The sequence below is a fragment of the Gambusia affinis genome, linkage group LG22, assembly GCF_019740435.1.
Source record: "Gambusia affinis linkage group LG22, SWU_Gaff_1.0, whole genome shotgun sequence".
Lineage (NCBI taxonomy): Eukaryota > Metazoa > Chordata > Actinopteri > Cyprinodontiformes > Poeciliidae > Gambusia > Gambusia affinis.
In genome coordinates this window covers 19,545,524-19,782,762 of record NC_057889.1, presented here as the reverse complement: position 1 = coordinate 19,782,762, position 237,239 = coordinate 19,545,524, and the positions used below count along the sequence as shown (strand labels likewise).

Here is a 237,239-nt window from a genome sequence, read left to right as displayed (position 1 = left end):
TCCTCACAACAACTTTTTTGCATTAAAAAAAGATTTGCTTTTTGAAGATTCTACACTTTATTACGGAGCCCCCTAGGGGACATGGGGATTTTTTTTCCTTTTGCGTTACCTCGCAAAACTTTTGCGTTCCCTCGCAATACTTTTGCGTTCCCTCGCAATACTTTTGCGTTACCTCGCAAAAACTTTTGCGTTACCTCGCAAAACCTTTTGCGTTCCCTCGCAAAACTGTACTGATCAGTTGTGCGGCATAATTGAATACTGTAAGACTTTCTTACGGTTGCCGCCGTACTTTCTGATTTATGTAAGGTTTTTCCATGAATGTTAATATCACGTTGTGAAATATTTGAAGTTTTATATCTTTCTTTAGGATATAAATGCACCACAAACCTATGATATAAACAGAAACCTTCCGTAAGTAGGAAAGAAATATAAATACTGTACATCCAAACTATATTTCTGAGTTATTATCGCGGCGTAATAAGTCATCTGACAGTTTTGATTGTGTCGCTGTTGTGTTGGTTAGCTAAATGGTTTAAAGAGCTGCTTTTATGTTCAGTTCCATCTCAACCTTAACAGACATAAACATGCAGTAAATAAATCGATTTTCAATCAGTTTTTTGCACTCAACTTCATAATGCAATAAACGGCCAATAAAAAAAATAAAGCAAGTAATTACCTTTTTCCTTATCCCTAATCGTAGGAATATGTTTTTATTGCTGTATGTTCTGTTTGGTACTCTGTTGGGATGGTATGACATTGTGCTCTTCTGCCAAATTGTAGTATAAATATGGTTATTATTTTATGAATGTTTCTTTTGGTGTATTTTTTATTCTGTTTGTTATAATTTTATTTTGTTTCATCAAAAGAGATTCATATGTGTTATGTCTTTGCAGTTATATCTGATGTGTGTGTGTATATCATTATAACATATATATATATATATATATATATATATAGAGAGAGAGAGAGAGAGAGAGAGTACTGTATTGTTTTAATACAGATATATTATAATCCTTGCTGAAAATCTGATTGTAAATTCTCCTCATGTGTCTTGTAATAGTCCATGAAAAATTATATTTTGGACTTCAGTTCTGATAGATTAGAGCTAATCATCCAGAAAATAAAGAGACCAAGCGATGAATTTATGTAAGCTTTTCTTTCTTTACTAATCATGCCAAATGAATACAATCAGACCCTCCTTCCAGATACACATCAACACACGGTTACAGCAAGTCCAAAGCCATCCTGTTTCCTCCCCAGTTACAGTACAAACATTTAGATGTTTTAAGTCGAGCCAGAATAAAGTCTGTATGACTCAATTGTTCGGGCACATTTCAATTCTATTTCTGGTTCAGTTCATCTTCAAAATGAAAAAGAAACAATCAGAGCACAGAGACACTCGCCAAGCAGACGGACCTCGACATTTAACCCGTGGAATCGTAACAAATTGTGAACTGAGGTTAATCACTGCTCTGTCTTTTCCTTTGTCTTTTTAGCTTCACTGTATATGAGAGCTCTGGTACGCATGTGTGCTTTTGAGTTGTGCTTAATGAAAAAAAAAGAAAAAAAAAAAAGAGTGCAATCAGTGCTGTAAGTCGAAGAGACTTCAATGAATGCAATACTACACTACACAAACGTTTCACAGAGTGGTAATGGCAGGTGAACCCTTTACTTCTTAAGCTTTTTTTTCACACCCTATTTCACAAACATTGGAAGAGAAAAAAGAAATTTCATACTTTTTGGTGAGTCTTAACCGTAAACAGCTTTTGGATTTCTATTTGTTGTGTTGGAACAAGGCTCCAGGGATTTCTTTTTTTTTTTTGCTTTGTTTTGTTTTTCGAAGGCCAGTTCGTAGAACGTCAACGCACTCCTCATGTTTACAGAGCTAACAATTCAAATTACAGCTCTGCGTTCCAGAGTTACAGTCTCATTAGAGGGAATTCATCTTTCTGTCTGTGTTGCTGCAAAACCAACATACAGTAGGGAGAGAAAATAAACTCAGGAGAGCTTAATTTTCTCCTTTCTACAAAGAAACTACAAAGAAGAAAGAGCTGCAATTAGATTTTGCTTCATTCTGCAACAAAGAAGAAATCATAGCTGTTGAACACTTTGTCGGTGTTAATGTCACCCACCCACCCAGACTACCCCCAATCCGGTTTCCCTTAGAGAAAGAACGAGAGAAATCTACATCAAGCATTGGCTAAACTTTATACAGCATAAGAAGTCTTACATAACACATCAAATTTAAAAGCCTTTCTTAAAAGCTCATTCAAGTCACAGTTAAGTCCATTTTTTCTCTTTTTCCTTTTTTTTTGCGCTGCTTTTGTTCCCTTTTGTGTCTCTCTTCCCGACTCTGTCGGATCTATCGGCACGCCTCCTCCTTCATCTCCTTGTTCTTCCTGACTTCCTCTGCGTGCTTATCCTGTCGGACGAAGACAGACACCGTATGAGGGAAAACACACAACTCATTACCATTCATGAAATCACTTGCAGTAATGACTTGGACCACAGTGGGAGCACAGCTTCCTTCAACAGTCGTGAGGAACAAAATAAAACTACACTATTACCCCCCTCCCCCCCATCCATCATTGATGATTATAGATCCAAGCCTCTGAATAATTTTTAAAAGTAGTGTCAAGTCTGCTCTAAGGTTGTATTTACATTTTAAGACATTATCAACATTAATTTCTGATTCAGTGTGTCTTCTACCCCTCTCAAATCTAAAACAGCACTGCTCATACAGAAAAATCGAAGCCCCACAAACACAAATGCTACTCTTACCCGTTTATAATACACTTCTTCAAGACACCAGTCCCATAGAGAAATGTGATTTGTATCACTGAATAGCACACAGTAACTGTATTTAAAATTAAGCATAATTAAATGCAGTGTGGAGGTATTATTCATTTTAAATGCTGCTTGTCAGACGTCACATGGCTAAAGATATAAAAATGGAGAAGTTCGGATTTCGTTGATCTGTGATCACCGCTGAGTCATTTAGGGCAACTCAATACTTTCCCACAGCTCTGAACAAACCACATGTTTGTGGGTGTTGAGAAGTTTATCTTGATTACTAAGTGGTAAACCAGTTATTGACGTAAACATCGGCATTTCCTTAATGCTCATCTTTGTCAGACAAATATATGCATAATTCAGAAAGCAGACTGAAAGAGTGAGAATTTTTTTTTTTTAAAGTCAGACATCTGCAAGTCAGACATCTGCCGTGTGATACTCTGGAAGTCCAGAATTAAATCCAGAAGCTAGACAGATTTTTTTTATTTATAAATTTTTTTTAAAGAAAAGCTTCTTTCAGAATTAGTGTTCAGGCAAAACTTTTTTTTCCTTCCCTCTAGGGATCTTTTGTGGGCTCTAGTGTCCCTTATATGACAGTAGGCTGACAGGAAAGGGGGAAGACATGCGGCAAATGTTGGTCGGGTCCGGGAATCGAACCCGCGACGGCCGCATCGAGGACTCAAGGCCTCCAAATGTGGGCTGCGCTATCCACTACCCCACCACAGCGTTCAGGCAAAACTAAAGTCAATTTGAATCTTGTGCTGAAAAGCAACATGAATTTGGCAAATATTGAACAGCTTTTTCTACGGAAACTCAGATTAGTCAGCGCATCAACCGCATTAGAACAATCAGCAGAAAATGTGTGAAGCCAAATGACTGGATGTAGCTTCAAAGAGCGTGTTGAATTCCACCACAGGCCACAGGCTTTCCATTCAAAACTCTTGGTGGAAAAACATCAGACCCTGCTGTGATCTCGTTTCCCTCTTGTTTTGATCAAGAACGCTTCACATTTCTTCGGATTCGATTATTTGTCTCATGGGGGGAAAATGTAGACAGAAATTAATTACAGATTTCCATTTAGGGATTCGTCTCTGCTTGGAAGTTACATACATTTGGTCAGACCGCGGCCTGCTGGGTCCTACCTTCTCCTGCAGCCTCTCAAGCATGGCCGCCAACAGGGCCTCCCTGTTTTCCTTGTTGGCCTCCATCTTCTGCTCCAGCTTCTCCTTGGCGTTCTTGATGAAGTTGTTGTTCTCCTCGAAGGCCTTCTGGATCACCTCGCGCTCGTGTTCCCTCTTCTCTGCCAAGTGCTTCAGTAGCTCAGCTTCCTGGCACTAGAGGGAGACAGAGGACTTCACAGTAATTTCCCGTTCTGTTGAAATCAGAGCTTGGCCAAAACAAAATTAGACTTCGGCCATCTTATACCGACTTCTGTCAAAACATTGCCGCAGACCTTTAAGTCGCAATCAATTCTGCGATAGATGGTTAATCATAAATAAGTTGACAGTTGGTTACCTCAAAAACCATTGTAGTTAGTCGTCTCTAACAACAAATGAGTACCGCAAAACAGATAATGTGCAGGATGCATTAGAGGGTATCATGACTTAACTGGCTCATGAGGCAAGAAGAGATTACAAAAGTAAGTTGTCACCAACTGTGTTGTCAGGAGTCTGTCATCAGTGTAAAATAGCTCCGACCAATATTTTCATGTATGTCTTAATCTAAGCTCATCCGAAGCCACGAAACAATATGACGTTTTTTTGTATTTTCAAAACAATAATGAACATGTCAGAGATTTCAAACAATATGTTATACTACTTATGTTTCAATTAAAGTAACGTAGTTATGTTTTTTACTTGTCTAGCCATTTCAGATTTTGAGTCTAGAATCTTTAAAAACCGCCAATGGACCCTTTGAATGTTTAACTAATAGGAAGGTGGCAACCAGACGGGAATTTTCCTGAATCGGCTTTCTTGCATTTTTGTCAAATTATTTGAATCTTGTCTGGAAGTTCTATTTATATATATTAGTTGCTGATAGAGGGATCTTGCATTATTATGCCATATTACTTGAAGATTCTTTCAAAACAACATTACTGTTTATTGTAATAATTTCTGGGACTATATATTGTCCAGTAAAATTTGTTGTTGTTGCAGTCCTAGTGGGAGGTTTTAGTTGTTGAGAATTACAGACTTCATTAACATTTAAATACAATTTTACTATCAATTTAAAATTCTTTTTTCTCCCCTTTTTAAAGTTTATGGCTACATGAGCCATAAGATTTAAAAAGCCAAGTGGAAAACTACACTCTGCTGCCTGCAGGTTAGACATGAACTGGTCATAGGCCGCACCTCAAACCCTATTGCAGTGGGGGTGGAAGTGCTGGCCCAGATCAGTTAGAGGCGGCCATGACGCCATTCCCTTTCTGGCCCTCACCTTTCGTCTCTCTTCGGCAGCCTCCAGCTTCTTTTGAATTTCTTCCAGGGAGGGGTCGCGGCGCTGCGGCATGGAGGTGTTGAGTTCTGGCAGGCCATCAAAGGATGGCGGCTTGAGGATGACCTCAAAGGCCTGGCCCGATGTCCGCTTGTTCAGCTCGATCACCTCCACGTCTTTCATGACGCACCAGCCCAGGTCCACCGCATCTTTTGCCGTTTGATGACATTGTGTTGGAATAATTGATCAAATAGTGACATTTCTAGCAAGATATGATAATTGTAGCGCTAAGTAAGAAGTACATTTTCTCCTGGATTTACAGGGCATACCTTTTTAAGATTACCAAAGAATAAACGGTTTGTACCTTCTGCTTTGTAAGGGGAGTTCTCTGCAGTCTGTGGGTTCAGGCAGGAGCAGAACAGAGACACCAGGGGGAGCTCTTTGACCTTCTCTTTATAGGCTGAGGACACAGATACACACAAAGACCGGTTTACTTAAACTGGATCATGATCAAGCATTTAAAGAAGTGATGATGCAGTCCTGTGGTACGGCGACAGCGATTAGTCACTGCCACTGACCGGCGTTCCTCCGATGGGCAGGACGAGCGTGTGAGGGAGCGGTGAGGTGAAATAAGTTTCTGCTGCGACTGCATTTACCTGCCAGAGTCATCTTGTCACTGCGGATGTAACTCTGCGGGGAAACCAAAGCTCCGTCTCACTCTGTTGGGGACACATGCAAACACAGAGGCACGGGGAGGCTTTAATGAGGCAACCTCAAAAGGTCACGCAATGAATCTGAGACGGAACGAGGGAGGACAGGATTAAACAACCTACAGAGCAGACCCTTTAAAGCTCCGCATTGTCCTAGTGCTGTTATGTAACATTAGGTTTTGTCTCAGATCAGTTTTGTCGGTCAGATACTTTCCCTTTATCTTAGTCTTGCCAAACTGACCTGCAGGCATTAGGCAAACATGTTCAATGGTAGAGGAAGTGAGACCAGGATTACAGACAGGTTAGCATCCTGTGTTTGGATTAGGCAGTTCATCTGTTGTTCTTGGGTTGTAAATTTGCACCTTATTCTTGCAAATGGAGAGCTACGTATCTTACGAAAGACCAGGCAGAAACTTAAAGTTGGTGACGACTTATGTCAACCAATTAGACCTTTCTGTCATTTCTATGCTGTTTTGTTTTTAGGGTTCAGACCATCGAACTGATTTTAATATTACGTAAAGAGAACCTCAGTAAATATTTAAAGCAATTTTCAAAAGATGGTCTTATGTGAAAACACAATTATGAGCAATGTTAGATTATGAATTTATTGGGAATAACCAGACCTTTTGCAAAGCTGAGCACAATTTCTCTAGCCACACCTACGGTGGATTACTGCCGTATGTATCACATAATGAAATGACTGAAGTAGAATTTATCTGTCGGCCTGTGGTAGTCTACAACCATCATGCCCCACCTTAAGAAATTCAAGACGTAATGGGACACGAGGTTGTAAAAAAATAAGCAATTTCACAATTGCGGTATTTCCATTAAGAAACGCAATGAAAATCACAGGTGAATAAGTTTGTACACGCAATAAGTCATTAAAAAACAGGATTACGTCATCATCTTCCAACCACTTCCTGTCGTTTTCGTCTTTGTAGTTTGCAACCATAGTAACATCTTGTTGTTGATCATGTGACTTGTGTGATGTGAATTGCAATTTTTCAAAAAAAGACAGATTTCAAGACAGCTAATAAAAAAAAATTTAAAAAACCCTCCCCCTAACACCAAACATTTTATCGAAAAACGTGTTTTTTCAAAATTGCCGTCTTTCCATTAAGCAAATTTATTTTCATATCATCAGTGGAAACAGCTTCTAACATGTATCTGTCTGGAAAAGGTTCCAAAGCCATTTCTAATCCTTTTCAGGCAGAGCACCACATAACCCATTTAACAATGAGAAGAACTTTGAACTAAGCTACAACCTTTGCTTGGAAGACAACGCAGGGACTGAAAGCTGATGCAAGAGGGTTTCACTGAACAGCCTTAGTGTAAGCTCTACATCAAATTGAGAGTTTTTGATTGGTTGGTAATTAGGAACGTTTTAGAAGTTAAAGTGTGCGTTTTAGAAGTTTTAGCCAATGGGATTGTGTTCTCATATAGCTTGTTTGGTGCTTTCCCTTGATCCAGCATTGAACTTTCCATGCTTATCAGGCTTCACAGTAAAGTCCCAACATCCTATTAAACTAACAGCAGGAAAAACATATTTCCAGGGGCTAGAGGGACATGTTCTCTCCCCAGCCTGCTGTGATCTGAATCAATGAATCACAGGCACAAGACAAGCAGCAGATGAAGCTGTAGATCTGAAGATGCAATAAGTAAGAGGATGAGATAAATAACAAACTGTCTAAGGTGCCACCAAACTGTTTTGCCATCTGCCTGAAAAGTACCTTGAAGCTGCAGTGTGGCATGATTACTTCCCTGGGAAGGCAAAATTTAATTCTATTCAATTCTTTATAGTTTTCATAAATAGGACAGAAATGTGTGTAGCAAGACAAAGAGGCAGCAGAGAATCAAATTGCCTGATCAGATTTCATAACCGCCTGCTATTACTTTGCCTGCTATTAAATGTCAAATGGTGCCGTCCACTGTTGTACAGTCTGAAAGAAAATATAAGTCTGTCTCTTTCAGCCTGTTTCTCTCACTTCTTTTCAAATATTCCAGCAAAAGAAAAGTATTGTTAGTTAAAAATCTTACTTGATAAAAATGGAAAATCTAGTCGTGTCCTGCACAGCTTCTGTTTTTCTCGTGTAAACACACAATAAAAAAATTATCTTGAATTCTTAGAGCTAATATTGTTTCTGTACAAGCTTTTTTTTTTTTATCATGAGTGATGCAGCAGAATTAGACTCTCAACAGAGAAAACAACTGATTTATTCAACCGATATGGGCTTTTTTTTTTTTACCAAACACCCACTACTGGCAGTGCCTGCCAGAAACCCAACTGTTCCACTAAAGTTGGTTTAATTAGGAGAATTATTTGCTCCAGCAAATCACATTTCACAGACAATACTGTGGTTGAGTTGCACTAGTTATTTTATGGGGCTTAGTGAAACACATGGTAAAGTGTTAGAGGAGTGTTTCTCCAACTTAACCCATTTAACAAATACTCACGGACCACCTAACTTGAAATTGACATTGGAAAGAATTAAACCATTGTGAGCAACTCTTACTTGGACTTGGCTTCCTCCGATCATGTAAGTCATGGCTTCTTTTTCTTTTTACCAGTATCTTCAGTTTTTCTTTTGAGTGGCCCCGTTTTAAGCCACTTATCCATTATTGTTTTTTAACAGAGTTACGAGTTAAGGCTTCATGCTATTTTTAACACGATTAGCCTGGTTTTTTTTATTGGTTCATTGAAAATAAAAAGTTTAAAATTCAACCCATTTGACTATTGGACCAGTCGTAAAAATAAAAATGATAGCCCTGGTAGCTTTGTCCACAGTCTTAATAGTTTCTGCTGCTTGTGGGTGTCGGAGTATCTTAAGTGCTCCCTGAAAACAATCAAGGACCCTCCACAACTTAACCAATAATCTGGCAGCCGTTTCAGTATTCAGTAGAAGACTGAATACTGCCAGAGCCTTTGTAAGCACTGAGAATATGCTCGCTAGCTGACCGTTAGCCGAAAATGATGCTAAAGTTAGCATTCATGAAGATGTTTTTGAATGGCGCTAAATTAATAGTTTTCTAATGAGTGTAAGCCACATTTGATCATTTAAGGTTCAAATTACAAGGAGTGGTCACACTTGAACAAAAAATTTTAAATGTAAGGTCTTGATATGATTTATTTTTAGGATCATAGGCTGCTGGCAATTTTATTTTATTTGAATTGAAGTGAATTGAAATAAAAATCTAAATTGGGCTATTATGCACTCCTACAGCCACCATTCAATGCATAACACACAAACGATCAGGTATTAAGAATTTTAAGAAGAAGTTGGTGCTGCTGACAGTTTTGTTGGGTCGGGTTCAGTTGTAGTCAGACCGCCGAATAAGTTTCTGCTCAGCCTTCGAGAGACAAAAACACAAAATTGTGGAAAATCTTCATCAATTCTGACTGCAACACAGCAGTTTCTGACAGCAGAAGCAGTTTTAACTAACCTCCTAACTTCTCAGTTAGCTTGACTCTGTTAGCTTACCCAAGTAACAGAGCTAGCCATATTACGCAGCTAACATATTATTTAATTTTGTTAGCTTCATCTTTCAAGGCCTAGCTCTGTTAGCTTACAAGGCTAGTTTTGTAAGCCAACAAGCTAACAAAGCTTTGAAAGCTTTGTTAGCTTGTAAGCTAGCCTACAAAAGTTCAACACATCACACTTCACTACGCTCTGTTAGCTCTGTTAACTAGCTAGGCTAGCTAACTTGTTCTGCGTCTACTATCTCGGCAAAGGAAGATAAATTGCCTTGGCCTTAAAACACGGCTTTATTTGAAAGACCACCAAGAAGGAGAGCAAACACGCTGCATGGCACACCCTTACATGACCTGCCTGTCATGGCTCCCAGTGGGACACACACACACACAAGGACAGCCCTGTACACGCATACTAATCAGGCTGTAAACGTGGAGCTTTGCTGCACTGTTGGAATGTACACACACACACACACATGCACGCCCACACACAAAATGAACACACAACAGCATCTGATCCTGTGAAACCACCCAGGTTGCAGATCAATGCACTGCTTCCTGCTGGAGTCAAGGCGCTCTGTGTGTCGCCCATGACACAGAGGAAGAGAGCAGCTCCTGAAAGGCACACAGTGGAGGAAGGCAGGAATTCACTCTGAAAATGTCTGCTAAAAGATGCATGCAAATTAAAAACTAAACTCAAAATATGACAAGTTAACGTTCAACATGTCACATTTCATTAATTATTAAAAACAATGGAGGAGACGCCTGCTGTAGATGGGCGGGGTTTTCCCTTTGTACTATGCTGTTATTATTACTAATGTGAAAATATGACCTTTAGATTGTCACATAAGACAATCTGATTAAAATACCATGGCTGACCCAACATACCTGGATAAAACAGCTACAAAGGGAAAGTTTCTTGTAAGACAACGCCACACCCCTGAATCCTGAACCTACACCTTCAAAAAACATCAACTTTTCTTTCCCATTTGTCTTATTTTTACATCCAAGTTGTTAGATTGCTGTAAGGACAAATCTGGACATGGTTCCAAACAAAGAAGAATCATTTTTTTTGGGAACTAAACATCATTGTTATAACTTGAGGAGCGTCCACGTGTTTTAAACCCAACAACACTAGGAGTTCAAACTGTGTTCTTCACTCTTTACGTAGAAGAAATTGTATAAAAATCACTTGCAAAATGAATCCAACGAGGTTTGATTATCTTTTTTTGTTTGCCTGTTTATCTACCAACTTTGCTGGAATTCTTTGAAGATATGTTTTAGAGAAATATCCAGGAAATCATTGGCTGCTTTTTAATTTTTTTTGACAAAGTGAAGGAATAACTGGCTTGTGCTTCTCTACACATTTTTTGCTCTACGCTTTGTGTTCTTGCCATTGAAAAGAATTTAAGAATTTATCGATTTCTGTACTTTCCGTTTTGTCTTGTCTTTTTTTTTTTTTCCACCATTGTGTGTTTTTTCCTTTTTTGGCTCGTGTATGGGAAGGTTAAAAATGGCAGAAAAAGAACAAAATAAATATCGAACATCTCGACTGCATCCAACTATGATGCATCTTCATAAAATGAAACGTCGGTTAGCAAACTGATTTTTGGTACGTTTTTCCTTCCATAAGTGCGTTTCAGACGCATGAAGATTCTCGTAAAGAATTTCAACGGGGGAATAAAGTAGTGGAAAAATCCTGAACTTTTGAAAGTCTTTCCCAGTCTTTCAGCCCGTCCTCCCTCTCTCCATCCCCCTCTCTGTGAGGACAGGCTGCGATTTTAAAGATCAATAATAAATGACAAAGGTTACAGTGCTGTTCTTCGCCTTTCTTACCTTCCCTACTCCCATCGCATGATGAATCCGTTCCCCCACCTCCCTCACCCCTTTGCGCCTCTCCACTCTCTTGGTCAACCTATCCGGCTTCCCTATCAGAACCCCAGACCGACCCCAGGTGTGTGCAGATGTGCAGACTTACCCCCCTTCCTGTGGCTGCGGTCTCTTGCTGCTGGATGTGGACGGACGACTGTGGTTACCCCCCCCAGGTCTGGGTCTGTGGATGCAGGCGCCGGGCAACAGCATCAGCAACAGCATCAACGCTGCCTAAATGACATCACCTTGGAGATGCTTCATTGGTCGGCGGCGCTGCCAGCATCCAGGCCTGTTGGCCAATGGGAGAGCGGAGGAGGCCGGTGGAGGGAGGGTCACCGGCTCTTTGTGTCGTACCGCAGGGCGGGTGTTTTATTGCATGGTGCAGGAGGGTGGGACTCTGTGTGTGTGTGTGTCTGTGCGGGCATGTGTGGACTGAGCAGAAGGGAGGTAGTGTGGGAAATCGGTAAGGAGAGGTGTGTGTGTGTGTGTGCGTGTGTGTCTCAGCAGGAGACTGGGCTTCGAGGCATGGAAGGGTATAAATTATTTAGGTGCAGATGGTAAGTAAAAGGAAGAAACGGAAATCTTTTGGGAATGGATGAGACAGAATTTTACATCCTGGAACAAATTAAACTACACCTGTAAAAACAACAATATCTAAAAATACACATGGCTGCCTTAAAATATTGTTTAATTACAGCTAAGCGTGCACTTTTATGACAAATTGAGGCACAATCTACAATTTTCCCCAGCATCCCAATTTTTTATTTAAACTCATAGTTTGAGCAAAGCTTTAAAAAATACTTGCAATTCTGAAAAGTGTGGCATGCATTTGTTTTCAGTCTTTCAGTAGTAAACATTTGTAAATTCTCCTTTCCCTGCAATCTGCATGTCTGCCTGCTCTACATGTTTAAAGATTGAAATGTTTGATAGGAACGTTGGTCAGATCCTAGATTCATGACCATCTTTGTGTGAGTCTCTCCACTGATTCCTAATTATATTTAGGCCTGAACTTTGACTGGACCATTCAAGCCCATCAATATGCTTTTCCATTGTAGCTGTGGCTGAATGTTTAGAGTCAAACCTCGAGCCTACACTCTGAAGTCTTTTTCTTTTTTTGTCTAACAGATTTTCTTTTTTTCTGTATGAAGCTGAATTCAAATTCCCAGCTTTTCCCTTACTCTTTTTTTCCCCTCCATGTAATCACTTAATCTCTTCCTCTAAAATCCTACACACAAATACTCCATTTATGGTAAAGTGAAAAAAGATTTTTTTTTTGACTGCAAATGTATTAAAAACAGAAGCCCAGCTTATTGGACTTGATTTGGAAAGACACACCTGTCTCTGTCAGGTCTATGTTGTTTCTGAGTCGAATCGTGACCCTAAGAATCGGTATCAAATTGCTGGACGTTTAAAGATTTGCATCTCTAGAAGCAGCATCTAAAGACATCGGTCAAGAAGTTAAACAGTGGGCACACATTGGCCTAAATGGACAATAACCCTAAACATCCTGCTAAAGTGGTTACAAAGTGGCTTAAGAACAACAGAGTTAAGGTTTAGCCTCCTGATCTCAGTCTGGCGGACAAGTTGTGGGTATTGTGACCTTTAACCCATTTAGCAAACAGAAAATAATTCTAACTGACCTAAAAAACCAGTAAGAAACAAAAAGTTAGATGTCTTTTCATTTGGTATATGTAACCAAATACTTTCTTTATTGCCACCCAAACTTGACTTAAGGCATTAAAGCTTTTAGGAGAGCGACTGTAGCCGAGCCCAGCTGAAAAACGTTAGCCTCTGTGCGCTAGCTGCTCTCTGATCCCGCATTCAGCTCACACAGCCCACATGATGTCACCACGCCGGCCAGCGAGGTGGCATCAGGGTGCGTCCCGCCGCTCCCCACCGCCTCCCTCTGACGGGAAACGCACGTGTGACTCTAAACATTGCACACATCCTGGAAATTAGATCACTGGACGGGAGGAGAGAGAGAGGGAAGGAGAACGGAGACGGAGACAGATGGAGGGAAGATCTGAGGGAGTGGTGGCGGAGAGAACAAAGTAGAAAGGGCAACAAAAGGGTATTATAAAGAAAATAAATGTGGCAGAACACGTCAAGATGAGGAATATATCTAAAAGAAATATAGACAGTACAGACCAAACGTTTGGACACACCTTCTCATTGAATTCAATTAGAAAGTGTGTCCAAACCTTTGGTCTGTACTGTATATAATTTAATTGTTAAAATGAGAAAATCTCATGTGTTTACCCAAATGTGGGACCCAACATCTAACAGGTGAAGTGCACCTGCTACGTTCATCCATTGAATTACAAAGTCAGATTTCTTTGAAGTCATATTTGGCACATACACCATTTTTGTGATTATGCTATAAAAACATCGTAGGCGGCTGGAAAATACATAATTCCTCTCCTATGGTCTCTCTACCCCCATTTTTTTTCCATAGATATTTGTGAATAATATATTAACGTTATAGTGATATATGAAAAAGGCATTATTTATAAATGTTATTTTTGTGTCTGCTGTCCGGGGACTTCTTTGTGAGTTAAAATCTGTTCAAATTTAATAACTATACATTGTTTTCTTCCATATATATCAAAAATGTTTCTTATAATCAGTAAAAAAATAAAAAAAGAAAAGAAAAAAAACATTTGAAAGGAAATTAGAAAATCTTTGAATCTTTGAATCTGTTACAAGTCACTGACACTCAAGTTCAACAGCACGATATTAAAAGTGCAGAGGCATCGACATCCTGAGCTCTGTTGGAGTTATGGCTCCCAACCTGCATGCCTACATCTGCCCACGCCCTCTCTCGTCTCGCGAACCCTGGTGGCCCTTCAAAACATAAACAATTAAAGCAGCAGCAGGAGGAGCAGCACGCGAGCTCCGATGTAAAATCTGACATCATCTTCCCCCGCGTCTCTGGATGAGATCACCAGCTTCTCCCAACTTCTGCCTTTTACCCACTCTGCTGCTGAGTGGAGTTGCGTGAACATGTGAGTGGATGGACTGGGGACGGGGGTGGGGCGCAGGGGGGCGCGCGCGCGCGCGCTCACCAAGGTGTCCGATGCGGAGCAATCAGATTAGCGGTAAATCGCCCCGCGGTGATGGGATTGAAGCTGACAAGCTTTTTACTCCAATTTAATCGAAACAGTCAGAGGCTGACCTCATGAGGAGAGCGATAACACACACACACACGCACCCCCCCCAAAACACACACACACGCTCGCGCATACACACATTTACAGAGTGATTGTTGGAGGATTTGAAAATGATGAAACGTAAGCAACTATAGTTTTTACCACTAATTAGAATTAATACTGATGAGGAAGTGTCACAGTGCACCCAGCACCCCGCAGGGTTGTCTTGACCTAAATTCAATCAAGTTATCATTTTTTGGCATCTTCAGTGGAAAAAAAAAAAACAGAGCGAGAGGCCGTTCTCAACTTCCTGTAACCATAGCAACAGCGGGAAGACAGTTACCGTGAGAAAGAACTGAATGTTAATCCACAGAAATGTTGTATCTACATAGACGGAGCCGAAAACTGTTCGTGCCGTCGGAACATTTCCACATTTGGTTCTGTCGCATTCGAGGGTTTTAATTATTATTATTTTTATTTTTATTTTTTTTTACACGATGTGAAAAAATAAAACCCTGGAAGTATCATCTCATTGTGTCAGGAAGGAATCAATAAGACATGAAGATGTTTTTAATGCGCGGCCACAGATTGTAATTGATGGACGAATGATTCAGCCTTTTAAGCGAATCACTCAAAGATTAAAAGCATCGATTGAATTAAAAATGGATTATACTGGACAATTATTAGGTCGACGCAAATATGTATGGATGACATGTTGTGTTTACAGTCAATTTTAGAGAAACTCAACTCTTTATGAACATCCTAAGCATTCATTTTATTTTACAATCCTAAATGTAAAGGATTTAGGAAGCACTGGAAGCATCTCGTGATAACACAGACTCTTTGCTCTTTGGCAGCTTCAAATGAACTGTTGTGGAGTCTTGTGTTGCTGCCATCTGCTGGCCATTTGTATGCCTGGCCTCTATAATTTGATGTTTAACTTTCTGGTGATATATTAAGGAACTAATACGGAAGCTAAACCATGAATAGACATACTTTAGGAGAATAGATGCCCCGTAAGTATTAATGTTGCTGCCATTTTGTGAGGGGGATTATTATTCATTCTTGCAAAATAAATTTTGACCAAACAAAAGTTGAACTAAATCCACTTTTACAACCATTTCTTAATAAGTGAATTAAACAGTGATTTAAAACGGTTAGCTTAAATGCTATGTAAAGGCCGTTGTTGTTCCCGCATTAGTTGTTCTGATTTATTTCCAGATATTATCCATCTTTTATCTCAATAATCACCAGAATTAGCTATAAAGCAAACGTACAGTCAATAAATTATGTGAGAAGGTTGTCCATTATAATGAGTTGGATGAAAATTATAGCTTTAAAAATATCTAAACATTCTTTTCCAGCTTTCCAAGGAAGTTGACAACGAAGCAAATGCAGAATCCAAATTATCTTTATATATACATCAAAAATAGCTGTAAAAGATTTAACCAGTAGATATTCAAAGACGCCCGACTCACTGAGCAGTTAAATATAAAACTCAGTTTGACGCAGATGTTGGTCCATCCGCGCTTATTTGAACTAATTCAATGTTTTTCAGTTGTTGTTTATTAAAACCAATGACTGCGAAAGAACCTTTTCGTGAGCATTAGTTTCATTCCATTAACACCCCACTATTACATATATTCTTCATGTTTCAGGTTAGAAAATAAAATGTTTTCACAAACATTTACAGTCACATAAAGACAGTTACAAAGTCAGCCTTCTATCAGCTGAAGAACATCTCTGGGATTGAATGGCAAATGTTGCAGCAAGATCTAGAGGAACTCATTCAGCTTCTATCCACCACAAATATGGAACAAACGTCCAGAAAACTGCAGAACAGCTGAAACTCAGAGTTTCTTTAAATCAACACTAAAAACCCAAATGTTTAGAGTTTAGCTTGATTAAAAGAAAATGGAGCATTGATCGACATATTGGATGTGTATTTGCTTGATGATTTTGATGATATCTGACAAAATGTAATGTTTATGTCTTGCTTCCTAATTGGTTACAGATGTTCTATACAAATAAACTTGACTTGACTTCAATCCTCATAAAAGGTCTGTTTGAAAGAAAATCCCTCAGACATGAGATGTTGCTCTTATACTTTCTCTGTCTCATATCTTCCCATCAGTGACAGTAGTGATATTGTGGTTTAATTGAGATGTGGTGACCATTTCCTGGCTCCGGTTCTTCCTGCTGCTGCTGGTCTGGAGGCAGAGCAGAGACAGATGCTGAGTTTATGCTGGTTTCTGGTAGCTGGAGCTGTTTCTCCCTTGCAGGATAACTAATGATGGCAACATGTTTGCTAATTGCCTCAGACAGTGAGGAATGTACTAGGCTTTGCGAGTATGTAGTTTTTATTCCTGTTTCTATTTATTATTTTTGGTTGTTCTGTTTCATTGTTGAATATTTCAAATATCTTCCAGTTCTAGTGTTAAACGTTCTTTACAAAATTAAGGTTTATCAGTCTTTGAGAGAGCAAGCTCGCATTATTACGCCAATTGTCGATATAATAATTAGGCTCAAAACAATATTTTTTGCATACTGCAACCATTTCTGGGACAATTCATCGTCCAGAAAAATGTATTTTTGTGGCAGGCCTATCCATGTAAAAATTTCCAAATAAATATCAAAACATATTCCACATTCATAATTATGAAAACAAAATTCAGGGGTATAAAGCAAATATCTAAAAATGCACATCAACCACAACAAAAAATGAACAACTTTCTCTCTGCAATGCATATGTAGTAATAAGCAAATTGATAATTCCATGGTCAAATCTTGAGGTCCAAACCTTTTTATCCATTGTAGCAGAAGAGCGCATACAGCCCCAACTGGACAAATATACAAATATACACAGAGGTTTTAGAGAAATGTTTAGAGAAACATTTTGTGCAAACAAACAAAATGACATTTTTGAGCTTTATATCATGTTTTACTGTTATTCCCTCATCAAAAAACATATGTGGAGTGTAGCTTTGAGTCTTCCATGAGTGTCTGAGGAATCCATGAATCTCGCATCGGCAGCCGTTCGAGGGGAACCTAAAAGCTTGGTCTCACAAAGCTCCCCCTATTTCTTCAAAGCTCCTCCTCTAAGCCGCAGAGCTTCCGCTTAGCTCCTTCAGACTAGCAGATGCAGCGATTAGCAAACGTTTGGTAAGACTGCACATTTGCTGAAGTCATCACAGGAACTATTCTCAGTCCAATGCTCTGGGTTAAAGGAGAAAGATTGTTGTGTTGACTTCCTCAAGGCGGAGAGTTCAACAGAGCAGCAGCTTCTTAAAAAGACAGAGGCCCAATTTTAAGACATCAAACAGTAAAGTCAAATATCTTCTAAGCCATATTTAAGATATACAACTGAAGGTAACATAGTTATTTAATTATGCTATGAAATGTCATTATTTGCCTGGAAAATACATGATACTGCCCCTTTAAGAGGACTTCAACCATATGTGTCTGGCAGGTCCCTAAGAGTGTGAGACCTGAGTCAGCTAATGGTCTCCCTTACTAAGATGAAAACAAAAGGAGACAGAGCGTTCTGTTCAGTGGCACCCAACACTCTGGAACTAGTTGAACTTTGTGGTCTCTTTTAATAGGCAATTAAAAAGGTATCTTTTTAAATCAGCTTCTTTAAAAATTTATTACTGTACTTTTGTTGTGCAGTGTTGACTCTTGTGAAGCATTTTGCGATTTTATATCTTGAAATGTGTTCTATAAATGCGGTTTCACTTACTTGTGTACCTGAACAGAAGCAGGAAATGATGTGAGTGAAGCAAAGCTAATGAAGAAACAGTCTGGTTATTAGATAGAGCTAGTTTTTAGTCATAGCCTTGAATTTATGACTTATGATAAATCATTTGTTGATTTTTATTTATTTTTTACTTCCTGCTTTTTAATTTTAAGAAACAGTCGGTAAATATGTGTGAAGTAGCATCATATCCTCCACATCGTTCAGATCAGTTCCTTATTTCCCAAGAGCTCTGTCGCCCTCTGCTGCCTGTAAAAAGGATGACATCGCTTTCACCCCGCCAGAACGGACTGCACAGAAAATCCAATGACCTGAAGCCTCCAGCTTTGTACTTACAGTATGCGCAGCCTGGAAGCCATTTCTAATGTAAGTAATGAGGCATTATACCATTATCAACCCTGTCGTTACTGCTCTTGGCGCGAGAACGTACACAAAATGGTAAAGCACACGCCAGAACATAAAGACCAACAAACACAGTTACAGCAAACGCGGCGCAGCACCACAAAACCAAAATTGCTGCCTGCTGCCATCACACATGTCTGCAAGTTCTGCCCCAACATCTGCTCCGGAGTGAAGGTCAGAGCTCTCCCAGAGGAGCTACACCTTGCGAGAAGCAGGTCTCACCGCAGGCACTTGTAAAGTTGAATCGTAGCAACATTTACAGGCATACCTTTTTTCACACCTTACATACAGACCTTACGCCATGTGTGTGTGCGTTTGTTTGTAATACCTTGTGGGGACCATATTCCTGACACATACTACATTGTGGGGACCCGCTGCTCCTTGTGGGGACCGAAGACTAGTCCCCACAAGGGAGGGGAAATGTTGTTTTTGCGTCGGGGGTTAGATTTAGGTGTTTGTGTGATTATTTATTTACCTGATCATGCAGCTCAGTTTTCTCTGGACCCAGTTTTATGTCGTGATGTTTTAATCTACATTTCTTTATCAGATGTTTATTTTGACAGTAAAAAGTTTTGATATGAAGCAGAATGTTTGCTTTTACTCCTCAGAAAAACATCAACACTTTCCTGTCTCATCAGTTTATTAAAAAGAAGACTTAGATGTTAAATACATGGAGGAAGAGATGAAAACAGAGAAAATGTATTAAGAATGAACAGTATACAACATTTAATCAGAATAGATATTGTATAATACATTTACACAAAGTTGGGCAGTAACTAGTTACATTTAAGTGTGGTGATTTGGTTACTTAATAATTAATTCAATTTACAATGCCTTTTATATCAAACTGAAATCTCAGAGGTAGACCAGGGATCAAACAGGCAATCCACCGATTGCAGAGTAAACTCCTACAGCTGACGCCACCATCATTCATAAGAGGCCTTTATTAAATGATGTATTTGGGATTATTTAATTTTATGCCAACCATAGATTTGACATACATTAAGAGAACTGCATGTTACCCCTTGCTGCTTGGATGAAGTTGAAGTTGGTTTCCAAATGCAGCTTCCAATTCAGGAAATGGCTAAAGGGCGATTCCACCTAATTTTTCTCTACTGTCATCATCTTTGATTTACTCTAGCTAAAAAACTACAACACCTAGACTCTTCAAACCTGGGCCAGATTATTCTCAACTAATAGTAGAATATTTAAAACCAAGTATGGGATTTGTGAAACTTCAATGAAGAGCAGTTGTAAGGTTATCCAACGCATTTGTGAAATCACTTTAGTGAGCCCCTTTCACAGGTCTAACCGAAGTTAGCTAATTTTAACCAACTTATAAAAGGTTTTCTATTGGGTTTAGGTCTGGAGACATGCTTGGCCAGTCCATCATCCTTAACCCTCAGCCTCTTCAATAAAGCAGTGGTCATCTTGGTGGTGTGTTTGGGGTCGTTATGATGCTGGAACTATCCCCTCCCTCCAGTTTCCAGAGGGAGGGGGTTTGTTTGCGGGCTTTCTTGTGCATATACTTCAGAAGGGGCTTTCTTCTGGAGTGACAGCCATGCAGACCAGTCTGATGTAGTGTGCGGCGTTTGGTCTGTCTAATACAGACAGCTGAATCCTGTTTACTAATTAAGGGACCTTTGAATGCAAAGGGTTCAACTGGATTTTATTTAACAGTATCAGAGCAAAGGGGGCAGAATACAAAATTTTCTTTAAAACCATTTACCTTTTCCCTTCACTTTGAGGCCTAATTTTGCCCTGGAGTAATATATATTAGAACAATGATTAAAAAATGAATGAAAACAGACAGCTGAATCCTGTTTACTAATTAAGGGACCTTTGAATGCGATTTTATTTAAAATCTGTCATTTTCTGTGCATTTTGAAGATTTCTTTTTTATCAAAAGCACTTCTGTGCAAGCTAGCTTCACTGTACCTACATGTGTTTGTAATGTTTACCCAAAAAGAGCAGGAGAAATCAAACAATACGAGGAACAAGTGCGGTTGCTATATTCTCCGAAATGGAAGCTCTTGCTGAAATATTACCCTCATAGCACACATGTGCCAAAAGCACGAGCCAGCAGTGGCCTAAATCAACCCAGAAGTCTAATTTATTGTAGAAAATAGACTTAACTTGACTGGAGTCTAAATATAGGAAAACAGCAAATGCGCAATAACGTGTCCATATCTTCTAACGTTCCGATTATCTGGAAGTGCTCTACTGGAATGAAAACATAAAAATCCTCAAAACAACAAAACGCAATCATGTGAATTACCTCCAAACTTTCAGGTTTTGCCTGACAACATGAATAGATGATGAGTCCCTGCTCCGGAGCCGTTTTCAGTGCTTCAATCCCCTCTGGATCTGGAGCTCGGATGTGAAAAAGCTCACAAGTTCCAATCTTTTAACTATTAGATCCATCTGGAGGCCATGTGGAGGCAGGTTTTCATATGAATCAAATCTACTGAGCTGTAATGCTGCTCACTGTTAAACAAGAGAGATTAAAAACCAGCGAACTTATTTGAGCAAATTCTGCGTACGACGTCGACACACGCTTCCATTTCCCGAAGATTTAAAGAGCAACGTATGAAAGTCATTAACTGGATCTAAAATAAAAATCAGCTAAGAAAACACAAGATGAGCGGGGATCAAAGCTATCTGCGTGAAGCCGTAATTTGGCCTGACATTCAAGCGTAAATGCCGGCCACCTATAATGCTTGTTGTTATGCCAGTAGCTCTTTAATACTTTGTGATGGGAAAAGGAGCAGCTGTTCTGTAATTGAAAAAATATTCACACGAAAAATGTCAACTTCTAAGGTTGAAATGGAACATTTAACAACACGCGGGTCTTTTAAAGTCTGCTTTGTGATGTTTTGCTCACTCTCCACTTTTTATCACCTTCAAAGCTGCAGTATGTGACTTTTATGAAAAAAATGTTCTTTTATATATATTTGTTGGAATGTGATGATTCGATACGGTATGATAGATAATATGTGGAAAGAAAGGGTAAACTCTTCTGGCTCCTCCCAGTGCTAACTGGAAACAACCAATCAGAGCCAAGAGGCGGGTCTTGGCTCTGTCAGTCATGCCTGTTACAGCCTCTCCCCGTCAGCAGAGGCTTCTGTGGATGCTAATGCTAGTTAGCGTAGCCACCGATGACAGTGGATAAGCAGTTTTTCTGTAGTGGTGACTTGTTTCTCCGCCATTACACATGCAGCAGTACATGAGGATGATTGGCAGCGCTAAGACTCTCCTCCTTCCTTTGGTTGTTTTTGACCGGGAGCTCTGCATGGCTACAGCAGCACAGGGAGGACAATGAAGGAGATCGAGCTAACATTGTTAACAAATATGAGGGGAAAAAATTCATATAATTTACCAGTGACGTGCGGTCAGGGGAGGCAGGTGAGGCAGTGCCTCACCTGCCATCATGGAAAGAAAGAAAATATATAATCATAAAGTAATTTAAATTGTTATATTCATCCGGTGGTTTGTACTAAAAAATATTTATTTTTCATGTAGCTTCACCAATTTCGATTTTTATTTTTTCAAAATCGCTGAATTTTCTTATTTTCCCATTCAAATGCTTGGAAGCGATGCCGGTGAGGCAGCAGCGAGCTCTGCCTCACCTTGGATTGTGCAACCCCTGGCTCTGCGCTGGCTGCTAAGCGGAGAGAGCATGTTGCTGTACGGCGTCAATAAAATGGTTTAAACAAATTTAATATGTGAACTTATTTCCAATAATTTAGCTTATGTATATAATGTACAGTGCTTTTTGTCACCAACTGTGTTTGTGTAACGTGTTTCGTGTAATGAGCGATTATAAACGGCAGAGAACAGGTTCGAGGTGAGGCAGGCAGTTCTCTTGCCTCATGGCAGGGGGCGCTCAAGATCCCAGACGTTCGTCTTGTTCACTCCTCAACTGCCGAGTAAGTGACAGCGAGCTAGGCTAAACGATTCGGGAAGCAAGTCAAGTGCAGCAATAGATTATAATAGATAGTGATTTTTTTTCCAGCTTTCATCCCGACTGGTTGACTACATTACAACACTAAAAATGTTTTCTCAAATGGACTTTCAATCGAAGCAGGAGATAATATGTGTGTTTTGTGAGCTACAGTTTGTATGTGTAAGGATGCAGAAGTGAAACATAACCTGTAAACTGCTGTCAATCTATGCATCTATTTGCAAATCTGATTCTGATGACGTCAGTGCCTCACCAGCTATGAACCTCACCGCACGTCACTGTAATTTACATACTGTATCTATGAGTTTCTATCAGTGGGTCATAAGCGGTTATCGGCTTCCCACCAGTAGAAACACATCGCATTTAAATTTTCACCCCCAAATTTACATTTGTTTTACACAAACAGCTTGTTCCCACTCGCCTGTTCAATAAATAACTTTTGGCTCCTTCCTACTGGATCCAAGGCGCTTTTCAGACAAACGGCCGCAATTAGAAACAGATCCAGGTGGTGACCTGCTGAAAAAACAAAGGCTTAGCTTTGACCTTTGACCCTCTCTGGTAAATGAGTTGCGCACAGCCTGGAGGGAGACGCACAGAGTCAGGCGGAGGGTGTGTTTTAGGGGCTGCTGTCATAGTTTATTGAAAAAAGTAAAAATAAAAATCTACCCCTCAGTTTACGGCCTGGTGGCTGAAACACACAACCAGAAACACTGAACTGGGAGAAAAATCTAGGATTTCTGAAAAAAGTGTTTAGCAACTGCACCATTAAGAGTTGGAGTTGCTTTAAATCATGCTACACGGAAAGAAGCTTGCATGGGGAATATTAAGATTTAATGCTTTGATTTGTTTTCCAGCTTTCCAACACAAACTGGTTGCAATTAAAGTAAAATTTTTGCGCCTTACTCACTGAAATCCCTCCAGAACTCATAAACGATTTGAGGATATTTTGCTCGCTGGAGGTAAATTTATGAAATATTATGTGAATGCTCAGAATGAATGAAGAGTTATTCTTCTTTGCTTCTCCCTCCGTTAGTTTTTCTCCTTGACTCAGCCGACTGTGGATATGCAACCTCCCCATGATCACTATTACATGTTTATTGCCACACATAAATGATTCATTTCAAATGTTTTCTAAAATAAATAGCAGGTTTGCAGTGCATACATTCTGTTTATATACTAACTAAACAGATTTTTAGTTTAGAACGTAAAAAAGTGAATGAATATTTCATTGAGCAGCCGGCAGGGGAACTAAGAATCAATTAGATGTAATAATGATCAAAAAGGTTAAAGAAATGCGCCGCTCCCAATCAGAGCCAGGAGGAGGGCCTCAGTGCTGTCAATCACCCTCATGTACGCTGCTCCCTGTGCTAATGATGGAAAGACAATTTACTGTTGCAGGGAAATCGTTTATCTGCCATAAAAGTCGGTCGGTATGCTAACTAGCATTAGCATTCGTGGCAGATGTAGCGTAGCAAAGAACAAGAGAGAGGGAGGGAGTGAGCATGAGAGTGATTGACAGCGCTAAACCCCTCCTCCTTGCTCTGATTGGTTGTTTTTGACTGAGTGGAGTATTTCTGACGTTAGTACTGGGAGAACCTTGACATAATGATAATTTAATAAAATAAAAGTTAGATCCTGCAGCTTTAAAACATCTACATCTAATGATTCAGAAGCATCATTCTAAATATAATTCCTTTGTTGTCATAGTTTCCTGGAGCACCTGAAAGGATCTCAAAAATGATAACAATTTCATTTCTCCATCTCTGCTAGTTTTGTACCATTTGTGTGCTAGAAACTCATTTTCACATCACGGGCTAATGGCTCCTGTGATCTGGAAGCGAATGCTTACATTTCCCTTAGACCGTCGCCATGGTTGCATCTGAGTGCCATTAGCCGTATTTGCTTTGCGAATGAGATGCAGCAGATGTGTGTCAACACGCGTGGCTTGGTCAACCTGAAAACGCCAACACTCCCGATGCCGTTCTGCAGACATTAGTCGCCGCCGCCGCGTGTTGTGTTTCCTGTTTTCGGTTGTTCTGCCGCTGAAATCTGTTGTTCTTCTCTTGGGTGGCCCAGCTGGGAATGCTGGGAATTTGGACCACATGTGTTCCTGACCAAAATATCTTTTTTTTTTTTTTTTTTGTCTCATCTTGCAGCGATCATATGTTGTCATCATTTCACACAAATATCGACATTTAAGCAATTCTAGATCGTCTTGATTGTTTTTTTTATGAAAGAGTAAGTGTCTCTCATGTGACTTTAGCCATGTGGTTTTAATTATTCTACAACGTCAAGGTAAAGTAACATAAAATACATCATTCCATGCAACCCATTTCCCTAAAAATCTGTGAGGATTTATTTCCTCTCAACATTAAGCTCAACGAATGTGACGCCTGTAGCCGTTCGGTTTAAAAGCTAGATGGGGAAAAACAAATAAATGATATGCTAAAGTGATGCATCTTAAAACGAGAAAGTGACTAATAATAAAGCAAACAATGTTGCTGGTAATAAATGAAACTGAAAAAGGGAAGCGCAGCAGACCGTCTGCCAGAGGAGCTGTAGTAGCTTCTGCTCCGTCACGAGGGCAGCCCACGCACGCGCATGTGGAAAAGTGAATCCTGCCTCTGATCTCCGGGCCGACGGCCACGCTGTCGTAAACCGAGGCCAGACCTCTGCCACGCCTTTGATCACTTGACGTCTTGAAGCGCCGCTGACCGTTTATCACAGCTTTCTCCCCCTTTTTTTTTTTTTTTTTTTAGGGGAGCTCTGAGTTGGGATGATGAGCTGCGTTCTCCCAGCGTTTCACAGGAAGACTGCAGCCTCTTTGTGCGAAGGGGATTTGTTAGTTCTCGTGTTCCATCGCACAAACACGAGTAGCAATAAAGAGTCAACTTCGAATAGGCCGTTTGAACCGTTTTAACAAGCAGAAACGAGTAAAACGGCAATTACTGAGTAGGTACGTTTTATTTATAACAGAATAAATGCAGGAGATTTTGTCGGGACGGATAAAATCTCCTGCATTCTCAAACGTGAAGATGTATTATCAAGTCTCAAAGCTGCAGTGACTTATTCAAGGAAGATTTTTTTTTTAACGTATTTGTTTAAAATGCTGTGCTATGTTGTGACACAGATATAGTCTGTGGGGGAAAAAAAATCGAGCTCCTCTTCTCCTAGAGCTCCTAGTGTCAACTAGAAACAACCAATCAGAGCCAGGAGGCGGGTCTTAGAGGAGAGCAAGATGCATCTAGCATAGCATGTTGTGAATGCTCAGGCTAATTAGCATGGCCACCGTTGTCGGCGACTAAGCTTTTGTCTTTTTGTAAGTTATCATTTGCACATTTAACAGAGCATGAGCATGATTGATAGCGCTAAGGCCCTCCTCCTGGCTCTGATTGGTTGTTTTTGGTCGACAGTCTGTGTGTTTCTTCAGACAGTAAAACTAGCTCAGGGTTGAAGCTTTCCCAGATTATCATAAGAAACTGTCACAATGCGACATTTTTGACAAATAGGTAAAAAAAAATAGATTTAAAAAAAAAATAAAATTACGTACTGCAGCTTTAATCACTTAGCTTCAGCCATATTTCCAGTTTGCCTAATTGCCAAATTTCATCCTTTGTCCTGAGACAAGGTTCTACAGAATGAGAAAAAAAATGATTAAAAGCAACAAAACACCTCAAGTCAGTTTGCTGTATTAGACGGCTAGCTAGGTCAAAGTGTCACCTGTTTTACATTTTCTTTCAATTTTATCTGTGTGAGAAAGGTTATAAATAATAACATACGAAAAGGGTTACAAACTTTAGATTTTCATTTTTAAACGAACCAATCATCAAGAAGTGGTAATATTTCAGGCAGAGAGCAGATGATGAAACTCCATATTTAATTTGAGATAATACTGGACTGAAGGAGTTTCTTTTGAAGAGTAGCCCCTTGCTCATCTAGTGTAAAACCTTCTGTATGTGTGTGTGTGTGTGTGTTTCCAAATATTTTCAGTCTTACCTTCCCAGCTCATGGCAGGATTTTCCCCTGTGGCAGACTTTGAAAGCACGAAGCCGAGCCTCCCGCGGTTGCTTCTTTTCTCATTGTACTGTAAATCACAGGCCTCTGGGCCTGCAGGGGGGCAGAGGGGAGCATAAAATACGCAGCTCTGACATGCATGAAAGAGCGTGACATTGCTGCCTGGTGCAGGAGTGCTGTGGGAGGCTGAGGCGGGAGGCTTCATCTGTCTGCAGACCAGCAGATAGATGAGGAATGAATGGGCACAGCGAGCGTGTCGGAGTAAAGGGGGACACGTGAAGCCATTTGTTTATAGATACATCATTTAAATGATGGTTGAATTCTACAGTGTATATGGGGTTACAGAACAGTAATTAGTGGTGAGGAAAAATGGTTTGCCCTCTTTTAGCTTTTTTGTCACTCTTAAATCATCAAACAAATTTTAAAGGAGCAATATTTGTATTTTCTAAGCACATAGTGGCATTTTATAGAACAATTAAATAATTATGTTTCCTTCAGTTGATATAAAAATGCTGTATGACTTAAAAGAAATTTGACATTGCAATTTAATGCCTTGAAATTGGGCCTCTGTCTCTTTAAGAAACTCTTGCTCTTTCTCAAACTCCGCCTTCAGGAAGTCATCACAACATGGCTCCTCTATTAACCCTTTAACAATGTTTTTACAAGCAATGCACTGAGAAGTATCTCCTATAATGACCTGAGCAGATGTGAATAGCATCTGCTGGGCTAGTCTGAAGGAGCTGAGTGGGGGAGTCGCAGGGGAAGGTGGAAGCTTGGAACTGCAGCTGTGAGGAGGAGCTGTGCCTTGAAGGCGGAGCTAGGTCCACCCAGGCGTTTTGAACAGCTGAATCGTTGCCATGGGAGACTAAAGGATTTATCAAACATCCGTGAAAGAATCAGAGCATCACCATGTGTGTTTTTGATGAAGGATTAACATGATGTAAAACTCAAAAATGTTTGTTTTATTTTTGTATTATAGTTTTTCAATTCTACCTCAAAAATGGTTTTGTTTCAATTTGCTCTCTAATGGTAGTTTTTTCACACTTTTTTTTTTTTAAAAAAAAGCTATATTTATTCAAATATTTTGTAGACATAAACTTTTTCCAAATTCCATCCCAGGCTTCAACAAAATTATTCAATGGAAAAACCACAAAAACACCAGAAACTCAGAAGTCTGATGATACATCATATTAAAAAATTATCAGTATCAGTATCGGCATCAGCAGTACCAATACTGCCGATGCCGATATATACTTTATATGCAAACCCACTGCTGACCACACAGCAAAAAGTGTTCTTCACCTGGAGGAAGAACACTTTTCCAAATTTTCCCCAAAAACATCCTCATATTCTCAAAAATAAAATAACTTCTAAAACATTAAACTTTTTAGAATATAGGCATGTCGTTACATCTGGTTTAAAATGAACACATCGTTTTATAAAAAAAAATAAAAAGATTGCGAGAGCGCGGGTAGCGTTTTTCACTGACAATATAGACGCTACCGCAGAGGTTTATAAGTTCAAACAGAGATTTTATGTTTTTTACATGAACTCAAATACTGCATCTTAGTTTAATTGGCAGTTCAGGCTGGCATTTATCAAGGCTTCCAAAAAAACATTTAAAGTGTAAAAACATTGGAAGTGATCTGATCCAGATTTCTCTACGAGGCCACACCATATGGTTCAGAGAAACACACACTAACCAACAGAAGGTCTGCCTCAAATAACTCTTAAAAAAACCAATACACCACAACTGCTGCCCTGAGCGCTGTCAAACATTCCTGTTTGTTTTTTAAAGGCAGATCATTTCATTTCTGCACTTGTTGCCTTCCTTACCCAGGCAGACCGTTGCTTTAGGACGGATAGGACAACATTTAACTAGTTGGGACTAGATAACAGTTTGTTGAGGGGAAGAAAAGCATTGGAAAAACTGGAGAGATCGACAAAAGGCTGATTTTCTCTGTCTCTTCAGTCTCTCAAGTTCCAAATAGAAGACGTTCCTCAGGAGCGGCTCAGTAAGAGAGGCTCAGAGGCAGGAAGTGAAAAGAACCTGCATAATTTTTATTTCAAAGTGTTGGCACAGTGCAGACCTCATGTCCCATGACTGAATGCAAACAGTTGTAAAAGTGACCAAATTCTAAATTTTTTTTACAATTGACACTTAGTAGGATTTTTGATAATTGCATATGTTTGAGAGACTGCTTTATGTCACATATATTTTAAGTTCTACGTGTGTTTTCTGGATCTTTGATCAAAAACCTGCGCAATTTGCTTTAACGTTACAGCAAGAAATGAACATGTTTTATGTGATAAACCAACAAAAATTAGTGCATAACTATAATTTCAATAAAAACGGTACATGTTTCACAACTTAAAATATGCAAAGTGGGGCCTTCATGTACAGTAAAACCATTCCCCTTTAGTTGGATACACACAAACGAAACCCAGAAAAAGCAACTGAATTCGCAGCTCCCAAAAGCAATAGAATAAAGTATTAAAATTATTTTTATCCCGGGCAGATTTGACCAAAGTGTTTCTTCTAACTGGAAGTAAGACGTAGAGAAGCCCAGCCAGAGTCACGCTTGAAACTGACAGAAGGATTAGGGCGACGGCAAGTTGGCCTTCAACCTCAGAGACTCGTCAAAATACCAGCGTGTTCCTTGCTGTAATGCCAATAAAGATTTCTCCATTAATTATTGAGGAATGTTGAAAAACTTAAAACCTCATTTAAATTGATTGATTCTTGTAATGGTTTTTGTGGCACTAGTGCCTTTGTTTACAGGGGAGGGGGTTGGGGGGAGAACGGGGAGAAAAACATGCTAAGTTCCCAGGGTTGGGGATTAAAATCCTGAAAGGCTGCGCCAAGCACTAATAGGCTCTGTATACGCAGTGCCCCACATTGATATATTCTTTTAAGGGCATATCATACAATACGATACACATACCATGCTATGTGTATCGTATTGTATCGTATCGTATCATATTGTGCCATGCCATGTTTGTCTTATGTGTTCCTGTGTTAGCTCTATCATGGACTGATCATGGACATTGCTCAGGGTGCAACCCCACATCTCTGGGATAAGTGACCCTAAAGTGGGTTCAGAAATTCTGTAGCATTTTAATGTGCTTGCATTGCAGCAATGACTGATAAATCCTGGTTGAGGTTTCTTTGGTTGTGTGTAGAAACACATCAAATGGAGAAAATAAACAGTTCGTAACCACTTCACTAAAGATAAATAAATAAAAGAGTTTTGGCATTACTATTAGTCCCATCTTCTATGCTAAAAGCTCTCCTAGATTATCAGGCGCGATTATCTAGATTAGCTAGATTATCAGGCTAGCCAAGCGAAAATAAGAGTACCGTTATGCAAAAGTTAATTTGAAACATACATAGCTCCATCTGGTCCACTCCTACTGGTCCTTGATCCTGAAAAATGGACACATTGAGGGATTCAAGGTTTTCACCTGACAGAGACCGTAACTATCCAGTGACCACTGCCCTCCCAAACAGGAAAATGGCTGTTTTTCAAACTGTCACACTGCACCTTTTTAAAGGAAGTGTGGAATGATTATATTGCACCAAAGGGAGTGGGATTCAGGCTTAGGGGGTGGGGAATGGTTGGGAGGACCCAGCGTGAAATGTGCTGGCTTGTGTGGGAGGGTTTGATGTGTGTTACGGTGTCTGTAAGGTCTATTACTTAAGCTGAGGGGGAAACAATACTCTATAATGACCACTGCTGCTGCTGTGTGTGCGTGTGCGGGCGTGTGTGTGAGTTTGTGTGGTAATTTCACCTCTGTCTTTGTGCTTTTATTCCAAGGACCGAACATAAAAGACGGTCTTACTCTGTTGTTCAGAGTCTCTCAGCTTTTCAAGTCCCAGCAGGACCCCATCACCGAACAAAGCGCATTGAAGAGGCAGTCCTATGTTTTCTTGGGTGCATTCCCACCAGACCACTTTAGTTCTCTTTAATCGAGCTCTAGATTGTTGGTTTAGAAAGTCGGGCTCGTTTGCCGAGGTGTTAATGTGCAATCGAACTCTGATGCGAAACCAAAAGAAGTGAACTCTGGTTGAAGTGAATTCTGGCGCAGTTCGAATGTATATGTGAAAGCAGGAAGGTAAGCATAGCGCAGAGCATTCTGGGTAGATACAACTTAAACAAATGCAAGAGGCTAACACTAGTGGGAAAAACAGCTGGTGGTCTTTTATTAAAGACAAAACAAAAATCCTACAACCGCTAAAATCTGACATTACTCTGTTTTTGTTCACATTTCGTGAAGAAGGAAGTTGTGCTCTTGTCGTCTTCAGAGGTTCTTGGTGCAGCGCCGCCACAGGTGATGAGGCCAACGGGTTTATCAAAGGGTTTTTAATCGTGCAGTGCGAAAACAAACTGCACCAGCTGAAAAATCAAAGAAATGATGCAACTTTGGTCCCCAATCAAAACGAGTCTACCGGATAACCAGGTGTGAAAACACCCTAAGGCTAACAGAACCAAACAGTTTCTGTTCATGTGCTGCAATATCCTCTCAGTCTTTACTGCAGCGATTACGTTACTTTTGGGCATTTCTGACTCTTTAATGACAGAAATTCAAATAAAAGCAGAACCCCACCCATTCACGGCTCAGTGTTCCCAGATTTTTCTGTGGAACATATCTCCAAATTAGTCATGGGAAATGTAAGTATTTGAAGATTTTTGTTGTATGCTCCAATTGTCTCAAAAAAAAAACATTTGTCAGATGCATCAAAATAATATTACATTAATGCCCAAGTTCAGTGGACGTAAACTTCTGTCTTGACCTTTAAAATGAGAAGAAAACTGAAGAGACAAAAGCAGATCCTCTGCCATGTGAGCAGCGTGTTGGACTGTGATGACCGTCAGTCTAGTCTGTCGTTTTAAGTGTGACTCAACGTTGAAGCGTTGCAGCCTTCTGTCCCGTCTGACTTTGCACGATGTTCCCTCGGGAGTGGCTCGCTGGACGTTCTCATAAAAGTGGTCAAATTAAAAGAAAATGCACCGCTGACATTTCATAGGAATTTTTGAAAACTTTTGGTGTTTGTGTTGGTTTGGATTCCTGCCTCCAGCACTATAGAGACTGGTTTATATCCCATATATTTTAATTTCTATGTGTTTTCTGCAGTCGTTCATGTGAAACTTGGACAAAACATGCACATATTTTTTATTGCAATGTGTTTTCGTGGGATTTTATTAGGAGCAGATCAGTAAATCAGCCCAGATTTTCTTCGTTTTGGGAGACGGGGGATCGACCGAGGCAACGGAGACACAGGAACATCAAGGTGACTAACTGTGGTCACGAAATTCATCATACCTCAACCAAAAACTTTGATCTTTGAGACACAAAAGAACATAAAATGAGTCCTTCATCAGTTTCTCTCGCCAGAGTTTTATTTAGTCTTCCTGGCTGATTTTATCTGCCTCTATTCATGTTATCTGTCACCTGAGACCACTCGCTATCTGCAGCCTTCCTCCTCAACAACTTCCTGCCTGTGTTCCTGATGCGCGTCACTGAAAAAGCCCCCAAACCTCAACTGGAACCAGTGGCGCTGCTCCTACAGAAACACAGGCAGTCTGACGGTAGCGCGACCAAAACATCCCACTGAGATCCTGAACCGGTCCTGCAGAGTCGGGTTGGAGGGAGACTCTGAGATGACTCAGACGACGATAAAGTGATCAGACTGGCTGTTTGAGAGGAGAATCGTCCACAGCTGCAACAGCAGAGACGCCATGAGGAGGAAGAGTAGACATAACAGAGGCGCCCAAACAAGGAAAGGTGAAGCTCGACAAGAAGCCCAGGGAGGGGCGGCGGATAGAGGGATGGTTTAGAGTTTGGGTCGCTTGGTGTTTATGTGTTTTTACGGCGTTGATCCGGACCGTCTCACACACACACACACATAAATAAAGTTTGACTAATACAAGAATAATCATAATATTATGAGAATAAATTTGTACAAGACTGAAGTTGTCATAATATCAGAATAAACTCAGGGCATTTTGAGGATAAAGTCAGAATATTACGAGAATTACAGCCTAACTTGGTCTGATGAAAGGAGTAACTTAGAGGTTCTGCAGATAAAGTTCAAGTAGTTGAAGGTAGAACAGGAAGTCGTGACGTCCTGTCTGTACTTGGATGTAGGAACGTCCGAGTTCCTGCTGCGGGAAATCTAACAGAACATCAAATTTCTACTGGGAAAGTCAAAAGTCGAGATTCAATATGGCCGCCCCACATGTAGCACATTGTGACGTGCCGGAGCACACGGTTTGTTTTGCGCTGGTTGTGTGTGAAGCTGTTTGCGTGTCTGCCCCAGAATCTGAGCCGCAAAATGCCAGAATCCTTCTTTAATGTTGCTGCCAGGAAGTTGAGCCACGGAGGCCAGCTGTGTGGGAAGAGCAGCCACCTGGACACGAGCAGCAAACCAGAGCGAGGGAGGGCTCACGGCTCTGCGAACAAGATTCTTTTTATCTCTGAGAACTAGCAGACGACCAGCTTCCACCCAGGACTGTTCTCATGCTCCGCCGGGACATCACCACCTTCCAGTCACTGAGCACTGGTCCCATTTCAAATAAACTGCTTTGACGGGTTCAAGTGAAAGATCAGCAGTTTAAAACGTTCTTGAAACCTTTTTTTTTTCCCTGAAACTGGTTGTGTGGGTCGATGTTGCTTTGAAGGTGCATGTGTGTAACCTTTATCAAAAATATGTTGTTGTTTTTTTCACATATTTGTTAAGATGTCTCTCTGTCAGTATAATTTGAGACAGATAATCTCTGGAAAAACTGATCTCCTCCACCTCTGTCCTGACCTTCTATTGCCATCTGAAGAAATGCACCGCTCCTGACCAAAAGCAACCAATCAAAGCCAGGAGGAGGGGCTTAGCACCTTCAACTAACCTCATGCTAATTAGGTTAATTGTACTTGCTGCTTAATGTGCTAATGGCAGAGAAATGACTCACCATTACAGGAAAACCATTTTTCCACCGTCATCGGTGGCAATGCTAACTAGCCTTAGCATTAACAGCAGGCTGTGCTAGCTGCAAAAGTAGCAGAGAGCAAGAGGTGAGGGTAAGTATGATTGACAGCACTAAGACCCGCCTCCTGGCTCCAATTGGTTGTTTCTAGTTGGAACGAGGAGAAGGCACAGGGACTTGATTTGCTTCACAGCTTGTCTGACTCAAACTGTCACAACATTGTGACAGTTTCAACAAATATGTTGAAAAAAACTAACTTTACTGCAGCTTTAACAGGCCCATTTTTATCCCAGCCTTTGTTCCTGAGCCACAAATGATTGTGTGAAAAGTACTTAAAGTGTTTGAAGCAACACCTATGGGTCTCCTGTTATGGTGAAACCGTCCCTTGTCACGAACGTTTTTATATTTTTACTTTTACAAAACACTGTGGGACTCTCCCATTTCGCCGTCTTAAGCACGATAACGGCTTGCCAGCTGATGCGTTTCCGACCGTAAATCCTTTGGTGCTGTCCACAGTTGCACAACGATGTGGTGGAGACACTGACTAAGACTAGGTGGTCACTGACGGACTGTTTGTGGAGCAGAAAGAATCCAGTTCACTTGTTTAATTGACCCGGGCCTGCTGTTAAATGGTAATGACCCACAGAGAGAGACTGTTGACAGAGAAATCTAACCAGGGCTGGAGCATTATCAACACCTGCCACTGGTGTTGTGACTAAGTCTCATTTTCAACCTGGCTAATAAATGGGAGCAGGCTTCCGTTCTGCCTGGTCTGAAAATATGGTTAGTGTTTTCAGACTTCAGACTTCTTTCCCAGCCAAAATAAGCTGAGGAAGAAGTGACAGTCATGGTTCTCTGCTGACCTACAGTGTCCTCCATGATGGCTTCAGAAATGTAGTCAATGCAGAATATCTGTAAACTGTAGGTGACGAAAGATCACTTATAGTTTTGTTTCTGTTTCCATCATGCTGGTTGCAACTGTTTTACCAGCGTTAAACTGAGAAGTAGCTCAGCAGATGTGCAGTTCCAGCAGGTGTTTGCCAATTGCAGCTAGCTAGTCTGAAGGAGCTGAGTGGGGTGGGGGTGCTTTGGGGGGCAGAAGCTTGGCTGGAGACTGCAGCTCCGGGGGAGGAGCTTTGTGTAAATAGGCGGGGCTTTGTGAGAGCAACCATGTAGACGTCCTAAATGGTTGCCATGGGAGATTCAAGGACTCTTCAAAACATGCATGAAGGGATGAAAGCAACATTCCAGTTATGTTTTTCATGAGGGAATAACATTATAACAAGATGCAAAACTCAAAAAGTTGTTTTTACATAATACTGCCCCTTTAAAATAGGGATTTTGTTGACTTGTTGTACACAGGAAGCAGCTTACCAGCAGTTATGCTAACAGTTAATTGATGAGCCAGAAACCAGCTTTCCAATGCCGGATCTCAACCAACCACACCTCTGACTTGAAGAGCACACCTGGTATTTTGAACAGCCTCCCACGGAGTCCACTTCCTTCCAGATACAACACCAGGAGGCGCTGTTTTATGAGTAAATCCTGACATTCAGTCTTGGTATAGCAAACCCTTGCTTTAGCGGCGGGCAGTCCTGGAGCAACTTCTAAATGTGTATCCATTTTAACGCAGTTAGCCAGTTCATCTGGAGCTGGAGCAGGACTCTGGATTGCATGCCGTCAATCAGTCATTTGATCCAAGGGTCAATCTGAAAGTTGAATCACAGCAGCGTTCCAGGAGAGGAGTTTCAGACCGCTGCTTTGCTTTGCTCCACCAGCCCTGTGATTAGTAGCTTCAACTGAGCACTCCCCTGCAGTCCTGCAGTGCTCAATTTCTGCTCATTTTCACGTCACAAATTCTATGTAATCTGGGAAACAAAAGTCGATGTTGTAGTTTAGTCAACCTGACGGACCGAAACACACCCGGGACCTCCGAACCGTCCTGCCGTCCTGCTTACTGAGTTTAAATCAGACATCAAACAGTTTGCAGATGTTGCGTGTTAGCAAAGCTACCTGTCAGCCTGGTAGCTTCTCTTTAAAGCTGCTGGATTTAACATTCAAAGCGTTTAGTTGGGAACATGATTAAACCAAGGCTTCAAAGACACAAGTCACATAATTAATGGCTGCAGTCTGACGCAGCGTAGAGAGTGGGCCTCGAAAGCAGTTCAGTCATTTCATGTGTTACTTTTTTTTTTTTTCTACAGAACGAACATGATTTATTCACACATTAGATGCAACATGGCGGCTGGAGCTTTGAGTTGGAGAATGCAAAGTGTTTGGGTTTGAATCACTGCTGCGTTGTCCTCAAACACTGACCACTTCTTCTAGCTGAGGTGACTGTTCATTCAGAGCGCTCCGTGTTTTTTCCTCTCTGTGAAATATCTGCCCGGTCTTTCCCCTCCATCCGGCTGGTCCGCTGCTTACAGTGTTACCGTCAGGGTTGGGCGTCGAGGATGAATGCCCGGCTTTGTATGCTGGCATTTGTGGGCCGGGAACGAATCTAACTCTCTTACTGGTTAGGTGGAGGCAGCCCTGGACGACTGCTACTGTAGAAAAAAAAAAAAGAAAAAAATATTTTTAAGAGGGAAAGTCGAACTACCTTCTTAAGAGTCTACTGAGGCGCCTCTCATCAAAGCTTAGGGAGAGGCTGGGAAAGTTCTTGCTTTAATAAAACGTAGCTTGTTACAGTTGGAGGGCTCCAGCAGTAGTACCAATTTTCTTTCACTGCTGTAACTATCGGGGCTGTCTCTTCCAGGGAATTTTAGGCAGGAAGGAAAATAGAGGTGGAGGCACGGGGTGCAGAGAGTAGGGAATTACTGCCAGGTCTGCAAGAGTCAGTGACCAACTCTGCTCCTGTGTGTGAATTCAGGTGGTACGTTGGCTGGATCCGTTCCAGCTAAACGGGCCTCCAGGGCCGGCTTTAGGAGAGCGCTGACCTCACCAGAGCCATCCGCGGGGGACAAAGGGCACCCTTTGAGAAAACAAAAATTCCAGGTTTGCCGGAATCCAAAGTGAATGTGGGGTAACGTTCTGTTTGCTTTGGATGGAGTTTCACTTTTTACTCTCCTGCTCCGGCAGTCCTACTGCTCGTAGCTGTTGATTAGAAAGGCGACGGTGTCCTCTCGCAACTTAAATCTGGAAAGAAGCACAGCATTCAAAATTGTTTCTTTCGGTTTTTCTTTCTAAAAGAAAGGTTGTTTTTAAGCTGATGACTGTTTTTGTTTCCACGTCTTTCTCGACAGAGAGCTCCTGCTGCTGCTTTCTGGTTGTCAAAGAGAGAATGAGTCGAGCTGTCAGGTTGAGACACGTGCAGTCAAGCACTGGTTTGACCTCAAAGACCTCAAACTCTAACGACTGGCATTGCCTTTTAGAGAGTTCAGCGCCCACACCGAGTGTTTTGGGTCATTTCTCGTTAAAAGTTGACACTTTAAAGCACTTGTCTCACACTCACAGTCTTTGAGGGCCGGTGCCACGCAACCTTTGGATGTCTCTCTGGTTCAGAACACCTGGCTCCAATATTAGCTCATTAGCAGAGCTTTGTGGAGCTTGACTGCTTGCTAGTGAGGCAGTTTAGCCATGTAATTCAAGTGTAGGACAAGGGACACATGTAAAAGTTGTAGGATTCTGGCTTTTTAGGCTCACAACCACGTAACCATGTGCAACATGGGATATTTTTGCCTATAGAATAGGATTCTGATGCTTGTTTAATATGTGAACGTCACGTTGAGACAGCAGGAGGCAAAAAGCAATGGCCAGGTTAGCTACCACAATCAAAATACTGAGTAGGAGTTTAGCAGCAACTGGTATATTTGGTTGTTGCCGATTGCACCGTCTACCTGAGGCACTATGTGCTCTTCAGTCACAGTTGATGAAAAGGTTTGGACCCCAAGGTTTGACAAAGGAATTACTGATTTTCAGTTCCCCACCATGGAAACTGTAGTCATTGACAAGGTTTTGAAAACCAAAACCAAGATACTTTTTAAAGTCTGAGAAATCCTTTAATCTCCCATGGCAACCATTCAGCTTAGCAAATCACCTGGGTGGACCTAGCCCCGCCTTTGACGAAGAAGCTCACACTTGGAGCTCCATTTTCCAAGTTTCCAAGCTTTGGCCTCACAGAGCAGCTCTCCCTTTCATCTCCCCCCACTCAGCTCCTTCAGACTAGCCAGCAGCAATTAGCAAACACCTGTTGGAACTGAGTATCTGCTGAGCTCTTTATAGGAGCCACTTGTTAAACACTGGTTAAAATGTTGTTAAAGGGTTAATAGAGCAGCCATGTTGAGATGACTTCCTGAAGGCGGAGTTTCAGAAAGAGCAGGCGCTTCTTAAAGAGACAGAGACCCAATATCGAGGCGCTAAACCACAAAGTCACACTTCTTATGTGATGCTTTATATAAAGGGCATTTTATACCAACTGAAGGTAACATAATTACTTGATTGTGCTATAAAGTGATACTATGTGACTGAGAAACACAGAATGAAGCCCCTGTTAAAAAACCTTTTTGTGACTGTATTTTCTAAAGAAATTGCTTCTGTAGGGTGCTGGCATTATTGAGTCTTTGGATGAAGCTAAGATTGAATTTGATGATTTCATTTTTTCCATTCCGTTTCACTTTTACCCCTTTTTCACCAAAACAGCTTTAGCAGCTATCAACAGTCTCATTTGTTCTTCCAGTCATCACATACAGACAGAATCTGGGGAAACATAAAACATGTGACATCCTGTGTCATTTTTAACCTTTTTTTTTTTTTTTTGCTAAAACAGCAAAAAAAAAAAAAAAAAAAGTTTGTGGGAAGGATATAGGTGGGATCCAGTCGAAATATGCGAAAAAGAATCCTGTTGTTTTGACAGACCTGTGAAAGAAGACGGCTCTTACCAGCAGTAAAAGATATCTGATTGTTGACCTTTGACCTGAGCCAGCCCCAGGCCGTGTAGCACAACATCTCTTCCGTCTTTACTTTGCTCTGTTCTGCTTGAGACGCAGAACAGAGCCGAACTGCAACCAGACAGTTCAAATCTCACTATTTTTATTAATTTTTTTTCTTCTTCTCTCTTTTCAGGACCCAGTGAATTTCACACTCAGTCACCAATTATCAGCACAAAGCCCCAATGATGCCGACGGTGCGCCAGCGCGGGTTTGCTGCGAGATCGAGGCGAAGTTTTCGCAAGCGGAACAATTTGCGGATCAAACAAAACAGCAACAACAAAAGCAATAAAGGAGAGTCTTGCGAGCGTTTGGGGCTCTGCAGAGAAAAATAGCGATGAAGTCACCACCGCACGGTGCGTGCGATAGCTGCAGACACGTGGTAGACATTAAGGCTCCTAATGTGAGAGATTTGGGCGCTTCTTTTCTTTTGCACTCGTTTTTGCTCAATTAAAGCTTTAGAGCTGGACGAATTTCAAGGTCAGATTTGGGGGTCGGACATCTTTTCCTCTTCACATCCTGTCCGTCTTCCCGTTTCTGCATTTGTGTGAGAAAATACTTTTTTTTTTAAAAATTAAAAATTCTTTTTGTAGAGAACACCGCAACTGAACTGAACTTGTTAAGCGTATTTTTCTCACTATTAAAGTGTTGTTTTGCAGTTCAGGTTGGAGGCAGCTTCAGTCTGACCGACAGGCGTGGACAACAGCCATGAAGCTGTGCGTCCATGTGTGGCGAAGCGGGCTGGGGGGGCTCCTTGTGCTTATAACCCCTGCAGTTCTTAATTCATTCTACCTCACACCCCCATAAACATCCTGCTGCAACTCCTCGGCGGTGTGTTTATGAGCTCACTCTCTTCTCTCACACACTCACACTCACACACACACACACATTGAAGCCCACACAGAAGCCCCCTGGCTTCCTCGTGAATGATAAAACGGGAATCGCAGTGCAAGGTGTGCCATCAAAGGCAGATATTAGCGTCGTAAAAATGAAAAGGAATGTTGAGCCATCAGCAATTATCCGAGAGGGAACCGTCGCACCTCGCTCTAATTTTCCACGCTGCGCTGCGAGGCCCCCGGTAATAATCACCCGCTTTGTGTTTTGCAGGGGAAACAAGAGAGTAAGGGGGTTGCTGGGATTGGGGGCTTGGAAGGCGGGGAGATACTCTGCAGATGTGCAGATGGCTGAATAAATGCAAACTCGACAAACCGGAGAGGGTCGAGGCATCGGCTTGCTCGCGAGGGGATAATACCAGCCTGGCGCTGAGTCAACGCAGGACATCTGAAGACAAACATCCGTGATGATAAGGCCGGCGGGTAATGACTATAATGATGAGAAATCGTTTCCCCTGCTGCCCCGGCCCGCCCCGACATCACTGCCTCGCAAGTTTCAGCAGAGCGGGGTTTGTCATCAAAGGGGCCGAGGCCGGTCCACGGCTGTTTGTTTCCTCCCCCGAGTGATAGTGATGAGACGTTATCTCGGGAAAATAAATGGAAGATCGCCCTGAAGTGAGTTTTAGAAGCTTTCAAAGAGAAAGTGCATCTTTTTTTTCCTTTTTTTTTTTCTTATTTTGCAGACAAACATTTAGTTTTGAAATGTTTGCCTGCAAACACCCCGCTTGGACGCACAGATTCATGGCTGTTGTCCATGCCTGTTGGTCAGACTACTTAAAATGGAAAAATCTGGAAATATCTTTATGGAACTCACAACCGAAATGGCTTATTATTCTATTTACCAACATTTCAGATGAACTGCACATTTTTATTTCTGTGTGTGCTATCGCTCTCTCGCGTTTGGATGATTTCTACTGCTCGACGTGTGCTTTGTAATGATGGACCCCAGAAAGAGAAGCTGGTGTAAAGCCATAGCGAGTAAGCAACACAACATGAGACAATACAATTCAGGCTGAACTGAATGAAGTCAATCAGTTTTTCTAATAAAGACCCAAGAACGAACCATTTAAAGAATACAATTCTTTAAGATTCAAACTTTTTCCAACATTTGAAATTTCGGCAAATTTCAAATGAGCTCAAGAACGTTGACTTTAGCAAGGTAAAGGGCGTGTCTGTCTATATGTTACTTTTCCGAACAACAATGCAGTTCAAGGAACTCCAGGGGGTCTTTAGCTGCCAACCCGGTGTGTGGTCAGTACGGCGTAAAGTGTTTGGTTTTTCAAATCATCTGAGTCTTTTCCACTGTACCCAACGATAGTTCAAACAGTTCCTTGGCTCGGTTTCATTATGTGCTGCCACTGAGGGGAAGGAAGCCCCGGGCGGGGAGCAGTGAGGGTAGTCCTCCAGCGATTTGTTTAAGCAATGTGAATCTGTATGCATAACCCGGCCAAAAGTATTGATTTCGCCCTCCTAGGCATTGGGTTTAGACAGCACAGCGAACTGCGACACAATCTTAGTTTTGTTGAGGAATTGCATGTTGACCCTGAAGCAAATTCCAGGATTGTTCTAGTAGCTGCGTTACAATGACAAATGCGTGGATATGTTGTCTGTCGTGCTAATGTCAAAAAAAAAAAAAACAACACAATTTCGCAATTGCGGTTTTCAGTTAAATAAGAAATGAAATTAAAATCGCACCTAAATAAGCAATGGATGTAAACAGTTGCATAAGATATATTCATAATTCAGCGCTCGTCATCTGTCAGCCAATCAGAGGAGACATCAGCGTCTTATTCAGCCGCTGGAGTAGCAAGCCCCGCCTACTTGGGAACCGGTTAGGTGTTGCAGTCGGCCATTTTACAAGAGCTATGGATTCAACACTTTAGAATCCATGGTGTTGAACTGTGCGCCGCTGTGAGAGCTCTGGAAGAGCCGGCTGCAGATTACTGAAAAAATAAAAATAAAAACAAACCATAACCCTCCCACCACTTGCTGTCGTCTTCTGTCGTTTTCGTATTGAGTAACATCTGACTGTTGATGTCACGATGACCCTGTGATGCAGGGAAAATAAGGTTTCAATCAGTTTTACAGATACATCTATTTCAATACAACCTGTAAAAATTTCCTACTGCAAAAATTATTATTTTTTATTTATTTATTTGTGGTGTCTTCATTAAGCAAATTTACTTCGTCCTTTCAATTTGCTCACACACCGAGCTCGGTCGAGAACACACCTCAGACTGTGGAGGTGTGGTTGAATCTGTTCACTCCAAGTACAGTGTACAAAACTGAATCCTCCTTCAACTGCCTAAAATGACTGAGATATTAAAACCTAAACAGGTGAGTCCAGACAAGTAAAGCCTGATTATTTAACTACACCTCAAAAAGACCTGAAGATACCCTTTGAAAGTGTCTCCCAAAGGCGCGACAACAGATGGGGGTATTCTGCAATAGGTATTCTGCAATAGGTGATGAAGACAATAAACCCTGACCTGCGCACGTGTGAAATGCGGGGCAAACCTCAAAAAATGTCAACAAGCATTTGAAGCGGGCGCCAGTCAAACAGAACGCACACAAAGTCCAGATAAAGGGTTGGAGGAAGTGGCGGCTGGCAAGAATAGAGGAGGCACATCGGATACAACGCAGAACCTGCTATGTACACAAAGTCAGGTATACCGACATAAATATAGAAAAGCATGGTGTTTGTTTTGCTGTTTGCTAATCTTTCCTATTAATAATAGTGGGGATACACTGGTTCCCCTGCAGGAATGTTAATCTGCCTAAGGGCTTTAGCCAAGAGTCCAGTGGCCCAGTGAGTAAACACTGCTCAGTTCAAAGGGACAAACTGCAGGTCATGGAGAAAAGATACAGTCCTGGAAAAGAGGAAATAAAAGCTTCATTTAAGGCATCCTTATGGTATTAGGCTTTACTGCAGCCAATTGAACGTGTGACAATACCAGACGTTCCAGTGTCACTGAACCCCGTCTTCCACAGCATCGTAAACAGAAGCAGGATGTCTCTTGTAGGAGGTCTGAGTTATTTATTTACTACTTTGGTTTAGGCGAGGAATATCAAAACATCTGATAAATGAAAATAGCTGAGACAAAACATGACACAGCTCAGTGGCATTTCAATGAGGGTGTTTTCACACCTGATAGTCCGGTAGACTGGGTTCAATTGGGACCAGAGTTACATTTGTTACATTTTAAGCTGCTGCCGTTTGCTTTCACTCTGCACTGTGTCAAATGAACCAAACCCTTTGAACAATGTGGCCACCCCTTTGCCTGTCGACCGAAAATACTAAAAACAGAGGATAAACAAGGATAGCAAAAACTGAGTACTTAGCTTTGTGGTTCTCACACTGCATACGGCTCTCAGTAGCCTAGAGTAAACTTCTTCTTTTTTTTGTAGTCTGGTAGACTCGGTTTGACTAGAGGCCAAAATTGCAACATTTGTTACATTTTTCAGCTTGTGCAGTTTGCTTTCACACCGCACTGTGCCAAACTATCCAAATCCTTTGAAAAGCCTGTTCCCCCACTCACCTCTGGGGGCGCTGCACCAAGAACCACTGAAGGAAACGACTAGAAAACCCTTTTGAAGAAGACACTGAGCTCAACTTCCTTCTTCACAAAATGTAAGCAGAAATGGAGTGGCATCAGATTTTAAAGGCTGTAGGATTTCTCTTTTGTCGTTGGTAAAAGATTATGAACCATATGTCCCTCTAGCGCTGGACTAGCACGTTTGTTTTGGTTGTATTTACCTAGAATGCTCTGTAGTACAATCAGCTTCCTGCTTTTGGAGCAGTCACGTTTCGCCTTGCATTCACATAATATTCATTCTTCTGTTGGTGCTGATGAAGTGTCACTCATCTCAGGATGCAGGATGCTTGAAACTGAAAGTGAACCTGGAATCATGACCTACTTTCTGGTCAACGGGCCAATAACTTATATGAAATTCTGAGATGGTCTGCTGATGGTCTCAATTCATATTTATTACTTAATTATGAAAAGTAATAATAAGACAATGAGCCAATGATGTCATGCCAAATGTAATATGACACGAGCCGGCAGAGCAGGACACTGCAAACTCAAAAAGTTAATAAACATCCTGAATAAAAACGTGTTTAATTCTGAAAATGACTTGGATCCTGGAGGGGAGGACTAAATTGAGCTGGCCCATCAGCACACGGACTGGAAAGGGTGAGTAAAGAAGCATAATAGTTCACTTCTGAGGAAAAGCTTAGTGTGCTGATTTTCCGTAACTCTGACATGCATTACTCATTATTAAAAGGAAAAGCTGTAAGAAAACGCTGTTTATCTTGGAACAGCAGCCGCCTGTCTCTTGCTGTCATATTTCTTAAAAAAGAAGCACTTTCATGCTCTATTCATATCAAAAGAATGGGCTTCACTGAAGATAGATTGAGCTCTTCTATTTTAAAACTGCTGCAACTGTGACGGACATCGTCCTGCTTTCCTTTAAGTAGACATAAAACAGACTAGATCTGTAGTCTGCGGGAAGATTAAACACCACATGGTGCACACCACACAGAGAAAACAAAGAAGTTCAATGTTGTTACACTTACACACTGCAAAAGCACAAACACTTACCAAGTATTTCGGTCTAGTTTCTAGAGCAAATATCTTGGAGCTCTTGAAATAAGACAAAGCTAAGTTACAAGTAGCTTTTCAGCAAAATATAGGAGTTTGTTTTCAGTAAATAATTCGTTAGAGACAGTCTAAATATTACTTCCTAATTTAACTCTGCCTCTTTAAAAAAATTCTGCTGTTTCTGAAACTCTGTCTTCAGGAAGTCATCACAACATGGAAACTGAAGCTCCAAGGAGGAGCTACACCTAGGAGGCGGGGCTAGGTACGATCAGGTGTTTTGCACTGCTGAATGGTTACCACGGAGATTCAAGGATTCCTCAGACATTGGTAAAAGAATCAAGGCAACACTTCAGGTATGTTTTTGATGATAGAATAACATTAGAACATGACATGAAGCTCAAAACAATTGATTTAGCATAATACTGCCCATTTTTATATGGATAAGAATGTACTGGTTCTATTGGTAAGGTATTTCACTTAAAACATTTTCCCATATTGCAAGTGAAATGTGTCAGTGGAACCTGTATTTTTTAATCGATTCAGGAATTATTGCGTTAATACAAGCCCCTCTATCTCGCTGTAACGTTATTTGTAAGTTAGTTTTGTCTTATTTCAAGTATGCTAAGATATTTGCATTAGAAACGAGACCAAAAAGACTTGCAGTGTAACAGCGGTATGACATGTGATGAACCTCCAAGACTATTAAGTAACTAATGCTGCTCACATCCTTAACCTATTTAGGAATTTCTACAAATGAATCATAGGAAGGCTTAAATTTGGAGAGGATAGTCATTTTGGGATAGGAATCTAGCTAAATTTGAACAGGGTGGGACTGTCCATCTGAAGCTGTCTGGTATAATAGCTTCCACAGGATTTATAGTATTAAACAGAGGGGGCTTGAGCAGCATTTTGTGCGTTCCTACGTGATGCACGTCATTCCTCTCCACAACCTCCGCCCTGGCTTTCAGACTCCTCCCGTAACAGTGCAGGCCCTTCTTCCATCTGGGTAGCATCGTGCATCACGTGGCTCATGGAGGCCCCTCATTTATTCTCAGCCTTATCACTTCAGGGCGACCTGCTTAGTCTCTCACACCAGCCGCACATCATTTGAAAGCTACAGTAGCCATGTTCTTGCCTGCAGCTGTTTCTAATGAACCATGTGCTCTGCAGAAAGAGAGTTGTGGGCTTCCTGTGACTGAAAATGACTTTGTGTTTAGAGTGCCTTGCAAAGCATTCATACCCAGTGAACTTCTTCACGTGCTGATGGGTTACAACCACAAATTAAAGGGGCAGTACCATCTAAAACCTACTTTTTAGAGGTTTACATCATGTTGTGATGTGATTCCCTTATCAACAACACACCTGGAGTGTTGCTTTGATTCTTTCATGCATGTTTAAGAAATCCTTCAATCTCCCCTGGCAACCATTCAGCTGTGCAAAATGTCTGGTTGGACCTAGCCCCGCCTCTTAGGCGAAGCTCCTCCTGGGAGCTGCAGTTTCCATGTTGTGATGACTTCCTGAAGGCAAAGTTAAAGAGACAGAGGCCCAATTTCAGTTATAGACTCATTGGTCTCATAGTCGTTTGTGTGACAAAAAGAAGTGCAGAATTAAAGTGAAAAAATACATATTTGAAAGCATTTATGCTTCAGAATCTGAAAAGTAGGACATGTATTTGTAATCAGCTACCAAATGTTGCTTTGGAAGTAGGAACTTGGAGCTGGGTTTGATGTCACGGCGTTCCACTTGACAGAGTTGGAGAAGTCAGGATGTCAGCATGGACATTGTTTTAAACTTTCAATAAACCTTGAGCAGTAGCATTGGTTTTAGACACACTCTTGCTAGTGGGTCTCGTAAAATACATGTTTCCACCACGGCTTACTACTGTTGACACGAGGAGCGGCCATACTGAAAAGCAAAGTTGGTATTACTAGTCGTAGCTAAGGGTAGTCGCAGTTGCTTCCGCTATCCAAGCGGAAAATCCAACTTGGGACGGCATTCCAGTTTTTTTTTCCGACTTGGAAGTTGGAATTTTCCAGTTCCATACAACTGGAATGCTGCATGTCAGTCCTTAATCACTCCAAATCTTTCTTTAGGGGTGTTAGAGTGAAATGCACCCTACGTTTTCCTTGCACTTCGCAGTAATTCGTTGTGCTCTGTTGATCTATCCCAATAAATGCGTTGTAGTCTGTGATTTTGACATAAAAAGTGCAGCAAAAGTTCAAGGGGTTTAAATGTCTTAGCAAAGCATTCAAAATCTTGTTTTTGCTCTACAAAAAAATTCAGGCGTCTCATTGCTGGGAATACCGCGTTAAACTTGCATGGTTTGATTCACGACTGTCAAACACAGACAGAACAAGAAAAACAGAGCAACATCTTGGCTGGTTTGGCCTTGTCAAACTGTGTACGAGAGCGAAACGCAGTTTTTTTTTCTCATCCGATTTATGTTCCGAGCTCAAGTAAGTACGAAGTAACCAAGTATCTGTTTAAAATCACACACTAGCATGTGGCCGTGTGCTTCTGTTCTGGTCTCGTCTCAGTAAACTTGGCCTGGCTCTCTGTGGGAGTGCTGTCACCGAGCAGTGTGGATTATTAGTGTTCTGATGGGAGGGCTGCTGAGCTGGGCATTCCTCTATAAAGGCTTTAAAAGACAATAAAAGTAAACAGAAACAAGCCCGTGATGAAGGCGCTGTAGAAGGCTGCTCAAAGGGAAGATGGCTGAATCGTTTCCAGGAGTGAATCCTTTCGATTCACACAGTGCCAACATCTGGAGTCCAGTTAGTGTATCTAAATGTGTTTCAGTAAACTGCGCAAAGACAATCCACCGGAGAGACGTGGAATTCAAACCGGCTTCTGGAACGCAGTGACACACAGCAGATCTGCTGAGCCTGCAGCGTCCTATTTTTAACTTTTTGGCATCTAATGTACTCCAACTTTGGATCCACGTAACAACGAAAAAATGGTAGAAGGGGAAATGAAGTGCAACATAAATCAAGGCCTGAAGTCAGGAGTGTCTCTTGGCTCCATGAAGACAACAACATCAATCACACCTTGCAAACACCCTCCTTATCCAGCAGATAAGGAGTTGCTACTTACATGCAGAGTGCACAGCTGTGTGTGTGTGCCTGTGTGTGTGTGCGTGGGTGTGTGTGTGTGCGTGTGCAGGTATGTGTGTGTGTTAGGCAAATTTTGGACGGCTCAAAAGGGACACAGAGCAGACAGCGTGAGTGTTTAAAGATCGACTTTGATTAGAAAGAGTGAGGCAAGGGCCCTGCATATCACTGGGAATACACACACTTTGACCAATCCAAGTAACAGATTAGCTTTGAGGTCATTTCAGCTAGAAGATCGACTAAATAGTACAGATGAGAAAAATCTACAATATGCTTTACACCCTTTTTATTTTCCACATTGCAGCAACAAACATTCATTTGAGTCAAGATTAGTTAAAAACTAACACTAGCTTAAGTGCTATCAATATCATCTTGGCTTACACTAGCATGATGGCTAACATCAATTTATTCCATTCAGTAAGCCAACTTTAGCTTTTAAGTCAGAATTTAGCTACAAAGGTAGTGTTAGCTTAAATACTGTCAATATTATGTTGGCCTTTGCTAGCATGGTGGCTAACATTTGGTTAGTCCATTCAGTTAGTCAAAATTACCTAAAAAGCTAATTAGTGTCTGTGTGTATTTTTGATTGTATAAAATAAACTGATACACACAGGAGGATAAATCTAGAGTCAAAATCACACGTTTTCTTTTCTTTTTACAATTAACAAGTCAAAAAAAAGTGCTGCACACTAGTATTCAGTCCCCTTTAGTTAACTCTACTACATGGTAGTATCGTTCTTACTTTCTTATATTGTAACTCATCACATTTTCTCATTTAGTGAATGCTTTATAACATTATATCTGCCCTTGGAGTAAACATTTGTAATTAGGCAACTTTGGATTGTGGATTGTGAGGTGCAAGATTATTCTTGATCTGAATAATCAACAATGATCTTTATTTCACAGCTGATACAGCTTTTCTGTTGCTCCTCATTAACAACCATCTTACAGCATTTTAGCTAAATCCGCTTAGAAAGGACAACTGTTGTTAAATATGTAAACTCTGGCCTTTTCAAATCTTTCACAAATATACACAAACTGTCATGTTGGACTTTATTCATAAAGGATAACATGTTATGAATAAAGTGTTGTCCTACATTTATCTGTCAGTGGAACAAATTAACATTTTTGCCTGGCTAAATGTGCCTCTTCTGAAATGTGTAAAGTGTGACACAAGCTGTATAAGTGGCGCTATATAAGTGTTTTAATTTGATACCTGGAATTGATTTTCCCCTGAACTATAATTTATCCTGCCCTTTTCATTTTTGATTTTCCATTGTAAAGTAAAAAAGCCAGATGAGGTCTCAGCAACTTATTATAAGCGGCAGAAAGCTACAAAAACTATAACCAATGATATCTATGCTTTAGAATGTCTATAAAGTCTCTACAGAGTCATTTGTGAAACGGGGATTGAGAATGGATAACCAAAAACAACATTATGTTCACTTAGTCTAACAGAATATTTTTTTGCTTGTTGTACCACTTTTCTTTTTATTAGACAGTGGCTCCGACGGGAAACACTTCACATGTTCAATAAGCAGTACATGTTTCACCACCATAAATTAGTTTCCTACATGAATATTCTGACTACTCAAGATTAATCCATACATCCACACTTTAAGGAACGTAGCTACCATTCAGCTCCATCATAAAGAGACCATGTGCTAGCCAGATATGGTTTCAAGTAAGACTGAAATTCGTTCTCCCATTGCTCAAAAAGAAACTGCAACAATTCTAAATGTAACTGTATAGTTTTCTACACCGTGGCACAATAGTTTCCACGCTCCTTGCTATAACAACTTCCACCTGTTCCAAAGAATACAATACGTGGGGGCTTGATTTCCTCAGCACCGTTATTTACGGTAGATGTAAGATTACTTGTTGGGAAGGTCCAGAAATATTTTCACTGCCAGTGGTGCGGTTTCTGTTGAATGTTAAAGTGAAACAGAAAAGGAAATAAGGCAGATTGGATGCGTATGTGTGCGCGTAGATGGGGTTAGGGAGGGCGCGTGCTGTCACACACGGAGAGAGAGAGAGAAGAGAGAGAGAGGAAGAGAGAGAGACCCAGAGCTGCCATTCAGCTGCTGGAAGTCTGGCAGGAAACTTTCTCATTCCTCTCCTCAGCAGCAGCAGTTTGCCGTCTGAACCACACATGTTCGGACCCAGCAGCCGGACCCACTCACTCTAAAGTCATGGTTCTGCCGGTCCACGCTCCGTCGGCACGCTACTGAGGCTCGCGCACACCAGGGCGAACCTGACGTAACCTGGAGACGCTTTGGACCTTCGTGACAGTGATTTGTTTGGAACGATGGAGATTTTGTTTTACCTACTCGCCTTCGTGTTGACCCGGGAGGGTTCGGGTCTTGGATATGTCGCCGATTCCAGCGTCCAGGCAGGTCAGAGAGCGGCAAGCAGACACAGGTAAGCCCCGGGGGGAAACACGACATTGTTTAATTAGTAATTAAATAATGTTTGGACACCTCGACATATTTTGACGTCATTTGTGAACTAAACTAACTAGTCAATTATGAGTGTTTCCCCAAATCACTTTTTGTCTTTTCCTCACGTTCCAAATAGAAGATTAAATTTTATTGGAATTTTATCAGATAGACCAACATGGGCGCATAAATAGGGGCGGGGAATTATATAGTTTATCATTTATCTTGATAAGTTTATTATCATGTTAAGATTTTTGATTTATAGTTACCACAATAAATTCCAGTTAATGTCAAAAAACGGATTAAAACGTTATTTTTTTATTTATTTTCTCCATTGTTTGTTCCAGCATCAGTCATTAGAAGATATGATTAAGTGAAGTCTCTATATAAATTAGATTTCTTTAAGTCTGTGGCTTCGGGAGAAGCTTCTTTCAAATGGGAATATTTTTCAAGACCACCATTTATGTTTGTGGCGCTATAAATTATGTCATGCAATTACCTTAAAAAGAAGTAAAACGTAGTTTTTAATAATCTTTTTTTAACATTATCACAAAAATGTTGTGATAATGCAACATATTATCAAAATATATATCTGAACCGAACAATAAATGACGATACAGCTGGGACACTGGGTGAAATGGAAATAACCCCTGCATAAATTTTAAAGTAATCCCCGAAAAACATTATGTTTTCAAATTGGTTTTACAAACCTGAAAAGTCTGACATGCGTACAGTATGATGAGTTATGAGTTAGTGCTAAGTTGAACCACGTTTGGCTGAAAGAACACAGCTGCATAGTTTCAAGGTGTTTCCAAACCATGGTGCCACATGCGCAAATAATGTGGACAGTTAAGTTTTTGTGCATTCTTCTTCAGTGTGCTTTTGAAGTCCTGCTGCAGGCTTTCAATTGGATTCAAGTCCGGACTTTGACTGGGCCGTCCTCATATACAGATGTGCTGGAAGATAAACCTCTGCCTTAGTCTCAGGTCTTCTGTCGCCTCTGACAGATTTTCATCCAGGATTGCCCTTCATTCATTTCCACAGAACATCCTGACACCATGGTGCTTCCACTACCATGTGTCACAGGACACATGGTAGTGTTCATGCTCAAGGTTTTGGGTTCATTGGACCAGAACAGCATGTGTTTACTGCCTCCTCCTTATGGCTTGTGACAAACTGTGGACTGTGCTAATTTAGGCTTTATCTAAAAGAGAAAACAGTCAACTTTGGCCTGTCAAACTTTTCTTGTGGTAACCCTGTAGCTCCTCCAGAGTTACCACTGGACTCTTGGCTGCTTCTGCATTAATGCTGTCCTTTCCTTTGATTGTCCGTTTGCGTGGACGGTCACGTCTGGCAGAGGTTTGCGGTAGCAGCATGCTCTATGGTTGTGAGCTCGGTTGGATATAATTTTATTATCTGCTTCCAACTTTCTCTTTGACCGGTCTGCTGTGGCCCTCGGTCTTCATCATGTTTGTTTGCTAACAAACCTCTGAGGCTTTCATAGAACAGGCAGGTTACACTTCTAAGGGTTTTCGTTTGTTTAAAACAAATGTATTGCATGTCTGATTCTCCTTCCACTACACAATTGTGCCCTACTTTGTGTTGATCTATATCTGTCGTCTGAAAACTTAAGAAAATACATAGAAATGTCTGGTTGTAGTGGTCCAAAATTGTGTGAAACTACTTCTAAATGTGCTATATATCGATTTGTTGTGATTTTAAACTATGAAAGACAACATTTTTCATTTTCATTTTAGCAGAAAAAATGTGAACCTATGATTGATGAGTTCAATCCAAAAGACAAAATTCCTTCATCATTTGAATAAAGTGCTTTATCTTTGCAGAGAACCAATCTATTTTAAAGTGAAAGGACCTCTGCAGTTACACATGCACTGACATCTCTTTTTATTTTATTTTTTTTACAGGAAATGTCTCATTTGTTATTGGGATTCTTGCTCAGTGGGCGCTCTGAGTAAGAGCGCTGTGTGAGTGGGTGGGTGTTGTGGAGATTCTTGGAGCCCTGAGATCGACAAGGCTTCTGAGGATTACAAATATTAACTGTTCTAGAGTCTTTAGTGAAAGGTTTTCAGGGGGTCCATGACTTCTTTTTGAGGCCCTCCGCGTCAGCCTGGTGGTGAAGGAATTCATTTCTCTAAGTCGGAGGATTATATTGACGAGGAGGTTGGGGGAGTAACACGTTGCACTGACTGTTGTAATGAAATGGATCTAGAAGTGTAATTTTTTTCACTACCCCTACTTTTGCCTTCACATTTATCGTGACGTAATTTATACCTTATGTGGGCTATAAATGAAATATTCTGATTTACAAACCCCAGCAGACTTTGGATCAGTGTTTCAGCTACTAATCCGACCTCCTGTATGGAACGCTAAGGAAATTATTTAGATTACAGTGATGGATAGACATGACTGTTTTTATTGTGCACCATTTTCCACCTTTAGAATACTCGGAAGAGGCCCACCACCACCGTGAGCGTAAATCTGTATGCACGTGTGTGTGCGTGTGTGTGTGTGTGTGTGCCGATTGTATGCTTGTAAATCAACAATTTAGCATTCTTCGGTTAGCCAGATGAGTGGGGAACGGGATGGTGTGCATGTGTGAGTGTTACGGAGGTCACAGCAGAAACGTCAGTGTGAATGAATGACATCTCTCTCTCCATGTGATCTTCTGCTTGTTTGCCTGCATGTGTTTGCACTTTGTGCACTCACGGCAGAGCTTTGACTAGGATTTCCTCCTCAGTTTGGCTCAGTCAGCGGCTGCTGCTGCTTCTGCGGTTGCACTGGCTGCCTGAGTGATGAGATCTGGTCAATCTGTCGGTGTACGAGGAGGCCGAGCTTGTGATTGCTGCGAAGGAGGGAGGCCCTCAGAGGCAATGCGTTTGGATAAGAAAAGCAAACTGGATAAACTGAACTTCATTGTTTAGAGAAAATTGGAAGAAATAGTATTTGGAGTGAAAGTAAGCAAGCAGGCATGACAAGAGGGTATGGAAGATGCAACAAAAGGGGCAAGAGGGTCAGTGACACGACGGGGGCTTGGGTTGTTGATGTTGTTGAATGCCTTCTCTCTGAAGGAGTCTGCTTGACTGGCCTGTTCCTTCCACACAAACACACACACACACACACACGCGCAGTGACACATCAGGAGGAAGAATGCACTGGCCTGTGGCAATTCAGTTTGCCCCTCTGACATCTGTTTGAACTCAATTGATCTGTTTTGACAGATGTGTGAAGTATTCCAAAAGTGGCAAAGGCTATTAGACAAGGTCTTATGGAGGATCGGGAGGATCCAGAGCGGCTCGACACAACTCCTGCCAAAGTTTCAGTATGGGCCCATCATCCCATAAAATTCACCGAACAGGGCAGCGTAGTTCTGGCTAGACAAGTGAAGCAATTTTTGCTCATTTGATGAACAAGGTGTTCGATCGCCACTGGATGGTATCAAGAAGTTGAGGCAGAAAAGGTTTAAGCCTGTCAAAGTTTAAACTAACATTAGCTGGCTTTATTTTAGTGAGTGCAAAAGTAGGAACTTTATTCTTACTTGGAGACTAAGATTAAAGTTAGTGATGAGCTTTCTCCTCGTGGACATCCAAGGTCAACCATCACCTTAATAAAATACACTCAACATTCGGCCAGGCCAGATAGTGAACCACAGGAGTCTGTGCTAAGGTCAGAGTTTAAGAAAAATACCTGTTTTAGGATACCTGAATGAACTGAACACAAAAGCTTAACCAAAGATTATCCCCTCTCTAAGCTACCTCATAAATCACCAGTCAGACTGGCCATAACCTGCAAAGATGTTTGGTTGCAAGAATAAAGTGAAACCAAAGGATCCTCGGAGTCGATGTAACTGGTTCCACACAAAATAAGTGTCAGATATCTCCTATTGTAAGGAGGACGTATTATGCCCGTTTTGCATGTTTTTGTACATCCAGTTGGGTCTCAACTGCTTCTGAAAACAGTCCAAGCACTTAAGAAAAATCACCTACCCTTCTGTTGGCAATGAGCTAATATTTTTTGGTGACCGGAAAATGAGCCAATTGTTGAGTCACAATCGATGAGCACTGCACCGTTACCTAGCAACCCCAGCGAAGCCCAGCCCCTCATATAGCAATCGCAGTGGCTCACCACCAGTCTTCCTAGCAACACAAGTGAAGCCCCAGCATGTTTGGTCAGCTGGTTTTACCTCTTTGTGCACTGTGCAATGGCTGCTGGCAAAGACAAGTGTTTTGTTGTTGACTTCCCATCCAGAAGCCACTTGCTGCATTATTGTTGGTTGTGCAGGAGTATTCGCTTCTGCTTTTCAAAGATGTACAGTTGTATATTTGCCCATTTTGACGTGCGAGTGCGACCATTGAGTTGGTAGAGAGCTTGGCCAGCAGCAACTTATTTGGCTTTAAAGAGACAAGAGACCCTAAAACAGCTCATTCTGAAAGGAGCTGAAAATGGGTAGGACTGAGCAGACTAAAATCTCATTATGCAAGGATGATTTTGTCAAAAAAAAAAATAAAAAAAGCGTATTGTTAAAGAGGCTGTAGATAAGTGTTTTTCACTAATAAGGGGGGCTCACCAGAGTATGATGTAATATAGCACCAAAAAAACCCCATCCATCTCTTTTTTTTTCTTCTCTTTCTGCTTACATGCATGGCCAGAGGCACCAAGAGAAAGTTGCCAAGAGGAGTTGTGGTAAAAATTGGAACAGCAACTCACAGACAGGAATCAGGCTTGAAAATAGTGCAGAGTTTTGCCAGTATGGGCACAGGAGGCCAACAGCTGTCTGTAATTTAGCATCCATTAAAAACTGTCCCTGGGCAAAATAATGAATCTCAGTGGGTCTAGTGTGAAGAATTACAATCTCTTTGTTCTCCTCCCTTTGTGAATTCCTAGTGTTTTATTGTCGGATAATAATAAACTACAGTAGAATTCTTTACAGTGACAACGTCGGTAGGATATATATCTGAACCGAACAATAAATGACGATACAGCTAATTCCTCACAAGCTGGGACACTTATAAGTTACTGAAGTGGTGAACCGGTTGTACTTCTAAATCCAAATTTGCTTGTATAATAAAAAGATTTACAACATAGTTTCACAGAAAATAAGTCTACGCTTTTTTTTTTTCTTCTTTTAATTTAAAACATCTCGCAAGGCTTTAGATAAACTGATAATAAAACAGTTTTAAGAGTAAACAATGTCTTTAATAGGACTCAATTTCTGTGTGCTGTTGAGTGCGCACAGCTCCGGTTGTTGGCTCTGTGGACGGTTTTGGCAGCCAGTTGGTCCAGACCTAAACACCTCTCAGGGGTTTTCATTTAGGACCACCATGGAGTTGAAGTTGGCGGCTTTAAGTAATAGATCTCAACAGCTATAGCTATAACAGCGGAGATCACTCTGAAAATGACTGCAGCCCTTTGCATTCTGCTTAGGTGGAAGACAACAAGGTTTATCTCTTAAACTGCAGAGGATGTAAAGTATCCTCTGCAGGTGGGAACCGCTAACTTAAAAGTTAGTAGTGCTAAGACTAAAGTACTAATCATCAACGTTCATACTAACATGTTAGTTAGCTGAAGCTAAAGTGCTATACCACCATGGTGTTTATCTGTGGACACCGTCGCCTGGCACCAATAGGCCCTCGCAGAAGATACTGTCAAGGCTGAAATGAAGAGTAGAAGTTGACCGACTGTTATTATGTTAGTCTTAGATTGAGTAATTAGGTGCAATAATGTGGTGAAATTGTTTAGCAAAGACTACATGTTGTTTAAGCAGAAAGTAGGCAGCTTGACTAGTGTGTTGAATGTAATCACTGTCTATCAAGGTGGAGTTTGTTATGGAACTGCCTTCTGAGAGCAATCGCCAATCAGAGCAATCGCCCTAAACATGAGGCAATACATCAATCACAATGTGCATCAATGTTCCTGATGAACTCCCAAATCCTTCTTGTTTCATCTTGGTTGGTTGATCCTGGAGTTTATTAGACCGCAGCTTTCCTCCTTCTTCATATCGTGCAGCTTTGGAGCGCTGAGTTGGGTGACTCCCTTCAAGCATTATGAGAAGCTTTGATGTCTTAGTGTTAGACACAGGAAGTTCCAGTTTCTCTATGGTTCTAAGTAAACTTTTAATTATACCAACATCTGGTTTGTTTTTTTCACAAATATTATATAAACATAATATATTAACATTTCTGAGCGGCCAGATCAGAGTTTTGACTTGAATCTGATTGGATGGAGTTAAAGATTAGGGTGAAGATAAGGAGGCCTTCCAGCGTGAGGTAAGTCATCAAAAGTCTTGTGGAATCATTCAAAAAAGCTGGTCAGCAATTCTAAGGGTTTGATTGTTGCAATAAATATTTTTTTTTCCCACCAGGGGGTCCTTTTTGTGGGCTCTAGTGTCCCTTATACCACAGTAGGCTGACAGGAAAGGGGGAAGATATGCGGCAAATGTTGTCGGGTCTGGGAATCGAACCCGCGACGGCCGCGTTGAGGACTGAGGGCCTCCAAGCATGGGGCGCGCTAGCCTCTACGCCACCGGAGCACGCCCCTGCAATAAATATTTTAATACTGATTTCAGTTAACCACATTTTCCTCATTTTTATTTTCCCATCATCACAATTTTTCCTCCTACTCTCCAAGATGCTTTTAAGTTAAATAAGAGCCTACAATCTGCAGGAGTGGGGGAGTAAAAGTCTGTGCAAATGACAGATATATTATTTATATGCAAAGCAAGATACTGAAATGTAATAATTTGTCAAATTCAAGTAGTTATATGTAATATTGTGATTATGACCTCACTTAAATATATTGTGCAGCTCAAGAACAGACCAGATTTCCTCAAATCTCAGCTCAGATGTTGAGCAGCCGTGTAAAAGATAGAAGCTTCTATTTACTATTTTCAATGCCAGTAATTAATATCAATCAATAATTGGTTATGTTTTCATTTGAACATCACTGGTTGTTTTTCCCTCTCATTAAAGTTAATGTGTTACAATTTGAATAGCAAGGCAACATTCCCCTTTGAAATTAAAAGCTTTTGGCACTTCCATGTGAACAGCAGCCTTTCACAGCCGAACAGGATTAAAGATAAAGCAGAGTTAATTCAAAAGTCTGAGTGAAGTGCTACAGTTACTTCTTGATTGGGGGATATTTATGTTCCCCTCCAAATATCCATCCCCCTTTAAGGCTTTCATTGATTCTAGTCCAGAAGGGAAATATATCCCCTCCAGTTTGTTCTGTATCTGGCTCAAGGTCTCCTCCCAGCAGGACACTGATAAGTTCAGAAAGACTCAATCACATTTTGCGTTATAGAGAAGGTACATGTCTAATCATTTGTAACCATGGAGAAATGGTCCATCGTTATCTTGCCTCACATGTTCGGAAAAAACAGGTTTGCATTTAGTCTTTTGTACACTCATATGTACTGTATGCTCCGGTGTAAGAGGAAATGCTCTTACACCGGAGAGCATTTCTGGTGTAAGAGAAACGCACCGGAAATGCATTTTATAAATGCAGTTTATTTATAGTGAAATAAACTGTGTGGTGTGAGTTCAGGCAAAGTTGACAATTTGATCAACATATCAGGAGGGAGGATGTATACATTGAGTTCAAAACTAGTTATTTCCATTTTTTCTGTAAATATCTCAGTCTTATGAGCCCCGACTATGTGTGCTACTTCCACAAGCAAACTAGCTCGACTTGAACAAGTAGACGCCACAACTATGTTGGCAAAAACAAACAAAAAAAACTTGTGTGATTTAGTGACATAGTTGCACAATTTAACAGTTTTCTGATCACAGATGCATATTAGAGACATCACTTCCTGATGTTAGTTTACCTCTTTTGGGTTGCTTTATGGCCCAGTTACTTCCAGCGAACTGAACCGGGTTCTACTTGCAAGTGATCCAAGACTTACATTTATAGGAAGACCGGGGCTTGCTTTCTTGGTCCATACCAGAGTTTAGATGAGCTTTTGCGTCGATCCAAACAATACAGTTCCCTCTAAAGCAGACTGAACTGCTCTGGTGTGAAAACCCCTTTAAAGTCTCTACACTCTTTCTGGTCCATCAGCTCTCGCAATATCCATATAGCCTCACATCTGAATGGTCTAAGTGTTCAGAAACAGCTACAGTACATTGCTTAGCTATTTATTTCCTGCAATTCAAAGAGCATTGTCACACATTCACACAGTTACACTCCATCGAAAGGCACCGATGTGTAATCAGGAAATAAAAGCATAACAGGATTTTCCTTTTCTTATGCAGTTACAATCTATGTGTGATTTCTACACGCTGTTAATTAGCTTAGTACAGAAACTCCTTGCTTTTGGCAGTGCTGTGGGAAAGGGAATGCATTCCAGGCTCCACCATTGTCACCTAACTAGTATATCTTCCAGCATCCATGGCATTCAAAAGCTTTTTTATGTTTAAATAAACTTTGAGTGCGCTGCGGAGGCTTGGACTGCCTCCCAACAGTTATCAAATCCCAGCCCATAACAGAACAATTGAAACTATAAACCTCCTCTTAAAGCCTAAATGGAACAGCATGAGGAGCCAGGCTTCAGAGAGGATAGTAAAGTTTTAGCTAGCAGAGGGTCTTTTAGGGTGGCTGTTATTTTAAGGCTTTGTCCCGACTCAAACAAATGCTTCCATAAATGGCTTAAAGCGAAGCACCCAAAAAAAGAAAAGATCTCTTGAGATGTCAACACTTCATATCTGAGGAGTAATACTGAACCCAACAGCTGTATCAGAAACCTTCTGTTTATATCTTCTTGACCGTCAGGCTAAACAATCAGAGAGAGGGTTTACACAGACCTCCTGTCCCTTGATTTTGGAGCAGCTCCAAAGGGAAAAGTCAGCACTCGCCTCTCTGGCTGTTTGTCTCCTGGAGTGTGATCACTCAGGCAGGAGCGAGTTCACTCAAGTGTGTGCGCTGTCGTTTGTGACAAAATGTGGACTTTTGGTTTTGTATGTCTTTACAAGAGCGTCGTAGGGGTGCTTGACCTGAGTGGGTCGCAGTTCAAACGACGAGATAGTCCCTCCTCCCCAGATCTGTGTCTGGGGCTTTCCTTAAAGGCTTAATGAAAACTCCCTCAACAGGCACTGCCAAGTGATTGCTTTGTTAAGTCATTGAACCTCAGCCCTCTTTTTTTTTTTTTTTTGGCTTTTGTTGGTTCCTTCTTCCTCCCACATACTCTCTGTGTCACTTTTGTAACAGAGTATTCCTCTTTTACTCCTCAGTCCTTCTTCCCTGTAGGGCTCAAGCAGAGATGCTGTTGAGAGAAACGGACCCAGCATGTGTGGGTCGAGATGTCAGACTGCGACTTCCTGCTCGGCTCTGAGGCGTCTGACGTTTAATAAGAAGCGAAATTTATTGGGGGATAAAGCAATGCCCACGCAGGTGCAACGTTTCCACTCATGCTGCGTTATGGCTGTGTAAATAAAATTAAAACTCGACAGCGGTCGGCTCACCGCTAGACGTTTGGACTTGCTGTATTGAAGACCGGCCAACTTGTCCGAGTTGCCATGATCCCCGCTCATATTTCTGTTTCGTGCCAATTGTGGTTGCTTACTTAGGATCATTTACATTTCAAGACGAGACGAGAATTGACAATGCCATAAGCGTTTTTCACTTTGCAAGAAAAAGGTTTTTTGCAAAGCTTCGGAAAAAACCTGTTGATTAGTCCATAAACTGTACTTATGAAGCTTTCATCAGTCTATGTTGATGACACTAAACTGTTTGGTGAAGAATCTCAGGTCAGTGTAGAATAATCCACATAACAAATTTAATGTAAAGGTTTGTGTAGCCCAATGTTATGAGTTAACTCTCTGTTAGCTGATGCAACAGTCAAGAACTACTTCCTTTCTTACTTGATAACGGTATATAATCCCTGAGTTTATAGGCTAAAGCACACCGTTACATATCCAAAGCCCATAGTGATATCTAAAGCTGCACTGTTTTCTTAAAAAAACTACAGCTACAAGGTAAAAAGAAGTTGAAACTCTATGATTAAGAAGTCGCTTAATTTGTATATCATGGAACAGGGTTATAATGACTTCTTGGCACAAGATCCTGGGTTGGTAAAACACCTGGATACTTTCAGTCAAAGTTTAGTCTGTCTTGTAAAACAAAATCAGTTGCTGTCAGCATGTGGTTTCCTCTGGTGAAACGGGTGTAGCACCTCTTTCACACTATCTGTCTTGTGTTTTAATCGTGTAGGAACAACCCACCAGCGACTCCTATGCACTTCTTAATGTCGCCAACATAATTTGTTGACCAGATAAACCAAAGTTCCTCTGATGCTTTAGGCCATGTTGGAAAATCCCAGCGCATTAACACCGCTCTCGCACTCCACGTATACCTCACCACTGTAGAGGAAACGGAAACACGGAAACAGTCTTCACCCACCTCAAAATAAAAGCGTGAATGTAAACCTCCAACTCCTCTGAAGAGTTCTTGACAGTCGATAACCAATTCTTCAGCACAGATGTCAAACTTTACTCAACTAAAAGTTCACAAAACAGCCAAATGTATTAGAACTTTAGAGTTTATTCGGGAAAGTTAATTTAAAGGAAGCTAAGCGTGCTTAACATTTTACAAGTTAGCAAAAGCTCTAAACAAAAATTTAGCTCTGCTAGGAGAGCATTAGTGGAATAGGGAAAGGGTGCCCACCATGCTGTAGCATTTCTGCATACATTGATTAAGGTATTATACTGAGATACAAAAATTGGGGGTTTTCATTAGCTATAAGTACACAACACAAAACAATATAAACAAATGTATAAAATGTCACAGGAATGACTAAAACAAATAATTTTTGTGTGTTTGTTCATTCATGTTTCTGTCCTTTATTACACCTTTGAAGAAATCTTATGATTAAAGAGAGGAACCTTCATGGATGCTGTTTGCTTTTTTTTAAATGACAAAGCTATATGGCCACGTTTATGTGGATTTCGTGTTCTTGTCCTTATCTGCCGATGTGGTTTGTGGGGCTTAAAATGATAGAAAGATTCTGAAGTCAAGTTAATGAACTTTCTGTAGGAACATTTTCTCAGTTTTTATAGATATGTGGCACACTGGAACAAACAAAAAACAAACTGAAGCAAACAAGAAAAAGGCCAGTTAAAGGCAGCACCCATGCAGCAGAAAGCGTGCGCACGGGAACACGCACAAACAACCCTATTGTGTTGGTTTTGGGGGTCAGGGGTCAGGGGTCAGGGCCCGTTGGCATTTTGAAAGGTTCCTGTGACCTTTATTCAAACATGGAGAGTGACAGGAAGGACCTTCAGCCCATTTCATGTGGACCGCCCGCCCAGCCAGTTGAGCGGCCCAACGCTAACGCCCACTCACACTTAATTGCGCTTTGCGCTCTCACTTGGTCCTGCTCTGACGAACACAAAGACTTCTCTCACAGAGTTCTGGGATGAAACGATGGAAAAATAACTCGCTGGCTGTCTGACGCGGACAGCGTGTGCGGAAGCTGCGAAAACGGAGCCGGTTTGTAACGTGGATGAGGCGAATCTGTTTGGTCAGAAGCGGAAAAAAAAATGACAGATTGTTTGTGTAAGAGCAGCGGCTGCTCTCCATCAGATTAGACAAGGGCGTGTGAGGCGCCCGCTTTATCTGGGAGTGCTGATAGTAAACTGGACACAGGTTTCACTGAATCACCGTGACAAAAAACAACCCATTTGGACCACATGAGAAAACATTTGAACTGTTTTGTTTTTGGGGGTTTTTTTGTCATGTTTTCTCTTCTGTCTGTTTAATCAGCTCCTGATGGTGATGTTAGATAATCTGCTCTCCAGCATGCACTGCATAGTAAACAGAGACCAGAGCTGGATAAATGGACAAACCCAGACGGCGTGGTAGAGTTAGAGCTCTTCTGATTTTTGTTTAAATCAGAACAGTTCTGATTTAAACAAAAAAGAAGCAACTAAATGTCTAAAAACCGCAGAAAACCAAAGCAAGAATGTAATACTGGATCACAGCACAAACCACAAATCCAAAAAAAAAAAAAAAAAGAATTTCTAGAACTGTTTAGATAAGTGTTAGATTATTTCAGCCAAATGACTTTCACTTATGCTGGAGCTGATTCTGACTGCAGTCTGAGCTCGACTCAGTGTCTTTCAGCTTGCAGCAGTATGATATGCTGTGAATGTACCAGATGAGTACAGTTTTCATTGGAAAGGCCTTCTCTACAAAGCCTTTCAATGTACTTGTATTTTAGACAAAAGCAGGAGGATTCAGAGGATAACAGTGTTTTATTTAGGGAGGTATTTTACAGAATAGTGACCTCAGGTCTACTTCATTTGCTCTACTGTCCTGAAGCCATCATGACCTGTAACCTGTGTGACATAAACACCGTTGTCAGTACCTGCCTCTGTATTCAGTGAGGTCTCTTAAACTATGAAAGGATTATAAGGGGCAATAATACCTTCATACACAATTTGATTAACAAAGAGAAAATCTTTTCTTTTACATTTTGGACAAAATGAGTGACTTTCACACACAAAAAAGTCAAAGTAACGCACCTGGTCCTGATGCAGGAGAGCACTGCGAATTCCACACCTTTGATCCCAAAACACAAGCATTATTCAGAACAGGTCTGCATAAAAGAGCAACATGCATGCTTCAAAGATGTGACAGGTCTTGATTCTCCGAAAAGAAATCCTCTTATTATTTTTTTTAGATCGAGACCCATGTAAGGCTTTTCCAATACAACGGCACACAGAAAAGACAGAAAAGCTATTGTGGCAAGTTTAGGGTGCCAACTGGAGAGAAGTGCATCTTTGGAAAAATGTTTTCCTAAAAGAAAGCACATGTGGCTCTGAAGGGTTGCTCCCCCTGAAGCTACCATCAGAAAAATAGAAAGAAGAGTTGCAAAGGGCGCTTTGCAATTCCGTCACGTAGTCTGGCTCCGGACCCGTAGCAGAGCAGTCTGGGCACTCGGTTGTTGTTTTTTTTCCTGCTGTTGGTCTGGAGCTAAACCGATGTTTCCATGGTGTGATGGTCCATCATGGATGCACTGACGACTACAGTGGAAGAATCATTTTAAATTCCACAGTTGTAGATTTTTAATGTAGAAATATTTGACAAACTCTTGATAACCCGAACCTGGGGCTGACTTTGGACCTTAGAATCCGAGTCTCTATGTGAACAGCGTGTTTGTTCTGTTCATTTTAACCTCTTACACCCTAAGCGAGCCGAGGTCACATGGCAGCTGGACCCACCGGTGGGTCCGTCGGGTTCTAGAGGTTAAACAGATTGTCCTTTACTCTTTGTTATTATTGCCTTACTATTTTTTGGGGTGGTGTTACAGGTAAAAATTCTGGAGAAATAAAAAAAAACTTGTAAATATTTCATATCTATGAAAAACTTGTAAATATTTCATAAAAAATAAAAGTAAAGACACAAAATACCTTTTAAAAATGTGGAATTTTGTGTAACTATTGTTCTATATGATTAAAAGAAGGGTTGCTCACATTGGAACAATTTTATTATCAATGTGTTGTGTTGCTCATGTTCCTAATAGCATGGCAGAAATACCTTTATTAACAGCAATGGATTGCAGTTTGCCTTATATTTCTAACATCCAGTGCTCTGAAAAACTAAAGTAACCCTTGTTTTTACAGTAACCATCGACACTCACCTATAGCGTTGCATTAATAATGTTTATTTTACACATACACTAACATGTAAACAATAAGGTCATTGTACCTGCTGGGTTAAAAGGATAAAAAGCAGTGAGGCGGCTGGCTGACAGCTAATTAGTCACGTTCACTTTCCCACGTTCATTACATGGAGGTCATGAGGAGTGGGCTGTGTGGCTCTGGGGGATCAAAACCTGATAACCTCTGCTGTCAGGCAGACCGGTTCTGGTATGAAGGAGAGGAGAGGGTGGTGGTCCTAGAAAGGGACCACCACCCTCTCCTCTCAGACTGGGAGAAGTAAAACATGAGGAAAGGTAATGCACATCATAAACAGTAATGGCTCGAAAGGAAACAGGTGTGGGGAAAAAACCGGAGCTGATTAAATAAAGCGCATACAGTGTAAAAACCATGTGTACCTCTTAGATTGTTTTCACAGGTTGCCACAAAATCTTTGTAGAACCAAATTTTACTGAAATTACAGCTAAATGCAGGGCTGTCCGCGCATCCTTTAAAAGTCTTCATTTCATGTATCTAAATTTATGACTCTAAAATGTCTTAAATTCGTTTAAGATAAAAGTAAGTTGGCCTTAAATATGCTAATTACTCATCTTAAATGTTGCCATGGCAGGGCTATTTAATACTTTTCATTCAGGTAGATTCTTTTCTTGCAGCACATTTCTGTGAGGTAAAAGTTTGAGTCATTTACAGACATCTCAACGCTAACTAGCTGCTAATATAACCTCGCTAGCTAGCAAGGTTATATTAGCAGCCTCTGTTATGCAAATTTATCAGCAGTTGGCTGGACGACGTCACTTCTCTTGCCAACCCAAATGATGATACGACATAAACGCTGCAGTTGGAGGTTTTGTGGATTTTAAACATGGCGTTAAGCAATTGAAGTGTTTCATTCCAACAAAGTTGTTACTGTCAAGAAAAATACAGCTGAGAAAGAGGAGATTAAGGAAAAGCAGTAGAGCATGGAACCAAGAGAATAGAGCTTCAGATGCAGCTGTGATGACAGATAGAGAAAAGATCAGCTGTAATCAATGTCTTCAACTAACTTTAAGAATGCGGCTAAATTTATCTTATCTGTACATTTCTGCTAAAATACAGGTCTTAAATTTAATTCATAATGGTCTTAAAAGGTCTTAGGAAGTCTTAAATTTGAGTTGTTGAAACCTGCAGAAACACTGTAAATGTCTATATCTAGAGATTGAAAGCTTCACCTATTGTTCTTTACAAAATGGAACAAAGTGAACATCCATTTTAAGGCTCGTCACACAGTCTGATTTAGTCTGGACTTTGACTGGGCCGTCCCAAAACACTTATATGCTTTGATCCATACCATTCCATTTTTTTGATGACATTTAAGTTTGAAGTCATGATGGAAGGTGAATCATAAAACCCTTTTTTTAATTTGGTGTTTTACATGAAAGACATCAAAATAAATTGAAATTTGTATTTTGTAACGTGACAAATTCTAAGACAGATGTAAAAAGAAAAATAGCCAGAATACAGCTGATCCAAAGAGGATATAAAGCAAAACACAGAAGAAAACAGACAGAGTGGGCTGGCAGACTAGAAGACGCTGTGATGAAAGCTGCTGATTGACTTTCCAGGACGAACAAAGTCCTTGTATGCGCCGGCTGTTATCCAAAAGAGCAGCTCAGACTGACACTAATTATCCATAATACCAACATAGAAATACCAAAACGGGGATTCTGGGAAGTATTGAAAATGACTGAACTGCGTCTGTGTTTGAAATAGTTCTGCTGCTGTTATCGGGAGATGCATCTCCAGAGGTCAGAGGAGGGGAGGGGTATAAGGACACATGGAGTACCCTGCAGGCGGCTGGAGAATGTGGGAGTGTTTCAGAAATGTTTTGGGTTGGAGCATGGTGTAGTAGGGGATGCTTGATGTTAGTTTAACAAGTTATTTGACTGTCTTCACTTCATGGGAGGTATTGTCTACTGATAGACAGAAAGATGCTTAAATATTTTAACTTGTCGTTCGTAGCCAAAGAAAAGGATGGCAGAAGTCCCAGAGAAAGTAAATATTTCTTCAAATTCAGTGTTGTTTCTTGGCTAGCATGTGTCCAATGTCCCCATGGCAACCAACTGCTTAATTGGGCGATGGTTGACAATTTTGCTGTTAATTCCATCAGTAAGTAGGCCTAGGTATGAGTAGGCCTGTATCAATAAGCAATATCAATAATCAATTAATCACATGACGAATTAAAACGAGCTCAATAATTTCCATTTGAACGAGTTCTCGTTTCTCTTTTCTTTCTTTCTACCAAAAACTGGATGACTGTAGTCTTCAGTCATGACAGATAGAGAAAAGATTAAGATAGCTCAGATAGCTCCTTTTTTGATGTGAGCTGAGGCCTCCATGAATCTGTTGCCAACTTATTAATGCCGGAAGCCACTGCAAATTTTCAGGAATTTTGTCCAGCCAAGGTTTTGGCAGCTCAGGACAGACTGGCACTTTTAGGCAGATCGTCATAATGTTTTGGCTAGTAGGTTTATTTCCAAACTACCGTTCTTTGAAAACGAGTTCAATGAAAGCTGTTGCAAATTTGTGACATTGTCTAAGTCTGTTGAGTCCAACACCTAGAAAAGAAAGACAAGGATAAAGTTCTCTACAGACAAAAGGCATACGTGCTTCTTTCTAACATTTCCATATGTTCATCTGGTTGGATCTATTGTTTTGTCACAGCAGGAAAACCTTTTCATAATGCGCTTTAACTGGGGAAGGTATTTGCTTGAAGGCAAGACGTTGGGAGTTTGCGTGAGGGAGGTTTTTTTTTTTTTTTTTTTAAAGATAGCAGTCCAAACACAACAATGATATGGTAGGCTGTGTATGAGATTCAGTGGGGGCCGGTCAGCATTGGATAGAGAACACAATGGCAGGGTTTGTTTGAAACCGCAGTTATCCTGAACTGATCTGACATCTGCACCCATTTCTGGAGTGCAGAATAACAACCGAGTCCAGGGTTGGAGATATTCATCTCAAAGTTAGAGTTGGGCCTCACAATCAACTAGTGCAAATAGATTACTCTTGATTTATTCTTTTTTTGTTGTTGTTTTTGTTTTTTGATCCATAGAACAGAGTCAGAGTGGATTCTAAGTGCGGAACGGATTTTTGCGCCGCGGTCTGAACCGCATTTTGTTCTTTGTCTAACAGGAACTGGTGTGCTTACGTGGTGACGAGGACAGTGAGCTGCGTTATGGAGGACGGGGTGGAGACGTACGTCAAACCAGACTATCAGCGCTGTACGTGGGGCCAATGTCCCCGGGTCCCGTGAGTATCTACTGCCTTTTCATGTCCTCTGGTTTCCCCCTCCTCTAACTATAACATTTGCATCAGTATTCATCCTTGTCCTGCTAACTTCCTGTTCTCTGAATTTACATCCTCTCTTCAACCATCGGTTTCCTGTCTAGAAAAACCCATTTCCCTCCGCTCTTTTCGTTTCTACTGCCTTACGAGTCGACGGGAGGTTCTGGATGTAACTGAGCTAGCCGTATGATCAGTCTAACCTCAGAGTGCCATTATCCAGGAGCTAATGGCTAACCTTTTATGCTAATGTCTTAAGAGGATGAAAGAGGGTGGACACATAGGTGAGTTTCAGACTCATTCAATGAATTAGAATATTAATGAAATGGACAATTTATTTAAGGAACTTTTTCACTAAGTGAAACACTTTATATAGATTAATTACACACAGATTGAAGTTTGAAAGCCTGTATTTCTGCTAATTATAATGATTTTCTGCTTACAGTTGATGACTACACAACATATGAAGTTAGCATATGGCATCTAACCAATTAAAAAACATATTTTTAATACAGAGTCTTAGTGAAAAGTATTTTAATACCTGCTGAACAGTTGTCAGTTTTCAAAAACTACTTTTAATCTGTCAATGATTGTTCCATATTGTATATTTGAAATCTCTTCCAGCTTCCGTGTGGCGAATTCTTTACAAAATTAACGTTTATTATTCTTTGAGAAGGCAAACTCACATTATTATGTCATTAACAGTATATTACTGGAAAACAAACTCAAATCAACGATATTATCATTTATTGTAATAATTTCCGAGACAATTTATCATCCAGTAAAATCTGTTATTGTGACAGACCTACAGAAAGACGTCAAAGGAAACAGGAAACTATCATCCAATTAGATCAGAGAATAGCCAAAATGGTCAAGACAAAGTCAATGATCAACTGCAAGGTGATAAATGAAGCTCTGTGGTTACCATAACTATTAGAAAGTGCCAATGTGAAGCAGAGCTGTAAACAGTGTGCCCTGGCAAAGTCCCACTGTGGAAAAAACAACAGTGACTGAAGAGGTTTCAATTTGCCAAAGAACACACTGACTTGGCTAAAGACAACATTTTTGGATAAAAGCAACAGTGATCTTGTTGAGTCTAGAGGCTGCAGAAATGTTCTCAGATAATCTTTAAACAAAGATTTTCAGTCATGGTAAAGTTAGTAGGATGGTGGGGTGGGTCTTATGACGTCCATATGATATTCTCATGCCATTGTGTTGAGTTTATCTGTCACATACATGGGATCATGGATCGGTTTAAAAGGGGACATCAAAGAGGAAATGCTTTCAAGTTGATGTTTCAACAGGGAGTCCAGTAAATGAGAATCATTTTGTTTCCAGACCCACATGAACAATGATACGGCGTGACCAGTCTATCTCAAAATGACAGTTTACTGGTCTTTAAGAGGCCAAACTTGTTTTGTTTTGCCATTATCAAGATATGACTTTAATTTGGAAGAGATTGAAAGCAAAAGTTATTAATAGGTTTTCAGCTTTACTCACTTTTTTAGACGCAGCGCTATTCTGAACCCAGTAGAATCATTTGAAAGACGGTTTGTTGCAGTTTATCTTTTACATGTTTGACCGAGCTGGTCAACCTATTACTTTTGCCCGTTTTAATTTCTTTATTATTTATTTTACGTTGGCTGTTATGCTTGTAATTGCAATTACTGAACAAATCACATTTGTGTTGTTTTTTCATGTTTGACCAAACTTGTGAAGTTATTGGTGTGTTTCAGTGTGCCAAACCTCAGATATTTGTGTTGGTGTGTCAGAAGTGAAAAAAGTGGATCGTTGCATCCATAGTGCTAAGATGGAGTGATAGGAGAAGATATGAGAAAAACCACACAGGCATCCCAGGATCATGTTGCAGTGCACAGAGGTGGAGGTCCAGTCTAGTCTGTCTCCTGACTCGCTCCCAAAACTGCAAATCCACCACCAGAAATATGCTATCAACGGAACTCTGTAAGCGACTTTTCCAAATGTGGGTGTTGCGCTCGCATGAAACCGTTACTCAAATACTGCCTGTGTTTCTCCTCTTTTGAAGTTCTCCCTCTGTTTCGACCTTGGCCCGGCCGTTTGATCCCCAGGCCTGCCAGGGGCCTCGGCGTAAACCCTGACTATGCTAAGAATGAAGCCAGTAGAGGCTGCAGGCACCACAATCTAGTCTTTCTTCTTATAAACAATATCTTCTTCATACTCTGGCTCTCCTCTGGCTTCTTTCTCTCCCTTCCTTCAGCTCCATAAGGCTCTTTCTACGCTCCTCCTCACAATGATTTATTTTTCCAACAGCTGACCTTTCTGTCACCTTGTTAAAGCAGCCTTTGCAACGTACAAGCCTGTTTATGGACACAAAAAGTGGATAAAAGTGCAGTGTGCCCTGGCCAGTATGCCTCTAATGCCACTTGCGTCATGTATTAATATTTCTGGCTAAATCTGTCCTGTTTATGGCACTTTGACTGCAACAGGGAGACTCTTCAAGCGTGGAGTTGAAAGACTCTGCAGCAGCGAGTTCCAAATAAAACATTTTACATATTTTTGGAGGCCATTTATGAGGAAGCAACTCTGATTTACTGTGAGATAAACGCAGTGGCTTTCGGTTGGAAACTCGATGAGAAGTAAAAGAGGCAGGAAGAACATTTTAAGCTCCGACAGCAGAGATGATCCTGTCCATCGGCTGATAGCCACCCGTTTATTCTGTGGATGTCAACAGTGAGCAAGAAAGTCCGAGTGTGCAGGAACAGTTACGGCTTACTGATTGGGATCCCGGGATCCCAGTGATGTCAAATTATAAACTGAACATAAAACCAGGGAAATAGATTTGCAGTCTCAAAATATACCAGAACTTCAAGCAGTTAGAAACGGGTTCCAAGCCCGACTCAGCAAGTCTCTCCACTCTTCTTCCTGCGTCCGTCAACTCAATCGAGGGTCTTTTGATTTATTCCTTAAATTGACACTATTACGTAAAATCCACGTTTTTAAACCTGGAGTTTATTCTTTCACGTGTTTGAAAAAGTCCTTGAGTCTCCATGGTAACCTGGGCCCACCTTCGAGACACAACTCTCCGTCCAAGTTTCCAAGCTTCCTAGCTTCTGCCTCACAGAGCAGCCCCTCCCCCACTCAGCTCCTCCTGACTAGCTTTTTATTGGCCTATCCCATGAAATGACTCGGAAATTAAACCAAATTTGTGACTTTTGCTGGGTTCCATAATATCCCCTCTCTCTACCCAGTCTCTAAATCGGAAAGTGTTGGAAGAACGAAATGTTTGCTCCAGTCAAAACCAGCGGACGGCGACGCATCTTTGTGTTGGATCGCACAAAAGTACACATGAAGTTACTTGCAAGAAACAGTTTGATGAATAATTAGTTCTTTTTCTGTGATCTCCAGTTACCGGACATACAGGAGGCCGAGGTACAAGGTAGCGTACAAGATGGTGACGGAAATGGAGTGGAAATGTTGCCACGGTTACTCAGGGGAGGACTGCCTCCAGGGTCCTCACGGGACCCTTGACACTCGGGTCAACGGAGGGCAGACACAGACGCCACAGCCCGGTGGTGGAAGGAAGGGCGAACAAGGTATGACGGTTTAATGAAGTTTTAAAAAAAAGTGAAAAAAAGCTTGACTTCATGCTCCGTTCACATCCAGACTCTTTCTTTCTCTTGATTTGAGGCGAGAGCGAGAGAATCCAGGAGCTGCAGGACACGATCACCGGACTCAAGAAAGAACTCAGTGACATGAAGACCACCATTGACGGCATAAACCAAAAGCTGTACGTGAATGTCGTCCATCTGTCAAGCGCGTGTGTTACTGGTGAAGTGCCGTCACCTGCAGCCTGTAGTCCTGTTTACACCAGACCGGCTAGCACTAATATGTCCGTTTCTCCGCACTTCCTACACCAAACATCTGAGCATAATTTACAGTGTGTCCATAATTTACGGTGTGTCAGTGTTCACGGCTGTCGGTCAGTTTTGGAGAGCAGACATCCTCCTCTTCTCAAATATACAGACTGGAAGAGATAAACAGTTCAATCTGAACAAGATAACATGATAGCATGTAAATAAACCACAGAATCAGTGGCTTCCTATTTGTCCACTGGATGCTTCCCCGCTCCCGAAAAGTGTTTAGAAGAGGTCGGACGCTAAGTACTCAGGTTTAGCGTTTTGTCGCAGATCTTCATTTAGGTCTACGGACCTTTGCGTGTTCTGGTTTGCAGGCCCAGCTTGAACGGGGCCACCGTTCCTGCGGATTCAGCTCAGCCGTTCATGAAGGAAACCATCAACACCATCCAGACCAGGCTGGACCATCTCTACAACAGAACACAGGTAATCCGAATCATCTACGCCATTGTGCAAATTGAAATTACAACGATAAAATTGCTCAATCGAAGCTCTTCCGTTGAACAATTTTTAAAAACCTCGCATTTTTCACTAGTGCTCTTTTGCTGTGTTCTGTTCCAAACATAAATTGGTAAAAAATATGTTCGTAATTCAAGTTTGTATTAGTTTTATCATAGCACGTTTTCCCGCAGGGATTCAGGAGGTTTTAGCTCTGCATGTTTTCTTTGGAAGAAATGGCCTCTGTCTTTCAGCCCCGCTCCTTAATCCAGACAGATGGACAACGCAGTAGATTGTTGCCTTAAATACATCACAATCAGTACTGGTCAGAAATCCGTCCAGATCCTTTGGTATTATAATTGGCTTTCTGTCCCGTGTTTTCATCACTCTGAGAGGAGCTTCCAGTTTGCGGAACATCACGAACGTCTTTTTGTCCAAAAGATACCTGATCAAACCATTCAAGAGAATGAAAAACTGCAACACAGCAGCACATCTACAAAAAGCCTTGTAGTTTTGTTTTGCTTTAGTAAGAAAATGATCCATTCTGATGTGTTAGACTTGTTGTCCTCTATCTTAGATCAAATGTACCAAACTTTAAGGGCCGGTTTTTGTGTGTTTCTGTGCCCTGCTATTAAAATATCAAAAACTAAAAGCTTACTTTTGTACCATCCACCATGTCTGTCGCCTTAATTAACCCTGTAACACAATCACAGGCCATAATCTCTGATTCTGTGATTTAGGTCCATGATGAGACGCTGCTGAACATCAACAACCATTTGGTGAATGGAGGGGGGAATGAACTGGATGGAAATGTTGAGCCAGGAGGAGGAGGAGGGGACCAGCTGAACACGCTGAAGGAGGAGATCCTGACTGAGCTGGAGCGAAGAGTTTCTCTGTCCTGCTCTTCCTGTCAGGTACAGATAATCAAACTGTAATCAAATCAAAAACCTATTCAGGTATTAAATTGTTCTGCTGTAATGATTATGCTGCACTGCTCATGCAGCCTAAAGCAGTAAGACCTAATGGAGTCATGTAGAGTGTTATATAAAAAAGAAACTGATAAAATAAGTTAAAAATAAGTTAAAAGTTTAACAGCAATATTCAAAAGAAAAGTGTTGGGGAATTAAAGTTTCTAAGAAGAACAAAGCAATATTTGATTTTTTTTTTAATATATGTAAATTTTAAACAAACCAGAGTATGATTGTATTTGCTATTTTGCAAACAGTGTTGCTCTTTACAAGATGCAAAATGGATTTATCCATTAGTTATGCAGTGCCTTTAAACGAACAATACATGGCACAAAAGAGCACAGTGTGTGAGTGAGTCTCTAATATAAGAGTTAAGCCAATACTTTCAAGGGAGAGACCAAAAAAAAAACTACTGACATCTAGTGGTCTATAGTAAGATAGCAACCAACTGAAAAAAATTATATGAACGTTTCCGAAATATTTGTAGCATCTTCGCTTAGCTAGTTTTCTGCCCAAATCTCTGTTGTGTTTTCATATTCTTTTATTTTTGACAGGGTCAGCTTGGAAGTCATTTTCTGTTCCTTGATTGTCCTTTTTGTCTCTTGTCCTTTGAGGAGTGGGCTTGTTCTGTCAGGGGTTGTTATATGCTCCTTCTTTTCTGGAGAAGGATCCAAACGATCCCTCAAAGGAAAAGGAAACAAACTTTTAATTAGCAGGTGGACTATTTTCTCCATGAATAATAGACACGTTCCATATTGTTGTTTACATCCTGAAATTTCTTGCCTGTGCACAATGCTGGCAGGCAAAAAGACGATTCTTTTACTTGCCATCCATAGTTGTGCTGCTGCGGTAGAACGTTTTTTGTTAGCAAAACGAAACCTGGAGATGTATTGCTATTAATTTAGAGCAGTGCGCCACAGCAAAGGAAAAAAAAGCTCAGAAAAACCATTGAAGAACAACTTAAAACCACTCATATTCTTTTTTCTCTCGCTATCTGTGTCACCTAAACTACACACCGACCCTTTGCCATAGCAACTGACTGACAACAGCACCACTAGCAGACAGAGCCGAGGTTAGTTCAAGTGTATCAGGATTCAACACCGAAAAACAGGCAAACATTTCCCACACGAGGAACAGAACATTCAGTCCGTAACAGTATCATATTTTCAGGTGTTAAGTGATCGTCTGTACGCTGCTGTGGTTCTTTAGCTGATTTTAACTCCTGCTCATGTTGGGTCTGTGTGTGGGTCGCCTTATTTTTTTTTAACTAATCTGAAACGCACTGAATTCTGCAGCACATATGTATGTTAAGGTTGTCAAAGTCAAGCTAGCATAATTGACCTACTTCCCTCTACCTTGTTTTTTTTTGTTTTTTTTTTTAATTAAAACTTTTTACTGGGCTGTAAAATGAAATAGTGTTGGATCTTTTTGTATATTTGTCACAGTTTTGACATTTAACAGCTAATACTTTCTTTTCTATATTACACATACATTTAATATTTAGCCTGTTATATTGACAACAGCTAAACCCAATGGTAGGCGTCATTGGTTAGCTGCTTTTTAAGAGGGTGGGATCTTGTGTATGTGACGTCATGTTGCAACCTGTCCATGCTATTGCTATCATTTCTGATGCTGATTTTCTGGCAATGGTAATTAGTCAAACTCTTTGTATAAGAAGCTCGATGTCACAAACCAACAGTCCATATGCCTAATAATGCTGTTTTCTTCTAGGTTGGTGTGGAGGACTTGAGACGGCAGCAGGCGGAGGACAGGGAGAGGATCAGAGCCTTGGAGAAGCTCATAAACTCCATGGACCAAAACATCAGGCGTGACTTGGAAATCTACCGCAGAGAAAACAAGCAATCCCAGACCTGCTGCAACACCATCACAGAGCTGGAGAAGAGGCTGTCGAGCATAGACGTTCGACTTACGTCCACTTCGGAGAAGTGTGACATCATCAAAGAGCGACTGGATAAGGAGCTGGCTGGGACGGGTGGAGCAAAGGGACGAGTCACTGAGGATCGGTTTAACAGCAGGCTGAGAGAGATGGAAAAGAGGTTCAACAGCACGATGAGGAAGACGGAGCAGAAGTGCACCAACACCGGGAGCAGCTTGAAAGAAAGCCTGCAAAGAGATTTCACCCAGCTGCGTAACAGCTTCTTTATTCAGCTGGATGACCACAGCTCTAAAATCGGAAAACTAGACTTGGAAGTTGCGGATCTCGGCGATACAGTGAGGGACCACAGCAGGCGTTTGAGCCATCTGGAGAACGTTACGGTCTTCCTTGACAGAAAGCTAGCCTCAACCACAGAGATGTGCAGTGAGACCTGCGGGCACAACGGAAAAAACCCAGCGACAGACGAGACTGTGAAAACCTTGGAGTGGAGAGTTGTGACCAATCAGGAACACATCAAGAGGTTTAACAACACCCTGAACAACTTGTCTGTGACGGGAGACTCCCTGATTGACAGATTGATTGACCTCACCAATGACATCAACAGGATAAAAGCTGTAACCGGACAGAACGGTGAACACTTCACCCGCATTGTCTCAGAGATAGACACACTGGGCAGAGACCTTGACGACTGTTTCGTTTGCCGCAACGTGGAGCAGGACCTGCGCTTGCTCACCAACTCCACAATGATCGGCCTTAACAGATGCCAGACAGAACTGACGGATCTGCGGAGAAAAGTTGACTCGGGAGAGTCCACCTGTTCTCAGGTTTGCTCCAACCTTCAGGAAGAGGTGGGGCGACTTAGGAAGGATGTGGAAGAATGTACGGGACAGTGCAAGACCAACATAAACGACTTGAAGAAACGGTTGGACGGTCATACTTTCCACAGCGGGAAATTAGGTGGGGATCTGAGGTCAGTCCAAGGAGAGCTGAACAATGTCATGATTACTTTTAACTCCATTAATAACACACTGAAGGACCTGGGGCGGACTGTGAAGACACATAGTACCACGCTGACGGATCTATCCAGCACAAATTCAAACACCATTTCTGTGGTAAGCTAATGCGATATAACTGCTACTAAACTTAACACAGTATATTACAACATTTTAATGTTTATTAATAAAATGAAGGTCCATGTCGTTCCCCTTACCCCTGGTAGATTAGAGCAAAATAAGGCTGGGAAAATATTATATGTAAAACTACTTGGTTTGCTTTGCATCATAGCAATATCAGCACCTTTGCAGGAGGTTTAGCATCCTGGGTATTGAGACCGAGTGTCCTACTTTAAAGTCCAATTTAAAGTGTTACATTTAGTTCTAACAATATACCAATATGTCCGGTTATCATTAGGTAGGTGAAATGTATTCCTTGTTGGATAGGGACTTTAAGGTGAACATAGACCCAAACCGTGGTCCTCAATAAATCTGTTTTAACTTCCAAGTCTGTAAAATGCTCTTTACCAATGCCTGTTCCAATGTTGTTCCTGTGGTCACCATCATATGCTTCTCATGGTTGGGAAGACTTCTGACCTGCCACTGCTTTCCAAAAATAGTACTGCTTTTCTACGTTCTTCATTACAAGGCAACTGGACTTTTTTTTTTCTAGATTCTTGACATGTTCCATCTCTCATGTGAAAGACTTCTTTGGGTTTAATCTTATTTAAAAAAAGAAAAACGTAGAACTTAAACATGAACGCCACCGTTTGATGCCCTGTACCAGTTTGTAGCTCTTAGCTAGTTTATGTCATCGTTCTCTTTATAGGTCAACATAAGAAGAGAAACCGTAAGAACAGCGAAGAATCCTGATAATAATAGTTAACAAAAGATACAAAGCCACCATAACACAGCAACCTAATCGCATATGATGACTGTATTATCTTACTCAACTGTAAGAAATTCAACACCAATTATTCAATTTTAAAACTTTATTGACAACAGCTCTGATTGGTCTTTGTCTTTTATACAGTGTATGTAAAATTCTAGGTTCACTTATAAATGCATTTCATTCTTTGTGATTTTAAGCAATTATATCTGTTAATTTGGAAGAGTATGGCTTGATGTTAATGAAACACAAAATTCAGTATCTCATCAAATCTAAATATTACACCACTAATAAAAGAAGAAGTTTGTTAAAATAGTGTTGGCCTACTGAAAGTATACCCATGCGCTGTACAGTCTGTGAATCCTTTTGTTATAAAACATGAGTCCCTTTTATACCAAGCATAAAACTGAATGCCAAAAATATATTATTTAGAACTTCCTTATCTAAGTATTTCTTCAATGTCTCATGACCCCGTTGACCAAAGTTACTCTATCATGCTGATTTGAAATATTTTCCACAGAACAAAACAGAACATCCATCATATGATGGATCTATAGGCTTATCTTCTTTATTTATCTGTATGACATTAAAAATGTGTTTTCTGTGCATACCGTAAAAACATTGGACCACTCAAAAGTCCTTTCTGGCTGTCTTGAAAGTTTGGAAGCACTACAGAAGAGTAGCACAACCCTGCTGAGGACGAAGTGTGTGCGATGCCGTAGGGGAATAAATCGTGACAAAGGCCCGCAACATGAAGCCACACTTTAAAACACAAACGAACACGATTGTGTTTTCTCTTCAAGGTGGAGGACCTGAAGAATGAGCTGACGGAGCACGTCGAAGATGCCAACGTCCGCTTCGGCAACCTGGGCAGAGAGATCCAGATAATCAGGAACAACTACGCGATGGAAGTGGGGGAGTGTCGGCGGTCCGGCGACGGCCTGGACCGAAGGCTCTCCAAGCTGGAGGGGCTCTGCGGCCGCCTGGACTCCTTCACAGACAGCCTGGACAAAATCAAACAGGGCCTGAACAAACACGTGTCTGGCCTGTGGGGCTGCGTGAACGGCCTCAACGTCACCGTGACGTCCCAAGGAGAGCTCATTGACAACATCCAGACCGTCCAGCTGGACCGTGTCCACTCCAGGATACATACGCTCAACTCCTCTGTGCTGGACTTGGGAAGGCAGTTCACCGTTTTCAGGGATCAGGACTTTAGGGGTGAGTTGCAGGGCAAAGGGAGCATGGGATTTCACTTTTGGCCAAGGCGGATGCACATTAACTAATGGAAGGCATTAAAATAGAACAAAGAAAGAATCCAGGCTGTCATGTTTGAAAGAATTCACTTAAGAGCCTAGTGAAGTTTGAATCTGACTGAAGGATGGCTTCTCGTAATCACACAGTGTGAAAGACACAGCTGGAGTCTCACCAGGTTAAATGTCTTGGCTTTCCTGACTTTATGTACCCGCCATTTGAAGCTCCTCGTAACCATTAGCACTGCTTAACAGGAGTTTGTGTTCAGTATTTCTGTCTCTAAATTGTCCTTTCCCTCAGGTCCCCCGGGGCCTCAAGGAGAGAGAGGCGAATCTGGACCACCGGGTCCTATTGGACCCCAAGGAAGAGTGGGACCTCCAGGCAGAGAAGGCAGACAGGGACCAGTGGGACCCCCAGGTACAAAAACACAAGAAACATGTTCTAGCAGTGATCTGTAAAACATACACATTGTACTGCGAGACTTTTACTGTCACATTTAATGCTGGATTTCAGTGTGTTATCATTTGTAGTTCAGAATTGGGAAGAGAAAGAGCGACAACAGATGGTTTAAATTGACATTCTGAAGAGTGTGTCACACATTTCTTATCAGCTCCCTTAAAGCTACATGCAACTTTTACAAAAATATGTTTTGAACATATTTGTTCAAACTGTCACTTTGTGGTGACAGTCTGTCAGTAAACAGATCATTTGTGAGAAGATCGATATCCTCCACCTCCTCCCTGAGCAACTATTGCTGTCTGAAGAAATGAACCACTCTCGACCAAAAACAACCAATCAGAGCCTGGAGGAGTCATACACATTAATGCGCTGCTAAATGTCATCAGAGTCCATGCTAACTAGTCTTGGCTTTCATGGCAGACTCTGTTGTGGTGAACCAGCTGTAGTTTAGCACAGGAAAAAGGGGGACAGTCTGAGTAACACATACACGAGAATGGTTGGCAGCGCTAAGGCCCTTCTTCTGGCTCTGATTGGTTGTTTCTGGTGAAGCAGTGTATTTCTGTAGATAGCAACAGAACCAGGAGAACACAGAGGATTATCTCTGATTATCTGTTTCATAACAAAGTGTCATGACGCGAAGATAATTTTAACAAATATATAAAAGACATATTTTTTTAAATAAAAGTTACATACTGCTGATTTAATTTTGATACAAATAAATAAAATCCATAGTCATCCTGGTTAAGAAAAATAAGTCAACCTGTCTGTAATTTAATCTCTGTATTAATCCAACTGTTCAGTGAAGAGATGATAAAATCATGAAGACCAAGAAGTTGTGGAGAAATTTAAGGTTATAAAAATAATAATAAATCAGACAAGATGGTAGAAACATACCCTGAAAGACTTGCAGATGGACTTGCAAACAAAGCGACACCAGATATTGAACATTTTTAATTTTATACGCTACCTACTGCTGATCAAACCCCTAAAAGTACCAATAAAATACACTGAAGTTTGTGGATAGAATATGGCAAAATGTGAACGATGTAAGCGGTGTGAATATTTTTACAAGGCTCTGTTTGGTGAAACACCAGTGAATGGCTCATTTGGATATTTACCTTACTCTTTATATCTTTCATCTTGCTTTCCAGGACTCAGAGGAGAACAGGGTATGTACTGCACTTACTGAACAACAGATGAAAGCCCTCATTCCACTTTGATCTGTAATTCTCACTAATCTCTGCTCTGTTTCTACTTTGTCATCTGGTCTTCAAGGGTCCGATGCTCACGTGCCGCGCCTTTCTTTCTCTGCTGCGCTGACTCGTCGGATGAGGAAGACGGGAACCATAGAGTTCAACGAAGTGTTTGCCAACGAAAATAAAGCCTACGATCCTGAAACAGGTGTGTGCTAGTGCTTCAAGCACTTCTGTCATTTCCGGTCAACTTGGTTGGTGTTTTCTTTATTCAGGTTCAAAGGTTGCGTTCTGTAGTTAGTTAGCAAAATAGCTAGCTAGCAAAATAGATATATAGATAGCAAGATGGATAGCTAGTAAATTGGATAGCTACAAAGATAGTTAGCAAATTAGATATCTAGCAAGTTAATAGATAGAGAACAAGATGGATAGCTAGCAAGTTAGATAACTAGCAAGATGTATAGATAGCTAGCAAGTTAAATAACTAGCTAGATATATAGATAGCTAGCAAGATAAATATATAGATAGCAAGATGGATAGCTAGTAAATTGGATAGCTACAAAGATAGATAGTTAGCAAATTAGATATCTAGCAAGTAATAGAGAGCAAGATGGATAGCTAGCAAGTTAGATAACTAGCAAGATATATAGATAGCTAGCAAGTTAGATAACTAGCAAGATAGATGGATAGCTAGCAAGTTAGATAACTAGCAAGATATATAGATAGCTAGCAAGTTAGATAACTAGCAAGATAGATAGATAGCTAGCAAGTTAGATAACTAGCAAGATATATAGATAGCTTTTGTCCGTGAATAAATTCAACAATTGTTTAAAAAGTAATTTAATCTGTTTGATATTAGAACTTGTTTAACTATCTAAAACATTTAAGCCTCATAAAAAAAGCAAAAATCTGTAGCTGGTCAAATATATATATTTTGACAGCACAGTACACCCACAAAGAGAGACAAATAAATCTCTTTGTCAGTCTTCCATATTTACCATGAACACTGAACTAACCACTGTCCTGTTCTACAGGTGTATTTACGGCGCCCCTGAGTGGCAGATACTTTTTCAGCGCCATTTTGACAGGTCACAAAAACATGAAGATCGAGGCGGTGCTTTCTAAGTCGAACGTTGGCGTTGCCCGAGCGGATTCAGCAGGATATCAGCCCGAAGGCCTAGAGAAGCCCATGGCGGAGGCCAAACACATCCCCGGAGCCCTGGCTGTGTTCAACATCATTCTGCCCTTAGAGGTCGGGGACACGGTCTGCATCGACCTCGTAACGGGCAAGCTGGCCTTCTCCTCTGAACCCTTAACCGTCTTCAGTGGGATGCTGCTGTACTAGACCGTCAGACAGGACGGCGTACGATTTCAGAGTTCATCTTGTTGTATTGAAACCTCTGCTTTGGACTCTTAACTCAAAGAGCCATCGACAGTGGGTGAAACTGATACCAGTGGACTGGATTCATCCAGCGAAGAGAAAAAATTGCTTGACAGCTTTAAGGAAAAGTTTTTATTTTCTTGATTGAGATATATTTTTATGTGGAAAAGATGCCACTGCAGGGTGATTTCCTATGTTTCTATAAACTTGGACGCTTTACTGATTGCACCAGGACATCCATCAAGTTTCACTTGTGTTTAAAAAAAAATAAGGATATTTAGTCAAATGGAGAAAGATTAAAGATGTGGGTGTTTTTTTATTTATCTGCGCTGTCCACCCACGTCACATCAAATCCTCAGCATTCATTCCACACTCGTTTAGCCGTTGTATCTTTTTCTTTTTTCTTTTTCTTTTAATACGATCATTTATTTTTGTGTTACTCACAGTTTCGTTTTGACCACAAGTGAGTTCCCAGAAACGCAACGCCGAGTGCCAATTGTCTCGAGGAAAAAATGCGGGAGGGACAAAGTCCAAACCACTATTCTTTAGGAGGAAATGCACAAATGAAGTCACTGACAGTTCAGCATAGAGAGACCACAGGATTTTATAAATCATGCGGCGCATAAAACAATAAGGCCATTTTAGGACTTTGGCCGTGCCCCGAAACACAAAGGAAGGAGAGGATTTGTCAAAAGGAACAGAAGGGATTTTTCTTCTCACTCTGCGTCCTTATACGGGACATCTAAAATTAGAAGACGAGGACTGAGGTCTTACAGTAACAAAAGTTTGTCGTCAGCATAAAAACTCTGCTGATTATACAACATATAACTAGAATGATTTTTTTAAATGCAAGATTTGTGGTAAAAGGTTGGATTTATTCTCAACGTTTTATTAAATATACACATATAGCTCCACTAATTATTGAGTAAATGTCTCTTAGCATTTTGCAGATTCAACACCTACATGTGAGCCATCAGCTGACTGGATATTAAGTCACAGTTCCTTTGAATTTGTTCATTTCCTGACAGAGTCAACCTTTAAGCTTAGCTTCCAAAGCACTTCAAAAACACCAAATCGTACCAAGTTTGTCTCGTCTGTTTTTAAGTGCAAATATCTGAGGGTGAATTTGAAACAAGATAAAACCAAGTTATAAGTAACTTTTAAGCAAGATACAGTATCTGGTTTTAAGTAAATAATTTCTTAATATTGATAAAAGATATTCTAGTTCCTCTGGTAGATAATTCCATGTAGTTCTAAGTGAAATAATATATTTGAACAAGTACTTCTTATAATCAATAATAAGTAATTAATTACTTGGTACAAACTCTGATATCTTGCTAAAAGTTTACTTTTAAATTAGTTTTAGCTTACTTCAAGCATTTTAAGATATTTGGACTTGAAAATAGACCAATAAATAAATAAATACTTTGTAACATTTTGTAGTTTAGCAGTGATTATTTTTTTATTTTAGTCAGGCTCTGGTGAGGCCATTCAGGAAGATTGACGCAAGACTTCTAGAACTACTTTTGATCTGTGTTTGGAATCGTCGTCCTGTTTGAACAGCCAGAGGATCCTCCTCTCAGACGAAGGGGAAGTATGTGTTCGGACTTTCAGGAACGACTCAGGAACCGCTAAGCCCCAAGTCTATTATAAACAGGAAGCTGCTGGGACACCCACTTACCTAAACGTTAACACAGTACTGAGAGGGAGCCAAGCAGGGAAGTAGCATTAACTCCAGAAATGGACCCAAAAACCTGAACAGGGTAAATGATTTCTGCAGGAAAGCTTTCGGGTCAGACATGAGTACGTCTGTCACAATAACAAATTTTTCTGGACGATAAATTGTCCCAGAAACTATTGTGATATGTTGTTTTGAGAGCATTTTCAAGTAATATAGTGGTAGTGGCATAATAATGCAAGTAGGTATTCTCAAATCAATAAACTTTAATCTAACACAGGAACTGAAAGACAGTTTAAGTATCAAAAAGGCATAAATAAAACAACAAATGAAATGAATTATGAAGTCTTTGTCAACAAAATTACCCTTCACAAATGTTGCCAGTTGAGACTCGTCATCCAGTCTTCAGTAGAAAGAGAGAGAAACACAATCATGCAAAGGAAAATTATCAAGCGCGTTTTATCACGCGATTAAATTATTTATTGCTTACCGCGACAGGCTCAGACAAGACGAAGGCTGAGCAGTTTGTCCATGATATCAAGAAGAATGTTCCAGATAAGGCTTTCGATCTCAAAAATACAATTCAGTTTTCCAACAGGACAATCAACACCCAAACGCACCTCAAAACTGTTCCACTTTCAAATGGGTCAAACAGGCGAACATCAAGCTTCCTGGAAGGTGCTGGCCGTAACACTTTGGGAAAAAAAGACAAAAAAAAAAAACTGGATTTCACTGAAAGGTTGGGCCAATGCCAGGAAACCACCAGTTTGTTTTGTTCTGATAAGAAAAGCCATCAAATATCCATGAGACTTGTGTCAGGAGCTTGTCGATGGCTTGGATAAAGTAATTTGACTTCCAACACAAAAAAACACAAAACCTTACCAAGAGTGTTTTGTCTAGTTTCTGGTGCAGATATCTTAGTTTGCTAAAAACAACACAAAAATGACTTAGAAGTAACTTTTAAGCCAAATATAGGAGCTTATTTTAAGTAAATAATATTGATATAAAGTACTAGTTCCATTAGCAGATTTTTTTTTTTTTCACTTATGGGAAAATCTCATTTTCACTTTTAATTTGGGTTGAGATGCTTATTTTTATGCAGTGTACAATCTGCTAAGGGATATCTTATCATAAGATTAATAACTAATCGTATAATCATTACTGATTAATATATTTGCACATTTTAATCCTTTGTGAAGTAGACAAAACACAATTTATTCAAAGTTGCAGACTTTGTTTTTTCCCCCTTAAAACTGGTAAATGTTGTGTGGCATAGTCATCCCGGACTAGAAAAGAACGGCTTAAATGCATCATTAAAACTAATATGGCCATCATGTCCCCAATTAGTGGCTTTAAACTTCAATAAATAGTATGAGTAAAGCTCCCAACATTAATTAATCAAGTGAAATTAATCTTTATTGCGTTGGTGCAAAGACTTTGTCTTTGTTGAACTGCGTTGTAGACCTTTAAAAGTTTAATTGTGCATTAAATGAGGTCGGTGGATGTTGAGAACAACAGCAGTTTATTATTATTATTATTATTTTTGTTCAGACAGCATTTTTATCTTAGAGATTTCTTCCTCAGAATACTTTTTTTTTTACTCCTCAGTGCTCCTCGGTGTGGGAATGTACAGTTAAACTGATACTTCTATGCATTGGGCAAATCATGTGAATATTTTTCCTACATTTGAAGCCCAGTAAGATTGTTTTTATAAGCTTCCACTTCAACTTGCCAGTTACTGTATATGTGTTGTATGTTTTCCCACGCGTGTGCCTCAAATACAGATCCCCAGATGTACACAGAAGTCAGCGGTTACGTTCCTTTATTAAACGGACCGATCTGTTCCACCTTTTACACGCTGCTGCTCCCGCTTTAGACGTGTTTAATCTGGCACTCTTTGGGTCTTCACAAATACACACAGCTGGGATTATTTTTACTCCCTTGCTCCTGCTTAAACCCCTTACTCTCTCTTTTTTTTATTTCTGACCTCCGTGGGTTACTTTTAGCTCAGGATTTGAAGCTGGGGCACGGGGGGGAAGAAAGTGATTTTTTATTATTATTATTATTTTTTGCTCTCTGGTGACATCTGGCGGTCAGAATCGCCAATCTTCTCCTTCCGCTCCAACTTTGAGGATTTGAAGAATGCAAGAATCTCCCAGAAGGAAAAGAGATCTCTTGTCTGTCATTCATGCATTAGTCATCTCGGGGAGCCACAGTTATCTTGATCACCATCTCCGGATTCAGTAGCCTTTCATTCCTCTGCCACTCACGCACACAAAAGTCATCCTCAGGACTGAGTAAGTTGATCTGTGCGCACCACCGGTCAAGAGCAAACTGGTAATTGAACCTGGACTCCTTAGGTACGTAAGAATGCATAACAAGATGGGATATGGATATGGGCCGTTTCGAGTCGGGTGATTTCGATTTGCAATCAATCTGTGGCGTGTGGGTTAAAGAAAAACAGCCATTTTGAAATACCACAGAGATAATTAAATGAATGTTACAGAAAGAAAATAAATGGAGCCAAAGTCATTTGGAGCTCATTTCCTCTAAATGTTACAGAGAAGATATTTTGTGAACTCTGGCAAGGAATAGACGGGGAAGGCGAATAATTAATCCCTACTACTGAGTAAGAAAAAAAAAATCAATACTGATCCGTGACGAATGGATTTCAAGCAGTGCTAAGGTTCTAAAATGGCAGATATGATGGATGACCTATGAGCATTTTAAAATGAGTTGCCATACAAAGTCTCATACTCCTTAAAATTAAAAACATTTTGTTAAAGCTACAAACATTAATATTAATTAGGTTATCAACGTTATGAGGCAGTTCCATGGAGGTTTTATCCATCCCTGAATGTAGCTTTATTCGTTTTCCCAATTGTCTGACAATAAACAGCATCAGGTTCCAGTCGAAGTTCAGGTTTCTGACGGGAAATAGACTTTTGGTGGGTGTTGTTACCAATTAAACGTGACTTGCCATGCTCATTTCCTCACACCCAAACTTACAGAGTACTGCCATAAAATAAACAGGTGCTACAAGAAAGCATTAAGAGGGACATTTTCTTTTGCTTCAGCTCGTCTTTCTTGACTTATGTCACATTGAAGCTAGAAAAATGGATGAAACGTATATTCTTGATTTAATTTTTCATACAAATCTGTTTAAATCCTCAATACATGCGAGTAAAAGGGGAGGGGGAAAAAAATTCATTGCATCGAATTAAATGTCTGTAATTGTACTCACTACTTTTTGACAGCGCTTCACTGTCACGTGACCCGTAAAGCTTCCCCGTCCGTCCCTCGCGGAATCTATGCGGTGTCACGTTGCCATGGAGAGCATTTTTTGTTTTCTTCCCCCACAAAGCACAGCCTTCCCCCTCACACCAAGTGAAAGGTTGTGCTTTAAAGTTTGTATAGAAGTGTTTATGAAGGAAGACTGGGAACCAGTGCGGCTTGCCGATGAGCAGACGGAGGTTTTCTGAGGCGGGTTAACAGCAGAGACCAGCTAACCTGTCTGTTCGCCCTGTTTACAGGTGGGTCACTGAGCCTGTTCGCATCTTTTTATTTACTCTTTCGTAACGTGACGCAGCGTAAAAATGATTTGCCAGACCGCATATATTTATATATATCTGCTCTTTCATCGTACGCAGACAGCGGCTGTTACGTACACAAGTTGAGCCCAAACCTGTTGCCTGTTTAAGTTCAACATGCAAACAGATGCTATAGAGAATAAGTTTTGGAGGAGTCTGTTTGAATCTTATTATTTGGGGTCAATAGGAGCAGCTATCATGGCCTATTCCAGGCAGGGAGGGGGGGCCATGTGATGGTTTTATTTCAGGGGAACACAGAGACGCAACCATGCCCCCACCCCGAGGGCAAATCAGACTGATGACTTAAAATAACATGAATATTTTTAACATGTTCACTTTCTATAAACTAGTGGTGAAACAAGACGTTTCTCCAAAGGCTGACACGAGGCTGGGGCAAAGCTTTATCAACGTTTTATTTCAAGTATAACATGGAAAAAATATCTTGTTATAAGCGAAACAATCAAAGCCAATGGAAAAAGGCCCTTCTCATCAATATTAAGGAAGTAATCACTTATAAACAAGCCCCTGTCTTGTTGGAAAGTTACGTGTAAGTTAGTTTGTTTTATTTCAAGTGTTCTGAGATATTTGCGCTAGACCAAACTGACTCTGTGAGATTTAAAGATTTGTATGCAGCTAAAGAGTTCAAAGGTTATTCTTTGGTTGGACCTTCCATCTTTGCCTATTGACCAAGATTTGTGTATTTTGATGTGAATGAGAAAGTTGTTGCTTGTGTCTTTTACATAATTTCTTGGCCAAGTTCTCCTTAAAAAAAAAAAAAAAAAAAAAAGAAGAGAGAGAGAGATTTTTATCTCAGGTGACTCCCAGGTGTGTTTCAAATTGAATGAGCAGGATTCTGTAATGTTTGAGTGTATAAAATGCAAATAGATATACTGTTGTTGTTTTGTTTTGCTAATATCATGTAACTGTCACTTTAGCGGTCTGAATTACAGCCTCCATAGTAAGAAATATCCGCCACTCACAGCTGAGAAAAAATAACCTAAGATACTGCTCTATTGGTTTGTATTATTATCACAGTTTCTAAGTAAACAAGTGAAAAACAACTCTTTTTCAACTAGCAATACATTGCTGTACAAAAAAACCATTGCAATATTATTTAAAAGTGCAAGTGTATTTCAGCGTAAGGATGAAATAATTATTCAACAATATTCATCTTGTAAAAAGCCCACATACTGACTGATAGGCCGCATGTTTTGCTTTTTTATGCGTCTGCTCCATTCGCACTGAGTCAGGTTCTGGTTCTGCTGGAGTTTTCTTCCAGTTAAAGGGCAGTTTTTCCCTCCACTGTCGCCACATGCATGCTCGGCATGAGGGATTGCTGCAGAGTCGGCGCCACAATGCAAGCGATTGTCGCTCTGCCCAGGAGGAGTGAACGCTGCAGGTCGTAATCTGCTTTTTGACCAATTTGAGTAATAAACACAGATATTTTCTTGATAACTACGATCACTTGGACTTTACCTATTATTGGACTGAAATGACTCTTTTTGGAAAAGTGCCTCAAGATGACGTGTTCTGAGTTGATATAAACAAACTGAGTTGAATTGAATGTCTTGCTGAATCTGTTGACATTTCTCTTCCCTTCATAAAATATTGTAACTGATTCATCGTTGGGAACTAACTCTAAATGCAATAACTTCTCTCCAGTTCGGGTTATTGAGGCTGACTGGAAGTTTACAATCTGAAAATATCTTCCAACGCGTCTAATGCACTTCATTTATTCTGTCAAATCTGTAGTATGTAACTTTTATAAAAGAGGTTGTTTTTTGACACATTTGTTCAAACTGTCAATATGTATGTGACACTCTGTTATGAGACAAATAATCTGTGAAAAAAATTAAGCTCTTCAACAACCAATCAGAGGCAGGAGGCAGGTCTTAACGCTGTCAATCATGCCCACTTAATGGCCATCCTTTTTGCTATGTTGTGAGTTCTCAGGCTAGTTACCATGGCCACCGATGGCTGAATGGTTTTCCTGTAACTGTAAGTTTTTTCTCGTTACTCACAAGAGTGATTGACGGCGCTAAGCCCCTCCTCCTGGCTCTGATTGGTTGTTTTTGGTCGAGCAGCAGGACTGGGAGGATGTGGAGGAGCTCGAACTTTTCGCACATTATATGTCTCATATTGTACTGATGTCATGACATGGTGACAGTTTTAACAGATATCTGAAAAAATGTCATTATTTTTTTTTTAATAAAAGTTACACACTGCAGCTTTAATAGCCCTGTGGTATCAGAGGTAAATTTGTTGTGTGTCGACATAAATTTCTGCATTTTACTTCAAATTTTATTAGAAAAAAAATTATCTTTTTAAGTATATCATGAAAAGAAATTAAAAATCTGCCTTGCTGTTTAAATAAATGCTCACAGATGTATGTCCTCTTGCATTTACAATCCATTCTAGGACGCTAACTCCAACACTTCATAACACAGTAATGCTGCCGTAAGGAGCGTTATCAACTCATTTGTGTTGAATTTCCAAAGCGTTTTCATTTTTGCCCCCCCCATCACCTCCACCTCTTTCTTTCAAACCTTTCTCCATCAGGCTCTCAGGGACGCCAGAATGAGCTGCGCGGTGGCAACGGGCCGACTGCAGGTCCTCCAGATCTACCGCCTGCTGCAGTGGATCCACAAAGGAGAGAAGGAGGAGATCGAGAAGATGGTGAAGCTTGGGGTGAAGAACCTCATCAACCTCACCGAGCCACAGGAAGGCCTGGGGGTGCTCCACCTGGCGGTTTCAGCCAACAACAACGGTGATGAGCTTCACCCTTGCTCTGTCTGATTGTGAATTAGCCGTTTCGATCAAGCAAGTGCTCGAGTTGCGTTCTACGGGTGTGGCGGTTTAACACTTGTCAACTGAAGCTGCGTTTTATGACAGCAAACATTGAAGTGCAATCGCAATTTCTATTTCTATGTAACAGGAAAGTTGTATTTATTATACTAAGGTAATTTGAGTCGATGCGTAAGACCTCGGAAACTTCACTCTAAATGATTTCTTTGGTTAGTGGTAGGGAGGAATGTTGTTACCTCTCAGGCAAACAGAAAATGGCAGCAGACTAGCAAAGCGCTGGATTTTTTTTTATTTATATGTTTCTTTTTTTTTTTTGACAGGCTAATCATTGCTGTTTGCAACCCGAGTTTCTGTGTCACACAGGTCCGCGGGCGCAGCGTCAGGATCGACATCCACCTGAATGTTTCTGTTGCTCTGTCTCCTCGCAGACCTCGTTGAGTTTCTCCTCTCCCTTGGAGCGCATCCCGACGTCCAAGACAAGATGGGCCGCACGCCGGCCATGCTAGCAGCCGAGCTGGGGAACCAGGAGATTTTATCGCTGCTGTTCCAGAAACAGCCTGACATGACCGTAGTGGACATGCAGGGCAAAGGTGGGCAGAGAGTGAGAACAGACTGAAATGTTCAGACGTGATTCAGGCCAAGAGCTTGCAGAAGAGCTGGAAGCTCTGAAAAAGCACACACACTGAGACATTGACAAATTCTGCTGTGCGATAAATCGCCCCGGTAATTACTGCGACAGACGATGATATTGTTGTTACCATCAACAACAATATCATCAAAATAACAAAACTGTTATTTTGAGACTGTTTTCAAAGAATATATTGATGATGGTGAAATAATCCAAGTCCGCCCTCTCAAAGACTAAAAAAACTTTAATCTTGTAAAAGAACATTTAACACTGGAACTGGAACAACCAAAGTAAAACACGACAGCCAAATGCAATAAAAAAAAAATTTGAAATAAAAACCACATGCAGCCAAAACTCAGACATAAAATGGATTATGGTGTGTCATCAATAAAATATGAATCATCACAACGGAAAGTATCAAGCTCATTTCAGTTTATTGAACTGAAAAAAACTGGGAAAAAAAAAAATCTTTCGTTAATATTATGATTTAGGAAATTGAAATAACTTGGGCTCGTTTATCAGATTAAAATGATCTTTCAAGCAGGTACTAAATCCTAACCTTAAACGTTGCATTTTCACAACCTGTGAACTGAAAATCACCCTAATTAACAAGAAGAAAGGCATAAAAACATCAATTAATCTATGTAACATGTTTCACTTAATGAGTTGAATTACGGAAATAAATGAAGTTTTCAATGCTATTCTAATTTACTGAAGAACACAGTACTTAAATATGTGGTTTCAGATCCATGCATGGCTCATAGAGAATCCATAATCATTCTGAAATTTTGTAGCCAATGAGGATGTTGTTGTTGTTGTTTTTTTCTCTTGCTAGGTTTTGTCAGGTAAACGTTGCATCACCTCTCAAGAACACACATGTAACTTTTGTATAGATATCAACGAGAAAGACACAATCTCAGAGAATCCCTTCAGATAACCTAAGGCTGTTCTTGCTTTGATGCGTCCAGATGAGAAAGTGCAGTGAAACCCGGAGGGACCGAAACTTTGGCATCAATGTTTGGACTTTTGTGTCCAAACATTGACTTCACGGTCGTAAAATGTTCTGTTTTGTCCTGCGGCGTGTTTGTCCGTGTACGTCGGCGTGTGGCTGTGTGTGTGTGTGAGTCAAAACCCTGTGTGTGTGTGTGTGTGTGTGTGTGTGAGTCTAATCACAGATCAAGCCCTCACGGTGACGCTCTGATGTGGAACCTGCTCCGTAACCCGATAACGCCGCTCGCTCCCCAGAGGCGTGTTCAGCCGAAACGCTCCGCTCACAGCCCAGGCTTCTCTTCAAGCGTTTCATTCCCCGCACATTTTCAATTATTGCATACAAGTTAGAAAAAAAAAAGAAAATCTAAATTATTTTTAATTAGCAGCTGGTTATATTTCTCCATTGGATCTGAAAGTGAAGGTAGATATTTAGTGCTGGCAACACTTGAACTACACAAAGAGTCAGCAATTAAAAACCGCCCAGCCCATCTCACCACCTCAGATGAATTTATTTTTGTCAAAATCCAAATGTAAATGTAATTTTCTGTCATTTTCAACCTCTATTTTTTATTTTTTTATTTTACTTTTTATCTCTTTTGTGATTCAGGCGTCCTGTTCTACTGCAGCTACCCCACCAAGCGCCACGCCCGCTGCCTAGAAATGGCGCTGAAGAACGGGGCCGATGCCAACAACATCTCCCGTAGCGGGGTTCACGTTCTTAGCATGATGTGTGAGAAAGCTAACGAGTGCACCCCCTTGTGTCTCACCCTGCTGGATGCTGGTGCAGACCCCAACGCGGCAAATGAGGTAAAAAAAAAAAAAAAGTAGAAGAAAACGTGACAGAAACAACTGAAATGACAGAGAAAAAGATGGAGAAAAAGCCATTTAAAGTGTGATTTCTCCTGCCCAGACGACGGGCGTGACGGCGCTGATGGAGGCTGCCAGGACGGGCTCCCTGCCAGTTGTTCGGCGCATCCTCAGGAACGGTGGAAACCCAAACACCATTGACCAAAACGGTTTCAACGCAGTACACTACGCCGCCCTGAGTGGCTGTTTTGAGGTGTGGTAACTAGAACTGTTGTCTGTCATATGCCTTTAAACTTTTTCACATTTTATTGTGTTGCAACCCGAGACGAACCGATCCGGTGTCAATATCTGCACTGGTCTCGATATTGAAAAGACATTGTAGACTCTCACACGCTATTTGCTTTTGATTATAAATGAAATCATTGTTTTTCCAGGTTAGTGGAAATCGTCCTGCAGAATGACTTTAAAAAAAAAAAAAAAAGAATAATGAGAATGATAAATTGTACTTATATTTGATCATTTTCTTGGCACTTCAGTCCTATTAAACACCAGAAGCAGAATCTCATTTTAGCTAATTTAGATATGGACAATCCGTAACACATAACTGCAATGTTTCCCATCCTTCAGGTAATCATGGTGCTGTCAGGATTTGCAGCAGATATGAGTGTGATTAACACAGAAAACTGTACGCCCTTACACTACGCCGCCGCCGCAGGCAATGCCCCGTCCTGCAAGTTCCTTGCTCAGAGAGGTACGCCGCGACATTGCAAAGCGTCTTCAGTTTCAATTTCAATCACCCAAAGTATTTGTTCATCTCTGGAAGAGACGTTAGGTCTCTGGACGTGTCCTTCGGAGCTTTAAGGATTTTGGTTACAGAATGAAGAATAGCTCTTTTGTGTGTTAGCATTGCAAGGTTATATCTCTGCTTTGACGCATGTAGAGGCAGGAAATTAAATCAAACAGAGCAATATGCAGTCCTGAATTACATTAGGTAATGCGATCATGAGGTTTTTTTGTTGTTTTTTTTTTTTTAATAGTATTGTGCTCTGTGTTCAGGTTGTAACCCCAAAGTAAAGAACAAGGAAGGTTTGCTGGCACGTCAGATTGCCAAAGACTGCGGACTCAAGGCAGCAATCAAGGAGCTGAAGAAAGCAGAGAGGGCATTTGGGAAAAGCAAAAAATCCACTGGTGGCAGCTTGACATCAGATCTCTGGGCCCTGACCCTTCACGATTGGTCAAACGAGTACCAGGCTGAATTAGTGGAAGCCTTTAAGGACCAATTTGGCTTTGCTGACTTAGACACCTTCAAGTCTGTGTTAGAGAACATGGGCGCTCCGGTTGAACCAGACCAAGTCGAGATAGTCTTCTCAGCACACGACAAGAAGGGAGAGGGCCTGATCAACGTGAACGACTTCATCAAAGGCACCAAGTACATCAAGAAAGTCTTCCGTCTCTCTGTGTACACGACTCAGAAGAAAAAGAAAGAAAAGGGGCCGAAGATGAAGAAGAAGAAGAAAGGCCCGTTTGTCCTCCCCATACCCATTTGCACCCTCGTGCCGGAGCTCAAGCCCCGACGGCCCGACGGCGGCCCGCCTCACTTCATGATCGAGAAGTACCACAACTTGACAGACGTTCGCCGCTTTGACAGCGAGCACCCGCCGCTTCATCCCATAGTCAACGACTCGTGGTGGTACATAGAGAAGCCAAACAAAGTTTACATCAACATCAACTACTGCGTGAGGAACGGAGATTTGGAGTCTCTGGAACTCGCCTTCAAAGACGGAGTACCTGTGGACACTCAGGATGAATTTTACAAGACCCCGCTGATGGAGGCATGCATCAGTGGCAACTACGAGTTGGTCCAGTACCTTCTAGAAAAGGGGTGAGTAGCCACAGATGTTTCCGGTCCAGGCTTGTCAGTGTTGAGACGCACCCCAAAACACTTGGCCTGTCGCACAAAACCCCAAGAAAATCTGTTGCATGTACAAATACTGTTAGAAAGCTCTGTATTTGTTTTTCACTGGTAATTCCTATTAATAGTTACAAGAGTCAAAGTTAAGTTTTTTTGCGTGTCACATTCCAGCAACAAGGTAGTTCAAAGTCATAAAGGCATCATAGCAAATGCATTAAACATTACATTTTGTCAAATGCCATCAACAAAATCGTCAAGCTAATACACGTCAAATATGTTGATCAATGTTCCAGTTACTACTAATCAAAGGAAACTCTAAACAGGTGGGTCTTAAGTCTTGACTTAAAGCTGCAGTATGTAACAAAAATGTGTGTGTTTTTTTTATACTTGTTAAAACTGTCACTATGGTGGAAAAACATTTTACCATTTCAATAAAACTGTTTATCCCTGTCATTGGTGGCCATGGTAACTAGCCTTAGCATTCATGCCAGGCTATGTTATGATGAACCATCTATTGTGTAGCAGAGAGCAAGGGGAAGGGTGTTAGCGGCACATACACAAGAGTGATTGATAGCACTAAGACCCTCCCGCTGCCTCTGATTGGCTGTTTCTGACTGAGTGGTGTATTTCTGCAGTTACTAGTGGAGGAAGGCAGAGTATCTTGATTTTTTTGACATCTGTCTTTTGTTATGCTGTGACGATATAATAATAATTTTAGTAAATAAGTGAAAACCTTTTTTTTTTCTTTTTTTTCTTTTTTATAAAAGTTACGTACTGCAGCTGTAAAGGAACTCAGTGTTTCAGCATCTTTGCAGTTTTCTGGAAGTTTATTCCAGATTAGTGCTGGATAGAAGCTGAATGTTTGGTTCTGGTTCTGGGGATGCAGAGCAGAACCAGAACCAGAAGACCTGGGAGGTCTGGAAGGTTTGATACGACAACAGCAGATCTTTAGTGTAATTTGAAGTGAATCCATTCAGCGATTTAACAACACAACACTTAACTGACACTCAGCGTCTTTTCAATAAGTAATGAGTTCTCACTGAACACGAACTCCCACCTTGCGTCCGACAGGGCTGACGTGAACATGTGTGACCAGTTCTTCTGGACGCCCCTCCACCACGCGGCCAACGGGGGATATTTGGAAATTGTGGAGCTTTTGGTGAATGCCGGGGCCGATGTCAACGCAAAGGCCCTCAACGACGGCACGCCGCTCATGAGAGCCATCGAGAGCTCCAGCTTCTCCTGTGTGGAATTCCTCATCAATTCCGGGGCCAAAGTCAATTCAGAGACCAAGAAAGGTAGTCTGAACATTGAAAAAAGTTTTGTTTTTCATTTTAAACTTAGGTTTGAATGTACGTATCACTGTGCATCATCCTTTTAAACACGAGTAAAAGCAGCAGTAGAAATAAGAAAGAAACCTGCTTGTCCTTAAGCACCAAATAAAAATGAAAACAACGAAAACTGCGTTCATTCATCTCGGCCTCGTGTTTTTTCTCCCAGGAGTGACCTGCCTTGATGTGGCCAGACACTTTGGAGAAACCAGTATAGAGAGCCTGGTTCAGGAAAAGGTGAACCTTCTGCCAGACCCCAAAAAAATTAAATCCAAACCTACGAAGAAGAAGGTACCCGCCTAGGCCTGCCGTTTGACTGCGGCGTACATTAAAAACTTTCTGCATGATACTGTTGATGTGTCACACTGACATTTTGTGTGTGTGTGTTTTGTACGTGACAGGTTTCCTAACAGAAAGCAATTTCCTTACAAGGGTTGAAACGATGCAGCACATCCAGTCTCCTCAAACGTCACGCTGTGTATATTTAGCCACGCACCGATTCACTTTGGGGGGGTTTTCACTTCCAGGACCGAAAGCGAGATTCAGTGTCGGTGGATTTCGATCCGATACACAAAAAAAAAACAACTGTTGAATTTAAAACATTCCATTTTTTATTAAACACATGAATTAAACATTTACGTGATAACTCTGCACCAGTACAAATTTAAATACTTGGTCAAACATGTAAAAACAGCACGACTTGAATTAGTTCAGTCAGTGCAGTTAAGAGAATAACAGTAAAGAAACTGAACCTGACCAAAACAATAAACTGACTATGATGGTCAAATACGTAAAAATAAACTGCAACAAACCTTTTTTTCCAAATGGATCAGAAGGTTCAATTAGGAATTCAAAGTAGAAAGTAGAAATAAATAATGAAGCTTGACATCGCTCAGAACACAAAGCATAGAATTAGACTGAATAGATCTATCTGGCCTTATGAATCAGGGACTTTGTCACTGATACTTTATCTACATTTTTTTTTTTTTATGCCGGGACTTATACGTATATTAATATCAGATTGGTGCATCTCTATTTATATAATGGCTTTTTAAGTAAGGACATCCCAAACCTGCATCTGATGACGTTAGGCGGGAATTTAAAAGCAAACTGCACCAAATCCGCCTCTGTACAATGAGCCGTGTTTCACCTTTCATCTACTGCTGTCAGTTATGCATTTATTCAATTCTCTGAAACTAGTTCCTACATATTATTACATCAGAATATTTGCAAAATGTGTATTTAAAAGGGAAGGAAGCGTGGAGAGTTTCGCAGGGTGGACCGGTCAGGTTTGGAAGTTGCTGGTGATGAAGAAGGTTGAGGAAGACGAGGAGTCTTTAGGTTGCCGGTCATGGATCAGTCCAGTCTCTTATTGAGCCGGTGGTAGAGAGGAAGGATGCCAGGTAGGAGTGTCAAAAAGGGAGCACAGGGAAGGTGTGAGCAAAGGAAGTGGGAAACATGAGGAACAACAAGGAAATCTACAGAGCTAGAGGTAGTGAGAGGTTAACACTGGAGCAAAGAATAACCAGCTATACTTATCCAGCAGCTGATGCGACTGATGATTTGTAGGTGTGTGAGAACATCCTGATCCTCTGTCAGAGGAAAACACACACCAGATAGCCATAACACTGACCGAATTGAAGTCGCGAAAATAAATTTGCCGAATGGGGACACAGCATTTTCAAAAAATAAAAAAGCTTTTTCAGTAAAAGGTTTTTGCATTAGGATGAGGTGGTTTGTGTTTTGCAAGACTGCAGTGGAAACACTTTTTCGCATCACACGCGTCTCCTGATCGACAACTGGACGTTAACTACTGGCGGAAATGTCAAACGTCGCACCGTTCATGAAAAGTTGTGTGTCATCCCAACATGTTGAATCCGTAGCTGTTCTATAATTTTCCCGAAACGCCTAAGTCTCGTCTGATTGGTTGATAGATGATGTTTACATCCATCTCTATCATGATTCTTATTGACTTGTCGCGTGAACAAGCTTATTCACATGTGACTTGAATTTAATTTCTTATTTAATGAAAACACCGCAAGTGTTCTTTTGACGTTAACAGAATGTCGACCAAAATGTGCGCACGTCTGTTAATGGAAACACAGCTACTGGTGCACCAATCCCAAAATTGGTCAAGTTATTGTTTAGCAGAGGTCTTTGAAGAAAGTTCTTGTCATTGCTAAGAATGTTTACTAAGATCAGAAAAAATTCAGCCAAAAAAGTATAGAAACTCTACCACTGCCTCTTATTAAGGCCAACGTCTGACACCTCTTCCCCCCTTTTTTTTACTTTGTTACATTTTTTTGTTTTGTTTTAAATTACTTTGTTGTAAAAAAAACCCCCCAAAAACTACAGATTATGGAAAGGGGATTTTTAATACATTAGCTTTTTTTTTATTATTCACGTGGCCAGCAGTGGTAGCAGTTGGTGCAATAAAGGAGGACAACTCTTCTGTGAAGCGTCAAAAGTTTAAAAATCCAGAAGAAACCTTGGAAATGTAGTAAAAATATTGGACAGGCAGGAAAGTCCGTCGTCTGTTTCTCATCATGGTGTAATTGTAGCTCTCAGCCAGTTAGCGCGATCTGTGTTCTGCTTATCAACACTTCCAATGTGTTCATGTACAGTCATGTAGAACTAGATCTTTAAAAATATACACCTGCATGCATTTCTTCCAGAAGGGATTTCATGTTATGTTTTTAGAGTCGTTTCTGCTAAGTGGACTTGCATGTTCAGTAAATGTTCCACACCGTTAAGTTTCTAAGGTTACTCCTTCGTGGTTGTTACTGATACTGACACCATTTTGAGATTATTTTTTTTTTTTAATTCAAGACAAACTGATTTATTCATGAAGGATTAGATTTAAACTGTCGCTAAGGAGAAAAAAAGGACATATATAGTAAATCATACAGTAATTCAGCGTAAATGAGAAACTGGTGTTGAGTCATTTCACACAGAGTTTTATTACTGTTGTTTTTGTCTGGTGCCTCTGGACTCCAGATGGATGAATCTCAGACTCCACTTTGGGAATCTCCTCCAAACTCTTGAATTGTCTTTGCTTTATAGCCCCCTGAACGCTGCGCTTGCCTCTGTTGCTTGTGAAACTTTTCCTATGACACATTTTCCTCCGACTCAGCCGTCCATCACCGTACTTACGGTGTTTTCACACCTCATCGTTTGGTTGGCTCATTTTGATTGAGGACCAAAGTTGCAACATTTGTTACATTTTCAGCTGCTGCACTTCACTTTCACACTGTGTCAAATGAACCAAACCCTTTGAAAAGCCTGTCCACACTTCTTGCCTGGGGCGGGTGTCGCTGCACCAAGATCCACTGGAGGATTTTTGGATGTATTTACCCAGAATGCCCTGCGCTGTTGTCCACTTCCTGCTTGTGGAGTGATCTCCGGTCCACTAGGCCTTCCTATATGCGTTCGAACCGAGACCAGCGTTTTTAGGCGGATCAAAGTTCGCTTTTTTGGTCTGCATCAGTATGGTTACTCATAAATAATTTCACTTTTCTGGTTACGGAATCTATGAAAAGTTTCTCTTTTTGAAATACGTATCTATTTGGAGAATACTCTTAATCTAATGAAGTGTACCGTCTACAGAGCGTGGTAGATACTCCAAACCTGCATCCTGCATTTTATGTCCTCAGAGTTGAACGCCACGCTGACTGTTAGAAAATCAGAGCCACGGTGAACGGCGAGCGGCTTTTCCAGGTGATTTACTTTGGAGCAGACAGGTAGCTGACACAGGGACCCAGTGGAGACGATGCAAATCATCTGAGGCCAGGCCTAGCTAACATACGGCTGCAGATAAACAACCTTCAGCTCGGCGACGAGGAGGAGAGTGAGAGGAGGTTGTGCATCTATTAATTCTCTTCATCTTCAGGCAAGAAAAGCTGGGTTTAGCTCCGCCCTCCAGGAATTATTTGTGTAAACAGTAGTTGATGTCACTGATCACAGTCTCCTTGCGTTGGCGCGTGTGTGTGTGTGGCTCTCAGAGGCGAAGATGCTAAAAACAAGAGGACTGTGTTTTCTCAGGTGATTCCAGTCGTGTTTCTGTCTCTTGAACTGATCCGAGTTTAAACTTGAAGCAGGTGAGTCAGACAGTCTGGTTATGATTTTAGCAGGCTAGAAAGTGCTGACTCTGCACTTACCAGGCTCTTTGGTCTGAACGCTTAACGTTACAGCAGTGGAAATGGAATATAATCAGTTGAAGGTTGAGCATAAAGACACCGCTCTCTGTCTGGAAGCTTCCGTTTCTCCAGGGGAAGTCTTTGGTTTTATATTGTTATGGTGAAAATTTTGAGTCAGATTTTACTCACTGATGTGTTGGGGTTTTTTTTTTTTTTTGTTTTTTTTGCATGTTTTGCTCTTTCATTTTTATTTCTTCTATAACTTTTGATGTTTTTTTTGTTGTTTTTTTTTAAACTTTTCAAAGATTTTTTTTCACCCATGATGCATTTTCTCAGACATTCATTGGCACGTTTGTGTAGTGTAAATATTAGTAAGGATGGGCAATATGGACTTATTTCTATCAGAATGTTTTGTGATAATATTGTGAGAACTAAAACAGGGACGATAAGAAGTATTTCTTTAGGTAATTGCATGGTTGTGACTGTGTGTCACAGGAATTATGGCCCCACAAACACAAATGCTGCTCTTGAAAAACATACCATTTGTAATAGGATTCTCTAGGAAATGAGAGACATAAAGAAATGTGAGTTAAATCTCTAAAATTGACACAGTAACTGAATTTAATCACATTTTCCAATTTACTGATACACAATTATTGCACAAACAACTTCAAAAAAAGTTAAATTAGCAATCCAGACTATCCCGTCTGTATTGTCTGTATCCTGACAACACAAACCGCTTTAGGAGGTTTTAAACGATAATTGTAATTTATTGTTACAATAATAACCCAAAATCTTATAAGTAGTTTATCTCAATAAACCATAAGTGATGCAATAAATGCTCACCTCTAAATATTACCAAAGATTTTTTTGTTCCCTTTCTACTTTACCTGGTTAACTTTCTTAAATCACATTTTGTTCTGCACAATGCAAACATCTTGTGTGTCTGATCATCAGTGCCTATAAAAAAGTATTCACTCCTCTGGATGTTTTACCCTTGGATTGCTTTTACAAATTAACAACATTTGGCTTTCCTAATTATTTATTTATTTATTTATTTATTTATTTATTTTAACGAAAATATTTTTAATGTCAAAGTGGAAACTTTTGTACAAAAAAATGACACCTAAATAAAAAGATGTAACAAAATATAAGTGATTCCATAAATATTCACCTCATTTAAAGTCCTAATTCAACAAAGGTCCCTCCAATTGGTCCCCGTAGTCTCGCAATTGTCGTTCGTCAAAAAAGCTACATTTTGTAGATGAATATTGATTTGTAAAAAATAAGTTACAAAAAAAGGTAAAACATGGAAGGGAGTGAATACTTTTTTTTATACAGGTACTGTGAATATCTGTTTAATTTTTGATATTTCTGCTCCATTGAACTCATTCCTCTCACTGCTCTTTACTATTCTTGTTCTTGGTGATTGTCTTTAGGTGGCTGCTGCAGGGGGCGCTGTGCAGAGCAAGACGATGACTGGGACGTCGGGGAGGACGCCCACACCGATCAACTCCAAAAGCATCATCCTCCATAACAGCAGGATCACCGCAGGAAAAACTAACACAGTGGATATTAGCTTTGTGCCAAAAACCGTACGTTTGGTTACACCCACGCCTAACAACCTTGTATATAAGAGCTAAATGTCGACTACATTCGATTTCTATTATTCCTTGAAAACTCCAACTCTGATTGTTTTTGTTTGTTTGTTTGTTTCAGATTTGGGGTGAACCGCTCACCACCAGCCAGCTGATGTCAAACATAGCGAGACGAAAGGGTCGCGTAACCCTGGAGGTGGACTTTGACGACTTGTTGATCCCTTTCAGCCAACGCTTCCAGAGACGGATCCTGGAGATAACCAAGCCAAAGACCAAACTGGAGGAAACCCAGAGACAGAGACAAGTGTCCTAATCATGTTACTCTGCTTATGTTGTCATCATCATTGCCTTTTTATTATTATTATTATTATTATTATTATTATTATTATTATTATTATTATTATTTATTTATTTATTTATTTATTTTTTTTTTTTTTGACAACTAAAATGAAAAACAACATTAAGCATATGTCTATCCCTGAGGCAGTGTGATTTTTATTTTTACCAACAACTGAATTAAATATAAACCCATGCAGATAATGAGAATGTGAGTAATCAAGTGAAAATAAAAGGCTCTTTCCTCTCTTGGTTCTGGGACTGTTTTTGTCTTTTTAGTTTAGATTTTAGGATATTCTCTTCTGGAAACAGTTTCCAGTTTGACTACAAACTGTCTAAACAATGCCTAGCCTTTAATAGTAAAGAATAAAAAAAAAAAGGTCAGTAAAAAGACTTGCTAAGTACAGTTTTTTTCTCAATGTTCTTTCCAAAACAGCTTAATATCGGCCATATTTAAGTCTTTCTGTAGTTTTGTAAATTAACGGCACCTGTTACTCCCATTGACTGAGATTCTTCCGGTAGATTTCCTACCGGGCCAATCAGCGAACAGAAGGAGAAATATGACGTCGATTTTCTGCCGGCTTGATAAAACTACAAGTCTGCTTGTAGTTTCATCCATGGCAACGCAGGAAGTGACAGAAGTTGTCCGGTCCGAGTTCGCCAAGAATCCAAATACTGAATTAACATAAATTACTTGGCTCGTTCAGCTCTTCTCTCTTTTCAGTGAAGGATGATTGTATACAGTCCACGCAATTTCCGGTAGGCTTCTTCTATGTCGAACTGACTCATTATGTCGTGAACGAACTTTAGGGGGTTGGATCAAATTTGAAACTTCAAAGGGCTCCATGTCTCTAAGAAACAATAGTTTCTGAATAGCTGAAAGTCCATACCAATTTGAACTAAAGCGCAGAACCAGGGGCTACCATTTTTTGTTTTTTTTTACCATGTAAACTGAAAAATGACACCTTCTTTTGTCTGAAGAGATGTAGGAACTGGTTATTTTACAAGATACAAATGTAAGAGTGCGTTTTACATCAGCGTTACTTGTAATGCCTGCATTTCTAAACTGAGCTAATTAAAAGTGGTGTTTGCCTATAGAAAATAAATTAAAATGATGTTTGTCATACTTCAAAACAATGTTTAGGGGCGGCGCCATGTTGAATTCCCATTTCGGAACTAGAAGCTGTTACCTCGTGTCTGATGTCAACTCGGCTCTGAGTTCCAACGCTAATTAATTAGCAGACGTGCTAATTAATTTTGCTTGGTAAGTGTCCACACCTCTGGGCACCTGTCTTCATCATGTATAGTGGTGGACTTAGTTAAATTGGTATGATGACAAACTAGGGGCCTTGTAAATAGGAAAAAATGAGCAATTTTCCACCAAATGGTTGTAATTTTATAGAAAAAAATCATATTTCTGAGGTCTGAAAGTTGAAAATTAGCTAGAAAACTTCAGTTTCAGAAAGTTTCTTGAAAAAACACAAAACTTTAAGCCTTTCAAAGGTCAAATATATTCTAACTCTGAAACTCAAAAATGTTTTTTTTCTAAAAAAAATTCTAAGATTATTCTCAGAGCATGTTTTTTGGGGGGTTATTTTTGCCAGAAATAAACTATCTACTATCTATATGTATGGCCCGCATACCCTGTAAAGTTAATCTATAAAGTTAATTCCTGATGGAGTTTAAATCTTTATTATTAGCTACTACTATTGTTTTATTGTATTTACTTTTTTCAGAGATACAGATTCGACTCATACGTAAGTCGCCGCAGCTTGTGATGCTTTTCTTCCTGAAGTTTCATATGGTAACCAGTAGGTGGTGCTGTTTGTCAAATCTAGCCACACAAGGTTTTGGTTGTTTATTAAGGCTGGTAATTCAAAAGAAACGAAAAGACGAAAGAATTTGGAGGGAGCTCTCTCTTCTAGCACAGAAAAAGATCAAAATGGCAGCCACGAGTTTTAGCTGCTCTCGCATGCAACACTCTGATGGCTGTAATGTTAAAAATAAATAAATAGAAATCTACAGCATAACCATGAGGTTTACCTCGAAGATGTGAAAGAATGCAGCTCCACTCTTTTTGCGTCATGTTTGCCTCAGGTTAGATTTTGTTAAATAAATAAGCTCAGAAAACATAGCAATTTCCTGTTATAAACAGCACACTGAAGCACACTCATCAGCAGCACCGTCGTCAAATAAAATTAGTTAGCAGTGTCTTCAAGGTCCACAGGGACACGGTTATATAACAAAACAAAAAAAACACTGGCAGAGGAGGTGGAGGGAGGCAGCTTTGAGGTCTGAAATATATGCTGAGAAGTGTTCAAATATACATAAAAAGGGTGTGAAGAGAGAGAGAGACGACACGAAGAAGATAAAAACACATGTGACAGAGAAACCTGAAAGCCCAGCAGGGACCGAGCGAGACGGGGGGGGTGGAGTAGAGGGGTGACGGCGAGGGAGCAGGATGGAGGAATGAGAGGCGGGGAGTGAGAAGATGAGGGCTTTTCTGGTGCGATCAGTGGCCACACGGGTTAGAGGGAGTAAACAAGGCTGGCTGCCGGCTCCGGCTCCGGCTGTGACGCAGTGAGTCCGACAGGGCGTGGGCTCAGGCTTATATGGTCATGCAGTATCTGGGCACGGCGGTCTGCTGGGTGTGTTGCTGTTGGAGCTCACGCCACAAAGAGATGTGGGTCAGTTCACACAAAAAACCCCCAAGAAAAATATGGATCATTGTCAACAAAAATACCCTCAAAATCGTAAATGCAGAGTGATATTTTTAAATGTTTGTGTATTTAGTTTGATTGTAGAGGCTCGTGGGACTGAGTTTGTGAATGAAGTGGACTATATATTGACTTATTGAGGACATATATTTTTATTTTTATTACTGTTTTAGAGTTTGTTTTGTTCCCCCCACCTCCCCCTGTCAGACTGAGCTCCTATCGATGTGTGCTGCAGCCAGCAGCACTGCGGTCTCCGCGCTCTGGGTCCCGCACCGCTTACTCAGCACTTCTCACCCTCAGCCTCCCAAAACCAGCAACCCCAGACAGGCGCACCGGATCCCCGAACCTCCTCGGTAATATTCCCCGTTTACTGCCGCTTACGTAAAGCTCGCTCAAACCCAGACACAGATGTGCTCACACATGCACGTAATCTAATAAAAATAATATATATTTTTTTAAAAAGCAAACATCCTTAAGCCAATAAGCGTTCACACACAAATTCTGCATGTCTCATGCGTCAAACCGTAGATGGACAGAAAAAAATTCCACAATAATAAACAAATTTAGATGGGTTTTATTGGGACTGAGCAATCTGAGAGATCAATACAGAGCAGTGAATAATTGTGAAGCTAAAGGGAGAAGATGCTTTTCAATTTTTGCTAAATATGCAGCGCATTTGTATTCAGGTTCTGTAGAAAAATGTAGTTGTTAGACCAAACTGGAGGATGTTTCTACTCTGTAGAGAGCGACTATTTTGGTCTTTCTTTCTTTCTTTCTTTCTTTCTTTCTTTCTTTCTTTCTTTCTTTCTTTCTTTCTTTCTTTCTTTCTTTCTTTCTTTCTTTCTTTCTTTCTTTCTTTCTTTCTTTCTTTCTTTCTTTCTTTTTCCCTTTCTTTCTTTCTTTCTTTCTTGGTGTTGGGTGTTTTTTTTAGTCCTGTCATAATCCACAACTAGATTTAGGTATGGGCTTTGACTGAGCCATTGTTAAACATTATTATTATTGCACCAATTGCAGTTTTTCAGCCGATCACTGATGTTTAAAAAAGTTGGACACACATATTCTGATATTGGCCAATTGTTTTATTTATTTTTGTTTGTCTAAAAAGTAACCAAATTCTCTGGTGTCTATTGTTAAACAGCACATGACCTGGTGGGCAGGGTTTGCCAGAAATGTCCATCTTTTTGTTGTTGTTTTTTTTTCTAGAAAATACTTTAGATTAATCTAAAAAGATCTGAGTTTTTTTCTGACATTTTTTAAACTTTCTGGAGTTCAGAAACATCCTTGTCATTTTCTGAGATTACTCTGAAAATTTCCGAGTGGAAGGGTGCTCCTCTTTTTTTTCCTATCTACAATGGCCACACAGTTCATCCTGACGTTTTGAAGCATATTTTTTAAATCACAGGATTGGTGTGACTTCTTAACTCTTGAGTTGCTCCACGGTAACTATGTTCCTGACATGAAATGCCTTGCAGAGACAGAGTCTCTGATGACTGTGAACACAGTGGCTCTGTGCGGTGAAGCTGTGCAGAGCTAAACAATGGTGGCACTGTCCTGATGCTGCTGTACCATGCATTATTGATGAAGTCGGCTGCTTTAACTCGGCTCCCAATGATGCATGCGACTGCAGGAAGACACATGCAGGAAGACAATGTTCCCCATGATGCTCACACAACACACCTGAACGAGTGATGCTCTTCGTAACGTGTATGTGCATATGTGTGTGTGTGTGTGTGTGTGTGTGTGTGGGTGTGTGTGTGTGTTGGAGTGAAGAGCAGTTTCCACAGATTCTTTTATCTTTCTGAGCTGTTGGTTCTAATTTGCCGCAGGCCTGGAATGTTTAATATAAAGATATTGATTAGAATTTCATGCCGAGGCCGATAACGCCGGGCGGCAAACAGAGCAGCCTGGGAAAGAAACCAGAAGCCGACAGGATTATTATCTCGCAGGATGGATTACAGCTGCAGGTTTCTCCTGGTTTGCTCACTGTAAAACTGTTGATGAGCTTCATGTGTTTTTTTTTTTCCTTTCTTTTTTTTGCACTGTTGAAAGTTGATATTGTTTATTTTTAGAATGCAATTAAAGGAAATTGCCACAGTTGTGATTTGAAGGTTCAGCTCTGTTGCCTTTTTTTGTTACCCTCATACGTTTGAGATCGTCAAACTAATTCAATATTAAGTTTTGCTTCAGAAAAGGAAAGCGTGATCCAAATCGAACCAGAGTAAAGCCAGTAATTACCTGCAAACTGTCTGCAGTAGCTGTGAATTGTTTTTCTGTAGAGGAATTTTGGCCCATTCTTCTTTACAGTTGTTTTTAACTCAGCAACATTGGAGAAATTTCAAGCAGCAATAATCTGTTGTATGTCACACTACAGCAACTCAATGAGATTAAAGCCCAGACTTTGACTAGCCTGCCTCAAAAAGCAAGTCCATTTCACATTTTCAGTGTTGGTAAGAAGTATGGGGTAAAATTGGTGTCACAGACTTTATTGAAAATAAAATAAAAATGAAACTGAAAAAAAGTTTTGAAATGGAAGAATTTTTTTTTTTTTAAATGTATATCTAAAACTACTTTTCAGATTCAACTTATTCTTTTCATTTTATAATTGCTGTTTGTTTTTTGTTTCAAAACTTCTGTTTTTAGTTTCTTTTCTTTTTTTTATTCATTTTTCTTTTTAAAACAATATTTATGGCCCCATTTTAGCTCTATAGAGAAATGCAGATAGCGCCGTCTTACACTGATTCCTGCTTCTTATAAACTCATTTTGTGATTTATGAAACTTTACTCGACTTATTAAGTAAAAAAAAAAACTAAAAAAAAAAACTGGGATTTATAATTTTTCCAGAAAGTGGAGCTAAAATGTAATCTCCTTCCTATGAACTAAAGACAGTCATTCATCTTGTCTCGTGAGGTAAATGTATTACTGCACCCCTAGTGGCTAAATGATGAACATGTCACTCTTTTCTTTCCCTCTACTTATTTTGGGGGATTTATTCAACTATAAAATGTTTAGTCAGCAAGATCATGAAGTGGGGACATCAAAATAATTTTTTAAGAATAAGGAAGCAAAAAATGACATTATCTGGGAAAAGATGCTGCTTTGACACAGACTGAGGGTTTGTAGCTATTCGTTGCTTCCTAAACTACCATTTCCCTCACAGCTCTGCGTTTCTCTCTCATTGTGACGGTTTGTCCCACTTCATGGTGAGGACGCATCCAGGGCCGCAGCGTTCTGTGGCTGGGAGGGACACAAGATGCTACGGGAGAAAACAAACAGCCAGACTGAAGCGTCGCTGAATATTCATGAACTCCTGATGCTATCATGTGCAAGAAAGAGAGGCTGCAGGGTTAAGATGGGCCAACAAACGTAGGCGACGGTTCTGTACTCTGACAGCTTGTGGATGATAAACATGGAAGGAGAGTCCACAAACGCTAATAGAGGGAGAGTCCGCACACGCTAAACTCGTTTTGTCTGACGAAAGGGTGAAAAGCAGAGCCGATCACGTTGGGGAGATGGATAGATGTAGGAGGGGTGTAATTCCCTCTGCAGAGGCCAATCAGAGGGGATTTTTATTGCGAGAGTTGTGTAATGCTGCTGCTATTGCTGCTGCTGCTGCGCCACAGAATCGATTGAAAGAGTGAAGGTGGGAAACGGGAGGAGGGTCCGTCTCTCTGCTGACCCCCAGTAGATCTCATCTCCCTCCCTCTTAATTGTATTCTAAATAGAGAGTGAGCCGTCTGTCCGTTGGCCATCACTCTAATGCCACCTCCAGGTTGGACCCGCGCATCTTGACACCTGGCGCCCTGCTGTCCAAAACCAATCTGGCAACCTTGGGCACAAGTTGTCCCAGGGTTTCATGGTGAACACAGCTCTGTTTATGGCACTAAAGTCTTTCCGCAGTAATTGTTTCCAGAGCAGTGAAGTGGCAGGATGGTTTTACAGTCTACAGACGTTTGTTTTCGTGAACAAACAGAGGAACACAGCAGACAGGTCAGGATCGCAGGGGAACCCTGAGCCGTTGCCATGGTTCTGGAGTGTGTGTGGGTGCGACCTTTTCTCTGAGCCACAGGTTTCCACCAGTGAAACCCTAAATTTAGGTTGCAGCACTTTAAGCCTGCTGTGAGTTTAAGGAGTTGCTGGATGACCATTCCTCTGCTGATTATTATCCATAATGACGCAGTCAGGTTTCTTTTCGTGAAACCCTGTTGTTCTTTTAGGAGGTTTTCACACCTGATAGTCTGGTAGACTCAGATCTACTGGGGACCAAAATTGCAACATTTGTTACACACTGAGTAACAAAGAAAACCCTCTGAAAGACCTATTAATCCCCTCACCTGTGGTGGTGCTTTACCAACAACTACTGAAGGAACTAACATGAAACTTCTTAAGAAGACACAGAGTGCAATTTCCTTCTTCATGAAATGTAAACAAAAATAGAGTAGTGTCAGATTTTAGCGGTTGTAGGATTTATCTTTTGTCTTTGGCAAAAACAGACAAGCCTTTACTATAGTCCACTTCCTGCCTTTGCTCCATATCGTTTGACGTTCACATATGCATTCGAACCCAGATCGAGGTTTGTAGGCAGACCAGAGTTCGCTTTTTGCTCTCCATCGGAGTTTGATTGTTCATTCACACTTCCCCAAATGAATCAGAGTTTCTAGACAAACAAACTAGAGTTTGACTGAAGCGGACTAAACAGTGCTGGTGTGAATTCACCCTAAGCGCCTTCATACCTTCTTGGGTGTCCCTTGTGACACTGAATCACTGCACTGTCATACATCCAAGCCTGTGTAAACCCCCAGGGAACCATCACTTCCTTCTCTAGTGCAATAGACTACCAGGTAATTCTCCAGACCCACACCTAGCTGCTCACCTCTAGACCCACAGTGCCATCACCCACTCATGGGAAAACTGAGGATATCCTCTCCTTCTTCCTACTTATTCATTCTAACACTTCTCTTTAGCTCCAAGATGTCATCGGCAACCAGTGACAAGTCATTGGACAGAACTCTGAGCATTGCCAACTCATGACATGGACCACTGATCTGAGTTAGTCAGTTAAGCTATTCAAACCCAAAGTAGCATCTGAATGCTAAACATGTAGCAGCAGCAAAGACGTCCCCGACGCTAATGTCAGCGTCCACAGTCCATTTCTAAAGAAGATTCATGAATGATCAGGTTCCTGATTGGCTAGAACAGCACTTTGCACCAATCGGCTTTATTCAGTAATTTAGCAACAATAATAATTTCTGAATTGAAAGTGCTGCTTATTTTGTCAATATCTAGTTTTTGATTGAAATGCATTAATTAATTACAAACCCTGATTAAAAACTTCAACCGAGTCCTACCACTGATATTGATGTGTTGAAATGGCCCAGTCAAAGTCCAGACCTTTGTCCATCCTGGTCTCTATGGCACGACTTGAAACTCGGTTCGCAGACTCTCTCCATCCAATCTGACTGAACTTGACCTACTTATGCTAATTTTTATTAGCACATCTGTTTGGACTGTATACTAACTGATCAGAAGCTTTGGCTATCTGATTGATTTGATCTGTGTCGATGCTGCTCAGATGGTGGACTTTACACTTGAACATGACCACCACTCCTTATCAGTGTGACCCAGAGGAGACGATGTGCAGTTTGACTGGAGCTGTCCAGATGTTTGTGCTGGTTTGCGCCTCAGACCACAGACAGCGGAGGGGAGACGTGCGCCATGAATCATGGCGAGGGAAACAGAAAAGAGGGGGTGACTGACAGAGAGGAGCAGGAAACCAGACCAAACATGGGCACGCGTGACGTACAGAGGATACCCAGTTTCCATAGCAACATGCAGGTGGAAGACACTGGGAGCTGGTCTTTGCTCTGCTGAGGTGAAACATTTGCATCACACATTGATTAGCCCTACATACAAACACACACACTCACACAATATTTCCCAACAAATACTGCCTTGTGAGGACCCACCGGTCCTTATGGGGCCCAAAGCTTTGATCCCATAAAAGGAAGTGTTGGTTTTGGGTTAGGTTTTAGGTTTAGGACTAAGGTGTGAATATAACTTAGGGTTACGGTTAGAATCCTGACTTCCTTTAAAGCTGGTCTAAAAGCCCACCTGGTTAGGGCTGCTTAAAAAAATGGATCATTGATCAATGATTGATGATGTGTATTGATGATCTTCAAAAAGTAAAGTTTGTCTCTGGTTTCTCAATTGTTGACTGTATGTTGTTTTTATGACTTCTTATTGTTGTGTTTTTATGGTGTAAAGCACTTTGAACTTTCTCGAGCTGAAACGTGATATACAAATAAACCAGATTGACCAATTGATTGATTAAGGTTAGGGGTAGGCATGTACTGGTAATGGTTAGGATTAGAGTAACTGTTATGGTAAGGGTATAGAAATGAATGAAAAACGAATGGAAATCGATTCAAAGACCATGTTAAGACAGAAATACGTGGTCTTGTAAGGTGTGAAATGCTAAAACACACACACACACACACACACACACACACCTACATATTAGGAGTGGCGTGTCACATTGATGATACAGAGGAGGATGAAAGGGCGGGGAGGGAGCGGGCCGAGGTAGAGATTAAAGTGGAAGGGGACCTGGGGGCGCAGACTGCTGATCCACACCCTGTGAGTGGAGCAGATGATGAAGAGGAGAAAGACACACCGAGGAGGAGCGCTTGGGAGGGGTGTGTGTGTGTTGCACGGTGAGGAGAGCCAATGAGATCCTAGTGGTGAGACCGGGGAAAAGAAGACCCGGGGATGGTTAAGGTGGGAAGAGGAAAAGTTCTGGCAGTGCTACACCAAGATTAATCCAAGGTTTGGTGTGTTTCCAATGAAAAACAGAAAAAGCAGCTTTTACTTTGGCAAGGCCGTGACCTGTTAATTTCCTGTTAGTAGTAATGACTCATTCCAGCAGCTAGTTTCAGTCTGGCAGTATAAAAAGGGTTTGTTTCACTGCCCTCATTGGTTTGTCCTAATTATCAAAATGGAGGGAAAGTCAGAGGAACTCAGTTAAGATCAATGAAACAGAAGTGTGGATTTAGTCGCTGTGGAAAAGGCTTCTGGAGTGAATTCAAATCAGCTGCAGACGCCAACATCATCAGAGATTGACCTGTTTGGTGTCAATGACGAGAAAAATGTTTGGAGGGGTCAAACGTAAGATTTCATATTTTTCATCACCACTTCAAATCCCTTCAGAGAGATGAAGCTGGTGTCAGGGAAGATAAAACAGCTTAAAATAATCAAATCATGTTTCCAAAACCCATAAAGGGTCAGTGTGTGGTTTCCAGGCACACAGAGTCAAATAATCAAGTATCTATGTTACCTTCAGTTCTTATAAAAATGTTGTATATTAAATCCAGAAGGACTTTGTGATTTCATACCTTAAAATTGAGTATTAGCTATTACAGGGGTATCACAGCTACACCTCGAAGGCGGGACTAGGTCTACCCAGTTGTTTTGCACAGCTGAATGGTTGTCATGGAGATTAAAGGATTTCTCAAATATGCATGAAAGAATCATAGCAACACTCCACAAATGTTTTTGATGAAGGAATAAGATTCTAAAATGATGTAAAGCTCAAAAAAAGTGGATTTTACATGCCACTGGCCCTTTAAGAGGTGTGAATACTTTTGCAAAGCGATTTGAATATGTAAAACTGTCAAGGATTGGTCGAAACTGGTGCAACTTTTAATAAAATGGAGGAGTGAATCTTATTTGAGATGAAGCTCAAACACATTGTTTAGCTCCATAGAACAAAAAGCACCACAGAGACTCCCATGTTCCACTCATGTTAACACAAACCCTCAGGATTTCTCACTAGAGTTCCTCTGCAGAGAAATGTCAGCTGCTCCCACATTCAGTCAGAAACTTCCATCCATCACCGACTGTGCACAATGTGAGTGCAGTTGGCTTTGACGTGCCACTTCCTGTGATCTGGCCAGGAGGGATGTTAGCGTGTGCTCCACTGGGCCCTCCTTACGTCTGTCCTGTTTTTATTTCTCTCCTCTTATTTGGTATCACTTCGGCTCTGTGCTAACATTCCCTCAACTTACACTTTGTTGCATCACATCCCTTACTTAGTATTACTTTATGTTACGCTAACCACAGTTTTTGTTTTTTGGGGGGGTTTTTCCCCTTTGCTTTCTTGTACTTTAATAATACGCTTGGTGGCTTACATAACCTTATGCTGCATCGCGTCGTACTGTTTGCCTGCTCTCTCAAGCTGCTCTGCTGCGTCATGCTCAGCTATTTCTCACTTTGTGGTACTAAACATACTTCCCCTCCCTATATAAATACGTTCTGCATGCTTCCCACTACGCCAGCATCAAAAAAGCACAAAAAAAAAGAAGCAAGGAGCAGTTGCTATTTGAATGGAAAGGAGGAAAACATTTTAGAGGAAGGAAGGAGTCGCAGTTGGAGACAGAAGTGAGACGACGGAAGAGGCATGGAGAGAAGAAGCAAGATGGAAAACAGAGGCTGGTGAGGTGCAGCGCTGAGGGTCGATGCAGATTGATTCCCCCTCTGACGTCTATCCTCACCATCGGATACAAGACCTTCAGTCCCACACTCATCAATGTCGCCACCCATGCCCAATCTATCAGTGCCTCAATTATCAGATTAAATATCCGTCTCCCCCAGTGGGCCAGATGAGACGGAGAGCTATTCCTTATGCAGGCCTTTGCCAATGTCCATTTACTCGCGGTTCGGTGCTCCTGTGAAGACTTAAAAACAACACAATGCAGGGAGATGCTCTGAGAATTTAAACAAGACTTCGGAGGAGGCGAGGTAGCAGAGTGATCTCCATGCTACGTGTCTCCATTCCAACACGCCACTTCAGATCGGGGGGGGGGACTTCAGCTGAGATGATGGATCATTTGTTTTATGTATTCCACGCATGAGACCGCATGGGGACACAGTTATTGGGACTGTTGCCTTGCAGCAAGAAGGTCTAGGTTTCAAATCATAGTCCGGGTTCTTCCTGCGAGGAGATTTCACGTTTTCTCTGTGCATGTTGGGGTTCTCTCTGGGTACTCCTGCTTACCCTGCGGTGTACTGATGACCTACCCAGGGTATAACTCGTCTCTTGCCCAATCGTTGTAATTTGGGACGATTGTGGTGTCGGTGGTAGGAGTTTGTCCTGCTGTCGGTGGGTTGCCAGATTCAAGGTTTCCCCCAGAGCCCAGCGGTTGGGCGATAGGGGAGTCATTCATCCAACATGTTTTTGAGTTAAAAAATATTTAAAGCTGGCAGGAAATTTGAAAATATCACTTGATAATCATGTGTTATTGAAAGATTGGAAGATTAACACATGAACACCAACTAGAAAGTCTTAAAAAAATGCAAACATTTTTTAAAAAGACTTAAGGAAATGCGCTATGCTTAGCCTGGTGGGGGCACAAGTAAAGCCTGGTGGCCCACCAGACTTACAGTACTCTGGGGGTAAACCCTGGGACTGATTCTCGCTTGGTCCATTTCTGGCGTTGAGTCCCGGCTTCCCTGCTGGTGGTGGTCAGACGACCCAGTGGTGCTGATGCATGGCAGCGTCGCTTCTGACTAACTCATGTCATTTCATAAAGTCCAGTGGAAGAAGTAAAGATTAATTTAGTTTTGATGAAGACTGTTATGGAATTTTTTTGGTTTAGCGCAAAAACAAACATGTCTGGGGGGGGTGGGGGTTTATTTCGAAATCATTGGGAAAAGGCTTGAATTTACCACCTAACAGTGCCCTGCAAATGTACAACCGTGACATTGCCAATCGGCAACAACCGTAAACGAGACGCGCTGTCATTATTCAGCGAGCAGCATTTTATTGTGCTGCGGTCCAAACTGTCAGACAGCAAAGGAAGTTTGTAAACCTTTAACAAGACGTGTTAAAATATAAAAGCTAATCAGTTAGCGGATCCCAACAGCAAATCCAACAACACGACACACTGCATGTGAAAACAGCTTTATCTCCTCTGAGAAACAGATCAGATGGAGAGTCTGACATGAAGCGTGCAGTCGTGACGAGGCGACGGTGAAGAGCTCTATTAATGTGATTGGTACCGTGACTAATATGATATTTAAGGGAGAGGAGAGACAAAGGCAGAATTTAGTGCTGAGTCACAGCGAGGCTGCTGCTGCAGCACGGCCCTCCCCCCACAGCCTGGCTGACTGGCTCCATCTCTCATCCTGCTCTCCTTTACCCCCCAAACACACACACACACACACGCACACACACATGCTCTTCTCAATGCTTCCAGCCCATGCAGGTTGTTTTTACCCTTCTTCTTTTTTTTTCTTTTTTTTTGCTTCGTCACTCTCTCATCTAGCAGTCTAATTAAGAAGGAAGTCAATCACAGGATGGAGAGAGATCAGAGTGTGTGAGCTTGTCTGCCTCAACTGTAATCTTCCCCTCCACATTGTGTGCGTGCTGCTCTTCAGACACACACACACACACACACACACACACCCACACACACACACACACACTTTTCTCTAAAGTAGCACAGTGACTTCAAAGACCTCTCGTCAAAAGTTGGACATTCTGTTTAATCTCTGCATCGAAAAAAAAAAAAAAATCGAGAATAAATCACGACGTTGTGGACAGAGGGACGAGGCCGAGTTGTTGTTGGACTTTGTGTCATCGTTGACGCAGTTCTGCTCTGACCTCCTTCATCCCACCATTCTGAGATTTTGCATTTTATTGTTTTCAGTCGGCAGCTCACTTAGAAACTGAGCGGCGAGTGAAGCAGAACCCCGCAGAGTTTCCCCTTGGTTAAGTAACTCTGCCTCTGGTGTAAGCGCCAGAGGAATGTTTCCAGAAATAAACACATTGCAGCTGATTCAAACGGCTCATTATTCTGCTTCAGAGAAAGTCGGTGATGTTAAGAAATCCGCTTTTGATAGAAGAGCATATAAAACCTAATTAGATCTACCTCAGCTGCCGTTTTGCTTTCTCTAAATGTCTGAGTTAGAGAAGGTTGCAGCGCCTTCAACAGCTGCGCTTCCATTGACCACAGAATTGCGTGAGTTGACATTTTGAAAATTAATTTGTTTAATGGAAACACACCAATTTAAACAAAAAGCTTGTATTTTCATAGGTTTTGCTGCTGAGATGAGGAGTTTTTTTTGTTTGTTTTTTTTTTTCACATCATTCGGTTGTTGCATCAGGGTCAACCGGATGATGCCACTGGTGCAAACCAGGAAGAAGAAGAAAACAGGAAGTAGTTGTAGGATTATGAGGCGACACGTTTTTTTTAATGACTTCACAAACTCATTCATGTGTGATTTGAATTGTGTCTCTTATTTACCGGAAACTCCGCCACTGTGAAATTATGTTTTTTTTTGTTTTTTTTTTATTCTAGCGGAGTATCAACAAAGTTTTGTGCTCATTTAGCATGGAACCGCAGCTAATGTGATTCACAGTGAAATTTTCAAATCACATCAATTTTCACATCCTCTGGGCTTTGATTAGGCCATTGCAGCACGTAGACATGTGGTGATCTAAATCAGTCTCTGGCTGTGTGTTTCATGTCGTCGTGCTGCTGAGACACAAACAGGAGTCACACACTCCAGTGTTTTGGAGAATCTAATCAGGCCAGTAAAAAACCTCCAACCGTCTTCCCATCAGTCTGAGGAGCTCAAGAAAAGCTTCTCCACAGCATGATGGGGCCAACACCGTGTCTCACAATGTCTGTTTAAAAAAGTCCACAGTAAACTTAAAAAAATTTTTTTTTATTATTTTACAATATTTTTTTTTTTAAAAAGAAGTAAATATGGGACAGACAATAAATGAAATATCACATTTTAAAAAATGTCATAGTGAAAAAGAACAGAAAAAAAATGTGATGAATATACAATGACACATAATGTTTGTTTTTTTGTTTGTTTGTTTGTTTTGTTTTGTTTAAATCAGGGAACTGAAAAAAAAAAAAAAGCCCAATAAGAATAAATTGGAAAATCAAATAATAGAGACGAGGTAAAATTAATACTGATAAATTGTTTATTTAATACTGTATAATCAAATAAGCTTGGAACTTATTTTATTTTTTGGATGCAATATTTGGTATGGGATTTTTATGCTTGTTTGTCAATTATGTCAGAATCCATCCTCCATAAATATATCAATTATGAACAAGATAAATAGACTTTTTTCCTCCATATCGTTTCTTTTATTAAGCTTTGAAAAAAAAATCCTTCTCTGAGTTGATTTAGCAGAGTTTTTGTTTCCTCTCGCCAAACAGAAACTCCACACCCAACCCTAACCAGGTTTGCTCTGCTCACACACTCCTGTCCGCAGAACACACACCCACGGTTTGCGCCGGATAACGCAGCCCTGCGCGCAGCGACTGATCTCTCTCTCTCTCTCTCTCGCTCTCTGCCTCTCCGCTCATTTTCCTCTCCTCTCTGAATGGATTCTTCATGCAGAGTTATCATTGTCATTAATTTAGGAGACAGGTTCGCTTCAGAGCAATCGAAGACTCATTTGCTCCGGCGGCAGGCAGCGGCTGGAGGGGAACGTTCCCACGCTGCCGGGTCGACGTGCGCAGAAAACACCGGTTCTGCTCCGGTTCTGTTTGTTCCACAGGAATGAGTCAAAACATGATCCGTCCTGAAAATGAAAGAAAACAAAATATGATACATCCACAAAAGATAGTAGAAAACTAAACCCTATGAACTCTTTATCAACGTTTTTGCCAGGGTTTCCTGGAGAAGTAACTCCTATAACGAGCTCTTTGTACTTCCACCAGGTGTTTGCTAATTGCTGCTGGCTAGTCTGAAGGAGCTGAGTGGAGGGTTGGGGGAGGGGCTCTGAATTACGGACACTGCAGCTCAGAGGAGGAGCTGCGTTTCGGAGGCGGGGCTAGGTCCACCCAGGTGTTTTGCACAGCTGGATGGTTGCCATGGAGATGTAAAAGATTTCTCAAACATGAATGAAAGAATCCAAACAACACTACAGGTAAGTTATTGATGAGGGCATAACATTATAACATGATGCAACGTTATAATAAAGTTACATTTTGGGGCTATTGTAGGTAGAAAAATGGATCAAATTTCCACCAAAAAACTACAAAATTTTAGATTAATCTCATAAATTTTCTAGAACAATCTCGGAAATTTCCACATTTCAGAAATTGAAAAGTTGAGAGAAAATTTAAATTTTGAGATTAATCTCAGACATTTTCTCAAAAAAACCCCCTGAAATTTCCAAGGTTTTTTTTTTAACAGAAATGTATTTGTCCTTGTGACAAAGTGGTTCAGTGTATGTTCACCCTTTCCTATTTTTACTATTATTAATTTTCATTTACAAAGGCCTTAATACGTCATCTTACGGAACAGATTTATTTAAAGGGGCACACCACACTTTTCTGCCAGAAAACCAAACGATTCATTTTAACCTCTTATAATCGATGAATATATGAAAACATTTATTCACTGAATCACTAAAGAAAAAGAAGCAGCGACACTAAAAAAAAAAAAATCATCGGTGCATCTGAGGTGAAATGAAAAGCTTGTGTCAGGACTTTTACAACATGTAAATATTGTCTTTTTCACTCTCTCTCTCTCTCTGTGTGTTTGTGTGTGTCTTTCTCTGACAGATATCTATTAAAAGCTGCTGCTGACGTCAAAAGTGTCCGCCATCTTTGACAAGAGTTGCACTGCTCCCCCCGCCCCAACCCCTCCACCATTGAAGAAGAAGCGAGGAGGAAGCAGAAGGACGCGCAGTGCCTTTGCAGCATCCCAGTCACAGAGAGAGAGAGAGAGAGAGGGAGAGAGAGAGAGAAATAGAAAGAGTGTGTGTGTTTCTGCACAGCTGCTGGTCGACACAGACGCTCCGCTCCGTCCCATACTGACTGCGGGCCACTGACAGCAGGCACAGGTAAGAGCTCACCTCAATCTAAACGAGGCACTTTCTTTCCGTCTTTCTTTAACACGAGAGGCTTTGACCGGATTCAAGCGGCTGACGTCATATTTTGGTTTGTTGGTTTGTTTGTTTGTTTGTTTTTTCCCTCTTCAACTTCTCCGTGTTACAAATGAAGCTAATCAGGAGGGGAAAAAATGGCGTAATTTGTTGGTTCGAAAACGGATTAGTTGATTTATGCGCTTATTGACGCGGGAAGGAACAGGAACAGTGGGGAGGCGATGCGTGACCTCCGCCTCTCCCCCTCCCCTTACACATACACACACATATACACACCCCAAGGGTGACGGATCCGAAACACGCAGCGTGTTGGCTGGGCAGGAACTCGCCGCTGCGCTAATATTGCGCACGTTGTGGATGTGGGCGTTTTTTTTCTTTCTTTCTTTTCAGCACCGCGGACAGCGCCGTAGATTTCTTGCAGGTGCGCGAGAGTTTTTTTTTTTTGTTTGTTTGTTTGTTTTTTTTGGGGGCGGATTGTGTGTCCGAATACCCCTCTCCCCCCGCCCGCCTCCGACCACCTTTTATTAATATTATTTATTTAGATGTTTTGATGAAGCTCGCTGATGTCGCAGCAAGTTGATGAAGCATGAATCAGTCTGACAGCCTCCAAAGGCACACACACACGCACGCACACACACACCGAGCTTCCTGAGGCAAACAGGAGGCGAGGTGTGTGTGTGTGTGTGTGTGTGTGTGGGTTGGGGGGGGGAGGGGGTGATACTGCGGTGGAGCCTGTCAGGGAGGGGGGAAAGGGTGGGGGGTAGGGGGGGGGCGCACGATCTTCCTATAAAAATGCGTCGCTCCCTTTTTTTATTGCCTTCAGGCCCTTTTTACGTGATCGTGGCGCGGAAAGAGCGCCAAAAAAGATCTTGATGGTGGGTGTTAAGGTGATGTGGTGGGGCGGGGGGGTTGAGGGGTTCCCTCCAGGGAGAGCCGTGGTGAAACCCGCACTATGACACCCACCCACCCACCCGCGTGATTCCTCCTCTATACTCTCCACCTTCAGGGTCCATCTGTGGACTCAAGTGGCGCAAATCGAGCGCCGATTCCCGCATCCAGCTCTCAGCCTGTTCCTCCAGGCATCAGGAGGAACATCCAGGGCTGCTTTGTGGTTGTTGCGGCAGGAAAAAGAAAAAACACGATCTCACAAATTCTGTCATCTAAAAACAAATCAAGATCATCTCCCAAACTCGAGTGACAGCCGCGTGTTCAGACGGCCGTTTCTCCGCGTTGCCATGACTGCTGCCGTGAGACATTCAGGCTCGACTGTCCTTAAATGCGATGATGCAGCAGATTGCATCTCTGGCGCAGCTGGAATTGCTTCACACGAACCACATGGCGCACACCGGCCGCATGCTCCCAGATGGACGCTGCTTCAAGTTTGACATACTTACTGAGGAAAGACGTGAATTGGTCTGAATCTTGTCCAAGAAAAAAAGAAAGAAAAAAGGCCAAACATGACCATGATCAGGATCACATTCTGCAGTAACCCCCTCCTCCCCCCACCCCCACCGTGTTGGACTGCAGAGCAGGGGAGTCACGGTAACAGTGAGGGGGGTGTGAGCTGGAGAGGCAGATCCTGCTCTCTGCGGGGGAACGGTGGTGACTCACCCGGTCATTGTTTCTCAGAGATACCCCGGTCATCGTTCACTACCCGCGTGAATCTGCAGCAGCCGTGGCTGTGGGACTGATTCGGAGCATTGCGTGTTTTGTGGTTGTTTTTTAAAAAAAATATTATTATCTGGCGCTGAGGGGAGCGGGCCTTCATATTTTCGTCATGCAGCTCTCCACGAGCCCGGTGAATAATGACGCCACCAAATATGGCGGCTGATTGTTCGGAGTGGAAGGAAAACCGAGAAGTGGGTTTTCAACATTCTGTTTACAAAAATGAAACAAAGGAGAAAATTGTGGCTTGTGTTGTAATATGAACCTCTCCTTGATGCCCCTACCTGATTTCCAGCTGTGTTCAGAAGTAATTAATAAAAATGGAGTCCGGCTGTTCGCTGTAGATCTCCGAACATTCGAGAACAAACATGGCAGGCCAAGGAACGCAGCAGACGGGTCAGGGAGGACGTTTTTGGAGAAATAAGTTCTTAGTTATGGGTGTAATGCTTATAATAAAGATTCGAGTGCATTTCCTTGAAGCAAATTATCTGCCAAGAAGCTTCGTTAAATAATGTTCAATTATTTATAGCACTGTAATTCTGGCAGCATGTCAACATATGAGTTGTTGACAAATGCTAAGTGCTATTAGCTAACTGCGTTTTTCAAGTTCGGTCCGGGGGTATTCAGTTGAGAAATGATCATGTCTGAGTTTTTATTGTTTTTAGGAGAAACAATATGCAAATATTATCTTAGGAAGGTGATGTTATCATAGTCTTCTACCATTATTCAATTCCTATTATTAATAGAACTGTTTGGTTATGACTTAGAATTTTTTTACTACCATTTGTAGTTTTAACAAATAGGCTAAATGTGATTATACTTGCTTATTGTTTCTTTATAAACTACATAAACATTTTGCTTGATAGTTTACAAAGGTTTCTGTGAATTGACCAAGCACTTATGTTTTCCACTTTACAGTATTTCTTTCTGTTGTGATTTCATATAGGTTTTATGTCAATTTTTACGGCGTTTGATTAAAATGGCCCAATTACCTGTTGAGCTGTTCATAATGTTGTGCAGAGACCCATCATTTGATCCAGGTGTGCTGAACCAGAGAAAGAGCTAAAACATCCAGGGAACCGGCCCTGGACTGACTTTGGACTAATTTAGGGAGACTGAATGCAAAAACAAGCCACGCATTTCACGTTTGAACTCTACGTATCTTTTCCCTTCCACTTTGTGTTTGTAACATAAGAAAATGCGTAAAAAAGGTAACATATAGGGTGATTTGATCATAGTCTATTTATGTTATAGAACCGTGAATAAAATACTCTGCATTCAGGGTATTTTATCATATATTGATCCACATAAAAAAAAAAACTCCAACCCAGATCCATCCTCTCAGAATGGGTTCAGCTTCTGCGTACAGGCTCCTGCAGGAGATGATAAATGAGCGTACCTGTCTGCGCTCCCAGCAATAAGCGACTGCTATTTTCTGCTAAAGCGCCTTTTTTAGGTCCACTCAGGCAAAAGATGTGGACCACCAGCTTTCGTCAGCTGGTTCCAGTCGCCTCAGACCTCAGTTTAACCGCTGGTTGTATTGTTTACCTTCCCTTTCTTTGAATGCAGCCAATAGAGCCATGACCACCATGTGCAGGAATTGGATGTTTTAACTTTGTCGTCTTCTCTTTCACTCAAAGCCCGTTAAACGTGGATTTTGAGTAAAGGTGGATGAGATTCAGATATTGAGTCTGAGTGGTGATGGGCAATATGGACCTGACCTTTAGATAAATTGATAACATTGAGTAAAAATAGCACATTTTGTGATTTTAAGGTATCGACAGTTTGATTTAAACGTAAATGACTTTTATTCAAAACAGAAGAGCCACAATTATACATAATGTTGCTGAAACATACAGCAGATTGATCAGTACACTTACAAGATTAAAAATGTAAAAAAATGTAAACCAATTTCATGTCAGGAACACTTGCTAAATTTTAAAAAGGTGTAAATGTATTTATTGAATAGGATGTACACAGACCATGCTAAGGCTTAAAATTTTATGGTATTTTATCCGGTGATAATAACTGTGATATCAGTTTTCCACAAATATTTGGTGAAAACTTAACTTTACTAGTCAATGGGCATTGTTTGAAGAAAGCATCGTTTGAAAAATACTTTGAACATCAAAAGTAACGATCCAAATTTCATGTCAGGTTTTTGGGCTTCCAAGCTTTCCCACTTAGGGTTTATTAATATTCCAGAATGACTCATTGTTATCTTAATTGGATTTTATAAGAGATGGGCAATGCCCTGCGATAGACTGGCGACCTGTCCAGGGTGACCCCACCTCTCGCCCGAAACGTTAGCTGGAGATAGACACCAGACCTCCTGACTCCACTAGGGATAAGGGTGTTAGAGAATGGATGGATGGCTGGCAGAGATGGGCAATAGAGTGATACCCATCTCTAATTTTGGACATAAGTGAGAAACTACCAACAGGAAGATGTTTCAGAAACCAAACTGGAAGCGTTCCATAAATTATAGAGTTCAGTCACAGTCTCTGACCTGAAAATCCAATATGGCTTCTCAGCTTATGAAAGCATAGAGAGATGTAGTAATAAGCTGTGTTTTACCCCTGATTGCTACTAATTGTACACATGTTTCCACAGTGTCTAACCACATTGAATGCAGTGGTATTCAATGGGTTGTTGATACGTCGGAGCCAAGTCTCAGGCTAGCTTACGATCCTGCTGGTTTTCTGACCTGAATTTGGATCACAGTAAAGTTTAATACCACACAAATCACAAAATGATTTGTTTTTCAGCCTTTACTCAACAACTTCCCTTTGTTTGCTTTTCTGACACCAGGCAAACATTCTTATATGACAAATGAGACACGGCTGATGTTTGTGTGTTTTTGTTGCTCAGGGTAGTTTGCTGCAATTGTCTCCATATTTTTTCTGAAATCTACAACAAAAAGGATCATTTTTGAGTAATTGGAATAGGGTCAAGTAGCCTGAGGACAACAGTTACCAGCCATTTCAGCAAAGCTAAAAATGCTAGCATTGCTTAGCGTCGTCACGCTAGTTGATGCCAGTCACTGAGTTGCTAGAAAGATTCCTAGATTCTTTTCAGTTGGTATGTTGGTCGCCGATTTACTGGGTTACAGATTGTTTAACAGAAGATAATGGGGGATAACAGGTGTGTGTTGTTTTGTTGTTGTCTTTTTCTTCTTCTTAGCTTAGTTAAGACAGCTAGGCTAACATTGTTCAATGTGTTTGTTCACAAAGTAGTTGCTTCCTTACTGCTTTATCGGGTATCACAATGTAACACAGCAGCAACATGTACTCTAAATGTTATATTCACAGATTGTATGTGTGCCGTAGCATTCTGAGCTAAGCTAAACACTAACGCTTTGTGCTTCACATTCTTCAGGTTTGACTTTAAAAGAGCTAATTTTCCTGAAAAATATTGAGTTCTTAAGACAAAAGACAAAAGCAGAGCTCCAGTTTTGCAGTCTGAGGTTGTTTTGAGGGACCTGGAAGAAGAGCGGTGGGTTTTTCTGCAGGTGGGAGCTGCCAAAGTTGAGCTTTTTTCCTGTCCAGTCAGCTCCTGTGGGACTGTCCTGCTTGTTCCGAGAAACGCTCTGCGTGTACAGTAAACAAAAACACAGAAACAAAATGGCCCCTGCCCAGACGCAGGCCTTCGAGCAGCAGCGGCGCAGTGGAGCTCCTTTCATATGTATCCATGAAGAACATTATTAATTCTAGCTTAATATTTGACACCTCCACCATAGCAAAGCCGTTCCAGTCTGGAAATAAGTAATTCAATACTGATTGTCCAATATCCACTGAGTGGAAATGGTCTAAATTCAGCCCTAATCATTGTTACCATCTCAATGAAGAACCATAGCAGCTGCAGGAAGTTAATGTTGTCTTAAAATTCCCATTTCTTGTCTCTGAAATCCACTTTAGTGTCTGTGATGCAGATCTATTTTGATGGTCCGGTGCTGCCATCTTACCGCCATCTGTCCCTGCTTCTGCTCATATAATATACTTTTGAGTGCTGTAAAAGACTCTAAGAAGAAATTAAAAGGAAAGCAAAAGAATAAAAAGCTAAAGTAAACATACCTTAGTGATTTGAGGAGAGAAAACGGCGTAAACATCCTGTAAACAGGCAGTCGTTGCTCATTTCTGCGTGCGTACGCAGGAAGCGACATAAACAGCTCGAGTTGCTCATGGATCTGTGGATCCATGAGTATCGGCCACGCCTCGGACCTTGTTGTTGTAAGTTGAAACCAGCGTCCAAGCCTTCCGCTTTCACTCTGAAATCATATCCAGGCGTTGTATGTTTGGGTCGGTGAAGCGAGAACAGTCAGCACATTTCCTGTTTGTTGTACCTTTCCCCACAAAACGCCGCAGCGCGCGGTCTGTTCGCTGTTTGCTAAAGGATGATGTCGTGACGTGTTCAAGCAGTGGCGTTTCCATGACGAATGCCACCATGTCATTTATATTTATGAGACGAGACGTAATCCAATTCAGATTTGAGCACTTTAAGTGTTTTGAATTTTGAGTTATGAGTGATCCAATGCACTCTGGATTATTTAAAAAGCTGTTAGTAGTAAATTAATTTGTATAAAGTTTCACCATTAGCATCACTAGCGTTCTAAGGTGCTTAACTTGTCTACAACACAGAGGCACCTTTTCATGTTGTTAACTGGGCATTCTCAACATGATGTAACAACAGGGAATTTGTTTTGGTTGCACAGACAGACAATTTTGTGTGAGCGCTGTCCCCTGATGGCCTGGTGCCCTGGGCAGTGAGCCTCATCATCACTGGCATGTTAAGCTGTGCTAAGCTTTCCAGAGATGGTCAGAAGATTTTGAAATTCAATTCGCCCTGCTGGTTGGTGTAGCAAACAAAACCACGTTTAAAATCTGAATAAAGTTCACATTTTGTCACATGACTTCTTAAGACTGAACATGAAGGGTTTTGAACTTTGCCTTGAGTTGAGGATTGACTCACTTGGTCCCACCTTCTGAGGCTAAATGATAAATTCCAGTTTCTCTCTGCAAGTATCTGCCTGTAATTTGTCAAATTTAAGACATTTCTTAAATGTCTTAAATTTGAACTACATTTTATTTGAGAAACTAATTTATATTCCTCTTTCTCATAACAAGCATAATAGGTATCAGCTATATTCTTTATATGTATCTTGCAATGTTATGGACAGTATAACATTGCAAGATATCTTAACATACTTGAGATGTTTTTATGCAAGTCCTGAATGACTCAACAATGTCCATCAAGTAGAATCATATAAAATCGACTTTTTTGAGCTTTATATCATGTTATATTGTTATATAATCATCAAAAACATACCTAGAATATATCCCTGATTCTTTCATTCATGTTTGAGAAATCCTTTAATCTCCATGGCAACCATTCAGCTGTGCAAACGCCTGGATGAACCTAGCTCCCCCTTTGAGGAAGAAGCTCCTCCTCAGAGCGGCAGTTTCCAAGCCTGACTCACCCCACTCAGCTCCTTCAGACTAGCCAGCAGCAATTAGCAAACACCTGGTGGAAGCTCTTTTTGCAAACTACTTCTCAGTGCTAAAAACGTTGTTAAAGGGTTAATAAAGGAGCCACGTTGTGATGACTTCCAAAGGGCGGAGATTCAGAAAGAGCAGGAGTTTCTTAAACAGACATGAGGCCCAATTTCAGAGTCAGATTTATTTTAAGTCATATTTAAGATATTTATTAGCATTTTTAGAATAACTGAAGATATCAAAAGGCACTATGTGCCTAGAAAACACATCCTGCCCCTTTCAGGGTTTTTAACTGTTGTCCACATTTGATAGAAAGAAACCTGCAAATTCTTTCGGTGAAGTCCAGATTGGGACTGCAGTGTTATATCCTGCGTCATAGATCCCAAGGCCATACAAAGCTGTGACTAGTAGAGCAGCTAAATATGTTCAGCTGGATTAGAGGATAACATCTTGACGGAACGCTGCAGCATCTCAGAAAAACACGAGGAACGCCGTGCGCCGCTGCCGCTCCGATCGTTTCCTGCCCCGGGTTTCCATCACCTCCACAGAAAATAAAACCCACATCTGCTGCTTTTATACGCTCAGAAAGTAGAAGTGGCTCTCCGTTCAGGCTGCGGTGGGTTTGTGCAGAAGATCCTTGGGTGATTACCGGTTATTTGTTTAACTGCAGTAACCTGCAGCACAGGAACCATCTCTGCTCCTTTTTTTATTTTTCCCTTTAGCTGTACAGCATACAGCCGTGAGCGCCCCCTTCCTGTCGTACCCGGCTCGTCAACCGTCGTCTCCCCCGGGCCCTCTGTCCGCTGAAGTGTCATCGGCAGCGGCCACATGGTTATGAATGTGACTGTGTGGGCTCCAGACCGAAGAGGCAACCGAATACAAATAAATGTCTTTGACAGGATGTGCTCAGAACGCTTTGTTCTTATTTTAGTCCTTTTTTTTTTTAAACACAGCATATTTCTTTGTACTTTCTGTCATTTTTTAATTTGCCTTTGATTCTAAAAATAAAGACCCCCAATCTGCGCCACGGCTTTTCTTCTTTTACTGCCTTGTTTCCTCTGCGCGTACGGACAGGAATAGACGCCGGTTAGTTCTGAGTCAAAAGCCTCGTCCACACCCTCAGGCTGTCGGATCTGAAACAAAACGAAGCTGAAACATTACAGGCAATAAAAACAATCCTGTTTTCTGTTCTTGCTCGATGACTGCAGACTCCGACGACATTTTGGGGATTTTACGTACCACCCAGATATCAGGCGTTGGTGGTTGAACCTTTAGCTTCAGTAGATCGTTGATAGCTCAGAGTATCCTGTAATGTCTGCTGTAGTCCAATTCTCCATCATAAACCGCTGCTGGCAAGGATACAACATTCCCTGTAGAATTTGCATTGGTGTTGTATAACATGCCTGGTAGCGCGTTGTGACGCAGATTCCTTCTGAAGGCCCCTGTTTCTCCACACAGACATCTTCATCTACCCAGTGGTTATAGTTTTCTGAATGATCTGAGAAACCCATAATAACAGATTTTACAGATGTTATAAATCATCCTCGGAGTGACGGTTTTGTAATGTGATTGATAAAGCTGGTGTTGGAGAACCAAACAGGTGTGGTGGATCAACTCAGAACATTCTGTTTTACCTAAAGGTAAAATCTTAACTTGCTTTTACTTGCTTATTTACTCCGCAACAAACGAAACATTTAACGACCGGTAGTGAGTCTTTTGAGCCACTTTCCTTTACAGAATTGTATTAATTCCTACATATTGAAGAGGTTTTTTTTATTATGAAGGACCTGTTTAACATCATCCACCAGCATCTCCCTAGAGTCAGTCTAGATTTTAACTAGGCCACTCTACTAGATGTGTGTGATACCGCACATCCCATTCCAAGTAGACATTTTTTTGTGGTCGAGTTTGGGCATGGTACTCTCCTATAGACTTTCCGTTTTTTTTCTTCTTGAATGCGGTGCTTCTCCTACGTAATAAATATCATTTTAAATGAAATAAGTAGCTATGACAGTGTGTGCAGAGCATTACGAGCAAGAAAAGTTATGAAAAACAGAGAACGGCTCTCACTGAAACTCGAGTAACTGTCGTTCAGAGTAAAGAGCCAGAATCACATCCTTCACGTCGTTGTCAAGTCGCTCTTGAAGTTGGTAGACTGGCAACTCCAGAAAAGGTTCACCATTGTTCTGTGTTCTCCATTTGTGGGTAATGTGGGTCTCTAGAGTCTTAAAGCCTTAGAAATGACTTTGTAAATCTTTCCAGGTTGCTTGACATCAAATACTTCATTTCCTATCTGTTCTTCAGTTCCTTTAGTTTGGTACAAAATGTGGATTTTTTTCTTATCTTGCCTTCTTCTTATTGTCAGACAGGATCTACTTTAGTGATTTTTTTTCTTTCTACAGGTCTGACAATCAGTCCTGGTTGTCATTGGGGAAATTTGACTGAGTCGTGATTTCAAATTTCTCTATTTGCTCAGATAATTTGTATTTGTTTGCCGATCTGAAACATAAAATAAAAAACGGAAGAGGGCAGAAACATTTTCACTGCCCTCTTCTGTGAAAAAGGCAGTGAAGAGGGCAGTGAAAAAGTTTCTGCCCTCTTCCGTTTTTTATTTTATGTTTCAGATCGGCAAACAAATACAAATTATCTGAGCAAATAGAGAAATTTGCTCAGACGTCAAAGAACCGTCAAAGAACCAAACACACACGTCCCTGTGGCACTACAGCCACAGCATCACTGCAGTCTGAGGCTTTGTAACTCGCACAGACTCAGTCTGTAGTAGCTTTAAGTGCTACTACATGCTAATGTTTGACATTTTTGTTTGACTTATGTTTGAGTTCTTTATTACAGCATTACAGATAAAGTTAGTGACTTTTAAAACATTTAAAGTTGATGCCAGAGGTTTCGGCAACCCTGAAATCCAACATGGCTGCATCACAAAGCAACAGTAGTAACAGTTGGAGTGATAAACTCTTCATTAAATCATCTAAGGATGCAGTAGTTGGTAACCTTGTCTGTAAACAGGTTGCTGCAGCGGTTGAATGAATAATATGCAGATGAATGCATTGTAATCATTTTGCGTTGCTAACAGTTAGCTCCCTCAGTGAGCAAAAGGCAAACTTGTTTTCATATCTGTGACTGCAGCAGAGTTACGCTAGGTATGAGGTCATGACCTGTTTCTGATTTCTAGTGACCGACTTCTCAAACACTATGAAGAACAACAAAGTGGAATTGATGCAAGTCACTGAGTACAAAACTAAACTGACCCTCCATTTCTAGAAACAACAACCAGCTCTGGTTTGTCTCTGGTGACACATTTTTGATTAATCTCCACCTGTCTCTCTTATTCGGGTTTAAAGCATTAGTCAAGTCGCAGATGGAACGCTTTGCAAGTTCCAAAACATAAAGGTTCTGTTTTCTGACAGCACAGTGAAGTCATGCATTTTGCAGTTAAATATAAGTGTGCTGTACCTTAACTGGACCCCTGCAGTCACCATTACAGTAAGACAGCTACCAGGTAGAAACTGTTACAGACCAAAGCTGACGACCAACCCAGCTATATTCCTCCGGTTTTTCTCCACTTACCCGTGTGTCTGTGCCATGTGGGCACTAATGGTGGGAACAGATGAATAAATGAGGGTTTCTGGACTTCTCTTGCTCAATAATGCACAACATTTTTAGAGCAGAGCACTGGGATGTCACTGCAGGGGCCTTCAGCTTCAGACACTTGGTCTCTCAGACTGAGGTTGCATTGCTTTGCCTTCTGGAATAGAAGTCCCACCTCACTGGGAGACTTTAATGTCCTTTCAGCTGTTAGCAACCTCCACATAGATGTTAGAGGTAACAAGTTCAGAAGCCCTCTAGTTCATTCTGCCAAGAAATTCTCTGGCCAGAATAGTTTTATTGTCCGACCAGTGAGTTCTGATTCTCCTTCCAGTAGACGGGGCGATCAGACTCCCTCAACTGACTGCTTTCCATTCTAATGAGGAGAAAGCCATCCAAATGGAGAGATTAATTTCAGGTGTCTGTATACAGGTTTTTGTGTAAATTATAAGGAGTCCAGGTGTTTTCTCACCTGATCGTCCAGTAGACTCACTTTGATTGGGAACCACATTGCAATATTTGTTCCATTTTCAGCTTGTGTGGTTTGTTTTCACACTGCAGTGTCTCAAACTAACCTCAACGCTTGAAATCCCTGTTCACCTCCACACCTGTGGTGGCGCTGCACCAAGAACCACTGAAGGAAATTGCATAAAAACCTCTGAAGAAGACACTGAATGCAACTTCCTTCTTGATGAGATGTAAACACAAATGGAGTGGCGTCAGAGCTTAGTGGTTGTAGGATTTCTCTTTTATTGGTAAAAGCCATTTCTCCCACTAATGGTAGTTTTGGTTTGTTTTGGGTTGTATTTACCCACAATGCCCTTTGCTATTGTTCTCGTCCTGCTTTTGGAGTGGTCCGCATTGACATACGCATTCGAATCGCACCAGGTCACTTCAACCGAATCGAGGCCGAGGTTTTTAGGTGGACCAGAGTTTGCTGTTTTGGTTCGCATCAGAGTTCGATTATGTATTCACACTTCCCAAAACGAGCCTGGCTTTTTAGGCAAATGAACCAGAGCGGGATTAAAGCAAAATAAACACTTCTGGTGGGATTGCACACTTGTGCATTTTTGACTCGGTTTGTTCTTCGCCACCACAAGCTAAAGTGTGTTTTAAAGTGTTAGTGTCAAAGATTTGTTTAGCAGTGGAGACAGAAAGATCCCGCCTTTAGCCACCCTTCATGTCACAGTGCAACTCATTTAACTTGTCTGGTTTCCTGAAACAGACCTGGCTCTTTAGGTAGAATCCAAAAATGTGTATGTTGGTTAAGATCAGAGCCACACTAGGAGCCAAATGCTAACCTACATTATCCAATCTACTGTGTGTTTGGGGATCATTGTGCTCTCGGAACACCTTGTTCAATCATCCAGTTGTTGATTTAATGTGAAGTTGATGAATTTAGACATAGAGGTGCAATTTCCCCTAAAATTTTCACTTTGACCTCTAAAGACATTTCTTCAGTCTTTCGCTCCTTCAACCAGATAGAAACATCTGGCACTTTATAATTTTTATTTTTATTTTTAAAAACTTCACTTGATGTACTTCAATTGAATGTTTTTGTCGCACTGACCTTGTTGAATTGGTGTCATGAGCCGTACCAAGTAACGGGGTTACCTTGGTAACTCCAACAAACATCTGGTACTGCAGTGGCAATTTCACCAGGAGTTTATGAAGGAGTTATGCTTCTCACTATTTGTAGGAAATTTTCTGTATTTCACTTTCATAATTACATGTGTCATTCAAAAGGTAGCAGACAAACATGCAGAGCTAAATAAAACATTAAAATGTGAAAGCAATACTGGATGTCAAACAACACGAACCAACTGACTCATCGGACAGAGAACCATTGTGTGTCTTTGCCAAGCGACAACAAGGCTCTGCAGTAAAACCGAGGCAAACACAATGAATTATCTTACGAAGCAAAACCTGAAGCTTTTTGCAGTTAAATGCATCATGTAATACATCATGAATTGTTTTGGTTGTTGAGATGGAGAATCTGGGAAATGCCCGGTGATTCAGTGTGAGATTAAACGCTCCACGCTTTAATTCTGTCCAATTAAATGCTGAAAAAAAACAACTGTCAGAGATTTAAGAGGAGAGTAAACATGGTGATGACTGCAGAGATGAGGCAGAGCTGTTTGTCATCTAGGATTTCATTAAGCAAAACGGATGAAATAAAACAGAAAATGAAATGAAGCAGAGTTTATTTCAGTCATTTAAATTGGAACATGATCATTTCAATGATTCTTTCTTGCGCTTTCTGAAAACGCAAAATCCTCTTCCTTAGAAAATTGCAGTACTTCATAAAATGATTAATAACGGGAATGATTTTTCATAGCAGAAATGCTGGTGCTGTGTTATGGTCTATATACCATTTTCAATTTCGGTCACATCAAGATCATGAATTTTCTTGTTGTGTCAGGATGTGTTGACAAAACCGATTAATTAATAGCTTCGTCTGCAATTATTGAGTACTTCCTAAAATTAAATAATGTTGAATATCTTGTCGCGTTGATCAGTCCCTGAAAGATTTCGCTATTGTTTAAGTCAGAATCACTGAATCTGTGGCTAATTTAGAAATATTTGCAAGAAATTTTGCAGTATTTGCACTTCTGTGTAGCAGAAGTAGGAAATGCTGCCACCTAATGTTTTTGACCATTTGTGTGGAAAAGTTACAATAAACTTATAGAACGGATTAGCGTGAAAAGGTGCAGAGTTCTGTTGATTTTGCGTGAAATACTGGAGGGACTGACTTATGTAATTTGTATCATACATGCATACAGAAAAAAGATGCTTTGATTTGACTGATAAAAAGATATTTAAGCACCCTGCTGTTATCTTGAAGTTTTTATTCTTGAAACCTAGAGGGCCGCATAAGAAGCTGCGGTGGACCAGATTTGGCCCCCGGGTCTCGGGTTTGACACAGGTGACCCACACAGTCATGAAGAAGACGGCTGACATGACATTATCTAAGAACCTGTCTGTTCACAGAGCGCTGTAGCCAGTGATATTATCTGGGAAGTTGAGTGGAAGGAGAAAATCTCACAAGCATTAGCAATAACAGCAATGTGGAGGTCTACAGAGCAGCACCCATTCAAGTGTTTAGTTGAGATTGATGAATTATCGCTCATATTTAGTCACTTCTGAACCAGAGGCGACATCAGTTCAGATCAAAGATAATTTAACATTTGTTTTAGGACAGAGTCCATGTTGTTTGAAGTCTGGTGTGAAGTTTCAACTTGAGCAATGTTTTAAGTTGCCATGTCATGTATTTGTTTTGGTCCGCTGTGGTTTATCAAGTTTCATTTTTCCTGCTGCTCAAAAGCTTTATGGTGATTCTGGTTTCATTTTCCAGCAGGACTCACAAATGTGAGCTAAACCTCATGTTTGTAACTTGCAGCAGGAGTCTCCACTGCGTACATGGTTTTTATGGCACGTCAACATATCGTACTTTCAGTAGGGTCACTTTTTTTTAATTCTTAAAGGGGTTGAATTTTGTAAATGTAAAATTTTTCAGGTTATAATGTTATTCTCTCATCAAAAACATACCTGAAATGTTGCTTTGATTCTTTTATGCATATTTGAAGAATCCTTGCATCTCCATGACAACCATTCAGGGTGCCTAAATGGTTGCCCTCACAAAGCTCCGCCTTAGAGCTGCAGTCCCCACCCCTTCTCGATTGGGCCCCTTCAGACTAGCAGCAGCTGCAATTCACGAACACCTGGTGGAATTAAAAATCTGCTGAGCTCATCATACCAACTGCTTTTCAGTCCAACAGTTGCAAACAGCATCATGGAGAAGTAATGTTGTGAAAACGTGCTGAAGGTGGACTGTCGGATAGAGTAGGAGCTTCTTAAAGAGACAGAGGGCTGATTTCAAAGTGTCAGATTTCGAAGTTAAATTTCTTTTAAGTGATGTTTGATATTTTCAGTATTTTTATATCAGCTGAATGTAACATAATGCTACAGTGCTATAAAACAGAACTACATTCCTGGAAAATTCATTATACCGCCCTTTTAACCGTCGGCTGTAATGAAAATTTTCTAAGAAACTGAAACTGAATTATCAAACTTACTATGAAAAAATGCTTTAAAAATGTCAGACTTCATAAGTTACAATATAGTAAACATTTTTTAATTGAATTGCTGAAACAAATGACGTTGTCAGATGTATTCTAATGCAATGAGATGAACTCTGTTTTCTAGGCAGCAGCAATAAAAGTTCAATGACCTGTAGCGACCTGTAGCTACAGCACCTTTTTTAAGCCATAAATGAAATCAGCAAACCTCACTCTGTCCCCCGACCTCGGAACAAAATGGAGGCACTAAAGCGAGAGAGTACGCGCCTGTTTGCACGCGCACACAACAGCAGCGGCGCACGGTTGGATTTGTGTATTCAGAGCACCAATCAACAGTCTGTATTCATGATTTTAATTACCGGCAGTGTGAGTCCTTCTTTTTTCCATTCCCTGTTGCTTCGCTGTCATCCTGTTCGCGTCAGGTGAAGAGGTCACACTGCTTACCGTTAGCCGCCATAAACGTCAGCGGGAGTGTAACAGCCAATGACAGGGTTATAAAAAGTCAGGAGCAAAGGACTCACGGGTCTGTGGCGACTCAGAGCCGGCAGACACGGTGCATTGGCTGGGTTGTAAATAAATAAAAAATGTGGGTTTGTGAATGGAACAAATGGAGGTTGGGCCACAAATATGTCAGATTATTGCTGGGAAGAAAAAAACAGTCTCATGAAAACATTGTCACAAAGTGTCTCACTACGTATCTGTATGTGCGTGTCTGTGAAGACGGAGGCTGCAGTATTCTCTCTGTAGATTGAGAAGATGGCAGAACTGGATTTAAATAAAAACATTCATGATTAGCATTATATTCAGGTGCTCCAATCATTTCCTTTCCCACAAGTGTATATAAAAGCAAGCAGCTTGGCAGTAAGCCTGTTCTGACAAAAATGTGAAGTAGTTGGTTTTCCTTAGGAACTTAGTAGAACTCCAGTGTGGTTTCATAACAGGGATAGAATGAATTTGAGCAATAAATCAAATCAATACATTTCTTACTAAAAATTCCACAGCGAATTGTTGTTAGTGCCACTGCAAAGTGGATGTGATGGTAGGCCATGGTTGGCAAATTTGTTTGGCTGGTTGGTTGGCTGGCTGGCTGGTTGGTTGTTGGTTGGTTGGTTGGTTGACTGGTTGGTTGGTTGGTTGGCTAGTTGGTTGGTTGGTTGGTTGGCTGGTTGTTGGCTGGCTGGCTTGTTGGTTGGCTGGCTGGTTGGTTGGTTGGTTGGTTGGCTAGTTGGTTGGTTGGTTGGCTGGATGGCTGGTTGGCTGGTTGGTTGGCTGGCTGGTTGGCTGGTTGGCTAGTTGGTTGGCTGGCTGGCTGGTTGGTTGGTTGGCTGGTTGTTGGCTGGCTGGTTGGTTGGTTGGCTGGTTGTTGGCTGGCTGGTTGGTTGGCTGGTTGGTTGGCTGGTTGTTGGCTGGTTGGTTGGTTGGCTGGCTGGTTGGCTGGTTGGTTGGCTGGCTGGCTGGTTGGCTGGTTGTTGGTTGGTTGGTTGGCTGGCTGGCTGGCTGGTTGGCTGGCTGGCTGGCTGGTTGGTTGGTTGGATGGTTGTTGGCTGGCTGGTTGGTTGGCTGGTTGGCTGGTTGGCTGGTTGGTTGGTTGGTTGGTTGGTTGGCTGGTTGGTTGGCTGGTTGGTTGGCTGGCTGGCTGGTTGGTTGGCTGGCTGGCTGGTTGGCTGGTTGGTTGGCTGGTTGTTGGCTGGCTGGTTGGCTGGATGGCTGGTTGGTTGGCTGGCTGGTTGGTTGGTTGGTTGGCTGGATGGCTGGTTGTTGGCTGGCTGGCTGGTTGTTGGCTGGCTGGTTGGCTGGATGGCTGGTTGGTTGGCTGGCTGGTTGGTTGGTTGGTTGGCTGGTTGTTGGCTGGTTGGCTGGATGGCTGGTTGGTTGGCTGGCTGGTTGGTTGGTTGGCTGGTTGTTGGCTGGCTGGTTGGTTGGTTGGTTGGTTGGCTAGCTGGCTGGTTGGTTGGTTGGCTGGTTGTTGGCTGGCTGGTTGGTTGGTTGGTTGGCTGGCTGGTTGGTTGGCTGGTTGGCTGGTTTGGTTGGTTGGTTGGTTGGTTGGCTGGTTGGTTGCGGCTTGTTTTCAGGCCTTTCGACCTGCCCCATAGTTCCAGTGAAATCAGTCCTTTATGCTAATTTTCCAGGTTAACATCGACCCTTAACAAACAGCTGGCACTGCAATGGAATGGTTTAGATCATTCATGTGTTACAATGGTCTAGTCAAAGTCTAGACCTAAATCTATTCTGTGAAAAGACTCTGGTGTTCACAGATGATCTCCATCCAATCTGGCTGAGGCAAATAGTCAGTTGATTCCCCAAAAGACTTCAAGCAAAATGTGAATTTATAAAGTAAAACACAACTTTTAAATGTGTTGATCTATCAAAATTACAATGAAGTTATTAAAGGTATGTTGGCAGTAAAACACCAAAAATGTTAGAGGTTAGGACATTTCTGCCAGTTCTAATTCTTAAGCCATCGTTGTATCTCAAAACAAAATGAGGATTCTCTCTCAGTGAACTGCCAGTAGCTGCATTTAAAAATAAAATGTAACTCAGACAGCCTCACCAGAATCTAAATCAGATGGTGGGCTCAGGACAAATGTCTGTCCTCTGTAGTGGAGGTATTTCCTGGATGATAGCGCAGCCTTCCTAACGACTCACAGGTCAACAGTTTGATCTGGAGAGCGACATCTCTCCAGATTGACAGAAACAGTGTTGGCTTCACGGTGGTTCTGGTTTAGGAGGTATTGCGACAGCCAGTGATTTACCAGGTGACAACATGCTGCTTTTGTTCACCGTTCTCTCTGTATTTCATGAGAAAGCCTGACGCTGGCCGTGTGGAGGGCAGCCACGATGCAAAGCGCTCAGCTTTTGATTGGGGATGTAAAGTAAAAGGTCGCTGCAGCCTGTGAAAATTTAATTGCCTCTACTTGAGTTATGCAACGACACGGGTAGCCGATGACGCTCCATCTTCCTTCAGTATTTTTGATCCAGGCATGAAGCTCTGCACTGCGCTGACCACTCCGGGGTTTACGTAACCAGCGTAGCTAAATGCTGAAACGAGGCAAGGAGCCGGAGAGAGTGTGTGTGTGCGTGTGTTTTGGGGGGAGGGAACATGGCAAGAAGTGGAGCGGGGAAGAACTGGAATGGGCATGTTGCGTAAACACAATGGTTTCCAGCTCAACGTGCAAAAGCTTCATTTAAATAAACCGTCTCCTGAATGAATGCAGAGGCCTAATCATTATGATGCAGCTGTGGATTCAGTGTAGCGTCTGTCCACATGCATGGAGGCAGATGGGCTCCTTTCACTACACCAGCTAGAGTCACATTGAATTCTACACATACGTATTAAAATGCCAGATTTTAGTGGACAGAAATATTCTGTACCATTAATCCTCATTTAATCTGCCATATAGCCTGTATTATACAAACTACAAACAAACAAATCTGTTAAAGGAAGAGATTAGAGGGGAAGTACTATGTAAAATGTACTCTTTTGAGCTTGAAATCTTGTAAGTGTTGCTTTGATTCTTTCTTGCATGCTTGAGAGATCCTTAAGACCCCCATGGCAACCATTCAGCTGTGCAAAACGTCTGGGTGGACCTAGCTCCGCCTTTGAGGACGAAGGTCCTCCTCTGAGCTGCAGTTTCCGAGCTCCCCCCCATGCCCCCCTGCAATTCCCCCACTCAGATCCTTCAGACTAGCCAGCAGCAATTAGCAAACACCTGGTGGAACTGCACTGCTGAGCTCATCATGCGATCTACTTCTCAGTGAAACCTGGTAAAAACGTTGTTGGAGGTTTAAAAGAGGAGCCATGTTGTGATAACTTCCAGAAAGAAAGCTCCAGAAAGAGTAGGAGCTTCTTAAAGAGACAGAGACTTAATTTTAAGGCATTAAATTATGAAGTCAAATTTTGTTTGAGTTATATTTAATATATAGGATTTTTGCAACAACTGAACTAGTAGCATAATTACTTGATTGTGCTGTAAAATGGTACCATGTGCATGGAAAATACATAATACTGCCCCTTTAAAAGAAAAAGATTTTAAGGAGCTGCAATAACACAGTTGGATAAACTCACATAGTTAAACTAATACTTTGTTGAAGCAGCTTTCAATTCAGTTCCACCAATCAACCTTCACGGGAGCCCAAGACAAGTATGGCTTGACCATCATCATCTAACGATGTGGACAAGAAATGTCACAAGATGTAACCAAAAACCTCTTCAACAAAGTATTAATTTAAGAGCGTACACACTTCTGTATCCAGCATTTGTGTGTTTTTTATTCCCTCAAACCGATTTGTTTTGGGGGGGTTTCGGCTGACTTGTGAAGGATAAATGTGACACTGAAGGTGGAAGCGATTCCTTGTCTCCTTCTCAGAAACCTTCTGATGTGGGTGTGTGCGGAGGAAGGCCGTGTGATCGCGCCACAGCCAGGCTTCGTGATGCGATGAATAGAGCCAGGAGATGCTTGTTGTGATGCGACAGAGCGCAGCTGGAGCTCTGATGCAATACATCAAGCAACCGCTCGCTGCGTCACAACAATGAGACGCGTCCAGTTGGCCCAAACCTTCTGTTCCAAATTATACAGACTCCGTCCTGAAAGGCCAGAAAACCTGAATACAAAGATTCTGGCTCTGTGTTTTGTTTGTAAAAAAAAAAAAAAATTGGGACTAATTCCATTAAGCTTGTAACATGTCAAAATCTTTGTAGTTAGTTAAGTAAAATTTAAGTCTGGGCTTTATTCATAATATAATAATGTTCATAGCAATAAAACAGACATGTTTTGCATGGTGTTCTGACTTCACATTTTTTCTGAATCAGAGAAAGGAAACAAACCCGACTTAACAGAAAGGGCGGCCATCTTGCAGTTGGAAAGTTGAGATGTTATGAATGCATTGATGACCTGGTGAATAATATGGCTCTGGGGTAAAATGCTCTGAATGTCAATATGAATCGAACTTTACTTGTGAACTCTGCTGACTCTTTTTGGCTAATCCTTCAAAGATCTTCATTTTATTCAGGAATGTTACACAGGAAGTTGGGGATACTCCAGTTAAATTTTCCTCCTGTATTCCAGGTTTTAACCATCATAGTCATCTTCTTCAATAATCAAGTCCTCACTAGATTACACCAGTGTCTGCTAAACTCGGCTAAAACCTTCATTCTCTCTCTCTGTCTCTTGCAGCCCACCCCTGATTCCCATTAGGATCTTCTCTTCCCTCTTGGAGACCCTCTCCACCCCCCACATCCAGCAGCCATGGCCGATGACTCCGACATGCGCAATGAGCTGTCAGACATGCAGCAGCGCGCCGACCAGCTGGCCGACGAGGTGAGAAGAACACACTTCTGCCCGGCCGCAGCTGTTCGGCGTACGGTGGAGTGAAAACACGCGAACACCCGCCGCCTCGTAACAAGCAGAGATGCAACAGCACACAATGTTACAGCTGAAAAATGGGAATATTGTGGAAAAGTTCAGGATTTTTTGTAAATCCTTTTTGAAAAAGAAGCTCGTATGTTTGACTCATTTTCATGTCAATGTATTTATAAAACTTCCTACTAACAAAATATTAGAACGTTCTCATTCAATGAGAACTTAGAAAAAATTTAATAATGTTGAACATCTTTTCACGTTGATGTAATTTGGCACTATGCAAATAAAAGCTAAGAAAGTTCTTATTATTGTTCTATTCATGTGGCTCGTTAGAGTCTAGAGGGCCACATAAATAGTTACAGCAGACCGGATTTGGCCCACGAGCCTCAGGTTTGACACATGTTATATAGATTCATTATAGAGTGAAACAATTCAAGCGTTATTTCTATTAATGTTGATGATTACGGCTTACGGAGAACAAAAACCTGTGGCCTACAAACCAGAACAAAAATTCTCTGATTCAGAATTTGGAATATTGCATAAGGTCAGTTGTATCAAACTCAGGGCCCGGGGGCCAAATCCGGTCCGGCGCAGCTTTTTATGTGGCCCTCCACAAATAAATCAGTTGCTTTATTTTATTGGTCAAATCTAAGCAGTTTTGAGCTGTACGTTACCACGATGCATCAATCGGTTCCTCCATTATTTCACGTGAAATCAACAAATCTCCGCACTTTTTCGATCTAATGCATAATTGGGAGTTTATTCAAACTGTCACAAACATGGGAATGACCGTGAACTTTCACCAGCAGATGGCAATGTTTCTTACTTTTGCTATCACACTAGGCCTGTCACAATAAGCAATAAATCAAAACCAGCTCAATAATTTCCACTTGCATAATTTATTGTTTTCATCTTTTCTCTATTTCTACTAAAAAACTGGATGACAAAACTCCTCAGTCTGGGGTTTTGTTCTTTATCAGCCATTTTTTTGAAGGACAGTCTTGTTTACAGAAACTTCAGAATTCATTTTATTTGTTTGTTGTTTCTGTTATTATATTTATTTACTCTGGATATCTAAATTGTCTTCCAGTTCCGATGTTAAATGTTTATTAGAATTTAAAATTTATTGATCTTTAAAATGTGTTCTTGCATTGTTACTATATCACTATGTTACTACTATATCACTGGAAAATGGTCTCAAGACAACAATTTTATCATTTATCACACTAACTTCTGGGATAATATATCACCCAACAAAATTAGTAATCGTGACAGACCTAACGAAGTCCAAGTACGGCAAAATTTCTCACAAATATTTCTAAAGTAGCGCCACAAAATCAAATAATTTTGACTACAACAAAAAACAAATTGAAAAAACACTGGAGGAACCGATCAGCGTGAAAAGATGCTCGATAAGACTTATTTATTTATTTCATTTATGTTTTAAAGGTGTTTTATTAATACATTCTGCCACAACAAGCCCATTTGAGGACATTTGTAATCTTGATATTGGCAGCAAATAAAAATTCTCTTCGCACACAATCAATAAAAAAAAATTTGATTTTAAACAGACACGTGAGGCGTCTGAAAAGAGATTCAGAGGGAAAAAAATATGGAACTTTTCCGCTATATTCTCATTTTTTATCAGACACGCGCGTATGTCGCACAGGTGAGAGAGGGGGTAGTTGCATTGTGAGAGCAGCAGCTCCGTACAAAGCCGACTGCGTGGCGTTCCTCTGGCGTTCCTCTGGAGTTCCTCTGGAGTTCCTCTGGAGTTCCTCTGGCGTTCCTCTGGAGTTCCTCTGGAGTTCCGCTGGCGTTCCTCTGGCGTTCCGTTGGAGTTCCTCTGGCGTTCCGTTGGAGTTCCTCTGGAGTTCCGCTGGCGTTCCTCTGGAGTTCCTCTGGCGTTCCTCTGGCGTTCCGTTGGAGTTCCGCTGGCGTTCCGTTGGAGTTCCGCTGGCGTTCCTCTGGAGTTCCTCTGGCGTTCCTCTGGAGTTCCTCTGGAGTTCCTCTGGCGTTCCTCTGGCGTTCCTCTGGAGTTCCGCTGGCGTTCCTCTGGAGTTCCGCTGGCGTTCCTCTGGAGTTCCGCTGGCGTTTCTCTGGCGTTCCGTTGGAGTTCCGCTGGCGTTCCTCTGGAGTTCCTCTGGCGTTCCTCTGGAGTTCCGCTGGCGTTCCTCTGGAGTTCCGCTGGCGTTTCTCTGGCGTTCCGTTGGAGTTCCGCTGGCGTTCCTCTGGAGTTCCGCTGGCGTTCCTCTGGAGTTCCGCTGGCGTTTCTCTGGCGTTCCGTTGGAGTTCCGCTGGCGTTCCGTTGGCGTTCCAGAGCTCCTCTCTGTTCTTTGTGAGAGCGTGTCAGACAGAGAAACAACGTCATTGTGATGGCCTGGAGCAGACTGGCCCAGAACCCTGCAGCTCCACATATGACTCACTGTGGCACAGCTGAGCAGAATATTAAACAGACACGCACACACACTCACACATGCACACACACACGCGTCAGCACAGAGCATGCACAAAATGGCGGCACCACAATTATAGCTTCTTTTTCCTTTTCTTTTTTTTTCTTTTTTTGCTTCTGACTCTAAAGAAGCTTTTAGGTCCTGATGTTGACTTGGGAGAAAAATCACAGAGCTGTTGCTTTAAAAAAGCAAACAACAAAAAAACAGCTGAAACATCACGAAGAGTCGACTGTCGTTTTCAAGCTGCTGTGTTTGTAATTTCAGATGGAGAATAATAATTCCATCTTTAATCTCTTCGCAGTCACTGGAGAGCACTCGTCGTATGCTGCAGCTGGTGGAGGAGGTAAGAAAAACCCACAGCACTGAACAGTCAACCATGGGAAACTACAGCAGTTTGTAAAAGAAATACATAGAAAGAAGTCAAAAATGAAGTTTTGATCGACTTTAATTCACGGTGCAGGTGTGTGTAGACGCAGAACCTCACAGAAAGCACAGAACCTTTTGTCATTCTGCAGCCTTCAAACGTTCGAACCTCAGTGCATTCTGATGGGATTTCATAAGAAATGAAATCTGAAAAGTGTGGCATGAATTTATATCAAGCCCAGCTTACCTAAAAGTTCCTAAATCAGTGGTGTCCAATTCATCTGTGTAGCTTTTCTATGCAGGCCTCAAAGTTTTGTTAGAACATTAGAGAACAGACGTTGTCATGGCAACCAAGGGACAAAATGGAGGCGATTAGTAAAGTTTAGTAGGTAAAGTTTATTTGTAAAGCGCTTGTCACAAACGTACAATCAGAAAGCGCTGTACAATAGAAAACCTTACAAAACATAAAACCAACACAAGAAACAGTAAAATCTAGATTAGAGCAGCTTAATGTTATCAAACATACCACAACTATTCATCATGCAGTCCATAAATCTGATTTACTTTATAGAAAAGAACGACCTAAAGAAAATCATGCTGTTAGAAGCTCCGAGCTTTGTAGGGGAACAGCGTGAGGAAGAACCAATGCTAACACTGCACAGCACATCAGGCTAACGCTTGTGGTTCTGACGCGACATAATGCAGAAAAACTTATTTTGTCAGAGAATCTAAGAAACAAAAGGATCACAACACATCTGGGAAAGACTCAAGTTTGTTCTCTGTCAACTCAGAGTGACCGGAGAAAAAAGGCGATACGTTTTTAAATGCAAAGTAAAAAATAAAATAAAGTCTCGAGTTCAAATTCAAAGTTTACCTTTAATTTGTGCGTTGCTCCCTCGATGTCGAGGTGTTTGCGCATTTAATGCCGTCACCGAGTCAACCATGAGTCAACTGAATGATGGCGTGAGCAACACTTCACAGGAAATGAGCAGACCTTAGCGCCAGATGAGGCGCGCGCACACACACGCACACACTCACAACACACAGAGCACATTAAAGTGAGCAACGCTAATGGCTAGAAGATGATAGCATAATGCACATTAAGGGAATACGTTAACAAGCAAACACAGAGAGCAGGAGGGAGGGAAGACGGAGACTCTCAAGGTCAGATTGATCATCGTCGGTTCTATCAAACCGAGGAGAAACGGGAGAGAGAGGTTCAAATCCCACCGAATCCCGAATGAAACCGGGCGGAGAGGAGGAGGGAAGTGGAGGCAGACTGTGGCGAAATAACATTTTTTTTAAAAACACAGAAATCCAGCGACATGTACATCTGTTTTGCTATTATAGCTAATCCCTATTGGCATTACTAAAACAGTAAATATGAATTTTAAATTTCCTCCCTGAGATAAAATGCTTCATTTTGTAGATTAGTGAGCTCTGCTCCAAAGAAGAAATCTTTAACTTTGAAAGATCTGGAAAGAAACCAGTGGAAGCATCCAAAAACTGATTATAAGAGGGTTGTGAAAAATGTGAAATAAGACTGTGGGGGTGGGGGTTGTTTCTTTTTTCAAAATTGAAACTTTGCACATTGTTTCTTCTCTATTGAAAAGTGTCAGATAAAAACTTTGCGGTTAAATTACTTAGTAGTTAAATCTAAATCAGCCGGGATCTAAGCTGTGTGTTATCATGTCTACTCCTGAAGAATTGAACCTTTGGTGAATCTTCACGTCCCATAAAGTTTTTGTTTTCTTTATCAGTCACCTAAATCTTTTGATAGTGCATGTATGTTGGAAAGAAGGCTGTGAAATGTTCTTATTGCCCTGACTTTACTGCCTGTGTGTATTTGTTTTCCACTGATTTAATGATCACCTGGCCACCTTGGGCTGAAATTTCAATTCTCTAAATGGAGCCAATGAACGACCAGAGGAGTCAAATTATTGTTAGCTGAATCACATAGAAAGTAGATACTATTCAAGCATTCAGCATGCAGAGGTGAGTTTAGTTTTTATTGGAATCAAAAGATAGATTTAGATTTCAAAATTTAGCTTCATTATCTTAATGTAGTTTCTTTTTTTTTTTACATCTTTGAAGCCCGTGAATAAAAAAATGTTTATATTTTACATTAGAATTCCTGACCAGTGTATTCTGCTAAGGAAAGCTCGAAATGAAAGGTTTCCATTTAGTGCATTTCTAAAATAAGGTTACTGAAAAGAAGAAGATTCTTTCTCTGCAGAGCAGCAGATTCAAATGTAATCATCACTGTCGTCATCCTGATAAACTATGATTTACAGATTATCAGGTTCATACAGAATCTGTTTGGACCGGAGAAAGACCAAAATGTTAGCAACACCATATCACACTGTTAAGGGGTTTTTAATTTCCAGGACATCATTGTTGACCATCCTGTTGACTTCTGTTCTGTCTTAACCCCCCCTCCCCCCACACCCTCGACCCCCATACCCCTGTGATCCGGCCCTGGCCTTCCATAGAGCAAAGATGCTGGAATCAGGACTTTGGTCATGCTGGACGAGCAGGGAGGTGAGTCAACAAGAGCAGAGATGGTCATAATGTTTTGCTGTATATTTAAATTATACACAGCTGCTATGTGTTCTGTTTTTTTTTCTTTTTTTTACATTAAGTGTAAAAATATATTAATGACCACATTTTAACTCTGTACTTTTGATGTTTTTCATATGATGACCAAACATTTTGTGAATGAATGAAATGTTACATTTTCAACTGCTTGTTTTCATTTGAACGCATTTAAAACTGATTCATTTTTCCCTCCGTTTTTTTTTTAATTATTATTATTTTATTTTATTTTTTATTTATGCTTTGAGATTTGTTGTATTTGTTTCTTTTTACTGCATGCTGAGTTGATCGTTGAAGGGTGGGGATTTTTTCATTTCTTCCTTTTCAGCTTCTTTTAACTTCTCTTTACGTTTGGCTCACATTCTTCTTCTTCTCCTCGGTTTGCCTGACCGCTTCTAATTAATTTGCCACCAGCGGTTTTTTTCTTTCTTCTTTATTTTGTCCTTACTTCCTCATCGTTCTTTTTTATTTCAGCTAAGAAAGACAAGAGAAATCTCAAAAGTGACAAAAACTCTGACAGATCTCTTGGAGAATATTTCCAGCTGGCCACTGCAGTACCTCACCCCCCCACAGCTCAGCGCTGTTTTCAGACTAAATTGTGTCTCTGGGTCAATTTGCCCCTTCGCCAAGTTGTACCCCAATTTTCTATCAACGTATTTCTGCTTTGTCCTTTTCAACTTCCTGTTTGAAGGTGTAAACAAACCATTTTGTGCCCATCAGCTCAAAACATAACGGGCTTTTCTGGTAGCTCGGCATCTTCGTGAATTATGAGGACAAATACTGAAATCGCACAAAAGTCAACTTTATTGTGTATTCTTTCCTTGTATCTCACCAGTTTACAAAGATGAATTTGACATCTTTGTAAATAACTCTCGGTAACGTCCTGCTGGTAAATATTGGCATCTTTCATGAAATAGTTTAGTCAAAAAACTCTAAAGCAGTTCCTAAGATATGTTATTTTAGAAAGAAATCAAGCTACAACCGGTCCTATGTGTGTTTATGGCAAAAAGTAATGTGCGTCAAACATGGGCAGATCAAAGAACTCAGACGTTAAAAACAAAGTGTTTAAGTTGGTCTCCACTTCCTGTCAGAAAGCAAAACATTTCTTTTCACAAATTAATTCATTATTGATGCGTCATTATGAAACATCCTGCGGCACGCTACTAGGAAACCAAGAAACCTACAAAAGTACAAAATGGCGGAGGGGCGAAACAACCAGCAGTTATAAATGGTCCTTTTGGTAGCTGGTGGTTGAGTAACTCTCGCTCTGTTCTCAGATCTGTTCACGTTGAATCCTTTTACGTAAATTAAGAACTTACTGGGGTAAAACTCCCAGTTCAAAATCACATATTTATTATTTACAATGAATAAGGAGCTGAAGCTGTCTCCGGCTGTTCGCCTTCTAGAAATGGATAATGGTTAAACTGGTCTGAGAACAGTTTTGCCAGGTGTACAACGAAAAGAAGTGGGGGGAAAAGAAACGATCGATTTAGCTGGTAATGACAAAATATTCTATCACTTCAGCCCGCTTAGTGATTCTTCCAATCCCTGGTTGTGCCTTGAAAGTGTAAAAACTATACAGAGAGTGCACTTAATAAAATGGCAGAAGGAAAAAAATCTACTAAGGTTCCACCTCTGGAATGAGGGATCTCAACTCTCCCATTGACTGGAAATCAAGTGTTCATCAATCCATAAAGCCAGAAAGAGGGCATCCTTAATTCTGTCAACAGGGAATGTAAGCTGTAGTCTGTCTGTGAACAGTCATGGGTGGACTCCAGTGCATTGAACCCCCAGAGCATTTCTGCACCTGCAGATTATTACTAAGCGTTCTGTGATGACCGACTACCTGAAGTCTGGGAGCTGAACTCAAAATCCACACGGATGTCCTCTCATCGGACTGAAAACCTTTATAGTCGTAAAGGAGAAAATGGCAGTAGGAGCATTCCTCCACTGAAATCAAACTAATCATGAATATGTCATAGTACTAACCTAACTTTAACACTTTCAGAAGTGCATGCCGACCAGGGATTGAACGAACCCTAACAGTCGGTCAACGAGTTCCTGAATTCACTCCATATTTAACTGTGCCACATGCTTTCACACTCTACTTATTTCTCTGTCCCAATACAAATTTGCTTTGAGAAGTAGTTGGCAACTCACCATCCACCACATCAGCATGGCAAAGCCTCTAACACCTATGAACCAGAGTGTTACAGTCACGGTCCAGTCAAAGTCAGGAAAATGTCAGATCAGATTGTACATTCAACTTGTCTAACTGAACAGAAAACTTGTAGGATTGCTAATTCATTTGCTTAGCAACCATGACAACTGTCACTAGCAATGAAACCTTTGCCTTTTAGATATTAAAGGATGAAATCTCAGACTTCCCACGTCGGAATCCCAACAGTTTATGTTGACGTTTTAGTCCATGGCACTGTGAAATTCAGACGTTTGAGTGCAAAAAGAAATGCAGCATGAGAGTGACTACTTATTTTGCAAAGGAAGAAAAATATTCTTATCAGGAATAAATTGTTTCACTGCACTTTTACTGAAGCTTTCACATGTAGAAAAGGACTAATGGTCACTATTTTTAGTGTAGCTAATTTAGTTGGTGACTAATGGTCACTATTTTTAGTGTAGCTAATTTAGTTGGTGACTAATGGTCACTATTTTTAGTGTAGCTAATTTAATTGGTGACTAATGGTCACTATTTTTAGTGCAGCTAATGTAGTTGGTGACTAATGCTCACTAGTTTTAGTGTAGCTAATTTAATTGGTGACTAATGGTCACTAGTTTTAGTGCAGCTAATTTAGTTGGTGACTAATGGTCACTATTTTTAGTGTAGCTAATTTAGTTGGTGACTAATGCTCACTAGTTTTAGTGTAGCTAATTTAGTTGGTGACTAATGCTCACTAGTTTTAGTGTAGCTAATTTAGTTGGTGACTAATGCTCACTAGTTTTTGGGTAGCTAATTTAATTGGTGACTAATAGTCACTATTTTTAGTGTAGCTAATGTAGTTGGTGACTAATGCTCACTATTTTTAGTGTAGCTAATTTAATTGGTGACTAATGGTCACTATTTTTAGTGCAGCTAATGTAGTTGGTGACTAATGCTCACTATTTTTAGTGTAGCTAATTTAATTGGTGACTAATGCTAACTTAGCATAAGAGCCGGCAGGAGAACAACACTCAGCCAACCAACAATTGGCCAAAACTTAAGACTGTGAATGAAACTGGTAGGGTGAGATTCCTATTATGGCATAAAATATAGTCATAACTCAACAACTAGCCTACTAGCAACAGCTAATGGGTGTTAGCTAACTACAATTAGCATAGTGGCCTGTTGTGAGTAGTGTTATATTCATTGTTTTTTTTTTTTTTGGTGACTTCTAACCATATTGCAGGCGAGTTGACTATAAACATGCTCTACTTAACATGGTTGAAGTCTTAATTTCTCCTGTAAACTCACAGATTAACATTGCAGTTTGCACATGAAGTCACACACGCTCACATCAACACAGTTGCTGTTCATCATATATCATATTTCTGTCAATCAGTCAATGAAATTCATTCCACTACTGTCATCCCTTTGTCCTGACCAGAGCAACTCGATCGTGTTGAAGAGGGCATGAACCATATCAACCAAGACATGAAGGAAGCCGAGAAAAATTTAAAAGATTTAGGGAATTGCTGTGGGCTTTTCATATGTCCATGTAACAAGTAGGTACTGACAATGTGCCCCAAAGGTTCTTTGCATATGTGGTGGCGTCCAGTTTTTCCTCTTTTTTTTTTCTTTCTCTCGTTTTGTTTTACTTTCTTTCGTCATAGTGAGTGTCTGAAGTTGTTGTCTTCTCTCCTTTGTCTTCTCTCTCTCTTTCTCTTTCTCTCTCATCTTCTTTCTCTCTCTCTCTCTCCTCGTGCTTCGTTCTGTGGGGGATAAATGACTTGTGTTTAATCAGAGCAACTGGAGCGCATCGAGGAGGGAATGGACCAAATCAATAAGGACATGAAGGATGCAGAAAAGAATTTGAACGATCTAGGGAAATTCTGTGGTCTTTGCTCCTGTCCATGTAACAAGTAGGTGCTGCTTGCCTGCCTGCCTGCCTGCCATTTAAATATGCGACTAAATACCAAATAAAATACCACAAAAAAAAACAACCGAGGAAGAAGTGACATCACAATGGTCATTAGCCAATAGTCTGCTCTGCTCCTGTTCATAAATAATAATAATAAATCCATACAGTGGGGTCACGGGTGGATATTCTTTAAAATAGTTCTAATTTCACCCTCACATAGAGACACTTTGTCCCTAAAGTCGAACTGAAGTCGGGTATTTTTCCGTGTCAAAGAACTTCCTGCATCAGTTAAACTCAAAATCTCACTTTTAACTCATTATTCAAGATTGGATTAGTGAAGTTTCTTAGTCCATCGTTCCATATAAAGGTTTCTGTCCTTTTCAGAGGACATGTGGGAAATAGCAAGTGATGCAGTTGTCTAATTAGTTATTTTAATAATCAAAAATCTTCTCTTGATATGCAGTATCCACTGGCATCTTTGTTGGTTGCTCATTTGCAAACGTCCCTGAATAGCAGAAGCATAGACAGGCTGATCCAATCGATAGCATCCAACAGTTGGATTTCAATAGGAATTTCTAATCAAGTTAGGCTGCATTAGATTAGATCAGGAGATCGTTTCGAAGTCTTCTCTCACTGTTAGTTTTGAATCAGTTTCCTTTTATTTTTAGATTTCAAGTTTAATTTCTAAAAGTCCAGCCAGCCAAGATTTGGTTTGCAGTGAGTGGATATTTGTAGGTTATTTACGTCTTGTTCGGTTCGGTTTACACAACCACAATAAATGCATCAAGAAGTAATATTTCAAAATGTGGTTGAGAGCTCTTATTGTGCTGAGCAGCACATTTAAGTGGTTTGATTTTTAGAGATTTTTTTGTCTTTTCATGTTTGTGATTCTCCGAGGGTAAATAGTGACACAATTATGGCCAAAAAGATTGTGATGAATTCTTTTTATTGTCGGTTTTATTGCCATTTCAGTAAAGATCACAAAAGAAAATGTGAAGTTTTTATAGCCCGGTCCATGGAATCGTATTTTTCTACGTCAATAAAGTCAAACACAAATTCGCTTTAGTTTAATAGATTTAATGTCTAAGACTGAATGAAAAATATGGCCTTTCAGTTCGACTTTAGTGCAGATTTGTGTAGGACCTTCATGCAGGGAAAACGACTGCGGGGAAATGCACCAGCCTGGCTTCCCACTGGATAAACCTGCAGATATTCATATTCATATCAGTGTGAGGCATTCAGACAAGTTTGGCCAAATGATTCCATGCATAACCACTGCAACTATTTACCATTATACAGCATATAACATGCATCAAATCTGGTTAACAACCTTTAAATCCGAGCTAAATCTTGTTTTTTAAGTTTTTCTCCACTCACCAGTAAGTGCCTCCGTTAACACCCTCCTTATAAGAGCCCTATTCCCTGAACACACACTTCCTTACACAGCCTGGGTGACTTTTTAAAATCCAGGTGTTCCTGTTATGGAGCCATTTGTTCTAATTCCTCCTGAGCTGGATTGTGTTTTTCCAAGCGCGGTGGGAGGAGGCCACTTTGCCGACTCTTAAAAACAAGATAGGATTCCTTCTAGAACAAACAAAGAGCAGGGCTGAGGGCCCCAAAGCATCTTGGCACTCAGATCTTCATTCTGGAACAATTTAGTTCATTATTTTCTTTTCTTTTTTTTCTGATCTCGGTCCCAAAATGCATTTGGGCAGCCTGGTCCAGGACTGTTTGACACTTCTCCTCATTTGCATGATGTCTTCCGCCACACAGCTCTAACATCTAGTAGATCCTCACCTTTGTGCAGGGAAGGAGACCCCCCACCCCCCACCCACCCTGCCACACCTTAACCCCCACCCACCCCCACTGAGTGCAGATAACATGGAATGACTGGAGAGCATGACCCTCTGAATGCTCATGCATGCTTGATAATGCAACTCATAACAGCGATTTTACTCAGGATGAACCTGAAGGTTCTGATGATGATGATGGTTGATTATAAATTTAAAAAAAAAGAATAAATCTTTTAATTTTTTTTTTGTTCTGGTTTTTGTTGTTTTAGTTGTAACAGCTTGACAGTAAGACGTTCAGGTGAATCGGGACAAAACGGCAGAGTCCTAAAAAATTTTATAAATAGTAATGACGCCGGTGTTGTATTTTGAAATAATGGAGTGTTGTTGTTTTTTTTGTTTGTTTGTTTTTAATCATTTCTAAACAAAGGGATGTCCATTTGTGGCCCTTGAAATGATCCTGAGTGGCCCCTGTCAGCAGCTCAAGAGTGATTAAAATGATACAAAAAATAAAATTCTTTATAAAAGACAAAAATTTAGGCACAAAGTAGAGAATTTATTTTTTAATTAATCACACTGTTGTTGTTTTGTTTTTTTTTTTACTTTAAATTAAATTGTGATAGAACCACAAACATTCAGCAGACTCATTTATTAAACTGGGATACACACAGCAAGTGTTTTTGAAGGGTGACCCATATATAGTTCAAACACTATATATATGTATATATATATATATATATATATATATATATATATATATATATATATATATATATATATATATATATATATATATATATATATATATATATATATATATATATATATATATATATATATATATATATATATATATATATATATATATATATATATATATTTTTCATGTATGTGTTTTTAGATTTTTAGATGTTTACTTCATTTAAATATTGCATGTTTAGTTTATGCAAAATAACACAAATTTTTTTTATTTTTTTTTTTTATTTAGTGGCTCACCAGAACTTTAAACTTGACAGTTGTGGACAGAAGTTTGGAGACTTCTGATCTAAACCATATTTTAGGGCTTTTTTTGTGGGAGCAGTGAGAAAAAACATTTCTGAGCCGCATTAGAAGCTGTCAGAAGCTCGAAGCGGCGCAGTGACACATTCAAAACCCCCCCAAAAAAAATTAAAAATAAAACAAAAGGGTTTAGTATTGGCTGTGAGCGGGAGTGCGGCGCAGTGGAGTCGGGTTTGACGTGTAAATGTCTCCATCATGCCTCCAGTTCTCTTGTCTCTACTTGGCTCCTGTAGTGACTGAGTCCTCCTCTGTGGCGCCGCCTCTGCTGCAGAGCTCTGTGCTAAATTAGCCATTCCGTCCCGCACTGGCTGCTTCAAAACATCACTGTTCGCAAAGCCCCTTCCCCCCCTCAGGGGGCTGGCTCACATGTAGGTCAGCCATATCAGATAGTGGCATGGCGGCCTGCTGGGACTTTGACTCAAACTGACTGTGCAAATAGATGTTTGTTAGAACGAAGAGAAACAACTAATTTTGTTGGATTTCTGCGGTTCAGACATTCAGACTGTGTATTCTGAATCCGTTCGACCTGCCGCCTCAGGCTGCTTGATTTTTACTTCAGATTCTGGTCTCTGTACAGAATCCTTGAATGTTATTGTTTCAGCCACGAAATTTGCTTGTGCACAGAGAGCAGAAAGATGATTCCTTTACATGCCATCTATAGGCTCACCTCAACTATTGCTTTAACAAAATAAAACCTAGAGATGGAGGTGTTTTTAATTCAGTGCAGTGTGCCTCAGCAAAGGGAAAATAATGCAGAAAAACCCTTGAAGAACAACTCAAAACCGGATACGCAATACACAGACCTGTTCCCATAGCAACTGACTGACGAAACGCTCTCAGTTATCCTGTTCTAACACCAGAAAATACACAAATATTTCCCTCAGAAAGGACAAAACATTCAGTCTGTCACAGTTTTATGTTTTCAAGCTTGATTTTTTTATTAAAAAGCAAGCTAAGCTTAAGCTAACTTAAACATCTGCTCTGCTGATTGAACTGTCACAGGGTTGGTGTGTAGGCCGCCTGATTTTTTTAACTGAACCAAAAACAGACAAAGATCTGCAGCACATCTACATGTTAAGGTTGTCAAAGTCAAGCTAGCATAGCGGACTCTGCCTCGCTATTTTTTAAAATTAAAACTCTTTCTTGATTTTCTTATGTTGCCACAATATTGACAATTGGTAGCACGAGCCCTTTTTCTTTTTTCTGACAACTTGACAGCTAAAACCAGCATCGTCAGCGAGCAAGTTTTTGGATCCTCACACTGCAGCGTGTCTGTACTCGTACCTTGTGGATAGCGTAGTGATCAAAGCGTGAATAAGAAGGAGCAATTTTATGAGGACTCAAATCGTCTAATGAGATTATTTTACTTCAATAACAGCAAACCTGATTAAAGGTCAGCAGGAGGGGTGTAACGATGCCGCTTTCAGCCGACGAGGTGAGACACGATGTTGGATTCACACAAGAGTAGACGACAAAAGTTCCTTTTCTGGATTTCACAGATAGTATAAAACAGTCAAGTTCAGTTTTTTACAAATATTATGATTTTACATTCTTGTCGTGTTAGCCACAAATACAATACATACCTTTTGTATTTTTATGAATATACTAAATTTGATTTAGTTTTAAAGAAACTCTTTAGTATTGAATTATCCAGCCCAAAAGTTTTAGACTTTGAACCAGAGATGATCAAATGCAGTCCTGGTTCCTCTAAGAAAAAAAAAGTGAACTTTAGTGTAGTGCAGCTTTGAAGCTAATGCTACGTTAGCATGGCTAACAGCTAGCAGTTAGCCAGTATACTCGCAGTGGGCATGTTAGCAAAAGATTCAATAGTCATTTATATCAGAACTTAGAGTAATAAAGTCTATGGAAAAGGACAATGGACAGCTCAAACAAAAACGTCACCATTTGACCCACTGTACCAGATTATAGCATTATAAGCTAATTCTCATATGCTAAAAAACAGAGCAAGTGTTTCCTTCCTCTCTTCAAAATAAAAGTCTTAAACATCGAGATATCTTAAATTGATGGATTTGTGAGAAATCTAGCAGAGTGGAATCGAGTTACATCCCTAACATGCATCACGTCCAACAACAGGGGAGAGAATTGATAAGAAAACAGACGGCACATGACAAATATAAAGAAAAGAACTAAGGAAACCAAATGGAGGAAAATAAGGTGGAAATAAAAAAAACAAGCATAAAGGACTTGGGGCTGTCTGATGTGCTGAGCGTGTTGTTGTGTGAGCAGGGACAGGCAGCCAAGCCTCAGTCCATTTCTATTAATAATAAGCGTGTGGGAGGCTGAGCCATCAGCAGCACATCCACACAGAACTGACCAACTAGAGCTGCAAAACAGAAAATCAAGGGACACATTACTGCAGAATGGATTACCAAAACAGCGACAAGATACTGTATGTGACTGTTTGTCCAGGATTATATCAATAGGCTCGCACCTTAAAAATACATAATAATAATTTATCACTCCAGCCTCTATGCCTTCGTGATCAGACTTGATCCTGATGAATCTTACGATCCGGGTATTTATGGGATGATAAATTGTCCCAGAGGATATCGCGATAAACGATAATATTGTTGTTTTGAGGCCATGCGGTAATAATGGCGTAATAACACAAGAATACATTCTAAAAGATGAATAAACTTGACTTTTTAATGAACATTTAACGCTCGAACTGGAAGACATTTTAAATAAACAAAACAACAGGAACAACACATAAGATCAATGATGACGTCTCTGTAAACAAAATTGTCCTTCAAAAAAAGGTACAGATGAGACCAAAGCACCAGGCTGAAGACTTTTATCATCCAGTTTTTTGTATAAAGAGAGAAAAGAAAAAAATAATAAATTATGCAGATGAAAATTAGTGAGCTTGTTTGAATTTGTAATGCGGTTAATCTTTCAGGCCTATCTGAGCATGCTCAGTGAGGCTGAGCCCTGCGATAGCGCGGGTTGTTAGCGCAGCTGTATTTGTCGGTTTATTTCCCGTTTAAACCTCTTTCTGTCCAAACTCCTTATCGTTTCACTCTGCTGACTCGCTGCTGCAGATTACCACACAACTCTGAGTAACAGAAACCAAAGTGATGCCGCATCAGCTATTTCAGCCCAGGTCGGGGGGGGGGATGTCGGGGGAGCAGAGAGGGGGGTCAGGCAGGAACACTGTTATTCTCTGTCGACGTTCTGCCAGCTTTCATTTTATTTTCTGTTGGTTTGTTTTGCTCTGTACCCTCTTGTGGCTTCGAACGGTCGTCCCTCCTAAGAGCGTCACAGTCCTGGTCCTCTGTGTTGTGTGTCCGCAGTCGCCGTGTGTCTCTGTTTGGGAGAGGGATGGGATTGCTGACAGAACAAAATGTGGGGATCTAGTACAATTTTAGCGTAAAGTGATATTTTTAGTGTGTATCGTATGTTATTTAACAGCAGCAGAATGAGCTGCACTAAAACCCAGTCCATGCCTGCTACGCTTTGCTTGACTTAGTCTAGCCCCCCTGCCCCCTCCCCCCCCTGCCTTTTTATTTCTGTGCTGCATGAAACCAATTAACACGTTTTGTCCCAGCCGATCACGCTCCGTTCAGATAAATATTAATGTGACTGCGAAGCGCCTCAGACCCCAGGCTTGTGTTGTCGTTTTGTTTCTTTGTTGTTGTTGTTTTCTTCTGTAGATTATCAGTAGTAAGAAGTCGGCCTGGTTGAGGTCTGTGACGGTTTCTGTCAAAATGCTGAGTCATTGTTTCCCCTCCCTCCTCTCCCCCCACCGTCGCCGCCGGCGATCAGAATGAAGAGTGGAGCCAGCAAGGCCTGGGGGAACAACCAGGACGGGGTTGTGGCCAGCCAGCCCGCCCGCGTGGTGGACGAGCGCGAACAGATGGCCATCAGCGGAGGCTTCATCCGCAGGTAGCCTTCAGCTTCACCTCTCAAATCACCTGTAGCAGAGAAAGGCCAGGAGGTCACAGAGGTCAGCTGAAACACAATGTCTCCACAGATGAAATTACAGCGACTACAGTGGCCTTTATTCTGATGCCACTCAATGAAATCCAGCGCCAATCTTCAGTAGTTACCAAATTAGTGCAACGTCACAGCAGGTCTCATCGACCCGTTGAAGACTCTGAAAGCGTTTGTTTAAATTGTTTTTGACAAACGTCGATATTTTCTCTTTTTCTTTGTCAGTGTTCCACCTGTCGTGGCTCCAAAGCAGCTCTAACCTCTTTCGTAGTTTTCTGGTAGTTTGTTCCAGATTAGCGGTGCACAGAAGCTGGAAGCTGCTTCTCCATGTTTGGTTCTGGTTCTGGGGATGCAGACTGTTGTGTATGTTAACTCAACAGCAATAGAGAAGGTGGCTTAAAAAACAAAACAAACAAAAAAAAACAAATGTGTCATCTAAAACTAGATCTGGCAGGATTTTTGTTTCCAGTTTGTCTTCAAGGAAAAACCTCAATTCACACTCGGACTTTTAGCTGCTTAAGATCTGATTTAGCAGTTAGCTTCTGTTTAGAAACGCATAGGATTAAAGTTTATTCAAGTTTATAATATTGGATAACGTTCTCCACACAACAAGTGTGCTGCAAAACCTCCATTGTTATGCAGCTTTTACAGTAAAGCCAACACAAAGCTGACCTGCTCAGATCTCAGGTCAGAGGTCGGATCCTCCTAACATCCAAGGTAAAAGATGGCCGAGGTTGTTCCAGACGGTGCTCTTCACCCGTTCGGCCCTGTACTTATGTCTCAACCCTTCCTGTGCTCAGGGTAACAGACGATGCCCGGGAAAATGAGATGGACGAGAACCTGGAGCAGGTGGGCGGCATCATCGGCAACCTGCGGCACATGGCCCTGGACATGGGCAACGAGATCGACACGCAGAACCGCCAGATCGACAGGATCATGGAGAAGGTACAGCATTTGTGCTTGTGGTGTTTTCATTGCTGAGCAATGCATTCGCAACCAAACGGTTACCTGAAGATGAAGAAATAAAACGTTCTTTACAGCATTTTTATGAATGTTGTAAAGTAAAATACTGTGATAAAATTCTAAGTCCTCATCACCCACGTCTAACCTATAACTCTACTAGGCTGAGCAGGCATGACCTGTTCTTCAGTCTGCTATTCAGGCCTCAAGATGGCAAAGTGTTGCTTATTTGATCCTATCAGAGCTCATTTTCTGTTCCGCATTAATGCGGAAAAGAGTGATTTTACAGCATCGTATTCACCAGAGATAGAAATAAAAACGGCCTTTATCATCTCGCAAAGGGGAAATGAAGGTGCAGCAGCAGTAGACGGAAAGGTTCGCCCCAAAAGTTCACGTGTTAAAAACAACAGGCGTGTTGGATTCACCAGCCGACAGAGTCGGGTCACTTTTTCAAAAATGTTCATCATGTGTATTGAACGTTTCGAAACATGAATCCCTGGGCGTGCTGTGGTGGCGTAGGGGATAGCGCAACCCACATTTGGAGGCCTTGAGTCCTCGACGCAGCGGTCGCGGGTTCGATTCCCGGACCTGGCGACATTTGCCGCATGTCTTCCTTCCTCCCTTCCTGTCAGCCTACTGTCATATAAGGGACACTAGAGCCCACAAAAAAGACCCCCTGGAGGGGAGAAAAACACACAAACATGAATCCCTACAAATTGTTTGATTCAGGTGTTCCAACCGCTGCCAAAAGTAAATCAACTTAACAGAAACACAGCAATTTCAGGGTTAGGAGGAAAAAAACCTTCCTGTTCTTCCATCAAAATGTTTCGGCACTGTAGGATGAGGTGGTGGTGCGTTTCGACAAAACTTCAACGGGAAACCCTTTTTTTTTTTTTTCTTTTTCTTCTTCTTTTCTTTTCTTCATGACCCGTCTCCTCCTGTCTCGCAGGCTGACTCCAACAAGACTAGAATCGACGAGGCCAACCAGCGCGCCACAAAGATGCTGGGCAGTGGCTAGACGACCCGAGGCAGGAGCGCGGTCTTCCTCGGCGTCCCGCGCCGCACGTCAACCGGCGCTGACATGCTTTCATCATGGTATTGACCTTCTAGGTTTGCACACATGCACATATCACCTCCCCTTCCTCCATTTAAATGTTGTTCTGTGTCGTCTGTCGAGCTTTTTCAAGATGATTGTCCTCGTACAAAGATGATTTCTTATACTCCGTATATCATTCTTTCCAAAGGTTGTATATAGTGCTGACTTGATGGCTCTCTAGCTCACTTGTGAAGTTTTTATTCTCTTTATCTCTCTCTATCTCGCTACATACATACATAAAATATACATATATATACCTATACACATATCTGTGTACATAGATATATATATCTATATATACCTGAAATAAACTACACTGCTCTGGATGACAAGTATATAATAGGAATGCTAAACAAACTGTTTGTTTTCTGCTTTTCCTTTTCAGTATCAGTATTGTCTTTGTAAAGCTGTGTCATTCCATTTAGGCTACTGTCATGCTCCTTATTTGGTGTTGTCACGACAACAGAGGGAGCGGAGCGATTAAAAAGACACCCGTAATGCGGATGATGATGATGGTGGTGGTGGTGGTGGTGACTATGGTAACCACGGCAACCGCGCAGCGGTACAGCTGAACGAGGTTGCAAAAGAGCACTTACAATCAGATTTTTTTTAAAAAGAGGCGGTCGTCGATACGTTTTCCCTTAATTGCAATCACACTGAGTTACTGTTTAGACAATGTGCAACTAGACTCTCTGTAGCTGTATTAGACATTGCATTCCAAGTGACGTGAATTGTGCGTTTCTCTGCATGACAAATGGTAGATTTTAGTCTCATGAATAAAATCCTGTCTGGAAAATATATATAAAAACAAAAAATGGGAAAAAAAAACAAAAAACAAAAAAAAAAAAACAAACAACCGACAACATGGCAGTAGCAAACTGATGAAAACGCATGCTCGGTATTAGGACACAGTTGTTCGTTCCATGCCCCTGCAAGTTTGCAATAGTGCCACTCTTTCTGTCTCTATATATTTACCGACTGTGACCATCTCGTTGTATAATAAATGCAAAGGGGATCAAAAGAGGCGAGATAAAGGTGGGGGGGGAAAACAACAACAACAAAAAAACATGAGGATTTTGTGGGGGGTTGTGTTGCAAAAAAAAAAAAAAAAAGACTTGTTTTCTAAACTATTATGCAGTTCATTGATGATGAAGATGTTGATTATGTGTTGAAAGAGGAGGACTGGCTGTGTACTGTATCATAGGTTTTGGATGCTCTGAAAAAAAAAACCCGAATAAATAAAAGTTTGCAATGTAAAGCAAAGACACATATTTCTGAGAGACCTTACTTTTATAAGAAGACTGTATCTGTAAGTTTATTCTCCCCCGTCTGGTTTGTTATTGGTAAAAATATATACTGGTATTATGAAATGACAATGACTACACTCTAAAACAAAACAAAAATATATATATATACCAAGTTTTCTTTTCTTTTCTTTTTTTTGTTCTTTGCTTCTGTACTTTAGAGCTATGCACACCAAATCGCCAAAATGTTCAGTAGTTACAGCAAGGTGAATAAAAACCCTAAACCTGAATGACACAATAGGTTCAACTGTGAGATCGATGTCCTCAATGCATGTAATAGTAACGACCCCCCTCTCTGTATCCTGTCAGTGTGTGCAGTGGTGGACATTTTGTAGCTAGCTGAATTGATTAAAAGTAATAAACTCCAGCTGCACTGGTGTCTGTCTTCATTGCTCACAGGGTCTCAGGTTCTTATGGTAGAGTCAACAGGGTCGGCTTCAGAGAGCAAATCGTCTTTTTGGCCTTTTGATACATAAGGGTCGTCACTGATTCGGCAGACAGTCCACCAAATGTTCACAAAAGCATCAAGTAAGTTCCTTGATCCTGCGTTCAGACGGAACGCACATTTCGCGCGTCCAGCAACTCAGGTTTACGGCAACGTGTCGTCAATTTTACCACGTGTCGGGCTAAACAGTCACGTAAACAAAATGCCAGATTGTAGCTTAGAACGCTGTAAAATGTGGCAAAAATGAATGTTTTTTCACGATGTTGCAAGTCTATCGTCTGAACACCAAAAATTTCAGCATTTACTTTGGTCACTGAAAACTGTTTTGAAAGCCGTCATGAGAACTGAACGCCAATCACGTGTTCAATGACCACAATGAACGACGTGAATTTTTGCCGTTCAGAAAGAATCTTAGAACAGAGTGAAAAGCGGCGCTTTAGATGGAGTTTTCTTGTATTTTCCAGCTTTCTAAACCACAAAGTGTCTTTTTTTTTTTTTTGCATGACTCTTTAGTCGGACGGGTGGTAGAAGTAGTGATACATGGCCCACTTGGCTTGCCATACAAGTTGGACGTTTGTGCCCTTTGAAGTCAGACGCTTGACATCGTGCATCAACGTTGCCTCAGACATGCGTAAAGTGTGGAAAGAAGCACGTTAAGAGGAGCCTCTTGACTATAGCCTTTTATTCCCCATCCCAGTTTTTTTGTACAACGGATGAAATATTGAGAGAGTCTCTTGACTTTATTTACTGAAAGCAAAAGATTGTTGTCGTCGACTCTGCGCCTTGTTTGAGCTCACCAGATAATTCAGACGTATTGTGAGTTTCATAAACTACATGCGTGCTGACAAGGGACGCTATGAGCGCTATTTTCCTCTCTCAACTTGCTGAACCTCATTGGTGCCTACACCAAAAACACACCTTTAAAAATGTGTAAAAAGGACAACGGCAAATTCACACCACAGAAAACAGGACAAGATGCTCCTGATGGATTTATGAAAACCACAAAAAAAAAAGTGAACATTTATTCATCTCCCTTAGACAAGGTCTTGAGATTTAATTCCACCTGATTTAGTCACAGGCACTCATATCAAAGCTTTTCACTCACATAGCTGAGCTATTCTGACTGGTCGAAATTCCACATCCAGATGCAAAAGTTCAGATTTTCCAACTCCATCGTCTCCCGTCAAACACTTGAAACGCTTCATAGCCTTGTCGATCTGCCCTAGTGACGCGTCCAGACTTTGCACGTAAACCAGATGCCCTGACGCTCAAATGGCGTTCGACCTTAACGCAGCATTGACCTAAATGAAATACTAAAAGTTAGCGAGGTAGAACAAAAGAAGGTGAATCTAGGATCTACACCAGTGCTCTCACACTGCCATCCTCGAGGACCAGATTCCTGCACACATTTAGTCGTATCCCTTGTCCTACACACTTGAATTCAATGGATAAACTGCCTCACTAGCATGCCATCAAGCGCCACAGCTCTGTTGATGAGCTGCTATTGGAGGTCTGGGGTTTGAGACCACTGTTCTACACACACTGGCATCAAAATGGAGAAGAAAGGGGACTTAGTGGCTCTAGACATGGCATGGCTGTTGGTGAAAGTCGGGGTCTGGGTATTTAGAAAACTGTTGATCTACAACAATCTCTCTGGCTTACAGAAAATGGTCCAAAGTAGGAAAAATATCCTCTGATTACTGCAGTCGTGTGGACACAAATGTCTTGAAGGCAACAGAAGCTGAAATTAGCAGTCCTTACAGCTGAGGTAGGGAGAATAACGTTTTTAATTAACAAAGCATTAAACCTTTAAGCAGACGGGCTCCAGGAACAGAAAACCACAGAGGGTGCCAGTGCTGAGGCTGCAATTCCCTGAGAGGTTGTCTGAACTGATGAGTCTAGATTTCAGCTGCGGCATACAGATGGTAGGGTCAGAATTTGGCGTAAATAGCATAAATGCATGGCTCCATTCTGCCTTGTATCAACAGTACTGATTGTGGTTGGTGGTGGTGTCAGTACCAGCAGAACATCATCTAAAGTCCACAGCCTACCTTAGTATTGCTGCTGAACACGCCCAACCCTTTATGACCACTGTGTACCTTCTTCTAATGCCTACATCCAGTAGAATAATGTTCCATGTCACAGAGTTTATTGAACATAATCAGGACACGGTTCTCCATTGGCATCCGAGGTCACCAGATCTCAATGCAGTGGCTTTCTGCTGAACCAGAACAAGAGAGTCTCCTCACTGATCTACGTCAACTGGACGATCATGCTAATATGAAACTCCAGAATAAATGCATTACCTTGGTGAGCTCTGATGGCAAAAGGTGATTAAACCAGAAATTTACAAAACTGCATCCAATGATGGTAAATGAGTGTATGCAGTTATTACGGGAGTAATGACTCTGAAGAGTATAAAAGTGTGTTCAGTAGTCCATACGCCTCTGTGAGATGAAGTGCTGAAGACTCTGAGAGGCTTAGATGAATGAAAACAGGATTTTATTACAAACAAGGCCATGCTACATTGATTTGTATGCAAACCGGGGAAAATCAAAACCAATAGAAGAGTTTCCTCAAAAAGCTGTTGTCATCATGTCTCTATAGATTACAGACAACACGCCAGCAACCTGAACCTGATACGAATCAGAGTAAACAAACACATTCCGATTTTCAGATATACTTAAACAAAACAGACAAATGACTTCCATTATTTCTACGACATTTGGATATTTTACCCAACTGACCAAAGTAATATATTTCGGTTCTGTTGCAGAGGTAACGTTGACTACATGGTACTCAAACCCTGAAGCTCGTTAGCTAGCCAACGGCTAGCATTATTAAATGGCATCCAGGAGAACGTTGGTACCAACCTCTTTGTGTGCAGAGTCCGAGTGGCTTTCCTCCACAGTCCAAACTCATACACATTGGTTTCCTTGTTGATTGATCTTACCGCCAAGAAGAGGAGAAGGTGAATGAATGAAAATGTGACTTCTGCTGCCCTGGCACTGTTTGAAATAATAAAAAGAAACTCATATATATACAACAGAAAGATCTGCTTAGGGGTTGAAAAAGGTTCTCAAACACAAGAAGCCCTTGATGGAAATCTCTGTCTTGATTCTATTAATAATTCACGACAGGGTGCAGTTGAGTAGCCACAGTGGTTGATGGTCTTCTTGCCACTGTGCAGCATCCTTCAGTTTTCAAAGAGTGCAATGGCGGAAGACAGAAGAGAGCTCTGAAATATCTCTGACTACACTCTTAGTTTGGGATTGTAGCAGCAAAAGAGAAGCAATCGCTGTCTACAGTAAATTGAGTTATCTTAGCATTACGACCAATACATTTTTGATTTATTGAATGATATACATTACATACAGAGCTAATCAATTGTTGCTAATGTAGCAAGAATTAAACACTGTGTCTCAAGTCCTCATGCCAAACATCCTAACCCTACCCAAGGAGGGAGTTCCAAAAATGCCTCTATGCTCCCATATTTTCCCCAATCGGTCGGGATGGCCTTCCTTGACCTTGCTTGATTAATCAAGTGCAGAAAATGGATGAATATAAACCCTGGCGTGGATATTTTTTATTTATTTTATTTCATTTTTTACGTTTTTTTAGATAAGTATAATGTAATCTACACAAGCTGAAACCTGCAGACTACAAATAAACACACTACTGATTTTTGGATTCCCAGCATCCAGCTCATCTAAGAGTAATTATACCTCAGGGCAACAAGCAGTTTTGGTTGGCAGGTTATGGCTCCAAATCATAAATTTTTTTGTTTGCTTTGAGTCTGGAATGAGTCAAAAAGCAGCGTGGACCGCCGCGTCACAACAAAGATGCACAACACCAATGTCTCAGGTAAGAACAAAATGCAACGGCAATTAAAATGAATTAGGACGTAACCTTCTTATGAGGTAACAAGCTCATTTTAAATGTTTTCCATTAGCCGTAAGCCGAAAGTCATCGTAATTAACAGAAATAAAGTCTTAAAAACGTCTGTGTGTGATTGAGCTTTTATAATGTGTATCACTTTGTGAATTGAATTACTGAAATAAAGTTTTCCATAATATTCAGATTTATTGAACATGTACACATCAGAAAAGTTACACCATCTATATCACGGGATCTGACATATTAACAAAGTTCTTCATGTTTGGACCCAGGTAAAAAGCATTTTTAGACTCAGAAAACTCAAACTTCAAAATAAAGCGCCAGACCTGTCACTATGTAAGTTTTTTTTTTTTGTTTTTGTTTTTTTTTTGTTTTGTTTTTTTTTGGTCAGTGGTAGAAAAACAAGGTGACATTCCAACCATTGTTTCCTGAAAGTTTAGTTTTGCTCATTAAAACTTACTACAGCAGTTAGATTTGTGTGTATGTGTCTGCAGTCTGTCCTCCGGCGATCTCCCCAAAAACCAGCAGAAGATCTCAATTCGTCAAACCTTTCCCAGCCGTCCCATCTTTGTTCGCTCCTCTCAATTTCTTTCTTGTCAAACTTTCCAACTCTCATCGTCTCCCCTCTTCCCAGGTTTTTTTTTTTCTTTCTTGACATTTGCAGAATATCAAAAAAGTTTTGAGCACATTTGTAACGGAAACGCCACTAAAGAGCGCTGGTTTAGTTATTGGCATTGGTAGCCAAGGTTATCATAGGTAACTAAAACTATCAAAATAACAAAAACTGAACTTGAGGAAACATTTCCATTTACTGAAATACATAAAAACGTTAATTAATCCAACTAATTGGAACTATGTCTCATATTTATAAAACTACATAAAACATACTGCAATTATAGATATATTCTTTGTTTGCGTAATTATGAAAATATTAGCTTTTCGAACTGATGTGAAGTTATGTTTCTTCACACAAGCTGTTTACAGCAGCTGTTGGAAAAGTAACGTACTCTGTTCTCCTGGTTGCACTTAGTCTGCAAAATGGCAACAGCAAAAGTTGAGCGTCAGCTGCTTGTTCAATAATAACTGAACACATTTTTTGAAAACTGAATCTTCTGCTGAGTTTCCATTACCCAACATACGCATAATCTCAGCACAATAGTCTGATCTATTTGAATTCTGCACCTCAAAATTAGCTATAGTAGTTTTAGCGACACTAAAACTACTATAACTAATAAAAACTAAACTAAAACTTAACAACAGTCAACCAGCAATAAATAATAAAAGCTAGCAAACACGCTCTAAATCCTGATTAAAACTAACTGAATTCGACAAACAAAAAGACATATTGAAATAAAACTAAGCTATAAAGAAAACCCAAAACTAATAACTGGTAGGAGCTCCATCATTCAAAACAGAGACAAAGATGAAGGTTGAACAACTGAGCAAGAGGCACCTTTAGGAAAGAAATAGACAAAGTTAAGAGAACTAAACTGTTTAGCTCTGTTAGCCAAATCCATTAAAGAGGCTCTCAACTGTACGAAAAAGTTTTGAATTTGTTGTTAAACGTCAGTAAAGACACTAGCAATAAAATATCAATGTATTGTAGAAAACTGAACAACGCCGTAGAGTGTTTCTACTAAACGGCCAGAGGAAGGGAGGCAGGGGCTCAGCCGCTGAACGGATTTTAGGCGGAGAGAGGAGCAGAGCAACCAGGATGTGGGTAAACCGAGGGACGTTAAGTGGATATCTGCACAGGGAGGGCTGCAGATCGCAATGAGGAGGGGTGGAGCAGCTCGCTCGCTGTTACTCAGAGGGAAACCACTGCAATCCCCCACCACCCCCACGTTTCATTTCTGGAACGCTAACGCAGAGCCAAATAAACAAGCCCCACCCTGCTCGGCTCGGCTCGGCTTTAAAAGCCTCTCATCACACTGTAATATAATACGCTATTAAACACGGAAGCCACTCAGGACGCGGTCTCACTGCCCACACAGGTCTGGGAGTGGCTCTCTGTTTGCTTCAGGGGGCCACTGTACGTTCTCTATTTGGTGTGTCGGTCGCAGCTTTAGAGGTCTTTTCAACCTTGACCTCGTATTTGTTCATCTGAGATGTCATTTCCTCTGAAATGTTTCGTTTGCCTTTCTGCTGTTTCTGATGGAGAGCCTTACAGTGTTTAACCGGAGTCCAGCCAACATCATTCTGTCCTCAAAGGCGTTACGTGACCTCTGCTGTGAGGGACGCGGTAAATTTCTGGTTGTATTTTTAGAACGGGGAAACACTGACACCTGGTGGCGAAGATGATGCATAGCAGGGAAAAGTAAAGTATGTGAGAGATTAAAGGGGCAGTATTGTGTATTTTCCAACGACATAATGTCATTTCATAGCACAATCAAGTTGTCATCAAAATGCGACACATATAGCCGCCTCCCTAAAACGTCATTTTTTGCCAGAAGATACTTTTGGCAAAAAATGACTAAGGCCATTAGTGTATCAAGATGATGATATCTAATTTGACTTAGTCATTTAATGATTTTTTTTGTCTTATATCTTTAAAGGGGCAGGACTACAATTTGTTTATGTACATGGTGCCATTTTATAGCACAATTAGGTAACTATGTTACCTTCAGTTCTTATAAAGATGCTGTATATATCAAATATGTCTTAGAGAAAATTTGGCTTCCTAAATCAACTGAATGGTTGCCATGGGAGATTAAAGGATTTCTCAAACATGCTTGGAAGAATCATGGCAACTCTCCAAGTATATTTTTGATATTTGGATAAAATTGCAACATGATGTAAAGCTAAAAAAAAAAGAGTAGATTTTACATAATACTGCCTCTTTAAGTGACTGATAGTGCATCTTATTCAAGCTTAACCTGCTTCAACCACAGTCAAAAATCCTGGACAGGAATCAAAAGTTAATTACAGTAAATTAATTGAAGTGAAACTTATATATTGTTTCTAATAATTTAGGTGATTACAGCTAATGAAAACCCAAAGTTCAACATTAAGAGCTCAGAGAAAATACCATGCAAAACTGAAATTATGAACTTGTTTGCAATGTTTCATCCGATTGCTGCTGACAAAAATTTATTTGACCTTTTTTTTTCATGTTCTGCAGTTTAAATTTCAGCTCCAACCCCTTTATAAGGCTTCACTGTCTGGAAGCAGAAGTCATTGTTTCATTGCTGTAGTCAGAAAATTTTAATAATTTATTTCAAATGTTTGCTGAGTTCTTATAGCAGAAAAGGGTCATTTATGACTCACGTTAAAAAGCTGTGTTTTCAGTGGCCTTAAAATTGCATAATTTTGAATTAAGTAAATAAATTAACAAATAATAAAAGTAAAAAAAAAAAAACAGCTCGGAATGAGGTGGATCACCCAGATGAAAGTAAATTAGTGTCTTTCTCAAAACCGCAATGGAAAAGCGGCTTTTGGATCGCACTAACAGCTGGCTGTTACTACTGGCGGAAACCGCGAAGAAAACAGGAAGTAGTTAGATTCTGATGATGCTGCATTTAGAATAAAAACACAGCTAGTGATCGCTTGCCATAAAATATCTTTAAATGCCGCAAACACTCTCCTTGGGTTTTAAAATGTTGCTGGTCATCTCTAACATACTCTGGTCATGTGAATTAGACAGCAGGGGAGAGCATGTCCTCTTCCGTGAACCCGAAGAGGACATGCCAATAACATAAGCTCTGTTCTGAAGCCGCATAGTAGGGGAGAAAATGAAAGCCAGGGGGAATAGATGGTAACGAAGGGAAATAAAAGGCGACAGAGAAATGAGTGGTGCAAGTGTGAGGGAAATGAAATATGAAATGAGGTAAATAGAGGCGGACGGAGGGAGGAGCGGAGGAAGGGATGAAGGATAAAAGTGAGGTGATTAACTTTGAGGCAGCCAGTTGGGAGGGGGGAGGGGGGGGGATTTTAAAGGGTTTAGTGAGAGATGAGATAGTAATGACTGTTCGAGAAGTGATGGATCACTACATGTTACTCGTCATATTTCCAGTCCAAACAACGTAATGAATCGATTCATTAAGGTCCGTCTCTGATCAAAACAGCCACAGCTGCTGCAGGATGGCTGACCTACATACAGCAGGTACAGATTCCTCCATCACCAAGAGGAAACAACTTAAAATACGCTAACAGTCATAATATGAAATCAGTCCATAAGCAACGGTTTTTACCGCTCTATATTCCTGCTGTATTTTAGCAGCTGACATTACGTACAATCAGTTTCTGGATCATTTAAAAGTTCAACAGCTGTCTAAGAACACCATTTGTTTATAACTTCCTGATTTATGAAATACAAAAATAATATAGGACCATTTAAAATGAATATATAATATACACAAGATTAGTCAGACATCACATTTTACAATTTACATCCATGAAAGTTGGTTTAAAAATTTAGATTTCGGGGCTCTTTAAAAATGACGTGTGTTTTTTAAATCTCTTGATGCTTTTTAGTTCCTGAATTTTTCTGTAGTCAACATATTTGTCCCAGCAGAGATTACAATAAATTTTGTCACAAGAAAATCTGGTAAAATACGACAGCATATAGGTCATTGTAGACAGAAAACAAAAACGGATGAGTACATTTCCACCGGAAATGGTCAACATTCTAAACTCAGAAATTTCAGGAAAAAAACTAAAACTTTCTGAAATTAATCTCAAAATATCTGAGGGTTTTTTTTACGCTCTGAATTTTCCCCTTTGTTTTAATACTAAATGTTTCAAATTAATCTCAAAATTTCTGAGTTCTTTTAGCCCAAATATATTCTTATTTTTCTATCTACAGTGTCCTTATGCCATTGTATTTTATCATCTGTAATTCATTGTAAACTGTGGTAGGACAAAAATATATTGTCTGCAGAGAACAGGGTGAACTCTGGTCCGCCTGCAAACCTCGGTCTCGGTTCGGTTGACGTGAACTCTGGTTTGGTTTGAATGCATATGAAGGCCAAGCGGACACAGGGCATTCTGGGTAAATACAACCAAAGCAAAAGTGCTAGCGGGCTAAACGGGTTATTGTCTTTTACCAAAGACAAAGGAGAAATCCTACAACTACTAAAATTTGACACCACTTCGTTTTGTTTACATTTGCGAGGAAAGACGTTGTGCTCTTCGTTGTCTTCTTTGGAGGTTTTTATGTCGTTTGCTTCAGTTGTTCTTGGTACAGCGCCACCACAGGCGAGGAGGGGAACAGGTTTTTTAAAGGGTTTGGTTGACTTGACAGTGCGACGGAAGAGGGAACCAGAGCAGCTGAAAATGTAAGAAATATTCCAATCGAACCGTGTCTACCGGACTATCAGGTGTGAAAACACCCTAAGTTTTTTCAGTTCTTCCTTAAGGTTTTTACATGTTAAATTCAAAAGGTAATGAGAATGGATCCTATGTTTTGGACCAGTATTTTGTGTTGTGGCAAGACACTTGAAATGGCCGTAGTTCACGAACAGGCAACACAACGAAAAGGTTTAAGGTTGCAACATGACAAATTGTAAAAAACAAAAAAACAAAAGAAAAAAACCTCCAAAACACGTGAATACTTTTAGAAGGCCACATTGTCTCTTCACTGAAAAACTGCTCCAAATTCACTGGAGTCGCCCTGAATCACTCCGGGGGAAATTGAAGAGATCCATGTTTGCTTTAATGTTCCTCAGCTTGCAGCCTCAGCAGAGCAGAATTTCATCTCATCCCGTCCACTGATCGACTCCTAAATCTGCCTCCTCTTCCCTGGCAGACTCTGCCTTCCAATAAAATCTCATTACTCCCAATATAAGTCACTCTGCCAGACAGTAATAGTCGACAAATCACAGCATTCTTTCAGACACTTAATGACTTTAATGTCCGCTGGGTTTCTGTACCGTTACTGGAAACTCCTTATTTGATGTATGGTGAGAAAAGTACAGTATTGTAAAAAAAAAAAAAAAAAAAAAATCACTTTTTACAGACTCTTTTGGTCTTAATACTTTTTGTCACCTGAATGGCATAGAAGCAGATTTTAATATCAAAGAGACAAAGAAAATACAAAATAAATGTTTCAAATGTAGATATTTATTCTCATTAATTTTCATGACAAAATCAAAAACACACTCTCCAAATCAAGCTGGAAGAAATTTAAAAGCAGATTAATGTAACGTTTGGAAACATTTAACACACTTGTTCATTCAAAGCCATATTTCAAATAGAACCACCAAAAATATTCAGTATTTGGATTCAAAGTATCAAAAACACAGAAAGCGTTTCTCTGTGCATGCTTGACCTTTTTCCAGGGCATTCTGCCAACCAGTGCTGCGTTCCAGTGGAAATACTGCCTGTCATGCCCTAAGTGTTTTAGCCAGACAGTAATTCCTTAGTAATAGCTTGACCTCTTCCTGACTTTGGCTCCCACCGGCTCGTGGCCAGACTGCCTCCTGTGATGTTGGGATCTAACAGCCAGCAGAAGCTCCTGCGCGGTTTGTGGAGCACGTTCTGCTGTGTTCGCTGGAGGGAAATAAACGTCTCCAGATTCTTCCTCCTAAAACCCAGAAGCCCAGGAAAGAGTCGTGACGTTCCCTCCGGATGTGCTGGTCTGTGTTTGGCAAGCACATGGCGACGGCGGAGAGAAACAAAGTGTTGTTGACAGGGAGGAACGTTCAGCAGAACCCGGCTCATGGATGGAAGCAGATTTTAATATCAAAGAGACAAAGAAAATACAGGTGAGTCTTGTATTAAGAAACGCCTGTTTGGTAAAACGTAGAACAGTGAAAGTATTTAAAATCAAGAGTAAAATGGAAATTAAAAAGGGCAGTGATATGTATTTTCTAATTTTTACAGCACAATTATATAACTGTGTTACCATCAGTTATTATAGGAATATCATGTATATCAAATATGACTTAGAAAATATTTACCTTGTAATTTAACGCCTTGAAATTCCGTCTCTGTCTCTTTAAGAAGCTCCTGCTCTTTCTGAAGCACCGCCTTCAGGAAGTCATCCCAACATGGCTCCTCTATTAACCCTTTAACAACGTTTTCACCAGAGTTTTCACTGAGAAGTATCTCCTATAATGAGCTCCGCAGATACTCGGTTCCACCAGGTGTTTGCTAAATGCTGTTGGCTAGTCTGAAGGAGCCGAGTGGGGGGAGTCGCAGGAGAGGAAAGGCAGATCAACTCAACGACAGGACCCAGCAATCAGTGCAGCTATCAGTCCATCTGAGGACGCAAAGTGGATGATGAAAAAGAACTGGAGCTGGACAAGGTTCCATCCATCCATGCAGAAATACAAATCTGACAAAGAATATAGTTTTTAAATTGGAGCCATTTCATAAATGTTTGTCGACTTGATCCTAATACAAAAAGTCACTTAATTACAGCATTGCCGTTTAAAGTATTAGATATTTTTAACATGAGCAAAGGTTTGTAAAGGTTAGTTTAAATTTTAAAACCTGACTACTCTAAGAATTTTAAACTACTCAGGATGTAACAGGAAGTCAGTGTGGTGATGAGCTCTGACAGGATAACAGGATGTTTCCAGTTTCATTAATGTGAATGATGTCATCCACTGGTGTATTTCTTTTTTCTCTCTCTTTTTCTCTCAAACAAATGAAAACAGACAGCTGGGTAATGAAGTCCAGAATCCCACTGCAGGATTTCACCAATTACAAAGTTCTTCAAAAGTGCAGTGAAGCAGAAAACGTTGAATTCTGTTCTGCGTCGGAAGAGGCAGATAATGGAGCTGGAATAAATGAACAAAATGGCAGACGAGCAACTTTTGACAGATTTCAAGATAAATTCTAAATCATTACGTTTTTCTGGATTGTTTCTGTTGCGGCTTCTCGGTTTTCTTTTCTCTCTTCCTGCAGGTTTAGAGGCAGACTTGTGTTTTTTTTCTATGCTTCTTTCTCTATTTTCTCTTTAAAATGTTCTCTCTTTATTTTCTCCTTTGTTTTTTGTTTTTTTTTGTCTCTGTGTCGGCTGCATTTGAAGCAAACCCAGAGAAACGTCTAATATAAGTTTTACTTCAAGTGGAGCATCATGATGAAAGCCGTAGTGGTCCACTTGTGAAAGTAAATCTGTTGCTCCTCACCGCGACACTCAGACAACTATAATAGAATAAAATACCGTATAATAAGGGCTCAATTTCAACATAAATATTCTGCAGTTATCAAACAATATGTTTCAACTTTCTAATTTTGCAATCTTAATGAACTTTTGGTAGTTTATGTTCCCAACCTGCTTGTTCTGTAGGCGTTTGACCTTGATTAGAGGGGGGAAATATTTTAGGACTTACAGTAAATCCGACCCAACAACTAACAACTTCATTTGGTACCTTGATTGCACTCCGTACTGTAGAATCTATGAAGTGCAGCGCCCTCGTGTGGTCAATTCTGTGAATTACACCAAATGAACGTCTTAATTTGTTGGAAATTGTGGAGAATCTGCACTTAGGTTAGGGTGACCAAACGTCCGTATTTCCCGGGACAGGACGTGAAATACGGACATGTCCCGGGATATTTTTAGAAAGTGAGGAAATGTCCTGTTTTTTAACACACACGAGACCTACTAAACACATATTTGTTTTAATGCTTTACATTTAAAGTGATGTGCTGTCTTAAACCAGGACAAATTTAATAAAAACACTATAAAAAAAACGAGTTGAAAACCCAGCGTCCACGCTATATTACAACAGACATGATCAGACCGGAATATGCAAGGACAACACAAAAATCAAATATCTTACTTTACACAAATCTGAATTTTGTAAATGCAGAAGTCAAGACCAAGCTGCATGATGAACATGACGACATTAAATAATAAAACGAGAACGTCTCCACATCTGATTGGTGCAAACGACCAGTTGGCGAAGGCCAGCACAAACCTCAGTGTGCTGCTGGGGACTCTGTACGACTAACACTCAGCAGTGCATTTTCATGAAGTGAAAAGATAAAGATACATGGTTTTTGAAAATAAGAACCACTTCCACTGCTGAGGCATGGTAGAGACAGCATCATGTTTTGTTTTCTTCTGCATCAGAGTTGATTACAAGGTAAAAACTTCATATGTTAGGATGACGTAGTCAAATGAAAAGCAATATTACATATTCTTTCCAGGCTGACTGAGTTAGAGGGGGGAAAAGAAATAAAATGTAGAAACATTTAAAGGGGTGAATTATTTAATATTGTATTTATTATACCTATTGCAAAATAAACTGGGCAGATTGTTTTAGGAGTAAAGTCAGAACTAAGCACCTTTGAGGAGGGAAGCGTGGAGTTCTGAAGTTATTTAGAAAACAGTAGCTGCTGTCAGAGTTGATCCAAAAGAACAGAATCTGCAGCTTTCCTTTCTTTTCTCGTTTAGAAAAGATGGAAATGATCCAGAGAGAGCCGGAGATCAAAATTACACATAAACAAGTAATTCTGGTGGGAGAAATAACAAACCTTTAAAAGTGACTGAGAAATGGTCACGGCAGCTTCTCTGGGAAAACATTTAGAGCTAAAGTCACACAGTTACTGCAAGTGTGCGGTGAAAAGACAACGACTCCTGCTGTCATCTACATACAGCTGAGGCTGTCCGTAACCTGGCTGCGGAATATTTACAACGCCGGTGCATTGAACTGTTTCTCTTCTGAGGTGAAGTGGTCGCTTTTGACAGACGGCGCACCGATTCAGTTCCGGTGCCTCGCAAAAGCTAACCGTGAAACTTTCCCAGCATTTTGTCCCAAAAACCACCACGAATCTCAACACATTTTGTTCGTTACATATGTGATGGGCCTGCAAATCGGTATGTGATTGTTAAGTGGAAGAAAAATGTTTTGGTTTTTTTTACTTTACAATTTTTTTTTTTTTTCACAAAAACAAAAAAGTGCGGCGTGAATTTGGATTCAGCTGAATTTGGTCTGTCTTTTTTTTGTGACATGAAGAAAGACGCGGAGAAACATGGTCTGATGAGATGAAATCAAAATTAATCTAAGAAAAACTAACATTGCACGTCTCCATGAACACGCCAACCGCACGACACAACATGGTGGGGGCAGTATCATGCTAAGGGAGTGATTGATTTTAAGCAAGATGGATGGAGGGAAATCTTGCCATCTGTTAGAGGCTGGAAAAGACTCACAGTGGAAGTTCACCTTCCAGCAGGACAATTATATAAATCACAGGAGTCAAGGCTCAGGGGCCAAATCCGGCCCGCTGTAGCTTTATATGTGGCCCTCTAGACTCCAGAGGAACAGAAGAATAGAAGCTTCAAGATAACAGTTGTTCAAGATTATTTTATCAAGCAAATCAAAGCAGTTTTTGTGAGGAAATCTGTTTTTACAAACAGATTTTGTAAAAATCCCACACTTCTCCCACACTTCTTTGTGTTGACTCATAATTTTGAGTTTATGGCAAATTTTCTGCTAAAATGGTCAAAAACATTAGATTTAAGCGATGCTAATTCCAACCTGCAGGTGGCAGTGTTTCACACTTCTACTCCTCTGTTGCCTCTGACTTACCTGATGTCAGGTTCTACAGTCTGGGATCTACGAGGAGAGTGCCAGAAAGTCACAGGTAGCGTCATAGGTAAGCAAAATTCCTTCCCAAATGACTTGAACACAACGAAAACACAACATTGTTGTGATTTTGTTGTGTTTAAGTGTTCTAAATATCTTAGAACACTTAAAATGAGACAAAAAAAGCTTCTACAAGTAACTTTTCAGTCAATAATTTCTTACTATTGACTAAAAAAAACTGTTGGCAGATAACAGATATACTTCATTTTTCCCATGCGTTAAATGAAATAATCTGTCATTGGAACTAGTTTCTAATCAATATGAAGGAATTATTGACTCAAAACACACATTTATGTCTTGCTAGAAAGTTACTTGTATTTTTGTCTTACTTCAAGTGTACTAAGATATTTGCACTACAAACTAGACAAACACACTTTTACAAATAATGTTTCATTTTTCTTCCACCTTACAATTATTCACTATGCTGAAGTCTGTCACATAAAATCCCATTAATCGTCTCTGAAGCTAGCAGCTACAACACAATAAAACCTGGAAAAGTTCACGGTTGTGAATATTTCTGCAAGGCACTGTGTACATACATGTCCAGTAAACAGTGAGATTCAGACTCTGCGAACCAGCAGCAGCGGGGGGTTGTCCCTGTTTCCGGAGGTCCCGCCAGGTTTTCCCGTCACCGCCGGCGACCAGAAGCCTCTTCCATCACGCCCAGAGAGCCTCGAATCCCGGCTGGCCCTAAGTCTGCAGGGGGAGCCACAGTCCGAGGCCTTCCAGGAAACCCCGCGCGTTCGTGACGTAGAAGTCGACGTTCTGAGTGAAGTCGGTGCAGATGTTGGAGTAAGTGTCCACCAGAGTGCAGTAGAACGCAGTCCCACCTATGCTGATCACCACGGTGATCAGACACAGCAGCAGCAGGATGAGACAGGAGTCTCCTCCGATGTCATCTACGAGGAAAACGCAAACGTTAGTGACCAGAGGTGGCGTGGAGATCTTCAGTTCAGGTTTGTCGTGCCGCACCTTGGTCTACGCCGTCCTCTGGTTCGCTGAAGCGAACTTTGCGTTTGGAGGTCTGTTTGTCGGCGGTGGTGGCGGGGCTCAGGGGAGGAAGTCCGTCCAGCGAGGCTCGCCTCCTCTTCAGGATGGACACCAGGCCGTCCGGGGAGGAGCTCTGAAGGAGACGTACACGTCATTTCTTTACTAACTCTTGAACTCTTCGCAGCTACACAACAAGCAGAACAGAGGTCAGATAGCAATGATCACAAGCAGGGCTTTGACCCCTGCCTGTTACAGCGATTAGCTCTTAAACAGGACAAACAATCCACTGGAAACAAACCGTCAAAACCAGGCCGTCAGTTTCTGCCCCCATTTGCCGCGATTGCGAGTGCATCGGTTAATCTGTGAGGTCAGCGTGTCAGCCGGAGGGTAAATATCACAGTGATCGGCAGCCAGTCAGCAGACGCTTTACCAGAGTGTAAGACATGACCTTTGATCTCATCCGCGTGGCAACTTGGACCCAAACGGACACAGCCCAAAGCCAAGAGCTCAGCTTATCAACCAGATCATAAATCCATCTGTCTTGTTAACAACCAGGTCATTTGGAGTCTGATTGGATCACTAGCTTCATGAGAATCTCTTATTTTATTATAATTTCATTAAGGTGTGGTGTTGAGAAGACATAAAGCCAACTAAATGTTAAAAGTAACTAATCAATATATTAATAAAATGCTTCCTTTTGCTTAAAGAATCATCACAGCGTGGGATGTTTAGAGAGCCAACCCTACCGTCACTCTACGGTAGTGGCAGGGTGATGATCTGGAACCGTTTTGAGTTGCGGTACGTTGCAGTGACTGAGCTGACTGTGGACTTCCCTGAGTCAAATGGGCACGACGCGGTTTTAGCGCCGAAATGAAGACTGTCGCTAACCCAGTGGTAGCTCCTGGTCACAGGAAGCTATATTCGTTCTAAAACCAGATACTGAACTGATTAATGACAGGCCAACAGCAGTAACTTAGCAACCAGCACTGGCAAATAAGACAAAGATTAGTACAAAGTGTTAGCTTTGAGAGGCTAGTGGCTAGCATGACAGGGGCTGGTTGCTCCTTGGATTGCCTATTTCTGCTGGTCATTAGCATGGATAGGCTACCATTACCTTTTAAAGCAATGTGTTAGCTAGGCTATCTTATGCTAGTACTGACCTATTGTGAGCCAATGCTAGCAGTAGCTAGGATAGGCTAATGCTAAGTCAATGCTAGGATAGCATTAGCAAAAGATAGGCTAATGCTATCATGTTTTCATTTTTATAACATGGAAAAAATGTACTATGAGTGAAATGATCTGCCAATGGAACTAGTACTTTTAAAAATAAATATTAAGAAATAAGTGACTTAAAACCAGCTAATATTTCTCATTGAAAAGTTACTCGTAAGTTAGTGTTTTCTTACGTACAGAGACGTTTCCACTGGAAACTGGACTGAAAATGACTCGGTAAGCTGTTGTATTTTTTGCATTGACGGGAAGCGTCTTCTCAAGCCTGATATGAATTACACAACAGCCGTGATCTTGAACCCATCAGGCTCTGACTTCGCCTCAGAGGAAAACCACTCCCAGTCGCCTGGACGCCATGTGTCGGCTCACAGCGGCCAACGCGGGCGGAGGCCGAGAGGATGAGCTCACAGGGGAACCAGGGAAAACATTCATGTGTGTGAGGGGAAACAAAAGTCAGGACGGTTTGGGGTTTCCAGTTAACCAGAGAACAGGAAGGGGAAGAAAGAGATGCAGAGACTGACTGGAGGAAAACAGAGAGAGAAAATGTCATGAGGGCGTTTAGGGTTTGTGGATTGTTGCGTCTGGAACATTTATCTCAACATTAAGTCACACTTATCAGACGTAGCAGGTGACAAAGTGAACTCTTACGCCTTCAGCGATGGAGAGTTTGGCCAGGTCTTTGTCCGAGGCCTGCGCTACTCCTGCCGGCCACTCCACCTTCACCTCCTCTTCCTCCGGTGTGTCCTCGCCGTGCGCCGCATGCTCCTCAGGTTCCACTTCCTGCTCCTCTGGTTCCACTTCCTGCTCCTCTGCTTCCACTTCCTGCCCTTTCTTGAGGGCCTCTTCTTCGTCCTGCCGCTCTTCCTCTTCCTCCCGCTGTGGTGAGGAAAAGTCTGACTGGGACATCATGCTCTGGGTGTTCTCAGGCTTGTTGGCTGAAGAGAGACAGAAAAACGCAGAAGAAAATCTCATTTTTTTGAATGAATCGAACTTCATGTAGCTTTCTTTTACTAAACCTTTCCTCTATTAGGTCACTTTGGATTACCAACTCATTCGTATTTGCTAAATGCCAAAAATCTTTAAGAGGTTGAGCTCAAATTTGGGGCCTCCAGAAGTCTTGCTCATCCTTCAGTGAAGCAGAATCGCCATGGAAATGTCCAGCCGTCATCAGGCTTAACATGGTTTCTCTGTCTCAGAGAACATGGCTGTAAAATAAGCGTGACATCCCCATGAACAAAAGCAAAAATCCTTTTGAGGACGCTGACTGAAGCTTGGTAAGACGGTGTCGTTATTGTCAGTGAAGTGAGTCACATAGCAACATGGGCTGAAAGGTCGCTCAGAAAGGAAGGAGACATTGCTTTAACATAAAAAGTCAGACTGCCACGCCCCTTTCTGATGCCGAACCTGGGCAACCGCCCATATAGCCCGAAACGAAAAAACGCCATTGTTTTCAAAAAAATAACAACAATAACATTTTATCGTCTCAAACCAAACATGGAAGAAATTTCTCAGTTTTTTGTGTTCATTTATTCAGGAAGGCTCAAAGGAAGCCATTTTGTTTTATTCATTTATTTCATTTAGAAACGTCCCTCTCCAGTCGTTTCCTGTGGAACTTGTGCGACGAGGCGGCAGCACGTAATTCGTGCAAGAAAGTGAAAAAAGCATGTTGCATCTGCAATCCCGAGAGCACGCAGATGTGCAATCCCTACAAAATATTTTATGTTTTTCTCGCAAATGCACATATTTTTTTACAGTATTTACAATGTTGTATTTAGAAAAATGTGAAATTAATGTCAAAACTCCTGTGGTCCATTATTTTTATCTACTCTTATCTACGGTGGCTATAAAACTCCATCATATCAGCATAATTCCCTTCTGAGCTGAACTGGATTAAGCTGTGTCTGTCAGTCCATTCTTACCTTTACCATGATGAGGCTGCAGAGTTTCAGTCCCAATCCGAGTGTCTATTAACGCTGCGTTCAGGTTTTTCTGTTTGAGGAACATAAAAGACAAATTGGTTCCACAAAGAGAAAAAAAAAAGTCATAAATTCATCAACAGAGAACGGTTTGTCATGTCTGACCTGGTCCAGGCTGAAGGACGGTCTGAGAGACGCCACAGAGAAACAGAAACATAGTAGAAAAACAAGAAGGGGGGGGAAATCAGACAGTTTACTATGGAACTTATAAAATAATCAACATCTGCTTGTGTGTCAGAGCAACATGGAGCAGCAGCAGCATCCAGACATGCAGCGTCTGTCTGAGTCCAGAGGAAATGACATTTCCTGCTCTGGCGGCACACACAATTATAATTAAAAAACAGCTTCCAAGCATTTCCAAGCAGCAGAGTGTGAACTCCACAGTCTAGACATGTAAGTTGGTGACGTCTGCATCTGATTCTGTGTTTCTAGAATTTATTTATGTCTAATTAACAAGCTATTTGGCATTTTTAGTAAGTTTTCATCACCTTCAAATTTGAAACTTGGACTAAATAATTTTGCCATACAAGATTATAAAAAACAAAAGGCCACACTTTCATATTTGGAATTGGGGATCATCCGATATGAAAATTTGGGTTGATATCAGCATATTAAAGAAAGAATGGTCCCATAACCAATATTTACTGATATTATATATATATATTATGCGTTTCCTCTTTCTGAAATACAAACACAAACAACAGCAAGATGAAAATATAGATTAGTCAGTAAAAAAATGCCAAATATCGTCTGATACGGATGCAGACGCCCATATATCGCATGTCGCTACTTTTTTACTTTGTTGGTCTTCCTGCAACAAGAACTTGTTTTCTGAGGTGGGCACTCATAGAGAACTCAGGCAGCAGTTGATTACGTAAAAGCAGCGTTGATGCTAAAAGTCTCCTGAAGGCTCCACATGTTTACCTGTGGTGTGTCCTGCAGATGTGGCTCAGCTTCTCAATGTGTTTCCGGCTGACGCTGTCTTCTTCCGGAGGCCCCCGGGTCTCACCGTCCTCCTTCTCATTGAACTCCCTCTCTGAAAAATGCAGATGAAATGTCACTTTAATGATTTTCTAACGAAAACATTGTATTTCTTTAAGAAGAAACTACAATTTGGAAACCAGCAGATGCATGCAGTACCCCATTTCTCCTGCAGGGTTGTGAGATTAGAGAGCAGACGTTCATGGTACAGCTTCTCCAACCGGAGGAACTGAACGGCCCACTGGTCTGATAGAGCGCCAGTTAAAGAAAGAGCTACACACAAACACATGCACACCCATCGCACACACATTGGCATTCAGCCACACTGCATCTTTGTTTTAGGTAAACTCCACTACTAAAACCTGCATGTACAAACAGAATGATAACATAACCGTCTCATAACAATAAACCTTTGATCATAGAAAGATACAGGAAGTATCTTGTTTACGACGGTAAATGATGTAATTGTTTTTCTTATCTATTTGCATTCACTAGATTGTAGCTATGATAGTTTGTCATAAACACGTGTTACTTGCAAAACTTTTAGTTACTTGCAAAACTTTTAGTTTGTAATCTTTTAAATTTTGCTTTTTCTCTCATCTTCCCTCTGGCTTGCTGAGGCCCCCACAGCGCCCCCTGGTGGTCAGCCACTTTGAAAAACATTGCTGTAGAATGCGCCGAACAAACTTTTGATAGACAACAAAACGAGAGATGTCTTGTTTAAACTGTTACTAATTAATACATGATGAAATATATTAAAACAATAAACCCCAACTGTAAGTTTTGCAAAGAGAATCCAGAAACAATTTGTCATTTATTCTGGAATTCTCGCATCACAGGGACATTTTGCAATAACTTAATCATTTATAATTTTGATACTATGTCAAGGTGTGAGCATATTATTTTTGGTTTTCATGGTAAGAATACTAATGCTGGCAGAAGACTGGCAATTAATCTAATAGTGATATTTGGCAAATTTCATATTCACAAGTGTAAATTCTTGTTATCTTGACCATTTCTTTTTTCTTTTTCTTTTTTTTACAATTTTTGTTAAGGAACTCGAACTAGAATTATCCACTATTTCCAAGAATACAAACAAAAAAAAAAACTATAAACACATTTGAATGTAATAGGTCATTGAATATATTTTATTCGTAATGTTTGTACATGTATGTATGTTTGCACATAATTTATCTGCTTCCTGCTTTTTTGTTTTTGTACCAATATAATTACTGTAGAATCCAACAGCCCTGGCATTTTTTTTTCCATATTTTGTATTCTGTTCCTTAATTTTTCTTTGTACTTGTAAACAAAGATGTTTTCTCAATTAAAAGAAAAAAAAAAAAAACAATAGGCCAAACAAATGCTTTGGTAAAAAATTGTTTTAAGCCTGACATCAGCTAGTTGGAGTCGTCTAATAAAGCATTTTCATAAACGGTAAACTTTCTCCACCGACACCCTGCACCGCGTCTTGACATGTTTCTCTCTCTGAATCGTGGACTCTCTCTCTCCCCCTGCATGTTCCCCGCGCTCTCTGCCTCCTCACGCACAAACCGGTAAACACGACACCCCGTCGCAGAGAAAAAAGAAAACAGGCTGACAGCTGTTACCGGGGCAACAGCACAAACAGCGCAAGGGGAAAACTACAACTGCAAGCCAAAAGTGATGGGGAAACACCCAAAGCGTGCGAGGCAAAAAAAAAAACAAAAAGACGAACAATAGATACGAATGAAAGAGATGAACGACGACAGCAGCAGCTCTTCTGGATCGCTCATGTTTCATATTTATTAAGAATTTACTCCCTGCTTCATTCTGGATATCACACTCCTGGGTATGCAGCGTCTCACGCGCTGGGCGGATCGGTCGTGATTCGGTTGAAAGAATGAAAAAAAAAGAAAAGAAAAGAGGTGTCACAGTGCATTACTCAGACACATGAGGTCATGATGCAGCTTAAAGGATACGGTCCTGCCTCAGTGAGTAGGTCTCTGCAATCTTAAAAAAAAAAAAAACGTGAGAGAGAAATTATTCACAGATATATCACCATGTCAGTCCAGAGTGTGATCATTTAATGTTAAAGCCTCAACTATATTTTGAGGCCTGATTTGGGTTCTCCAGCTGTTTTTGCTTGAACTTCGTCTAATCCTTTTAAAGATACTGATCAAATCTGTGCAAAGCAGATCATGCGAGACAACTTGAGAGAGAGACAGAGTCACATGAACCTGCTTATGGTCTGGATTAAAACGTCTCTGTGGGATCCCCCCCCCATCTGAATACTTTTACCTTTATCCACATCACCAGCTCAACCCTTTAAAGGGTCAGTATTCTGTGCTTTCTAGTCACAAGGTATCATTTTATAGCGCAATCAAGCTATCTGTTTCTTTAAGAATGCTGTATTATCAAATACAACTTAAAAGAAATTTAAGTTTGTAATTTAAGGCCTCTGTCTCTTTAAGAAGCTCCTGCTCTTTCTGAAATTCTGCCTTCAGGAAGTCATCCTTTCCTTTTAACCCTTTAACAACGCTTTTACCTGCGTTGCACTGAAAAGTAGCTCCTACAATGAGCTCAACAGATGAACAGTTCTACCAGGTGTTTGCTAATTGCTGCTGGCTAGTCTGAAGGAGCTGAACTGAGCTACATCCTTGAATGGTCGCTATAAAAGATTACAAGGATTTTTCAAAAATGCATGAACGCATCAAGGCAACAGGCCAGGCATGTTTTGGTGAGGGAATAACAATATGACATGATGGGAAGTTGATTTTGTATGATACTGCCCCTTTACAACACACCATACAGCCATGTTGTTGTTTAAACTGACACTTCCATCCACCCCTCCTTGTAATAATTCAGAAATGTTCAAAAATAGAGAAAAATAGACTCAACATTTCACAATATTTCACATATTCACGGGTGTGTCATTGGCTGACTCTCTCAAAATCTGGAAAAGAAAAAAGAATTCTTAAGTATTTTGCTCTTGGAACATATTTATATTAACATATTAAATAGTTGTCTGAACTGAGTATGCAAAAAAAAATAAAAAATTCTCTGTTAACTAGAGCATTTTGAATACCTGTTTATATCCCTTAGAATGTCAATATTTCATGACATTGTATAACCACAATCATCAATGGATTTTACACTTGGTTTTTAGTTTATGTAGACCAACACAAAGTAATGCATAATGATGAAAGAGGATTTAACGTTTCAGTTACAAATCTGTAAAGTGTGGAGTGCATTTGAATTCATCCTTCTTTACTCTAATTTCCATAAATAAAGTAAGCAAACTATTTGTTATATTTTGTATGTTTTGCCCCACTTCACTACGACACACTTCTTTGTGTTGATCTGTCTCCTAAAATCCCAATAAAAAAATAAAAACCCTGAGGTTCGTCGATCAAACGTGACGAAATGTTTCAGGGGTGGAAACAAATACTTTAGGAAGGCGTTGTAGCAGCTGTTAAAGTCAGGGTGGTTTGGATAGTTTTTGGGGTTTTTTGCACTTATTAAATAATTTTTTTAATGCTTTTTTAATTACTCAAGTTATCTGGGTTTCTAATTCACTATCAATATTTGTTGGATGATCCATACATCAGCAGGCAAATGTCACACCGTGGACAGCACGAGCTACAGCACTGTTTTTACTCTTATTGTCCAGGAATAACACAGATTATTACGTTTCTTTCATGTCTAATAGTCAGATTTAATTAAAGCCATCTGTTGTATTCACCAAAAACAAAGAAAACATACATTTTGTAGGCATGACTAACACAGACAAACATCCCATAATTACAAGAGCAGACGAGTCATATGCACCGATGCACCCACACACACGCACACACACACACACACACACACATAATGGCTTTTTTCTGTCAGGCTAAATAAAGATACATTGTTTTCCCTCTGGATTCGGAAGAATATGTTCCTCCCTGTTTCTCTGAACCACATGGGCACACACACACACACACACACGCACGCACACACACGCACACGCACGCACACACACAGGAGGGCACACACCTGGTGCAGGGATTGCGGCAGCAGAGTGTAGTCGTCATTTTCTCCCAGGGCCTGCAGGGAGGACAGCAGCTCCGGACTGGGGCTCTGAGCTTTATCTGCGGTGACGCCTCCTAGAAACAAAAGAAAAGAAAAGAAAAGAAAATCAAAAACCCAAACCCTGGAATGAATCCACACTGGATGGGTCAGAAACTTGTCGTTCCCATTTTTTTGTCAAATCATATCTGCAACAAAATTGTATTTGTGTCTGTTAAATCGCAGTCGCTCAAAGAAAACCCTCAGAGTAGAGAAAACCATCTGAGGAGAGTCGTACCTGCGTTGGAGCATCAGATCAAATGACAGCGTTAGCTTCATTAGCTCAGTGTTAGCTCATGCCAGCAGGGTGTGGCGCTCCTCTGGGGCTCAATGCAACTCAGCGCAGCAGGAGTTAGAGAAAGCAGACGCAATGCAATGATCCTATCATAGTAAAATACATTTTAAATAAGAAAATGAAAACTAAAGTTTGGTTTTGTATTTCATTTAAAAAGCAAAATAGCTTGACCCCTCAAGGCTATTTTGCTGCATGTTTCGTGCCTCTAAAGAAATTTTGTTTAGCTGGATTAAAGGCAAAAATGACACTCAGGGTTGGACAGATTAGTGAATCATTCAGCTTCTACACACCACAAATCTGGAATAAACTTCCAGAAAACTGCAAAGTTCCTTTTAAATTGTGACTACAAAGTTCCCTTTGTTTCCTAGAACACCGATCCACATGTTAATCTATATTTTCTTGATAATTCTGAGGATGGCATTTAAACAAATATAAAGTTTATTGTCTCATAATTGGTTACTGCATTATGTTTTTTTTTTTCTGGTGTAAAGTTTGAACTGTCTTGTTGCTCCAATGTGCTACACACATAAACTTGACATGGCCCCTCTTCCAGTTCAAAGAAAATTTTAAACTAGTAGAAGTTACCGTGACAACCTCTGCTCTGTTTTCTTAATGACTTCTGGCATTCAAACGTCTTCCAAAACTAAAATTTTATTACCTCCCTATGTTGTTGTTTTTTTTTTTTTTTTTTTCCAAAATATGGTTTAGGCAAAACAAAAAACAAAAAGAAGAATCTCTTTTGGCAAATATTTGCTTCTGCCTTTATTTAGAGAGTTATTTTTAAGTTCACCCTGTAACTGCTCTGCACCATTTTTTATATTACTTTTTTTATTCATTTAAATACTTCAACATAAAATTTAAATCTGTATTCCTTGAAGCCTTGAAGCATAAAAACTCTCCCTCGGTTAACAACGAGGCCGTGTTTTACCTGTAGCGCTGCTGACCAATGCTGTGTCGTCTTTCCCAGTGACCCCGCCTCCCGGACCTCTGGGTGGAACGGCGTTTTTGTTCCCCATCCCGTGCTCCGCGGCCAGAGTTTACCCTTAAAGTTCCTAAGGTTGCTGAGAGAACCCGTTCCAGGCAGGTTCCCTAAGTTTCAGCCCTCTTGGGAAAACATGAACTGCTGAGTTTATTGGAACACTTCCTCAGAGCAGAGATAAGGAAATTACTTTGGAAAGTTTACTCTGCCATACAGCCTGTGGGAGGAGGAGGGTGGGGGCAGATTTAAAGGGCGCTCCAGTGATCCACTGTGGATGGGGTGTGTATTTAATCCTGCACCGGCTCTCCAAGGTGGCCAGAAGAACAAAGGGAAACTGAAATGTTCATAAATGTGGCGCTGAGGCCAACTCCAGCTGGATTTCTGCCTTCCTCTTCGCTTGAATTCCTTCCACCAGTCGTCCTGTCAAAACAAAACAAAAAAAAAAAAGACATGTTTTTTTTAAAAAACAGAACACATGCGGACTGAGCCCTCTGATCTAGAGAAAGAATCACTGGTGGAGTGGTCATTATGTTATCGACTCGATGGGTTCAGCAGTGAAGAAGAGCAACCGTAGTATCAATGCACAGACAAATCTGTGTTTGCTATTAATTATTTATGACCGCTTCTTTGATCTGAAATGGCAGCTTTGGAATAAGAAATGAACTGTGAAGGCCTTATTGAGGGAACAAATATCCAATAAATGGATAAACTGCACACAGGACTATTGTTTGACTTAGACAGGAAGGACTGGCTTTTGGATATGAGCCAAATGGGCGGTTGCTCAGGGCAGCATTAGAAAGGGAATCAAGCCATCAACAGATCAAAAATTAAACATTGATCTGAGAAGCAGCCAAAAGAAGAAATAAGAAATAAATAATGCACATTAATGACTCAGGGGCGATGAATACAGATGTCAGTTTGAATTTGTAGGTTTTCTCTGTAGGGAATTTTAAATGCCTCGTGTCGTTTTGCTTATGACAACATGGCTCCTCTATTAACCCTTTCACAAAATTTTTACCAGAGTTTCACTGAGAAGTAGCTCCTATAATGAGCTCAGCAGATGTGCAGATGTTGCTAATTGCTGATGACTAGTCTGAAGGAGCAGAGTGGGGGAGGAGCTGGGCTTTGAAGGCGGGGCTAGGCCCACCCAGGTGTTTTGCACACCTGGATGGTAGCCACAGGAGATTAAAGAATTTCTAAAACATGCATAAAAGAATCATAAACACACTCCAGTTGTGTTTGTGATGAGAGAATAACATTATAACATGACAGACAGCTCAAAAAAGCCAATCTTACCTAATACTTCTACCTGAATGTTTAGACACACAAGCTAACAAAAACTAGATCATCATCCCATTTTTGGCTTACTATGCAGGAAAATAACAGTTCTGCTGCACATATGAACATTTCTGCCTTATGTAGCTTATATTTTCAGCCTGAGGTCTGAGGGCATGAAATCTGTGCGATGCTCATGCAGCCTGTTAGCTGTCTTGAGCTAACAGGCTGCAACATGGAATGCGACATAAAGTACAAACGCCAGCAGCAGGGTCTGACTCACAGGGTTTGCAGCTTTGGAGCTGCGAATGATGCAGTGGAGGCTTAAAAGATGAAGTTCTGTGTGAATCACAACATGACATTTCTGGGTTTGCTTCAACAGATTCTATCTTGCTACTTAGAAATGTATTAGAGCCATGAGCTAACTACTGTTTTTAATCCAATGGGGGGTTTTTTCTCCCACATCACCAGAGAGAATTTGGAGGAAAACAATTGCCTGAGAAAAGTAATTATGTTCTCCTTTTCTAAAACGCTATGTTGACTGTTAGCTTTCACCACTCCAGAAATGCATCTGTCTACTGAAAGAAGGAGAAAGAATCCACACCTAAGTTATACAGCAACACAATGATCATAGCAACCCCAGCAAGATCGGAATTGCTCAAAAAATGAGAAGGCTTTGGAGTGGCTGTGTCAAAGTCCAGACTGCGATTTGATTGAAATGCGGAGACATTGACATTGTCAATGCTCAAAGCTGATGAATTGAAATTATTTTGTAAATAAGAGCGAGCCAAAACTTCTTCAGATTGATGAGTAGGAATAATTGCCCATCAGCACAAACACTTGATGGTAGATGTTGTTGCCACGAAGGTCAGAATCAGTTACTGGGTTAGTGGGGCAACTGCTTTTTCTGAAGTCCTTCCAATGGCTCTCTGTAGCTCGGAGAAAAGACTTGTGTTATTTATAAATCACTCAATAGTTTAGCAGCAAAATACGTTAAAGATTTATTGTTGTTGAATCAGCCTTCCAGACCTCTCAGGTTTTCTCTGGTCTGCTCTGCATCCCCAAAACCAAACATGGAGAAGCAGCATTCTGTTTTTATGAAAACTCATCGAGGCTCAGTTTTCTGCTGAAACTTAATGTTTCAGCAGAAAACTGGTGAAACACTGAGTTTCCTTAAATCAGAGCTAGAAATCCATTTGTTTAGAGCTGCCTTTGACTAAAAACATAGATCTAGCCTGGATTACAAATTTTTATTACTTAAGCATAATGTTTAGGGGCCTTTTGTGTTTATTATGTAAAACAGTTTGAATTACCTTGGTTATGAAATATGTTATACAAAGCTTGGTTAGCTCAGGGTTGTCCTAGCTTGTTCTTTAGCTAGAAAACCCACTTCTGTTCCTGTTGAAAAACAAGACCAGACATCAACGTGTGCTTTCACTTGACATAACTGATTATTTAATAGAATTTAATGTAATAAATAACTTTATATGACAAAGCTAGGACAAAAAGCTAGCTGTAATTAATGTTTGCTGATGTACAGTACTTCGTTTTGAGATCTCACAAATTTTGCTGAATAAACCACCACATACTATTTCTGGAGGCCAAACTATCAAAAATTTGCATTCATACCATAAAAGTTAAATATTTCCAGATCAGTTTAGGAACCTCGGGAATTCTTCCCGACTCTTCCCGCCGTATTATCTGGATATTTTATCCGAATGTCCCTTTTAGAGGAACTAAAGTGCAGGTGGCTCCCGGGGTGTGCACGTGCACGTGTCTATGACACAACTGCAGCTCGCGCTCCCCCGGTTTTAACGACTTTGTTTACAGCTGAGCCCGTCAGTCTGGACCAAATGTGCTCTATATCATCCGACATGAACGCTAGAAACTGACCTTAAAGGACAGGACAGACCTGCGCATACTTATGTCAGCATCATTAACGAGACTAAAGTAGGTTACAGAGTTTAAAGCGGTCAGACTCCGTTATGACTGCTGGCATAATCCCCACTTCCACTGTTACTGTACCCCAAACAGCCATGGTACTGGTCTACGCCAGTGTCTGGTCTTCAGGACAGAGAACACGGGCTGTGAGGATGGATGGAAGGCTGCACTCACTCACTGCTGGATGGTGCCTCTCGGTTGGCTGTATGTCCTAACATCAACGCCCTGGATCAGCGTCGCGGCGTTCCCTCTCCTCTACCCGCGGCTGAATCCGGTCAAACTTCCGTCTGTGTCACGCACTCTTCCAGCCTGCTTGTTTCGCTTCTATCTGGGGATTTTTTCCCCCCTGCTTCTTCTCACCGCAAACACATATAAATAAATATACACATCTCCCCAACAGGAGCTGGTTATTTAATTCATTCTGCGTGCGTCCGATGCTGCCATCTTCTGGCAGATGTGGCCCTCTGGCCCCTGGTGGTGTCGGTGCTTACATAACAACAGATGAAGAGTTAAGGAGATGAAGCAGGGCAGAAGATTACAGGAGAAACGGCAAATATGACCTGCACCGTATAAGCTAAAATTAGCCAAAATGCTAAAGCTGCCAGTGGCATATGGACTATAACCAGCATGGTGTCTTACATTGACTTCCTCCTTTCAGTGTGCTAAACATGGCTAATAAATAAACAAATGGCTAAAAAGCTTATTTTAGGAAAAAGGCTACTGCTAATGTGGGTGGGGGGCAGTACACTGCTAATGTTTATGCTAATGTTAATGCACTACCTTCTGATTTATACTTCGTGGCAGTTTGTTACCAGAAAAAAAAAACGCTCATCTCTTAACACCAAATTAGTAACAGAATGTTTTTAAAACATGAGCTCTTTTGAAATACTTTTTATCTGCTAAGACACAAAAAAATGTACAGTTAGTAAATTTTGCAAAAGTAAAAATCAGATGTTTACGTCGTGGCACGTCGTGAAAACGCATTCATCTCTTAGCAACAGATAAACAAACAACAAATATTGTTATTGTCCAAAAAAAACAAAAATTTTCTTCTGCTCTTTTGAATATACCTATCTTACACTACTTAATACCTAATAAAAACTGTGCAGTTGGTGAATTTTGCAGAAAATTGAAAACATTTTTTTTTTTTTTTTGTTATTGGTGGTGAATATATTATAAAATAGACATTCAACACAAAAGTAAAAATCAGATGTTTGCTTTGTGGCACTTAGTTACCAGAAAACACGTTCATCTCTTAGCAACAGATAAACAACAAATATTGTTATTGTTCAAAAAATATAAGATTTCTTCTGGGTTTTTTAAAAAAATACTATTTACCTTAAACTACTTACTAGTTGGTGAATTTTGCAGAAAAGTGAAAATATTTTTATTTTTCTCACTGGTGGTGGATATCTTATAAAACAGACATTCCACACAAATGTAAAAATCTGATTTATACTTTGTGGCAGTTCATTACCAGAAAAAAAAGGTAATCTCTTAACACCAAATTAGTAACAAGTAATATTTTGGTTGTCTGATGAGACACAAGAACTTTGCAGTAAGTAAATTTAGCAAAAGTAAAAATCAGATGTTTACTCCGAGGCACTTGGTTACCAGAAAACGTGGTAATTTCTTAGCAACAGATTAGCAACAAATATTGTTAGTGTTCAAAAACATAAGATTTCTTCTGTTCTTTTGAAATACTGCTTACCTTAAACTACTCACTACTTAACAAGAATTGTGCAGTTGGTGAATTTTGCAGAAAATGAAAATGTTTTGGGGTTTGTTTGTTTTTTTGCCATTGGTGGTAAATATATTTAAAAACAGAAATTCAACACATAAGTAAAAATCTGATTCATACTTTGTGACACTTGGTTACCAGAAAATACGCTCATCTCTTAGCAACAGATTAGCAACAAATATTGTAATTGTTCAGAAAACATAAGATTTCTTTTGATCTTTTAAAATACTACTTACCTTAAACTACTCACTACTTAACAAGAATTGTGCAGTTGGTGAATTTTGCGGAAAAGTTAAAATATTTTTATTTTTGTCATTGGTGGTGAATATCTTATAAAGCAGACATTCAACACAAAAAGTAAAAATCTTCATGGCAGTTTGTGACCAGAAAAAAAAGCTCTTCTTTTAACACCAAATTAACTATTGTTTATAAAACATACGCTCTTCGGAAATACTACTCACCTGCTTTGACAAACATAAAAATCAGATGTTCATGTTAATATTTTCCAAAGATAAAAAAAAAGCTATACGAATTAACTCCTGACCCTCTTTCTGCTTGCTGAATCATTAAAGCTGTCAGAGCCTGCAAATCAGGAAGTACTTCACACTGATGAATTACACAATTTCAACACATAACAAATAATAAACACATCTTTATGTTCAAAAGTTAGAAACCTTCGCTGTTGTGGCAATAGCGTTCAGTCCATTCAGTCCTACTTGAAAATTATCGTCTGTTTTTACAGTTTTAAACTGCAGGTAATACAATGTTCCCTCCCAGGTACACGGGTTCCCATTCGGGTCTCTTCTGAGGTCTTCTTGAATGATCAGGCTGCATAGTATTTACAGCAGCTCTCTGTGGATGAACAGACGTATTATTTGTACTGCGATGGCCAGTCTTGGGCAAAGATTGGCCATTCAAAATCTGGAGGTAATAATGGCACGAGACAAGAAGGAAAGGTCTTTTTTGTTATCCTGAAAAGAAAGCAGAAAGAGCAGAAACAAAAGTACAAAAGGTTAAATAAAAACAAAATGAAAAGCACTTTGTGTTGTAAACAAGTTTAAACTTCTCATAAGTCATTGATGGCCTCTTTGAGTAATTTTGGTTTTCTACTGGTTTGCGGTTTCTCTGCTTTTATAAAAAACTCAAAGGAAACACTTCGTAACTTTTTGAAGACTCAACTTCAATGACTTTGTTTTCCATCTGTTCCTGAATTTCCATAGAATATAGCATAATTAGTTACTTTTGGAGATTTTTTATCCTACTTCATAGGCTTATTTAAGAGACTTCTTGACCTCCTACATGCAGTTCTCAACACAGATAGCTATGATCAGTTTTGTTCTTCCCAGACGTAGCAAAACAATAAATAAATGAAGCAGAAAAAGAAGAAAGGCGCTGTTAAAGAAGCAGACATATCTGTGTTTGTGTGTGCAACTTTCCTGCTTTCTTTCCCTCTTTCTGCTGACTTTCTAATTGGGTTACTTCAGGACTGAACTCTGCTTGGCCTCATTACCTCTTCTCTATCTGCAGACTGGAAAACCCTCTCTGCCAGGAATTCATCTAATTATTTCAGCTTCACTGCTTTTTCCTTCTGCAAAAAGCACAGTACATAAATTTCCATCCATTACGAAGCATTTCTTTTCTAATCACAACACAGAAACAGATAGAAACAGACTACAGTGTCATGACTTTATTTTTTTTTAATCCTAGTTAAAGAATCAATCGAGCTGTAGTCGTATGTTCAAAGTTACCAACAACATGCTGATTCATATGGCTTACATTAAACACGCCGCGTGTGTTTCACCTTTTTACAGCATTTCTGACCAATTACAGAGCTTCGGTTCCTCATCTGGGATTGGCTGAGAGCTCCTTGCGCGTGGCGACATCAGAAGAGGTTCTTTCTCTTCTTGTCAAGCCGGAAGTAGAATCCACTGTTTTAAAGTTATTTACCGACGCATTTAAAGTGTCCGTTTATTTATCCAAGACCACAGGAAGGAGAGAAATAATTCACATTAATGTTTCAGTAGGTAGTAACTCCAACAAACTCAGTGTTGTCCTCAGTCTCGGGTTCTTCTTAGTTAAATCATTTGTTGTCCTTCGCATGAGCTTTAAATAAGAAGAGGAGTAATTCATACAGCGTTAGCACCAAAAAAAAGTCTACTGTATATATACAAAATGGCACCCAGAGTGATAGAGTATTCCCTTTAAATAAAAAAAAAAAGGACAGGAAAATAACAGTGAGGCTCAAGAATCCTCTCGCTCAAAAATGACACGTTGACTTGTCCAAAATGGCTGAAGGGTTTTCTTTGGTGGAGGTACATGGGTACAGTGAAGGTTCTCACCAAATTATTCAAAGAAAACGTGCATCCAGAATATTAACAATGTACAAAAAAACCCCCAAAAAACAAAACAAGCCAGTCTTTATTTTTGGTTGTGATTTCCTGTGCAGCCGGTAATCGTCTGTGGTGTTCATTTAACCAAACAAGACAACTTTGTAAAAAAAAAAAAAAAATCTCCAACTTAAATCCTGACTTTGAATCGTTGGTTTCTGGTCTTCTGATGACGTTTTTAATGTTCAGCACAGCAAAGGCTCAAAAAAGTTATGCTAGCAACAGAAGTAGCTAGGTACTTCTGTATGCTAGCTGCAAACATAACTAGCATATTTCTAACTCGTAAATTGTAGCTTCCTCTACTAGAATTTACCAGCTACTTCTGAAGCTAAAATGTATGCTATGGCTACTCCTACAGCTAGCATACATTTATGCTACAGAAGTAAAGTAGATAGCACAAATTCTGTAAAATGCTAGCAGAACAAAAGATATGTTCTGTCTTTGTTTAGGAGACAGTAGAAGAATGTGTTATCTGTAGCACCAGTCAGAAGTTTACAGGCAGTCATCAAGGGAATGAATGTTTTAATAATTTGGGGCTTTTACTGATAACTTGACCTCAATGAATTTAATTCCAAAAAAATGTTTCAGTTTTCTATTATTTCCCAAAGTTCTAACTGATTCCTACAGGCTTATATACACTAATATCTGGGTAAATAGCCCTTCACTAAAATGCAGAGGAACCACATGCTTTTTATAAGTACCAACAAAATCCCAACACAATTCTGGCTGAATATTTGACCACAGTTAGTCAGAATTTGTTGCATTTGTTAAAATAGTTTCCAAGAACTACTGAAGAAAATGACACAAAAAACTCAGAAATGTAAACAAAAGTAGATTGGTGTCAGATTGTAGTGGTTGTAGGATTTCTCTTTTGTCTTTGGCAAAAGACCGTGAGCCATTTGTCCCGCTAGCGCTGGATACACACGTTTGTTTTGGTTACATTTACCCAGAATGCCCTTCACTATGGTCCACTTCCTGCTTTTGGAGCAGTCTATGGTCTGTTTGACATTCACATTTGGATTCAAACTGCACAAGAGTTCACTTCAACTGAAATGAGATGGAGTTTCTGAGGCGAACCACAGTTAGCTTTTTTGCCAACTGTGTGTGAATGCTTAAAGTTTGATTAAGCATTCACACAAACCCAAAACAACTGACATTCTAGGCAAACAAACTAAAGCAAGTTAAACACGACTGGTGTGAATGCACCCTAAGATGATGAACATAGATGCAGTGAAGTCCCACACAGAGCAGGTAACCTAGTCTCCCTATACTTACTTGGATAAAAGAGAACAACTACCCAACTTATGGGATCGCCAATTCCACATTGACTGTCTCAGCATAAAAATATTAGAAAATGTAACAAAATGTAACTTTAATACAAAACAAAAGTAATGTTTCTTTTTTTTTTTTTTTTAGAAGGCTCATGTGTTCCCCTTCCTAATACCACCCTGGGCAACTGCCCAGGAGTATCATCATGAACTGAGACTGCATCAGTCAAGTGACAAAACCAGTCAAAGAAGAGGCTATCATTTCTGATAAGAATGGTCAAATATGCAGCAAGAATTATGTCTGACCCTTGCAGATGGTCACTAAAATAGTTAGTTTGTCTGAAACTTCCTAAGGAATATTTGACCAAATATCAGTGCAAACCAATGGTTCAAATTAGTTATTAAAAGGCCAACATTAATTAGAAGTATAATGTGTTTGATAAGTCCTTGTAATCTTCTAAAGGCACTGAGTCTGGTGACTAGAAATTTCCTTCCTTTCAATAAGGGAATTAGTCATGCTGTGACTAATTTAAAACCATCAGACTTATTTGAAATCAGTCAAAGCAATGATCTCAGTCTCAATCGTTCAGGTAAAAGGACATTTTAAAAAGGAATAAATCAGCCAACTTCTCAGGCTAGAATTGCTTCAAGGTTTTCTGCTGCTGCGCTTTTCGACGTCGCTTCTTGCGGCGCCTCCTGGTGGACGCATCGAAGCAGGTGACCATCATGGTGTTGGCCTTGCAGAGGTTGACCCTGTTTTCCAGCCGAGCCGTGACCTCCTCAAGGGCCTCCAGGTGCTCCAGGGAGTCCACCTGGAAAGTCTGCCACACGTCGACTGGAGAGGGACAACAAGGTGACACTTAACGTCTGACACTGACCGCAGTTACTGATATATCTGTATTTGTGCTGCCATTGCAAATCTGTAGTATACACCTTTTATAGAAAATATATTGGTTTTACATATTTGTTGAAACTGGTATGGTAGCAGACAGAAAATCTGTGAAAAAAAAGTCTGAGCTTCTCTGCCTTCTCCCAGTGCTAACTAGAAACAACCAATCAGAGCCAGGAGGCGGGTCTTAGTGCTGTCAATCACAACCCTTTCCAGTCTTACATTTGCATTATCAACCCTTTGCAGGCATTTCTTTCAGAAGAGCAATTTACAGAGTGATTTCATAATTTCTTTTCCCATTTCTTGAACTGAAAAAAAAAAAAATGTCCCATTTAATCAACTTCATTTATTTACTTTTTTAAGATGATGTGCTGCCTTTGTACAGCAAATTTCTTGACCAGTCAAATCAGTAAAAGTCTGTTTATTTTACAGGCAGATCATAAGTAAACTGTGCCACCCAAGAGACTATGAAGTTCTGCATAGTATTTACTTAAAAATTAATTTAGTTGTTCTGTGTAGTCGGGCTAATTAGTGTTGTAGCAACTTTATTTTTTTAAATAGATTTATTTTATAACAAATAAAATTTTGTCTAATTTATTTCATATTGTTCACATTTAGTTTTTTGTATGACATAAATTATTACCACTACTCTAGTTTCACATTTTCCTGCTGCTTACAGCTCATTTTATGCAACCATTGCATAAAATATAAAAGTTTGATGCTTAATCTCTATAAGAAATGTATGATTTCTGAATTCATATTTGAAAAAAAAAAGAAAAAAACTTAGCCCATCCTTCATATTTCTTTTGAAATATGAAGAAACATATTTTCTTCATAAAGCATATTTTATGAAGAAAAAATATGTTTTCTTCTTCGTAAAATATATGAAGAGTCTGTGTTAAAATGCTCACTGGGCAGTAAGTGAGGGACTCTTTTTAATAACCCAGCACCCATGATTCTTTGACAGCTTTCTCCTTCCATAACAATTCACCCCTGGTGGTGTTTAATAAATAATTCACATCAACTGATGTAATTGTCAAAATCTCTATCTGAAAGGTTGAACAGGGTTGTGTTGTTCAGCTGGTACACATTTGTCACATTTAAGTCATAATAAGCAACTAATCAATTAAACCCATAATAAATTAAGACAAGCTCAATAACTTCCATTCCAATTATTTATATTCTTTGAAGGGCTTTTTTTACAGACATTGCAGCCTGTTATATATGTGGTTTTTATTAGGAATGCACCGATTCACTTTTTTTCCATTTCTAATATCTATCCCAATATCTGAGGTTTAATATCGGCCGATAACGATCCGATATAGAAAATCAGTAATGAACTGACTTAAAATGTTTCTTTCCTTTAAAAAATACAGACTTAAAAGTACCGAATTACAAATCTGACAACTCTACACCAGTACAGTACATTGAAATACACCAATAGCTCCATGAGCTTGGTCAAACATGCAAAAATCACTCTTAATTTGTTCAGTCAGTGCAATTAGAGTAGAGCAGCCAATGCAAAATAAAACATCTGAGAAAGACAAACACAATATTTTGACTACCTTTTTCAAGCATCCAAACCTTTCAACAAACGTTTCAAATGGTTCAGAAAGTCCAAATAGAAATTCTAGATATGATGTAAAATAAATGAAGCATGACTTCACTCAGAGCACAAAACGTAGAGTTAATTAAACAGATCTGCCCTTATGGATGCTTGATCTATGATCTTTTTCAATAAGGGAACAGATATTAATATTGGATCAGTGCATCTCCAGTTTTTGTTTCCTTTTTGTTTGTTGTGCTTTATTCTGACTGTTTAAATGTCTTCCAGTTCCAGTGTTGTGTATTTTTCTCTTACAAAATTCAAGTTTATTGGTCTTTGAGAGCGCAGACTTGCATTATAATGCCATTATCAAAATAGTATAATCATTTATAACAATAATTACTAGAACAATTGTGACAGGCCTATGCAAGAACACAAAAGATACTCTTCCTTGATAACTCTGGGAACTGAACAGAAACCAGAGACGTTTTTACTGACACTCTCGGTTCCACTTGGCGGGTTCCAGCATGAGGTTGTGTTTGGCGTGCTCCAGTTCTCTCCTCAGTCTGTTGTACTTGACTCGGACCTCTGAGATCCTCTGCTGACGATGCTCCAAAAACCTCAGCTTGGCGCTGAAGCATCCACGGCCCTGAAACCACCAGTCCATACAAAACACATTTCACTACTGCATTCTCTTCTCAAACGCTGCTTTGCATTGCTGGATTTTTATTGCACTTCCATGTTAGGTCTGTCTTTCCAAATGAGTCTTGAAGGTAGGATGAAGAGTACACAGATAAAAAAAAAAAGCGTTATCTCTCCCAGAGGTACAAGACCAAAATGTACGGACGGATTGTGTTAATCTAAAAAACATCACGTTTAGGTGACGCCAACTCCCACCTGCAGGTGGTAGTGTTTCCTACACTTGATGTCAGGTTATAGACTGAGTGACAAAAGGTCCTACTTTCCGTCAAGCACAACATCGCAAAATTCCTTGCAAATATTTAAAAATTAGCGCCACAAAATCTGTGGTTTTGATCGCAAAAACAATCGTGAAATTCTTTAGGGACTGATCAACGTGAAAAGATGTTGAATGCAGACACTACAGATTTCCCTGTACTGAACCTGCCGCCCCAGCAACGGAAATCTTGAATGAGCAGAAGACAACAGAGGAATGGACTCCTGGACAATACTTTAAAATGCGATTATCACAAAGACTTTCCATCTGATCTGAACAGCTTCAGCTATTTTCTAGATGTAGAAATGCGGTAGAGATGAAACGCTTCCACAAAGTACTCAGTTCAATTGAAAAATAGATTGCAAAAGCTGCCACACTTTTCAGATTTTCACTTGTGAAACATTTTAAAAGCCATGCATTGTTTTCCTTTGCTTTCGCAATTGTACCCTACTTTGTGTTGGTCTAACACAGGAAAGAACGTACGTTGAAGTTTGGGATTGCTGCGAGACAAAATGTGAAAAAGGGTCACGAGGTATGAAGTCTTTTGTATTAAACTGCAACAGCGAAGCAGAGTGTAAAACTATACTTTTTAGTGATTCTCCTTCATGAAGGATTACCTGCAGTCTGCACAGTTGTCTTTGCTTCCAGAGTGACTCTTTGTTCTCTCGGTTGCAGGGCATTGACCCAGTTTCCCCCATGTGCTCATTAAAATTGTATTAAAGTTAGCCGTGTCTCAGACTGGCGGAGACAGGCCAGAGTCTCAGGAGGCCTGACCCGCCGTCATCTGGGACATATCGTCACCGCATGCATGGCTTTTCTGCTTCTAGGAACATTTTAGCTGTTTATCCAGAGTCACTTTACCAGCCGCAACAACAATCTGTTTAAATTTTATTCACTCTAACAAGTAGCAACTAGGGGCTTTGTTTGTTCCCACTTTCCTTATATTTTTAGGCATTTATTTGATTTTATGGCAAGGTTAGTTCTTTTTTTCCCAATGTGTTAAAAAAAACGATATGCATTATTTATCAAAATGGCTACTTTATGCAATTACACATTAAAAAAAAGGAAAAAAGTACATTCTTCCGTGCTAGTTGCCATTAACCTCCAAAGGCAAAAATACAAAAAAAACTGAAAATGAAAATGAAACCAGCACCTGTTTGTCAGCACCTGCTCTTTTCTGCATCCTGTGCATATTGTCGATCTCATAAACCTTGATCTCGTACGCCTCCGGTATTTCCCGCTCCGTCCAGTGGGAGCCCAGACCGCTAGCCGACCGTTTCAGGGGCAGGGCGGAGTCGTGGGACGGACGGCGCTGGTAGGAACCTGAGAGGGAGCAGAAACGTGGTGAAGAGCTGCTTTACCACCACGTTCTCCTCCGTTTCACACACAGTCGTGACTGTTGATACGTATTACAGTTACCACTATGTCGCTTCGTTTTACGATCGTTAACATCTTATGTGACAGACCAACGAAAGCAGGGCGTAATTATGAAGTGCAAGGAAAAGTATTCATAGCTTTAGCATTTCTTTTGCAAATAAAAATTTGGAAAATGTGGCATTTTTGTATTTATCCTCCTTTTCAATTAAACATGTAAAATTCAGTGCAGCCAGTTGCCTTCAAAAGACCAACAATAAGTAAATCAAGTCAATCAGCGTGTAATTTAATCTCAGTATAAATCTCAGCTCTTTTGTGAAGGCCTCGTTGATTCTTTAAGCTGTAGTATGTAACTATTATAAAAAAACTTTCTGAGGGGTATGCAGGCAAATAACAGGAGCCCGCCCTTCATCAGATAACACGTTTCAAATGAAACCATCACGCCTCTGTTATTGAACACATCATTCACACACACACACACACACACAAAAAGCCTTTCAATACAGAAAATGCCAACTAGAAATAATTTTTCCGCTTTGGCGCCCCTCATGCGTGGCACCCATATGAGTCACATATTGTGCAATACCAGATTCTGATCACTCGGACGGGACCACTCTTCTTCTCAGTAGTAGTACTTTTTAAATTGTTAGTTTTGTCAGTATTAAAAGGAAATTTTTCATATGATTTCTAATATCTTCTACAAGCCATGTAGACACACCAGCAAGTGTGGAACAAAGTTATCTGGTCAGAGGAAAAAAATAATAATTAGAATAATAAAAAAAACAACTTACATGTAAAATAATCAATTCCCCAACATCCCCACTTAAAAATAACAGAACAGTTAGGGTCAGAGGTTCACATCTCAGCAGGATAAAAACTTTGAATATATATATATATATATATATATAGAACTACAAGGGAGAAGTAAAAAAAAAATCAAAGCATATCTATGAGGCGGAATGGCCTAGTCAAAGTTCAGACAGAAATGTAATTGAGAATCTCTGTCAAGACAAGAAAACTGATGTACAGTTACGCTCCATCCAATCCATCAGCAATTTCCTTTTTAAAACCATGTGTAACAGTCTTACTGAATTACAGACGACTATGTGTTGGTCTATCACATGAAATCCTGATAAAATACATCAATTTTGTGGTTGAAATATGTCAAAGTGCGGACAGGTTCAAGAAATGTGAATTAATGTGAGGGAAAATGGGATAACAGGCTGTAAGTACAGTGTGTATGATGTTTATACATATGATGTACATATGATGTATGATCAGTAGGTATGATGTTTATACATACTGTATAAACATCATACATTCCTATGTTAAAATGGGATTTTTCTAAAAAAATAAAAAGGAAAAAAAAAGCTTTTAGTCCTTTTGTTTTCCTCTAGATCATCTTTACCAACTTACAATATATTTCTTTCAGCAAGTCTGAGCATAACTGCACACACCCAACTTTCTAATTTACTTTACCAGCCAAACACACTTAAGTTTCTGCGTTTATGCATCCATTAGTAAAGGCCATCACCGGCTTCATGTATTAATGATGTCATGTCATACACAATTAGACATTGAAGCCTTTAAGAAACTAGGCCTTTACAGCTGTGTGTCATGTCTAATTAATGTCACATAAATATGTTATGCAGCCAGATTACAGACCAGAGCTGTTCTGGGTGGATTCATGTAGAAATATCTTGTGGTGGCTTGTACTTTTTATAAATCACATTTATTCAAAAAAAGATCATTTAGTTTGTAAACTAAACTTAGGGAAGAAAAAAAAAACCTTTTCATTCTTTTGTTCTTTTTCTGTTCATCGGTTCATGTTTTCACAAGCTTCATGATGATGAAGTGAAATTAAAAAAGCTATTTCTGAAATTAACTACAGTGAAAATATCAGTCCTTGTTACAGATTTTTATCAACTCAAAACAACAAAGGAAATCTATTTCTAGCAAGGTTGCTACCTTTTCCACACCTGTCTTTCTTTGTCCTGACTACGTTTCCATTTTGGTTCAAACACAAGATGGAAAAGTTGATTCCTGAGAGAAAATGGTCAAATTTAATCTTAGCTTCAACGTTTTAAATACATTCTTTGCCTTAACAGAAACTTCATTGCCATGTTAAATATTTTCAAACACAGCACATAACTCTTAAATGCAGTGAAACAAAACACAACCCATAGTTCTGTAACAGTCTAAAGCCTAGCACTACCTTAGCCATGTCAAACATGTTTTTCTGAAATGTTCATAGTATTAATGTTGATTTTATTTATCTACTGGTAAGACATGGGTACTTCAGCATTTTTGTTTTAATTTAGCAGCCTGTTTATATAGTTAAAAACAGCTAACAAATTATTTGAAGTAATGTTGTCAGGGCCTTAAAGTACAAATAGGTTCCCAAAGAGAACATCGGTCAGGTTTTAAAAAGCCCTTAGTTCAGGGTTCTTACCTGCGTTTCCTCTCCTCCGTGATGATCGGCTGCTGCGCGTCATACTGAGCAGAGATCCACTCCTGTCGCTGACAGAATCTCTGTTTGACGTGCTGCTTCCTGTAGCTTCGCTGTCTCTGACTAAGCTGTCATACCCGCTGCTAACCAGGCTGCTCCGGTTAGAAAAATGCAGGGACGTCTTCCCCATGGCTGGTGGCAAATCTCCGCTCAACACACTAGTGGTGTCGCTTGCGTGCCCACTTAAATGGTCCGGTGTACGAGGAGCAGTCACCTGGCTGTACGGCGAGGGAAGAGGGGACATCTGATCCGGTCCGCATGAGGACGGACTGGAGGACCTTTCCCTAAGAAGGTCCGTGATCCGGCCATTGATGATTCCCTGAATGGCGGATTTTGTAGACGAGCATGTGGAGCTCTGGCTTGGAGTCCGACTGATGGAACGATGAGATCGTGGAGGGGAAGAGGGAAAAAACGAGGACGTTCGCTCAAAGCTAACCATTTTACTGTCTGGTGACAGACTGGCACTGCGGCTGGAATGTTGCAGACTTTTGTGGGACATGTTCAGAGTCTTGATGCTGGGGGAAGACTGCCGACGAACTTTGGGAGTTGCGATCTTGAGTTTTCCAACGGCAGAAAGCTTGGAATGAGAATGCTTGGCAGACTGAGACAGAGGATTTTCTGTGTGAAAGAAGTAATGACTATGGTCAGAACTTGGATTTCTCCTAGGGCTCCTATTGACCCTTGGAAAAGTACAATCTCCTTCGTAGTTTTCTTTATGACTTCCTTTACAACTAGCTTGATTACTTCCCTTGGAGCTTTCCTTGGAACTCATGGAAGTGTTACTCCTGCCTCTTTCCATGGTTGGGAAGTCTCTTGGGATTCTTCCAAGGGAATTAGTCCTTCTAGCCAGCTGCTCCAGTTTGGTATTAAAAAGCTTACTGCTGTTATCAGCAGGAGGCCTATGCCTGCTGCTCGAATTGTCAAGTTTTCTTGCGGGGCTTGGGGTAAAAAGAGATTCATTTACCTTACTGAGGGCACTCGCTGAATCTTGTTTGACCTCTGGGATGTATTTTTGTGGAGAGGAGGTGTGGAGGTTGTGGTTTTCAGTAGACTGCCGTCTGCCATGCCTTCTCTCCAGAGTTTCCCTTGGGCTACATGGAGTAGATGATGTCACCCCCCTTGAGGGGTTCTCTCTGTGGCTGGGATTTTGCCAGGCTCTCGGCAGGCTACCTGTCACAAAGGAAACAGGCATGGTTTCATAGCAACCAGATGCAAAACCAGTTCTCTTATGGTTGCTTCCAACTTGTCTGCAAGCAGTGTCAACCCCCTCTGAGACCTTCTGACTGTGTGTGGAATAAACATGCTTGCAATCTCGAGGGTGGCCTTTATCTGTACTTTCACGTTTCTTTTCACACATTTTGTTCTCCAAAGCTTTTTTGCAGATATCCTTATCTTCTGAGACCAGTTGGTTGAAGGAAGTTAGACTATTTGTCCTATCAGGCTTCTTAAGAAGATGAATCTCAGAAGCACAACTTTGAGTCTGCTTATCTACATTATTGTCCTCTGGACTTCTGGTATTTTTTCTTTTGAGTTCAGAAGCTGAGTTGACATCTTTAGAGGCTTCAGGAACACTTTTCTCTTCTTTGGGGTCATCTAAATCACAGTCCATATTCATCAACATAGGGTTAATAAACGAAGGCAAGAACCTAATTTCTCTTTTGAAATGATTTCGAGCCTTTTCATTGTTTTGTTCTGTGTTTGCAGACTGATCACCAGGGGGCGCTGAAGCTGAACAGTCATCACTGACGTCGCCAATGATTCTGATAGGTTGGGAGCTAGCAGAGGTTTGACCATGTTCTTGTGACGGTGCAGGCTCTCTGATACAAATAATGTTTCCACCTGTGTTCCCGCTGTTGTATGCTCCACTGATGGTCACCTCCTCTACCATAGAGAAGACCAGTTCGTCTTGACCCATTTTGTCCAATGGCTGTTGAACTGTCACCGTGATGGTGGCCTTCATTTCCTTACTGTCCTTTACGCTGTGATCCCCGATCACAACGCTTTTAGCCATAGAGTGTGAAGAGGAGCAAGAAGACGAAGGAGATATGGGAGAGCTTTTACCGATGGGTGAAGCACGTTTATCTGGTTTGAACCAGTCTGCAGTTTCATGGTTCTCCGGTGGTGGGTATTCAGATAAACTGGTGGCAGCCTTGCAATGGGCATTTGCTTCAAGACGTTTGGATAGAACATTGTTACCTGACTTAACTGCTCTCATTTTAGGAAGCTCAGATGAGCATGTCATGCTAAGTCCCAGAGCTTGATTCATCAGTTCTTCACTGGAGCTGTTTGCACTGCACTCCTCACAGTCAAACAAACCTGAATCCTCTCTCTGAAAACTGTCTGTCGGGACAGCACCATCTGTCTGCTTTTCCCCAAAAGACGCCTGAGTACAGCCTTTACCCACACTCAACATTGTATGTGAGGCTTTGGATGCTTCTTTCTGGGGTTGTGTTTTGGCTAAAATATTCTTAAGAGTAGCACCTTTTAAGGAGGACTTGAGGATTTCCATTGTTACCTCACTTCCATCGATACAACCCAGACGTTCTTGAAGTTCAGCAAAGGTGTCGCACTTAAGACAATCTCTCTCCGGTGGTTTCCCTTCTGCTCTCAGTCCTTCGATGTTCCCCTGTACAGTTTCCTCTGTCTTCTTTTCTCCGTGCAACTGAGGAATTAGCAGAAGTTCCTGGAGAAGCGCTGTGAATTCTGGGTCATCCAAGTCGGACTTGTTAGGATGCAAAGAAGGTATGATCGGCACAAACTCGGGTTGCGCCAGCAGTGGGGCCGTCTTGGAGTGGATCGAGCCGTCAGAATTTATCTGGATGACGGTGTCACAGGACTGGTCACTGCTAGAGCGATACAGCTCACCACGTAGTCGGAAAGACGGGAAGTCCACATCTACCTCTTCTGTGGAGTGGAATGCTCGCAGGGCCAAAGAACGAGGACCTTTTTTATCTTTGGTCAAACTCCGTCCACAAGGAGAACATGATGTCGACTGCTGTAAGACATAGATAAAATATGTTGTTGGTTCAAACAGACTGCAGTTCAACAGACACAATAATAACACAATATGGCTAAGGGTGATCGAAAACTTAAAGTGATCCATAGTTTATGTTGCTCTTTTTCTGAGAAACAGAAAATAACTGCTGCTTATTTTGGCTTTTCACCATTTTATGCATTTAGTAGCTTTGGTTGTTTCACCCAACATTTGGGTAACAAAATGCCACAGAAGATTTTATCCATAGGTCAAGACAAAATGAGGAGGTGTTTTATCTCCACTTTGACAATTAACAACTTAAAGGAGGTTGCTATAGTCTAATTTTGTTAATTTGCACAAAGAGTTTAACTTCAGGGGTACAAAATGGTTTATTTATGAAATTGAAGTGAGACAAAATTGCGAATCATTGGTATGATTTGCTGAAGGGGCAATTTGACCAGGCGCAATCAACATTTTCCCCAAACAAAGGAAAATGCTGATGTTTTTCTGACAAAACACATAAAAATTTTATGTAATAAAATGCAATCGAGACACTGACTATTATGTCACTGCTTCAATTCTGCATCGAAAGCTCCCCATTCCTATTAATAGAACTGGCAGAATTTGTTGGTTTGTGTCTCAACCCCAACAATTAGGCGCCGTTTACCTAATTTTGATAAAGTCCAAATACTTTGAAGGCTATTCAAAAAACACCATTCTGCACAATGTTTCTGATGTGCTTTTGATGTCACTGAGGTCAAGTTTTAAACCTGTTCAGATTTAAACTACTAATTTCTACAAAGGGGTGATGTAAAACTTGATTGTATCCACACATGCTGTTAATATAACCACCACAAAGACTCACAATTTGAGACTTTTACTGGATCAATTAGCTGGGAGTAATTAGGCATTGTGTTGTACCTTTGTCTTCTTCTGTGTCCTGCGAATGCGAGAAGCCAGCTGAATGGTAGCGAAGGACTCTTGAAGATGTGCCAATGAGTCAGCAACTTGACCAATCACAGCAATGTGGCAGTTTGGAGACATGGATTCCCGAAGGAGCATCGCCAATTTACTGGACCTGAGCAAATATAGTTCATATATCCACATAATAACTGCAGACATTCAGTTGTTCTGCAGTTGTATGAATATACCTGAAATTACCTACATCACTGGTAGATTTGGATTTAAAGTTATTTTATTCAATTAAGACAGGGATCACCAAACTCGGTCCTCGAGGGCCGGCATCCAGCACGTTTTAGTTCTCTCCCTGGTGGCACCAACAACCTTTTCAACATGTCAATGTTCTTCTTAGGCCTTCTAACGAGCCGTCATCTGATTCAGGTGCGTTAAACCAAGGAGAGAACTAAAACATGCAGGAGGCCGGCCCTCGAGGACCGAGTTTGGGGACCCCTGAATTAAGAGCTTGTTTTTGTGATTGGGAGAGACATAGGCTTTTCCCAAAAAATAATAACACTGCCCTAAATATGTGCTTCCATTTACCGTGCATCCCTTTTGTTCGACATTCTCGGAATCTACAACTATTCCGTAGTCATTAAATTATCTGCTTTGAGATATTGCCACTAACATAGCCAACATGTCTATAGCATCTCATTGTATTTGTGAAAAGAAACATATTGGTGAAGTTAAAAAAATACTTAACTCTAAATTTCCCCTTTTTTGAGGGGATATGAACATATCCCAGGCATACATTTTGCGAAAGATTAGTTAGACAGCAACACAGTTGACTTTAGAGACATATATTTTACAAATGTTTTCACCAATGTCAGTGTGCATATAAACTCTTACTTGCTGGGGATGGTTTTATTTCCGCTTAAGAGAGCCAGGACAATAGTGCCCAAGTCAGAATGAGGAAGCTTGTTTTTGCTCACGCCCCTCATTCCACTGCAGACATCAATCATGGTCAACTTTGTGGTTCCCCGTGAACCTGGAAATGGAAATCAAACAGAGAAAACGAGGGTTGCTATTATGCGTAAATGAAAGCATTATAAATTACATAACTAAATATTGGAAGTACTAAGTTTTAAATTAAACATGGAAAATAATATATTGGAAACTGCATAAGGCAGTTCATGCTGCATTCCAATTTTAATTACAATGTCAGGATGTTTTGGATTCCGAATTGGAAATATAAACTGGAAGGAATTCTGATACCAATCTTAACCTCAAAGTCTAATCTGACTGCTGTGCCTATGAAATAGAGGCAGTAACAGTACTAAATTATGAATTTTCTCTTCTGAAATTTTGCATATATAAATCAGTAGTACACTACAGTGCAAATCCATATAGTCTCCATTCAGTATTCACAGGTTTTTCAGTGGAACATGACTCAAAATTATCCATGGAAAACTTGTAGATTTTTCCAAACTGTTACTTTAACAACGTCACTGTATATATATTTTTTTACAATAATAAGATAAGCATGATGGCTCTACTGTAATTCGCCAGAAAAAAAACCTGGAAGAAAGAAATTCCATGAAAACCTTTTCCAATGGTGCTGCTCTCAGTACGAGGTGGCTGGACGTAAAGGGTGAAGAACATTATGGAGCTGTGACACAGGTATGTAATAAAGTCGGTGTGTCGCCGCGCTGCAATGGCTGCGTCCAGGAGAGAGGCCGCTCGCTCTGCCGTGGGGGACTTCACACGGTTGTGGTTACGTAGCTAGAAAGACAGCAGAAAATAGCGTTAGCATTTAGCTTGTACATGTGTTAGGCGTATGCTAGCATTGTAGCTATCATATGTTACTATTGGCAGTGCTCAGGCTTGGTAAAGCTTTGATCTGGAAGCTGACAGAAATGTTCAGAACCAAATTAAATTAAATGTTCAGATGACGCTAGCTGCTTATGCTAGCTGTTTCGTCTTTATTTAATTTTTGCGTCATTTCTTTCTTTCTATACCAAGCTTGTTCAGTTCAGAAAGCAACCTGCTGCTGATAAGTGCATTAACAATTAAAATTCTATTTACTGGAAACCAATGACCTAATTATCAAATAAAGCCAATAAATTAGTGATGCAAAACTCAAAACCGCAGTTATTAAAATTTAAAGGTAATTACAAAATCAGATATTGACAAAGCATCTATTTGGCATAAACTGAGGTTTTAACCCTGAATCTTCTTGCTATTAGGCAGCCATATTGGTTGGTGATAATGTAGCAATTAAGATTTAATATCCCATCTAGACTTTCATTACCAGACAAAATGAATCTCAAATTGTATTACATATTTATTTCATTACGTAAAGAAAGTAAAAAATATATTATCAAACTAACAAATGTTTCTGTCAAAATGAATTTGTTTCACATAAATAAACTAAAATGACATTAATGGCTTGGTAATAAATCTCATTATGATGTAAACAGTCCTACATGATACAGCTTCTAATTTCAAGCAGTTACAGGAACTGTAAAATAGCTCTCCATTGGATCCTAATTCTTTAAATGGAGTCTTTGATGCATTGCCAACAAAGCGAAGCTATTGCGTTAACAGTTAGCTCCAGTGGCTGGATTTAACCTTGTTTACTAAGATTGATTGGATTGTAAGAAGTCATTTGTATAAAAAGCGTGTATTTTAAAGGACTGAATCTGATTTTGTGCTACCTGTAAGACTTATCTCCCTCACAAATCACAAAACGTTCCCATACCTGTATTCCGTTGACTGGGTCCTCGGTGACTCTAACATGGGCCTTCGGGCTGCCCTGCACGCTGCTTGGCGAGGGGACCACCTCCCCCAGCAGGTCTCTGAGGGTGTCCTCTTCGCCGCAGCACAGCTCCACGGCGGACACAGAGACCGTCAGCTCGGTCCAAGTCTTCTCCCTGCGCCGCTCGATGGCGCTGTACAGCCAGGAGATGGCACAGGGAATCAGGCCGAGCTTCTGCAGGTTGTCACCGCTTCCCACCATGCTGGACCAAGACGCTGAGGAAAACAACCCAGCAGGCGGATGAGTATTTGCAAGCGTCGGGCCAAAACATGAAAATGTCACTTGGTATGAGGAATCGTCACATCTATTTTAATGTCGGTAATCATTTTCTGCCCGTAGGTTCTTTATGTTCTAATCTTAAGAGCTTTTTATATTTTCTCCATCCATCCAATGTCTAAACGGTTGCAGGGGAGATGGTATCTCCAGCTGACATTGATCAACCCTGGACAGGTTGACACTAGTCCGTCACGGGACACAACTATACACCCACACACTCATACCCAAGGGCAATTGACCATACAGTCATGTTTTTAGACTCAAAGGAAGTCTCGGCACCCAGAAAGAATAAAATGTCTTAAACTTTTATCTTGCTGCAACTTTAATTGCTCAATGTTTGGAAGTGTGGACGACTCGGACTGAATGGCTTTGTTCACTTGGTCAAGCTCTAAGAAGGTCCCAAGCTCAAATATTTTAGCTTGACATGCACAAGGACAATAATTAAAAGCACACCTGCAAGTCCATCTCTAAATGGCTTAAAAAATGGTGGAGACTTGTAGCTTTAGAGCATCTCATCAATAAAAGAAGGCTGTTTGGTCTCAACAACTCCTGACCTGGGTAAGTTAGCATATTTCCTGCATATCTTTCTTCTCTTTAAGCTCTTTTCCAGTCAGAAAACTGTTTAAAGGACAGTAGTGCCACAAACTGTTCAAAACTAAATGAACAAAGAAGGTTTTTAGGCTGGTTCTGTCAAAGTCTGGACATAAATCCGGCTAATTAACACTTGTTTGCTGCCAAAGGTGACCAGTTGTCAGGCCAAGGAGCAATTGGTATGGATCAAAAAATAAATTATTTTAAAAGCTACATTTCACTTTAACTCGAGTTATCTTCGTCAGATATTACCATTTATTTGCTTATTGGAAACCTTTGTGTGACAAAAGAAATTGAAGAAATAAAATACAGGCGAGGCTCAAATACTTTTTAACAGTGGTGTATTTGCCAAAGTCCAGAACCTCCTACAAAACCCCAAACAGATGCCATGTTGCATCCCCTTTTGCACTTTTGCCCTACATTCGTTGTGAGATATGGGTCTGGCTTTACCTTCTATTGTCTTATCCAAAGTCTAATTGAATGAGGATAAGAGAATTGGTTTACTCCAATTAAAGGCCGAGCTGCCCGCCGTTATTCAGGGGGAATGGTATTCTGCTTAGGAGATTGATATCCCTCTGGCCGCGGGCCACATGCACTCCGTATCAGCCGACTAATTCAATCAGATTTACGGAGAGTGGCGTCATGTGAAAAAGCAGTTACAAGGAGACCCTGTCCTTACCGCACATGTGTGTGTGTATCTTGGTGTCTGTGGTAAAATAAAAAAAATCTATTAAATCCCTGCACCAGCGCTAAGTGCAGGGTCCCATCTTCCTAATAGAAACATATCACAGCCCACTTTGCTTTTAGTCAATCTTAGAAAAAGCATGTTTGTGTCCTTTGGAGTATGGAAGGAGTAGAATTTGAAAAATATCAATGTATGATTTGAATGATATAGAGTCAAATAGCTGAAATGGAATGACACAAATATGGCTCAGGAAAAAGAGCAATGCACAAGAAAGCAGAGGAAAGGGGTCAAGAATAATGCAAGGACACAGAGAGGCAATGGAGACATGGAGTATAAGTCAAGAGGAAAGATTGAATGATGGTAAGAGTGGCAGGAGGAAGGGTGCAGAGGGGCTTTTAGCATTTATAACAGCGTCTCACTCCCAGTTTAAGATTTTAACCTGTGACCTCTCACTGCGACCGATGACTTACCCACATCAGCGCATCCTAGGCCCAAAACGCATCCATCGCTGCCGCTGAGGACACAACGGATGACGTCAGCCAAGACGCCTGTGCAAACTTCAGCCTGGACAAACGGGACAAAAGGACAGGATGATTGATCTCAAGACCGAAAATGTGAGCGCAGTCCAGCTGAAAATCTGAAGTGGGAGGGGAGTTTACACGGGTTTTCCCTGGAGCTCTGACACGTGTAAGCCGAGCCGGAGAGTCCTACCAAGGGGAGTGGTGTCGGTTTTCTGGTCATTAGATAGAGAGGGGGGAACCACAGTGGTGTGTACGTTAACACACAGGGGGATGAATTGTGCTCTGAATGCCTTTTGTAGCTGACATAAATGTACAAAATGGCAGTAACATTAAAATCCAAACAGAATCATTCAACCAGTCTCTAGCTGCATTTCCATTAAACGTATAATTGCCCAGTTTTACATTTCAAAGATATTTGCTTTATGGGAAAGTCAATTTTGAAAAATCTGTCATTTTTTTTCACGTAACGTTTTGATGTTAGGATGAGGTGGATGTTTTTAGCCGTGTCAAGATTGGTTGATTTCACAAAACTGCGACGGAAACACTTTCCACATCACACTAGTCACATGATCAACAACCAGATGTCGCCATGAAGAAGAAAACTACAGGACGTAGTTGGAGGATCATGGAGCAGAATGGTTTGCAACGACATGTTGCATGAACAAACTTCTTCACGTGGGATTTTAATTGCGTTTCTTATTTAATGGAAACACCACAATTGCGAAATTGTGTTTTTTTCAACAGTGGCGGTATATTGACAAAGTTTTGCGTACATTTGTAATATAAATGCAGCTCATAATTGTTAGTATAAAGAACCAAACCTGTCCTGAATCCTGAGAATAAGCTGCATCAAAGTTGAAGGTCTTCAGTGGACTTCTCCTCTCCCTGCCTAGAGTCATTGTGCTGTAGGATAAGTGTTTGGTGACTGGATCCATGATGGTGACTCTCTTCCTGGACGGGTCGATCCGGAGAACAGGTGGCTGGCCCTGGCTCTCTGACAGCAATCGGCTCACCCTCAGCACGACTTTGACCTGAGAGTGGAAGGGAATGAGAAGGAGAGCCATGCTGATTATCTGCTGTACACACCGGGCTGCAGGGCGATGATTACCCTGTTAAATCTGAGATTACACATGGAAAATCAGCTGAAATGAGAAAGCGAATAATTTTGTGCCAGAGACAGGACAATTTACCCAAACTACAAAATCTGTCCAAGAGTGAGCTGTGAAATACACAGAGGGACTGATCTGCCCTGCAGGTTGTAAGAGTTAAATAGTTTTGTCTCAGCACAGTCAAATTTCAAAGGTCCTGGTCCAAAGCCAGAAGAGCCACAAGTACAGTAAGTATCAGTATCCCTGGACTATGGTTTTTGGAAGGTCAAGTGGATCTTTCAAATACTAGACTGGTGGGTTTTTCCAAAAATATCTCAAATGTTTGAACTTTTGTTTGCCTGTAAGGTCTTCCATAAGGATGTGTTTTGGTTGCAGGTATTCATCATGCATTGTACTTTAAGATGATTTTATTGGATGATTTTGTAGAAGTGAACATACAGACAAACCTGCATACAGGTAATATAATGACACAGTGGACCCCACAGTGGTTAGGGACAACTAATACTGGAGATTTCCTCTAAAGACAAGTACAACTACCTATTTTAATAGTTCAAACACAAACTATTCTTTAATAATGTTTGGCACTACTGTAGAAGCTATCGACCATCGTTTTCCTTATCCACGCCAATCAACAGCCAATCAACGGCAAGCAAAATGAATGGTGGTCCTGGATTGGCTGTTTTGCAAACGTCAAGTAACATTGCACTTAAGTATCTCAGCTTTCCAAGCAGTGCTGTCTTCCAAAGAAATCCATACATGGGCCAATTTTCCATGAATAATTTGGAATTACAAACCACAGAGAAATCCACAAACAGGTAAATCTGTGAATATTTACTGAACTGTGAATAAGTGGGCGTCTACAGTACTTTGTTTTCTGCCCACACTGCATTACTCTATTTGTGTATTTTTTGTGCTGAATCAAAGTCAGGTCACTTTTGTATCTATATTTGAATAGAGTCAATTATTTATTCAGAGAAGCATTTGGGTTCAAATATAGATATCCATTACATCTAGATGGCACAACCACAATGAATCAGCAATAAACAAACCTTCAACGTGCAAATTTCCTCTACTGCTCACAGTAATACCCTTCTATTCGCCACTAAGACTGAAACAGAAATCACAGAGTTACTGCATGATACACATGTGTGATTTGCTGCTTCAAACTTCCTGGGATTCCACTTTATCTACAAAGATAAATAAGCCTAGCATATCAGTCAATTACTTTTGCAGCTAGCTAATGCTGATTGATGAGTGATGTTTGGGTACAGGCTGAACCAATTTGGCAGTACATTTTGTTTCCTCAGAGAAGAATGCAGACTGGGAAAATAATGTATAATGTTCAGCTTTCAAATAGCAGCAACTGATTATGGAATCGTCTATGAGGAGGTTGCTGCAAGTAACTTGGGAAACTATATTCATGCAGCAAAGGGATGAGTTTTACAGCAACAATCTACAAAGTATTATGTTAAATTGCGCTAACTGTTAGCCAACTACTAGCTTTATGTTTGGAGCTCTTAGAAAACAGCATGCTGTTATTTCTGCTTTACTACATCTTCTAAAATATGGTTTATGACTTTGTATTTACTAAAGCATATTTTCTATTCTGAAATAGCTATGCTGAAATAGTTGAACATCGCCTCAAAGGTTTTGCTAACCAGCAGCGGGGAGGTCGAGATGATATATTCAGTTGCAAATGTTACCAGAAACCTCAACTTGAAAAGACAAAAGAACTTGAGTGAACAAAGTGATGGCGTCAAAAAAGATTAGCGTTGAGTCCCGGGAGTTAGAGGTAAGATAATGTACTTTATAGGTGCAAGTCGTTGTAATTGACATCATTTCGCTGCGCTTTTCTTTCACAGCCAGATACAAACATTTCAATTCTTCATGAATGACAAGTAGCAGTTAGAAAAATGTTTGAAATGAGAGAAAATGTATTTGCAGTTCCAGTTTTCAATGTTTTGTTACATAGCAACTGCACATTTAAATGGGGTTGCATTTGATAAACACAAAGCAGTCCACAACTGGGAAGCAGAAGGAAACTGACATGGAAAAATATTTTGTACAAATATCTGAATGGTGTGGCATGAAGATTTATCAGGGACAGGGAGACTGGTTGGACCGTATGCTGCATGCTTTGTTAAAGGAGAGTTTAATTTAACACTTGGAGGCTTTTGAATATTAATTTCATAAAGGTAAATTGATGGAGAAATATTGCAGGTTCCATGCAGTTGAAATTGCATTCACTCAGCTAAAACACACTTAGCTTAAGGCATGCAGGAATGTGAGCAGAGGTAGACAGAGTCAATTACCCAGGCCAGTATATGACTCTCATGTTTATCTGCTCCATTAGCATCTTTCCCTGCCCCACTTTCTCCTTCCTTTCCTCTTCCATTACTACGCTCTCATTCCAACGCAAAATGAACCCGATCATTTTCTGTTCGTGATTTAGCTCTGCGAGATCGAAAGTAGACATGCGCATCTCGACGCCCAGATGAATATAGTTATCTTGATGTTGAACAGAACCACATTACACCTCCATGAGATCACCCCTTAGCGGCTGAATCTGAAAATCTGACAGCCGCGTTTCCTGCAGCATGATGAGTTCTCAGGATTTCTTCCAGCTTCTCTACTCGCGCATTTCAAACCTTAAGCAAGAGCGGGGTCCCTAACCGTTCTAAACGCGCCTTAAAACTCTATTCATAACAGATGAATAATTGAGGAGAACATTTTAAACGCGGAGAAGGAGCGAGTGGCTTCACAAAGCTGAGCGGCGGGGCCGAGGTGGGGTCTGTCCTCATCTGTAACTCTACACTAAACCCGAGAGTCCATCTCCGAGACGAAGGGAGGGACGGGGGGGCAAGGCGGCCATATTGATCTCCTCGGTTTCTCTCCCAGAGGAGGTGAGGAGAAAGGCGGGCAGGAACAGGATGGAGACATTACCACCACATTACAGCAAATCAGGAAGGAGGAGTGATATAGGATCTCTGCTAAATTGACTTGAGATCTCTTTAAGCTGCAGCACAGGTGGTGAGAAGACACTTCCAAGGTGTAGATTGTGGGAATGGAAGAGGGTTCAAGCAACAGCAGCAACGCAGAATGACTGTATTTATTCGCAGAATGTATAATAAGGTGCTTATTTACTCCGTGCTGCTTTTATAAAAGGGGCGGTTTTATGTGTTTTCCAGTCATAAAGTATCATTTATAGCATAAACAAGTGAATCCGGTAACTTCAGTCATTACAAAAATGCAGTATATATATCAAATATGACTTAAAAGAAATTTGACTTCATAATTTCACACTTTGATATTGGGCCTCTGTTTCTTTAAAAACTCCTGCTCTTTCTGAAGCTCCGCCTTCAGGAAGTCATCACAACATGGCTCCTCTATTAACCCTTTAACGTTTTTTTACCAGCGTTTCACTGTGAAGTTGCTCCTACAACGAACTCAACAAATGCACAGTTCCACTTGGTGTTTGTAAAACAATGAAAATGTAAACTCTTGGTAAAAGAAAATGCTTGAGTTTATAAAACTAAGAACTTTAAATGGCGATCAGGGAATGTTTTTGAGCTAAGCTAATGAGCAAGTTCAGTGAAAACAGAGCCAAAATACAGAACTATGGCTTAATAGGAAAAATAATTTGTGAAAAACTTGTAATTTGAAGTTTAACATAAAATCTTGGGGTAATTGATTGCCTCAAAATTTTTAAGTTCTGGTAACTTATCCAGGTATCCCTGTTTATTTTAGTTTTTTTCTTGAGTTGTGCCAGCGAGTAAAATCAGAAAAAAAACAACAACAAAAAAAAACAAAAAAACAACTTCTGGTATTTTAAACAAACTTCACTGTAAAACCATAAAGCAGAACTCGTATGCATCAGAGTTTGAACCTTGCCAACGTCGGGCGAGTCTTTGCTTCGAGCGGCAGCTTGGAGCAGGCAGGGGGGCGCCGGCGGTGGGTTTTTCTGGATGATCTCTCTGAAGCAGGTGGAGTGGTTGGAGGGAGCTGGATCCGAAGCCTGGCCCTTTTTCCTCAACGTCAAGTTGAGCTTCTCAGCCGCCCTGCCGGGACGGAGGGAGGCGTTGTCAGGAGAGACGGTGGAGGATGTACCGAGTGACTAACACAACACTGCACAAACACTCCCACTACATTTTGAAGTCCTGCAACTGAAATGTATCAAAAAAAAAAAAAAAACTAACTATAAAAATGTCATTCCCATAATAGAGACAGATATGGTGGAAAAAAGCACAGCCTCTTGTCTTTACTAGGTACTTAAACTGAACTTCAAGTGTAGGAAAACTAACAAATAACAAATCCTTATTCATTCATCATTTATTTTACTGCAACTGAAAAGTTGTGATAGAAAAAGTAAAGACACCCAATGGTTAAATAGTTCTTAATGCTCCCTTTAGCAGCAATGACTTTACATAGTTGGTTTCTGTCTGATTTTGCCAGACTCTCAGTTAACTGTAGACAGATTTTTGCCTTCATTGCCCAGACTGTGTCGAGTTTTCATATTTGATTGTAGAGGTTAATATTCCAGAAGATTTGAGGTTCACTCAAATCTTGCAAAACTAAAGTAATGCAGCCATGTCCTTTTTTTTTTAGGGCTTTATTCAGCCGATCATTTTATGCATCACATGCTTATTCGCTCTGTTTGTCCTTTCTTTAGCTTTAACACTTCTAAGATAACTGAAAACTGGGCCATCTGAAATGGAGCTACTGGGTGTTTGTAATTTCTCTGAACACTGGGGGAAAAAAAGCATGGAAATATTCCAGAGGAACGCTTCCATGGGAATTCAGCATTTACAGGATTAGGAACCACAGTGACCTGAGAATATTTAAAATCCAAAAAAAACCTTAATATGAATCAATACGCACATTGAATGGGTGAATTCATTGAAATGAAATTGACACATAAAAACTAAAGAGTCCAAGCAAAATGCTCTAATTTCTGGGGGGCTTTTAAATCCAAAAGAATCTCACAGATCGGCTATGCAACTAGGCCTGCCACAATAATACATTTTGTTGGATGATAAATTGTCGCAGAAGTCATTGAAATAATATAATATTTTTGTTTTGAGGCCATTTTCAAGTATTATTTTAGCAATGGCATAAAAATGCAAGAGCACATTCAAAAAGATCAATAAACTTTAAATTCTGATGAATGGTTAAAGCTGGTAGACATTTTAAACATCCAAAATAAATGAACAAAACAATAGAAACATTAAATAAAATAAATGATGAAGTCTCTGTAAAGAAAATTGCAGAACACCAGACTGAAGAGATTGTCAGCCAGTTTTTGGTACAAGGAAGAAAAGAGAAACCAGAAATCAGGCAAATGGAAATTATTGAGCTTGTGTTAATTAGCTCAACTGATTAATTGATTTACTGCTAATTCCAACAGGTCCATATGCAGCTTTTATTACATCTACTATTATTTTACAATAACCTACCTGGCCAGAAGGGACATAGCGGCAGTGTTGGCGATGGTCACCACTCTGGAGATGTGAGGGATCTTGGAGGTCGTCTGAACAGTCCCAGAGGCGCCACAGGTCAGCGTGGCATCGTCTGCTTTCTGCTTTCAGGAGAGAGCTCATCACTCATTACGAAGATATCCAAAGTTACTCTCCCAAATCTAATACAAAGGAGGTTAGTCGTGTCAAGGGAATCACGTAGGTGCTTCTGTGTAAGTAGGCCATTCAAGGCTGAGAGCACACGCTGTAAACAAACACCATATCTGACCCGTTATGGATAGAGGCAGCTGTATTTGGGATAGGAGGGATACGTTGTGCAGCATCTGTGGTGTGAAGTCAGAGTAAGAAACGTAACTCAGAGATGAAGAGGACTACGATTAATAACGCTGCCCGTGTCTCTGATGTGCAACGCTCCACGAGAAACAAGACATTATGTAAAGGGATTCAGACAATTATTCAGCTGGAAGCTCCAGTGCGTGATCCAGGCACTTATTTTTAACTGCAGTGTGATAAACTAAGAGAACCCAGCCTGCTCAACTTCAGATGAACCTGAAGCCACCAACACTTAGTACGTTACAAAGAAAACAATAACTAGGATTATTTAGGTCAATATTAATGTCAGATTAATGTTCACTCAAATTCAAACTTCTATTCTAACTGTTTTTCTTACAGTTATCCAAACACGTATTTAACAACTGAACATCAAACTCCCACGTTTAAAAGTCATCCGAAAATTACACTGAAATGTCTCAGTTAAGCGATAAAAATACAACAGAAAGAGCTTTTTTGACAATAGTTGAGATTTAAAGTTTATGTATAGTTATACCAAAAAATCTACCTGTTAGTCATTTAAAAATGAGTTTGTTTTCAAAATAAAACTAGCTCAAATGTGTTCAATAAAAAATTATAGGACTTACACAGTGGACAGTATAGGTTATGGACCACAGTCAGCATCTAACCACAGGTATCAAACTGCAGTCCTCAGGGGCCGCTGTCCTGCAGGTTTTAGAGGTGCCACAGGTACAAAACACTGGAGTTACATCCTTCTGTAGATCAGTTCTCCAGAGCCTTAATGACCCAATTATTCTGTTCAGGTGGTGCAGCAGAAGCACATCTAAAAGCTGCAGGACAGTGGCCCTCCAGGACTGGAGTTTGATACCCCTAATCTAAATTCAGTGAATACTTGAGTCTCCCTCTAAAAATGCTTTAGACTGCCTAGTCACACACCAAAAGAGGCCCAATATACATTAATACACACAATGAAAACGTTTTCTGCCAATCAACATTAAGGAAAATGAGGAAAAATGTCGGCCCTCAATTGGCTGCACTGCAATGGCTAACCAATCAAGTAGCATTGTGTTTTCTTTCTCTTCATTTTCTTCCAATTTGGCTTCAGAAAGTTTTTAAATTGCTCCAGCAACACTTGAAAATCAGGAGCAGTTTTATCATTCATTTTAATAGGAATACCTGGTTTGACACAGTCAGATACTTGGGTAAACTCGCATTTTGCTTCCATTGACAATCTTTGCATAGGTTTGTCAAGAAACAGGCTAACCCTATCTGACTCCCTTCCTGTTTTGATATGACTTGTTGATAATCCAGTTTCTAACATACTTTACATGGAGTAAAAAAAAAAAAGGAATCCAGACTACTTTTACAGTAAAGTGATTCACTTGTTTTATTAATTTGGCATTTTGATTTGGCTGATGTTTTTGCTGTGCACTCAGCCACAGCGTCAAGAACAGTCTACATCCAGACAGCAAGACCCATGTGCTGTTGGACTAGTCTGGCCAACTAACTTAAATAAATTTCAGTTACTTTCAGTTTTCGTAACGGTTCGGAGCAGAAGCTGAAATTTAAATACAATTTTGATTCATTGCACAGCCCTCGTGGGGCTCTGCTTGTCTGGGCAGAGTTGCTCTCAAAACTCACATTTTCTTCTGTCTCTCAAGCTGTTCTAGCGGCAGGGCAACCACATGAGCTCAGCTTTCTGTGAGTAACAGCCAACCATTACGGGCCAATTAGTGCCAGTAGAGATGTGCTGTAGTGGTTTTGAATAACGCGGGGCTGATGGAGACCCAAGGTAAAATGGATCATTTATAAATACCTCCCTGCCCCTCCCGTTCACTACCTCATGACTCATGGTCTGTGTCATAAGCTTTTGCATCTTTACTTCCTCTCAAGTTGAGAGCTGCTCTGTATTTGTACTCATACGTCGTCGTATTATCTGTTTTTCCATCCTCTCCCTTGCTGTGCGTTGACCTCCGCATTTGCTTGTTTTGCAGGATTGTATCCGAGAGGAATCAACCCCCTGCCGATCTGCTCTCAGCCCCTGCCAATGTGTCGGACCACTTTTCTCAGAAATCAAACTGTTTTGTGAAAAAAAAAATTTCTTTCTCCCCCCTTTTCAAACTTGGGCATCAAGGTCCGCCTTGGTTGATCCAAACAACAGGTGACAGCTAAGTGAGTCGGTGCACAACCCTAGAAAGACGCCAACTTTGATCCGATTGTACATCCTGTTTCTACTTGCATGTAAACATTGATTTGCACCGACAGGTTCCAGTGCACTCGCAGGCCTGTGTGCAGGAAATTAACTCCTCGTTCAGACTATGACATTTGGCAGTGTTTCCCTGGATACATTTGGGCACACACTGCCAAAGGAATGTGGCCATATGCCACCTCTGATGTGGTCTGCATTAACAAATCCCACTGTGTCCCTAATGTGTTCCTAATCTTACGCGCATGGATAATTAGGGCATTTTTCCTGACTTGATACTTTTTCTAAGTAGCCTAAGTTTGTCTCACTTGTGCATCGAGTTAGACGTCATGTAAGAAGAAGAAATATCAAGTGGCATCAAACGTTAAGCCAATACTCTTACTGGTTTGTTGCTAGAGCATCCCACAATCAATCAAAGCAGTGAGTGAAGTTCACCAGACAAAGAGGACTCCTTGTAGATACATTAGATGGCATTACCGGAACTAGAAGGACTTTAGTTGGAATCCAGACTACTGTTAGCGATTCTCTCGTTTTATTAATTTGGCCTGGTGGTTGCATAGAGTAAATGACTGATGTACAGATACATGAGGACTCACACACACACATCGGGGGTTTCAGTTGCCCAAGACATACCCCACCAAGAAGGATCGTCTTATGTGTGGCAAAGATTACAACACCAGCTGCAATTCAGACAAAGATACTGGACTTTTTAAAATGCCACATGCGTGTCAATAATGGGATTCACCCTAATTAAGAGTTCAAGGTCTAACACAAAGACTCTCTTTAACTTGTGTTTGAACCTACACCATAAACTGGAGCCATAGACTGGTGGTAAGAGGTAATGAGTCATTTTTAGCTATAAATATGGATTGTGGATCCTCGTAGTTTACATATGTGCTCATGTGTCAAGGGGAGAGGACCAATTTACCAAAGATCTTGAGAGTCACAAAGGTAATTCTTCTGGTAGTTAGGTGTAACTTGTGGTCACTCCTGGTAATGACTCAGATGACACACAAACGCAGCATCTACTGCCCTGGTAGTGTGCTTTAACAGGTCAATGCCCAACTGCACACAGAACATGGATCTACGAACTTTATGGATAAATGCTACCCTGGTCAGGCAGGTTCATCACATTTGGCTTTTTATTAAGCGGATTCCTATTAACATTATGCAACATACAGTCGTTGGCAAAGTCGTGCAGTTCTAAAAACTAAATGTTTGAAATGATTATCATGTTGTCCTTTCTTTAAATCACAAAAGCTTGTTTATGCTAACAGGGGCATCCATATTTTGGAGAGCCACTGTAGTTTTCATCATGTCATAAACTTATGAATGTAGCTACTACAGGAGACAGATGCACTTCAGTGATTTCTCAGTAAAATAATTATAACAAAGTAGAAATAATTATCACATCAATAGAATTAAAGCGAGTAAAACTCTCCTGTCACTCACCTTGTCCCGTTAACTATAACAGCCAATCACTTGGCATGGGGGTCGGGGAGCTTCTATCACATTAATGCATATTTCAAAAGCTGCAATTTTAAATATGGCTCTCCCTCTCTATTGATCACAAGTGCTTTTTGACTGGCCGGCTTTTATGACGGGTAAATCATGACCCTATTCCATTCCATTAGTAGAAGGACTTTTAAAGAACGCGCTCGGCCATGGGATCGAAATAGGCTCTGATTGGGCTCTATGAATCTCTTGGCTTGCCGACATGTGCGCTCGTAAAGGCATGCATTATCCATATAGCTCATTAAAGCAGGGGGTGGTAGAGAGGGGAGGACACTAGGAAATGTGTTATATAGGGTGTCGAGCTTAGAGAAGGCTTTTAAGGGTACCGGATGGTGAGAATTGATGGTGACACCATCTGGATTTGACGCCGATTTAGAGGCCACCAGCTGCTGCTGTTCTTCCACCCAGCGGTCCATGTCGGGGTTGGGGAGCTTGGTTCCTCTCCGTCGGAGGGTTTGGGGAGTCCTCTGGGGCGTCCTGGGGCTTCGAGGGCTGTGCGGGCTGTATGATGGATGCACCACCTCCCTGGAGGACTTGTCTCCATGCTTCGTCCCGCTTTGTCCCAGTGCCGTCCCGAAGGGAGGCTTGGCTAACGACTGACCACGACTCAGAGCCAGGAGGATGGCCTCCTGTTTGAGTTGGTTCAGGTTGGCGCCGCAGGACCCACACTGGCCCAGCTCCCGTTCTCTGAACTCCATGTTGGAATGGCCGTGGACACGAAGGTTGTCATGAAGAAAGGCCGACAGGTCGCTTGTTTCCTGCAAAATTTTTTAGAATTACAAGCTGAAGAAGAAGCTTTAAGACACTCAACTTTCCTGCAGCAAAATATGTAATGGCTACAGGCCTATTGCGATAACTAATACGTCAATTAATGACATAATTAATTAAATTAAAGTCTTCAGTTTAGTGCTTTGCTCTCAAATAGTTTATTTTTTTGAAGGACAGCTTTGTTTACAGAGTCTTCATAATTCAATTATTTGTTGTTTTTGTTGTTTGTTTTATTTATTCTGGATATTTAAAAAGTCTTCCAGTTTCAGTGTTAAATGTTCATTAGAATTTAAAGTTATTGATCTTTGAGAAAGTGTTCTTGCATTATTATGCCATTTCCTTCATATTACTTGAAAATGCCTTCCAAACAACAATTCTATTGTTTATCGCAATAATTTCCTGGACAATTTATTGTCCAGCAAAATTTATCATGATAGCTACAATGGCTGCAGAAACTAAATACAACAGTCATGCAGAAAGATTTTCACATATTGTCACATACACTTTTATGCACAAGCTACTTTTCACGTGGAAAAATGCAGAAGTCGGATTCATTCAAACTCTACGAGTTTACGTTTGTGATGGTAGGTCAGACGAGTTTTATTTAATAACATCACTGCCAAACTGGTTAGCACATAGATTGCGTCTACGGTTGCTATGGAAACTTTTGGATCCCCAGATGACACCATTTCCTGCTGTAATCTAACTGCAAGCTCTGGAGATTTTATACCAGAAATATGTTTTGTCATATCCAGAGTGACATATTTATTGATTTGAACTCTGATCAACTAAAGAAAAGGAATGTATAAATTAAAATTTGCTTTTTCAGTTGTTGTTTTTTTATTTTATTTAGGTACAATAACCAATAATTGTCCCACTTGGGATTTTGCTAAAAACAATTATTGCTTAATATGGATTTTTTTTGTCTCTGCACTGCATAAATTTCCTCAAGTTAAAGCTTAGATTTCCTATGATTATTTAGTCCATGGTTTTTTACACATATTCAGTCTTTTGGTGCACATTTCGTCTTTTAATAGTTCTCTAACATAAAAAATAAGAAAAAAATAAAAATAAATTCCATGTTATGTCTTTGCCTTCTCACATAGAGCATAATAGTGGTTAATCATTTTTACAGAATCTATAATAAAAACAAAACAAGCACAACAGTCTAATAAATAGACCACTTTACCAGCTTTTTTTAAATATCTGGTAGGAAAACAACATAAAAAAGATGCAGTGAGAAAAGTTTGACCACCTGACATGAAACCAGCACATCAAAAAGGAGTAGTAGGTATTTGTCGCTACACCACACCCTGGATTACTTTATGGCATCCTGAAAAAAGTGACTGAATCAGCATTGATTATAGTTAAAGTGATTTGAAATACTGTGGAGACAAACAGGCAAACAATGTGTGTATATCTGTGTCTCTGAGTGAGATGAGCAGTCACTCAGTATCACATTTTGTATGACCAGCTGCTTGCCTGTTGGTGCTGAAACATGGAAATCAAACGTGTTTTGGAACCCCCTCTTAGCTTTCAAGTATTCCTGAAACACTTGAAAGCTAAATATAAAATAGCACTTTACACCATTCTGATGGCTAAATAATCTAAATAACAGATTAAAAACAATAAACATTTTTCTTGTTGCACTCACATGTCTATTTATTCTATATGGGTTTTTTGGGGGGTTTTTTACTGAAAATTAAAAAAGTGACTGCATCAGCATTGATTATAGTTAAAGTGATCTGAAATACCTTCATAGAATACATTTATTCATTTTGATACATTAATAAACCCTGAAATTAACTTGATGAAAAACTTTAATTGAATCCCACCGCTAACAAAAACACATTTGAACCATTAAATTTGGTCTATCCCAGATCAACCTGTGCCTCTATTCAACATTAACTCTGTGATTTCAATGGAACCTACCAAGTGGCAAAACCTGATTACTGTAAGAAAGAGAACCGATTATAGATATTTAGAACAATAATATGCCAAGATGAAAAGCTAAACCACTCCAGTGACTGTGCTTCCCATCTTTGCCAGCCCATTAAAAAAAATAAAAAAAAGATGATGATATCATAGAGCTGTGATGCTTTTGAGAAGTCACAGACAAGATCAATAAGCCTGGAAGGAGCTAGCGGGCTTATCGGGTTTCTACCCAACATGTCAATGGCCGCACGCTCCCTCCCTTTCTCCCCAAAACATCAGGACCACCATTCCACTTAAGAGGACAAAAATAAATAGCCTTTCCTCAGCGGGGGGGGAGGGAGGGGTATGACACAGAGATGTCGCCATGAAATATTCATGTCCATCTGAAAGCACTCACGCAGGAATGTCGCGGCTTTACTTGGTGAGTTAGGATCTGAGTGATGGATGATGACCAAGCCGAACGCACAGAGGTGCATTCCTCTAAGAGGCGGCGAGACGGTGAGACTCATGTGGCCACATGAGCTTTAAAACGCTAGTTAACAGCCTTCGAATGAGTGACGGAAAGTGTGTAAAGAGGGTCAGCACTTCTCACTTTATCTCACTTCTGCAGCCAAAGAACTGCTTTCATTTTCTTCAAATGAAATGGTTATTCAGTTTTTGTTGAAAAGTTAATCATATCAGAAGTAAATATTGCTTTTTATTTTCAAGTTATGCATTTCATTTCAATGAACCACAGATGAAGACAAAGAAAGCCATGAAATATTTACATTATACTTTATTATGCGGCGTTATAGGTGTGACTGTCGTTTGATAACATAGTTTGAATTTAGCCAATAAAGCTGGTGGGGTCGTCTTATTTGACCAGATTTTGATCAATATTTCCCAAATAGAAACCTTTACGGTTTATCATCTTCCTTAAAATGAACAAGTGAATCAATTCTTGATGCTTTTTAAAGCAACTTGTTTTAAGACAAATTCTGAAGATGATTTAAACCATGAAACATTACCAAAATACCACTAATCTTTTTAATTTCAATATTTTACCTGACAACCGCAACTAAGGCGGAAGCATTAAAACTGAATCACATATGAAGAGACCTTAATCCAAATTAAATGTTTTTAGAATCAACCATTACTGAACATTGTATATACAAAACAAAATTATTGGAAGAAAATTGATGATTTTGAACTCATTTTTAAAGTGCACGCATAGCTATATCACAAGCCTGTAAATCAATACATTTTACTTATTTAGACTGATTAGAAGTGGGACTGACTTTTAAAGCGCCCACTTTATATAGATGCATAAAAACTATAAGATATATCTGATATATATTTTTTGATATATAGATTATATTATGTGCTGGCAACATGTTGAGAAAATTCATTTTGTTAACCACAGGGATTCATTTTATTATTAAATGGCCATTATGTGAGTAAAAGAGGACCTGTTGGGGACTGATGTCCTTTAAAACTATTACAATTTATCGTCATATTTATCTTTTTGTGGTCTGACGACATAATCCACTGCAGCATCAGTCACTGACCTTGGACGAGAAGTGATGGTGGACGGCCAGACTCAGAGCCTGCTTCTTCAGAGCAACAAGAGCCGCGGAGCACTTGTCGCAGCAGGCAACTTTCCTCTCGGACCTCCCAGAGCCAGGATGCAGCGCCAAGGCAGAGCCCCTCCACACCGTCCCGCTTCCGAACGACATCCTTATCCGCTCCCCGAGCGACCCTGGCAGGGACTTGTAGGACGGGACCTCGCCCGCCCTCTGGCACATATTCCCGTGCGGGTCGCCCCTGGTGGGCCCCCCGGAGCCCTCGGGAGTGGGGCGCTCCTCCGGTTGGCACCGTGTCCGGCTGCCGAACGAAGAAAAGCCGCCGGAGTCACAGTGATGCTGCACTTCTGGGTTCTATGAGAAATAAATCGCCGTAAAGAGGATGAATGTGGGCTTTGGCAGAGAGGCAAATTAGATATCAATCGACGTGGGCAACTGTAACCACACCCTAATGATCCCCCCCCCCCCAACTGCAACCTTATCTTTAAAAAAAAAAAGAAAAGAAAAAAAAGAAGAAAGAAAGACATTCATTAACCTCGCAGCTTCAGGTTTTGTAATGTTTCCCAACCATAAATAAATCACATTTACCCAGTGCGCTCCTCGGATGGCGGTAGAAAATTTCTCCCCTCTTCCAGTCACAGAGGACATAACTTGTAAATATTTAAAAAGATTCTCCAACAAAGGCGGGCCGCATTTTTAATTAACCCGGACAAAGCTCCGAACGTCAAAAACAAACGCTGCTGACTCATGTTAGTTTTGGGGCAGGGGGGGGGAACTTTGCCAAAGTCGACCGGTTGGAGACGCCAAATGAAGAAGGTTGGCGTGTGATGAAGGCAGCGCGGTGGGAAAGGAGTGAGCGCGAGAGGAGAGGTGCGCTTTTCCCGTTCACCTTGCTGTTCAGGTGAAGGCCTCGGGGGGGCGGTAAAGAGCAAACACCATAGACAAACACTGGAGCAGACATGCGGCGTTAAAAACAACAAGCAGCAGGAAACATGATGTAGAAATAGGTAGCTATTTTTAGACTTTGTTTTTTTTTTTTTATTAATAAAAATCTAAGCAGTGCGGCATGCGCTTTTATTCACTCTCTCCAAGTCGATTGCATGTAACTGTTAACTTTAGGTAGCTGTGCAGCCACCCACGTAAATCCTTGAGCCCATTTTGTTAAAGATTCAACAAATATGGGACACTAGAGCTCACAAAAGACCCAAAAATAAAAAAAGACACTATGCGAACTCAATATCTACCTCGCCACAAGTAATGTTTCCACATAGTACACTGTATGCAAGTAAATGTGATTGCAATTGACTGAAAGTTTGAGCCGCAAGGCTTCAACTCCAGTTCAGGAAGGTTGGTGTCCTCCGACTTTTACATGTCTCTGTTTTAACACACCTGCTAATGAGGTCATTAGCGGAACTCTGGAGAACTTGACTGTCCTAAGCAGCCATTTGATTCAGGTGTGTTGGACCAGAAGCATAGCTAAATGTTGCAGGACACCAGACATCGATGCCTGGATTTGAGGAGCCCTGTTGTAGAGGGTCAGTGTGTTCCCGCAGCAGCTCCATCGGATCAGAGGGGTGCTAAAATCTGAAAGGTCCTGATCCTCCAGTAGCCTAAGTAAAATAACGCCAGACCTCAATCCATCAGTCAGCCGCTCTGTCCTGTGTAGAAGTCAAAGTCAGATGTTACAAATTCAATAAATTAGAACTGAAAGGGAATTTATTCCACTTAATTATATTCACTAGGTGAATATAACAAAGTAAATGGCATATCAAATCATTTCACATATTGCACAAATATAATAAATCAGCAACGTGACTGAGGAATTTGACTGGAACCTGTTATAGAACGGGTATTGTAACAAACACACTGTGGAGATAAATTTAATGGATTAAAGATGCTGTGCTGAAGTGTGACATTAAGAATACAAATAGCTAAAGTAGCATAGCTCACATAGACATTAGCTCCCGCTAACAGAAAAATATGAGGAGGATGGAGGTATTTACCAGACATATTAAACGTAATATGAAATTATTTAAAATTACTTATAATCGGAGAGTAAACCGTGTAGGTTTAACTTCTACTTACTTCTGAGACAAGCCCGCCGGGACGCTCCTTCTTGTCTCTTAGTTTGACTGCCCGTTTATCCAGCCAACGAACCATTCCGCCACCTAGTCGTTTTTAAAACCATGTACTGTAATCACATCTGTACGACTCAAAAATGCACCTATGTCCATAAAAAAATTTGGAGTATTGAAAAGGAGTGGTGAGGTGTTCCGTTTTCCACAGAAACAACGTCTTTGCCACTTCGGCACAGGTACAGTGACAAACGTTCAGAGGACAAAACCACTAGACTCAAAATAAAACTCACGATGACCCAGCTTTCCACCAGTATTTAAACGCATCACTTACGTTCCCTGGAAGCGTGAAATAAGTTTCAAAAACCCTCGTGCATTTATAACTCGATCTGTGCGTAAGTTTAGTTTTGAACGATTTGTAGGTGTAGGTTTGAATTCGTAATTATCAGATTTGTGAGGCTGAAGTAAAAAAATCTGTGTATAGAAATGTAATGTTTGTAGAAATTGCAATTGTGTATATGTGTGTACTTTCGCAATTTAATAGTTTGTGTGCATTTGACCACATATTTACAAGTACCTGGAGTTACGTACAGTCTTTTTTTTAACCGTTTACAAATTATTTTTCACAGCTATAGCTATCCAAAGTTACACACAAAGCGGCTTACACGGATTACAAATCCAGTATTATGCACTCACAGGTATTTTGAGACTATTTTCTCTCCATAGGATATTGGGGCTTACCTCAAAATTTTATTGTAATGCTTATTAAATAAACAGGAACAAAATATTTTTTTTTCTTAGTTGCTTTCCGTGTGGCAACTTTCAACTTTTTTTTGTTTATTCTCTAGAGACTTATAGATTGTCTTTGATTTCTGAAGTCTCCAAAAGGCAATGTCTTATAGAATGATAGTATGGCGTAGTAGTTTAAGTAGTTTTTAAATTTATTAGTTTGTCGTTGTTCTTGTGGTAATACTATTTTTCTTGCAATTTTCCAAAAAAAACGCGTACTTGATTTGTCTTAAAGCTCCTTTGCTTTCAGAAAATATCCCCATTTAAACATACCGTAATATAGTGTTTGTGTTTTGTGCTTATGATGTGACAGAAGGCGCAATATCTTCCTTCTGGTAAAATAAAATCATTATTTATTAATTTGATGTTTTTAAAACAATTATTTAAAGGGTCAACGACCATGCGCTGACCCGCTTTTTCCACAGCAATCTATTTGCGAAAGGGTTGATCTCTTCTAAAGACAGAGACAGATAGTTGTACATCAAGCTGCGCTGCTCTCTATGTAGTTACGGTAGTCTTCGCCTCCCTCCTCCTCATTCTGGCGCAGCCTCAGCACAGCTTTCTGCCGTTGAGATAGTGGTTGTACAGCCGGTGACATTTGGCGTGGCTTCGAGCTACATTTCTTAACTAAGGACGACATATTATTTATTAATTACCGAATTTTAACCTTTTGTCATTTCCCAATAAAAATGAGCACCATTAACGTGAAGAAGCTCAAAGTTAACGAGCTGAAGGACGAGCTGAAAAAACGAAATCTCTCGGACAAGGGGCTGAAGGCCGAGCTGATGGATCGCCTGCAGGCCGCGTTGGACGAAGAGGCCCTCGCCGGGGACACCTCGGCGGCTCAGGAAGACTCGGTAGATGATGGGTTCGACCAGTCTGTTGACCAAGAGGGAATGGGAGAAGAAGAGGAAGGCGAAGGCGAAGGCCCAGTAGAGGAGAGCATGGAAGCCAACGAGGAAGAAGCAGAGAATGAGGACGACGGCAACGGCGTCGCCGAGGACGAAGAAATGGGTGAGGGAGAAGACGGAGGGGACGGGGACGGAGACGGAGACGGAGACGGGGACGGAGACGGGGACGGGGACGAGGACGATGAAATGGATCCCATGCTTAAGGCGGATGTGGACGACATGGAAAAAATTGAAGATGGTGAGCCCGGAGACAACGCTGCAGAGGGTGAGTCGCAGAGAGTTGCTCAGGAAAATGCCTGGTTGTATGAGCCGTGGCTGGATGCCGTTTTTTTTCCTCGATGAAGGGATGGGGCCGGTTAGATTTGAAAGCGTTCAGCGCTCAGCGTCCATGTTGAGTCACAGCGTGAGCCCCGCTAGGCCGCGGTCGGCGCTAACACTTAGCAAGCTATCATCCTCGGTTAGCTTATTTTATGGCGCGTAGTATCTCGACGTGGCTGGCGTTCCTAAAGCATAAGTTACGTTTTTTCTTTTTGGGTTGTGTTATCTAAAATATTTTACCAACGTTTATACATTCAATGACTACCGAGAAATTAGTAACTGTTTACTACTTTTTGTTTCGTTTTCGTTAGGGGTTAGCATGCTAATAAGCGTCGTTCTCTTTGTGTCTGGCGGTAAGCTAAGCCTGTTAGCCATTTCAGAGATTCCCAACCATGATGTTTGGCAGTAAATGAGAGCTTTGGGTTAAAATTAATGTGAATTGGCTAAATGCAGACTTTTAACTTATTTTACGTTGTTTGTGAAATAGACTTTCCTATTTCTGCTGGGTTGCCAACTTCTATTCTGACGCGAGAGTCAGACTTTACCTCCTTTTCTCATACTGCCTAGACTCATCTCGCATTACTGTTTCCTTCCACACAATTTTTACTTTTATGTTGGATAATTACGAGTGTACTGCTTTTGAAGTGGCATACTTGAAGGTGTGCATATGTAAAAATGCAGATATATGTGACTGGACAACCACTACTTGTTTTAAATGGATGAAAGCTTATTAGTCTTCATCTGATGTAAGGGGCGCCGTGATTTTTCAAGGTTTGGATATCAGGAATTAAACATCAAAGCTAAAACAAAATTATTTCCGAGTATCTGAATACTTTACGAAGTTCTAAAGTTAATGTTGAAGTGTGGTGCCACTCAGACAGTATTGAAAATTTAATTGAGTTTCCATATTTTTTTTTTCAGTTTTCTAAAAGGGTAAACAAAATTATCAAAGTATTGAAAAATACTTTTTATTTTGGTTAATAATTGGAGTACTCCCTTTATTAAGCACACGTCTTTTGGAAAACCTACTGATAGCAATAAATTCATTTAAGTAAAAAAAAAAACAAATGAAAGAAAATTTCAGCTTTTTATTTTTGGGATTTTAAGCTAAATTAAAACCGAATCATTGAATGGTTCTATTGATCTATTTGTGGAATGAAGGTAGTACTGATCATAGTTTCTAATGAGCTATGCACAATATAGAGTAGTCTTTTTGAATATTATAGAATTGAAGTGATTAGTTTGTCCAGATGTCAAAAACTTTATTGAATTAAAATCCAACTTCAGTCTAATTTAAGTTTGTTAAAATAAAAACATGGAAACTTTGGGTTTTATTGTCAGTCTTTTCTTTTTCTTTTTTTAAAACATTTTTTATAAAGAGATTGACATGTAAAACTGCCAAAATATTCTGGACCCAACAGCCCTTTCATGGGACACAAAAATAAAAAATCATTAGCTGGTTTTTAACTTTTGAGCAGCTTCCTAGTCTGTGCACGTGTTGATTTTCATTCATAACAAAGCATTTAGTTTTATTCGTTTCCCCTTTTGTGTGTGTGTGTTCATTACATACATTTTGTCACAGACTGACCCCATCTTTAATCCCAGAAGTTCGCAACCTTCTAACCAACCTCACACTCTGCTTTGAATAAAACCAGGCTGGGAATTTTTGAAGTGGCTAACCTGAAGCTGCGATTCGAGAACGAAGCGACATCGAACCGTCTGCTTTCCGCCTTTCGTCTTGGACGTGCAGAAAACCGAGTCACGAGTCAGTTAGTTTTAAAACACAAGGGAGGTAAAGTTAATCCAGATCTAGGTAGGTTTTCTTGCATGATGCATTGATCCCTGATAACTGTAGACCCTCTATAGAACATATTTTGTATTTTTACCAGCCCCCTGTATCTCAGGGTTATTCCTTAATTTAGATTATTTTTTTTACTTTCCAGCCCCAGTAAACACCTCTCTTTATTGTCCATTTTGGACCAGTTTATGTTCTAAATACTACCTGGTCTTAATAACTGTTACCAACTCATGACATATTGTGCTGTTTTTAAGTGTAACCCACGAGGCGTCGCCTCTTCTTAAAGCAATGCTGATTTATGGTGGACACAAGTGTAACTAATGAACGGGCTTCGTGGGCTCAAAACCCCCACTGCCAGTCCGACCTCTCTCTCTCTGTCTCAAAAAAAAGAGAAAAAAAAAGGAGCACCTCATTCTATATCTTTGTTCTATTTTCAAAGGGGATGCGGACAAAGACACGAATGCTGATCAGAAGAATAAGAAGGGTGTTAAGAGACGCCGGGAGGAACATGGAAGGGGCTACTTTGAGTTTATTGAAGAGAACAAATACAGCTGGTAAGGACGGGACAGAGCGAATATGGCCTTCGGCATCCCTGAAGCGCCATGCGTAGCTTTGTTGACTTGTATTGGCTTTAAGTGCCAATGCACTTCTCTAGCAAGAGGTCAGAATCCTCTATTTTTTGTTGTTGTTTTTTCTTTATTGAAAAGTATAACTACACAACTTTTTCCACACATGTATTTTGAGGGTTATCCCCCGACTTAAGCTGTAAAGAGCCTTACCGTTTACTGTCTTCCAGTGCCCACCTCACAAGTGTGTCTTGTCTTTTATTTGGGGGGGAGGTGGGGTGGCTGCAGTTCTGTAGCAGAAGTGCATCTATATGACTTCTATGAATTTCCACATCTGTTCCTCATGCCACTTATTGTTTTTATTTTTTTTTTAGAAAGCCCGTTGTGTCCTCAAGGTTGCTGTCGTAGATCCCAGTGAAAATTTCAGATGTATACCTTTATTTAGTTCAATTTTTAAATAAGTCAGGGTTTAGCTGAGAGGTGAGGGGATGAGGGATCCACAGCTACAGGGCTAGCTCTCAAGGATGTAGGTCAATTCCCACGGAGGAGCTCGCTATTGGTCGTCCATCGTTTTTTCCTCGCAGTAGTCTACTTTTGTTTTAATTTCACTGACTGTATGATGTTCAAATGCTATTTCTGTGTCATATCCTGTCGTCAGTCCTCATGGTGCGGCTGCCTGTATGAATGGGCGTGGCTTCTTTACCCCTCCTCCCCCATAGGTGACATCACGCATGGCCTGAATGTAAGGGTGTGTGTGTGTGTGTGTGTGTGTACATCTACCTACTCTTCCTGGTCAGTGTATTTTATTTTATTGTTTTGTTTTCATTGCGCTGCTGCTGCAGTACACGGAAGGATCAACGGGCAAAAATGAATATACATTTGGAGACTTTTTCCCCCCATTTTTTTTATTGGATGTGAGGTCTTAGGGGGCGGGACTAAATTTCTGCAACAACTTCTGCTGTAACAGCTAGCTTATTTGTTGGTCTTTTTGTTATATGGTTGTCGCCCTCAAACACAGTTGTGGAGATCCAAGTCATTGTGTTGAAAATGCAAATAAAGACGCCTCCACTTTCTCCCCCAACACATGTTGGCAATTCAGATCTGTTTGTGGAATATTACCCTAACCCTTTAAAAACAAAAAAAACAAACTGGTTAGGAAGAAATGTAGAAACCACAACGCAGATTGAATTGGTCACTCTATTCCTACTACAGACTTGAGCCATTTTGTTGGTACTATTGGTAAAAGTGTTAAAATTTTAAAAATAATTTCAACTTTTACTTGCAGTAGCATCATTATTATTTTTTTTTAAAAAGTATATAATTTCTGGGTTTCCCTCTGAAAACCTGCTAGAGCAGTCCACCAAGTGGCCTACTGTGTTTTTGAGCTACATTTTTAAAGTTGGGAGAAAATTTGAAAATGCGTTACAAAGGCATTCTTAAACGGCAATTATAAAATCTTAAAGGCAAACATAAAAAAACATTTTCAAATAATTTCTGCATTTGAGTTTTTTGCCCTAATTAAATAAACAATCCTGAGCCTGGTGGGGGAGCGAGTAAACCTGGTGACCCACCAGGCTTGCAATGCACTTTATCTATAATTTGAACAAATCTTGTCATGGCAATTGCATGCTAGGAATTTTTTTCTTAAAATATTTGTATTTCTGTTAATTATTGATATCTTAGAAATGATTCTATATTTAATAAAAGATTATTCTGACGATTAATTGAATTAAAGAAAATTAGCAAACCGCAGATTTTTCATTAGCCACTTGAGCTTTTTCATACAATATGAGAGGAATTAAAATACACAAATAAACCAATTCCCTCTTGAATTGAGAAAACATATCGCCTGAAATGCATTTTAGGCTTTTTATTCTCTAAATAAAATAAACATTCATCTCTTCAGTGAACGTTTGATCATTAGTTGAAAAAGATACAATGTTGCAGCTAAAAAAATAAAAAAAAATCTTAACATGAGAAACTCGGTCCTTTCTGCTTGACTGAACATCAATACATTGTAGGGCTGGTCGCTTTTATTTTTTTAGATTAACAGATTAATAATTGTCAAAAAAAAAAGGTGCTCCATAGATTTTTATATTTCACTAAATTTGAACCAGTTAAAACTAAAACCGCCACTTGAGTTCCGGGCAAAACAAATTTATGGACTTGAATTATTTTTGTCTTCTTTTGAGTCTGTATACTCCAGTTAATGACAAATTAATTACTAAACTAGTTGGCTATTATTTCAATAATCCGTCACGATTAATAGAGGAGCCATGTTGTGACGACTTCCTGAGGGGGGGGGAGTCTCAGAAAGGGCAGGAGTTTCTTAAAGAGACAGAGGCCCAATTTCAATGCGTCAAATTAGGCAACAAGTGGTATTTGATATTTATATAATTTTTACACCAACTGAAGGTAACAGTTACTTGGTAGTGCTTTAAAATGCACCATGTACCTAGAAAATGTATAATACTGTAACTTTAAAACAGGCTCACAGCTACAAAGCAGCGAGAACGAACAGCTATCCCATAAATCAACCCTTTTTTCCTCTCCCTCTCTCTCTCTGTATAAATTTACTCAAGTTAAAGTTGGGACTCTTCTAAAATTAGTGTTGGATGTTACTTTAAACCCTTTTTTCATCTTTACCAGAGGTACCAACACACATGGTTGCATCTGTACATAAGTGCCCTGGTTAACTTCTTCAGCTAAAACCATTCTCAGTCTGTTTAAATGGGTCCAGGAGTTGCAATCAGTGTTTAAATACACTCCCTGCACTAAAAACAAGCATGGCTCTGTTAGCCATCTGGAGTTGTGGCCGTCTCCACAGCAGTCCAAAGGACACAAACGCACTCAAGTGAAAGCAAGATGGCTACCAATAGTTTTATCCATCAGCCTTGCTCAATAAGACCAGCTGCAGTGCTTTTTCTTTGTGTATTCTCCACATTTATTTTTTTAGAATTCACTGGATGCTCCAAGGTAAGTTACCTGCCCAGGTCTCCAACTCAGGCCACTGTCAGAAAAGGTTAAAGGCTCATTTTTCAGTTCATGCCCTTTTCTTGGCCCTCTCTCTCGTCTGGCTTCCCACTTTCTGTTCCCACTATCTCTCAGCAAGCGGTCCCGACTGCATCATGAACATTCATTGCAGCTGCGCTCAAGTTCCAGTCTTCTAATTGACTTGCTGCCGTCTTATTTTTCCAGCGCCTCTTTTAAGTCTCCCGTGCCACCGCTGGAGGAAGAGGACGAAGAGTGTGATGAGACCAAAGTCTGCTTGGACACCTGTAGGTTTTCTTTTTACCTCATTCTGATTCAGCATGTAGATGCTTTGTGCGTCAACAAGCACATTTATAAATGGGGTTTGATTTCTTTTTGTCTGTTCTAGATAACTGTGACCTGCACTTTAAGGTGTCCAGAGACCGCTACAGCGCTTCGTCGCTCATCATGGAGAGCTTTGCTTATCTGTGGTCTGGAGGAAAGGGAACCTATGGGGTGAACTCTGGCAAAGCTTGCTTTGAGATGAAGGTTAATAACTATCAATACTACCAATATTGTTCTTTGTTTTTTTTTCTTTTTTCCCATTTTTAGGATTCATACACTTGAAATTCTTAAGCTTGATTAAGGTTTGGGATGTGCTTTATTTCTGTATAAAGTCCTTAAAAGATATTCGAACTGCACAGTTTGGTGCAATCTAATGTTTGATTAAAAGCCTAAATTTTCAGTTAAAACCAGATATTTTCATACAGCTAACAGACTTTTTTTCCCTCGCTGTCTGAAGTTAAATCAGACCAAACGTTTGTTTTAAGTTGGTTAGATTCAGCAAAATGATTTCTTTAATTAAATTATTTCTATTTTTTTAGATTCATTTTGTAACTTTATATATTGTGTTTAAGCATTTAATTTGAGCAAAAAGATTAAATATCCATTACATTGAATGAGCAATTGAAGTTGGGGGAGTTATTTATTTTTTTTTATTAAAAAAATGTATTTTAATTTTATGAAATTAAATTACTTTGTTTTATTTAGTTTCTTAGACCAGTCAGATGTATAGGGTGTGAAAGAGAGATTTTAAAATATAATATCTTGTTATATTTTAGTTTATGTTGTCCCTTCTATGTAGAATATTATAACTCATTCACTGTGAACTTTGTTTTTATAATAGTGATTTGTAACGGTCGTCTTTGGTTCATTTGGATTGTTTTTATCTCCAAAGTGGTTTGAGGAAAGTGTATGAACCCTCTTTCTTTTATTTAGTTTTGCTCTTTTAAGACACTTGGCTGTGTGGCGTTACAAAAACTTGTAATTTTTTGATTTTATGACTCCAGCTCACAGAGAAGATTTCAGTGAAACACATTTCCAGCAAGAACTTGGAAATCCATGATGTGCAGGTTGGATGGTCCTTGTCAACTGGGACGCTGCTGCTGGGTCAGTCCTGATTGGCTCGATTGAAAAGTTCTGTTTAGATTTTATTGACAGTGTTGCCAGTTGTTGCTAAATCAAGGAGAAACACCTTTAATGGGTGTGAACACTGCCCTCTAGTGGTTTTCAAGCAACCAGAATATACTTTTTTATGTTATTTTTCTTCACTGTTCAGGTGAGGAAGAGTTTTCCTATGGTTACTCCTGCAAAGGGAAGAAGACCACCAACTGTGTGACTGAAGACTTTGGGGAAACATATGAGGAGAATGATGTCATCTGCTGCCTCATTGTAAGACAACACTTCTAAGAATGTTTGGAATAAGTTGGAAATGTAAAAATGATGTTGATATATCATTCCATAATTCTCTAGAGTTGCACCAAGAGGAATTTTGTGGCCCATTTCCACTTCCAGTGCTTTGACCAAGTGATCATTGTAGCTAACTGTAAGATGAGCAAAAGATTAAAAAAATATTATTCTACCCTTCCTGTATCCATTAGTTGAATAAAACAGCAAGTGATGCGTGACAAGTTTCTGCACATACTTGTCCAAATTTTTTTCATCTAAAATGAAGGCCTTAAAATGCCTTAAATTAATAGAATGTTGCTGGCCTCAAATCCGTTTTATTTCTTTGTAGGACTTTGAGGGCGAGGAGGTGGTCCTGTCCTTCGCCAAGAACGGTGGGGAACCAGCCGTCGCTTTCAGGGTCCGCAAGGACTGCTTAAACGGCCAGGCCCTTTTCCCACATGTCATCTGTCGCAACTGCGCTGTGGAGTTTAACTTTGGCCAGATGGAGACGCCATACTTCCCAACGCCAGAGGGCTACACCTTCCTGCAGCAAATCCCCGTCAGCGAGCGAGTGAGGGGGCTGAAGGGACCCCAGACTAAGGCCGACTGTGAGGTCAGTACAGGACACCATCGGGGGGGGAGATTTACTCTGTTTTGCTGTTAGTTTGCATCTGACTGTCATCTTGTTTGTAGATCATCGTGATGGTTGGTCTGCCTGGCTCTGGCAAAACTACATGGGTCAAGAACCAAGTCCAGCAGAACCCTGGGAAGTACTACATCCTGAGCAGTGACACCATTGTGGACAAGATGATGGTCAGTACTGTCAGAAAGCCAAAGCTGCCTCCAGATTTCACTTTGAGATTTTGATCGCCGTTTGCCTCGTTCGACTGCAGATCAACAGCTTGAAACGCCAGTCCAAGGATATCACCAAGCTGAGCGCCATTTCCCAAAGAGCTCCACTGTTCCTGGGCAAATTTATCGAGATCGCTGCTCGCAAGAAGAGGAACTACATTCTGGATCATGTAAGTTGACTGGTCAGAGCTGGGCTGTCTGCGTGTCCTTAAAATATCTTAAATTTATGTACGTAAAATTAAGACTCAAAATGTCTTCATTAATTAATTCATATTTAAAAAGTAAGTTGGCGTTAAATACAGTAATCACTGGTCATTCAATTTTGTTTTTGCAGGACTATTTATCCTCATATAGTTTTTTTTTTTTTTTTTTTCTTGGAAGGCTCTTGAGGCTACCAGTTACTGCTAGCATACAATTTCAAGTTAATCTCTTATTGAGTCTTCCAGCTATCTATATATTTTTTTTAGCTTGCTAGAAAAAGGGTAAAAGTACTAGCAGTGAGTTACCAGTAGCCTGAAAAGCTTTGCCAAGAGGGGGAAAAAAAAACAAAAAATGTACTTTTACCCTTTCTAGATAGAATTAGTTTAGCTCTCTATCTAGAGCAACTAGAAGGGATATGCTTTTTAGCTAACTTATCTATCTAAAAAAACTAGCTTGCTAGAGTGCCTACCAACTAGCAAAATAGTTTGCTAGCTGGCTATACCTAGCTATAGGATATGCTCTAGCTAGCTATAGTTTTCTTGGCTAGTTTCTAGATAGAAAGTGTATGCTTGCTAGCTAGCTTCCTTTTTTTATATGTAATGGATAAATGCAGATTTATCACCAGTTGGCTGGACAAAGTTTATAAATTTCTGTGGAGAAGTCTTAAATTTCATTCAGAATTGTATTTAAAATCTTAAATTTGAGTTGGTGAAACATGCATAAATTAAATTTTTCTTCTTCTTTTTCCAGACTAACTTATCTGCACCGGGCCAGAAGAGGAAGATGTGTCTGTTTGCTGGCTTCCAGCGTAAGGCTGTGGTCGTCTTCCCCACAGAGGAGGAATACAAGACGAGGGTCCAGAAGAAGGTTGAGAGTGATGGCAAGGAAGTGCCTGAGCATGCGCTGCTCAAAATGAAAGGTAAAACTCCTTCACTCACTTTTCACCTGAACAGCAGCTCTTCCGTTCCTAATCGATCCCAATTGGTTGACCTTCCAGGGTTCTACGCCCTGCCGGAAGAAGGGGAGAGCTTCAGCGAGGTGACGTATGCCGAGCTGCCAAAGGACGACGCCGCCAAGCTGCTGGAGCAGTACAAAGAGGAGAGCAAGACGGCTCTGCCCGCTGAGAAGAAACCCAACCAGGGGAGCACGACTCCGAAAAGAGGCGGCAGCGGAGGAGGCGGCCCTCGCGGCAGCGGCCGGGGAGGCAAGAATCAGTTTGGCCGCAGCGGACAGGGACAAAGGGGCGGTGGCGGACGTGGAGGCTTCCAGAACAGAGGCAACTTCAGAGGAGGTAGGATCAGCCTGAAAGGAGATGTTTGCTGGTTTTAGAAGTCGGCTTACAGCTGTTTGTTGCTCTCCTCAGGTCCCGGCCCACGCGGCGGCTTCAACCGTCCTCCTCGCGGCTTTCTACCTCCACCAGCCTTCAGGGGCGGCTTCCCCCGGCCTGGCAGCTTTGGCCGGGGCGGCGGCCCCATCCCCAGCCTGGCTGGATCCCCAAGAGGCGGACCCATGAGGGGCGGCATGGGACTCCGAGGAGGGCCCATGAACCGCGGAGGTCAAATGAACAGAGGAGGTCAAATGAGCCGAGGGGGTCAGATGAACAGAGGTGGAGGCAACATGAACCGCAACGCCAACAGGGGGCCCCCCGCCCATGTAGGTTTCCTCCTCGCAATGTTACAATGGCGTTATCATGAGGTGACCGTAGATGTGATGACGTTTTGCTCTTTCTCTCCATCCAGTTCCAGCAGAGAGGAGGAGGCCGTGGAAACTTTGGGCAGAAGAACAGCAACTATGGCAACAACAGGAACAGCGGGGGCTTTGGCAACAGGAACGGCATGGACAAGGCTCAGGCCTTCAACCAGAGCTGGCAGCAAGGGGTCAGTGTTTCCAGCTTTGACGTAATGGAGGTGTCCACTAGAGGGTGCAATGATGAATCAGCCTTCATTTTGGGATATCTGTGATGGGATGATACTTTTATTAACAACCTCACTATAAAGCGCTTGTTTCTCTTAAAGGTTTTCTTATTCCGTCACATTTTATAAACAAACTTCAGTGTGACAGATCGGAGTTTAACTTTGACTTTACTTGGATCGCAAATATTCCATTTTTGCTCTGACGTTTGAAAACTTGAACCTCTGCTTTCTACAGAACCATTGGGTCTATAAACGGCTGGGCAATATGGACTCCAAATGTTATTGCAATATTTTGTGGTACTATTGTGGAAATGTCAAATTATTGTTAAAAACAATCTATATTACTTTTGGAGGCAAGTGTATGACTATAACTTCATTCATAATGTCTCAAACACAAATCCTGCTCCTGAATAATATTCCCATTTGAAACGGGCATCTTCAGGGCACCACAAAACAAATCCAACTTTTCATGAGAAAATGCAGCTTAATTTAGTGAATTGCTCTGCAGTTTATATGCAGATATCAAAGTAGTGGATATAAATAGTTTCCTTCCACTTCACAAGTACAATTATTGTGCTAATTTATCACATGAAATACATTGACGTTTGTGGTTTTAATGCAACTTTTTTCCATAAATGAAAAGAGCGTTCTTTAGACTTCGTCCAGTTTTAACTCTAAACTTTGTTTTGCAGTTCTGGAACCAGAAACCTTGGAGCCAGCAGTACCAGCCTGGATATTACTAAGACAGTTGTTCTTATGGACTGGTGGCCGACACTGAGAACCCACCACTAGCCACGGAACATCCCCCCTCTCCCTCCCTCTTTACTGTTTGACTTTGTTCCCCTAAAACCCACTTTTAAAGGTCGAAAACCCACCGACTTCCAAAACAGCGCGAAGCAATTTGATCTGGATCCAGAACATTCCACCAGAGAGCAGGAAGCAGAAAACCTAATCAGAGCTTTATAAAGTCTATTTGATTGTGGGTTCTGTCTCATTCAGACACTTTTTTTGTTTTTTGGGGGGTTTTTTGTTTCTATTGTTGTACATTTAAAAAAAAAATTCTCCCCTCAACCACTTTTTAAATGACATGCTTTTAAAAAAAAAATGTTTGTAAAATCAGGAAACAGAAGTGGGGCAATTTCTGATTTTCTTTTTTCATTTGTTCTTCAGGGTTGTGCATTTTATCTGTGCTGTGATTGCTTTGATTTGCTTTTTTATTACAAATTGTAAATATTATTTTCTCTGTAGTTTGTCAGACATATAAGAAATGTGAGGATTGACATAAACAGGAAAGCAGGTCAGCTACTATCAGTAGACTGTTTATGTCAGCGCTTTAATGTTCAACAGTTTAACAGATGATGGTAGATTAACGGCTTATTTTTTTTTCTTTATTTGTTCCCACCATCAAACTTGTAATATCATAGACCTACAATAAACTACTTGTTTGCTTTTTTTACATTCATCCCGGCTTATGGCTTTCATTTATGTCAAAGGTGAGTAAATGACCTTTGAAGAAACAAGAGATGCCGCCGCATCGTTGGCGTCGCATGTCTCCGTTCTCTCGTTGTAAATAAATTTTAGAAAGTATTTCAGCTAAGCTGTTTTCAGGACAAAGCAAAGCCATTTTATACTCCATTATGCCTTTTTCTTTTTAAATTATATTTGTTTTGTGCGTGTGTGCACCGAATCTGACGACGGCTTGTTGGGGCCATTATAGAGAGGAGAGAAAAATACATTTCTACCAAAATCTCAAATTGTTCAGATCTAAAAAAAAATTATACTTGATAAATCTTAAGATTTTTCTTGGGGGAAAAAAACAAGGAAATTTCTGATTGAGAATTTGCTGGAAACTCAGAAATAAGGAAATTGATCAGAGAAATATTCTAGAAAAAAATCTAAATTTGGTAGGAAAATTTGATTGAAAAGTCACATTTTCTAGAAAAAAAAAAACTAGAGTGAAAATTTACTTGAAACTCTGAAATGTTGGTTAATTTCAGACGTTTTGTAGGAAAGAACTTGGAAATGTTTGCTCC

General features: G+C 40.6%; 7 protein-coding genes and 1 long non-coding RNA gene across 27 annotated transcripts; 5 read left to right on the top strand and 3 right to left on the bottom strand.

Annotated features, from left to right (window-relative positions):
• Positions 1-1,141: 1,141 nt before the first annotated feature.
• stmn4 (stathmin-like 4) lies at positions 1,142-11,554 on the bottom strand. Its single transcript, XM_044106770.1, has 6 exons — positions 11,384-11,554; positions 5,883-5,945; positions 5,591-5,686; positions 5,230-5,435; positions 3,936-4,127; positions 1,142-2,422 (listed from the first exon to the last, which is right to left on the bottom strand). Exons 2-6 carry the CDS (start codon positions 5,893-5,895, stop codon positions 2,363-2,365), a joined length of 567 nt encoding a protein of 188 aa, XP_043962705.1. The 5' UTR covers positions 5,896-5,945; positions 11,384-11,554; the 3' UTR covers positions 1,142-2,362.
• Positions 11,555-49,127: 37,573 nt separating this feature from the next.
• Positions 49,128-80,780, top strand: emilin1a (elastin microfibril interfacer 1a). 2 transcript variants are annotated; one of them, XM_044106765.1, is made up of 12 exons: positions 49,128-49,493; positions 66,352-66,468; positions 69,886-70,073; positions 70,168-70,267; positions 70,712-70,820; positions 71,573-71,746; positions 73,532-74,809; positions 76,382-76,796; positions 77,130-77,246; positions 78,440-78,457; positions 78,564-78,689; positions 79,516-80,780. In XM_044106765.1, exons 1-12 carry the CDS (start codon positions 49,381-49,383, stop codon positions 79,824-79,826), a joined length of 3,066 nt encoding a protein of 1,021 aa, XP_043962700.1. In that variant the 5' UTR covers positions 49,128-49,380; the 3' UTR covers positions 79,827-80,780. The 2 variants fall into 2 exon arrangements, with proteins under 2 accessions (XP_043962700.1, XP_043962701.1); XM_044106766.1 differs by lacking the exons at positions 49,128-49,493; positions 66,352-66,468 and adding an exon at positions 66,684-66,785.
• Positions 80,781-84,888: 4,108 nt separating this feature from the next.
• Positions 84,889-99,926, top strand: ankef1a (ankyrin repeat and EF-hand domain containing 1a). 2 transcript variants are annotated; one of them, XM_044106767.1, is made up of 11 exons: positions 84,889-85,073; positions 87,690-87,897; positions 88,364-88,525; positions 90,161-90,360; positions 90,464-90,613; positions 90,988-91,111; positions 91,417-92,242; positions 93,344-93,570; positions 93,773-93,894; positions 99,179-99,334; positions 99,459-99,926. In XM_044106767.1, exons 2-11 carry the CDS (start codon positions 87,708-87,710, stop codon positions 99,648-99,650), a joined length of 2,349 nt encoding a protein of 782 aa, XP_043962702.1. In that variant the 5' UTR covers positions 84,889-85,073; positions 87,690-87,707; the 3' UTR covers positions 99,651-99,926. The 2 variants fall into 2 exon arrangements, with proteins under 2 accessions (XP_043962702.1, XP_043962703.1); XM_044106768.1 differs by lacking the exons at positions 99,179-99,334; positions 99,459-99,926 and adding an exon at positions 94,005-94,028 and having other exon boundaries at positions 84,891-85,073.
• Positions 99,927-116,069: 16,143 nt separating this feature from the next.
• On the top strand, positions 116,070-156,522 carry snap25a (synaptosome associated protein 25a). The gene is made up of 8 exons (XM_044106769.1): positions 116,070-116,261; positions 136,317-136,460; positions 139,260-139,301; positions 141,814-141,862; positions 145,876-145,993; positions 152,628-152,747; positions 153,596-153,740; positions 154,705-156,522. Exons 2-8 carry the CDS (start codon positions 136,389-136,391, stop codon positions 154,771-154,773), a joined length of 615 nt encoding a protein of 204 aa, XP_043962704.1. The 5' UTR covers positions 116,070-116,261; positions 136,317-136,388; the 3' UTR covers positions 154,774-156,522.
• Positions 156,523-164,522: 8,000 nt separating this feature from the next.
• On the bottom strand, positions 164,523-185,595 carry cnstb (consortin, connexin sorting protein b). Of its 9 annotated transcripts, XR_006369635.1 has the most exons (14): positions 184,973-185,593; positions 181,528-181,998; positions 180,233-180,342; positions 178,177-178,207; positions 176,375-176,461; positions 176,159-176,270; positions 175,340-175,361; positions 175,178-175,247; positions 173,907-174,193; positions 172,011-172,161; positions 171,578-171,937; positions 168,816-168,873; positions 168,719-168,742; positions 168,396-168,588 (listed from the first exon to the last, which is right to left on the bottom strand). XR_006369635.1 is itself a non-coding variant. In XM_044106761.1 (12 exons), the coding sequence occupies exons 3-12, from the start codon at positions 181,613-181,615 to the stop codon at positions 171,729-171,731; spliced, it is 1,167 nt and encodes a 388-aa protein (XP_043962696.1). In that variant the 5' UTR covers positions 181,616-181,998; positions 184,167-184,251; positions 184,969-185,593; the 3' UTR covers positions 171,537-171,728. The 9 variants fall into 9 exon arrangements, 6 of the variants coding, with proteins under 6 accessions (XP_043962696.1, XP_043962695.1, XP_043962694.1 ...); XR_006369636.1 differs by lacking the exons at positions 168,396-168,588; positions 168,719-168,742; positions 168,816-168,873 and adding an exon at positions 164,523-167,698; XR_006369634.1 differs by having other exon boundaries at positions 168,395-168,873.
• LOC122825370 lies at positions 184,624-185,196 on the top strand. The gene is made up of 2 exons (XR_006369637.1): positions 184,624-184,803; positions 184,888-185,196. It is a non-coding gene; the product is annotated as an uncharacterized LOC122825370 (long non-coding RNA).
• Positions 185,596-188,194: 2,599 nt separating the features above from the next.
• Positions 188,195-223,438, bottom strand: kif26bb (kinesin family member 26Bb). Of its 10 annotated transcripts, none has more exons than XM_044106749.1 (15): positions 223,171-223,438; positions 221,071-221,439; positions 217,147-217,578; positions 212,788-212,912; positions 211,221-211,392; positions 207,047-207,256; positions 206,175-206,268; positions 204,096-204,367; positions 202,939-203,116; positions 202,244-202,382; positions 201,359-201,515; positions 197,407-200,458; positions 194,734-194,903; positions 193,124-193,274; positions 188,196-191,025 (listed from the first exon to the last, which is right to left on the bottom strand). In XM_044106749.1, exons 1-15 carry the CDS (start codon positions 223,243-223,245, stop codon positions 190,826-190,828), a joined length of 5,796 nt encoding a protein of 1,931 aa, XP_043962684.1. In that variant the 5' UTR covers positions 223,246-223,438; the 3' UTR covers positions 188,196-190,825. The 10 variants fall into 10 exon arrangements, with proteins under 10 accessions (XP_043962693.1, XP_043962684.1, XP_043962690.1 ...); XM_044106755.1 differs by lacking the exon at positions 223,171-223,438 and adding an exon at positions 222,475-222,509; XM_044106754.1 differs by lacking the exon at positions 223,171-223,438 and adding an exon at positions 222,330-222,448.
• A 1,044-nt stretch (positions 223,439-224,482) lies between these two features.
• On the top strand, positions 224,483-236,668 carry hnrnpub (heterogeneous nuclear ribonucleoprotein Ub). Its single transcript, XM_044106748.1, has 14 exons — positions 224,483-225,125; positions 227,416-227,530; positions 230,741-230,820; positions 230,922-231,061; positions 231,862-231,961; positions 232,131-232,243; positions 232,590-232,853; positions 232,934-233,053; positions 233,134-233,262; positions 234,044-234,212; positions 234,291-234,584; positions 234,657-234,946; positions 235,033-235,170; positions 235,899-236,668. Exons 1-14 carry the CDS (start codon positions 224,639-224,641, stop codon positions 235,947-235,949), a joined length of 2,490 nt encoding a protein of 829 aa, XP_043962683.1. The 5' UTR covers positions 224,483-224,638; the 3' UTR covers positions 235,950-236,668.
• The last annotated feature ends 571 nt before the right edge of the window (positions 236,669-237,239 follow it).

What these genes read in the sequence shown, in the direction of transcription:
- stmn4 (XM_044106770.1), bottom strand. An exon ending in CTCCCCTTACAAAGCAGAAG is followed by an intron (nt 5,436 to 5,590) that starts GTACAAACCGTT and finishes AAACGGCAAAAG; the next exon opens with ATGCGGTGGACCTGGGCTGG. An exon ending in CTGCCGAAGAGAGACGAAAG is followed by an intron (nt 4,128 to 5,229) that starts GTGAGGGCCAGA and finishes GTCTCCCTCTAG; the next exon opens with TGCCAGGAAGCTGAGCTACT.
- emilin1a (XM_044106765.1), top strand. Translation starts at nt 49,381, where the DNA reads ATGGAGATTTTGTTTTACCTACTCGCCTTCGTGTTGACCCGGGAGGGT. An exon ending in GGCCAATGTCCCCGGGTCCC is followed by an intron (nt 66,469 to 69,885) that starts GTGAGTATCTAC and finishes TGTGATCTCCAG; the next exon opens with TTACCGGACATACAGGAGGC. An exon ending in ATCTCTACAACAGAACACAG is followed by an intron (nt 70,821 to 71,572) that starts GTAATCCGAATC and finishes TCTGTGATTTAG; the next exon opens with GTCCATGATGAGACGCTGCT.
- ankef1a (XM_044106767.1), top strand. Translation starts at nt 87,708, where the DNA reads ATGAGCTGCGCGGTGGCAACGGGCCGACTGCAGGTCCTCCAGATCTAC. An exon ending in AGTGGACATGCAGGGCAAAG is followed by an intron (nt 88,526 to 90,160) that starts GTGGGCAGAGAG and finishes TTTGTGATTCAG; the next exon opens with GCGTCCTGTTCTACTGCAGC. An exon ending in CAGTACCTTCTAGAAAAGGG is followed by an intron (nt 92,243 to 93,343) that starts GTGAGTAGCCAC and finishes TGCGTCCGACAG; the next exon opens with GGCTGACGTGAACATGTGTG.
- snap25a (XM_044106769.1), top strand. Translation starts at nt 136,389, where the DNA reads ATGGCCGATGACTCCGACATGCGCAATGAGCTGTCAGACATGCAGCAG. An exon ending in TGCTCCTGTCCATGTAACAA is followed by an intron (nt 145,994 to 152,627) that starts GTAGGTGCTGCT and finishes GCCGGCGATCAG; the next exon opens with AATGAAGAGTGGAGCCAGCA. An exon ending in AGCGGAGGCTTCATCCGCAG is followed by an intron (nt 152,748 to 153,595) that starts GTAGCCTTCAGC and finishes TCCTGTGCTCAG; the next exon opens with GGTAACAGACGATGCCCGGG.
- cnstb (XM_044106761.1), bottom strand. Translation starts at nt 181,615, where the DNA reads ATGGGGAACAAAAACGCCGTTCCACCCAGAGGTCCGGGAGGCGGGGTC. An exon ending in ATTGGTCAGCAGCGCTACAG is followed by an intron (nt 180,343 to 181,527) that starts GTAAAACACGGC and finishes TTTTGTTTCTAG; the next exon opens with GAGGCGTCACCGCAGATAAA. An exon ending in GCAGCCTCATCATGGTAAAG is followed by an intron (nt 174,194 to 175,177) that starts GTAAGAATGGAC and finishes GTCTCTCTTCAG; the next exon opens with CCAACAAGCCTGAGAACACC.
- kif26bb (XM_044106749.1), bottom strand. Translation starts at nt 223,245, where the DNA reads ATGGTTCGTTGGCTGGATAAACGGGCAGTCAAACTAAGAGACAAGAAG. An exon ending in CCATCAATTCTCACCATCCG is followed by an intron (nt 212,913 to 217,146) that starts GTACCCTTAAAA and finishes CTCTCCTGAAAG; the next exon opens with CAGAAAGCAGACGATGCCAC. An exon ending in ACCCAGTCAACGGAATACAG is followed by an intron (nt 203,117 to 204,095) that starts GTATGGGAACGT and finishes CTGTCTTTCTAG; the next exon opens with CTACGTAACCACAACCGTGT.
- hnrnpub (XM_044106748.1), top strand. Translation starts at nt 224,639, where the DNA reads ATGAGCACCATTAACGTGAAGAAGCTCAAAGTTAACGAGCTGAAGGAC. An exon ending in AAGCTTGCTTTGAGATGAAG is followed by an intron (nt 231,062 to 231,861) that starts GTTAATAACTAT and finishes TTATGACTCCAG; the next exon opens with CTCACAGAGAAGATTTCAGT. An exon ending in CCATTGTGGACAAGATGATG is followed by an intron (nt 233,054 to 233,133) that starts GTCAGTACTGTC and finishes GTTCGACTGCAG; the next exon opens with ATCAACAGCTTGAAACGCCA.